General features: G+C 42.2%; 2 protein-coding genes across 4 annotated transcripts; one reads left to right on the top strand and one right to left on the bottom strand.

The window, feature by feature from the left end:
* Window positions 1-14,540: 14,540 nt before the first annotated feature.
* On the bottom strand, window positions 14,541-24,339 carry GJA1 (gap junction protein alpha 1). Its single transcript, XM_006272096.3, has 2 exons — window positions 24,100-24,339; window positions 14,541-17,651 (listed from the first exon to the last, which is right to left on the bottom strand). Exon 2 carries the CDS (start codon window positions 17,633-17,635, stop codon window positions 16,490-16,492), a length of 1,146 nt encoding a protein of 381 aa, XP_006272158.1. The 5' UTR covers window positions 17,636-17,651; window positions 24,100-24,339; the 3' UTR covers window positions 14,541-16,489.
* An 81,253-nt stretch (window positions 24,340-105,592) lies between these two features.
* Window positions 105,593-272,797, top strand: TBC1D32 (TBC1 domain family member 32). Of its 3 annotated transcripts, XM_014611068.3 has the most exons (34): window positions 105,593-105,692; window positions 109,885-110,039; window positions 117,717-117,878; window positions 128,163-128,340; window positions 129,149-129,220; window positions 130,064-130,189; window positions 140,850-140,928; window positions 141,087-141,190; window positions 141,294-141,355; window positions 144,071-144,215; window positions 146,760-146,819; window positions 149,175-149,271; window positions 149,643-149,780; window positions 150,400-150,492; window positions 150,742-150,884; window positions 166,283-166,419; window positions 168,015-168,216; window positions 173,567-173,649; window positions 174,858-174,996; window positions 175,947-176,034; window positions 178,609-178,727; window positions 179,652-179,768; window positions 183,504-183,592; window positions 195,610-195,732; window positions 196,495-196,603; window positions 197,506-197,599; window positions 206,053-206,178; window positions 220,409-220,492; window positions 244,307-244,376; window positions 245,187-245,302; window positions 247,709-247,863; window positions 252,835-252,975; window positions 256,321-256,509; window positions 269,661-272,797. In XM_014611068.3, the coding sequence occupies exons 2-34, from the start codon at window positions 109,885-109,887 to the stop codon at window positions 269,778-269,780; spliced, it is 3,915 nt and encodes a 1,304-aa protein (XP_014466554.1). In that variant the 5' UTR covers window positions 105,593-105,692; the 3' UTR covers window positions 269,781-272,797. The 3 variants fall into 3 exon arrangements, with proteins under 3 accessions (XP_014466554.1, XP_059589309.1, XP_019335097.1); XM_059733326.1 differs by lacking the exons at window positions 105,593-105,692; window positions 109,885-110,039 and adding an exon at window positions 120,874-120,920 and having other exon boundaries at window positions 117,790-117,878; XM_019479552.2 differs by lacking the exons at window positions 105,593-105,692; window positions 109,885-110,039 and adding an exon at window positions 120,850-120,920 and having other exon boundaries at window positions 117,799-117,878.
* Window positions 272,798-288,358: the final 15,561 nt, after the last annotated feature.

Raw genomic sequence — 288,358 nt, 5'->3', positions numbered from 1 at the left:
CTTTTATAAACCAGCATCAGCACCATGTTTGGACCTTTGCTAATTTGCCAAATTCTTTGGAAATTGTTGACATGTTTTAAATTAATGAGTAATGTGAAAACATATGACTAGCAAATTGTTGACTATGTAAATGTTTTATTGGTAGAGTCACTGCTCTTGGTTAATAAGGTAACATTGATTCAAAGCCATTTATGTTGATTCTCTTTTTTAAGATGAGGTCATTTAAAGCCAACAAAATGTGGCATAGCTGATTAGGATATGAAACAGGGGCTCACAGACATACTTCGAGCCTTTCAAAATTTATCTGAAGTACTGGTGTAAAAAAACTGTAACATTTTTTCCTATCTGAATTATATTACATACACATTAGAGTATAAATATTAGTTAATGGTGTAATACACTGAAGTCATTCGGATGAACTATCCAGTTGTAAACAAATAGAATTTGTTCTTTCTTGTAAATGCAGTGGAATGGCCAGGCTAAGCTTCTCCTAATTCTTCTGTTTTCATAACCTAATTGAGTCATCAAGTCTTGGGGTGGCATCTTGTTCCCATCCTGGTTGTCTAAGTGTCCAAATTTGGTCATCTAGATGACACTGTTGGTTGTCTAAATGGAAAAAATCACCCCTTGTGGATGTGTTCTGAAAATGTAGTTGACCAAAACCCATACCTAGCACCAATACCGTGGCAAGGAATTTTGGTGCCCAGGACAAAGCCCGCAGCCCGCCCTCATCCCGCATACAGATCTGGGGAGCACATGCCTGCCCCGTGTTTGCCCAGGAGTGCACGCAGAGGCGAGAGCTGCCTTCCCCCCCATCCCTGCACCTCCCCAAATGAACCACTTGCAGCTCCACCCCGTTCCCCACCATGGCTGGACAGTGTCTGTTGGCAACCCTTCACTTCGGTGCCCAGGGTGGTTGCTCCACTCACACCTCCTCCTTGATATGGCACTGCCAAGCAGAACTTTTGCTCAGGGAGAGATTTCCCTAGGCAGTTGTGAGAGGATGGTACATGGAAGTTATGTTAGGCCAGAAAGAACAGAGCAAGCCAGAAGGTCTGTGTTTCTCTGAGGAAGGGCCTGAAAGAGAGTCATGAAGGCTTGTTCCTCAGTTCTAACCTTGGACTTTGCTCTCAGTCAGGCAAAACCTGCCCCTCCCCACTACTCTCCACTCTTTTTTCCCAATGATAATATGACATGCAAGGTTTAGTGGCTCAGTTTCAAATGGAGTGCTAGAGAAAGCACTGGATAATGACTGACCTATGGTGTGGTGGTTAAAGTAGCATGTGGAAAAACCAGAGACCCAAGGAGTTCTAAACCCCTCTGGATAAGGTGGAGTTGGAACGTAGGTCCTCTGGCTTCCCAGTGACTGTTCTAGCTGCTCACCTACTATGAACCAAAAGATGGTATGCTCAGCACTCTTCCTCCATTTTTTTGCCAGTATGTATCTTATGCCTCTAGTTGATACATATGTGTCCAGGTTACATGGTCAGGAATAGATTTTTCCACGTGTAAATGGCATGTTTGGCACTTAGGTGACCAAAACTACAAGATAGACAACCAAATCTGGACACTTGATGACCAGCAAAGGCGTAGAATGCCACTTCAATTATGTTAATGACATCAAAAGCTACAGGAAAAATGTGTATATACCCTGTTGTAGGTATGACAGCCTTCACCCTCACCTTCAATATATGGGCTTGCATTGGTGATATTATGCAGAGCGCTCATAATGTGATCAGCCTTGTGAAACATACCTCCCTAGGTCCAGATTCTGCAATGAACTCCATGCAGGCAATCCGCTGCCTAGGGTACATTGCAGAATCAGGGCTTAAAGCTCCATGGTTACATTTGAGCCTAGTTCTACTTGCTCTTTACAAAAATTTGCAAAGCTTCCTCTCTCCCCTTGTGCAACCTACACCAGACCTAGCTAGCATTACCATTCAGTGCCCTGGCAAACAGATGCATTGCTCCATTTCTGCCTCCCCACTACCCTAGAGAGGTGATTGTCTCCTCAGTTGCTCTGGCATGTAGTGCATCTTCTAAGGAGACACAGATCCACCCTGTGCACTGGGAAGGTCCAAGAGGCATTCCTCATCCATATAGCACAGCGTGTCCCTCAGTAACACCCTTTGTTCTGGGCTGTTCGTAACAAGTACCATACCCTTTCCAAGCAAGTTAGGGTGACACAAACACAAGTACTAAAGCTGACTCTACAGGCTGCCCAGTTACATGCATGCATGTCTCATCCTAGGGCAGGACAGACTCTTTCATGTTTATTGAAAGGTAAAAATTTCCATAGGCTAATTGCACATGTAGTCAAGGCCAAGGAAGCTTTCTTCTCAAATCTCTGTTGTGTGTTTCAGCAAAACAAAATACTTACTTTTGCTTAAATACTGTACCATATGACCCAATTAATATGCATTCAAAAGGGTCTGTAACTCCACTAGTTACAGGGAGGTCCTCAGGCAGCATTTAAATTTTATTTTAAGACTCAGTCTCCTGTTGCTTTACTGCCTTTCATTAGCTCTCAAAGAAAAAAATCTTTGTTGACCCACGCTACATGAACTCATGCATAATGAGAGCAGATCAAAGAGGAGTCGCCTTATATAAATTGATTAACTGATTATCTTACCAGTGATGAGAGAACAGAGTCCATTAGATTTGTATTTGGAGCTTCTAACATGCGGGTGTCACAGTGCACTCAAAGTATTTAAATTCCAAGCTGTTGAGCATCATTTGTGACTGGAATAGCAGTAGCAGTTCCTAAAATGCTGCAGAACCTCTAGGAATACACATCCTGTAAATATCTTCACCTGTACACAGGTGGCACTAGGATTATCTGCCTATAGTCCCAGGGCCCTGGAGTAGCCCAGCCAGCTAAGATTTATTGCCGTGCTTCAGACAAATCAAGCACTAAAACCTAACAGTGGGTAAATACACTGTTGCTCACAGCTTGGTGATGTGAAGCTTCACATGGGAATGGAATGGTCTGTTTTCTGGGCTGTTAAAATAAAAACCCTGCAAAACAAAGTTTATGATGTGCGAAGCAATGAACATGGACAACACCTCCTCCTCCCAACATGCACGCTGCATTGGCCCTGGTCTCAGAGGTCACAAACTCTGGGGAGACCTATCTATTCAACCTTTCACTTCCTCTCTCTCTCAGTTTATGCAGCTGAATACATGCAGTGCGTGATATTTGGAAAGTGCATTCTGCTGTAGGCAGGGCTGGCTGCATTTCCTAACACAACACTTCAGCATGACTCTGCTTCCAGCAAGTGAAGCTGATGTGCTGGACGTGTTTTAATTGGTGCCAGCTTTGTCCTGCTAACAAGTGTCAGCTTTCCTCACTTGATGCCTGAGGCATAGGCAGTGATGTCATTCAGGATATATTGCCTCCCCAACACGTGTTAATGCTGTCCGTATATGTGGCTGCTTGATTAGACAGGAAATAGAGCATGACTTCAATAGGATTACTCACATGAGTAAAGTTACCAAAGGAATACATATATGTAAGGTTGGGACCCCAGATGCAAAATACATCTTTTTCTAATTCTTGAGCTATTCAGTGTGTATATGTATACATATATAACATGCATATTGCTTTTTATTTCTGCCTCAAACTTAAAAATAAATTTGGCTTGAGTGTAGTTTGAGGGATGGGCAACAATCCAGGACAATTCTTATTTTAACTGAAACAGTTTACCCAGTGCTAATTTTAACACATGTAATTTATTTTATTAACATCATTGCAAATGGTAATCTCATGCTCCCTGCCCTGTTCTACCACAAAGCTTTGGAAATTGTGATGTCACTAAGTTGCTTGGTTTTGAAATCCTTCAATTGAAAAATACCAGGCCTTGCTATCTGTGCAGGGAAGAGGGACCTATAAACGTCATGTTGTAGATCTCTATAGAAAAGCAATTCATTTAGGTGCTGGGTCTAATTATACAAGCCTTTTATTTCTATTAAATGCATTGCATATAAAGGATCTTGAACCACTACTGAAGGCTGTAAGAATACAAGCACTGCACCTTTAAATGGAGTGGAACAAAGCAAAGGGGAATTGCTTTGTGTAGACTGGATAACCAGTCAGAGGCCTTTGACAAAGCTGTTTATCTTTTCTTAATAAAGTACTTACACTTTATGAAAGAATGAGTCTGTTATTCTGTACCAAGCTTCAACACATGACCCAGGCTTTTTCTACCATTCAAGGAATGTAATTTAAATTAGATTTAGAATCCTCTGTGTGGCCATTTGTGATGCCTACTGGAATGTTGAGATTATGCAGAATTATTTTGTTTTGTTTTATTGAAATAAATAAATAGCATTAAAGAATAATCATTTAGTGTGTAAAATTGAATTAGGGATATATTCACCCAGGTGTCTAGAGTAAGGCTTCAAGAGTTAGCAGTAGTGGAAAGTGACCTTATATGAAGGTATCCATAAGAAGTCATCACAACTCAAGACTAGGCAGGAATAGCTAGAAAGGCAGCCTGATCTGGGAACTTGGAATCACTGCTGATTCCACACCATGCTTGCAGCAAAAGCTCCCACATAGAGTAATGGCTGCTTCCTTTTCTTCATTTAAATATTTGCCTTCCTTCCATCGAATTCCCTATGTTAGGAGTTTATAGACGTGCTCCAGGAGTGGGGGCAGGGGAGAGGTGTTTTAGAGCAGCTCCAAGAGCCAGTGTAATTAAAGTCCCCAGAGTATCATCTGTATCAAAGTCCCTGCACTGAAAAATGGCAGTGGGGGCGCTTTAACTAAAGCTCAAACAAGCTTTAGTTAAAGCGCTCCTGCTGCCATTTTTCAGCATGGGGATGCTGATACATGTAACGCTGGAGTCTGCTGGAGTAATTACCATGCTCCAGCAGACTTGATTAATCAAGTCTGTTCCAAAGTGTTGTAATTATAGTGTGGCACAGAAGACTTTCTGTGTGTGTATAGGCACCCATAATAGAGCCTAAATTTGTTACTTGTGGTGAAACTAACACATATACTTGCCCCAAACTGTTATATAGATGATATTCTGTCTTGTGAAAATAGCCATTTAAAAATGGAATAGTTTTAAACATGATTATATCTTTTTGAAAGAATGTCCTCTTGTTATTCTTCTGTGTTTGTACTATGGCAGAACCTAGAGGCTTTGGAAAGGAATCTGGTCTCAGTTCTGTATACATGGTTAACAAAAAGTCCTGAAAAGCTTGGGTTAGTGTCCCTTTGTAGCCAGTGTTACTTGAAAATACTGAACCTTTAGCACAGAAATTTTAACTCATGTCATTGTCAGTACTTGACATGTCATTGTCAGTAGTAGCTGGTTGAATATGCCTCACTAAAACTGCTTTTCATGGGAAACTGGGTTTTAACCTAGATGGTTATTTTCATACATCTGTGTTTGCTTTTGGCCTATATTCTTCTTTTCTCTTTGAAAAATAAGACTAAGTAATTGAAAAACATATATGCTATGATGCAACATAACCACAGGCTCCTAAGGGAAGCACACAGTGGACAGAGGAGATTTGGTGCATGAAGCATTTGAACTGCAGTTTCCATGAAGTACTTGGGTGGCATTCCCAAATCAGAATGTTGTCTTTTAAACCCAGAGTTTTGGGCTGAAATGTTTCAAGTTTTGCCTGAAAGATTTTGCTTTCAATATTTTGTGAAAAATAAAAAAATCTCTGCCAAACTTTGCTGTGAGTCCATTCTTTAGTAGCACAGCCTAGATATCAGGGCTTTTACTAACTTTATTAATTATATTACAATTTTATTACAATAATACTTAGAGGCCCTAAGCCAAATAAGGGTCAGATTGTTCTAGGCACTATCTGAACAGGCTCTGTCTCCAAAACCTTACAATTTAAATGAAAAAGATGGGCAAAATGGGTGGGAGGGAAATGAAGTGAATTGTACATACTAGGGCAGAGAATTCTGGTCTCCTGAGTCCTAATCCAGGACTCATCTAGGAAGTTGCACTGCTTTTGGCTGAAATCAAGCATTATCCCTAAGGTAAAATATCACGTTGAAAATGGTGCTGACTAACTTCAAGTAAATGAGACTTTAAAATAGGTGTGCCAGTTGTACATTCTTGGGAGGTGACGTAAAGAAAAAAAAGAAGCTATAAAGATACACAGAAAAGTATACGCATAAACTTCAAGTAGGTATCATAAATATCAATTATGGAAGACACCTATTTCGGTGATCCATGTATATTCTTATAAACACAGGATAGTGTTGTAGAATACGTAATCACAAATTATGTTTTTCTAATATTCTATTTCCAAATATCTAAAGAATGGTGTGCTTTCCACTGTCAAAATAGAGTTCACTGTTAAAACATCCTTTTCTTAATTTATATAGTGCTATAAATGTGCATGTCTATTTACACTAGAGAAAGCATGCAAAGAATGGAATCCCTGTTGTGAAGAGCTTATACTGTGAAAGGCATAGCTGACTACAATGCAGAACAATAGAAAACAGAACAAATAGAGTAGCCAGTGACATTTACAGGTTGAATGTTTCAGATAATGGCTTGGTTTTGAGAAAGTAAATGGGGACCCAACATAAAGATAGCATGGAAGAGAACAGGTATTTACAAAAGCAGAAGGAGTCAGAGGAAGCAAACAAGAGGGAGATAAGAAAAGAGTTTAAAGAGTGGGTTCAGGTGGAGGAGATGATGGCAGACCTATAACAAGAAATGGATTTATAAATTAATTTTGAAAATGAGAAATGTGAATTTTGTGGGGCAGAAGAAAGGATTTTCCTTTTCTTATTTTTAAGCTTTTTACTTTTACCTGAGCTGTATCCGGTACAGTATTTAGCCTCAGTCCACAGGGAACCAGTCATAAATGTTGTAAAACTAGATGTTATATGTCACATGCTTCAGAAGGATGCAGCATCAGGCTATACCAATTCAGTGAGCAACCATATATCCTGAAGTTGAATAACAAGTTAATCCCAAAACCAATGGGTTACTTTAGTGGCAAGTTCAGGAAAACTCAGAACTCCCCCTATATTGCTGCTCAGTGTTGCCAGCCCTGTTTCCTGGCCCATTTTCCTTCTCTTCTAGACCTACCTCTTCAATCCCTTTTTCTTCTTTCTGCCACCTGAGAAGCTACTGCTCCACTGTGCCCAACTGGCATACCATGTCAACATCTCTTATCCGATATCTTGTGTATCTATGGCTGTTCTACTCATGCTAAGTCCTGCCCTACTGATTCACCTATTGATCCACAGCCTAACATTTTCCTTCCTAATTCTCTAAAATGGCATCTCACAGGCCTGGCAATTGTGAGCTTGTTGAAGAATCTGGACCAATTGCTCCATAGGAAGAGATAGAAAGAATAGAAAGGGGAAGCATGTACTGCTGATATATTTGAGGCCATTGCTGACTTTTCCTCAGCTGATATTTCGTTAGCTCAACAACAGCTAAAACATGCTGAATATAAGAAAAAGTAAGCATATTGCCTACTGTGAATGCAACTGAGTGGTAAAAGTAAATGCAAGAAGCCTGTATCCAAACCAACATTCACCAGCAGAACCTCTTCCTGACATATTATTGGGTTTTATGGTTTTGTGTGATATTTCCATATAACAAGAAAGGACACATTTTTAAGATCACTGGCTCTTAAAATAGAGTGTAAATGACGGCATGTGGATGCATGCTTTCATTAACAACATGGGAGGCACAGTTACTTCTGCACGATCACACCTTTTTTTACATCCAGCCTTAAAATTATACCTCAGCTGTCCATGATTAAAGAGGGAGGGTATTACAAAACATCTCTCTGGAATTAAAACATACAATTTTATGTGTCCTGTTAATGCTGTGTGAAAAAGAGATCTTTTGAACAATTAACTTTCTGTTGAGTAAGCACGCAGGAAAGGAAGGAGAAAGAAAGTTGAGTGAGCCCTAAAGCAGCCAGATCACTTGTTGCTCTTGTTGAAAAAAAATCACACTTTTCGGAAGAAATTATTTGCAAGCTCATGGCAGTGTGCATCTCACATAAATCCTCACTACATTAAAAAGAGTAAGCTACTGGAGAAACCACTAGAATTCTTTTTAACATGGTAGGAACACTTTCAAAAGCCTATGTAAATCTAGAAGTTGATGTTAATCACATTATACCCTACTCATGATAAGTAACGCCCTACTTCCATGCAGTCAGTGGAAACATATCTGTTGCCTTCATGATCTTTTTCCAGACTAAAATCCACATTCAAGTTCCACAGAGACAAGTAAAGGTAAAGACCCTATGATATGCTACCTGCCTGCCTGAAAACCTGAGTCAAGGTAAAATGTGCTTGGAGAACTATTTGCATTGGAAAAGACCTAACGTTTCCATTTTCTTATCTTGGTGAGCCTGGTTTCCTACTAGTTGTGCAGCCTGTACATGCATTCAGCATTGAAATGCCTTGTTCAGCTTTTCGTGTCTAATTTTGCTGGAGTACTGAAGGTGGTTTTGCCTGATATTCTCTGTGGCTGTTCAGACTCTCTTCTTTGTTCCCACAATGGATGGCAATGTAGCTTCCAGATTACCATAAGAGATGACTTTATACCATGTTAATTATACAATGTTTGCAAAGCTCTTTGAAGTTTAAAAGTTCTCTATGAGTGCTATGCTGTGTATTATTATTACTATTTATACAGTGAACTTAGTCATTAGCTGAAAGTCTGGCTTTAAGTCACATTGGGACTAAAGTGGAAGGAGGATTTGGAAAATTTCCATGTTCCTGAACTTTCACTTGTATCTGTGCAGCTGAGACATGCAGATAACTAGCACCTTTAATTCCTCCACTGTCTGCCTTAATTATAAGGCACCACCAAAAAGAAAGACATCTAGACAAGTGTGGACTACTGTAAAGAGATATGAAATGATTTTTTAAGCTGTCCAGACAAAACTTTTTAATTATAATCGTTAACATCTGTGGGATTCATTCAGAGCTTGACAGCTGCAAAATATCTCACATACCAGGTGGTTAATTAATGTAATTCCCCATTATCATCTTGTTCAAGGTAAAACTGCTACATCATATACTTCCAGTATAGAACGTAATTGAATGTCTGAATGTGTGCAGGGGTAAAGGAGCAGAGAAGGGTAAAGGGTGTCTAGGTAAGTAAGGGTGAAGCAGGTATGGAAAGTTAGTAAAAAGAAAGCCCCACAAAGTTTGACCATGCCATCTGCTTTCATGAGTGAAAGGAACTGAGATAGAAAAGGAAGGTGGGAAGCAGGCTCTTACAGCTTTTCTCTAGCTCTTTGGCAGCCCCTCCATTGCTTGTCTGGACTTGAATGTGCAAGTCAATGGCAATGCCATTTCAGTGGTGGATCTTCCCAATCTCTTTTGAATCCCATAGGGTATAAAGCAGTTAATACAATACATGCTTTCTCTGCATTGTCCATCTCGTCTTCATCTCAGCATTCTGAAAACCCCATGTCATCAAGACATGATTTGTATGGCATAGCCAGGGTAGGAGTCATGGCAGCACAAACCCCATGGACCTTGATGAGAGTCAGTAGCTGCTGTGGATATACAGAGATTGTGAAGGAGTTTTCCAAGACCCCACTATCAAGAGATCCATGGAATTCATAGGCTAGTCCCTCTCCTTGCTGCACAGGAATAGCAGACTCTATTGTGCTCAATGTAAATTCCATTAGGTAAGTAAGAAAAAAAAAGCATGCTATATCCTCAAGCCCACCCAAAGCCCCATCAGCTGCAGAGGGACTCTCTACAGATCCTATTGGGCAGATAAATTTACAGGATTGGGTTCATAGATTGTGCTCCATTTCAAACATTAGATTTAGAGCTTGTCTAGTTGAGAGACGTGGGCATCAGTTACACCACCCCAAGATCCTAATCCAGATACACCACCCTGGTGCAAATCATATTAATACTAGCCTCATTTTACTCCAGCAGAGGTTACCTCTACCCTGAAGGTTTGCATTACTATAGCAACGTTAAAGTAACAAAATCAGGAGAGACTGGCCCTCAGGTGAAGAAAGAGTTAGGGGAAGGTCATCTACATACATAGATAAAGAAAAAGAAAGGAATATTCCATGCAGTTCCAACTTTATAAAGCCCCCTTTCATTCATAATTCTGATTATCAAGTAACTCCTGTGGCAGATACTCAGCTAATTTTAATCAACAAAGCTTTATTCATTAAGCCAGTTTACACCAGCTAAGGATCCTGGCCTGGGCAATATATTTTTACCCTATAAAAAACAGATGATGGCCTGGTTGTTGACTTATTATTTAGATCTCAGACAAGACTCCCACATACATGACACATCAATAAATGCCAAGAGCTTGAAAACATTTTAAACTATTGGTAACAAAAAACATTTAAGTAATGCTGGCATTATGATGTATGGACAAAAGCTAGGAAAATTCATCATGCAGGCTGACCCTGGGTTTGGAAGAGGTCCTACTGCTGTGAGTATGTGTGGAAGTATGTGTCCCCAAAAGAACTACATGACATTTCAAATGGTATAGAAAATGCTGTTGGTATTGTTTTTTCTTAAAACTGTTGGCTTGTGCAATTCCAAAAGGGCTGCAATTTTGAGCCAAGCTACTTCAGAGTCTTCTAAAGCAGCAAACTTATGACTCAGCAGAAGCTGAGACTGAAAGTGCTTGTTTCAGCAGGGGCTGGTGGTTTTAAGATCCTAAGGTATCCAGAGGTTTTTATAATCCCTTAAGATATTTTCCATGCTGTTTTTCCCAATTTACTTTGCTGTACACATATAAGCGAGGCCAGTGTGGCTAATGAGCTCTAATCTGCACGTTCCATGATCACAGGAGCTGGAGCCTTTTATCATTTAGTATGATTGTTCCCTCAGACTCATTTATTTAATATTCCCCTTATACAGCTGTGCTATGTGGGGAGGAAAAGTGTGGGAGGGGGAAGGGGGGAATGTGGAAAGAGCCTCCTCACCCTTGCACAGCCCACATAAGAACTAATCAGAAGAATTGTGGAGCCTGAACTCAGCGGTGTGGGATTGCTGCTCAGTTGTCTGGAATGTGAATAGTGTTCTAAAAGAAGGGTAAGGAGAGGAAATGAGTAGGCTGAGCCATGCCTTTGCTCCTCTTCCACCAAGGCAAAAAGGGATAAAGAAGTATACACTACACTCCTCTCTCCCTTAAAGTAAACAGCAGTCAACGCAGTCAACAAGTGCTCAGTTGTGCCTCCTCAAATTCTGCAGGACTGCATTGATCCTGGCAGAACTCTGTGTCTGCTACCTATATTTGACCCAAAGTTCCTATAAATACATTACTTACATTTGTACGTGTTTACCTTTATATGGCAAATGAGCCCCTATCTATCTATCTATCTATCTATCTATCTATCTATCTATCTATCTATCTATCTATCTATCTATCTATCTATCTATCTATCTATCTATCTATCTATCTATCTATCTTTTTCCCCGATGTTGGGGTTTTCAGCCACACAGGCTGTTTACATCCATCTATTGATTATGTTCACCATATGTATGGATGGCTGGGCAAGTGAAGCATAAGCCCCAGGTGCTGCAGGGGGGGTAGGAGAGCTGGAATAGAGCTGGGAGGTTGCCTCACTCTCCCATCCTCAGCCCCACAACTGTACCACTCTGCACCTTCCCTGCAGCAACTCCAATTTTAGCAGCAGGGAGGGCAAAGCAGTGGCTGGAGGTTGCAGGGTAAGATTTTGCCTCCTTAATTTGCTGCTGAAAATCAGTGTTCAAATAGCTGCTCAACATGCCAATAGCAAAAAAGGAGGTGACATCTCCCCTCTCCCTGCCACAGTAAACCTGCAGCTGCTGCTCTTGCGCCATGCTAAGTACTGGCCCATTACACCTCTGTGTTCTAATACTCCTTGTAGCATTCCCAAGAATAGTTGTTCCTGCATTCTTCCACAGCGGCACTCTGCTTCTCACCAAAATTACTTCCACCAGTTAATTCCAGCCTAGATTCCAGCCTGGTCCCTTGGCTGCAGTACTATGGGGTAAGAATAACAGTGCCTTTTGTAAAAAAAAAAAAAAAAAAAAAAAAGGGTGCCATGTGTGTATATAAGTATCCAGATCTCTGACAGAGAAGGTACCAGTGGAGTGGCCAAGAAGTCATAGCATAATTCACAGGTTTGGTAGGACCAATCCTAGTTCAAAGCTGCTGTGTGCTGTAAATGGCTCAGTATGGAGTGCACAGCTCACTTTGAAGTCACCTGCTTTGAGGACCTTCATATGTAGAGCTCACCTCTATCTAATTCCAGGAGCCTGGAACAGCACCACATGATCAAAATCACAGCTAGTGGTGAGAGAGCTTCAGGGTGATGCTATAACTCCATGCTTCTAACTATCCCCTGTGGGAATATCTACTCCAACTCTGTGCCACTGGAAGCAAAGTACAGTCACTCTATGGTCAGAAGCCTCTGATGGTTTTGACTGTTAAGTGCCTGAACTAAGTAGCATTTGAGAGGAGTGGTAGACCTCCTTAAGGGAAATTTGTGGGGAAACTTCCCCTAGGGAACTGTTATGTAACTCCATCACCTGTTACAACCTGTCATGTTCCAAAGAGTTACCCATCAGACTCATTGTCTTAGCTAAGAATAAAAACTAGCCCTGTCAGACATGGTCTAGCAATATCTAGAGAAGAGAACTGTGGGTGAATCCTCTTCCCAAACATGTTTAATTTAAACATTGAAAATTGGAGCAATGGAAGAATAATTAAGGAATTGTGAAAAGGGATAAAACAAGAAACGGGCCTGAATATGGAAACAGGATGATGAGTATTCAGTTTGAACTTAATGTTTTCAAAAGCTGCATTGCTCACAGTGGGTGTACTCCCATTTCATTCTAGTTCTGGAAATATTATCATGTCTTTATCATTTTCTATTTTAATTATAGAAGATTTCATTGACATAATATTATAAAACAGGAATGAACTGCTAGGTTCAACCTACTATATGTAACAGCAATTAAAGTGGTACAATCTGAATATGGAAGGATGGAGTATTTTTGCTATATTATTTATATGCTTAAAATATGCATCAAACAAAAAGATGGATTCAACTTTATTCTTTTTTCATTCTTGCCTTTGAATTATTATCACTTGATATTTATTAGTTTAATTTTTTTTTCTGCTTTGGGGTTGATTTTGAATTTTTTGACAATTTTAAATGTCAAAAAGATAAAGTGCATAGCTATTACATCACAAACATTAATTTCAGTGGCTGCAGCATCTGTCAGTTAAGCTCTGGCTATTCTCTGGGTAGTTTCTGAGCCAGCAATATCTCAGTAGTAGGTGCAACTTCTAGTTGTCCTTCATAAACTCTCCTGAAAGACTGATTTTAAAGTAGAACTATACACAGAACTTATGAACTGCTGCACAGTCCATTTAGGAGAAAAGGTGCAGAAAGTGGGAAGAAAGCTACCTAGAACTGTGTTAGGGTAGGAACATTGTATTCAGCCTCACCGCTGAGTCTATGGAAAGGCCAGTTACACAGCATTAAAAAATTCAAGGCATTGGGTAGGATAACAAATTTCTCTGTAAAGAAGTGGCCCACTGTCACATCAAACAGTTGCAAGCATTATGGCTCTTTGTACATCTGAAAAACTGTAAAAGAGGCTTGAAAATGAAGTAACATGGTATGTTATGGTTCATCAGGAAATGGAACCAGGAAGAGACAGCCAGTTCAGGTCTGGATAGCTGAACCAAGGGGTCCAGCATTCATGACATACCCATTTGTTACAAGCCTTGTCTTCTCTTGGCCTTTCCACAAAAGTTGCCATTCGCATCCTCATAACATCAGTGCTTGTGAAGTATCATAAACAGCTGTAGTTTCACAGCTGCATACCAGACACATACATTTCCCAAACACAGCATCGCTGTCAAGGATCTAGCCAAATAAAGTTTGACCTCAAAATTTGTTTTGAGTCATTTTAAGATGGAAAGCTACCAGACATATGATGATGACATGATAATTATGTCTTTACTTTTAAATCCTAAGGAAAAATTGGCAAGCTTCTTTGTATTTAAATATTCCCTGGCAGTACCAGAAAGTTAAGCATAGTAAGATTTTGCCTAAGTGCCTAAGACCCAGGAAATGAGCTATTAGAGAAAGAGTGAAATTTTGGTCCCATTGGAGTTGACAAAATTGTCTTTGAATATCTAGGGTCAGAATTTCCCAGAAACTGAATTTCACTGAGTCAAGTACAGAGATATTGTTGTAATGTCTGAGAAATTAGTACCACTTTAGTACTATTTCAAGGATATGATCTGATACATCACAATTATCTTCCTATTAATTATTTGAAGACAGTTAACTATATATTTGGTAGTGACCCTAATGATTCTATTCATTCAGATTCAGAAATGGTACCAGATCTGGTCCTGGGATTATTGCATGTGGACTTCCAGTTCAAGGCAAACTTATATCCAAGTTATGTAAACCAATGTAAAAAAGTATGAAATGCCACTGGTGAAACCATGAAAATTGCAGTAGGGGGGGCATCATACCATTGAGACAAATAGACACACACTGTAGTAAAAAACAACTGGAGCAGATTTATACTAAATTAAAACTTTATTGACTACTGCTCTCCAGACAACATGATCTGATGGACTATGGCTGCATGCATGACAGTAATTTAACACGGAATGTCAAACAAATTAAAGTACTGTATTATATGAAACCATTAATCTGTGCTGTTGTAAAATGAAACCAAGGTATGTATTTCCTTGGTTGACCTGTGTTGAACTAAGAGGCAATGTGGCTGAAGAAACGGGTAGATTTCTTTAGCATACCTTTCAAATAAATTAGTTAATATTGTATTCTTGAAAAACCCTTTCAGCTTCACTTGCATTCCAAACATAATCTAAGTGCAAACATGGAAAATGCTGAAGCCATCCAGAAAGATTTAACTGTCAAAACTGGATTGGACCGTAATACTATAATTGAGTAAACATGGACATGTAGTTAAAGAAAAATACCAGTTACTGCAAAATTAATGTAGGCATATTTTATAATTAATTGAGCTCAAAGCATTTTCTAATTTTCTCACATTAAAGACTAAAGCTTGCTTACAGTACTACAACTTCTATAATTCAAGCATCAATTATTACATATCAGGGAGATCAGCTAGATCACCTAATGGTCTGTTCCATTCCTAATTTCTACAAAGGAAAGTTATTCATGCCAGCAAGAGCATCATTGCTACTTTTTGGATTTGATCCTACAGTCATTGTTCAGGAAAAACTCCCATTAAGTTTCAGTGGGATTTTTTTCAGAGCAAGACGGCCAGGACTCAACTCTTTAAAAAAAATGTTATCCATATTTAACAAAATAATAGTATCCATCAGAAGATACATGAAAAATATGATATGGAACAACAACAAAAAACCCTCTGATGTGCTTTCTTGCACTGCTGGAAATAGATAATGTAAACACCATAGTGGCCCATACCTTCACAAGTTCCATGAAAAAATTGGAAAACTGTGTGTCCTCTGTGTGTGTTCCTCAATGTATGCTTGCAAGTATGCATCATATATCTGTGTACCGCCCTAAGCTCTCCCACATACATAATTCAAAGACACCCCAAATACACAATGTGTGATAGAGTTAACCACAAGTGATCTGATTATCTGACTTCAACTCTTAAATCTGCAAGTGGCAGTAAACCGGTTTGTTTGTTTATTTCCTCCTGGTGCTAAATGCACTTTTATGTGAGTAGCAGAAAGTGAATATTGCTGTAGGAAGCAGAATGTGGATGATACTATAGGAATATGTATGTGGATATGAAGAACATCCAGTCTACACACACAACAAAATGTACCTGTTTGAAGGATTGAGAAGCATCTGACCAAAGGATTTTTGGTGGGCCTGTTTGAAATCTTAGTTGATTGTTTCAAAGAATGTAGATTATCCTTGCATGAGTCTTTTAAAAACACCTAGACAGCCATACCGAGAAGTTAACCTACCAAGTGCAAATTTTAATAATGGAATGTTCTTGACGGGGAAATGATCCAAAGACAATCCCGGGTCTTACATTTGTTCAATAGGAAAAAATGTTTTCATCTTCAGGCAGCATTTCATCCCAACAAACATGATACCAACTTGTGTTAGTATAACAGAAGACTCTTTAGAAATAAACATGTTATACACACAAACGCATACACACACGCACACACAGATATTTACAGCTGTTTTTGGGGTGGGGGGGGAAACAACAAAAAATCCTACCTTAGTATGGGCTACAACTTGTTTACTTTTTTTTGGTCTTTTTTAAGCATTTAAATTCTTTAAATCAGCTACTTTAAATACTAAGGTACTGTACCACCCCACACCAACCCCACTTCCCCAGAAAACAGCAAGTATTTTGAAAGTTTTTTTTATGTTTGTTAAAATCTCCTGGTTGAGACTTGTTAAGTACCACCTCCACTGGAACAAAATGAATACTGCATGCATCTTCCAATGCATATCATTTCATAGTTGAGAAGTACTGCAGCTAGGAAGCTTAGATCTCCAGGTCATCAGGTCTAGGCCTGCTACTGGCTCTGCTGCTGGCTCTGCTAGGTGGCCTTTGGTCCACAGTGGTGAGAGGCTGCAGCTCATGCCCAGATGTCAGTTTTTTAGTGTTCTGATGATCATCAGGGAAGTCGAAGGGCTGGGCATGAGAGTTGGAGATGGTGCTGCCAGCCTGTCCCATCCTATTCTGCTCTGCACTGTAATTTGCCCAGTTTTGTTCACTGGCCTGCTTGTTGTAGTTACGACAGGAAGAATTATTCCTTTCTCCAGTAACAAGCTTGTACCCTGGGGGAGACATGGGTGACAAGGGAGCAGTTGGTGAGGAACAGCCATTGAAATACGCATACTTTGGGGATCCACACTCCTTGGAGGGACTCATGGTACTGGTGGGAGAGTAAGGATCAGGTTTTCCTTTCACACGATCCTTGACGCCCTTGAAGAATACATAGAAAAGCTCAATGATGTTCAAGGCAAGTGATACTAAAGACACTACCAGCATGAAGATAATGAAGATGGTTTTCTCGGTTGGACGGGAAAGGAAGCAGTCTACTCTGTGGGGGCATGGGTCTCGCTCACAAGTGTAAATGGCATTCAGGCTAAACCCATAGACATACCATTGTATTAGCAAGAAGGCCACTTCAAAGACAGATTTAAAGAGGATGCTGATGACATAAGTACGGAGCAGTCCCCCACGCATTTTAACTTTGCCATGCTCTTCAATCCCATACTTGAATTTCTTCATTTCTATTTGTTTTAGGTGCATTTCCACATTCCCACCATCATTTCGGACAACCTTAAGCTCTTCTTCTCTCTTGCTTAGTTTCTCTTCTTTCCGCATCACATAGAATACGTGTGCCAGATACAAGAGGGTAGGCACAGACACAAATATTATCTGCAGAACCCAGAAGCGGACATGGGAGATGGGAAAGGACTTGTCATAGCAGACATTTTCACAACCGGGTTGCTGAGTGTTACACCGAAAAGCAGACTGCTCATCTCCCCAGGCAGATTCAACTGCTGTCCCCAGCAACAAGATTCGGAAAATGAAGAGGACAGAGAGCCATACTTTCCCTCCTGCAGTAGAATAGGCTTGAACTTTGTCAAGAAGTTTTCCTAGGGCACTCCAGTCACCCATCTTCACTGGATGCTTGCTAAAAACACACAAAAAAACCAAATAATAATTAGACCAGTGTTAACTGAACGCATTAACACATTTATAATGCTAACATTTAGTGTCTCAACTCAATGTTTCATTGTGTATAAGCTGCTATAACATGGCATTACTTTATTTCATGCATGTTAGTCAAGAAACGGTTAAGTGGCCAAGGGAGAATTTCATCATAGTAGTTCCACCGTGCAGCTATCAAACATAAATCAATAAAAGTCAATAGGTACAAAATATGGAGCCAGATCCTTTGGTGATATAAATTTCTCCAGGAATGAAAGTAAAGTTATTGGAATTTATATTCTCTCTCTGACCATAAGGTACTTCTCCTCCATTTGTAGGCATCTATTTAAAGTAATCCAGTATAAATTAAATATTGCATTGTTGTTCAGTGCCCAATGGACAATGAGCTTTTTTTATTTTGTTCTAGTTTTCAAGAGTTCTGCCAGACAAAAATTGCAGTCAAATTTGGCTTTTATTGGCATTTTTTTTGGCAGTCTCCATACAGGAGCAAAGCCTGCATGGTCTAGATCATAACTGAAGTATGCACTTCTTTGCAGTGTCACTGACTGAGTAATCTATGGATAAATAGATTTTTCACTGTTGGGCTAACAGTCTGGATCATTTGCAAACACTACACTCAGGAAAAAAAAAGGAAAAGTATCATCCCATGTAAAAGGCATAATAATGCAACATTAAAATTCATGACATGAATATAGAATCTGATGTTCCAAACAATTATAGCCATGTTGCAGGACAGAGGCCATATATATAGTATTATCTGGTATATATTTAACAGAAAATAGGAGCAGAAAATATTAAATGTTTAGAAGGCGGCCAGGCTAAAGTTGTCATATTGGAGTAATGTGTATTTCCTAACGTATCTGTGGCCTCCTTACTTTGCATGGTTGCAGTTTTCTATATATTTACAGTGTTTCAAGTATAAATTCCTAAGTTTGGTTTGGACAGAGAAAGGGGGAATAAAGCAACAGGTGAAACAAACATTGTCCATCTTATAAATAGCTCCTGTAAAGTAAATTTAGTTTGAAGGGTATATGTCAATTTGATATTAAAACATGCATTTCTGGAATACATGTTAATTATAGATCATATCTGGAAATACAGAAAAGATAAATATTTTCTTGCATGCCCCGGTCCAGGGGGGCTCTGGGCCCACACCCAGGCTTCAATTTACAACCTTCTGGCTCTGTACCCAGCAGGCAAACTCCTAAGCCAGAGAGCCAGGGCACCTTAACATACACCTTAACTTATACCTTAACATATAATGAAATATTCAACTGTGCATCCTTGAGGCTTGATAAAGGTAAAAAACACAATAAGCTGTGGGCCAATTTATTCTTGAATGTGAATATTGTTGTAGGTAGCAATCCTAGTTCTGTCCATGAGCAGAGAGAGGTAGTTAGCCATTTTAATGTGAAAGCAAAAGGCAAGGGAGAGGTACACTTTACAGACTAACTCAATCAGGGATGCATAAACTTTTGTGAGCAACAGTTGACTTCACTGATAAATGTTCTTTCATAGCATCTAATGAAGTGAGCTGTCCATGCAAGTTTATGAACAACAGTTAATCCTAGTTCTGGAAGATCGCACAGGTGACATATTAATTACCCAGATCAACCCTAAGACAGACTGGATCTTTACCAACCAATTAATGAATGGGTATTGTATGTAAAATTGTGCATCCAAATGAAATAAGTGTGCAGCCCCCATTTAAAGAGTGACCTGTTTGATACAGTTAGCTGTACTGTGCAGGCTAACTACACCATTTTCAAATTTGCATAACTTTGTTAACTTCCAACCAGTTTCTTCCCCATGCACTCCTCAGTGAGGACTAGACACATGCCATAATCAAAGGAAAAAATACCAATTGGACAAAAAATAGGAAATTTCAGCCCCAGAAGTTCTGGAAGGTTATGAGTCAATGAAAATGAAGGCTGATGATGGAAATGGTTTTGAAACCTTAACCATAGAAACTGCTGCTAAATGAATGAACTAGCACCTCCTTCTGTTCATTATAGGGAACAGGCCTGGGGTGGAAGAGAAGGCAAACAAGGCCAGTTTTTGGTTGCTGCAAGTTGTTGCTCTCTTTTACTCTTGAGCCCTTGATAATTTCCCCCTGGTTATTCTATCTACCTTGGCAAGTTCCACATAATATGTGGAAGTCTGCCTGTGCTAGCTCTGAGGCCCTTCCTTTGATTATCAGTCCTTTACATGGAAATAGTCCCAATGAAAAGTTTGAAGGATCAGTTCTCTTTTGGATTTTTAAAACTAAAAGCCATACGTAAGGGAGATTGTAGGTCATATTCCTCTTTGGCTTTCCATTTAATTTGCTCCAGGAAAAGAATGTTGCCCTTCATGTTTCAGTTTAATAGAAAAGAAATCACATGCATTAATTTAGAAGTCTCTGAAAAACAATTATAGCCTCTGCCGGAAATTTGGGGATCATAAAAGCTGGCAAGTTCTGCTACATGAAGACAAAGTTTCTTTTCAGGCTATGATTTGTTGAAATGGAGATCAGTCTTTTGCACTGCATAATATGTGAAATTCCTTTAAAAGGAAAACTCATTTCTGCCTAGCCTATCCGTGAAAATAGGCAGAAACAGGTGTTTTTCTAAGTAATAGATTCTTGGTGTTATTAGCCAACTTTCTGATGATTGGAAAATACTGAATTAGCAGACTTTCCTCAAGGTCAGTGGATTTCTTTACAGTGTAAATGTTATTTCAGATTGAAAGTATGATTAAAAAAACAAGGGAGGTGTTATTTCTAAGCAGTTATATGTTGTTTGCTTTTTAATTACACTGCACTCTGGTCTATTAATAGGGGATGATATAGTTAAATTTTGACCTAGCTAGTTCCATACCTGCAATGTATTCAGAATTTAGCACCTATTTTTCAATTTGTTTCAGCATGCAGAACTAAGTCCATTATATCCTCTGGCAATATAAACTCCAGGAGGAAGCATTCCTTGCTTGAATTACTCATACATAGTTCTGTAAAGCAAACTTTTTTTAAAAAGATCAGTTATGCACTCACATTTCCCAGTGATAAAAAACCCACATCAATTCATAACATTGTGCTGTTAATCAGATAACCTTGTAGTGGCACAAATATATTATTCTTTTCCGTAAGTAGACTTTATTGTTTTATGAAACTCAGTATTTTAGTTCATTGTAAAATAATTCATTGATTGGATCTAACTTGTTTACTTTCCGTGCTTTGAAAGAATATTTAAATTAACCTATTGCGGCATTTGTTTGCTAAATAATAAAAAACTCTCGCTCGTTACGGCTTTAAATGATAATTTTAAGTTCTGCAGTGAACAGTTCTAAAACTGAAAGATCTCCTTTGGTCTAATATTTCCTTGTCTTTTAAGATGTAGATTTATTTTAATATTCTCCTCATAATGGAATTATTCTATCATAACACAATGATCAATAGATAGGCATGCCCTGTCAGTAATTGCTCCTATTTTTAAAAATGTAAGTAGCCTCATTTCTTACTGATGACTATTTTATGTCATTATACATGGTTTTTGAGGTGCACTAACAAAAAACTTGACCTGTAGAACAGCTTCATAGACAGATTTTTGATAAATACTATTGTGGGTGGGTACAGACAGAAAGAATATGCTGTAGAGAAGAAGGAAAAATGACAGCATTCATCTGCCTGAGTCTTGGATGACCACATATAAAAGAAATTTGATCTAGAAGCCACAATTTAGAAATTCTAGAACTGTTTTTTTATGGAAGGCATTCATCATGTCATATGGTTCAGATTTTCCAGGAGATATAGTGCAGGCTCAGTACTGTGGTTAAGTGCCCAGGTCTGACTGCAGTGTCAGTAGGTCACATGGTAATGATCGGAAGAGGCATCAGGGCTGGTGTGTGGTAAGTGTGTGGGTCTGTGCAGCTGAAAGAGCACTTAGGAAGTGGGCCAAGAGCTTTGGTTCTCCCATAAATGCCAACAAAAGCCTGTGCTTAAAATGTACCTAGAAATAATTTCCCAAGCGTAGCCAAAGTCTCAGGGAAAGCAGCTGAGGTGCCTAAGACATGGGACTTGAGTGGCTGTGGACCAGGAACGTTAAACATATCAAATCTTACAAATGTCAGTGAAATGTTATTCTTACATTCCCCTGGAAAGGTACAGCCCATTTGGAATTCTGCAAATGCATTTAGTTGGTAGTAAATTTCCTCCAGAGGACAGGGAGGGTACCCCTGATGGTTGCATAGTGATGAGAATTTAACCCTCACAGCTGCTATTTTTGTTTTCTTTTACAGGCTTATGGTACTCACTGGTGATCATCCACTGATGGAACTTTTTACTACCTCCTCTTCCTCTGACGCATTCTCCCCCTGCCTCGTCTAACTCTATGAATCTGTCCAAGACAACTAAATACAAGACCACAAGAGTTTGCTTAAAAATTCCACTTGTACAAGTCAGGTAGACAGTTGATAAAACTTTTTACTCTTCTGGCCCAAATCATCCATGTTTTAAGTGGATGAATCAATAGAAGTGATGCCTACTTATATTTGTGAGGAATTCCAAGTTCATATGTTTCAAAATATAGAAGCCCACAAAATAAAAGCAATAGAAACATGAATCTACCATGCTAAGCTACCACACTAAGTTACCACACTAAACTTATGGAGTAGGCTAGGGAAAGGGGCTAGCAACATTACTTCTTTCACAAGAAACACTAGCTGGGCAGAGACTTCCTTAAATCCACAACAGTATGTTTACATAAACTGACCCTTGTTTAATTTCAGTTTCAGGCACAGCTTATCTTTCAGGCTAGTTTTAACTGAGACTGGGGAGACCTTTACACTCAGAGGTGCATATATGTATGTGTTTGTGTGTATGCGCATATTTGCTACAAATCAAATCCATTGCATCCTTCCCTTTCCCCTTTTGAACTCAGCCTGTTGCTCATCATTCTCCCATTGGTATGCCTGTTAGATATCACAGATCAGTGCCACTGTTTAGCTTTGAGGGCTTTTGAGGGAAACACTTCAGTAAACATTTCAAAGTCTGGAGACTTTGTAAATTATGTAGTGCAGTGTGCTGTCCAGATGTTAAGATGGCAGGGTGAAAGATCCAGGCAAGCCCCAGCTCTTCCAACACACACACACTCACATACACACACAGAAAAATCAAAGCTGCAAGTTGACCTGTGTTGTTGTTTTGGTTGATTTTAATTAAACACACTTAGAACAATCTAAAAGAACATTCTCTTAGGAAAATGTTCTGACTTTACTGTTATATTAGGACAGCAGAAGGAGAAATGCCAGTTGGGCACAAAACATTTTAGATTACCATCACATGTGTTACTCCAACAAAGTACACTTGTGATGTGGTTCTCACTCCAAGTGAAACTTCTTCCCCTCTCCATCTCCATCCTCAAAGTTTTTCTCTTTGATTACTGGCAGGCATCCAGGCAGCAATACCAATAAGGAATTAATCACTCCAGTGTCTTCAGACAAAAGTCAGTTCTCTAGAAGATGCTGCTCAGGAATTCCTTTCCAGTGCTATCTTATAGGTTTCAGGGCAAAGTATAGACAATTTAACTTGTGATATATGCTGTAACTACTCACTGAGAGTCCTCCCTAGAGAACATCTGCTAACACCCACCCACTCAATAACTTCACAGGCAATGCCAGCATGGTGAGACATATGCCTATGTGCTACATGGCTCCTCTACAATCCTTAACTGGAGTTGCTAATACAGAGTAACTATATACAAACTGGCTTAAAAATCCTTAGCACATGTCTGGATTTTATCACATCTATTTTAAAGAAGTAGGTGGGGGGGCGGGGGGAGGAGAGGGGGGGATCAGCACAGCCACGTGAAAGTCACTGGATTAGTAGCAGCAGTATTTTAACAAAGCACCTAATTAAGAACCATGTTTTGCACAAACTATTAAACATCAATCAAAATTTACATATGAAAGCAAAAAAGTGTATGGGATAGATGGGAAACACTCATGCAAGGGATTTGCTGTTACAAACTTGTAAGGCTTTTTCAGAAGATCAGGAGGATTTCCATACACAGAAGCACACCTCTACTTTTTTCTTAAGCTATTTTTTTTAATAAGATAATTGCATGGGTTTTTTTGCTTAAATCAAGTAAACAACCACAAAATCCAGCTCTGAAGATGAAGTATTGCCACAGTTAACCTGCCATAGAACTAGGTTAAAAAATGATCATTAAAAATATTTAGAAAAATGATTTAAAAGTAGTGTAAATGTAACAAAGCAAAAAACTACCCAGAACTTTTAACTGAGTAACTTTAGAAACACTTAGCACAGTTTTTTCCAACTGTGTTGCAAATACTCCAGACATAAGTAAAAGCAGTATAAGGTTCCTGGAAAAAAAGTATACTTTAAAAAAAAACCTAAAAACTTTCCAACTTACCCTTGCTGATCAGCAGTGAAGCAGGCGAACAAGTGCCTCTTTGGAGGGTAAACGTAAAATGGAAGAGAAGTTCAGACTCTCAGACTTGTCTATTTAAACTTTAAAAGTCTACTGCTGGTTTGTATTTTTCATCCTTCCTTCCCCACTAATGAAAGAAAAGTGCTGATACCTCGTAAAAAAGTTTTTTTCTAACTTGGAACACTGGGAGAGCTTTTAACAAGTTTTCAAGCCACTGACTGAAAGGAGGAGGAGAGAAGGAGGGACAAGCATAGGAGGGACAGCTAAGTGGAACAGGAGGAGAAAAGGGGGAGGAGGAATCACAGAAGAAAACAGTATGGAAAAAAAGGAGACAGAGTACATCAAAGTGTACTGTTGCTGTTATAATGAACAATTGAAAGGCATTGTTTACGGAACCTGAACATACACTAAGGGCACTTGAGTGGTAATTTATCCAGAAAGAGACTCAGGGTTACCTGAGCAGCTTAGCCCATTGTATAAAATCAAAGACGCTCTTTAGGAATGCAGGCATCAAGAAAAGAAAGGGAAAATAGAAAAACCAGTGCATAAGCACAGCCAATCTGCCAGAATCTAGTTTGGGGACAGACTACTTTGTTCTCATCGTTACCCTGAATGCTGAATGGGACTCACTACATTAGAAGGGGATACACCATGGCTTCCAAAATAAATAAGTCCTCTCGGCTTTTAATTTGTTTATTTAGTTTACTGCCTTTTGTATCCTTAAGGTGAACACCAGAAGGTAACAGTGTATTTATGTGTGGTAACAGGATGTTTGTTCAGCACAAGCATTTACTTAGAAGATAGCCATCATTATTTTGGGGGGGAGGGAGGAAGAATCTAAGTAGAAGAGCCAAACTGCATTTCAGGAAACTCTTTGCAGGAAACTTCAGTTAAATGTATAAGACAAAGCAGGGCAATTGATCTAAAATAGTGAGTAGCACTAAGCAGTCGAAGTATTTCAATTACAGTATACTTGAAAATCTGACCTTGTAACTGCACAGAAGATAACTTGGCCTTTGCCCCAATCTAACCATGATAAAACTTCCTTTCACTAATTTTTTCTTGGTGAAACATGGATGATTTTTCTTCTTTTTCCTGTCCAAGCATGGAAGTTCCCCAGAGAAAAAGTCTAACAAGGGTCATAGGAAAGCAAGGCTGAAAGAGACCTCGTAAGGTAATCTAGTCCAGCTCTCTGATCAAGGCAGGCTTATCCATGTCTTCACCACTCCAGCCAAGTGTCTAACCTGCTTTTGAAAGTTTCCAAAGATGGAGGTTCCACAGCTTTTCTAGGTAAAAGCCTGTTCCAGCATCTGACCAATCTCATCGTCAGACAGTTCCTCCTAATCTCAAACCTAAATTTTCCCTGTTGCAGCTTCAGGCTGTTGCTCCTAGCCCTGTCCCCTACAGCCACAGAGAAAAGCCTATCTCCATCCTCCCTACAATCATCTTTCAGGTATTTGAAGACCATTATTAAATCCTCCATCAGTTTTCTTTTCTTCAGTCCAATATCCCTAGTTCTTTCAGCCTGTCTTCATAAGTCTTGTCTCCCCTGAGACCCCTGATTATTTCTGTTGCCTTCCACTGGACTTTTTCAAAACTGTCCATATCCTTCTTGAAGTGTGGGACCCCAGACTGGACACAGTACTCCAAGTGAGGCCTTGCCAGTGTTGAATAGAGCGAAAGAATCTCTTCCCTTGATTTGCAAGTGACACTCTGAATACAACCTGGTAGACTAGACCATTGTGGACACCACATTTAAGACCTGATTTTTGTAGTTTTCTATGTGTTGTCTTTCAGTGCCCCATTGTCCTGTGCATTGGACATTGCTTAGGATAGCTTAGCAGATGCTCCAGCAGCTCCCAGTGGTTGGACAGCTCCTCGGGACCATTCTACTTTGATGCTCCACAGCTTGGCTTTATGAAGGTCTTTTGGGTCCTCGTTCTCAGGAAAGGCTATTTGTAGACTCATGTGTGGTTAGCACCATCCTGTCTTACCTCAGAACCTGTGCATAGAGGAAGAGATTTAAGTACAAGCCATTTAGGGATTTCTCTCAAGAAGTGGGTAATATTCCCCTTAGCAAGTTCCTTTCAGACCTGTGAATGTTATAGATGTTAGCTTATTCTTTCACTTAGTCCTTAACAGTGCCTGTCATCCACAGCTCACAAAGTCCTTCATAGAGGAAGAGAAACATCATTGTACATATATGGAAACTAAGGCAAAAATACTTGTACAGGGACACACATCAGATTAGCGGCACAGCTTAGTGAGGAACTCAAAAATTTTGCCTCATGCTTCATTGTCCACTGCAGCACACCATGATGCCTCCATTTTTGAAAAAGGTAGTATGCAGGTCACCTATGTACCCCTCAACTATCTTCTTCCTCTAACTAAAGCTTGATACACTTGATTTTTCAATTGTCTGTTTTCCTCTGATATTTTCTTGTTGTTTTGGACCTTTTAAAGTAATTAATGCAGTCCAATACACAAGGCAGAAAGAGACTTGTATTTTTAGAACTCTCTGGATGCATCCAGATGAGCATGGAAGTTGCTGGCCCCAGCAGCCTTACATAGGGTTCTGGGGGCCTCCTGGGGCTGCAGCCATGTCAGGAAGCCTGGCCAGCATCCAAAGCATGGATCGGGCTGGCCAAGCACCAGTTTGGGGCAGTGCACAGTGCCGCCACATGTGCCACCCCATGTGCACCACCCTGGGATCTCTTGGGGTCAAAAAGCCCCACTGCACTGCAAGGTAGCAGCACAGGTTATGCCTGCATGTGCAGTGTGTGGCACAACAGATGGGTCTGCAGTGGCACATACCACATGTTCATGCTCGTCAGGACAGTCTCTAGATCTTCTTCTTAACCTGATTTATTTTTATTTGGAATTGTAACTTTGGCAGGGGAGAGTTTCTGGGAAGGGAAGTGGGGCTTGGGGTATAATGGGACCCTGGGCCTTGGTTGAGAGTTTAAAAAAATAATAATTTACAAGTCTTGCAGCTCTTTTTCTTTTCCTCTATCTCTGTGGTATACCTAGTGGCTGGAGTAAATAGAAGACACCTTTAATTATTCAGTTTATTATGGATTCAGGGTTCCTATTAGGTGACAGGGTGAATACTTAGTTGATGCTTCAGGCCCTGCACCTAGCAAGAAGGGAGAGGACATTTGAAGTGCTCTGCATGATTTCATTGGTGCAATCATTGTCACTCTGATTTATTCTGAAAGAAAGCCATGGCCTCCTTTAGGGTTCTTCAATCTATCATGTTTGTGCATTGTATTATAACTTCTGTGAAATGCCATCAGGATCCTTGAGTATATATTTAACCTACCTGATAGTCCACCTGTATCTGTCAGCAAAGCCTGTGTAATTTTCAATGCATTTAATTCTCAAAAGAAACACTTAGAAGTACTTTCTCACAGAAATAAACACAATTAGTGTCAGAAACTCAGTTTTCATGTATTCAATCCTACAATGGAGCACACACACAAACATGCAGAAGCCATGAAAGAAAAAGCAACTTGGCAATAATAATAAACATAATAGGTAGAATTTTTACAACACTATTCATATGAAAGAAAACAATGTTTGGTTCCATTATCATTAGGGCCCTACCAGATTCATGGTGAACATGGGCTGCCCTGTGGTTCCTTTAATCTTGTAGGTTCCCCCACGTGCCTCCTGCTGCTGATTGGTGGAAGGTCCCCACTTGCAGCTTACTCCTGATTACAGGGAAGCAAAAACTGTGGTTTTAAACTTGGCACCATTTTTGCCTCCCCACTGATGAGCAACAAGCAGCTGAGCTACTGGGGCCCCTCGGCCTATCAGCGCCAGAGAGACAAAAATGGTGCCAAGTTTAAAACCACAGTTTTCATTTCCCTAATAATCAGGAGCAAGCCGCAAATGGAGCTGCTCCACCAATCAGCAGTGGGGGTGCACAGAGGAACCTGCAAGATTAAAGGAGCTTCAGAGCAGCCCACTTCCTCTGTGTATCTCACAGGGCCCCAATTAGCATGAAATCCTCAAGAAATAAGAAGGGTTGTTATTACTAACATTATTCATATTATTGAAAATGTCCTTTTAAAGCTTATAGTTATTTGTGTCTGTCAGCCAAATGTCCCAGGTTACATTTGGCTCCAAATTATGCTATTATTCAACATTTCAAAATTATGAGGGGGAGCGGGGAGGAGATAAAGAATAGCATTTAATTAACACTTTCAAACTATTTCAAACTAAATGAACTCTTTCACACAGCTTCCCATTCAGCAACCCCCTACTAAGTTCAGCCGGAAGTGGCAGGATATCAGAGTTGGACTATTTATAATACTAAAAGGTGAGTGAAATGATCCTTGGCTAGGGACAGAAATTATACATAAATTGGTATAAGCAATTGGAAACTAGTTCAAATCTGTCACACAACAGAATTTCAGTGCACATAAGCCACTTTCAAAATGGCCAAAACTGATTTAAGATAAACCTAGATGGATGTAGTATTAGATTTAACTGATTTATGTTAAATCAGTTTATTGAACTTCTGTTCAAAGATCCTCTCCAGATCCAAGTTAAGTCACAGTCCCCCAGCATCCCAGGATGCTTTGCAGCTCCCCCACAACTCCCCCCTCACAGGATAGGCATGCTAGCCTTGGCCCAAGCTTTCTACTCCAGCCAAGTAAGGAGGCATGCTTTACCTTCCCTCAGCTTCTGGCCTGGGCCATTCAGGCATGTGGCTGCCTTTCCAGAATCAAAAGTGAATGGCTGTTTGCTTGCTTATTGGTTCAATCTATGCAGTTTATACTAACCTGTGAAGATTGACTTGATTCAGCCTCAGGCTTTTTGACTGTCTGTGCTTAGCTCTTTAAACCAGATGTGCCACTTGATGAAGTCTGTACTGTAAAACAGGAGTTATTACCTCATGAGGCAATACTCAGTGTAGAAATGCTAAGTTTGTGAAACCTGTTTGGGTTTGGTTTTGGCAAGCTAAAATGCAATCAGTGAGGGCAAGTTTAGATTGCTACCAAAACACTTTCCCCTAACACTGATACTATTAAAGGCATCACAGTGATTGAAACTCAGCGCTAATGTCTGCAAGAGATCTTTCAGTTCTCTGTTGAATCTGTGCTGTAGGTAGATTCCTTGGATTAGTGAAATAGTTCAAAGACGGCAGTTTGTTTTTTGCTTTCCTTTCCAGGTCTCAGACTTGGACAGAGCAGATTAACTAGAAAAAAAATCACAGTTTATTTAATATTTGCCATCCAGGAGAGTTGTTCTTTTGTTTACACAGCCATACAGCATGTTATACATATTTCATTTTACACAAAGTCTTTCTCCCCACATTTGTTCCCAACAAATTGGTTCATCAATAAAAGCTCAATAACTGAATGTCATCTGACATATGGTGTTACTTTTTGTTTGTTACAGGTCAGTGATGTTAACAGCTACAGGTTTAAGCAAATTAGGGAGCAAAATTTCCCATTGACTTCAGCAGAGAGTCTTGCCAAAAGCCACACTCTCAGCAAAGGGTGTTATTAGGCTATAAAGGCACAGCACACCCTTCTTTCACTGCTGTTTGAAAGTCTGTTGACTAAAAATATACTTCATTATACTTTTACATGCATCGCAGTCCTCCTTAGGTACAGTTTGAAGAATGAGGCTATTTCATGTAAAGCAAGCTATGTACACATGTTCCAAACAGATTTTCTTAGGTACATCTGAAGGAAATTTTGCAGCTAGCCAACAAGGTAACTCAACCCTAGACGGCTGATATAAGCCACTGAATTTTCACTATTATTATTTGCTGTAAAATTAGGGTTAAACTCTTCCATAAAAGCAGTCTCCTGAGTAATGAATGGCACTGAACTGCATAGCCTTATGTCTTACTCAGTGTGCATTGGTGCTTCAGAATTCACAAGTAACAATAACTGTGGCGTTTCTTGATAATCTGAGTCCATAAATATATAAAGCTAACAATTTATTGGAGTGATCAGGGGTTCTTTTGTTTCCTTTTGTGAAATTTAAAAACCATCAAAACAGTTACAGTCATTGTAGCTTTGAAGATGTACTGAAACAACAGATTTACCATATTGCCTGTTAATTCAATAATTTGGGAAAACTTATCTGTTTGAAGACTGTCCAACATAAATTAGGTTTGCAGGAAGTAGCTTCACAAATTGTAAAGCATATAAATATTGTTACTTACTTAAATCCAAATTTATCAAGATGTTAAGTATTTCAGAGAATGGATTGTCTCTGCTGTTTTTGTACTGCATCTAGCACAGTAACAGTCTTTGCTCACTATTGCTTATTTGAAAATTTACTAATGACAAAAAAAATAATAGGAATTTTCAAAAGACATCTCATTAATGAATCCTATTACCTTTCAAAGAGAAACTTTTTTCACCTAGATATGTAGCTAAAGGGCTGTTTAAAAAAGATTTTTCTAATGGGTAAAAAGTTATTTATCTATTATGCCTCTCTTAATCAAAATGTGTTAGACTCTTTTTTCTTTAATTTTAGCATTGATCCAAAGAAGGGAATTAACAGGAAATCATCTTTGGGTAGATTTCAAGACTTAGGAATTTAATTTGCTAATTTCCATATGTTGTAAGTGTTTCGAGCAGGTCAACATAGTAGAATCCATTATACACTGCTGCCCAGTGTTCCTTGCCTTATCTGCCACTGTGCTGCCTGTCCCCTCCCTGATCTGCCATGTGCCACACATAGAGGCTGCAGATGCCATCTGTGGTTCTTGTGCTACAAGTTGGCCACTCCTGCTTTAAATGGTGCATCTGCATTTATGGGTGTGACCATCATTGCTATTCTTGTTCTCATAATATTTTGCACTTACTTACTGTTATCAGTCTAAGATCTAAGAGTACTTTATAAACATTCACAAAAAGGCTCCCAATATTCCTATTAGCCAACTAAGGTTCATTAGCTATTTTATAGGTGGGTAGACTGGCACAGAGAAGTTAACCAGCTTGCCTAAAGTCACGTAACCAGTTAAGGGCAGGGCCAGAAAAACAAAACAAAACACCAGGCCTCTTAATCCAAGTCCTCTACTTTAAGCACAGTGTTATACTTTCTTACTCTATTGCTTCTTTCTGAAATGCTAGCAAATACTAGTTATGTCTTATTGAAGCAAACAGAGTTTTGAGGTAAGGATCAAGGTTGGCTCTCTCTACCCCACTCCCAGAATCACTTTAAGCAACTGAAGAGCATTCTTCACAAGTCAGACCTCTCACCACAACTTGACCGTGGAAGGAGACTCAATGCATCTTGCCCTCTTTTCATGCCATGTCCCAAGAGCTCTTGATTCAGTATGCTGTCATTGACTGGATGGTAGAAAGAGAATGAAAGAAAAACAAATGGTCACTTCGATTCAACTATGAGAGGAGAACTAGTAGATTTTAATAAAAAGCTTAAATATCAAAAAGCTTGGTTTTACAAATAGTTAACCTAAACCTAGACTTAATTCTGATCAATATTTCCCCTGAACAAACTGGCCCTCCTTTCAAGCAGACTCCTGAATTAAAAGGTCAGTCAGTCAGTGGAAGCATTTCAAACAGTGAAAGAAGAATGTGTCCACAGATAGTTATGAATTTAGCTCCACCTTCTGTACGCAGTGAAAATAAACATGAATTAACTTGTGCCTTGTATATTATTTAAACTCTATTGCCAGCAATTTTTTAAAAAACTTACACAGGTGCTCTCTCATGAATCTGAGTGAATCTCCATGTTGAACATTAGTGAACATAATTTCATGCTCACTAATTAAGTTCCAAAATTCTTTTTAAAAATAATTATTTTACTTTAGTGTATTGGTCAAAAATGAATTTAGGACCATATGAATATTTAAGGAAGTTTCATCTGTCATGGCGTGGTCTTTTAATTTACTTATTTTCTTAAAGCAGATGACAACTGTTTTAACATAAATTGCAATTTAAAAATTTCCTGCAGCTTTTTAACAAATGTTTATAAATATTTATTTTTAAGAGTAATCCCTTTGAATTCAATAGGAATATTCATTGGGGTTATTTCTCACTAATCTGAATCAAGGCTCCAGAGTCAGACTTCATATTAGAAAATTATACATGAAATAAGAGAACGTGTACAAAAGAAAAACCCTTTACCAGTTTAAGTTATTTTTGTATTTATGCTATTTCAGAAATGTTTTCATTATAATCTGTCATAGAACTAGCGTAGAGGATAATCTACATGTTTTTAGTGGATTAAAAAAATGACTGACATAAATAACACTTGGATAATATAAAATAGCAATGCTATGTAAAGAAATAAATTAACAAAAGAGATGTATTATAATTAATTCAGCAAAACCCTGAAAATTTAATACAACTAACGTTGTTCAGCCACCATGATAAAAAATGGCAAGAACATAAGAGAATGTAAATTAAATAAAAATTATAATTAAATTGCCAAATTTAGGGTAATCTACATCATTCAAAATTATCCCAAAAGCAACCAAAAGAAATAAAATGAGCAAAATTATTCTGATACGACACAGTATTATGCTGAGTCTTTTATGCCTGCTTAAAATAATTTTAATACAAAAGCATTCTTAAGATGAAAAAACTTTAAATCATAATAATCATATAGCTCAGTATTAATATTCATATACTAAACACAATTCTTGATTACACATAAATACAAAATGGATAGCAATAACTCTCAGACTATTCCTATTAACAGATGAGTTAAAAGGATAAAGCAACTGACATTCAATCCTATTAACATGTTAAGCCAAGCTAATTCCCAGCAAAGGACTTTGGGCCATGATCAAATTGGGGCACCCCTACTTATATATTGCAATGTCTAAAAATTATAGATTTAATAGATTTCAGGGTCAGAAGGGACTTACTAGATCATCAAGTCTGACCCCCTGCCCTGGGCAGGAAAGAGTACTGGGGTCAGATGACCCCAGCAAGGTGTTTGTCCAATCTCCTCTTAAATACCTTCAAGGAAGGGGACAGCACCACCTCCCTTGGAAGTGTACTCCATATTTTGGCAAGTCTTACTGTAAAGAATTTTTTCCTGATGTCAAAGCTAAATTTTCTCTCCTTCAGTTTGTGGCCATTGTTTCTAGTTACCACAATGGGAGCCCTGGTAAACATTGTATCCCCTGTTTCCTGCTGTCCCCGCTCCAAAACATGACCTTTCCATACTTGGAACTGAACCCAGGTCACCTGGGTAAAAACCCAGAATCCTAACCACTAGACCATATAGAAAACTATGCTGGGGTAACCATTAGGAACCTTGCTGGTGTGATAGACCCAGTAAGTGCATAGACCCCTATACTAGAGTAATAGAACAGTCAATTGACCCTAAAGATCAATCTGAGTCACTTCCTCAAGAAGAAAGCTGCACAAAGCTAGACAATAGGAATCCTAGAACAGGGATGTATCTGAACTGTGGCTTTTCTTTGGAGCCTGTGCATTTGAGTCAATGTTGAAAGGGAGATTCTTCTGTCATGTCAAGATCCAGAGCCAACAGGAAAGAGGGACATGTCTGAATGAGGACACCTAACTAACACAGACAGCATTGTGGCACTCCTCATCCACTCTGGAACTGTGGGAAGTTTTTTTTTAAATAATAGCCTAGTAATTTGACTATTTGGCCAGGTTGGAATAAGAAATGCTTTCAAGGTTCTCCTCAGTCAGTGGGGAACTTATATCTACATCTCCCAGTTCCAAAATTATATGGTAATTATCAAATGTGGAGAAACGATGAGTAGTTTCAACTGTATCTATGAGTGGGGTTATTTTTTCTCCCTAGCTTTAAGTTTAAAAGATAAAAATTTAAAAAAATCTGCATCACATATTGCATTAAAGCTGCTTTCCCATTTTCTATAACAAACCTAACATCCAAAACACTAAACTAATTTTTTAAAATGTTAGTTTCCAAAAATAGAATTTAAAAAAAAATTAAGGCAATCTTCACAGAATATGATGTGACTAAGACATATTCACCTCTGAAACTGGAAGGCATACACAACAAATTGATTCAATCTATGTATGCCTCAGAACCTCAAATGCCACCCACCACATTTGTGGAAATGGTGAATGCTTAAGACATTTCAGGAAAAAAAAATCTTTTGTTTTAAGTCACTATTTATACTTATTAATGGTTTGGCATCCCACAAGGTAAATTCCTACCTTGAAACATAAATTATCAATTGCCACTTAAGTTGATGGGGGTGGAAGGAGTGTGCCAAAAATGTTCACTGATAAAGAAAGGGGAATCTTACCATTTAGTTGAGTGAGCTTGGAAACTGGCATCAGATCTGGTCTAGGAAAGCCAGAGTGCCTAACAAATGCATGCACAGCACTAAAACCAAGGTACTATTTGTACTCTTTGTACTATTTTAGTAAGTGGCTATATATAGATTACATAATTTAATGATTCAAAGTCCATTTAAAGCAATACCTGTACATCTAGGCTAGGGACAGACATTCAAAAACCTGGTACCTGAATTGATCTAATCTTTGAAGGTTCATTTAACCTGCCTAGATTGAACCAATTTTCAAGTAAATAGACATTCACTTTAACTCAGGAAATGCAGGCATACACCTGCAGTGGCTCAGGCCAGAAGTCGGGGGGGAGGGGAGCTGGAGCATGCCCTCAGCTGCAGAGAGCCTGGCTGTGGTTCCCCAGGAGTGGGGAATCCCTCTCCCTGCCCCTTTTCCCTCAAGGGGCCATGCCAGCCAGTGTCTGGCCATGCCCCTGCCCCTGCTGCAACAAGGGGTAGTGCCAGGTGACCCTGGCTCATGTCCATGCTGGTGGGATAGGGAGGAGAGAATTAAACCCCACCCCCCATTGGCCAGTTTACTTGAGGCTACTGTTAGGGCTGGTCAAGCCCCTACCGCTGGAGAAACAAGTGGAGAAATGCCTGGCAGGGGCTGCTGTGCCCCTGCCTGTCAGACCCCAGCTGGGGTCCATGATGGTGGTACAGGTTCAGGAGAGGGAATAAACCTCTTCCCTGCCCCCTTCACTTAAGGGGGGCTGGCATCTGACCATGCCCCTGCCCCTGCCTGCCAGTGCTCTGGCTAGGGAGTAAGGGAGCAGAGAGGTGGGGCCAGCTCTGCTCCCTGAAGCAGAGAGCACAGCTCATCCCTAGGGCTGCAGAGCATGCTAGGATGCTGGAGGACTCTAGTTTAACTTAAACCAGGAAAGGGTCTGGGACAGAAGTTCCATAAACTGGTTTGAGCACAATCCGTTAAGTCTGATACTACATTCAACCAGGTTTATCTCAAACTGTTTTTGGTGATTTTGAAACTGATTTATGTGCACACAACTTATCAGGTTTATATCAGTTTCTCGTCATTTAAACCAGTTTATGTACAACTTCTGTCCCTAGCCATAAAAGGCAATATTCTTCTCTGTGATCCCCAGTGGTAGACCTCTGTTGTGCACTCAACTCTTGTTCCATGAAGAAAACTCCCACAAATGTCAACAGAAATTATACATACAGAACAAACAGGGCTTCTACTATGGAAAACAGTGAACAAACCTGTGGTTGAAAAAGAATACTTTTGCCCTTAGAGTGGGTATGTGACTATATAATAAAGGACAGGCAATTGATAATTATATGTATATAAATAATTTCACCAAATTAGTAGAAATAGTTGAGCTTTCAGAAAACACATTTCATACGGTGTGAAACAGGTTTTCAGGTTACAGTCTCCCAAATGCAAGCTTGGGCCCAGCGGTCCAAGGAATAATGACCCACTTGTTTTCCTTCTGTTGTATAAATTGTCCTGCAGTAAAGGTCAGGGTGCTAGTATTCCAGTTTACAGGATAGACAAAAGATCATGAAAGACTGAACTATAAACCTAATATTAATTACTTTTTCATATTCATGAAAATGCATGCAAACATTAGGCTAGTGTTAATGTTTTAAAGGCCATAGTCATAAAGGGGCTTAGACCAGTGGCATAACTAGGGTGGGGGACAGGAAGAACCACCCCAGCAGCCACCAGGAATGAGGGGTGAAACAACTTGCTTTTGCGACAGGCCCATAATTGTGATAATAGTACCAGCAGCAACCAGAAATCACTGTTACTCCTGTGTGCAGCAGCCACTCCAGGTGCATGGCTGTGTTCTTATGCTGCTAGCTTAAATGTCATAATGCACAGCCTACCAGTTAGGGGCACTGCTGCCCAATTAATTTCTCAATCTCAAATTGAGAAGCTGGTGAGAGCTTAGTGTTACTTACATGTCTTCTAGGCATTTACAGCATGATCCTCTTACACTGTATGCAGCACCATAGAGCTGCTAAAATGCCTAGATTGTTTATATGCTTCCCTTTTGGCCTGGAAAAATCTCAGGATAACTTGACTTGTCCTTGACAGCATGATCAGAAGTGATCAAATACAGACACACAAAAGTTTATCTGCACTAAGTTCTTTTGTGATCTATCTGGAATATATAATACTCCATATAGGCCCCAGTCTCCTTAGACTGAGAAACTGATAGTGAGATCATGCAGGGGAGAAGGAAAAGAAAGAGGGAAGGGATGCACCCAACTTTTTCTTATTAACCACTAGTCTATACGTCTGTGAATTAGATACACTGGTTCAAATAGGCATATCCTTCCGAGTGAGCTGGTTCCTAACAAGATGTCTCTCAGCCAAAGGAGTCTGGCTATGATATAAAATAAGGCTGCTCTGGGTAGAATAGGATGTCAGTAGGAAATGCCAAGAAGAGTGGGACAGAGAGAATGAAAACACTGGTGGTTGGGTACTCACCTGAATGATCTAATTCAACGAAATCCACCTTATAAATTGTATGGTGTGTGGTGGGCCAGTAGGGGGAGCTCCTGCATTGAGCCTCCCACCTCACTATGCCCGTACACCTTCCGGACTCCACGTGTCTCTCCAGCGGCGCCTAAGCCCTGGCAGACCCCCTTTCGAGCCCCACCACAGAGTCCGGGGGTAATGTGCCGCCACCACCCCGAGTGGGGACCTTCTAGGTTCTGTGTCCTCGGGGAAACACAGGCCTAATAGTCCTATGGGTACTCGACCCAATACAAGTACTTGTGGCTCCTCCCCAATTCAGGGGCCAAAAAGGATAGTCTCCCTTAGTCCGCAGACCTACGGGGCCTCCTAGGCATAACTAAACCCACCCCTCAATAAGTCTCCTACACCAGTCACAAAGGAGAACTTTATTGGTTACAAAGGGTAAGGTTAGAATAGGGTAAGAGGTAGAGCACTATCAAGGGATTACCATTGAGCAAAACAGTCTGGCTGAGGTAGCCGTTTGATATGCAAATGCATCACTGTGAGCTGACTAACTCTCTAGAAACACTTACAATATCATCCAGAAGATGGTAGAGATCTGGCTCGGAGATTTCCAGGGAGAGTGTTTCAGTTGGATCAGACTCTCTCCCTGTGTCCTGGTGTTTGGGTCATGCTGGTAAAATGTCTTCTCTCTCCCTTCTTCTTGGACCAGGCCCTTATATAGCCTTTCTGACCTCAGCAGCCCAGTCCAATAGAAGCCAGCAGTATTGGCAACTAGCCAACTAATTTAAAAAGCATCACTGGTTACCTGGGCCGATGAGCAGGGGCTTTTCACTCAGGTGACCAGAGGGACCACATCCTCGGCACCAGCCTTTTGTCACGTAGGCGGGGAGAAAAATCCCCCCTTCTTTAGGAATTTGAACCCAGTGTCCCAAACTGACTGGGACAGATTTCTGGAGATAGACACAGATGGCAACATTTCTGCCACACAGTGGATTAATATTCCATCACCCAGCCTGAGAAGCACTTTTGGCCGTGGGAGTTCTGCATTCAAACCTGGATCTCCTACATCCCAAAAGAGTGGTCTAACCATTGATTTATTCAATATTATAAGCAGGGCATCACCACCACCTTCTCTTCCTGGTTATGTTGCATTGAATATCCAATCCAGTAGCACTGTTCTAAAAGTATCTGCCCTATTATGTCCCATAGGCAAGGCTGGTGAAGGAACACTATCAATGAGAATCACACTGATACAAAAGCTCTGGTACTAGATGCTTCACCACTGTCAAGACTTAATTAACAACAAAATTAAAGGAATTTAGATGCATACAAGGTTAAGAGTGAGGGAGTTTGAGGGTCTGAGTGACACTGAAGCGTTGGATCTAGCCCAGAATCTCAAAAATAACTGTATCCCTTTATGCTTTAAAATATGAGTTTCCTGTCTGTTGTTGAAAGTTGTGTGACGGTTACAACAAGCTGGAACTTCAGATAAAAAAGATTATTATGTATATTTTCAGCCTTTAATTTTTGTATGTAATATACCTAGCTGAAAGAAGGGTCTGCCCTTTATTGCCATTGATGATGCATGAAACAGCTTGACTTTCAGATCCTATACTATAGTTGCAGCATTAATGATTGGAAAAGCATTGTTTGCAAACCAACCAAATTTAACCTGGAAGTCTCCAAAAAGTTGTAAGGGCAGAAGACTGCAGTGGCATTTTACACTATTTTTAAAAATAAATATTTAGACTATTTTTTATAACATACTTTTAAGTCACTGATATAAACAGGAAATGAACTAGTGTACTGGAATTTTTTCTTAGTTGATAGTACTTTGGGAAATGTAAGTTGTCTAGAAGCTACTACATGTTATAATTCTGTACTGCTTCCCACTAGAGGGAGATGTTTCATAAAAAGCTTTATTCTTTCCCTGCACTCTCATGAGTTAAAGCTATATGTATATCCTAACTGAGGGTTAAAAAAACCCTCTTATGCATGGTCTCCATTTCTTTTATGGCTAATTGATGCCTTGTTAATTTTAGCAAACACAACACTGCAAAAAAATCCCAAAAACCTACCCAAAAACACTTTTTAAAGGAAAGTTTTATTTGCAAGATATGCAGCATGGCAGGATATACAGCATCAGCTGCTGACATGTAATATTTACCACTTTGGTTTTCAGGATTTTATCATTATGCTTCATGTATATTCTCCTACTCATAGCTTGCTTTGATTTTAGTACTGAATTAAACTAAAGCCAAACAATACAAAATTACTAGTTTCCTACCCAAAGCTATACATTTTCTCCAGTTTGTTAAAAAACTCATTTGGGGCTTGTTCAAATCATTGCCCACATTTACCAAAAGGTTTGCAAACCTTGACAAACTTCAAGAAAACCAAGGTGATTTTTTGTTTAACTTTATGCTTTAAATACAAGTAGTACAAGTACTACAGTGTTATTTACTGCACAGCAACGCACATGCAGGTGATGACAGGGCTGGCTGGGGCACAAGGGTGCTTCAGTGTGGCGGCTACCTGTCATCAATGTTTTTTGTATAAGAAAACCAATACGTATTCAATGCAATTCATTTGATCCACTCCTATTAGTAAATATGTAACTGTTGTAGATCTGGCTGCATTCGAAATAATGTCTATATTTTAAGATCTTCTCACACGTGTTATTTCACTATAAGAGTTTTGGTGCCAGAACAGCCACTAAGCTTCTAGTTCACTCCATTTTATCTATAAGGGTAAATAGGTTTATCACTAATGAATAATGATATTTAGATATATGTAGCCATGAGGAAAAAAAAGCCTAATTTGCTGTCATTGTGATATTACTTCCAGATATATCACTTTAATATACATGCAAAATGAATCAGTGAATAGATCAATAATATGTGATCTCACTGGTAAATATAAGTGGAAAGAATAGCAAACCTCTTTCATTCTATTTTTAAAGATATCCTGTTCAGTTAAATTGTGGGCACTTGTCCAGCTCTATTGAGGAAGGAGGAAGATATTGTAAAGGGCAACAAAACAGGAAATCAAAAAGCTACTAGGAAATCAAAAATCTATAAATAGTACCACTTCCATAGCTGAATCTAAGAAGCAACATCATTAATGCAAAGGTGGATGCAGTCTCCACAGTGAACAATATATTTGATTAATTTAGCGTTTTTTCATATCCACATTTTTTTGCCATTTGACTTTGATTGTTATGAATTTATTCATTATTCAGAATGATTCCATTAATGGTTTATGTGACTATATCTCAGTGTAAAGGGTGCTCACAAACTACTCCTTCTGATTGCTATTTCCAGTACTCATTGCTTACACTCTACTATTCATGCTGTGTGAATGGTCACATAGGTCACAACATAGTGTTTTGTCTCAAATTCAAACACATTTTCATAAACAGAGTCTTGCAATGTTTATTACAGATATGACAACTCCTCCATATATTACATACTCAGAGAGATCAAGGTCACAAGTCAACAGAATTTACAGTACAAACCAGTGAATGTAATTTGAGAATGAAATGGGTGGCAGTAAAATAATTAGAATACTAGAATCATAGAAAATTAGGGTTGAAAAGGATCTCAGGAGGTCATCTAGTTCAGCCGTCTTCTCAAAGAAGGACCGTCCACAACTATATCATACCAGCCAAGGCTTTGTCTACCTGGCTCCTAAAAACCTCTAAGGCTGAAGATTCCACAACGTTTCAGGGTAGCCTGTTCTATTGCTTTACTACCCTCCTAAGAAAGACTGATGAATGAGAAAGTTTTTTTCCTAATATCTAACCTACACTTCCCATGTTGCCACTGGAGATCATTGGTCCTTGTTCTGTAATCTCCCACCACTGAGAACAGTCTAGCTCCATCCTCTTTGGAACCACCCTTGAGATAGTTGAAGGCTGCTATTAAATCCTCCCTCAGTCTTTTTGATTCACTAGGCTAAATAAGCCCAGTTCCCTCAGCCTTTCCTCATATGTCATGTGCCACAGACCTCTATCCATTTTCGTTGCCCTCCATTGGACCCTGTCCAATCCTTTCTGTAATGGGGGGCCCAAAACTAGACATAGTACTCCAGATCTGGCCTCACCAGTGCCAAATAGAGAGGAAGAATCACTTCCCTAGATCTGCTGGCAATGCTACTACTAATGCAGCCCAGTATGCTGTTAGCTTTTCCGCAACAAGAGAAAACTGTTGTTTCATAATCAGCTTGATGTCCACTGTAACCCCCAGGTCCTTTAATGCAGAGCTGCTCCTTAGCCAGACAGCCCCCAGTCTGTTAATGGGACTGTTCCATCCTAAGTGCAGGACTTTGCACTTCTTATTGAACCTCATGAGATTTCTTTTGGCCCAACCCCCCTCCCCCATTTGTTGAGATGTCTCTGAATCCTAGCCCTACCTTCCAACTTATTTACTACTTCTCCCAACTTGTTGTCATCTGGAAACTTGCTGATGAAGTACTCCATCCCATCTTCCAGATTGTTAATGAAGATATTGAACAAAACTGGCTACAGTACTGACCCCTAGGATACTCTACATGATACTGGCTGCCAACTATACATCAAGCCATTGAATGATTACTACCCTTTTAGGCCAAAGATCCAGCCAGTTTTCTAGATGCCTTATAGTAAATTCATCCAACCTGTAATTCCTTAGCTTGCTTGCAAGAAATTTGTGGGAGACTGTATCAAAAGCCTTGCTAAAGTTAAGGTATATCATATGCACCACTCCTTCCCCTCCCCCCCTCCCCCCCCCCCCCCAATCCACAGAGCCAGTCATCTTGTCATAGAAGGCAATCAGGTTGGTCAGGTGTGACCTGTCCTTGGTGAATCCATGCTGACTGTTCCTAATCAACTTTTTCTTTAAGTGCTTAGAAATGGATTTCTTGAGGACCTGCTCAGTCATTTTTCTTAGTATAGACACCAGAAATGAAAAATAATAAACACAATTCAAAGGGATTTCTCATAAGAAAAAGAATGATACATTTTCAAGCTATCAAGGAGCTGAAAACAAAAACAAAACAAAAGATATATCATCTCAAGCACTTTGGGTTGTCTTCCTTCCCCCATCTCCTCACCAGTCAGTGGGTTGAATTATTTAAAACCACACTTGACAAAGGAGTTGGTAGTAAATGAAACAATCTTGCATTGGCAGAGAGAGAGAGATAAAATGATCTAATAAGCATTTCCATCTCTAAATGTCATGATTTTATAATTCAACACTTGTGGTTCATTTACTGTAAATGTGAATTTAAAATATAGGCATAGCATAATCAGAAAAGGGTATTTCTTGTTTGTGTTCCTGTAACAGGGGCTTAAGTAGAAGCCCCATTACTCAGGTAACCATGGGGAGCACTCAATGCAGGTGAAGGGAGTTTACACACCTTTGGAAAATCAAGGTAATTATTCCTGCCACCACCTACATAAGCCTGGCTGCGAAGGACCACACTTCGCCCTTGGGCACTAGAGGAAAAGGAGGAGACCGTGAAGAGAAAAAGAGAGAGAAGTGGAGAGCCGGTACCCAGAGAAGAGCCGGGGATCAGGGATGCAGGGATGCCACAGCCTGCCGGTAAGGAGCGGGGCACCTACTTGACCCCCATAGTCGGCAAAATCAAGCTGACTTGGCCTGGGGGTCTTGGAGAGTCAAGTGGAGGGAAGAACCCTGAAGCAGGAGACTCTGGGACCGTGCATAGAAAGGGGGAGCTGTGTGAAACCATTCCCCTCACCAAGCAGTGGGGGTGTGCGACAGGTTCAGCCCCAAATGCGGGAAGCCTCAGTGAAGGTGCTGCTCTGCTGGGCTGACTGATGGTAAGCCCTATGTCCCGTCAATGAGGTAATTGGTGGTGAGAGCCCTGCCCAAGCAGAAATTGACTAATGCTGTCATGGAGCAATTTTTGACTGACCTCAGAAGCAACACCCAATGCACGAGGAAATGACACTCTCGACTAAGGACCAGGCAGAAGCAGGACAGAGCTGACAGCTCTGGAAGATTTTCTTTTGGGGAGTTGTTTTTTTTTTTTTTAACTTGGGGGGAAGTGTGTAAAAGGGGCTTAAGTAGAAGCCCCGTTACTCGAGTAACCATGGGGAGGTCTCAATGCAGGTGAAGAGAGTTCGCACACCTTGGGAAAATCAGGGTAATATGCCCACCACCACCTACATAAGCCCAGCTGTGAGGGACCATACTTTGCCCTCGGGCACTGGAGGAAGAGATGGAGACCGTGAAGAGACAAAGAGAGAGAAGTGGAGAGCAAGTACCCAGAGGAGAGCTGAGGATCAGGGATGTGAGGATGTTGCAGCCTGCCGGTAAGGAGCGGGGGTACCTGCCCGAGCCCCGTAGTCAGCTCAGGCAAGCCAAGGAGAACCCTGGGGGTCTTAGAGAGCCAGGAGGAGGAAAGAACCCTGAGGCAGGAGATTCTGGGGCTGTGCACAGGAAGGGGGAGCTGTGTGAAACCATTCCCTTCACCAAGCAGTCAGAGCTTGCGGCGGGTTCAGCCCCAGATGCAGGAAACTGCAGCAAAGATGCTACTCTGCTCGGCTGATTGATGGCAAACCCTACGTCCTGTCAATGAGTTAATTGGTGGTGAAAGCCCTGACCAAGCATAAGTTGACTAGCGCAGCCGGAAGACTCCCTGGCTTAAGAGTTAATTGAAATGGCTGTATAGCTTGCCCACAAATGAGGCAATTAGCACGGGGGAATTAACAATGTAACCCTGATACAAATAAAGTGAGCACCAGGAAGTTAAGCATCTGGGTGGTCTGTGGTGTTTTCTCCCCCTCAGGGATTAACACCAAACATCGTTCCCTTTCAATCAAAGTCATGGCAGGCAAGTTCTGAGGGGAACTGAGATAGCTACAGCTGCCCTCCCACCACCCCCTTCCAAGTTTTCAGAGATTTATCACCATGAAGTGGACAGAAGGAGACAGTAACATTTTAAAAAATAGTCCATAGTGTAAGTTTCATACAACAAATGCAATCTGACTTTGTACTTGCAGAATGTCTGGGTCTAGGTTCTGTTGACTGTGGATGGATTCTGATACCTTTTTTAATCCTTCCCTCCCTCCACTGTTGTTTGGATTGATCAGAAGCAGTTCAGTACAAGTACTGCACCTCAGCAGCAGTGTGCTACAAATGTTCCCTCATCTATATTTAAAATTTGAACTGCACTGGTTCCTTTTAATGTTGAAAGCATTCCTTTTAATGGGTTTTTTTGTGATATGTTTTACTCAATGAATTGTATATTTGTGAGGATTGTTGGACAAGTTTTTGAGTACCAGGTGCCCTTCCTCAAGTGATCTGATGCCCAGAAGCTTGCCCAACAGCTTTCCCTACTATGCAGTTGGTCCAATAAAAAATATCACAAAAAAACTTTGCCCTTCAATGTTTCCTGAGCCATCACAGCTACAACAACACTTCCTTTTAATGATTGCTTCAGTCAAATGGTGTTGTTTTGGTGCCCTGTTTGAATTATCCATACTTCTAATCAGAAGGAAAAACAAAGTCACAAAGGCTTTGCATATCTTATAGAGTAGAAGCTCATAAGAACGTTTAGGGGATTTTAGAATATTTGGTCCTTTCATTATGTTCTAGGAACCATTCCTAGAAGGTTTAGGCTAACATAAAATGTACTAGTTGTATGTACTACTAGAAGTGTAGCCTTCTTTTGTGAATTTTACTCCAAATACTAGTTAATGAGTATGTATCAGGCTAGTTATGAATAGATGAACCTAGCAATCAAATAAGTTAGGACAGGATGTCCTAGCTTATTTAGTTGCTTTGGGGCCAGGGCATTAGGGACTCCGGCCTTCTGCAGGCAAGCAATGCTACATACTGTACACATTAAACCCATACTAGTAGTAATATTTTAGCATTCAAGCTACAGATTCATCTACCACGAGCATTCTTCCAAATGAAACTTGGTTTGAATGCTCAAAGATGCATGGATTTTCAAAGGAGCTTAAGAGAGTTAGGCACTCAACTCCCACAGGATTTCAGTAAGAGTCTGGCAGTTTTGAAAATCCCCACCTGGAAAGCAAACACAAAAAGGGAAAGAAGAACTTGTTTTAAAAGAACCATAACCACTTTTAAATTTGAGCACATAGAGACTAGTTTTGCAGTATTCACTAAGCCATCATATTAACATTCACTCCCTTTCCTTTTTGTTATTGTATAAAAGCATTGTTTGCCAAAGGGGAACATTGCTGAATTTTCTCTCTGCTGTGAATCTGGGATGAGAAAACAGCTGGTGTGCATATGTGCTTTTCTTTGGAGCTTCATTACTAACATTCTGATTATTGCTATAATTTTGAATGAATGTAAATTATTAAATAATGCTGCAGGGTAATGTAATGCTTCCTGATTTGCTCATTAAAAACATGGCAGCCACCTTTTCAAAGTTTTTAATGGGAATTCACTTCAAGGATGTGAGTAGCCAAGCATAAATCAGGAAGTGTCTGTCAGAATAGATGCAAGGAACTTTTATGGCTCTATATTAAACAGAACACAGAACAAAATAATATGGAAACCAATTGAATAAAAGACTACTTTTTCCTCTCTGGTGACTTCTATTTTAATGTATTACTTCTTTGATAGGAAGAAGATATTTGGTTATAAAACTTCACTAGAGCATCTTTTATTACAATTGTAGAGAATCTTTTAACAAGTGAGTTTTACTTGCAGTTATAAAGCTTGAATTGGCTTGATACTGCACTTAAATGATGGGGTACATAATTCTAAAAAAAAAGGTTGTTTTCAAGTCAAACAATTTGAATGACATTAAATTCTGTAAAAAAAAAGTTATACATCTGAATTGTGAAATAAAACATGACATTATCGCTTCATTTTTGCAAATGTATGAAGAGTACTAGTCTTAGATTTTAAATTCAAGCAGGTGCCTCAGTATTTGTTTAATCACAACCTAAATTCACGATGACTGTCACTCACATTTTTATAGTCAGCTAAAACACAGCATTTTCTAGTAAATGGAAAGTGTTCTATAGAATCAAGAAGTGAGTTGCAGCTTTTCTCAGGCAAATAGAAATACTCCCTGCTGAGTTTACAGACTCTTTTGCTTGCTTGGATGAATATGTTCACTAAAAATCTTAAACAGTACCAAAGCAGCAGATCAGAGAGCTAGCAAAAGATTCAAATTTGTTCCAAACCAATGAAGCTATTAAATATTTAAGGGGAGTTGAATGCATTACTATTCCATTCCTAATGCAAAAATATTTTTTTAAATGTTCATTGTGTGTACAGGGAGCCAGACTGGAGCGTGTATGTTGGAGAGAGAGATGGAGAAAGAGAGAGAAAGGCATCATTAGCTACCAAAACATTAAGGCCCATATGTTCCCAACAGCTGCACAAACTGGAAAATTGTCAGAAGTTGGGTGATATCGGTCTAACAATGTCATCTGCATGAATGCTCAGGGCTTATGATATAATGTCAAAGCCAAATTGCTGCATATGTTGCTGTCTGCCTCATTGTAGATGAGTCTGAATTTAAAAAAAAAATCATATGTACCTTATGATATTCAGTAAGGGCTTGGACAGAGGTTTGCACAGCCCAGTGTAATTACATCAGTTTTGTAAAGTGACATAAGTTATACCAGGAAATGTAATAGCCAGACTTGCAGCTTATCCCAGGTAGCTTAGATTGTGGGCTGCTTTTGCTGTCCTTTACCACTAGGAAGCAATGGATAAATACCATTGGATAAGCTGTGGACAAATAATACCTAACCTGGTATAACTTACACTTGTTGAGTTTTACTTCTGACTCTTGAAATGTCAACTTCTATCATACAGAATAAAATTACTTGATGTTGGGTTTTGTATCACCTAGCTGCCACTTTTTTTTACACTGGCAAAACACTGATAACATCCACATAAATGTTGTCTATTCAAGCCCTGAGTATGCTTACAAATATAAAAAAAGTTTGGAGTACATTACAGCATTGTTTCAATGAAACTGTATCCATAATAAGATGAATAAAGGTGACAGAACTGGGTCAAAATGTAAGGAATGAATCATGAATCTTCACCCCAGGGTACTCAAGGAGCTGGCAAGCATCATAGCCCAGCCTCTAGCACGGATCTTTGAAAACTCTTGGTGCTCTGGTGTAGTGCCTGAAGACTGGAAGAAGGCCAATGTGGTGCCTATCTTCAAGAAAGGGAGGAAAGTGGATCCGGCTAACTATAGGCCCATTAGCCTGACTTCTGTCCCAGGGAAGATCTTAGAAAAGTTTATCAAAGAGGCCATCCTTAATGGACTGGCCGACGCCAACATCTTAAGGGATAGCCAGCACGGGTTTGTTGCGGGTAGGTCTTGCTTGACCAATCTCATTTCCTTCTACGACCAGGTGACCTATCACCTGGACACAGGAGAAGAGATTGATGTCATATATCTTGACTTCAAAAAAGCCTTTGACCTGGTTTCCCATAATCACCTCTTAGAGAAACTGGCCAATTGTCGCCTTGGGTCCTCCACGATCCACTGGCTGGAAAATTGGCTCCGGGGTCGGACCCAGAGGGTAGTAATTGATGGAAGTCACTCATCGTGGTGTCCTGTGACCAGTGGGGTCCCCCAAGGCTCTGTCCTTGGACCCATACTGTTCAAAATCTTCATTAATGATGTGGACACTGGAGTCAGAAGCGGACTGGCCAAGTTCGCTGATGACACCAAACTTTGGGGAAAAGCATCCACACCAGAAGACAGGCAAGTGATTCAGGCTGACCTGGACAGGCTCAGCAAGTGGGCGGATGAGAATCTGATGCTGTTCAACGCCGATAAATGCAAGGTTCTCCACTTTGGGAAGAAAAACCTGCAGCATCCTTATAGGCTCGGCAGTGCTACACCGGCTAGCACTATGCAAGAAAGAGACTTGGGGGTCATCATTGACCACAAGATGAACATGAGCCTGCAGTGTGATGCTGCGGCTAGTAAAGCAACCAAAATGCTGGCTTGCATCCATAGATGCTTCTCAAGCAAATCCCGGGACGCCATTCTCCCCTTGTACTCGGCCTTAGTGAGGCCGCAGCTGGAGTACTGCATCCAGTTTTGGGCTCCACAATTCAAAAAGGATGTGGAGAAGCTTGAGAGAGTCCAGAGAAGAGCCACGCACATGATCAGAGGTCAGGGAAGCAGACCCTACGATGACAGGCTGAGACCTTTGGGGCTCTTTAGCCTGGAAAAGCGCATGCTCAGCGGTGATCTGATGGCCACCTACAAGTTTATCAGGAGTGACCACCAGTATCTAGGGGAACGTTTGTTCACCAGAGCGCCCCAAGGGATGACGACTAGGTCGAATGGTCATAAACTACTACAAGACCGTTTCAGGCTGGACATAAGGAAGAATTTCTTTACTGTCCGAGCCCCCAAGGTCTGGAACAGCCTGCCACCGGAGGTGGTTCAAGCGCCGACATTGAACACCTTCAAGAGCAAACTGGATGCTCATCTTGCTGGGATCCTATGAACCCAGCTGACTTCCTGCCCTTTGGACAGGGGGCTGGACTCAATGATCTTCCGAGGTCCCTTCCAGCCCTAATGTCTATGAAATCTATGAAATATGAACAAAAAAGGGTAATGATTTTTTTGTGCTTCCCATCTAGGGCAACATGTGCATACACACACGCTTGCATCAGCTCAAATAGAAGCAGTGTAAATTTGAGCCAGAGCTTTTTGCCTCAGCGCACGTGCACATGCTCCACATGCACTTTGTTGTGGACCAAATTGTGCCACTTGGGGCAAAATAACCCTGCCTGCTCCTCTCAGATCCATGCTGGCCCCAGCAGTATAAAAAGCTGACCTGGCAAGTAGCTCAGGGCTACTCGCTCCCAGGAGCTTCTGGGGCCCAGGCAATTGGTACCTGGAGACACTACCCCTTGTGCCAGCTGGACTGCTGAAGCAGCCCGGAGAGTTCCCTGCCCCCTTTACTCACTACAGCAGTCTGGCAGTGGGAGCTGCTGCCTGGCTGTGACCTGCTGTGCACCTGCCAGACTGGGATGAGGCATCTGCCCCTCTGGACCAGGTGCCAGTGGGCTGTGGTTGCAGGGTTGACCTTTGTGTGGCACTACTGCCATGTGTGCCCCTGCCCAGCCATCTGGGCAACTATCACCTGGAAGATGTTCCCAATATGGTGGCACAGGGTGGGGTCAGGCAGGCAGGGATCAGGGGACCTTGGGGGGAGGTGGGGGTAGGGCTGGGCAGGGAATGGATTGGGGGGGCTTAGGGGACAGGCAGGAGATGGGGCTGGGTGGGGAAGAGATTGGGAGTGCTTGGGGGTGGGGCTGGGCAGGGCATGGCAGGGATTGGGGGGCAGGCGGGGGTTGGGGCTGGATGGGGAAGGGATTGGGGGGCCTGGGGAGTGGGCAGGGAATGGGGCCAGGTAGGGATAGAGGGGACTTGAGAGGCAGGTGGGGGATGGGGCAGGATGGGGAAGGGCTGGGGTGGCTGGAGGAGCAGATGGGGCCATCAGGGGTCCCCCCCCTCCCCCAGCCCCCCCAAACCCTTACTTACTGGCACTGGAGCCCCGCTGCTGGCACACTACCTGCCCTGCACAGGCAGGCAGCATGCTTCAGCACCAGGGCACAGACATGCTCTGGCAGTCAAAGTGTCTTTGAAGAGGACCCAGCCTCCGGTTGCCTCAGGACATGGTCTGGGACCATGCCCTGTTCCGCTTTTTTTTGCTCTGTTTTTTTTTGACCACTGGATATCCAGGGGTCTAATTTGCCCCTGCCCTGCAAATTTGCAGCAGGGGTACCTTTTTCTGTTCCCACACATGCCTCTTGCAGCGTCTCAAAGGGGTTTGAGGCACTGCAAGAGGCATGTGTGGGCTTATCTGGACATGCCTCTAGAGCTCTGTTTCTAGAGCTCTAAGGAAAATCCATGGATCCCATGAGTTAATAGATATATATAGACTTATCTGTTATTATTTAGAGATAGATTATGAATGTTTTCCTTCTATTGATTAACTTTATTTTTATGAGTACTGCTGAAACCATAGAGTTACAATCCAGTCTCCTCTAAATGGAGACATTTGCCCTTAATTTTTATTCATTTAATTTTCCCATTCATCGCCCTAATTCTGCAATCTAGGACTGGCTATTATATGTGCAAGACATAACAAACAGAGGGGATTTGCAAGGGGGCTGGCTTGGGGTCTAAATGGTTGTATATGCTGCTCTTTTGAATAAGCAGCATAGATCAATCTTTTTTTAGATGAATCTTTGTAGACTGTCGATTCCTGTGACTGCAATGACAAGACCTTGGTAGTGCCCTTGTTACACAAATTGCCAATTGCTCAAATCATGAGTGAGAATTTATAAGGGAGGATAAGTCAAGATACTGCATTTATTGATTAAGCACTTAAACACATGCGCGTGCACATACACACACACACACACACACACACACACCCCCCACATTCATACCCCAAGTTCTGTTCTGTGCTGGTATACGTTACCAGTTTTGTCAGTGCTCGGATCAACTTAGTGGCCAGCCACGTTGATCGTGAGTGGGAGCTGGGCTCCTGCCACTCCATCTTGTTAGACAAACAGATGATCCAGGATGACATGCAGAACAAAACCCAAAATTGATATGTCTCGCCCCATCTTTTATAGCCTTATCAATTCACCCAGTCCTCTGGGCTTTGGCTGGATTATCACTGTGTTCTTTCTTGAAAATCAGTTGCTGTTGTTCTCTCACTGTTCTGGGGCAAATTCTTCCTGTTTGGTCTTTTATCTGTCTGCATTCTTCAGCCAGTTGCCATCTGATGTTTTCTTTTTCCACAAACACACTTTCACCCATGCAACATATAAAAAAGTAAAAGGTCAAGCTACAAAGCAATACAAAATAACATTTCTTAAGGCAATGCAAAACTCAAAAAAATACATAAAATTAAAAGCAATAGTCAAAAGTCTATTTCCACGTTATTTACCTAACATCAAACTGGTATTTATACTATTTGCATAACACCCTTGTCTCCTCTAATTTTACCTCTGGCCTCTTAGAAGCTGTTATTGGCAGTTTGGATATTGTTCCTTGTACTTATGGGTAAGAGATTGAAGTGGTCATTTAACTTAAAATTGCCTGAAAACACAGGGGCCAGGTCTTGATTGCCTAGGAAAGCCTTTGCCATCATATGTTTCAGTGGTCCTGTGTCCCTCCCTATTACTGCTATCACTCCATAGACGTGAAAACTTTCATCTGACATCTTTACATGGCTCATTTTTTGGATTTGGCTTTCTTATTAGTAAAGTATTATTAGTTACATTGGGCTCAATTCTGCAAGGCCTCCATCCACAAAGAATTATTATATAATGCATCAAAACCATTCCACTTACATTAATCTATAAGAACCTTTGAGATGATGGTACCAGAATAAAGTGACTGCTTGAAAATGCTGCCAGCTCTAGCCAAACTAGAACTAGCATATTTTTTTCTATCTATTTTTTAAATCCTAAAACTATTAACATGCAGTGTTTTTAATTAGAATAGATCATACTTTTCAAAAGAAAAAGTGGTTGTATCACTGAGAAATCTCTTCATTCAGTCCTTATAACTTGGCATTGTTATATTCTTCAAGAGACGAAGTTCTGTATAACTCTAAAAATAAATACATGAATAATAAATAATTTAGAAGAAAAGATAGCTTTATAGCATTGGCTTAAGACTATGGAAGCTTGGGCTGAATTTTTTGCTCTGCCATTGAGGCACCTCCTGTTTTGAATTTGCAATACACAAATATCAGGAACTTGGCCCCAGAAAGTGATTTAAAAAAAAAGGATTTAGGTTCCAAAGCTCCTTATACAGTACACCCCCTGTAGACACCAGAAGAGAAGGAAGTATTATGTTCCACTTATATCAGTGGTTCTCAACCATTTCAGATTCAAGGCACCCCTCCATAACTTTTCTGAATTTGGCTGGACATCAGTTGAGAACCATTGTTCTATCAGCATAACTTGTTATTTCTGTGCCCTGGGCACATAAGTGAGATAGGAGGTGGTTTTCCTGAGAGAAGGAGAAGAGGCTGGGGGAGCCAGCCAGTCTGCAATACCCTTGAAAAGAACTCATAACATCCTAGGATGTATCAGCCTTCCAGCTCAGAACCACTGTTCTAATATTGTAAAAGCCTAAGTCTGTCTGTCTTTCTATCCATAACACTTTATTCGCACTCTGATTGGCTGACAAATAGCCAATCAGAGTGTGAACAAGCATTCGAACAGGTGTTGGCAGCACTGGTGGGACACAGGGGATGGAAGGGGGGATGAGGCCAGCACAGCTGGCTTTGTCCCCCCCGCCCTGCTCCCTGGAGGTAGGGGCAACAGAGTGCATGGAACAGGGGGGGCAAGGCCAGCAGTGCTGGCCTTGCCCCCGCCCTGCTCCTTTCAGGTGGTGACGATGGAGCAGGGAGGAGGGCGAGGCCACCGGAGCTGTTCTCACCCCCCGCCCCTTACTCCTTGCAGGTCATGGCAGCAGTAGTGAGGGTGGGAATGGGGTTGGGATGCCATGGGGGGGCAAGGCCACTGGCTCTGGCCTCAGCTCACCCCTCCCCCTTCTGTCATCACCGCCTGCAGAACTCGACACAGCAGAGGTGGGGGGAATAGTGGACACGCTGTGTTGGTGGGAGAAGGGGAGGAGAGGGGCCTGAGCCTGATGCAGGGAAGGACTGGGCCTGAGGGTGGAGAGAAGCTGGGCCACCGCGGCGAGGGGAGAAGAGGGCCAGGGCTGACCCAGTGATCATGGGGGGGATCGGAGGAGTGGGCTCTGGGCTGATGCAAAGGGAGGGGGAGGTGGGGGAAGAGTGGGACTGGGCCCAAGGAGGGGAGGAAGACTGAGCCTAAGCCAGGGGAGAAGCTGGCAGTGGTGGTGAGCAGCAAGCCTGGCCCAATGCAGCAACAGCTGGGGAAAGGGAGGAGTGGCTGGGCCCGGGCCTACTCCTCCCCTTCCCACACTGCTGCCACCATGGGGGGAGTGGGCCCAGTGCAGGGGGTGGACCTGACATGAGGGGGAGCATCAAGCCTGACTTGACAAAGCCCAGCACATCAGCAGCAGGGGGAGGGGAGGAGTAGGCCTCCTCCCCCATGTCAGGCTTGGTCCCATTCCTCCTCCATCCTGCCCCTTTCCCCCACAACAGCCCCTCCCCTGCTCCTACTGTCCTGCCACTGCAACTGGTTTTGGCCCGGGCCCAATGCCTCCCCTGCCCTGAAGTGACCCGGCTTCTCCCCACGCTCGGGCCTGGTCCTCCCCTGCTCCTTCCCTCCCCTTGCCGCTGTGGTGGGGAGGGGGGGAATGGGCCCAAACCCCAAGCAGCAGGAGGGAAGGGGGAAGTGGACCTGGGGGGGGGGCATTGGGGCCTCATCCCTGCCCACTCCCGCCTTGTCATTCTTGATGGGCAATTAGCTAGTTTTATGTAATAGCCTACTGGTAAAGACACTGAACAGGTAATGGAAGATCTGGATTCTAGACCACTTAAGCCTGAGGTGATGGAACCTGCAACTCCAACTTCCTAAGAAAGTATCCTAACTAGAGGCGACCCTCACCATTCACGGGGGATACATTCTTGTATCCCCCGTGAATGGTGAAATCTGTGACTAAGGCACTGGGTTCATGAACGCAGTGCCCCCGGTAGCTGAAGCGGGGGGGGGGGGGGAGTGGCACAGCTCCAGCAGTGATGGCGGGAGCGTGGCAGCGGTGTTGGGAGCCCGGTGGCAGCAAGCGCAGAGCTCCTGAGGAACTCCTGTAAGTGCATAAAGCGTATTTAAAATTTGGGTTCAGCATTCGTGAATATTTGAAACTGCAAATGCTGAACCCACGAATAGCGAGGGTTTACTGTACCAGGCTATAAAATTTCCTGGGAAATAACTCCCAACACCATCACATCTTCTGCTCCTCGTATGCTTTTAGCTGCATTTTAAAAAGTGTGAGCCCTCCTTAATTAGGCACCACTGTCAGAAAAAGACCCTGGCCATTTGTTCCCAAATGGATGGAGGCACCTAATTGGCAACCCTGAAACATGTGCCAAAGCTGCAGGGAGTGGCATCAGTTCAGAAACACCTCTATGCTTAGCATTTACTATTGGTGGGCTCTAGGCTCAACATGTATTTTTTGTGGATTTCCCTTTAGTAGTACCTAACTTCTCTCCTCTGCAGGCACCATTACAACTTTCTTCTCCTCTAGGCGTGCTTTTGAACAAATGTCACCATGGTTGCCATTCTACTTTGCACTAGACTCTGTGCTGCTGATTGTATTATGTGTGCTCTCAGCTCTAACGTTTTTTAGAAAAATTCCAGTTAGACCCCCAAAAGAAGCATGTCTTTTAAGAAATATAAGAACAGACTGTATGCATAAGCAGATTAAATAAATAACTGACAAGCTCAAACACCACAATGAACTGCCATCAGGAAGACAGTACTTAACTGATGTATTTTAGATTTTAAAAAATGGCTTGGAATAAAAGCTGGATTTAATTAAGAAACATTATTTTCCTATCATTATCTTAATATTGTTCCAATACATGATCAGTACATCTGCAAGACACTTTATAGTCCGCAGTGCCAAGGATAACTTGCAAGTAACAATCAGGATTCCTTTGCGTTGCATGATTCTGCACATTAGTAAAGTTTCACATATTTCGTTGTATGAATGACTAATTAATATTTGCTGATATTTCTCTGGTAAGAGCTCAAGTAGTACAGAAGGCAATTTTTAAGAGACTCTACTTTTTTCTACTGGCTTGGCACCTCACTGAAGTCTTTCTTAATTATTAATCACACAGTTCCTGTCTCTCAGTGGCAATGCGAGGATTAGTTAGCATTAGCCCAAATTTATCCAGGTCTCATGCCAGCTAATACTGGCTTAAAACTTAGTGGTGTCCAGTAATTGATAACCCACTATTGGAGACTGTGGGGTGCAAAAGCAGCTGCAAACTCCCACTATGATGAGAGTAATAGAGCCTGTCCTGCCAGAACAGTGGGCAGGAAGAGGATAGCCAGGACATGCAGTGATTAATTTCCAATTTTTGGCAGACAGCCTGAGAAAAACTAGCAGGAGTGACTGAATGCAGACCTTCTCAGTGAATATCCAAATTCAGAAGATATATGTGAATTGCACAACACCATGCAGTTGAAAGAGAGCAGTAGGAAGTCTAAATGAAGATACCAAGAAAATACAGCTACCATATAGAGCTTATTATCATGGACCACTCCCTATTTATTTTTTGTCAATTTTAGTTTGACCCCTGGCCATGTTATTTTTAACCCATTGTACATCCAAAGTGATTCCCTTAAGAACACTTTGTTTTGTAAAACAGGAGTAAGTGAGAAAAGAATCAAGTGCCCTATAAACTCCTGTAGGCACCATCACACTCACTCACTCTCAATCACCCAGTCAGACTCCCTCATACACATTTACCTTTTACATCACTTCTGAGTTTGATCCTTTATATTTTACTTGTTTTTCCATGTAACTCTTTCCCTGGGAAAGGATGAGGATCTGAGTTCTGACTACAATTCTATATCATTCCTTGTAGTCATATTAGACCAACATCAGTGCAGGTTGCTGAGTGCTTAACATCTGTGAAAATTAAGCCTCAGATTTAAGGGGGTAAATACAATTTTAAAAGCCTACGTGTTGACATCCATTTTTAAAAATCTTGGTCTCGCATGTATGACTGTGTTTTAAAGTGACTCTTAAAATTCAGTGTTAAAAGGATGAAGGACAAAATAACTAACATTATAAAGCATGTAAATCAATGGATTTTAAAGAGTTAAAAGCATCCACAAAAATTAGTGGATTTGAAGTACTCGGCAAATAATGAAGAAGTGTTAAAATAAGTGTTGACAGTAATTAATACTGACATCATGGCATTTTTTGGGAGGCATACTAACTTTCTGCATCAGTGGTGCTCAATTTACAGCCCGTGGCACAAATCTAGCCTATGGAGCCAGGTCATCTGGCCCTTGAGGCTTCCCATTGGTCCAGAAATATGGTGGCGGGAGAGCAGTGGCAGGATCCCTTTTGTTTGGGCAGTAGAGCCATGGCAACATTTATTGCCATGACACAGTAATTAACACTGCCATCACTCCCTGCTGCCATGTTCCTGGACCCCTGGAGAGCCACTTGAGCTGGATGATGTGGCCCGATGTGCTGGATTGCACAGGCATTTGTGATCAGTCTGCAGCTTGATCTCGTGGTATTCAAGATTGGTCTGCAGCTGTATTCAGAACGTGAGATCTGGCCAGTGTATTCAGACCACAGACAAATCTGGCATATGGGGTCAGGCCAGCACATGGAGTTGGTCTGTGGCCAGATCTGGCAAAGAGCAACAGGCTGGCATGCTAGATGACTCTTGCTAACCAAAAACATGGCAGGATCTGGCTTGCACACTTGCCCTGCACCACTCATCTGGCCCACAGGGCTGAATAAGTTGAGCATCACTGGTTTATGTGTATTTAGAAAGTGAACCAGATGCTATGGAGAAGAGCTATTTAGGACTGTGTCAAATCATGAAGCCTAGGAAATAGCTGGGAGCAAAGCTTTGTTTGTTGAAGGGAAAAAAAACCCTTCATTAAGAAACACGGAACAAAGTGCTTTTCAACTATTACACTTTTCAACTTCAAAGGCTTCAGTCACCTCTTCCCATCCAAAAAATAAATAAATAACCATAAAAAGTACATAAAAAATATCAACAAAAACTCAAAGATATACATTCTCCCACATGCAGTTTTCAGTTTAGAATGAGAAAAGTACAAGAGATTCCAGGAAGTTTCTTAGAGACTTCATTATTAATATTGATTTTGTTATAGTGATGAGCAGCAGTATAAGTCTAGATGGAGTCACCATAATCATGCTAGCACTAGTGATATGAAAGTCATCAAGCACAATTTTAAGTTAATTATCAGAAAAAAATCCCTAATATGTTTTCTTTTGGAGAATGGAACAAGTATTTCAAGGGTTGTAGTAGAAACCATATCATGAACAAAGGAGACAAAAAAAGAAGTATAGATTAGATGTGTCCCTTGAAATATCCCCTGAGCAAAAATTCTTCATAGGCATGCATAAAAACAGTTTAACGTGAAGTCAAATCTTCAAAGGACTCATCTTTGACTGTGAATCAAGTATGCAGAATGCATACACAAGAAAATTCATTGCTTGAAAATTGGATTTTCAAACACCATTATTGTGTCATGTACCTATTTACATACATAGATATGAGTATGGGTTAGTGCCCCATTGAAAAGCTGGGAGGATGGGACATTTCTTTCTTTAACTTAAACAGTTCTATGATAATATACACTATTTTGGAAACAATAACAAATTAATATATTACATTATGCCCAGCTATCTGTACTCATCAAGGTCAACTAGACCACTTATGGCATAAGTCAGGGGTTTGCCTATGGCATAAGTCAGGGGGTAGTTGAGAAGGCCCTATGGGGTACACATGCATGGGCAGGGATGCAGCAGTGCCACACACCATCCCGTGCAGGTGTCGCCTGCCCAGCCATACGCAGGGGTTAGGGGAAGGTTGCAAGGGGCAGCTGCCGCTGCTCTGCATTCAGCCACGTGCCACCCCTCATCCCATTCGGCATCCAACTGTGTGCCACTCCCCTCTGCTCCGGCTCCACGTCCAGTCACTGCAGGTACACTGCTCTGCATCTAGTCGCCAGTGGTACACAGACCCAAAAAGGTTGAAAACCCCTGTCATAAGTAATGCTTAATGCAAGTAGCAGTATTTCTATCATCAAGTACTAAGAGCATAAAAAATTAAATAATTATCAATATCTCTGGGTTTATTAGTATCTTCTGAATTCTGAAAGCTTATAAACCTGAGCATGTTCAGTGAAGAAAACATTATTATGCAGAATATAGTACAGAATCAGTTTTCATATCTTCATAAATTCTTAACCTCTCTCTCTGTAGTTTTCCCCAGATCATTTTCTCTTTTCCTCCTGTTTTTCCATGATGGTCTCTCTCTTTTTTCTTCCTTCTCTGGGAAAACTCTCTTTTCTCAGACTGTCACTGGCCAGAGGTTTCTATATGGCTTTCTGACAAGTTTAATGTTGTGGTTATATTTTCAAAAATGCCGAATTGGGAATATGAAAACTACTGGTTCAGCTTCCTTAAACAGATAGTTAAACTTCAAAGCTACTGCTGTCGTGGATAAGCATAACACAATATGCAGTTTGACTCAAAGAAGCAATCCATTGCTTGAGGGGGATGGGTAGGACAACAGAGTTTGGGTGTCTTTGTTCTAAAACTCTAAAATGTGTTGTCCTTGTACTTTGTACCTTGTCACTTAAGTGACTTTTTCAGTTAATTATTTTTGAGTTTTTTCTCTGATCATTTCTCAGAACTGAGAATGATAGGAGTTTTTGGAACTTCAAATAGGTCCAGAGTTTCAAGTGACTAGCAGTTTTGGGTGTCACAATTTTGGACGTCCCATCACTCTCTAATAGTCAGGCCTCATCAAATTTTCTCAGTTTGGACATCCAAAAACAGAGGCATCCAAAATCACTAGATACTTTGGAGAACCAAGTTACTATCCTGATATAGTGCCACTCTGAGTTAGTAGATTACAATGACCTTGCCCATGTTGGATACTACCTTAGCAAGCAGCTCTACTAAATTCAATCAGTTTGTAGTATAAGCTACTGCTCAATGCAGGTAGAAGAATCACTGTCAGTCTCATTATATTTAAGAGCTAATCTCTACCATTTTAAATAAATGAGTGCAGATGCTGTCTAATAACACAGAACACCTGCAGAAAATTGCCTAGTTTCAAGACACATTTACAGAGAACTTGCCTGCTCTTCCACAGTCTCATTACCCAGTGTTGTTCTTAAATCCCTTCCTAACACTATTACAAATATGCAGCGTGAGAAACTTGAGTTCTTCAGCTTCTTCCCCAGCCCTGCTTTTTCTGCCTCTCTTTCTCTAACTTTGTAGACAATTCCATCAACCTCCCTGCTACCAAAATGTTGTACCTGACTGCTCTCACATCCAGTTTGCACATTTGTACATTTTTATGTCTCCACAATCCATTTTAACATTTCCAAATTAATAAACTCTACTCCAATTAACCTCTTGTTTGATTCCTCTCTGATCTCCTTGATTCTTATCATCAATCTTTTCATGCTATCAATGCATTACTCTCAGAGTCTGTTTTCCCTGAGTTTTACCTCCAAAAATAGTTAGTGGTGTTAGCCTGCTGGCAGGCAGAATACAGGGTAGAAATGAACCTCATAGACTAACTGAATCAGGGATCATTAAGTTTTTTGTGAGCAACAGCTCACTTTGCTAGTTGCTAAGAAAGAACATACAAAGCTTGGGCTCAGCTCCAGTGAGAGACACATGGGTGTAAGCCCATCATGCCTCTGTGAGCCAAGGAACCTGGTGGACCCTCCGGTGGGCCCCTGACCTGAGCCCCAGTGCAGAGATGAGAAGTAAGTGGGGCCTATTGTGACTGGGCACTAGGTAGTGGGGGCAGCTGACCTGAGCAGAGCTGTCATGCCCCCCAACAGCTCCTACTTAACCCAGACTCCTAGGGAGCCGTGCAACTGGAGCTGCATGAACAGAATGAACAAACAGGCATGCTCTGGGCTTGGCGGGGACCATGTGGGGTAATCACACCTACCTGGTCTCCTACTTAAACAAGCATCTAGGAGGCTGCGCGACCAGGATCCACTCTAAAGACATGGTGATGGGTATGTGCCGCACCCCTAGGCTTCCAGGTCTAGATGGACCACCCGCCTCTGGTACCATGGAGATTTTTACCCAGACAGAGCCTATGGTCGCAGTCTCCATACAGATGGAGACTTTGACTCTGGGCTGCAAGGGCTGCCTGGCATGCCTGCTGGAGACTTGGAGTTAGGGCACTGGCACCCCACCTGTAGGATGTGGTTGCTGGTGAAGGCAACAATGGAGGGTGATTGTCTTGGGGACTCCTTGTTGTGGGGCAAAGAAGGAGCCATTTGTCACCCAGACCCCTTTGCTTGAGGTTCCAGGAGCCAGGATTCAAGATGTTATGGAAAGGATCCCTAAGCTGGTCTGCTCTATGGTTCACTACCCAATGCTCCTTGTCCACTAATGACATGGGCTCCAACAACATGGTGAGAAATAGCCCTGGAAGAATCATGAGCAACTACAAGACCATGGGGTGAAGCTCAAGGAACTAGGAGCACGTGTCGTCTTCTCAATCCTCCCAGTCAGGGGCGGAGACTGACGAAGGGAGGCGTGCATTGAGGAGGCCAACTGAAGGCTTCAGAGATGGAGTACCCACATAGGTTTCGGATTCCTCGAGCTTGGTATGCAGTTCAATGGCAGTGGTCTACATGCAAGAGATGGTATTCACCTCACAGGCAGAGGGAGGAAGCACTTTTCTACAAGGATCACCAACTTGCTGAGGAGGGCTTTAAAATAGGCATGTCTGGGGGAGAGTGGGGAGGTTCCACTGTTGTACATGAATCCACTTCTGTACATGAATCCTCTTCCCTTGATGACCTAAGAGAGGGCATCAATGTAATAGACACCCAGATGAGCACCAACGCATTGAGATACTTACATCGTGACAGAAAACCTGAGGCGACCAGAGGGGAACTCAGGTGTCTTTATGGTAATGCCGGAAGCATGGGCAACAAACAGGAGGAACTGGCTCTCCTTCTGGGAGATGAGGAATTTGACCTCACTGGGCTGACGGAGACCTGGTGAGATGATACGTATGATTGGGCAGTGGATATCGAGGGCTATAGGCTCTACAGGAAGGATTGAGTTGGGAAGAAGGGAGAAGCGGTGGCCCTCTATGTGAAAGAGTGGTATCCCTCCCTGCAGGTAAGGTTTGATACTGGGGAGAGGTCCCTCAAGACCCTCTAGGTCAAGATACAAGGAGGTTCAGGAGAGGGAGACCTGATAGTGGGACTCTACTACAGGCCTCCCTCCCAAGAAGAAGAGAACTATCAGGCATTCTCCAAGGAACTAACTGAGGAAGCCATCACTAAAGACCTGATTGTTATGGGTGACTTCAACTACCCTGACATCTGTTGGGAGAACCATTTGGCCAACTCCAAAAGGTCAGCCAATTTCTTGGCAGCTATTGATGTCCTGTTCCTGTCATAGGTTGTCAAAGGACCAACTAGGGGTAAAGCCACTCTGGACTCAATGCTTACCAAATGGGAGGACATGGTATGGGACCTGAGGGTCGGAGGTACTCTGGGTGTCAGTGATCACGATCTCATTAGTTCATTATACACTGGAAGACTAGGATTTCAAATAGTAGAACAGAAGTCCTAGATTTCAGAAGGGCAGTCTTTGACAAACTCAGGAGTCTAGTTAGAAAGGCCCTCTGTAACCAGTGACTGGATGATTTGAGTGTTCAGGAGCTATGGTGCCTCCTCAAGGGAGCAATCCTCACTGCTCAAAAAGAGGCCATTCCCATGTGATTAAAAAGCAGGAAAAGAGCCAAGAGACCTGCTTGGCTCAACAGGGATATTAGAGAAATTTTGAAAAAGAAAAAAGATACATATAAATAGTGGAAAAAAGGTTCAGCAACCAGAGTTCACTTATATAACCAAGGTCTGCAGATATGAGATACAGAAAGCCAAGGCAGGCATGGAGATCACGCTGGCATCTGAAATAAAGGACAACAAAAAGTCCTTTTACAGGTACATGGGAGCAAGAAAAAAATCGAGCTCCACTGTGGGACCCCTACTGAATACAAAGGGGCAGCTCACAGTTGATCCCTACAAAAAGGCAGAACTCCTAAATGGATACTTCACATCAGTATTCCAGAAAGCTAATAGGAGCTGTGCACCTCTCCAGAGGCCCAGGGATTATGGGGAAATCAACAGACAACATAAAATCAGTCCTGAACAGGTGGTAGTCCTCTTAGAACAATTGGATGTTTCCAAGTCCACTAGACCAGACGACCTACACCCAAGAGTCCTGAAAGAACTGGATGAACTTATAAGAAGGACTTTGGCAAAGATATTCAAAACATTGTGGAACTTGGGAGTGGTCCCGGATGACTGGAAGAGGGCCAACGTGGTACCCATCTTTAAGAAAGGGAGGAGGGATGACTTGGCAAGCTATAGACCCAGGTCAAACTATACAGTGGGGCGGGGGGTGGGTTGCAACCTCCCTGCTACCAGCCAGAGTGCCCAGCTGGCTGAAAATCTCCCGCCCATCCGACTACAAACCTCACCCTGCTCCCAGCCGGCTGCAAACCCCTCCCCCCGCCCATTTCTGTGGGATGCTCCACCGCCCCACCAGTCTGAGTTCACCAGCTGTTCTTGGTCCTGAGGTTGGCAATGGAAAGTCCAGGGAGGTTAAAGTGTTGTGCCACAGGCTTTCATATATTTCTGGACTTAATGTCAGATCAGTGTCCATTCATTCTGTCACAGACGAATTGCTCCATCTGTTCAATGTAGCTAACAGAGGGGCACTGTGTTGGAGTTGGTGATGGAGTATATGACATTGGTAGAGAAGCAGGTGAATGAATCTTGGATGTTATAATCCATGTTATTTGGTCCAGTGATGATGTAGTTCATTTTGATGAAGGGGCACAGCTGGTGGTTGGGTACACATTGATAGCTTGCTCTCTGCATGTCCATTTGTAGCATTTGACAAAGTGAGCTGTTTCACACCAAAACTTCTGCATGTCTTATTCAGTTAGTTTATAAGGTATAACCCTGTCTTTCATCAAGAAGGGGCAATCATGCTCTTTGTTAGAAGTTTTAAGTCATTTTTAGTAATAAGTTCCTGGAATTAATAAACAGAAAGTCAAATAAAAAAGGTAGCCTTTAAGATGTCTTTGGGAAATTAATATAAATTTAACAAATCTATGAAATTAAGAATTAAGGAAAAACCTTAGCTACAAATAACACGCAAAATGAGGCTAGTGTAAGGAATATCCAGGAGATAAGCTGGATCCTGCCGAACATAAATAAAAAGTCTTTAAAGCTTCTTTTGAATTAATATAGAAAAAAAGTTCTGCTGACATTTTCTAAATATTGTACAAATAATATATCTATGGTGCCATAATGAATTTTAAAGCAAACACAGAGTCATCAATTTTTCATCTTTCTCTTTTGTTTATACAGATGGTTATATGAGTTTAGTTGTATATTGTACACATAATTGGGCAGAATTCAAATAGTTTGAGGTGAAATTCTGGCTTTTGTGAAGAAAATTGGAGTTTTGCCATTAGCTTCAATGGATCAAGATTGAAATCAATGGCTAGATACCATCCCTGGTTCAAGAAAGCCCATAACTGGGGCTGCCTATACATGTGTTCATTGGCATTCTAATTAGAATCACTTCACCTTCTAGTTAGAACTCTCCAGAGTCACCACAGTGTCACATGTGTTAAGCTCCCACACATTTTAAAATGGCTTCATGGTACTTTCTCTAAGCCTCACTGAATGAGATTTAGATAAGGCATCCTGGGACATTTTTAGATAAAGCATCCTGCAGCCATGTGATGGTGAGGCACTTTAATTAGAGCAGCTGCCTGGGGGCCACTCTAGTTAAAATACCATGTCCCCTCCCCCCACATCCGTGCACATGTATAGGCAATGTGGGATTTCAGTTTTAAGGTATTATTTCCTTGAGTAATGTTTACTTCCATGTGTAAAGCTTTAAAGACTTGGCAGCAGAACAGCATGAGTTTAATGCCTCAGAATGGGCTTGTAGTGTCAATGTTCCCACACACAGAACTTCACTGAAATGAGGTTCAGCTATTACCATAGTACACTTTCCCAGTATTCATGTAGCTTGTCAAAATACTCTGTCAATCTGGAGTGAGCACTGGAAATGGGGTGAAGCCAATAGTGGGAAAATGATACATATATTTCTTATTCTGGCACTATGGAACATACCAGGAAAAGCAAGATACATCTTGTAAAAAAATGTAGAAAGCAGGGAAAAAGTAGAATGAACACAATCTTGAAACTATTGTCCAATTATTGAGCAATAGTACCTTCTTCCAAGGTTCTCCAAATGACCCATAAATGTCTTAACTATATATTCATTGAACAAAATAATTTATTTTAGTGGTCCAATTTTGTCCTCATAACCTGGGGTCACCTTGAGAGGTTTTCATTGATTTGCTGAGTCTGGCTCAGCTTAAACAAGGACAAAAATAATAGCAAAATTATTCTGAAAAAGTATGTTAAAGCATTTTTTTCAGCATCCTCATTTTAACATATGATTCAATATCTACTTTTTCATTTTATTAACAATCATTATTACTAATAAAGATCTTATGCAAAAACATGTAAAACATGATGTGCACATGTAGTTTGAATGACTATAACCATACAAAGGCATTTGCTTTAATAAAGACATGCACATACAACCTATTGTGAGAAACGACAGCACCTGTTCACAGTACGTACTTTGATGATTCTATAAGCAAAACAGGACTCTTTATTAAGTCTATGTATGAAGGGTTTAAACAAGTCTGAAAAATTAAACCATGTTCCTCTAATGTTTTTTAAACCTTTACAAAAAGTCATCCAGACAGCAAGGCATGGTTTCATGAACCTTGAAATTCTGATCTATGCATCTTCTGACACTCCGTGTCTTGTTAAGACTCCATGCCTTGGTTGAGTCTATGCTTCTCTTTACTTCTTTACCTCTGCAGACAGTAAGACCACCACCACAGTTGTAGATGTGGCTCAGTTTTTCATCACTGGCAAAGGATTCTGTACTTCCACCTCCAAAGCCAATTTTTTTTCCAGTCAGTTATAGGTCTGTGTATTAGGGACTCAGGCAGGAGCCCTGTTACTTAGGCAAGGTCGGGCCAGACTGACCTGACGATGACTCCTGCCAGGTGGAGGGAATTACACACCCAAGACAAGATCGGGAGATTAGCCCGCCAAAATGGGCATAAAGCTGGCGGAGGGGCATGGACTGATTGCCTTCAGGCACTAGAAGATGAATGAGGAGTTACGGAGACTCCAGAGAGGAAAGAAGAAGCTGTACCTGTAATATAGAAGGACGCCAAGGGAGCGGAACTCCAGGACACGTGGCAGGTCAGCCGTGAGGGGGATTGCCTCCCTGAGAATCCCAGCTGCACTGGTGAGCGCAGGAAGATACGGAGACACCGGGAGGCGGATTTGCTGGGAATTTAAAGAAAAAGGGATTGCATTCCTTAGATAAGGGAGGAGGTTGGAGCTAACCCCAAGCCCGGACCCTGTTGGGACAGTCAATACAGGAAGCAGGGAGACAGACTGGGAGAGAGTAGCAGAGGACTGCTCTCAGTACAATGCGCCCATGGAGAATGAGAGACATGGAGAGTGCATGCCGCTAATGAGGCAATTAGTGACAGAGATTATTTACAAAGTATCTACAAAGTATTTAACGCAGAGGTTTCTCATCTGTAACATAGACTTCCCTTGCTAATGAAGTAAATGGTGAGACTACTATAACTGTACTACTTTTATGTTGAAAATAACCTAACACTGTGAGCACTTAACACCAGGGTGACATTTATCTATCCCAGAATATCAGAGAACACTGATCTCCTTTCTTTTCTTCCCAATCCAAGTCATGGCAGGCAAGTACAGAGGAGACGAGGATAAGATTGCCTATCCCACTTACACTCTGCATATTAATTTGAACATTAAATATGGCACTTTGTGTTCAGCTGGTTTCAGAATGAGTTTTTGTGACTCAGCTCTCATTCTTGCTACTGTCATGTTTAAAAATATAAAATAAGTAGTATTGGCAGGTCATAATTAGTGAAACAATGTATTACCCCTACTCAAATTAAGTCTTTTGTTTTCTTTTTAAATGGGAAAATTTAAACCCTTACTTCTGAAAGCTGCTTAGGGCATAGAACAAGATTAGTGTTTTCTAGGGGATGCAATTGTGTGTAACAGCAAAATACTCACCATTATCCCAGCAGCAAGGTCTGAAACGTCAACATTACAATGCAGGTCTTACTATTTGACCAACAAAACTAGCCATGTTATCACTCAACTGAAGATGGTATCTATCCTAGATTGTCTTTTTATTTTGTGTTTACAGTACCTGGCACAGTGCCTATAGTCCATAACCAGGGGACAGTTTGTTGCAAAAACAGTAACAAAAAGAACAGAGTTTCACTTTACTTTTCACTCCCACCCTTTATTGTTCCAATAAAGATGGGTACAGAGGTTGACAGTATTTTATAGCCAAATGTTGAGTCTGAGGAATAAATGGAAATGACCAAGTGCCTTTCTTGTCTCTCATTTCTCCCAGAAGAGTATATGTACTTCTGGGGCCATGTGCTGGATTTGGGGACAGAACTTCCTTCATTACCTATAGTGGTTATCTATGGGTGCATTTACACATGCATTAATGAACCTGTGAGGTACTAAATTAATGTGCATTAAGCTTTTTAGTGAGGATTTTTAGTGACACAATGTACAGTACACTTTTAGTGTGTATTATAGTCTACTGCACATTAAAGCACACGTCATGGGAGACTTCAACTACGCAGACATCTCATGGGAAGAGTGCTTGGCTAAATCTGAGTGGTCGCAAAGCTTCCTCTCATGTGTGGATGACCTCTATCTTACACAAGAAGTCTACGGGCCAGTGAGAGGCAAAGCGCTGCTCAACTTGGTACTGGCTACCAGAGATGACCTAATCAGCAACCTAACAATCGATGGGAAGCTGGGTGACAACTACCACATGCTGATCACCTTCACCATCCACTGTAAAGCTGGCAAGTCAGTCAGCAATACAGAAGTCCTCGACTTCAGGAAAGCTGATTTAGACAAGCTCAGGAGGCTTGTCGGTGAGGCCCTAAGGGACCACAACCCCAAGAGGAGGGGAGTTCAGGTAGAGTGGTTGATCCTCAAGGGAGCAATCCTCAATGGACAAGCTAATGCTATTCCATCTCAGAGGAAAGGCAGCAAAAGGGCAGAGCAGCCCCCCTGTCTCTCCAGGGAACTAGCGGACCTCCTGCGGCTAAAAAGAAAGACCTACAAAGGATGGAGGATGGGATCCACCTCCAAGGAGGAATATTCTGCACTGGTCCAGACTTGCAGGGAGTGAACCAGGAAAGCCAAGGCTGCGACTGAACTCCAACTAGCTACAAGTATCAAGGATAATAAAAAGTCCTTTTTTAGATATGTGGGGAGCCGGAGGTACATCTCAGCAAAACCTGAATGGGGTTTTACTGCACCAAAAAAAGCTACTTGTGTAGCCTGAGGCCTAGCCAAGATTTGCCAAGTATCAAAGACAGGAGGTAAAAAAAAATTCTCACATAAAAAGTTGCAAAAATGTATTTTAAAGAGAAAGAATGAGGCAGCCTAAATATAGTTTCATAGTTTTATAGTTGGTAGGGTTGGAAGGGACCTAAGCAGATCATCAAGTCTGACCCCCTGCCATGAGCAGGAAAGAACACTATGGTCAATTATCTAGCCTCCTTTTGAAGACCTCCAGGGTAGGAGTGAGCACCACTTCCTTTGGAAGTTGGTTCCAGATCCTAGCCACCCTGACTGTGAAGTAGTGCTTCCTGATGTCCAGCCTGAACCTACTGTCAGTCAACTTGTGGCCGTTATTCTTAGTTACTCCTGGTAGTGCTTGGGGGAACAGGGTCTCTCCCGTTCCCCGCTGGCCCTCCCTGGTAAGTTTATAGATGGCCACCAGATGCCCTCTCAGCCTTCTCTTGTGGAGGCTGAACAAGTTCAGGTCCTGTAGTGTCTCCTCATAGAGCTTGCCCTGCTGCCCCCTGACCATGTTAGTGGCCCTCCTTCAGACCTTTTCAATGCTGTCCACATCCCTCCTGAAGTGCAGCACCCAACTGGGGCCTGACCAATGTCACATAGAGGGGGAGGATCACCTCCTTGGACTTGTTCGTGATATATCTGTGGATGCATGACAAGGTTCAGTTAGCCTTACTGACCTCATCTTCACATAGGCAGCCCATGTTCATCTTGGAATCAATAATGACTCCAAGATCCTTTTCTGCCTCTGTGCTGATGAGAAGGGAGTTCTCCAGCCTATAGGTACTGCTGGTTCTTTCTCCCTAGGTGCAGTGCCTTGCACTTGTCAGTATCAAATCCCATCCTATTCTTATCTGCCCACCCCTATAACCTGTCCAGATCTAGTTGTAGCCTGTCCCTCCCTTCTAGCGTGCCCACCTCTCCCCACATCTTAGTGTCATCTGCGAATTTGAACAAGGTACTTTTCACCTCCTCATCCAAGTCGCTGATGAAGATGTTAAACAGTGCAGGCCCAAGGACCGAGCCCTGGGGGACCCCACTACCTATATCCCTCCAGGTCGAAAAAGACCCGTCCACCACCACTCTCTGGGTGTGGCCCTCCAGCCAATTTGAGACCCATCTGACTGTGTAGGCATCAACAACACAGTCGCCTAATTTTTTAATGAGAATGGGATGAGAGACAGTGTCGAAGGTCTTCCTAAAGTCCAGAAAGTTCACCACTTTATTTAAAGTCTTGCCTAACTGAAAAAGATAGAAGTCTAAATGTCCATGCAGTGCCACACAAAATAATGCAAATAACTTTGCAAATTGATAAAACTTTCTCAGCATGATATCTGTAAGAACCTTCAGAAGTGCCCTGACCCAAAATAAATTAGCTTGTGATTTCTAAGAAGCTGAGTCCTACGATTATTTTTTTTCTTTATATGGGTTCTACAAAGTTACTTTCAAATTTGCCTAGCAACAAATGTTCAGAATTGCTTTCTTTAACCAAATGACTTTGCTGTTCCTTAACATTTCTGGGCTGAACGTCCAACAGAAATTTGATAAAAAGGTAATAATTTGGAGGCAGAGGGTCAAATGCATCCCTGGAATTATTTCATTGAAGTCAATGAAGTTGCTTCAAAGGATACTTTTTGCTGTAGTCTTTTTAAAACAAAGAAAAAAAATTCTAGAAGATGATTTTATGGAACATTTTATATAAAACAAACAGTGCCTCAAAGGAATGCTGACACCCTCCAGACTACCAAACCAGAATGAAAATGAATGGACAAATCTTCAGAAAAATTGTATTTTAAACCCTGACAGAAACTTCTATTTCCCATTGTATTAAACCTCCCATCTAACCATTCCTTTGTTCTTTTAGTATTAATTTCAATGTTTTGCAAGGAGTGGCTTTAAGCAAAAATGGATCAAAAACACTAACACATACAAAAACAATCCTTCAAATTGCTCTATACTACTGCCCATAGGTAGACCACCTGGTTTGCTCATTTAAGATGCTCGGCTTTTAAGCTTCTCTTGGCTTTCATGTCTTCCAAATATTTTTTATGATCTCTCTTGAATGATTTAATAGGCTTTCTTTCTCCCATAAAACTGCTGCAGGCCACAGCACACATGCTGTCAGAAGTTTCCTATTTTGAGAATGTTGGAGGTTTAGTTTCCAAACGTGTAAGTCACAGAACAGTAGCATGTGGTTCAATAGGAACACTTTCTTCAAAAATATAATGTGAATCTTTAGAATTGTATACGGGTTATACATCAATGGGAAGAGTCCCCTGATGCCAGTGGAAAGTCAACTTAACTGGGTCTTATACTGAGGTCTATGTATTGTTAAAGGTAAATATGCGTATTGTGCGTGAAGCCATGTTATAAACATGCTACCCACAGCTAGGTCTGGTTTGCAGTCACATGACTCTAGAGAGAACATCAGAAGGCATTGTGCCTCAGATATAATTCCTGGGTCTTTTCTGTTATGATGGTTGGTGGACCTGTTCTGTGTACATCCTAAAGGCTGACAGGGCACGGCTGAAGCTCTGGCTACTAGTCACACCTTCCACCTAGTTACCCTTGGGAAAGATCCTGGTGCACAGTCCCTTTGCTTTCTTGACAACAGAGCTGCAACACCAGTATGCAATGACTTAATTGGGAGATAAACCTTTCTCCTTCCTATTCCACTGTGCAACCGTGTAAGGGCCAAGGTAAAGTAACCCTATGTATTTTACAGAATGCAATTATGTCTTATCCAGTTCATAGACAAAGTTTGGGGCAATTGTAAGAGATATCAACAGATGCTTGCTATTATTACCACCAGGATTTATGTTTTATTGTAACTGGCTCAAGAGGAGATAGCAAAATGGTTCAATAGAACCAAGTGTAACATTCTTAATCTAATAGAAATTAAACATTTTTTGCCTATTCATAGAAGGGATCTTCCACCCAAGCAATCATTCACATGGAAGATTTGGTTGCTGAGATGCATATTTATAATCAACCTGGAGAGCACCTACATCCTTACTGGTAAACACACAGCACCCAATACCTCTTGTAATAAGGAACACTAAAACAGAAGAGGTCAAATACATCCCTAGCGTAATTCAGCTGCAGTCAAGAGAACTGCTAGTCTTCCTTCTAGTTGGTTTCTTTCTCTGTGTTTCCAGAATAATGTGCTGCGTAATAAACATTTTGGAGCTGTTTCAGTGCTACTTATCAGTACTTGAAGTTATATATATAATTAAACCAAGATGGCTTTGTACATATAGTGAATTCTGGTGATCCCACCTAGAAATGATACAATCTATCATCTACATATCTAAATGAAAAATATAACATAACCAAACTCCACAAAATCAGGGGTTATCTTTTAAGTTTGTTTCATATTTCTTCATGAGCTACTAATCAGATGCAAATTATCTGACTTTCTTTTAACACCGTTTCATGATAGTGGGTTGTTTGGGGTTTTTTTGTTACAATTTGCAGTTAGTATTATACAAATTGCTGATCTGACACTGATTATGTGGAACCATGTGACTTCTGATTGCTTAGCTTAACACTATCACCCTTCAAGCCCTTTCTCCTGGGGGAAAGAAGATGTTGGTTTGTTTTCTTGGGCAACTAAATTACTTAGGACATATTACTTGGCAATGATAAGCAGTGAAAAATTCCTGAGTCAAGAAATTCTAATGAAAAAGAGGGATGATCACGGCTGTAAAATGAGTACAACAAAACAGCACATGTGGTTCAATCTATATAACTTGAGTTCTGCATTTATTTGAATCAGTATACTGATAGAGATTGTGGTGATACAGTTATAGTTTGGATATGCTTCCTTGCTTAGACAACAGAGACTGGGAATTGGGAGACAGTCCTTCAATTAAGTTAGTTAGGGAAGACAGACCAAGGGTCTACACATGTTGTATACTGCTTCATGAATTAAAGTATGTTGTTCTTCTAATTCACATATGCCCAGTGACTACTATAGAGACCACCACAATATAGGAAAGAGGAACAGGGGCACCAGGGTTTTAAAGCATATTTAATTTTAGCTCTTAAAAAGAAATAAAATGTCTCAGGGGGTATTTAGGTTACTGTAAATGTTGGAAAATTGGCAAAACTTCATCTTGAAGGATGCCACAATTTGCAAGAGAGGTTGATAGAGGATAAAGCTGATAACTTTGCCATGAAAGTTAAGTCAATAACTCATGAATGCCCAGGTGCATAGAATTAAAAGACATATTCTAGAGAGAAAGCCAGTTATGTGTCTTAAGATTTACTAACTAATTGCTATGGTAGGTTATTAAAAAGAGACACCATAATTATTAGTCTATTGGATATACTCACTTTGTTTTATAAAAGTATCATTCAAATATTGTTGTAACTGGTAAATTTGGCACACAGAAGTGTTTTAATTAATAAAAAATATTGCTAAATTAAAAAATGTCAAAGAATAACAAGCTAGGAATTATTTATAAAGAAGGATTAATGGAGTTTACTACTGTATCTTAGTAAAAGAGCTGATCAAAGAGGAAAATAATAATACAAATATATAAAAAGTGTTTTATACAGAACTTCAAAACTAGATGAGCCAAAGCCTTACAGAATATGCTGTAATGAATAATCTTGAACAGGAAATAGGGCTGGAGAATTGTTGTAGTCATGATTGTCTAGGAGAGTGGGGGCTGCCTTTTTTTTGGCAGGTGTGCCACAAATTACCCCCCACCATCCTTGAGTGTCACTCTGATCCCCTTCTTTCTCCTGCCTGATCTGCTACACTGCTTCCTACCAGCTTCCACGTGCTCCCTGCCCAATCTGATACTTTTCTTTCTGCTCCTTTCCCTATCTGCTGCTATGCTCACTCCTCCCCCTGATCTGATGCATGCCACCAGCAGAGGCTGCCTATGCCACCTGTGGCACAGGTTGGTCATCCTGGGTCTAGAAAATATGCAAGAAGCAAGGGTTTTTTTTTTAGCGATTCCCTTTAGTGGACCACTTCTACTGTTGAGAGAGAGGATAGATAATAAGTGTGTGTGAAGCATCAGTCGCCAATTCGATTCGGAAAAGATTCGACCCGATTTGGAGGCCGAAACACTGAATCTGAATCAAATCAGGAGAAAAAAAATCCCTCTGAATTTGTTTGGAAAAGATTCAGAAAAAATCTTCTTGCAGGGGAAAGTCAGTCTTGCAGGGGAACAGAAACTGAGAAGAGGGAGGGGGAGCAGGGGGGGAAAGACTGACATCTGTCGCTGGCCAGAGACCGATCTTTCCCTGCGTCCGCTTCCAATCACAGTGCTCTGGGGGAGGCATATAGAAACAGCATATAAGTCTCTGTCTGCAGCCTTTCTGTCCCTTTTGTGAGCTGTTTCTGCCTGAGCAACAGCGTCTGATAGGTACTACTGGACTGGCTCGGCTTCCTACTCAGTCACCAGCTAGTCTGTCTTCTTGGAAAGGATTGGATACAGCTTACTAATTACCCTTGCCTACAATCCCTCTACTTATCCCTATCCAATCCACTTCTTTCAATTCATTCTTCTCCCAAAAACCTCTTATTTGTTCTCATTTTTTCACTGTGCAGGAAAACACATACGTTACACACACTCGCACACATATAGTAAACAGAGAGAAGAAGAGATATTAGTTACAGACACATACAGTAAACAGAGAGAAGAGCTATTAATTACACATACGTACAGTAAACAGAAAAGATATATTACAGTTGCGCTCACACGCATTTTCCAGCGCAGCAAAGATTATGAAGCATGCTGGAAAGGCAGGTACCAGGTCTTCTGGCAGGGGAGGGAGAGGGGCTAGGGGGAGAGCTGCAAGTCCCTCCCCCCCAAACATAGATTCATCCTCTTTCCTGGCAGCAATGAATCTTCTGCTGAGAGTGGGAAAAAGAAGATGGCAGCAGTACCTGTCCTTGCACCTGCATCACCTCCCCTAACACCAGAAATAGCCCCCAGCACCAGCATGACAGTTTCCTCCACCCCAATTTCATCTCCCAGTATGAGCCTCCCAGTGCCAGAGGAAGAGCTGGATCTGCAAGCAGGGGACCTGAGAGCCCTAGCAAAAGAAATTCTGGGGAAATCTGAGTTTGTGCTCCACACCCCTCAAAGTTCCCCTAGAGCCAGGTCTCCTTCCCTGGAAGGTACTGTGGAGGAGATTGTGGGGGCAGGTGGCTCAGCTTTCCCTGTTGTGTCTCTGCCTGCTGAGGAGGGGGATAAGGCAGGATCCCTACCCACGCCCCAGAAGTGAGGGGGTACTGTAGTGTGGGATCATTTTGAGGTGGCAGATGATCCCAGGTATGCTATCTGCCTGCACTGCTGATGCAAGACTAGTTGGGGCAAGGAGAAGAAACACTTCAGCACCACAGGGATGCTGATGCATATCAGGAGGCACCACCCCTTTGCCCATGCTCCTTCTCAGCCTGGCACCAATGGGAGCATGCCCAAAGGGAAGTCCCCCTCTCACTCCAAAGCTCCCATTCCCAAGAAATAGAGGCAGGCCACCCTGAAACAGTGGGGGAAAGGCAAAGGAAAAGCGGGGCATATTGCCAAGGCAAGCAAGGTCACCCAGAGCATTGGGGAGATGCTTACTCTGGATGGCCAGCCCTTCTCCTTTGTTGAGCATCCAGGTTTCAGGCGGCTCATGGAGCTTGTGGTCCCATCATATTGTGTGCCCACACACACCACCTTCATCAGGATTGTGGTGCCCTCCCTGTATGAGGCATGCAGGGAGTATTTGAGGGAGGAGATCAGCAATGCAGACCTGCTGGTGGCTTTACACTTCACCTCGGACATCTGGAGCAGCTGGGGTAGAGATCATGCCTACCTCTCCCTCACAGGGCACTAGTACAATCAGTCAGGCCATCAGTGGGCTTTCCTTCAAGTAGAGGTGCTGGATGAGTCCCACACGGCAATGGAGATCAATGGGGGACGTGAACTGCTTGGTGCAGGGGTGGCTTGTTGGGCAGGGCGAGCTCACCCATGGGTTCACGATCACTGGCAGCAGGGCCAATATGGATAAGGCAGTCCGTGATGCCAGCTTTGTTGGCATCTGCTGTGTGGTACACAAGTTCCACCTCATAGTCAGGGATGCCCTGGTGGGGGACGGGGCTGTCAGTGACGGCGCCGTCACTACCACTACCAGACAGCTCATTTCAAAATGCAGGAAGGTGGTGGGCTAATTCCACTGGAGCATCAAGGGGGGCAAGATGCTTCGGGACAAACAGGCAGAGCTGAGCATCCCACAGCACAAAATCATGCAGGATGTATAGACTCGGAACTCCACATAACTGATGCTTGAAAGGCTGGTGGAGCAACAGAAGGCCATCCATGAGATGGCCTTGCTTGGAGAGATTGGGATCAGTGGCCCCCTTAACAAAGTGCAGTGGGATACCATCTCTCAGATCTTGGTCATCCTCAAGCCGTTCCTCAAGGCCACTGAGACCCTCAGTGCTGGCAATGCCCTCCTTAGCCAGGTGATCCCCATAGTGAAGGAGCTTGAGAACTAAATGGAGAATTTCCAGGGGATCAATGTTCCTGGCTGGGGAAAACCACTTTCACCAGAGGAGCAGGCACTGGTGAAGTGGCTGAAGGAGGGCATCAAAAAACAGCTGGATCCATTATGGTCCAGTACAGTCCATGTGCTGGTGGGCATGTGTGACCCAAGGTTGAAGGGGAGCATGTACAGCACCAAAACCCTCAATCACTGGACACAGGTGCTGGTGAACAGAGTCAGGGAGGCAGAAGGGCAGAGGTGGAGGGACATGGAAGAGGGGAATCCACTTTCCTGTGCCAGCACTCCCAGCACCAGTCAATGTCCTCCATGCCAGCCACTGCCAATGTGGGCCAAGGGCATGGCTTCAATGTTGGGGTCCAGATGCACCAGACCCCAGCCTCAGGCAGGTAGTGCTGAGGCTTCTGTGGCTACCTGTCTTGCCAAGGATGCGGAGCTGCTGGACTGTGACCCCTTGGCCTATTGGGCAAACCACAGCCAGATGTGGCACTTTCTGGCCACAGTTGCCTAGGAACACCTGTTTTGTCCACTGACCAGTGTTCCAAGTGAGAGGGTGTTCAGTATTGCTGGTGATGTAGTGACACCCCACTGCACCTCCTTGGATCCTAGTTTGGTGGAGCAGCCGGTGTTCCTCAAGGTGAATGTAAGCGACCGTGCCATTCAGCTGAACATCTGGTGCATGCCAGTCTATCGAATGTCACTGTTGTCTGTGGGAAGGATAGTCAATGTTCGAATCGGGTTCCAGAGAGTCCTCAGTGGTTCTTGCCTGCCATGACTTCACTGAAATAAATATGTTTAGTAGGAAGGAAGTGTACGTTCTGTCTGACCTGATCCCCTCCTTCAATCCTTTCATCAACCTTCCCATTTTGGAGATCCGCCTCCCCTACACCCCACCTAGCGCCAACCAATGATGTTGTCTCCTGGTCTTTCGGGTTTGGGTCACAGTCTTTGTCCATGTCTTAACTGGCCAAGATGGTCAGCTGTGCATGGATGTCAGTTTGCCTCAGTTGGCACTTGACTTAGAAGGACTGAATTAGTTTCTACCTGTCCCCAGGTTACCTGGTTCCCCTGAGTTAGTCTCAATCCTTTTAGCCTGTCGTCACTGTGGCATGGACAGCTATCTCTTTTTCTCTCTGCAGGCTCTGAGACAGCTGAGTCTGCCTGCAAGACATCTGGAATCCATGGCTCTATTGCTGGTAAGTAATTGTGCCCTCCTGGGCTCATGCTCTCTCTCTCAGCCCCCTCTTGGGGCTGCCACCACTTGGTTTCTGCAGGCTACAACTCTGTTTTGAGACACCGAGTGCCTGGAGGGGAACCCACTTCCAGTCCCCTAGGCTTCCTGCTCGGTGGGGTTTTTATTGGCACTGGCACGCAGCCCTTGGTGAATCTGCACTGGCACAGGGCCATAAAATGGGACCACGCTGGCGTGAGAGCAAATCCCAGCTCCCCCCAGCTCAACTGTTCTTTTAATGTTTTTTTTCTTCTGCCATGGCACTTTCTCTTGTTGTGGCTCTGTGTCTGCTGCTCTCTCAGCTCAGTGCGGTCTTGTGCCGACTCTGCTCTCCTACACCAGGTAAGTTCCCCTTTGGGGTTTTCTCTGTATCATAGTGAACATCCCACTTCTGAGGTTCCCCAAGTTCCACCTGCGGATGGAGTGAGTGCCACCCTCCTCACTCCATCTGAACCTATTTCCTTTTTTCTTTTTAATACAGTTTAATGCCCCACTCTCAGAGCAGGAGGCAGCACTCACTGCATCACCAGCCAGCAGAGGAAGAACATCTCCCTGCTGAGCTCCCATGCCAGGATGAACTTGGAGGTATGAGCTGGGGCTATAGGGAAGAAGGAAGCCTCAGGTCCTGGGTATGACCTAAAACTGCACCCTGTTAGGGCTGGGAGGCCTGGTGAGACTGTTAGTGGTGTGGCAGCCCCCAAGAAATGCCAGGACCGCAAACCTCCCTGGTGAAAGGCTGGTAGGAGGTGCCTTATAACCTCCATTCACCACACACATGTACAGTCCTGGCTAGGGAAAGCCCAGACTTGTACGATCTTTGAGATGCCTGAGGCTTGCTGGTTGCAGTGCAGTTGTGAGGCTCCAGGTGAGCTTAGCTGCCTGGGATGCCATCTGTGAGGCATGGGCCACAGTGTTAGGGGAGGTATGGAGCTGCAGAACAGATGCATGTCACTTTTAGACATCGGGGGGCCTAAATAGGCAGCCTCTCACCTGGGAAACATCTGAATTGGTTTTCTACAATGCGTGGCAAGTAAAAGACGGGTGGGCAGTTGGCCCAGAAACAGGTGGGTGGGCTGAGAACTCACCCACACTGGGAAAGCCCCCTGCTCTTCCTGGATGAAATAAATAGTGAAGAAGCCAGAGGCTGGGAGGCAATGCAGGCAAGAAAGCCAGTCAGTGACAATGTAAATTGAGGTGTCAGAGGGTGAAGGACAGGAACAAAGGTCCCAGAAAGAGGAATGGATGTCACCCCAAGACACCTAAATGGGCATCCTCCCACCTGGGAAGCATCTTAATAATTTTTCCATCAAGGTGTGGTAGGTAAAAGAGGGGCAGATGGCTGGCCCAGAAGCAGGTGGGTGGGCGCAGATCTAACAGGAAGACCCCCCATTACAGGTTACAATTAGGGCTGTGTGAAACAGCACTGTTTTGTTTTGACTTCCCTTTTGCCATTTCAAAGGGACAGCGTTTGTTTCATTGCTTCATTTCATTTTGAATCACTGTTCCATTTCATTTCGTCAAAACTGTTTCACTGTTTAGACACTTTTCAACGTTTTGCCCATAGAACATAATGGGAAATCATGAAAATGCCTATAATTTTGTCATTTCTTGCCTGATTTGGATGAAAATTGCAGGGATGGTAGCACCTTCTGAGGGCATGAAGGAGATAGGTGCAGAGGAGTTTGTGTAACTGCACCTCAAACAGGTGAAAGCAAAACTCATATCACTTGCCAGCAGTGGCAGCCTGCTGTTATCCCATGTGCAGATCTGGAGGCCTACACCCATGGGAGGGCTGTGGGGCTGTGCTAGACTCCTCCTGGGGTGCAGGCCCCTGGATCTGTATGCGGGATGATAGGAGGCTGTCACTGCTGCCTGGGACCAGTTCTGGGTGCATCCCATACCCAGTGGTGGTAAGACTGCTGCTGCTGCTGGCTGCAGGCAGCAGCGGCAACATCCTATCATCCCAAGTGTAGATATGGGGATCCACACCCCTCGGGAGGCCCACACTCAGTGGCAGTGCTGGGAGAGCAGTTTGGGTGGGCTACAGCAAATTTTGTGGTGGTACCAGCCCGCCTTCCAGTGCTGTGGCCTGCCCCAAAAACCAGGGAGAGCCTGGTGCCACCTCTGCTGCAGCCAAAGGAGCGGCAGATGCCACTTGTCTGCAGATGCTGGGCTGCGCCATGGCAGGGGTTTCGAGGCATGATGCAGCCCAGCGGCTGCAGGCAGGTGGCATCCGCTGCTTCTGGGGCTGCAGCAGGAGTGGCACTGGGCTCTTCCTGGCACTTGGTTGCAGTGCTGAAAGTGCAAGTTGAGCTCCATGGGGCTAGCGGAGCCACTTGGAGCACAGTCCTGGCTCTCCCTGCCTCCTGCTGCCAGGTTGCACTTGAAGTGGCTCTGCCAGCCCCACGGAGCTGAGCCTGGCAGTGGAAGGTGGGGGAGAGTCACTGGCCAGGGCTGCACTCTGAGTGGCTCCGCCACTGGTTCTCCACCACCTCCTGCTCCCAGGCTCAGCTCCGTGGGGGTGCAGAGCCTCCAGCCACCAGGCTGTGCTCGGAGCCAGGGTTGCACTCCAACCGGCTTTGCCAGCCCCATGGAATTCAGCTCAGGGGTGGGAGGCAGAGGGAGAGCTAGTGGCAGAGCTGCTTGGAGTGGAGCCTTGGTGATCACATCCTGGTAATGGGAGGCTCCACAGCCCCATGGAGCTGAGCCTGGCAGTAGGAGACAGCAAAGAGCCACTGGCCAGGGCTGCGCTTGGAGCCAGGGCTGCGCTTGGAGCAGCTCTGCCACTGGTTCTCTGCTGTCTCCTGCCTCCAGGCTGAGCTCTGTAGGGCTGTGGAATTTCTCACCACCAGGCTGTGCTCACCAGAGCTGCACTTGGGGTGGCCCCACCATTGGCTCTCCTGCCATCTCCCACCTCCAGGGTGAGCTCCATGGGGCAGCCATGGATCTCCCCCTGCCTCCTGCCACCCAGCTGCACTCTGAGCAGCTCTGTCAGCCCCATGGAGCTGAGCTTGGTGGCAGGAGGTGGCGGGAGACAGGGGAGAACCACTGGCCAGGGCTGTGCTTGCAGTCAGGGCTGCAGTCCGAGCAGCTCCACCACTGGCTCTCCTGCCGCTGGGCTGAGCTCCATAGGGAAGACCCTGGCACAGCCCCCCACCCTCCCGTTACAATGGGAGGCAGTGTTCCCCTGGGAAGAACTGGGGGAAGCAATCAGAGAGCTGGGGAAAAGATCAGGGAGCTGGGGAATCCAACTGGGAACTGGGGGAATGTTCAGGGACCTGAACATTCCCCCAGCTCCCGGTTGGATTCCCCAGCTCCCAGTTGGATTCCCCAGTTCTCTGATCACTTCCCCCAGACCTCTCATCACTTCCCCCAGCTCTTCCCGGGGGGACGTGGACCCCCAAATCTGCCTGCTGAAACTCCACATGCAGATTGGGGGCCTGTACCCCCTGGGAAGGGCTGGAGAAATGATCAGAGATCTGGAGGAAGTAATCAGAGAACTGGGGAATTGAACAGGGAGCTAGATGTCAATTCAGAGAGCAGTCCTTCCCCCTTTCCCCCCTCCCTCTCCTTAGTTTCTGTTTAGCTGCAGCAAGCCTGGCATCGAAACTTTGGGCCCACTCCATGGGGCAGGCCTGGATCTCCCCCTGCCTCCCTCCTGCACTCTGAGGGGCTCTGCCAGCCCTGCAGAGCTGAGGTTGGTGGCAGGAGGTCGTGGGAGGCAGGGAAGAGCTGCTGGCCAGAGCTGTGCTCGGAGTACCCTTGTTTCATTTTGAAGCTGTTTCAAAGCCTTTTGTTTTGTTCTGATTTCACTGTTATGAACTGAAAACGCATCAAAACAGCTTCAAAATGAAACACCCATTGAAATTTTGCACAGCCCTAGCTACCATCCCTGTTGGTTTCATTCCACTGTGCCTTAACGCACACACAAAGTCACACATATCATGAGTTGTGCTTTCAGAAGCTTGAGGTGCAGTTTCCTGGAAACCCTTGCACCTATCTCCTTGAAACCTAGTAGGTTTTCATGGCCTCTGCCATGCCTGCTGTTTTCATCCTGCTGTGCCTTAACACACATACACACAGTCATACATCACAAGTTTTGCTTTGAACAGTTTGAGGTGCAGTTTCCCATAACCCCTGCACCTGTCTTCTTAAAACTTGGCAGGCTCCATGCCCCCAGAATGGGCTACAATCCCTGCTGTTTTCATCCAAATCTGCCAAAAAATGACCAAGTTATAGGTATCTCTGTGATTCCCTATTATAGTCTATGGCCGAATCACCAAATCTCTCTAAATCAGTGCTGAATCTTCCAAAGCAGATTCGGCCGAATTGATTCAGGACAGTGTTCCAAATCTCTGAATCGAATCACTGTTCTCTGAATCGGATGAATCCAAATCAAATACTTCCCTATTCGCATAGGCCTAAATAAGTTGTCAGGCACAAAGTGCTCTTCCTTAGATCATCTAAAGAAGAACATTTTGTGCCTGAATATGTGTCCATCTCTCCCAACTCTACAGTTGGTCTAATAAAAATAATCATGCAATAAGTAAAATAAACCTAACTTCCTGCAGAAGATGGGAGCAAGAATGAATTGGTCTTCTTGCCTAATTCTGTTGAAGCCAAATGTAATGCTAAATCATGGAAAAAGTGGTAAAATCTTCAATTTTATTACCAGGATAAAGGTAAAGAGATCCCAGACTGATTTCCTGAGAAATCTCATTACTGACATCCCCAAATGCAAAGCTGGTACATTTTCACCTTCCTTTGAAGCATTGGGTATGGGCTATTTGCAAGTGCAGCCCCCCCCCCCCCCGGCCACTTCTTCAAACTCAATAAAGAAGACTAAACAGTAGAAAAGACATCAAAATAACTTCTCTCACTGCCCAAGTATTGTTCCTGTCATACTGTTTTATTGTGTAAGAAAGAGAGGTATTGGATCAAAGTTGAGGAAAAAAAATTATGTTATTAATATATTTAAATCAGTATATAATACTATCCTACTGTAGTATTAAAAGTGTATAATTTCTGCTCCTGGAATTCAGGCTGATAATATCCTAAAGTTTCTTTGAGCTAGACACATACTGAAATATTCTAGAAATGATATAAAAAATGTTTCTAATCATGTTTAAAGGCTGGGGGTGGGAGGGGAAGAGAGATTGATACATTTGATTATTTCCAGCAGATAATGGCACTTTTTTTCTCTTTCTAACTCAAGTTCTGAAAGTATTAACAGCTGGGTGTCAAAAAAGATGTGTTCCTGGATTTTTGCCTCCGCAGCCAGCTTAAATCCAGTTCCAGCACTGGCCAATATTAAAGGAAACAAGTTTAATTCTATCAATTCCTTTTCTGAGAAACAATTGTTCTTATAACAGCAGGATCTCTTATTTAGCTCAGTCCAATAGAATTTGTAGTTTTTCCTTAAAATGACACAAGAACCAAATACATCTGCAGAAGAAACAAAACTAAACTAAACTAAACAACTTCCCTCCCCTCCACATGTTTTCATTGCCACAAAAAACAGTATCCTCATGGTAACAAACCACTAAAAAGGACAATCTTACAAAGAAGTCATGTATTATATTCACTCCAATGCTACCTAGTACAGAGATATAAAGAACAGTTTTCCCCTGAATACTGAGTAGTGTCATCTATAAAATTACTGAATCCAAACAGCGAGAATAGCATAATAGACATGATATTGGTGAATCAGAAGGCAACAGGGAAGCTGCTTTCATACTTCCTGTGAAATCAGGGCAATCAACTAGTTACTACAGGTGCCTGAACACAAATGCACAGAGCCTTGGAAACAAGCAGGAAGAATTGGAAGTCCTTGCATAGTCACGGAACTATGACATAATTGGAATAACAGAGATTTGGTGGGATAGCTCGCATGACTGGAGCACTGTTATGGATGGGTACAAACTGTTCAGGACGGACAGGCAGGAGAGAAGAGGAGGAGGAGTTTCACTTTATATAGAAGAGTCACATGATTTCTTAGAGCTCCAGTATGAAACTGGAGATAGGCCTTTTGAAAATCCCTGGGTTAGGGTAAGAGGAGAGAGCAACAAGGATGATGTCGTGGTGGGGGTCTGCTATAGAGTTTATTCATTTGCATTAATTTCATGTGTGACACACCCAGTGTGTACTAGTAGGTGGCCAAAGATTTATTATAATACAGCAAAAGACATACAGTTGCAATAGAAAATAAGTGCAGCAAATTAGCTCAGTGACTTCTCCTTTTCCCTTTTAATAGGATTTAGACTGTGACAAGTAAAGTGCTTATTTTCAGATACTCTTCACTGTATCTGCTAAGTGAACTGATAGACAAAGCCAAACAGAAGGTAGACCTCACAAATACCATACTTTTACTGAGTTAATATGCATATAAGTTATTCCACAGAGAGTAACCACACCTAAAATGACCATCCTAAACCTGTCACAGTTAAAAGTAAGTTTTTTAAAGTGTTGGCTCATTGAATGTGGAAAAAAAATATATTAATCATTATTAGGTTTTCATGGAGCTTAATAGGCCAACACTGAAGGCTAAGGGCTCTGTCTAAAATAGTTTACAGTCAGAGCAGTTAAAGTAAAACTTATGTAGTTAGGAAAAAAAGGAAATATGCTATGGAACAAATGGTTGCATTATACTGAGGTTTTCATATTTTAAAATTTGCATTTGGAGCTACTAATAAATCTTTCACATCTCACCGACACCTTTTTTTTCTCCTTTTGGGCAAATAAATATACAGATTCAGTTCTGAATTGCTCTGATTCTGCACTTATAAACTGAGTCCTTAATATCAGAAACTATCATTTGGGAGGGAGATATGTTTAAGCTGAATATCTGATATTCTAGTGCTAGAATAGCTAGTGAACTTCAATCAGATTACACTCACTGATTTTTATGTCAGAAATGTGTAATGAACTGAATGCTGATGGCAGCATAATGCACAAAGTATCATGAGACAAGAATATCGAAGCACAGATCTGTGAATAAGTATGTCTATTATCGCTGGCTTTACTTCAGACATGGAGACCAATTCTGCTCTTAGGTTCATAAAGAAGCAGGGCTAGAAGAGACCGACAGAGGTCATCTAGTCCAATTCCCTGCCTGAGGCAGGGTCATCTCTATCCAAACCACCCTATATAATTTCGTTGTCCAACCTCCTAGCGAAGCTACACAGTCAGTCCTGACACAACACAAGACATAATACCCTAACCTGCCACAGGTTAAGCAGGAAGACCACAGCAGCCAACAGTTTCCTGCTGCTGAAAATGTTGTTAATATAGTTGCAAGAGATCTCAGGAAGAGGACAACATCCCCTATTACAGAGGAAAGCAAAAACATACACAATCCATACCAATCCGGCTATGAAGTAAAATTCCTTCCTGATCCAAAATATGGTGATTTGCCTGACCCTGAGCAGATGGGCAAAACTGTCTAGCCAGGAACCTCCAGGTTTAAGTCTCAGCAAGACCATACCCATAGCAGAACATAGGCAGAGCTATACTTACATCACCCCCAACCAGTGTTTCTTGCCACAATGTAGGTTGCCAGGTCTGGGGTCACCTCAGAGTCAGGAGAAGCCAAGAAGTGATAAGCCAGGATATCTGCCTGGGCAACCAAGTCAGAGATCCAGAGGGTCAGGCAGAACACAAGCTCAAGAGTCTAGCTGGGTCAGGTATACAGGAGATTCAACCAGAGCCAGGTCAAGGTATGTGGGCAAGCTGGGTCAGGTCTTCAGAAGGTCAAGCCAGAGCCCAGTCAGGTAACCAAAAGGTCAGGCCAAACTCAGGGTCCATGGGCAAACCAGGTCAGTTATCCAGGAGACCAAGCCAGAGCTGAGTCAGGTATCCAGAGTGTCAAGCCAAACTTGGAGTCCAGAACTAGATACTCTTTCCAGTTCTGGTCACATGGATCCCTTTTCTTGATAGCTGTCGTCTTCACCAGAACATCCACCTATTATTGAAGAATATTGCTTAAATCTAAATATCTTGCTTAATGCTGATCCACAGAGTCTAGTGAAATCCATAGGGAAAAAAATGCCATTAACTACAGTGTGGGATTTGGATCAGGCCCATACTCCGTTTTTGAATTAATGGATTGGAACATTATTTACTGTAATGGTATAGAGTATTTCTGATTAGTGTCAATGTATGTGGACTAGAACCCATAACTTTCAGGAACCAGGCAGTTATTAAGCATTGAAAAGTACAAGAGGGGTCCAGGGGAAGTGGGGAGAGGGGAGGGAGAGAGAGAGAGAGAGACAGACAGACAGACAGACAGACAGACAGAGAACTCACAGATATGAAGAATCCAGTCACATAAAAAGAGGAAGAATTAAATTTTAATAACATGAGGGAGGCAGCATACAATTAGGCTAAAATACTAGATCCTTAGGCTCATGGAGCAAACAATGGATACTTTAATTTATACAAGGTAGAATGATGTGAAAGTTAGAGGGGGAAAGTGACATACTTAAAACCAATGCTAGTGCAACTCAGCTGTTTTTCTTCATGGCATATAAAAGATAATGGCTTTTTTCAATCTGCAGTATTTGGTAGACAAAAAGGATATATATATTTGTGATGTTTCTACCAGTGAACCAAATTCTTCAGTGTCTCCTTCAGTTAAACTAGCATGATCCTAGAGGGGCTGGATCCAAATACACTAGGCTGAAAACTCCTTAGGAACATGGAGTAAGATATGGTTGAAAATTCATACTAACAAGATCCATCTCTCTAAGGATTCTCCATGAATCCTAACCCTTCTCTCTCTGACCTCCTACTCTTCTCCTGGGGCACCAAGGGGGTAGTTATCTGTGGAGGTGGAAACTCAAAAGGTTGCTGTCTTCTTTTTTACTTATTTATTCTAATGTATGTGCTATATTTTCATTCTGGGGGACCCCTCCCTGGCTGACAGCTGCACTTTCTCTGATATTGGTAGTGATGGGATGTGGTTCTCCCTGGGTGCATCTATACTTGTAATTAATGTGCAGTAAGGGTATTGTGCAGTAAAATAAGGCACAGTAAGATGTGGCCAGTAACGTGTCTACATGTACACCCTGTTGGACACAAATTTGTGTCCAGTGGGAGCAGCCCAGTCCAGGGGGCTGATCCTGAGGTAAAGGGGGCCAGGAGAGCTGTGCCAACTTCAGGGGCAGTTGTCTCTCAGCCCCATGCATATCAGATGCACTCCAATGTGCACAGAGCCAGGAGACAAATGCCCTTGCAGCTGGCACAGCTACCCTGCACTGGGGCTTAGCCAGGCAGCAGCATTCCCCTGATGCCTGGGTTGACCAGGATCAAAATTGCTCCTGGTCAGTATCTACACATGCACTATTGTGCGTTACTTACTGTGCTATTTATATAGTACTTGTATGGGTTGGTACTATCAATCAGTGCATTTGACTAATTTAATGTGCAGGAAGTCCAGTGCACGTGTAGACGGTGATGCTTTACTATCCATAAGATTAGTCCGATGCACAGTGAAGCATTTTATGTAGACAGAAGCACTCAGCTTAACTCTCTCTCTCTCCTACACAAAAACAGAATCTTGAACTTTGGTAGAGGGCAAGACTAGGCCACCACAGAACAGTTTCACAGCTACTGCTCAGGGTCTTCCTTGTGTCAGAACTGAAGTACCATTTCTGGGCCAAAAGCTGCAGCAGGATTTATCCAGCATTCACTTCAGGGGGAGCTTTGCTTTAGTAAGAACAGATTTGGTCCTCTCAAAATATTTACTCTATTCCATTACTTACTGGAAATAATCTTGGAACAAAAAGTTCATTAGGACTATGGAAACAGAGAGCCAGAAGTTTTAAACTATTAGCAAGAAGCTTCAATCGCATCATAATATTTAGAGTTTAGTTAATTCTAGCCTCTATTTTTGCATCTTGTTTTTGATAAGCCAGACATTTAAAAATCTTTGCATAAACTATTCTTCAGGTTAATAACACACACTCCATTTTGTAATTATAACTGTTGGAACGTGTTTTTAACAACTTCTCATCACTTAGCGCAATTTACAAGATGCTTAAGCATTAACCTTTCATCTTATTTTCTTCCTGAGCTTCTTGATGATAAATAGCATCAAAAGCAGAGAATGTGTTACCTTTTATTAGATCAATAAAATAAACAAGCTTTGAGACCCAAAAGGTCCCTTTGCTAAGGTGTTGATAGGGAGGTTAATTTATATATGGTTGGCTGTGTTGACCTAATTAATGGGATTTACATAAAAGATACAAGAAAGAAAGCTATTTTATTTTCATCTTATGAGAAAGGGACTATGTCAAATGCTGTTGAGATATATCAAAGGTCATTTCACTTTCAGTGTGCATAGTTGGCCAGAATGGAAACTTGACTCGGCCATCAGGAGAAAGTTATTTATAGAGAGATTTTTAGGGAGGGACTATGAATGTTCTGGGCCTTCCTAGAAGCCCAGCTGGAACTCTGCCCTGGAACTCATGGGGAAACACCCAGAAAATAATCAATTTCAGAAAAAATAGCACAGGAGATCATCAAAGAACTGCCAATCAGGTTCCATGCCCACAAGAAGCAGGCAAGCCTACAGGAGGACCTTAGGCCTCCTTGTCCCTTTAAAAATGATTTACAATAGGAAAGTATCAAGGAGCCTTCAATCCCAGGAAGATACTCCAGTTGATGTTGGAAGCATCATTTATTTTGACATGTATGTCTTCAAATCTTCAAGAGTTACCTTTCCTTAAAGACTATATTGCACCAACACTTGATATAAATTTCCATTGCTGGAATCCTACACCCCTTATGGAGTAGCCTTGTGGTGTCCCAATGGAAAACAGAAGAAACTAATTCTAACAGTAAGCTAGATGCGCTATCGGCTCTTAGCTAATGCCCCAAATAGCTAATAAGCTATACGTTTAGCCAGGACCATCACCTTTTTTCATCAGACTCAAAGGTGGTGCTTCAGAGAGGAAGCACATGCTTCACTTTTAAGAGCTCCCAGTCCTGGACATATTATTTCAAAGTCTCAGGAAGCCTTTTACATCCCATCAGAATTCAGATTGCCTCTTAAAATTACCAATTGACTGACATATCTATAACTTTGGAGCACACTATGGTTAAGTGCCTTTTTTGCTCCTACTAAGGTTGTCAGGACCATTCAACTTAATTTTTGGGTCTCCACACTAAAAATGCACAAGAGTTACCCATATCCATAAAATTCCAGCTTAGCACACATATACCCAAAAGGCAACTCCAGTAACACAGTATTATATGTGTCAAAGGGTAGAAGAGAGTCCCACGAAGAAGCCAGGGTGTTGGACCAGGAAGGTCATCTGCAGGGGAACTGGCCCCCAGTACTATAACATCAACGTTGTGGCAAGCGAGAAGAAACAGCAATCAGGAGACCTGAGTGATGTATTCTAGGTCCCACCCTGCTGCTGCCAGTAGGCCAAGGGTCAGTCAGGAAGGGCCTTAACCCTTATAACACTTCCAGGTGGCACAATATGGTAGGAAATATTTCACTATTAACATCAACTGACACGATTTTCTATTAAGACATCTGTCACCAAAAAAAACCAAACAGTTCATTTTAAACTCAAACGCACATTGTAGAATAATACAATACTGTATATACAATAACTGCAAAGCAGCAAATTGCTCTTTGTTATTATCAGAGCATCTTATTTAGAGACACTAACAACATTTAAGTTACACTTTCTAAAGAACTAAGTCTAGAGTACTAGCACGTAGGGCTGTGCGAAGCTCCAGTCCCTGATTCGATTTGGTGGAGATTCGGCGGCCAAATTGCCAAATTCAAATCGAATCAGAGGACCCTTTAATGTCTCCGAATCAGTTTGGAACCCTCCGAATCAATTCAGAGAGATTTGGACAGATTCAGTGATTTGGACATAGATACAGCTTTAAATGATTTTTCTACATACCTCTAGGTAGCAGGGGCTCTGACCGCTGTGGTGCTAGGGCAGATGCAGCATCCCACAGAAGCATGGGGGGCTCCCATTGTGCTCGGCAGCAGACCCAGAAGTGGACCAGAAGCACTTCTGGTCCACTGGGGAGCACGTGGGGGGTGGGGCCCGCCTGCACCCCTGCCCTCCCGGCTCGGCGAATGGTGCCTCCTGGGTCTCCCGCGTACTTCCAGTCAACCTCTGGGTTTGCTGCTGAGCACACTGGAGAGCCTCCCATGCTCCTGTGGGATGCTTCATGCACCCCAGCACCACAGTGATCACGAGCTACGCTGCTGCCTCAAGGTATGTAGACATTTTTTTTTAAAGCTGTGCCTGTGTCTGAGTCACTGATTCACCAAATCAGCATTGAATCTTCAGATTTGGATTCAGCCGAATCGAATCAGGGACAGTGATCCAAATCAACAGATTGAATCACTGTCCCTGATTCAGACCAAATCCAAATCCAATAGGGCCCATTATGCACAGTCCTACTAGCATGTCAGCTAAAATTACAACAAATGTAGCAATGCAATGCTAATGTGTTTTAACTCTTGCTCACATATGTTCTATAAATCCATTTTGTTCCAATGTGCTGAGATAAATGTTAATGTGGGAGAAGTATTAGAAAAAAACAGAAGGTGTACGTTAATTTCACACCTGATTATTAATTAATTTGTTCAGCCTCTTCAGGAATAATCAGCACTTCAACAGCTTAATCTACTTTCAATGGGCCTCTGCAGTCTCTCTGTTTAAAATTCCAAGGGGGTCATCATTGCAGTGACATGAATAGTAATCACTATGGAGCTCTTCAGACAGGTTCAGAAAATAATTTAAACATCTAAAACAGGACTTAGATAGTCTTAGGCATTTCAGTTTAAAATTGCAATTAAACAACCGGCAACCAAACAAAGTCACCCTACTCAGAATCTGTGTAAGCTTGGAGATGCCAACACTCACAAGGCAACTCCTTCTTTGACTTGAAAGTTCCCAGGGTACCTATAGCTCTGTCTTTGGGCACATCTAGGATCTTGAAAATGGGGTGCAGATGGTGTGGTATATCACCCCATATAACACAGTACCTATTTTTATCCATGTAAAAAGAAATTAGAAGCTTTATTAATATGCTACAGGCCTAGGTCTGTATTATTCAATTTAACATTGGAGCAAAAATGAATATAATATTATTGGATTAAGATAAAAAACAGTCTGCAGGGCTGTGAAATGGGGGCTACATTACCAGGAGCAGCAAAGAGACAGCTAAGAGACAGCAGCTAAGAGACAGCAGAACTGCAGAATAAAGGCTAGCTTGATGAGTGGAACATCAAGACCATTAGAAAAGGAGACAGGGTAATTAACACCTATGGAATGAAGAGTTTAGAAGGAACCAGATAGATGTGAACGAGCCATGAAGTCATTTGACACTCTCACTGCTGGCTGAACAGAAATGCTGCTATTATCAGAGAGTTGGTTTTAAACTTTGTGTGGATCAGAAATCAAAGTGGCGTGCATCTGTACCAGTGCACCCTCCCTCCCTGGGCTCTGTCCCTGGCTCTGCCTTTTGTGAATGTACAGAACTGCCCCATTTTGAGCAGCCAGGAAGGATCAGGATCTAGGAATTAAGTGTAGCAATGCTCAAGTCTCTTGCAGGGCCAGAGGATTCATTGAGTGCATGCCTCATACACATTGGTGGCATTCAGTTCAGCAAAATAAATAGCAGCCACAGCCATTTTATTTAAAAAATATAGCTGGAGGAGGTCACATGGACCTTTTATATCATATCACAGTGGTTAAAGCAATCATCCAGGAATAGAAGACCTAAGTTTTAAGGTCCTCCTTAATCAGAAGGGATTCAAGCCCTTCTCACCACCAAGCTAAAGGAGTGGTCTTCAACCTGCCTCTTGAAGTTGAGTCACTTTGATCAGCTCTGCAAGAGTCATGGAGTCAGAAAAAGGTTAAGTTACCAGAAGAGTAATCCTGTAGGTTAATATTGGGTTAAGGACACTCAGCTTGGATGGAAAAGTCCTGGGTTCAAATTTCATAGATTTCATAGACATTAGGGGTAGGAAGGGACCTTGCAAGATCATTGAGTCCAGCCCTGCTGCCATAGGCAGGAAGTCTGCAGGGGTCAAATGATCCCAGCAAGATATGGATCCAAACACCTTTTGAATGAGTCCAGGGTAGGTGCTTGCACTACATCTGGCAGGAGTTTTTTCCAGACCCTAGCCACTTGAACTATAAAGAAGTTTTTCCTTATGTCCAGTCTAAATCAGCTATCCAGAAGTTTTTGGACGTTAGACCTAGTTATCCCTTGGGGAGCCCTGGTGAACAACTGTTCTCCCAGATCCTGATGCACCCTCCTTGTATACTTACAGGCTGCCACCAAGTCTCCCCTGAGCCTACTCTTCTCCAGGCCTAAGAGTTCCATGTCCCTCAGCCTCTCCTTGTAAGGTTTGCTCTCTTGGCCTTAGATCATGTTGGTGGCTCTCCTTTGGACTCCCTTAAGCTTATCCACATCCCTCCTAAACTGGGGGGCCCAAAACTGGATACAGTATTTCAGCTGCAGCCTTACCAAGGCCGAGTAGAGCGGAGGATGATATCCCTGGTTTTGCTTGAGATGCATCAAGTGTTTGGTTTGCTTTGCCAGCTACAGCATTGCATTGGTGGCTCATGTTCATCTTGTGATCAGTCAAGATCCCCAAGTGAAATTCCAGGACTCATTAACTTCAAGAACCGAGAGTGTGCAGCAGTGGCTCTCAGGTTACAGCCTCGAATTATCTTCAAAACAAAGCATGACAGGGATAAAATTAATTAAAAAAATCAGGTGTTATTTCTATAAAACTCATGCAGAGCTTATATACTTTTATATCAAGGTCTATAAAATGTCATGAAAATTATGCTTAATTTAATGAAGTTTGTTTCTCAATAAAAAAGGAAAGAAAAGGAATAATCATTTGTTTACATTTTATACAAGTTTTTTTCACAGTAAAAATGCCCACTTGTCATAAAAAAATCAGTAGCTAGTTGTTTTAATACTGTGTTTATTGTTTTGAGGTATATGCAGTATAATACATACACTGTCATGTGGCACATAAAGTGATGAGTATTGGCATTACAATTATTTACTGCTGTAAGTGCTATAACGTATCAAAGGAGGCTGGTAAAATTAAAATGCTACAGACTAAACATTGACATTTCTTTAAAGTTCTTTGAGATACTGAAGAGGGCCAAATAGTCCATGGCAGCAAGTGCGTATTCTTTGAAACCAGGGAACATATCCTCAACTGCTGTAAAGTACCAGAGCTCCATTAACTTGAATAGATCTTTGACAATTTTACATCAAATGAGGAGAAGGAGAAAAGTAAAAAGGTGAATAGAGAGAAACTCTCTCCATTTGCTTTGAGAAAATCCAATCAACCTTTGTTCTAGGTTAGTACCTGCCTTCAAGGAATCCCCAAAATGCTTTATAAACATTAATAATTTTAGTAACAGCTCTAAGCTTCATATTCCCCCATTTTATATCTGAAGAAGTCAAGGAATAGGAAGGGTTAGGGCTAAATCAAATAAAGCATCTAGGTGTCACAAGTGGGATTTAAGTGAGATTTAGTTGCCCATGTCCAAAACTGAGATTCTGAAACCCCCTGTTCAGCTGCTGCCTAGATCTTGAAGTACCTAAACTGCAAAAGGGTTTTATATTTCTGACTTTTAACATTTCCAATAGGCCCAGAACTACCCCAGCCCTGACACTACTGAGCTAACTTAGTCCAGTCTAAACTAGGTATGGAAAGTTTTGTTTCTCCACCTCTATTTCTTCAGGGAGGGTAAGTTAAATGGTATATTCTGAGTACACCTGACCCGTAGCACATGCTGAGTGCATCTACACGAGCTGCTAAATGCTCAGTAGACTAATTCTACTGCATGTTAGTGCAACATGGGAAAAGCCATACTATTGAGCTAATACCCAGTAGAATTAGTCTACTGTACATTAGCATCACTAAAAAGGCATGTGCCAGCACTATTGTGTAGTAGCTCTAGTTACTGTGCATTCAGTTAGTACCTATTATTACAGGTATTAAACTTAGGGCATGTCTACATATGCCTATTTTAAAGCAGTTTAGTTCAATTTAAGAGTGCACGTCTACATATGCATGCCCTTAATGCACCTTAAAAATGGTGATTGCAGGCTATCTGTACCTAAATAGCAGGTATCTAATTGAGGCTCGAATAGCTAAAGCGCCTTAATGCATGTGTACATGCATTAGGGTGCATTAATGTCTTTTGACTAACTTGGGACTAACTTTAGTCCCAAGTTGGTCTGCACACTGTGTTAATCCACCTTATCATCATGCACATGCAGACATGAACCTAAATTGCCTTAATGAGTATCAGGCAAATGCGTATTAAGTTTAGGTGCATGAAAAAGCACATGTAGACATACTCTTAATGCACCATATCTATAGCAAATTAATGCATGTGCAGAAGTGTCTGCTGAGAGGATCACGCTCCTTACAATGCGGTTTTGGCCGCTGTTTTCTCTTAAAAAGTGTGCATGGAGGCTGGCTTTGGTGCCACCCCTCTTTTATGAATGTAGAGTTCATTAAATAGCTTTCCTGTAGAGTGGCTCAGGTTCAATCTCTCAAGGAGAAAAAAGAAAGATTGAATCCAAGAGTCCCTGCTTTTACTTGTTTTTGGGTTTCACATTAAAGTGGCATTGAACAAAATATGTAAGCAGTCCCTAGAGGAAAGATCAGAATATATGACTCCCCTGCTTTTCCCCAGGTATGCTCTCTAACCACTAGGCTACAGAATCATGGTTTTGCTTGCCAGACCAGTGAATCTTGTGTTTGGTTATTTAGGGTTTTTCTTTTTTTATTTTGCACAGCTGCACAATTTTCACAGGAAGGCTGGCATGTGTCTTCACTCTGCAGGAGTATCTAATCTTGTGGTGTCCATGAGTACTACTTCTTTAAAAGAACTAAAAAAAAGACTAGTAATATATATTCACTGCTTTATCTCCTTGACAAGCCACTGGTTTGAGCTTGAGAAATACTGCACAAAGGAGTTAACTTCTCATTATAAAATATATAACACTGGGTGGAGAAATGTACAAGGAAGTTATTGTACTTGTTTTCCCCTGGAATGAAATCTGGTATTAGGTTGCAAATGTGAATGTTTGATGGATAGGGCCCCATCTCATCTGGATCTTTACTCATGCCATAAGACTAAAATGTATATCAATACAAATATAAATCATTCAATTATTATTCAGAATTTATTATATGATGTGTCGTGCTGACATCTTTTTGCAAACTCACTGGACCAAATGAATCTCTAACATAATTCCACTGACTTCACTGGATTTACAACAGGGATGAGCCTGACCCATTGTCTTTACAGAAGTCATAAATGGAGGATACCTTTTTTTCACCCCAAGCAATTAGGATTAATCATGGTAAGGAATGTATCTCTGTGTGTTTACAGCTCCTTTTTATTACACACTATAATTTACTTAGCAACTATCTACTAAAATCAGTATACAGATAAAAGTTCTGAATTTCATCATAGGAATGCATTAAAGTCTGTTTGCTATTAAATTCCTTCATACTATTCCATCTCCCCAGCCCAGGAGATGCTTATAAGAGTTCTAAAAAGTTTTCAGGGATGTAAAATGGTGTTAATTTGCAATAAATTAAAGAACTAAAAGAAAAAAGTACAAAATATTGTCTGTCCAAATTTTAGTAAGCATTACAATCAGCATGCAATGCTTTTGTTGTTTTATACAGCACTTAAAGGCATTTATAGACATGCTGCAGGAGTGGGGGTGGCGCTGGGAGGGACATTTAATTAGAGCGGCTCTTGGAGCGTCATGTGTATTAGCATCCCCACACTGAAAAATGGTGGTAGGGGCGCTTTAACTAAAGCTCATCAAGCAAGCTTTAGTTAAAGTGCCCCCACCACCATTTTTCAGTGCTCAGATGCTGATACATATGATGCTGGAGTCTGCTGGAGTGCAATAATTACCACGCTGCAGCAGACTTGATTAATCAAGTTTGCTCTGACGTGCTGTAATTACAGGGAATCAGTGGAGTCTCCCTGAATTTGTATAGGTGCCCTAAATGTTTGCAGCCATCACAGTTAGTTTAATTTACTTTATTTCTTAAAATACTTGAGAAATAAAGTAAATTTATCCCATGTTCTTATTTGTTAACATTTTTATGGAAACACTCACATAGATTAGTATAGAAAGCCTGGAACAGTAAAGGTCAGATTTTGCAACAATATACATTTGATCCTAAAGAGATACTCAGTATAAGATTTTGGAAGCAATTCTAAATAAACCAAACAAATTTCTCTGAGCATCATTTTTAGTTAGATTTTCCCTGAACTCTGGGTACACTCCCAAAAAGGAAGGCTACAGGTCATCAAATAGGAAAAAATAAAAGTTAAATTCTGTGGTAGAAAATATTTAATGTGCTTGACCCTACATACAAATGCTAGAAACTTGGGAAACACTGACATAATTGATGCTGCAGAGGGGAGCATGTGTCTTGTTTGGTGCTGGTACTGCAGAACTGTAGTAAGATAACCCATACAAATGGAATATCATAGCTTGTACTGACAAGAAAAATGGAAAGAAAGCAAAGGAGGAGACATGGCTGCTCTTTACAAAAGCATTTTCACAGGCATTGTGATACAAAATATTAAGGAAGTGACAACAATGATACCCTTATAGGTTTAGCTAAGATGGAAAGAAAACAAAAGGGGATTCACAGTAGGTGTCTGCTATAGAACACCACAGAAGCAAGGAGCAGGACAGATGAATTACTTCTGAAATATATCCTGTTTTATAGTCAGAGGAATTAGTGCTTAGCCCTGTGGGGGAAAATAAAATTCCAATTAATTGGAAGGAAGATGAGGCTAAACACAGGCAGATGTACAGATATTCAACTTCCAAAAGGCTAAAATTAAAATACTGAATGACAGGTTTGTATGGACAGTAAATACAGATTAAGGGCAATAGAGATAAAGGATCTGAAGTCGTATGATGACTCATCTACAGTTGAAGAATAGGAAAAGTACAGTGGAGCCAGCCTGGACCTTGGCCAGATCTTATATAAAACTATAGTAAAAAGATTGTTAAAAATATTGAGATTCTTATGTCTTCCTGTGTGGTCATAACTCACAGAGGAGTATATAAATTTGCAACCATGGATTTTCTTCCTTATTTCTCTTTCAAGTGTGCAATGTTCCATTGTTAAGATAAAAAAAAAAAAAAAAGACACCTGGAAATCCACTGGAGAAAATGGATTTTTATATTGCTACTTCACCTTCATTGGCAGCGTGATCTGTTCCCTTCCTGCAGACCTGGTACTCCACAGAGCGCTAGAGAAGGGCTAGGAGCTGGATGCCAGGTGGCATGAACGTGACCGCCAGGGAGAGCATGGTATTGAGGACATGGTGGTCCTCCTCCGTTGCCTCCACCACCTGGTGCACCATGGCACACTGCTCCTCCTGGTCCTTGAGCAGCTTCTTCAGGAGGATGAGGTGCCTTTCCTCAAGGGCATGCTGCTCCCGGCCCCTCTCCAGGTCCTGGCAGTGCGAAACCTGAGAGTCCACAAGCCGCTCCTCTACCACAGTGACCAGCTGCTCTAGGAGCACTGTGAAGTCCTGGTTCCAGTGCTGGCAGAGGCAGTGCATGCGGAGGGTGCCAGCCAATGGTGGCATCCTTGCAGCTGCATCTTCACCAGCAGTTGGTGGTTCTGCCCTGTGTGCAGCTGCTGGTCCTGCAGAGCAAGGACAGAAAGGCTTTTTGTAAGACATTGAAACATTTCAGAGATAACATGCACTGTACGGAGGGGCTATGTGCCACCTGTCCTCAGTTCAGGGGTTGTGCTTGCACAGGTGCCGAAATACCATGGTAAGTTGGGTGCGTGGGCCCTTCCACAGGCAGCTACCGGCTGATCCCTCCCTCCCTGCTTCCACAGTGGGTGTAGGAGGGCCACTAGCTGCTGGCAGCCTGCCTTCTGCATTGCCTACCCAGCCTGGGCCAGGGCTGGTCCCTGCCATGATGGCTCCAGACCAGCTTCCCCCACTTCTCTCTACAGGCCAGGCAGTTTGCTCTCATGCCATCAGGGCTGCAGTACCCAGGTTCTTGGTGTGAGGTGCTCCCACCCAGCTTGGACACAGAGGTGGTAGTGTCCCCCCACCACCTTCTCTTGGTGACCCTCTCCAGAGAGGTGCCCCAGACAAGGGCTCCCACTGCATATGGCCTGCTCCTCAAGCATGCCCCTGCTCAGTCACCTGGGGACACCACAATGAGCTTTTTGAGTGCACCAAGCATACCCAACCCACTATGCCCAGCTGCTGCTGGTTGCCATGGTTCCCTGGATTTAGGTGAGAATGTGGTGCAGGGCCTTGAGTTTCGATGGTGCCCCAGGCAAACCCACACTTCCTTGCAAGGTACATCATTGCCTGGAGGGGTATCTCTGCCTACACGATGAGTACCTGACCTCCATAGGTGAGGAAAAGATCACCACTGCCATGAATCAGTTTCTCCACATATGATGGGCTCTGGCTGCCTAGCTGGGAGCCTGCAGGGCACTCAATCAAGTCCTGAACTGCCTCCTACCTCTCTGCGTGTTCAGGGGGAGACTCCAGAGGGTGGGGAGAAGCTGGGCCAGCCAGCGCAGGCAGAGGAGGGGAGGGGAAGGCCCCCCATGCCCCTGTGCATGGCCCCTGGTTCCAAGCATGCAGCCTGTGGGTGGGCAGGTGAGCTGGTGTGGGCACAGGTAGCCGCAGCATCCCTTCCCCCCAACCTTCCGCCCTGTGCAGGGCTTCTGTGTGGGTGTGGTAAGCTCCATGCCCGGCTGTGGAGATGTGGTCTGGCTGGCCATGGTGTCCTGGGGCATGGAGGCATGGCACATGGCCACCTGGGCAGTGGCCCTCTCCAGGGAGGAGCAGGAGCTGGCCAGTGCAAGGGTCATCCCCGGCCTGTCCTCTACATCACTGGCCCACTGCTAGAGTTGTTGGAGCAGGTAATGGCCTGGGGTGCCCAAGCTGTCAGGTGAGGCTGAGGGAAGGGCGTGTAGAGGGACCTGGCACTGGAGGCCTGAGGGGCCTTTCCCTGTTGAGTCCTCCTACTCACCAGGCTGTGGCATAGGATCTGGCAGCTGGCCCATGCTAGAAAACATACGGTGGGACATCCCAGGGTCTGTCGGAGTCATAATGAAGTCTAGCTGGAGCAGGAAGGGCAAGGACCCACACACAGCCCCAAACCGCCAGTTGTGGTCCCTGACTTAGACCTACTGCACCATCAGGACCTTCGCTTTGACACAGCATTGCTGGCCGGACTGCTGGTGACCATGATCCTGCATGTGTTCTGCCATGGCAACATAGATATGGGTACTGGGCCTCATCACCCAGACAAGATGCTGCTGGACTTCTATGTCACCCCAAATGGCAATTAGGTCTGCCGTCTCCTCCTGGGTCCAGTTTGGTCCCAAACCACTGTTTCTGCTGTCAGAAAGCCCAACATGGCAGCTGCTGCCAGGGGCCTCAGAGGGTCAGGCTGGGGCTCTGGGTGCTGGCAATGGGTGGCACGTGCTTGCTGATGTGGGGCATGGTGCCTGGGAAGCACCCTCTGTTCAGCAGGAGTCCTGGGGAGTCTGAGCCAAGGTACAGGGGGCATTGCAGGGCCCAGCACATTCCCGCAGAGGTGCAGCAGAAAGCCCACAGGGCAGACAGCTGCTGGTAGGGGCCCCAGGGCTCAAGCCAGGGGTCCATTAGGCCAGTGTTGGGCAGCCAAAGAGCTGCCCCTGCCATGTGGCTGCAGAAACTGCCAACGGTGTGGCTCAGCACCAAGCAGGAGGCTGGCCCCCTGCTGGTGCAGCTGACCATGCACAAACTGCACCCGACATCAGCATTTACACATGTGCTAGGGTGCATTAGTTTAGTGCACTGTTTTCTAGTACCTGTATCTGGCAAGATTAGCAAACAGAGCATTAGACTAATCTAGTGCACAGTAATTGTCATGCAGATGTAGACTGGGATGCTTTACTGAACATTAAATTGGTCTAATGAGCAGTAAAGTGCATGTATAGGCACGCCCAGTGAAGATGGAAGAGGAGAACGGTCTAGAAGTCTCATTTTCCCCTTTTGAATCCATCTGCCACCACCCTAACTAAAAATCTCGCAAAAGCAGATGAGAACACAAGCTTTAAAATGGAGACCAGAATCATTTATGTGATTCTAAAATAGATTAAGGAGTCATAAATACTTTACCTCAGTCTATAACAAAAGTACTTGTAAACAACGTAAAGCATATTTTGGCTGAGGCAAAAGGTGATGGAGGAAATGGTCTGGAAGGATGCTATTTGGATTAAAATTCTGTAGTGTTTCGTCTGCAGAGACAATTGGCTGACTGATTATAAACAAAGATTGATTATAATTGGTGCGGAATCAAACTGAGTCGAGGAACTGAATGGACTTTTACAGCACCAGTTACAGTATCCTGTCAATGTCCACACATAACTTTTATAGTGTTAATGAAAGTTACATTAATTTGACAGCTCATGCCAAAATTGTCAATTAGCACCTGAGCTATAGCTCATTCAGGTCAATTGAATGAATTCTTTTAACTGCATGGGAGAGCAAAATGTTTTATTAATTTGAAATATTTTATGACTTCAGGATGTGTGTCCAAAAATCAGCTTCTTAGTATGTCCTTCATCTGCAAACCTCTACTGATACTTTATACAGAGTAATCTATGTTTTGTTCTTTGTTTTATATTCATTCCAAGTTTGTATAATGTGAGCATCTATCTTTGTGATTAAAATATCTCTCTAATATACCACAATCAAGGTGGTATAACAATAGCTGCAACTCTAATTTTATTTATGTGCTATTGTTGTAGGCTATGGTATATTAATTAAAATATATGAATATTCTGGGATATAAATCAAACAGTTACAATAGCAATTCCTCCACAGAATATTTACAAGGGAAAACATTTCTCATTATTATTTAAAAAAAAAAAACCTCTGCATTTTTTCTTAATAAATGAACATTTAAATGCCAGATTAAAGGTCAATAGGTCCAAAAGTCAGGACACTTTTCAACATGCAACAGTTGAATATTGCTGCCACCTTCAGGTAACAGATGGTAATAAAACCAAGAACTAATTAGAACAGGAGACGCTCTTAGGGCCTTGTTATACGGTAATTTTAAGCAGCTCCTGGAGATCTTAACCCCTGGATTGGTCACACACAAACACCTTTAAGTGACTTAAAGCACTCATTAGGTGGCTCAAAGTTATGCCACTTCAGGGCAGAAGTATCTCTGATCTGCATATCCTTGCTCCTGTTCCATTGTGTGGCTACTCCTCACGTCAGCTGTGCCACCCAAGTTGAAGTCCTCCAGTACCCCATGATGCAGTAGCCCCTCCTCCATGTGGTGTTTCTGCATACAGCTGAAGATGGTAACAGCTTGAGGCAGGTCAGGGCCAGTAGGGGGAGGAGGAAGGTGGGTCAGGGAAAGCCAGAGCCAGTATGCCAGGATGCTGCTGAGGGGCAGGCAAAGTATGGCCCAGCATAGAAAGAGGAAAGCCATGTGAGGCAGCTCTTAGGATGCAGATGGTGCTGACTTGGAGTTGGGGGGGGTTCTGCAGGTTCTGACAGGTCCATCACTGCCTGGCCCAGGAGCCTTACACTGTGCTGTCCTGCTGGTTCTACCTGCAGCACCATGTCATGCCTGTTAGGAGCATTTAGCAGTCCCAGTAGTGGAAGTAGCAGCAAAGGAGGGAGGAGGGAGAGGAGGAGTTGAAGGTGCTGCCTCGTCACAGCAAGCCACAAGCACGCTGCTCATACCTGTGCTGGGTTCCAGGGGAGGCAGGTGACATTGACAGTCACATGTTCCTCCCCCCCACAACCCATCTCTCACACCCCTGCCCATGGAGCAGGGATGGAAGCCTGTTTTGGCTCACCAGCCCTGATCACCAGGCCTCTAGGGCAAGTCACAGCTGTACTGGTAGGAGACAGTCAGAGAAGGTTTTTAGCCTTAAGGTGTGACTACTCCAAAATCCAAGCTAGCACTAAACTGATCAACAGTTGCGTGGTTTACAGTGTAAGGTATAACAGGGTCTTTAGTTTATAATACAGAATTATAATACCATCAGCACAGGTATTCTATATAGTGACAATATAGTGCCTTAAATTATTTTTTAAAATTGCACGAAATAATTTTCAACATAACTGTGAAGTAAATTTTATCATCTTCATTTTACCATTGATAAAAGTAAGATATCAACCTTAAGTGATTTGCCTATGGTCATGCTGGGTCAGTGAAACATCAGGGTAAACAGATTCACCCATCATTCTTGAAATTGTCCCAAGAATAAAACTGGCTGAAGCAATCCTTGTCTTGGTCATTCAGGTAAATGCTGTGATCACAGAGACATATTTTGCCACTGAACTGAGCAGGGGGTGACTGGAGTAGCAAAAATAGCTACTGTAGCAATAGTATCTGATTGTGCCACTGTTATTGGTACTGTGGCAGCTGTCACTGCCCAATGAAGTTTCTTGAGAAGATGCAATTTATCCTGATAATAGCCTTTTTTATTAGAACAGCACCCATAACCAAAAGTTGGTACAGTTTAACTGAAATGAAGGCTTCTGAATGGCCTGTGATGTCTGACTGAGACTATACCAGGGAAGGACCCTATGAATTTAGTAGATGTCAGTGAGGAGGCAGGGCTTGCAGATGTGAGTTGCAGCCAATAGGAGGCTCCCAAGCATGTGAGGAGCCATCAAAGTCTCTATGCAGAAAGAAGGGTCCTTTAACAGGGTGATCCACCTGTATGATTGAACAATACAGATGTTGATCCAAACTTAGGATGAAGCAGCCACTGTGATTGCAAAAGTAATAGGACATATTATTTGTGTACATTTCCTACTACTGGCATGTCATTAAGAAGTCTCATGTTTGCCTATAACATTTATGAGGCACATAAGCAAGTAGAAAACACATAGCAGAGTGCTGGCCTATTTCTTTTAGCCTGGGGTTTATATGGAAGCAATGACTTCTGTGTTTCTTGTTTGAAATGTCAGTTTGTTTCTGGAGCATATTCAATCACTCTGTTACTCCTTTTCTTTGGTATACACTACCTTTGCATGAACAGGGGTAGAGAAATGCTCTAGGTTCAACATATTTCGGTGTTGCTAAATTATTTCACCCAGTACTCTGAATCAATTCCTTTATGCTCTGCTTATTCTAAGGCCATGGATATTGAGCAGCTAAAGCAGTGATTCCCAGCCTCTGGTCATGACCCAAATGAGGGTCACGGGGGCAATGCTGGCAGTGCCGCACATAAAGGATGATCTGCGCCATGTGCTGGGAGCTCCCCTGCCCCTGGCTGCCACTGCACTCTGCTCCTAGCAGTCGGTCACAGCAAAAAAAGGTTGGGAACCACTGAGATAAAGGCTTTTTCTATGAGACCTTAACTGACCGATTGACAAATTTTGTCACTGTTGACAGTTATGCTGACAGTTTATTACAAAATCAAACCCTCTGGACCTTCTTTCTTGTTCCACTGCCAAACATCTTGTTGAGTGCTTTAATCTGACTTTTTTTTAACTCTCAGAGCACCCTGGCCTCAAGTACTTGGCATTAGGACTGAATACTCCACCCTAATTATTTGCTGAATGGATGGGTCTCCAATGGTTGATAGGTTTCTCTCCCTGTCAGTGCTTTGGAAATAGCCTTGAGGTATTTTAGAGCTAGTATAGAAATGTGAGAGGAAGAAAGTCTCAGGATAGAGAATTTAAACTTTCGGGGAAACTAGAGGCCCTGGCCACTCTTTTAAAGAACAATCTTATAGACAGAATTTGGTAAAACTCCTACTTTTGTTAGCAAAATTATGGAGGGAAATGTGGAAATGCATCTGTGGCAGAGCTGGTAAAGAAAAGAGAAGAAAGTCCCCACTTGCAACCTGACCTGAATCCTGTGAGTGCGCAGGACTTACCAGGATGCTCTGACTGGCATGGAGTCAGGACAGCCAGAGTGAGTATCTTTCCCAGCTCTGGCTGAACTGGGAAGCCTCACGAGGAGTGAGGCTGACAGTGGTGCCCGATGCCGACATGAGTCAGTGTTCTGAGAGGGACCAGGGCCAGAACCCCGCACCAGCTTTGTGATTGGGACAGGAGCCAGCTGACCAAGGTTCAGCTGTTTCCCCTGCAGGGATCACAAGCCTCAGCTCTGCAGCCAAGATCACACCTGATTGGAGCAGAGAGCTGGTGGGAGAGCCCAGTAAACCCCAGGAACTAAGGTTTGATGGTGAGCGAACATCAGAGCTGGCCAAGCACTGGATGGGTGAAGAGTAGCTGAGCTGCTCACTTTTATTTATTCTTATAGAGGATGGACTCTCGGGTATCCCAGGAGCTAAATCTTGCACCTACAGCAACAAGGCTGGGTGCAGATAGGACTTTAAGTAATGAAATAACTGAAGGTAAAAGACAGGAGTGTAGGGCTTGGAGGAGCTCCCAAAACTTGGCCCTTAAGGCCAGTCAGCTGATCCCAAAGGATAAAGTGCTGCACAAGGCTAGGATCATTCTTGGTACTCCTTCCTAGACCAAAGATTGACTGTTCTCAGACTGAACATCACTCTGTACTATTTTTTTTTATCAAAGTTGTGGTAGGCAAGGTTAAGCGAGGGCAGGAACAGTCTTTCCTGGAGGAAAGAGTGAACCCAATCTTTACCTGGCCAGAGACCTGGAACTAGCCAGTCACCAAGACTTATTAGCTTCTCACAGGTGACGACTGTGACTTGGTGATGGCATCTACCTTTGGAGAGCAAGCGTTAAGAATATGGGCAATTAGGTCATGTGCAATATTAAAGGCTTGATCCTATGACAAGACTATAAGCAATATACCATTCATCATTTTCTGGCACACTGAAATGTAGCATTAATAAGAATCTTAAAATATTAAGCAACATAACAGCTTAAATAAATGCATATAGAGCCACACTCAACCAGGGTGCCGCAACATACTTTTAAGGGTGCCATGGGGTACTACTCAATATTGTCACCTAGAATACTCAGCTGAGAGGTGGGGGGAACCATGGGTTCTGGCCTCTGTTCCCTGCTCCCATTTCTGTTACTGTATTTTACATTAAACAGTTATAGGATAAAATACAAAAATACAAAAGTAATCCTGGATGCAAAGACTGGGAACTGAGGGTTTCACCTCACAGGTGAGGGTGTGCTTGCCCTCAATAGCTTGTAGCCTTGGGGTGAGGAATTGGCCACTCTCCTGGGTGCTAGCAGATATAGGTTGAAACCACTCCAGTCTCAAGCCTAGGTCTACCATTCCCTGGTCAAGTGCTCTTATCACTTGCTTTAAAAAAGCAAGTGGTTACAAAGCTACATTTTGTGAAGGTCCCAGGCTGGCTGGTTTGAATTAGATCTGTTCAGAGCATGTTCGCCAGATCAGGACTCTCAGGGACTTAGTGCCACTCTACTTAGTTTTTTGATCCAATCAGGCTTTGATGCAAGATACAAAATTAACTGCTTAGTCTGGGGCAGCTCTGGCCATGGGAAGCAGAATACAGGTGCCAATGGAATTTTGAGGTCAAACAGCAAGATGTTTTCATGGTTATGTGATTGCTGGGCATGTCTACACAAGTGCTTTAATGTGCAGTAGACTATTTTACTGCACATTAAAGTGTCATGTAAAAAAACCGTGACATCATGCTAATGCACAGTAAAATGTCTACTTCACATTGTGTCACTAAAAAAGTGTGCAAATAACACACATTTAATACATCCTATTGGAAGTACTAAATATAATGCAGATTAGGAAAGACACATTCATTCATGTATAGATGCACCCGCAAAGCGGAGGATGATGGGATACAGTTCAGACTTGAATGCCTAAAGTCCATCCTTTTGATGTAGCTGTAAGAGACTGAATGCATAAACAACCAGTCCTATAGACTCTGAACTTCTCAGAGGAGTTTGTGCTCCTATAAACTAAAAATAGGGTTCTTTTATTGTCAGAGTTCAATGGGGAGGAACAGCCATTACGATATGTTGGCTGGAATTTATTTCTTGAAAAATAGCATATTATGTCATTGTGAAGCAAAGCTTAGCCATAAAGTGTCCTGGGGATGCATGCTGCCATTACCTTCCGATCAGCCCCATCTCCTACCCCTTGCAATAGCTCAATGCTATGAAAATCAAAAATGCCTAAACGAAGTGGTGAATCCTATCCTTCCAGCAATGCTCAGTTAAGATTTAACATAGGATGGGAAGAATACACTACAATCCAGACTTTTCCTTGCTGTACGAGAGCTGACACTTGCTAGCAGTACCCAGGTACTGCCTGAAAGGGGATGGTGTGATGGGACATGCGGTCAGGAAAATTTTAATGAGCTGTTGGCGACTGAACTGAACTGCCTAACTACTATTGCAGTTGGTGTAAGGAAGGGGTGAAAACAGGAGAATGCAGCTTGGCTGCTGTCTGAACAGAACAGAAAAATAGAGCTACCATTCTCTGTGTGATAGGAGCCTGGCTAGGACCAGGAAAGCTTTTGAGAAACTGGGCTGTTGCTGCTAGTCACAGCCTGAAGGTAGGGCCAACACAGGGCTATTCTTTGGTACCAGTGGCTGTGGGTTGCCCTCCGGATCAAGGAATGGGAATCATAGGAAGTCACAAACAAGTTCCTTGTGACAAACCTTACTCTTTGAGCTGTTAACAGGCTTTGAACTACCATGGCAAGAGTAGTCCATGCTAAACAGGCCAAGGCCCCTGCACAGCCAGCCTTCACTGCTGGGGCCTCAATGATAACCCATCGTGCACTTGTGGAGAGATACAAGCAATGCCGCACATCACCAAGGAGTGTCCCCTCTACAAACGAAGAAGTGGATTAATAACTTTGAACTCAGCTAACTCTCGCTTGGCTTTGTGGATTTGCATTCGCTAAATAAATAAATAAGTGGCTGTGGGCAGGGCCCTGCCTTACAAGCAATAGTCAAGGGAAAACAACTTGTTTTTTGGACTTGATCAAGGATGTTACAATGGTTGATTGTGGGTCCAAGAGCAACTCGAGTCCCACTCAGCAGACAGAAAAGTTTGAGACACGAACGTCAGTGTCTAAGGTGATCAGAACTCTTATGGGGGGCAGGTGCTATCTTAGATAAGACCAACAAGGTCATTGCAACTAGATTTCATTATTCACAAGCTTTTGGGCACACGTACCCTTCCTCAGGCATAGGAGAGTGCAACACCTGTAAAACTTCCCCCAGGTGGAAGTGAAAAGTCGTATTTCATATTCATATGGACTGTCCAAATTTCCTATGCCATATGCCTATGAAACAGTTCATATCCATAATTCATATTTCAGTGTCTAGCTGTTCCCTCTATCTCGCTGTTGGATCCCTGCTTACACAGGAGGCGCAGGCACCTGTCTGCCAGACCTCACGTCAGGTGTTGTGGACAAAACATGGTGAGATGCAATGAAAGATCAACTGATTCACGACTCAGGGATTCACTTTCCGTCATAACGGGGCCCCCACACAGGACGAGACCTGGCTACACGCGGCCTCTCACTAGGAGCCAAGGAGACGGACCCTGGAACAGCCCGGCGTCAGGGCACGAGAGTTTCTCTGCACAAGAACATGGCGTCACTGCCCGCTTTTTACACAAAGAGAACCCTCGGGCGGGGCGGGCTTCGGGATGACTTCTTGCGATGTTTCCTGGACGCCGCGAGATCAGCGGCGCTGGTTGCTAAGGCCCGTGGGGGGGCGGGTTCAGGTTGCTGCTGTCGCCACCTCTCGCGACGTTTCCCGGACGTCGCGCGACCGGCGCCACCCGTTGCTAGGCACTACGCAGAGCAGAGCTCCAGGTTGGCGCCGCCGACGCCGCAAGGTGACGCTGCCCCGCGCGCTTGGCAATGGGGGGAGGGGGGCTGCGTGTGCGGCCGTCTGCGTGGGTGGGGATGTGCGCGTGTGGGGCTCGCATAGTGCTGCGTGAGAGGAGACCGCCCCGCTCATAGTCCCTCCTCCCCGCCCCCGGGTTCCCCCAAGCAGAGGCAGCCAGTGCTGGAGCTGTAGTGGGGAGGAGGGGGAGAGTCAGCCTGGGGTTTAATTTTTTTTATTAAAGCCTCTTTCTTTTATTCGGATCCGTTGACTCCAGAAGTAAGGGGGGGGGGGGTGTTGGGGTCTTGCCCTTCCCTGTGGGTGGGTCTGGGACAGCTGGGCTGCAGGGTGCCTGGAGGGTTTGCTTCCCAGGATGGATGGTGGGAGCAGCTTTTTAAAGATGTTGGGGGGGGGGGGAGAAGGGATAGGGAGAAGGGGAGAGGTCTCTTTTTTTTTCTTCTTTTCATTTTCTTTAATCCAGCGGGTTCCTACAGTCATAGAAAGTTCAGGTTGGAAGGGACTTGTGGAGGTCATCTAGTCCAACCCCCTGCTCAAAGCAGGACCATCCCCAACTAGCTCATCCCAGCCAAAGCTTTGTCTAGCTGGATTTTGAAAACCTCTGAGGATGGAGCTTCCACCTCCCCTCTGGGTAACTTGTTCTCCTAGTGCCCTCCTAGGGAGAAATTTTTTTCCCAATATCTGACCTAACCTTCCCTTGCTGCAACTTGGGACTGTTGCTTCTTGTTCTGTCATCTGCCACCACTGAGGACAGATCAACTCCATCTTCTTTTGAACCCCACTTCAGGTAGTTCAGTGCTGCTATTAAATACCCTTTCAGTCTTCTCTTCTCTAGACTAAATAAGCCCAGTTCCCTCAGCCTCTCCTCATAAGTCAGGTGCCCCAGCCGCCTCACCATTTTAGCTGCCCTCTGCTGGACTCTCTCCAATTTGTCCACATCCTTTCTGTAGTGGGGGGCCCAAACTGGACACTACTCCAGATGTGGCCTCACCAGTGCTGAATAGAGGGGAATAATAATTTCCCTCAGACCACTGTGTTTCTTATTGCAAGCTGCTCCGTCACCGATGCTGGTGGGATGTGGATGGGGTGTGGATCTAAAGAGTTGGTGGCAGTGGAGTTGAGGATCTTCATGGTCAGTTGTCAAAATGCCCCTCAGTTTCTCTTGGGTATGCATCTCCTTTAAGACCCTGGTAGCTCAGAATAAGGAGTCTGCCTACAGGGATCATTTTGCCAAGTCTATGGCATCTCAACTGACCTCACCCGAGGAGGTCAAAGAATCATAGAGAAGCAGGCCTGGAAGGGACCTCCAGAGGTCATATCCATCCTAGCCAAACCATCCTTTACAATCAAACTCGATATAAATCGACCATCAACCCTGGTACAATACAGGCCTAGCACCCTAATTTGCCAATGTTAAAGTTGGCTGCTGTAGCTCCCCTATGTCCTGCTTCTATAAAATGTTGTCAATAAATGTTAAAGAGGTCCTGATTAGAGGGCCAAGCTGCCTGCTATGGAGGAAAGCAAAACCTTCCAATGTGACCATGGGGTGAAATTCCTTCCTCAACCCCAGTCATGGCAATCGGTTTGATCCTGAGTAGAGAGCAAGACTCTCTATCCAGGAGCCTCTGGCTTTGCTCCCAGCAGTTCCTGTATCATAAGCATAGAAAAGTAAACCAGCCGTGTGAGCAAAGTAATAGTCATTTTTAGCGTGTGCCTGTCTAGTTATAAAAAGAGGCAACTTCCTATAATGTTAGTGCTTGAAAATGTGTAATGACTCTATAGCTGGTTTCTTTCCTGCTTTAATTTGAATGTGTAGCAGGGTCCTCAGTGTTGTTTAGTGAGTGGGGGAAGTAGGAAAGGAAGACTGGAAGCAAGGGCAATTGAAAGGCGATTTTTAAAAAGGATGGTAAAATCCTTTGAAAATGACAGTGGTCATTTAAGCCAAGTGGCTTCATAAAAATAAGTCATAAGTACTGCACGGTATTGCCTCTAGTTTGCTTTCAGTAAACACTTTGCATTGTAAATGCCTGTTCCTGTTAACCAGTACTCTTAATGCTTAACTATTTTTAAGATCTCCATTTATTTAATAAAAAATTGTTAAACAGCTGTTATGAAAGTGTTAGGGTTCGGTGGTGAGATAAACAGCAATTAGACACAAGGGTGTATCTTTCTGAAATGCATTGAGTTAGATTAAATTTCTAGAGACTGAAGTTTTTTAAAAAAAGACTACAACATGGAGTTGAGAGAGTGCTGCATGGGTGCTCAGACTGAATTCAATATTAATTTCTGGCAGGCTTATGGTAGGAAGAAGATCGAGTTAATTTTGAATTGTTTTTGATCGAAATGAAGCATTGTTCAGCAAGAATGGTGTTTTGCCACAGGGAAATGCTAAGCCAATTAAAAATAATGCTTACTAGAACAACAAACCATGAAGTGAGTTAAGTATGACAGTAGCAAACGCTGGGGAATGATAATTTGCCACTCTTGTTACTTTGAAATATAAAAGTATATATAACATGGGATAAATACCTGGTTTGTTTTCAGAGTTGTTCTATGCTAGTAACTATTTGTTTCTTTCTGTTAGTTAACTTATGAAGAGGGTTGCTCTTTAAATTGCATTGGGCTTTTGCTTGGATTTATTAATAGAGTTGGTTGTGGTCCTTGGCTGTTATTTTGCTTATATTCTAATTTTACTTGTCATCTCTTTGTATGTACTCACATCTTTGGACTGATAGGATGATTTTTATTCTCTTTTTTTTTTCAAATTGAACAAAAAACAACAGCAAACAAACCTCTTTTCCCATATGGATCATGAAAAATGTACTCGTACCTGGGTAGCAAGAAACATTTGTTGGCAAGTGAGGAAACCAAGCCCATTAACTATGGCTGACCGAAAGCTCTCCACATCACTGCCACCCCCCTGCAGAACCCCCACAAAAAACAACAACTTGTGAACTGATTCGCTGATATCCTCTGATTTGGTAAACCGGCATAGGTGCTTCACTGTTGGCACATGGTGCTTTCCCCCTATCTGCAGGGTGAATTTGACAAGTCTTTTTGTTACCTGACTTTGCTGGAAAACATATGGCAGTAAAGAGTCACATTAATTTCCTTCTTTTCCTGTTGCATTGGAAAGCTATGCAACTAGCTAAAGGAATGGATCTATTCTGAAGGAGAGGAATTGAGAAATCAGAACTTGAGGAAGGATGTCTGAATGGTAAAGGTTCTAGGAAAGTGTGAAAGCTCTGTAGTGGAGCATCTAAAGTTGAAGGGGAGAGGATTGTCCCTGTTAATTGGAGACTTTTATATTAAGGGAATATGAATACGCTCGTGAGAATGTCAGGGAAGATTCCCAATGCTTTCATTTTTAAACTTGCTTGTGTTGGTGGCAGAGTTTTTTAAGTGTCTCATTAACAGGAATCCTGGCTTTCTCTGTTGAAAAATCCCCAATTGTTGGATTTTAAAAAAGTAACCCAAAATCTACATTTTTCCATGATTAAAATGAAACACCACTATATACATGTAACCCAAATCTGATACAACTCAAATCTGATATATGTATGTACATACATACATATAGTGGTGTTTCATTTTAATCATGGAAAAATGTGGATTTTGGGATACTCTTTTTTTTTACATCCAACAATTGGGGAGTTTTTTTTTTATCGTAGAAAACCAGGATCCCTTCTTATCGAGTTATTACTACTAGACCTTAATGATAAGGACCTATTCTTCCCCTAATCTGGCATGTTTAGTCGTCTGATTGGAGATCTTGTCAGCATACAGATTGGAATCGGGATTATGAATTTGGTTGTAATTCACATCCTTAGTAGATTTTTACAAGTGTGTGTGGGGACGTCCTCACATGGGATTAAGGGTGTCCTACTTTAGATCTACTTAAACCAAAATTAGGACACCGAAATCTGATACAAAGATCTCCACACAAAAAATTAACATATTTAAAACTATTTCATCTTGCTTTTCAATTATGTTGGCAGGCTCTGCCATATCTATTCTCTTTGTGAATGCTTGATCATTTTTGGTAAATTGTACTTCCATTATGTCCATAACCAGGAGAGAAAAAGTATAAATCCCTCATGTAGTTACCACCCTGGCTTTAGCATCTTAAAGAAACAAGAACTGGAACTGTACAATGATTGTACTTTCATATCTATTTCATACAGATGTCTCATTTCACATGTGAGGATGAAGCTGTCTTGCAATCCATGCTTAGACAGTTGCTGCACAGTGTAAAGGAAAAAATTGCAGGAGCACCATCGGTAGAATGTGCAGAAGAGATTCTTTTACATTTGGAGGAAACTGATGAAAATTTTCACAAGTAAATATTTTTGTCATTTTCGTTTTTTAGAGTGAGTTAAGTGCTGTCAAGTGTTCTGTGGCGGTAAAAATGTTTAGTATTTGTATTGATTTTATGTATTTAGAAAATACTTACCTGTGGCTGATAAAATCTGGAGGCATATTAATTTAGAGACTTAAGAAACTAAATTTACCAGGTCTTATTTTCTTTCCATTGTTGATAGCACCTCACTTTGGCAGTAACTTTAGTAGAGTAAACTGCTTTTAATTAAGTAAGTGTAGCTGGCTCTGATAAAGTTCCACAGCCAAACATGAACCAAGAGAAGTCCTAGTTGAAGGGATGCCTGGCAATATTAGCATTTCCTGGGAGCAGCTTGAGAAACACCTGAACGTGCAGTGTGTGGCGCAACAGGCAGGTTAGCGGTGCCACATACTGCATGGCTGCACTTGTCTGGACACAGCCACCGAAACCAAATCAGGAAAGCAAAGGTGAAAAAAAAATAGTTGTGCCTGGTGAGGGAATATAAGGGCAATAAGAAAGGATTCTTTAAGTTCACTGGTCAGAGAAGACCGGCCAAAGAAGCCATGGGTCTGCTGCTTGGTAGCTAGGGTGAGCTATTAAAAGAAGACTTAAAAATGCAGAGCTGCTCAACAGCTATTTTGCCTCTTGACAAAAAAATAAAATCAACAACAGTAAAAGCTGCAACCAGACAGCTAACAAAAATAATGTAGAAGAAGGGAGGGAAAGGCTGAGTGTAATGATCAGGGATCCTGGTTTTCTCTAATAAACTCCCATCCTCCACAGCTCCAAATTTTCAGATTAAAAAAAGTAACCCCAAATCCACCTTTTTCTGTGATTTAAAATGAAATGCTACTAATTATATATATGGATCAATGGCAGAAGGTTTTAGGTAGGGCTCTTTATGGGTACCTGCCATATGCCAGATGCCTGCTCTGATGCATGCCAGTTAGCATGTATTAGAGCAGACTCAATTAATTGAGCCTGCTGGAGCATGCTAATTAGCACGCTGCAGGAGCCTGAGCATCATGTATATGCAGCATCCCCATGCTTCAAAGTGGTGGGCAGGGTGCTTTAACTAAAGTTTGTTGAAGAAGCTTTAGTTAGAGCAGCCCTGCTGGCATTTTGAAGTGTGGGATGCTGAATACACAAGATGCTGCTGGCGCTTTAATTAGTGCAGCTCCTGAGAGCTGCACTAATTAAAGTGTGCCCTCCCCCCCCACCCCAGAGCACATGTAAAGATGCCCTATATGTGTTTTTGTTTTTGGTGCTGTTTCACATGCTTGTGATGGAGCATGGTGTTCTGTCACTTCAAAGTCTGAGAGCAGGTAGCTGGCAGGTGCAGGCCAGCCATGATAAGGAGGTGGTCATTTTAGATCTGTGCTCTCAGGGCTGAGGTAGTAGTTTGCTGCAAGCAGCCAAAGCAACAACACTTGGCTGAGCTGCTGTTCACAAAACACCATGGAGGTAGGGAAGGAGTTTTGGGGATGGCAGGAGGTTCCTATGCGCCTGGTGGGGTTCTGAGCCCCAGGAAGCAGGCTAGGGCTTAGTAACAGCAAGGCTCAGCCTGCATAAGGGCTAGGCAAGCCCCTGATAAGAGCTGGCCTAGGGCTCAGGTGAGTCCAGTTGAGAGAAGGGCTGCTCTATTAAGATCTTCAGGGCTCTAAGCAAATCCAAAGGGAGATGACCATATGCTGGGGCCCAGAAGGGGGACCACTGTGTTCCACGGAGGGCAGCAGAGGCTAGTTCTCTGATTCCTCGACTAGTCAATGTAAGGGGGCCAGGGCTGAAAAGCCGAAGGGTGACTGAGCCCACCACAAGGGGCAGGCCAGGGCTGTGGAAAGCTATCTGGCAACCCGACTGGCCTGGAGGCAGGGCCAGGGCCTCAAACAGATGAAAGGCCCTCTTGAGGGGGAGAACGTCACAGCCAGCAGAGGGTAAAGGCTATGAAGGTAGCAGAAAGCATGCTGCTATGAAGGTAGCAGGCAGCGGAAGGAGGCTGCCATAGAAGACCTAGGAGTGAGAGCAGCCCAGGAACACCCCATAGCCCAATAGGGATGAGACCAGGACTAAGCAGGCTTACCTGCCCTGGGTAAGACTGAGAGCTGCACTCTGACACGGAAGGGTGGTCTTGTGGGGCTGTCCCTGGTGGGTTACCTCCCCAGTGAAAGTTGGGTAGAGGTGCCTGATAAACCTAGCCCCCACCATCTGGTGGGTCATTGAGATCAGAGGGAAGGAGGGCCAGGTATGCCTAGGCAGAGGCATATGAGCCCGTGGGGGTGTAAGACCCCAGGCGATAGTGGGGCCAGGCATGCCCAGGGCGGGGCACCTGAGCCTGTGGGGGTGTAAGACCCTGGGAGAAGTGGGGCCAAGAATGCCTATAGAGAGGCACCTGGGCCTGTGGGGGTACAATACCCTGTAGCCCCAGAATAGGGGCAGAGTGTGGACCCGAGAGAGGGGCGGGGGATGTTGTGGCCCCAGTGAGAGAGTGGGCATGTGTTGAAGCCCCAGGAAAGGGGAAGCTGGGCCCAGGTAAGCCTTTAGATGCCTGAGGCCACAAGTGGGTCCAAGGCCGAGGGGGCGAATAATTGGCTCTAATCAGGGTGTGAAATTAAGTAACCTGGTGAGGGGCTAGGGGCAGGGTCAGCCCAGTGTTAAGTGAATTGGCTGGTCACTGTTCAGATGAGGGTCATGGGAAAAGCCCGAAAGGCTGCGCCAGGACTAGTCAAGAAGTGTGAGTAGGCAAGCCTGATGGCCTACATGGTTGCACAAGGGTGCAGGGCAGTTTGAGTGTGGCTCACTGAGGAGCACCATGTAAGAGGCCTGGTGAGAGGGCAGAGTGCAAGAGGCCCCAGTGAGAGGGAGGCAGTATGAATGAGGCCTAATGGGGTGGAGTGCAAGGACGAATGAACGAGGCCAAGGAAGGGCCTGAGTTTGGCCCAGCCACAAGCTGGAGTAAAATGCAACTTGGGGATGCCATCTGCAAGGCATGGGACACGATAAGGAAGGTTGGAGTCATGGGTGCACCTCTAGATAGCAGGGTCTTAAATGGGCAGCCTCCCATTTTATTACAACCATTACAGTAACAACAAGGCATGGCAGGTAAGACTGGGTAGGCTGGCTAAGACAGGTGGGCGGGCTGGTACTCTGACCGGGCCTGGCAGATGGCCCCCCGTCACAATGCTTATTAATGGTTTGGATGTTGGAAGACAGCCTTCTGATCAAGTTTGCAAAAAGCATGAAAATGGGGAGGATTGCAGATACTTTGGAGGATGGGAATAGACTCTTGATAGATTGGAGAGCTGGGCTAGAGGCAACAAAATGAATCTCAGTGTAGATAACGTGAAGTGCTGCACCTAAGGAAGAATAAACAAATATAAAAATACAAAATAAGAGGTGAATAACTGGTTGGGTGGATTCATTTCTGGGAGATCTACAGGTTTTGGTGGGTCATAGACAACATAAGTCAGCAGTGTGATAGAGTCACAAGGACTAGGGACAGACATTACACATAAACTGGTTTAAGTAATCAGAAACTGATTCAAACCTGTAACAGAACAGATGTTCAGTGCACATAAACCAGTTTGAACCAGTGTTCCCTCTAAGCTGTGTGGTGTGTGCGGCCACGCAGGTGTGCCTGGCAGCACGGCATGAGCTCACCTGTGCAGCCACGCACACCATGCAGCTTAGAGGGAATTCTGGCTTGAAAATGGCTGAAACCAGTTTGAGATAAACCTGGTTGAATGTGCATGTAATATCAGACTTAACTGGTTTGGGTCAAACTGGTTTATGCAATGTCTGTCCCAGATCCCTTCCTAGTTTAACTTAAACCAGAGTCCCCCAGCATCCCACATGCTTTGCAACTCTGGGCAGGGCTCTGTTCTCCCCTCTGCGACACCTCTCAGCATTAGCTAGCTTGCCACATGCTGGCTACAGTCCATGCTGTGGGAGACAGCATGAAGGCAGACAAGACAGTGTCAGTTCAGGGCTTTTTGGAACTATTCAGCAGGTAGCTGGTAATGTCCCTGCGTTCCTTCCTTGGAAAAAGCTGTTTAACAAGAGCTTGAACTAATGAGAGAGGCTTTGTATCGTTTGCTGGGCTGATAAATGCTAATAACTCCGTGTGTAACTCCCTGCTATGTAGCTAAATGCTCTGCTATCAATAGGAGGGAGGGGCGCTCCCTTATCAGAACGTCCTTCCTGGGCCATGTCCCTCCTCTCAGCTCAGGACTGTAGAAGGGAAGGGAGGGCTCCTTTAGTGCCCCGCCCCCCCCCCCCCCCCCCAGCTTCTAGCCTGAGCTACTGCAGGCATGTACTTGTGTTTTTTTTAGTCCAGAGGGGATGTCTGCATGGTTATAAACCAGTTCAGCCTAGCCAGGCTAGAGTAACCTGCCAAGATTGAATCAATTCAGGCTCAGGCTTTTTGAATGTCTGTCCCTAGCCAAGAAGAGCAGTGTAACTATGGATTGCATCATCAAGAGTTTGGGATGTGAGACATGGAAGGTGGTAAAGGAACCTCTTTACTCAATTCTGGTTAGTCCTTACCTAGAGTAGTGGGGGCCAACCTTTTGGAAAAGTACCACAAATTAGCCCTGCACCCGCCCCAAGTGCTACTCCAGTCCCTTCCCTGTACAATCCATTGCTTTCCTTTCTGTTCCCTGCCCTTTCTGCCTCTCTGCTACATATTGCTCCCCTCATCTGTCACACGCCACATACGGAGGCTGCACATGCCTCTTACGGTAGTTATGCTGCAGGTTGACCACTTCTGACCTAGAGGATCATGCAGTTCTGGACTCTGCATTTTAAAAAGGATGCAGAGAAGTTGGAGAGAGCCCAGATGATAAATGGGTTGGAAGGCAAGATGTATGGGGAAGGGTGAGAGAACTAGGTACTTTTAGCTTGCAGAAGACTGGGAGAAAATTAGTTTTCAAATATATGTAAGGCTCTCGTAACAAAGGAGAACAATTGTTTTTTCCTGCTGCAGGACACAACATGGTGGCTTTAAATTGCAGCAAAGTATACTTAGATTAGAACTCAGGAAAAACTTTTTTACTGTTAGTATAGTAAGGCCCAGGGAAGTTGTGGAATTTCCTAGAGAATTTCAAGATGTGGCTATATGAACACTGGTCAGAGGTGGTTTCAGAGTAGCATTCCTTCAAGGGTTTGATCTGATGCCCATCTAGCCCCCTTCAAATCGTATAGTTTGATGTGTACTTTGTTCAGAAACTTATGAGCCCATATTCTGCTTTTCTTGTTTCACTTCTGTTGCACAAACATGTTATTGCAATGGTTTTATTCTCAGGCCTTTAGGTATTTGAGTGTGCTTTACTATGTGGCAGATGCTAGGACACATTTATGAAGTCTCAGAGAAGCCATTTACCTTTATGAACTGACACACAATTGAATTAAGACTAGGGTTTTAGGGTTCTTATTTCTCCTGCAGAAGATGGTGTTCTGATTTTTAGATCTTAAAAGGCATTTTCTTCCTGAGTATATTTCAGTTCATGTTTAGCTGTTTTATAATACAAGTTAGGGACATTTTAAAGTTTTGGCAAACACACAAATCGAATACTAGATAATTGATACTGAACACTAGCATAAAAGAGGTGGCTACAAAAATGTAAGTATTAAAAGGACTTTTTTATTTCTGGAAAATAACACACTTTTGTTAGAGTAAAATAACTCACACAATACAAAACACATAATTGAATTTTCCACTGTTGCCAGAAGCCAACAGTGTTTCTTCAGAAATGTGTTACTTTCCTATTGAGGAAAACTCAACAGAGACTTTTTAAAAAAAAGTATAACAAATGTTACAAGAAGCACATTGTAATACTTTCTTCTCATGCTCAAGGAGACGGAGGCAGGGCATGAGGTCTAGAAATGCCCTTGGCTTTGGGAAAACCCAGTTTGAATCTGTTTGTGTCTTGGAGTTGACAAAACTGAGACTTGATTATCTAGGCCTGTTTCCTGGTCTTCTGCTCCTTTAACTCAGAAACCGTTCAACTAAATGCTACTATAGCGGTTCACCACTACTTGTGTTACACTGTTTAGAATTAAATATACTCTGCAGTTTCTTTCTGATCAGTTTTAAAAGTTTCATATATGTCACTTAGGATGTATAGTGATGATTGATAAAGAGTATGTTTCAAAGTTGCTGTGCTGTGGGCAGGTCAGGGTACATCTTGTATACCCTGATCCAGAGATCCTTGATAAGATTGGCTTTCAGATGGCAATATGCCATGGACACATTTTATTTTCCTAGCACTTTTAAATTTTGATAACACTCTTACTCTAGGTTCCTTCCTTGAAATAGAAAAGCATGGGGCCTTTATTATGTTTATATGATTATCTTTCAGTTTATTTAGGCTTGTGGAGTACCAAATGCACAGTTCTTGGTTGGCATTTGCAGGTATCTTGGACACAGAGAAGCAGCTCTGCAGAAATTAGACCTTTCCATTCGTGTGTTACAAACCATTACAAAAAATGCCGAAATACTACAAAGAACAGTGTAATAGTGTAACTGGACAATACATTATAGCTTCTCTATATGTATGTAGTCTTTCTTTGCAATCTTTTTTTCTGCAAAAATCTAAAAATATAAGAATGAGACAGTTATTGGAAAAATATATATTCTGCAAGTGTCCCACTCCTAAAGCAAATAGAGGAAAACGTTTTATGAAAGCTTTCACATGTCAGAGTGTCACAGTACTATTGCATTATAGCAATAATACTGCTTGTGGTAGCCTAACAGGCAATTGAAGGAGAAGATGAGAAATTGCATGTTCTTTGAGGTGTAATCATGTTCCCTCTGAGTACTGAAAGTAAAATAAGAAACAAAAATGGAAGAGGAAGACAACCAATGTAAAGAATTCCTCCTAAAATAGTTGATAACAAAAATGACTTGTATGAAATTTTCATATTAAAAATATAAACGGGAACATTTTCTTAAGTATAAGCACATGCCAGCATAGGTATGTCACTTTACAGCCCTGATTCAGTAAAGAGCCATTTATGTCTCACTGGCTTAAATATCATTTTAAAGATGTCCTTCTGCTGGAAGAGTTTGTAAAACAAATTCAAATATTTTCTTTGACAAATCTTAGTAATTTAAACATATGATATTAAACTCGATAGTGAGAGTGCAATGCTAAAGTCACCCAGGCAGAAAAAAAACACCAAGTTTTCAGCAACAACGTTACTCAGTTATGTAGCACAGGTGCCGTTTCCTATACAAGCCTTTTCATTATGTATGTAGCTTAGATATAATGTTACTAGTGTTATATAAATTATACCTTGAAACAACAGCTATTTCTGTTGGAATCTTGATTTTGGAGTTTCTGGTCTTTTGAGGGCAGGTTGACTATGGGAACTTAACATTGTGTCAGGATATCTCTTTGTGTTTAAGGGAAGATTTTCAAAGGCACAAAGGGGAGTTGGGTATCCACCCATTCGCTATTATATAAAAGGGCTAACATTATTCTAAAGACAGGGAAATCAAAATTCACTGATTGATATCTTTCCTCCCCAGTCAATTGAATAACTTCTCTCTAAATGTTAAAAATGTTAGCTCTTAAAGGGATGAGGCTGATGGGAGTAAGTTACATATGCAGTGCTGAAGTAATTTACAGTTTAAACATAATATAATGCATTATTCTAATTTTTGTGTATTTGTTGCAGCTATGAGTTTGTGAAATATCTTCGACAATACATAAGTAACACACTAAGCTCTGTGATTGAAGATGAAACTGAAAAATGTACCTCTGCTCAAAATCAGGGTGAGGTATCTGGCTATGACACTCTTGTCCAACATGTTACCAAGAAGACTCGGGAATCAAAAGAGTGAGTATGGGCACAGAATGCATATTTCATTATTGGCAAGGTTGCCTGGCCTAATTTTCTCCGTTTCAGAATCTGTCATTCATAATTTTAATGTTAATAGTATTTTGCTTCAAAAAACCACATATTTTTAGGCATTTTTCTCAAAATACTACTTTTTGGTTTTAAATTCCTCATGATTTCTCTCATCTTGGACATCATAGTTTGTCATTGTAAAAGTTAGAGGTTTTCTGCCAAAAGTTGGAAGAAAATCTGTTAAGTGTCTGAGGTTGATCTGAGTTTGAAGGGGTGGTATTATTTAACTTCTTGTCAGTACTTAAATAGCTGCATTTTAAATTTCATACTTGATGTATACATTGCCCTAAAGGAGAAATGATTTCTTTAGCAAGTATAAATGGACATGCCAAAATAACTTATTTATGTACAATATGATAATTTCCTTATAGATTTAAGTGAATACTGAGCATGACTTTATTGATATACACACACTGAAAACTGTATAATTTAGTTAAGGTAGACCACTTGAGATTGGTCCAAGTCCTGTTGGCACTCAATTTTCTGGTCAACATATACATTGGAACTATATTTATAATGAGGTTAAGGGACATCTGAGTTTTAGCCACATTCTATGATATGTTGGCATATTTACTGAAGAAAAGGCCTTAAATAGAAAGCCTATATAAATCCTAGATAATTCATACAATTTGATTAGCCATCCCTTTCCAATAGATATCATTTGTTTTCCATCACCTCCAATGGACCTTAAAAGGGTGTATGAAAGAATCGTAGGGACAGTTGGTCTTTCTGATAAGTGGGGATCTGACTTTTCTGTTTGCTGCAGAAAAAGCCTGATTTTTCTCCTTTTTAAGCAGAAAAATCATGGATTTCTCCTTTAAAGGAGAATAATGCAGGAACTGCAGGTATTCCTTTGCAGGTTGGAAGAGTTCCAGCCTTCAGTGGGCTGCTTGGGACTGGGGGGAGCAGGATGAAAGGAGAGGGGGGTGCCTGCAGGGGAGCAGGATGCAGGCAGCCAGTTGTGTTCACACACACATGTGGCAGTCAGGCAAGGTGGTGGAGAGCATCTTCTTCAGTTCCCTCCAGGTAAGTCCTATGGGGACTGGTGGGGTGGGACATGAGTGACATGGTGGGCTGGGGGGCACATACCCCCCCCAGCTTACTGTGCCCACAGTGGGGTGCTGGATAGGGGTCTGCAGCCAGGCTAGACCAGCTCCAGGAAGGAGTCACCTCTGTGGCCCAGCAGGCAGGGCCTAGCATGGGAAGGGTGCTGCACCACCATGGCTACCCAGCTGAGGTGCCCCCTCTCTGCTCGGTAGCATTTGGGGCACAGCTCCTTGCTGCTGTGCCTCACCTTGGCAGCCATGGTGCTGTGGTGCTCTCTCTTGCACTGAGCCATGGAGGTGACTACTGCCTTGAACTGGTCTGGCCTGGCTGCAGCCTGTCCCCCTATGTGGTCACAGAAATCTGGGGGGGGACTTGCTTACCCCCACCTCTTCCCACATGTCACCTGTGCCCACTGACTCCCTTTTCCACACACCCACCCTATTCCCCACACACTCTGGGTGGGAGGGGCAGTGGTTTGGGAATGAGCGGCATTGGCAGGGCCAGGGGGCTGTGGGTTGGGAGTGAGGGGCACCAGTAGGGCTGTGAGTCGGGTGTTAGGGGCACTGGTAGGGCTGGGGGCCTGTGGGTTGGGAATGAGGGGCACTGGCAGGGCTTGGCGTATGGCTTGGGAGTGAGGGGAAACAGCATGGGCAGGGACAGGGCACCAGCATATGAGGGCTGCTCAGTGACACAAAGCAGCGGGGGTGGACAGCAGCAGCTGGACCTGCATCCTGGTGAGTGAAGAGAGCAGGAGGAGCTCTGATCTTCCAGAAGACCAAAATCAAATGCCAAAATTTATAGGTATTTAGAATTTATTTTATTTTAATGTTTGAGGCATTGGTATGCATCTAAATTGTTTTAAAACTGTAAATATATCAATAAAACTTTGTGTGCAACTGATATATATGCATTTCATTTCAATTGCGGAAAAATGCAGTTTGGGGTTTTAAATTGGAGAATTTGGGATTTTTAAACAGAGAAAAGCTGATAAGCCTGCATGCTTCCAATTTTTGTGGAATTATAGCTGTTTTTATTCAATACAGTGTTAGTGAGTTGTGATATGAATAGCTTTTAGTATACAAAATTGTTACTCCTGAAGCTATGGTAGAACTTTACAATCTCAATCTGTCTCTTTTGGTATTTGGCGTTTCTGCATCAACCCAGACAAAATAGCAACAAAGTTAGAGACAGTTTATCTCTATCTAGATGTTTCAGTACAGAGTTATAAACTATTTCAGTTCTTGTGGCTCTTGCTATTTCAAACAACCTGTCTACTTTGGGTATTGAAACTGAGAAACACTTCATCACAATAGATGTAGTTCCAATATTTACTGGTAGTGTAAGGACGTGAATCCTTGCTTCATCATGATTTCTTTCTTTTGAAAAGTGAACTGCAAAGTATAAGAAAGTGTTTGGTTTTTTTTAAATTATTATTATTACTATTTCAGAGATATAAAGTGGTTCCAATGTTCTCGTTAAAAGAAAAAAAAATACTAATTACGCTCTCCCCCCTATCCTGCTTATTTTTATCTTGAATAAGTTCCTTGATTTCTCTTTTTCTGCTGAAAGGCTTAGTAATGCCTTTGAGGAATGTAGATATTTACGTTATAGAAGGCTTTCTGAATAATGAGGTAGTACTCACTGAGCTAGTACCTTTCCTCCTTGCCACCTCTAAATCAAGAGAGAGGGAGTACTAAGTCTTAGACTGCAAAACAGACATGTCCTGCCATAAAAATATTTATGGCACCACAAAAGCCAGGGGAACTGATATTATAGCCCTTTGATGTATCACAAGTGCTTAAATTTGTTGGTGGCAGTGAACCTAGTAATAATTTGTGCTGCCTTTTTTCAGCCAATGTCTGTTTGCTTACGACAGGAGAGTGCCATCAGCCCATGGCTGCCTGTATTCTCCAGCTACCCCAGGTAGGAACTCCTTCACCTCAGGGGCCTTATTATGTGGGAAAAGTGACCCAGGTGCCTCACCCTAACACAGGGCCTGCATCTGCAAGTGGGAAACTTGCCGCCCATGCCAGGGTGCAGGGGTATTTCCTGCAGGAGATTCAGGCATGGAGGGGGGAACTCTCATACAGGTTGACCTCCCCACCTTCGCTTGCACACAGTGCTCCATCCTGCAGCGCAGCTGGAACAAAAGCAGCTGGGACCTGGCATGCCTATCATGCTGCTGTACTGCAGCTTGGGATTCACTGTGTAAGTGGGTGATTCTTCCATGCTTGATATGGGGGCATGTCTGCAGATGTGTGCCTCAAGTTGAGGCTCAGTACCCATGGTCCTTTTCCTGCAGGCTTGGGCCCCTGAAGCTCTGGAGGGGCAGGGGACTGACCATGCAGGAAAACAGCCCTGTGATGTCTGTAGACATCTGTGAAGTGGTTCTGCTATGCTACAACATATCACAGCACAGCAAATTGCACTCCCCAGAGGACATCTGTCTCCAGCCTCAGTTTACAGCATCATTATGTACGGTAGCCAACAAAGAAAGAACCAAGTATCTGACATTTGAATTTTGACGAGCAGAACACTGCTATTTTCAAAGATTGAGGTCCTGTTTGTGCAGCATAAAGAAAAGAAAAGCAAATGTTTTTGTTTGTTTCACAGTTTTTCTTTAGTAATCAGACTAACAAGTATTTATACTATCTGCTGTGGATAAACTTATTTTTAAGCTTTCACATTTGTGGCAGAGTACAACATTAATTTTGGTCTCTGTTTGACAAAAAATCTTGTTTTTAAAACAGGGGCATTTGTTTTCATTTTCAGCTGTCAGTTGAACAGGAATTGAGAACAATCAGAATATGTTCCTGGGTTTATAGAATTCATTTTTTACATATTTGTTTTCGAAAGGTTTCACATCTAGAAGGAAACAAAACATTCTGTTTTGAAACATGTTTGTATAATGTCATGCACATCTTGCCTCTCCCAATTTGCCAGCATTGAGTTAAAAAAATTCAGACCCTGATAATATTATGTCTGGATCTTACTTTCTTTTCAGTGGGATCTCAAAACTATTGGACTCCTTTTTTAGATAACTATGCCCTCTCTTTCCTCACCTCCCTATCTTACTGGATACTTTGAGGTAGGAGTACACGTATATTTTTGAGTGGATAGGGATTTATACTGGGAATTCTATTCTTTAACCAGGACCTTTAACTGTATTTTTAAAATAATACTTCTATGATAAATTCAGTAATTGCATAATAAAGATCATTTCATAAATAAGTTCATTATCTAACTAGGGTCAGGTTGTTGTTCGTAAGCTTAATATGTAGCAACAACACCTTTTATATATAACTCCATCATTAACACTTAAGGCAAAATCCTATTTTACTTCATGTGTCCAAGTGGCAGTTAGCCAGCTGGATAACTGCTGTTTTTGGCATGTGTGGACAGTTTTCACTCTTACTTCATGGACAGTGTGGATGTGTAATCATTCACAGGGCTACCAAGCATGCACAGTAAGTTGCATTCTGGCTGGGCATGTATGTGGCTGTGTATGTGTTAACCCTGGGTGAACACAAGTCATGAAATTCAGTGTGGCGAAAACTCGGTGTTAGTTGGTGTTAGTCAGAGGAGATGAAAGACCTCCAGTGTTTTTACCCTAATAGCCTGCCTAATGGTTACAGCACTCGCATAGGAAATGAGACCTAGGTTTTACCTCCCATCCTCTTCACCCAAAGGAGGTTTTAACCTGTATCTCTGACTTCCCAGTATGGTCCTCTGACTATCAGGTTGCAGATTAGGCATGATCTAGTTTCCACCTCCAGCTATCTTTTTGAAGGTAGCACCTTCAAAAGGATAGCTGGAGGGGGAACTTGATCATGCCTAATCTGCAACCTGGGCAGCTAAGAGGGGTAACTAAAAGGGCTAAAAGGAGAGAACAAATTTGAGGGGGTGTGGCTCAGTGAGACCGAAATTGCTCTCTAAGACAGTAGGGTCTGGGTTCTAATGAGGACTCTTGTGAGGGGTGCAGAAACTTTGTCACTGTTCTGTATCCATTTTATCCAGTTAATATGCAATACAAGATGCAGTGGCATACCTTCAGTCTGCAGGGGGGACTGCCTCACCTTCTTGTCCTGCATCTAACACCTTGTTATGAGTTTTTGCTCAATATAATTTCCTGATTTACTGTCACCCAGCATACTTGTGTGGAGCTGTTTACCTGTCCAGTCAGTGAACAGTTTACTGACCATACTTAATAATCACATGAACATTTGTGCATGAATACCATGCATGGGGATTGAAAAATGGCACTTACATGGCTTGTTAACTGCTGTTTGGTTATATATAGTGAAATAAAATACTACCCTTAGGAACTACAGATTCTTCTTTCACTAACTAAGCACAGTAATCTGCAAGGTAAGCTTTTGAATATACCAGGACTGCTTGTGCCACATAATTCAGGCATATTTGTTTGAAAGATAGCTTTAAGGCTAGATTCATGAAAATCGGTCAAAAGGTCTCACTGAATTGAATGTTTTTTCTATCTTTTTTTTCAGCCATATAAGGTAGGGGTGATCCACCCCTGGCCCGCAGGCCAGTTATGGCCTGCAGAGCCGTGTAATCCAGCCTGTGGGTCTCCCCCTGGGTCTGGAAATTTGGTGGTGCGGACCAGTGACAACACTGTGTGCCACCACTCCTCCGCTGCCAAATGTTCAAGCCCCATGTGTAGGGACTCACTGCAAGAGGTAATGCCACAGTTTTTTTTCTCTTAGCCCCTCAGTGGTGAGGGGGAAGGGGCGCACAGTGAAAAGAGCAAGATTAAAGGTGCCTCTGTACTGCAAACTCCTGCTGTGATTTAGGTAGGTTCCTACCCATGTGGTAGGATTGGTCCTGGCTGGGCTGGCTCTGTGTAGAGGGATCAAAGCCTGATGTAGCTGTGCAGGAATGATCCAATGGGGCCTGTTCCTATGCAGTTACATTAGGCCCACAGACAGGATCTAGCCCATGGATGCATCTAGCACCATTCATCTAGCCTACAAGCTAGAAAGACCGGGCATCACTAGTATAGAGGCTTTATGAATTATCTGTATTTTAACTGAATTTAGATATCAGTGTTGGAGCTTAGCAGAAGTTAGAATTGTCATTTTCCTAGATCTTTTGACAATTTACAAAATCAGTTTTCATTCTCAATTTTGAACAAAAAACAAATATTTCTAAAATCTCCCATAAGCCATCATTTCCAAGAGTAACTGTTTTGGAAATCTGTTACAGAATTGAAAAAAAAAAACCTTTTATTTTTTTTTTAATTGCCATTACATTATTATTTATATGGTTTTATTATATATCAATAATACTAGCAGTGCAGTTAATCTAATTATTTTATTATTTTTATTTTAATTTAACATTGCATTATTGCTGTCATACCTTGTTCAGCTAGAATTGGCTTGTGAAAATTGTCTTTTAGACCCAGAATAACTTAGAGCAATAGAACTAAAAACAAACCTTTCCCATCACCCAGAAATTGACTTCTCAGAAACTCTTTACTAAAGAACTCATGCTAATTTGCATTTCACTGTTACATAAAAAAAAAAAAAAAGAATAGAGTAATGAATCAACCTAATATAGTTCATTAGGGTAGTTCAAGCAGTGAGCTAGTAGGAGTGAAATCAGATAGCATGACAACATAGACCTCTAGTTGGAGACCCCTCTACAAAAAAAATACATTTTTATATTAGTCTATCCCTGTATGCTATGTGGCCTACTATATTAAATCTGTCAATCATAAAAAGGTGGGGGGAGCAATTTTATATGTAAAGTGCCCTTGTCTATGTTTGTTTTTGCCTTTGTTTTTATCAAGGACACCAAAAGCTAGGGACAGATATTACACACAAACTGGTTTAAGTGATCAGTAGGTCTTTTAAATCTGTAACAGAATAGACATTCAGTGCACATAAACCAGTTTCAAAATGGCCGAAACCAGTTTGAGATAAACCTGGTTGAATGTAGTATCAGACAAACTGGTTTGAGCCAAATCAATTATGCAATGTCTGTCCCAGACCCCTTCCTTATTTAACTTAAACCAGAGTCCCCCAGCATCTTGGCATGCTCTCTGGGCTGAACTCTCTGCTCCTGGCTCTGCCCCTCTGCTCCCCAGCTGAAGCAGGGACAGGCAGGGTTGGGGGTCTGGCCAAAGAGGGATTTAATTTCCTGCACCCGTTCCCCTGTGCCACCCATAGGGACCTGAGCTGGGTCTGCCAGGTGCTCCCCCCTCACTGGTGCAGCAGCTGAACACCATGGTCCCTGAGGCAGAGGAAGTCAAGGAGGAGGATTAGTCTTCCCTTTACCCCCATTGGAGCTGAGCCTGCCCACTGTTGCCTCTACACTCACTCCCTGCAGCAGAATAAGTCCCCTGCTGTCCCCTCCACTGGATGCTGGAGGGAGGGGGAATAACTTCTGTCCTTGCCCCCACCACCCCCCCACCAAAGGATCCTGCCTGCTGGCGCCTGGCTGTGCTGCCTCACCACTGCAGCGGGAGGGGGCAGGGCCTTTGATGGGGGCAGCAGCCCCTGTCATAATGTCAGAGAGTGTGAGTCCCTTCGCGGCGGGGGCACTGTGCTGCAGAGATCGCAGAGCTGTGGCAGGCTGTGCGCGGCAGCACCAGGGTCTGGAGTGGGCCAGACCCTCCCAGCGCTGCTGCGCTCTGCAGTAGCTTCCTTTGACCGCAGCACGACTCCCTGCTGGGAATGGGCTCACGCTTGGGGGAACTATGATGGCTGCTGCCTATCACGGTCGCTCCCTCCTCGCAACTCCAGTGCCCGGGCGGGGTTGGGCCCAGGCGCCGCCTGCGGGACCTCTGGGGTGGGGCAGGGAGCGGGGTTATTTCCTGCTCTGCCCCGGGGCACCAGAGCCAGGTCTGCCCGGCCTGGCCACAGCTGGCACTTAGTCTGCGCTCAGGGCAGTATCTGATGGAACAAGCCCCCTCCTACCAGGGCTACCGGGTAAGGCCTGGCCCCAAGTGCAGATCGAGCGGCAGCTGCAGACCGGGCCAGGCAGACCCAGCTGTGGTGCCCCATGGGCAGAGTGTGGAATAACACCACTCTGCACCCACGACCTCCCCCAGAGACTCTCCAAGCAGTGTTTGGCCCCGCCCCTGCCCCCACCCAGCCCGTGGAACAGCAAGAGGAGAGCAACTCTGACAGACAGCAGCCCCTGTCATGCTTTCCTCAAGTGCAAGCCCCTTCCTGGCAGGGAGCTGTGCTGCGGTTGAAGGAAGCTGCTGCAGAGCGTGGCAATGCTTGTGGGGCTGGGAGGGCTCTGGCCCTCTCCGAACCCTGGTGCTGCTATGCACCACCCACCACAGCTCTGCCAGCCCCTCAGTGCAGTGCCTCTGCTGGGAAAGGCTCGTGCTCCCTGACATTATGACAGGGGCTCCTGCGCCCATCAAAGGCCCTGTCCCCTCTCACTGCAGCAGAGGTGTGGCCAGAAGCCATCAGGCAGGGCCCCTGTGGGGGGGGGGGGGAAGGGGGAGGGATGGGGATTATTTCCCCTTCCTCCAGTGTAGGGTAAGGGGACAGCAGGGGGCTTATTTGACACAGGGAGTGAGCGTGGCAGCAATGGTGGGCAGACCTGGCTGCCAGTGCGGGTAGAGGGGAGACTAACCCTCCTCCCTGCCCCACCGCTGCCTTGGGGGCCATGCTGGCCCATCTCTGGCCCTGATGATGCAGCAGCGAGGGGAGGAATTAAACCCCTCTCTGATCAGTTCAGCCCGGACTGGCCATGCTCCCTCCAGCACAAGCATACAAGAGCAGCCGAGGGCGTGCTTTAATGTCCCCCCGGCTCCTGGTCTGAGTAGCTGCAGACGTGGTCACAGTTCCTCAGTCCAGAGAGAATGTTTGTCCTGTTACAAACTGGTTCAGCCTAGCTAGGTTAGACTAACCCACAGCAGTTGAATTAATTCAGGCTCTGGCTTCTTGAATGTCTGTCCCTAGTCCAAAAATTAATTCTTAAAACCATAACACTCTTGTTTCTACAGTTTTAGGCCTAGGCTTCTTGTTCAGCCTAACACTTTAGTTTCACTAAAAACTTATAGTGTATAAATAATTGAATTTAAACTTAAAACTTAAATTCCCTTGGAAGCATTACACTAGTATCTCATTATATATTCAAAATGTATTTTGATATTATATAACAGGGGTTAGCAACCCCCGGCATGCATGCCAAGCATGGCACGTGAGGCCATTTTGCTCAGAATGCCATGGCCAGCCCCGGCTCTGGGTAGCTGCTGCCAGTGACGGAACCCAGGCTGCTCCCAGCACTATGTGTATTACAGTATGGCAGGGAGGTCACTGCGGAGTCAGATGGGGTGGGTGGACACTGAAGAAGGGGAGCACCAGGGACCATGGCTCAAGCTAGTGTGGCCCTGTGGCAAATGCAGCATGCAGCCACAGCAGCTTATAGGTTGGACAGCCCTGATATGAAGTATACTTTGGATCTGTGGTCTTTATTAGAGCCAACCATGAATTTATCATCAAAACTTTTTTTTTACTTGAAAAAACATGTTTCAAGGCCAGTTTTTATAGAACTATATCTATTTTCACAAAAAAAGCATGAAGAAAAGAATTTGTAATAAAAATTATAATCTCAGAAACACTTCATTTTGTAACTTTAACATTTTCTGTCAGGATCTTGGACTATGGATTTCGAATCACATTTCAGTTTCTGAATTTATGTATATATTATTATTTATTTTACTTGTCAGATTTGTATATTGCCCTCCTAATCAGAGACTCAGGGTAGCTTGGATAAAGAGAACAAAATAACTTATAAAATAAGGGAGCATATAAGAGAATAAAACAAGAGACAGAATAATTTGCACTCTTAGCTGCTGCCACCACCTGAATTATTTTGTTTCTTGTTTTATTCTCTGGTATGCTTATTTTTCTTGAGGGGGGGAATTAAGCAAGCTTTTGGGTTCAAAAACCCTTCGTCAGGCTGAGGAAGTTACAGCAGTTGGTGTGTGCTCTTCTCTGTATTTTTTTAAGTTTGCATACTCATTCTACTTGTGATATAGTATTTTGTATTTATTGCACAGGCTTTTCTGTTTGCTCAGTAAATTCAGTGAAATGTATAGGTAATAGCTTGGCTTATTCAATTATTTATAATTCAGTTAGTGATTTTTATACTGTTTATCTTAACATTGCCTTGACTTTGAAGGTACAGAGAAATGATACATTCTTTGAAGAATGTTATGATGGTAGTGGTGGAATCTCTGATTAACAAATTTGAAGAAGATCAGATGCGAAATAAGGAGATGCATAGCAAAACCAAGAAAGAGCAACCTACTGGTTATTATACAGACAACTGCTCTGATAGTGACTCTTCATTTAATCAGGTATGATGAGTTCTGTGCTATCTTTGGGACATTAATATTAAACTTACACCTTTAAAAAAGTCTGATTCTTATTTTAGTGGGCAGTGAAACAAGAACTGCTCAGTTGGTATTTCATTATATTTTTAATTGCTTGTAAGTATTCCATTTTTAATTGTTTCAAAAGATCCTTTAGGCTGGATAGTCTCCCAGATTCTCAATCTTAAAGCAGTTCTTTTTAAGTTTGGAGTTTCTTCTCAGATGAACAGCAGGAAAGGAGGTCCTTAACACTTCGAGAAAAAGAGAGCTTTGATTTTGTAGACGTATTATGTTGCACTATATGGATAATTCAGCTGGTCTGTTTCCTTAATCATGAAAAATACTGCTGTACATATGCCATTCTTTTATGTACATGAATGGAATATATACAAGGAACAGTGCATGTTTAAGTAACATTAGAGAAAAATAAAATATTTAAATAAAAACATTTGAAGCCCTGTACAAGTTTTTTCCAGAAAAATAGTAGTGTTGTTTTAATTGCTAAACATGACACTATCTAGTATTGTGTACTGATATAATGAACTATTTACATAAGCAGAATAAAGATGCATAATACGTGAGCAGAATAAAGATGATCCAATCTTCTTGCCAGAGGAAAAGTTGTTTGAGTCTTTGTTATTTAAATTTTCAATTTTAAATATTGGATTAGAATAAATGTTAATGTTCTAATTATTTGAAAGTAAATTTGATATTCAAAAGATTGCTAGTTTTAACTTTTATTTGTGCATATGAATAGGATTTACTGATGAACATTGTACAATCTGTTTTACAGAGCTATACTTTCATGAATCAAGAGCAGTTACAGCTACTTGTAGAAAGGCTTGACCCTGCTCAGCCTATTGAGGTGAGAAATAAAGAAGTAAGATGTAATTAATATAAATGAAAATGTATGGCATACCATATTTGAGAGTATAAGATTTAGCCCATAATGTTTATCAATATATACTGTCTTCATTGTAATGAATGGTAAAATGGGGCTGGAGCAAGTTTTCATTCTCAGTATTTCCATGTTGTCTGTTTGCTGCTAAATAATCTCCTTTCAATATTTTAGCAATATTAATAGCAACATACATTTTGCTGTAAACTTTCTTTAGTTTGTAAGATGAAGCAAGTGTCCAGAGTAGATGTCTACAAAAAGACACTACCTACAATAACGTTATTATTTGAAATAGGTTTCGGAGGATATTATGGCTATAAAGCACATGGAAGTGTAGCAATAAAACTTTAAAAGGTGTCTGACAGCAAACTGTTTTGTACTATTCACTGCATGTTGGTTTTCATTATTTTGGTGGGTTTTTTTGGGGGGGAGGGTGGAAAAGGAGGGGGGGCTTTGGCTCTACTCATAGCCCAGATGGTATCATTTGAATAATAGAGTAAAGCAGTTTCATTTTTATCTAGTATAAATATCCTGTATTTGGTAACTAAATATTTAGTTGGGAGATCAAAATAGAAACTGGAATTCAATATAATTCAGAGCAGGTATTTCAATTTTAATTGGTTTGACATTTTTCAGCATGTCTACTTTTGTGTTATCTTCATTGGTAATGATTCAAATCACCTTAATGTAAAAGCAGAGTTGATTTGTGGAATTCCTGTTTTATCTTTCTCCTAGCCCAGGTGTGTGTGTGTATTTTATTTTAAAGGTGTAGTTGAAGGGATTTTGATGTTTGTTTCTTTACTGTTTCAGGTGCGTCAGGAAGCATTGCAGACATTGTGCTCTGCCCCTCCATCTGATATACTAAATTCTGAGAGTTGGCCTAATTTACGGAAACATCTAACAATGTCTCTATCGGATCCTGATTCCACGTTCAGTGTAAGCAAGTGTTGTATATTTAGCAACCAGATACTTAGCCACTCTAAATAATTCACAAGAATAAACAGATATACATATAATCTGATAGTCCACTGGTCTCCAGAACTGTATTAACTGTTTTGTCAGGTAGATTTATTTTGAAGTAAAATGATGTATGGTTTTTTCCTGTAGTGTTTAATTTGAATATAACAGGCACACAATTTTATTTATATAATAGATTTATATGCTGCCTACCCAGAACAGGCTCAGGCAGTTTACTATTAAAAAAACAAAATAAATGATAAAAACAGATAAAATATAATAGTATGTAATAAACAACAAATTTGGAACAAGTAGTATTCTAAAACTTAACTCCACCTGCCCAAATAAAAAAAGTTATATGTTTCCTGAAGTTGTACAGGCTTGGACTCTGACAAGCCTTAGGGGAGAAAGAGTTCTAGAGCTGAGGTGTGACTACCAACAGTGACCTTCTATGTATTTTCCCAAACAAACTTAGTGGACACATGGTATTTGCATGTGGTTGCTCTCAGCTGACTTTGGGTATTGCAGGGTGTGACTGCATGTGCATTAATGTACCATTGTTACTGTGCATTAAGTTTAGTACCTCTAATATGAGGTACTGCCTAAATGTGCAGTAGCTGGTGCTAGGGTGGATTTGACTTGAATCTATTTAAATTACTGGTCAGGAAGCCTCAATATAATTACTGTTTACTACAAAAAGTGTGTTTTTGTTGTGTGATATAACCTTAACACACATTATTGACAACTCGGAGATAGATGTATGTTTCATTTTTAGAGGATACACACTATATATTTTAAAGCAGTGATTTATTTTCATATTTTTTCAGGTTAATTTTGTAGCTACAGCAGGAAACTGAATTATGATTTGGTTATTTTATTTACCAAAGCTAATTGAAGCAGATACTTGTGAAGTCATTGGGAGGTGAACTATCTCCAATTCACTAGATTAATCATGGATATTTTTGCCATGCTGTATTAGGAGTATGACAATAACCATCACCAAAAACAACAGACATTTAAATGGTTTTATTTAACTAAAACATCAAGCTTATGTATTTTGGATACTTTTTCTTTAAGAAACATGTATAATTATTTTAACAAAACAAGCATATATATTTTTTAAAATTTTTAACTATTTTAGTTATAAATGAGAAATGTGGTTTTATTTTATCTTTATTGTTTAAAGATTATTTCAGCCAGGTCAACATGAGAAATTTAAAATACTGGGTTATGCAGAAAACTCAGTCTTTACCTTCCTCTTCCTGTTTATTCATAGACTGGAAAAGGAAGACAAGCTTCCTTGCTTTTTTCAGCTCCCAAGTGATTTCTCAATTTAGAATGAATTAGTCCAAAGGAAAAAAAAAATCTTCTTTCTATACCTGCAGAAGAAGCTACTGCTGTTAAAAGCTGGATTATCACTTCAGTAGTCTCTGATGGATCCAGATGCTTAAGTGACTTCTACCAGTTCACTGGTGTGACTTCCTTTAAAACTTCATCAGCAAACATATATTTCTCTGAATGGTTCACCCTTAGCCCTAACATTTATTATAGTTATTATTATAGAGAGATGCTTGCTGGATGCCCATGTCATAGTCAACTCCTCTTCTTCAGCAGTTAAGGATTGACCCTGGTACCAAGTATTGGAAGTATTGGCAAGAAAATGAGCTGGAGATAGCGGTTGAACTGTTTTTTTTTAATGCCTTTAATTTAACTCTGTCATTGCTTATTTCTCCTTTCAAGATCTCGCTCAGTTCCTTCTAAATTTCAACAGTCAGCAATAAAAAAGTGATTTCCCTGCACTCTGTTCAAGACTACAGAAATACGCTTCAGAAGCATTTGGGCTAGAGAAATGTAGAACAATGTTGAGAACTTTGGCTATGACAGTTCCATCTGTTTTGCCACAGTTTTGTTCACAAGTTGTTATCAGATTAGGCCAGTTCTCAATATATCACTGAAACAGTCCACTACTGAGTTCCATTGCACGTCTTGTGGGAGTTAGTTTTGTTCCTTCTGCTTTCTTCAGAGCAGCTGCAGCAAAGTGTTAGGGAAGTATTTTTCAATTTCATCAGCCTTTATTTCTGGAGCCATGAGGTCTTTGGTTAAGAGATGTATCAAATGAGTGCTGCAGCCATATGTTATTAGCTTGGGGCTTCCTTCACTTTCTTTTAGCTTTGCTCTCATCTTTGATAGCATTTGCAGCATTGTCTGTGGCAAAGCTGTGGACTAGACATTTGAATATTTTTTTTTTTAGTTTGTAATAGCTTTTACTGCTACTTCTTGTAAGTATTCTGCCATGTGTGCATTTTCTGATGTATTGATTTTTTCTGTAAGGTAGAACAGAACTTCTTCCGTTGTCATACAAGCACATATAACTGGATCATTGCGAACATTGTACTCCACCCATCAAGACTCAGGTTAACAATGTTCCCCTTTAGACTTTTTGCACACTGTTGAATTTCTTTCTCATACACTTCATCCAGCGATGTGCCTGGTATATCTGTTGGGTGGATTGAATCTTGGTTGTAATGACTGAACCATGTCAATGAAGTATGTGTTCTCAACCATATAGAAAGGAGAGTATGTTGCATAAACCAAGCACTGTTTTCATCAATTAGTTCTTGCTGTAATCTTTTGGTTCTTATTACAGATTTATCTATGGTTGTTTCTGAATGATGGATTTTTTTTTTTGTTCTTTTTGCTACAGATGATATACTATGTGACAAATTTGACTGGAACACTGGTATAATTAGCAGATAGCTCTGTAGACAGTCATGGTGTTGAAGAAGGATTCTCCTAAACAAAAGAAGTCAACGCAGTCATTACAGTACTGCTCATTTAGTATTACTCATTGCACTCAGTGCTACTTTAGAAATAAAACTGTTTAAGGAAGATCTGCCTATGTCAGCCATTATTTTATATCACACCGGCATTACAAATGTGATAGTATCATAAAGTAACAACTATATTTTTGCTCAAACATTTTTATGAGAATTCAGGTAGTCCAGAACTTGACCCAAAATATATAACCAGGGAAGACAGGCAGTGCTTAAGAAAGAAGTGTGACACAAGAAAGTTTACTAACCTGGAGAGCCTGCATAGAATCATAGAACATTGAGGTTGGAAGGAAACTCAGGAGGTCATCAAAGCTTTGTCTAGCTGGATCTTAAAAACCTCCAAGGATGGAAATTCCACCACCTCTCTGGGTAACCTGTTCCAATGCTTTATTACCCTCCTAGTGAGAAAATCTGATATCTAGCCTAAGCTTCCCTTGCTGTAACTTGAGACCATTGCTCCTTGTTCTGTCATCTGTCACCACTGAGAACAGTTTAGCTCCATCCTCTTTGGAACCCCTCTTCAGGTAGTTTAAAGTTGCTATTAACTCCCCTCTCAGTCTTCTCTTTGGCAGACCAAAGAAGTCCAGTTCCCCTTCCAGTTCAGCCTTTTCTCATAAGTCATGTCCTCCAACCCTTTCACCATTTTTGTTGCCCTCCGCTGGACTCTCTCCAATTCATCCACATCCTTTCTGTAGTAGGGTTCCCAAAAATGAACATAGTACTCCAGATGTGGCCTCACCAGTGCTGTATAGAGGGGAAGAATCACTTCCCTTGATCTGCTGGCAACACTCATACCAATGCAGCCCAATATGCCATTAGCCTTCTTTGCAGCAAGGGTGCACCGTTAGCTCATATTCAGCTTATTGTCCACTGTAACCCCAGGTCCTTTTCTGCAGAGCTGCTGCCCAGTCAGTCAGCTCCCAGCCAGTACCAGTGTATAGGATTCTTCTGTCTTAATTACAGCACTTTGCACTTGTCCTTGTTTGGACCAAAATGAATCTCATGAGGTTAATCCTCCAATTTGTCTAGGTCACTCTGAATTGTAGCCCTACTGTCCAGCGTATCTACCACTCCCTTCAGCTTCGTTTCATCCTCAGAGTTGCTGAGGGTGCACTCTGCCATCTTCCAGGTTGTTGATGAAGATATTGAACAAAACCAGACCCAGGACTGACCCCTGAGGCACTCTACTTGATACTGGCTGCCATCTAGACATTGAGCCACTGATTACTACCTTCTGAGCCCAACACTCCAGCTAGTCTTCTGTCCACCTTACAGTCCACTGATCCATTCTGTACTTTCTTAGCTTGCCTGTAAGAATGTTGTGGGAGACCATATCAAAAGCCTTACTAAAATCAAGGTACATCGCATCCACAGAGCCAGTCATCTCATTATAGAAAGCAATCAGGTTGGTCAGGCATGACTTGCCCATGGTGAATCCTGATTGTTCCTAATCACCTTCTTCTCCAAGTGCTTATAAATGGATTCCTTGAGGATCAGCTCCTTTATTTCTGATAGGCCTATTTTTAGTTTCATACTGGAGCTCTGAGCAATCATATGGCTCTTTTACATAAAGTGCAACTCCTCCGCCTCTTCTCCCTTATTCTTCCTGAACAATTTGTACCCATCAACAACAGTGCTCCAGTCATGCGAGCTATCCTACCAAGTCTCTCTTATTCCAGTCCTGTCATAGTTCTGTGACTGTATAAGGACTTCCAATTCTTCCTGCTTGTTTCTCAGGTTCCATGCGTTTGTGTACAGGCACCTTGTAGTAACTAGCTGAGTGCCCTGATTTCTCTGGAAGAATGAGAGCACTTCCCTTGTTGTCCCCTCCTGCTTGCTCTTCCTCCAGGTCCCCCACTTTCCCACTTAGCTCAGGGCTTTGGTCTCCATCCCCCTGGCAAACCTAGTTTTAAAGCCTTCCTCACTATGTTAGCAAGCCTGTCTGTGAAGATGCTCTTCCATCTCTTCATCAGGTGGATCACATCTCTGTCCAGCAATCCTTCTTGGAACATCATCCTGTGGTCAAAGAAGCCAAAGCTGTGCTGGCGACACTACCTGAACATCCAGGCATTGGTCTGCAGGGTGCACCTGCTCCTGCCCAGGCCCTTTCCTTTGACCAGAAGGATAGAAGAGAACACTGCCCAAGTTTGCATCCTCTTCCTTGCACCCAGAGCCCTGTAGTCACTTTTGATCTGCTCAGGGTCTCCCCTATCAGTATCATTGGTGCCCACATGGATGAGCAGCATGGGATAGTAGTCAGAGGGCTGGATGAGTCTTGGTAATCCCTCCATGACATCTTGGATCCAAGCTCTGGGCAAGCAGCAGATTTTTTGAGACAACAGGTCAGGTCAGCAGGTGGATCCTTCTGTCCTGAACAGAAAGGAGTCTCCAACCACCACCACCCATTGCTTCTTTTTGATGACGGTCGTGTGGATCCTTCCCACCTTGGGGAGGGCTGGCCTGCCCTGCATCCACCAATGGAATGTGTTCCTCAGTCTCTTGCTAAAGCGCCGTATCTATTTTCCAGATGAAATGCTGCAGGTAGAGATGAAAATTTCTCCTGGCTGCCAAAGGTCTTAAGTTTCCAGCTTCCACCTTCCTGGGAGTCCATGTCCTATCCCTTCTCTAGTGCTGCTTCTGGCAATTCTTCCTCCCCAGTCCTGGAGGTCTCTTCCAACATCGAATTGATGAATTCGTCATGGCAGAGGATGCTTCAGAGCCTCACCACCTCCTCCTGTAGTTCTCTTGCCTGTTCCCTGTGAGACAGTATCAGGAGACACCACTCACACCTCCGGCACCCCCTGACCTGGCTGTCACTGGAAGGAACCTGCAAGCCGCAGTCCCCACAGTGCCAAACCTGGACCTGGGTGGAAGCCTCAATGGTGAGTGGTCCGGCCTGGACAGACCTCACAAGTGTAAGCAGAGGCAGTGGCTCTGGCATTGCAATGTCTTCCAGCCATTTCCCTGTATCTCTCAGTCTGCCCCTTCTCTCTTACTGCCCTTCTTCCAAGCACACCTTCTCTAGAGAACTCGCCTGAAAGCTTGCCTGTTTACTGCTTCTTGTGCCCAAAGGGTTCCTCTTCCCCTGCTTCCTCACACCAAGCTGAAACGCTGTCCCGTCAAAGGATGCGGGGCGGGGGGTGGGGAGCGAACTGACCAGCGAACTGCCTGCAAACTGTTTGCTCTGTTTGCTGCCCCAGTTCACTGGCTGCATGTTCAGATGTTCCATTCATCATCTTCAAAGCAGCATCCTCCTGAGAAGGAGCACTTCTCATGATGTTGTGTCATTCAGAGAGCCAGTCCTTGCATTTCTTTGTTGCACTGTTTGCATTTTGCACACATGCCTGTCTTACCCACAGGTAGAGGAACTTAATTAAAATATTTCCAAACAGGGTCTCTCTTATGGCCTGGCGAGCCTCCTGCCATGATTTTCCCTTCTACCATCCCATCCCCTCACTAGATTTCAAATCAATGGAGAAGCTATTTTGCTCAAAATGCAAATGTTCCTACTGCCTCTCCCTCCTTGTATTCATCTTCAGACTCCTCTTCTTTGCCCAGATCTACTCCACCCCCAACAAGCCTCTGTTCATTTACCTTGAAACTTTGCACTTTTTAGAGAAAGACAAGGTCTTGATTCTGTGTAGACCGTAGGGCTGATGGGTAGGTAATCAGGTCTGTTATCTCTTATCTCCATATACTGCTGTTAACAAGGATGTTATCTTGAGACACAAATCCACAGTTTGAGAACTGAAACTAAGCATCACAGAGATGCTTAATGGGATCTTCTAGACTGAGTGAGAACCAAGTTCCATTGGGTAGTATGGTTTTCTTTAATTTTTAATCTATAGAGGAGCCTCTGGGGACCCCATAAGATTGGGCCCCTAATATAGTCCATGGCCTGTTGTGACCTATTTATAACACTTTTCTAAAAAGGTTACATGAATATATGGTCTCAAATAGCATAAAATTAGAATAATCCCAATTCTGTGATATGTTTGAGCTTTAATTTATCTTAAATTAAAATTATCTTTTATATAGCTTTATTTTTAAAAGCATCTTAACAGAAAAATCAAAAGTATGATTAAATTTAAAAAATCTGATTTAAGTAAAAATAATCCTTTTTTTTAAATTAAGAAAATAGCTGATTTTTATCCACCCTGGTTGGCACTACTGTGCAGTGGTGCTGGCACATGGTATTTTCATAATGTTTAATGCGCAATAGATTTAATTCTGCTGTGCATTAGCACAGCATTTGTCATGACGTGCTAATGTGCAGTACAGTTAGTCTACTGCTCATTGTCTTGTGTAGACATGCCCACAGTGGTGTGGAACATAATTGAGAAGGCTGTTTTAATCCCAGTTAACTTTTTTCATTTTCTTCCTTTTTTGTATAAGGAATACAAATTTATTTTTACTTTTTAAACTTTTTTTCCTGCTTGTTCTTACTTTAAACTTATTTCTTCCCCCCCCGCCCGTTTTCCTAGAAAATTCTCCAAATGTAAGAAAGTACACACTAAAGGGGGGGCATGAATGCATCTTTAACAAAGACTTCCCCTCTCCAAATTGTTAGTCATTGAAATTAAACAAAATAGTTATTTTTAAAGCAACCCCCCCCATGTTCTTTTTTTTTTTAAACTATCTCCCAGAGTTCCAAAGGAAATAATTATTGCTCTCTGCATGCATGCATGCATATGGACTTTTGCAACTGTTAAATCTTTCTATATATTTTACTTCTAGTATTTACTTGATGCGAACTGCTATAGTAATTTCCCTTAAACTTTGGATGAGTTACAAAACTCTTTGAAGTGTGAGTTTTGATGCATAATTGTGATGCATATGCAGTGGATTAAAAAAACCCAGTCTGTTTTTGTTTGTTTTGGCTTTATCTATGGGGCACTTTCCTGAGGGGAAAACAACTGTATAAATGCAGTTTTTTTTCATACAGTGTCCCTCTAATTTGCAAAAACCAAAGGAGTTATAGCTGCTTCCAATGATATAATTTATTTATCCTCTTGTGCCTATTTGGTGGTGGTATTTGGGGAGGAGTTTGCATTTTACTTATATCAAATAATCAGAAGCCAGTATTAAAAATGTGTTAATGTAGATCCTGCATTTGCATAGATCAGTGGGGCTGTGGTTTGGTGAAGTGAATTGCAAAACAGGGACACTATTCCTTTTAGGCTAGGTACAGACATTCAGAAACTCTGAGGCAAAATCAGTCTAAGTTGCGTGGTTTTCTGTAAGCGTCATAGTTTAGATTGGTAACGAACAGAATGCACATTTGCCTTTTTGGGGGGTTGGGGAGCAGGATAAATCTTAGACCAAGTTCCACCATTTTTAAAGCAGTCTATGTGTGCTAAACATCTGTTCTGTTACAGCTATAGCCCAGTTTCTGATCACTTATACCAGTAAAAGTATAGTGTCTCTGCCTGGTTTTAGGTTCTAAGTTTTTAGGGCCACAAATCTATTTTGTATTCTTGTAAAATACAGGGCACATTTATTAGGTAATATAAATAAAATGCAATGCTAAATATAACATGGAATAATTTTTAGTCAAGTCAGTCCTGAGGCTGCACTGACTTTTGGGCCACCTTTGTTGTAGCAGTAACTCTCCTCCGTTCTTCCCGGTCTTTTGCAATCCATGTAGAATCAGTCAGTTTTAATCCCGTCTAGTCTTTGATGTTGGTGGTCCAGATTGTCCTAGGTCTTCCTCTTCTTCATCCTTCCACAGCAACCTGCAGGATGCTATTGGTAAGGGTGCCAGGCCTTCTTGTTAAATGTCCAAATCATTGCATCTTTCTTCTTATAATTGAGTGAGGGTTCATATTTGCCAACTTCGTCACTTGAATACCTACCATAACGTATCTTAATTTTATTATGATAGAAGTGATTGCATAATAGCTCATTTATATGCTTAGTCATGTATATTGTTGGGGGGGTGTATGGTGGGGTGTGGATGTGTGTGTGCATCTGTATGGTGGAGTGTGGGCACCCCACTTTCTGCTGCTGCCACTGCCTGCCAGGGGTGGGTCCCCCCCCCCACACACACAACCCTGAGCTCTACGCTGCTGCCAGCCCCAGGGCCATGCTCTGTGCTCCAGTCCAGCTTCAGACCTGCCCCTACTGCTTTCCTACCTGCTGCTCAGAGCCAGTAGGAGACCATGGCAGCAGAGCAGGTCTCCTAGGACCTAGCAGCCTTGCCTAGAAGATGAAGGCTCGCCCTGCAGTGTCCTTCTGCCTACAGGGTGGGAGTGAGGCACAATAGGGTATGTGCCTTGCTCCCACCCTCGTGGGCAGAAGGACTGGGTGAGGAGCAATTCATTGAGGGGCATCATGGGCTGGATGAAAGTATTTGGTAGGCCAGATTCTGCCCATGGGCTGTATTTTGCACACCTCTGTAGTAGGTAGGGTTGCTAACCCTTCCGGATTGGCTGGAAGTCTACTGGAATTAGCATCTATCTCCCAGTGACTATTGAAAGCTATCTGGGAGATTGAGATTATGACTGGGAACAGTACAACCTGTTTACATCTCCATCCCCTGCCCCTGGCTGTGCAGTGCCTCCCCCAACACCCCTTCCCTCCCCTCTTGCTCCACAACAGACTTACCAGCTGGACACTGCTCTCCAAGCTCCCAGGCTGCATATCAGTAATTGAATCAGTAATGGCCGATATGGCTCGTTAAAAATCGGCCATCGGTATTGGCCCAAAAAATCTGTATTGGTGAACCCCTGTTAATTAAATGACTTCATGTTGAGGGGGGAGGGGGAGGAGGATCTGGGGTTTCTGGGGATCTTCCAGAATAGCTTCAGAGTAGGTGGAAACTTGTTTTCATTGTTATGTTGCTGCTTGTCCAGATTTTCTTCAGTTTTGCTAGTTGTCCAATGGGGATGGCTAGTCTTATTTTTACTTCTTTTTCTTATGTAGCATCTTCTGTGATGCTTGCTTGAAGGCATTTAAAGTATGTTATTTTTTCTAGCTTCTCATTACCAATTTTTACTGATGCATCTTCATTGCTACTGGCTGATGTTATCCTTATTTTGCTCTTCTCCACACCAATTTCCATTCCATGTCTCTCTGTAATTTTATGCAGCCTTTCTGTTATTTTCTTACGCTCTTCTGTAGTTCCAGCTACTTGATTAATGCCATCAGCAAAACAAAGGTTGTTAATTTCTCGTCATCCAAACTGATACTTCCAGTGAAGTTCTCTAAGCATCTGACATGATTTGTTCGAGATATAAATTAAGTAAACATGATGTGATATGATGTCCTTGGTGTACTCCTACTGATGTTGTAAACCACTGCACAGCGTTGTTGTAAAGCAGGACTCTACTATTTGTGTTGTTGTAGAGTTCTTCTATAAGACTTATCAGTGTGGGACTGATGTTATGCTTCTTCATGGTCAGCTAAAGTGCTTTTCACTACATCCTGTCAAAAACTTTATTTTAAAGTCTATGAAATTATGATGGAGTTCTTTTTGGTGGTCATGGTACTTTTCTCACCTGATTCTGAATTTGAATATCTGTTCTCTGGTTCTTCTTCCAGATCTAAATCCAGTTTATTCTCTGCTAACACAATCTCAATTTGCAGCTTGAACCTGGTTAGTATTATTCTAAGAAGCACCTTACTTGGATGACCAATGAGACTAATGTGGTAGTTGGTACATTGGTGTAGATTCCCCTTCTTTGGTATAGGGATTATTAATTAAACACGTATTAAAGTTTAACTGTTACATCATATTTTGTACTATATAAGAAAACATTTCAGTGTAAAACACTAAAATTATTTCTTTTATTGGTTTATCCTAGGACAAAATTTTGAGATTCTATGTGAAGGGCTTTTCATCTTGTCCACTTAGTATGACAAGGGAAGTCTACACAAGTTTAGGTAAGTACATATTAAGAGGGTTTTTTTTTTGTTTGTTTCATTAACTTGTTAGCAGTCAGGTAATAATTAAAATTTAAATTTATCTTAAAAACAAAACAAAACAGGATTCTTAACTGGCTAATAGTAATATTGTGGAAATTTTCTTTTTTTTCTTTCAGCAAAACACTTAGAGTTGTACTTCCTTTCTAGAGAAAATCATATTCATACTATTTCAGCTGGTATAGATGTAACTAATCCAGACACAATTTGTTTACTTAAAAAGGTACACATTAGCTTTCTGTTTTATTTTAGTTTTTATAGCCTTTATAGTTGCTATTGAAATATGTATTATTTACCTTTTTTTATTGTAACTCTTATGTTCACAGGTGCGTCTTTTAAATGAATACCAGAGAGAGGCTCCATCTTTTTGGATACGCCATCCAGAAAAGTATGTTACCTTGTATAATGGACCAGTTTTTTCTAAGATGATTTTTTAATGTTATCATTAAAGGCATAGCACTTATCAAAATACTAGTAAAGTGTATACAATTGTGTTTGTCAGGGAGTGGCTGAGGGAATGGGCAGACAAATTATACTGTGTTAAAAGTGAAAGGGAGCTTGATGTATGTTAGTTCATTTGCTCTGCCTTGAAGTAATTTGAAGATAAACTGGGGCAGTATAACAGGTTGCCTTCCCCAGCACCATCTTCCCTGTTATCTGTGCCCTACATGGGGTGCCCTTGGAGTCCCCTTTAAGGTTTCTTGTGTCCCGCTCTCTACTTTTCTGCCATGTCTTGATGGAAAATTGTTATACTGATGTTTTTGTAAGCAGGAGACTATTATATTTTGTATGTTGGGGTCTTCCACCTCCATGGGCCTTGACCCTTGCCTTTCTCTAGCTAGGCCTCCCTGTCTAAATGCACCTAACAGGGTTTGACTCTGAGGCTCTAGCCCTTTTCCTTGTCTTGAGGCTTGTGGCCCTCCTTTCTGCTCCAGTCTGGAGCCAGCCTCCCTGGCTCAGAGGCCTGGCTACTTGTCCCACAGTCAAGGGGTTGCAAGTTCAAGGCCAGGGAACAGCCCCAACCTATGCTATCCCAGTCCACAAAAAAACCAAAAACAAAGCTGTACCTCAGGGGCACCAGACCACCCTGACCTTTTAGGATTGTACTCTCTGGCGCTGGGGTCTGTACCCCCAAAAATCCTGCACCCACACTGGTGTCGGGGCCTATGTACCCCAAATACTGTGCCTTCTCTGGCACTGGTGTCAGTACACCCCAGATCCTGTGCTCACGTGGGCACCAGGTCCCCACGGTGTAGTGGGGTCCAAATGAGGCCTTCTCCTTCTCCACTAGCCTTGCTGAGACTGCCATTGTTGTTCAAAAAATACCCATAAACAGTCTGTCCACAGTCTATGACTACCACCAGAAAATATGATCAAAGAAGGCAGCACGCCAGCTTACATTTACTCAGGGGTCATGCTTCTGCTCCCCACCATCAGCTAGTGTCCTTCCTCTGGGGTTGCAGCTACTTCTCCAGGTTCCCCAGTAGTTCCTTCAGCCTCTGGACCACTTACCCAGCCTCTCTGTGGAGCTCTCTCACACACTCCTTCTTGCTTGGCTGCCAGGCCCCCAATGGCTGCCAGGCCCCCAATTGCTGCCCACCCCAGGGTTTTTATAGTCCTGGCCTGCCCGCTTCCAGTCACCTGACCAGCTGGCCTGGTTCAATTTTTAACTACTACCTTACCAGCGTGCTGTGCCCAGAAAGTCCTGATCTTAAAGGTGCCGACCTGTCTTTTGGTAACAGGGTTAGGGTCCCCTGTTACAGGCAGTTATCCCTGAATTAAATAATTGCTGCACTGTTGTGATTTAGCTTCTACTTACCCCAGGATAGAGCAGATGGGTTAAACCACAGGTAAGCTGTCGCTCAGTAATTTCCACATTCGCATCTTTTGTCTTACTCAAATCTGTATGTCATGTTCTGAAAGCTGGATTACAAAACTACTCTAACACTTGAACAGTGGTCCACTACTTCCCCTGTTAATTAAAATAATTGAAAAAGTAATTAAAAAGCCTTGTAGAAAAAGTTAAATTTAAAAGAGATGCTGCCCATAAATTGAATTAATAACTGCAGTCCTGGTGTATAGATATCTTTTGCTAATCCCTGCATAATCCCTGTATATTCTCTTTGATCTGGACTCAAATTGATAGATCACATGGAGATTACTACAGCAGACTTATTCATTGAATAGTTGTGTGCTCTATGCAGAAACTATTTTGTGGAATTCTGAAGTCTGTGTTATACAGGGGCTCATCCTAGATTATTATAATAGTCCCTTCTAGATGTAAGGTGTGCAATTCCGTATACATTTAACTGAGAAAGACACTTTGTTTTTTTTCAATTCATTTGGTGCAGATTTACTCTTTTCTCTGTGTCAGTCAAGGGTTACTGTGCCATTTACCCTTTCTGCTGACCTCATTTATGCAAGTAGTACCAAAACTAAATGCATTTTTCATATATTCAGTTTTGGGTTTTGCCACCCTATGATTTTATAATCATAAAGTCCCATTTTTCCTCAATTACCCATAGTTGTTTCAGCTTCTTGTTTTTAGTCCTCTGTTTCTTTTAGCCTTTGCCCCTACTATCTTTCAGTCTACAGGTTGACATGAACTATACAACCACTGCTCCCTTTCAGCACAGAATGCTAGCACACTATGGGCCTCTCTAAGCATACAGGTAAGGTGTGATATGATCTAAAGCACTATCCACACAGTTGTGCCTCCTGCCATGCCACATGTGCGTGGCAGGAGGCATGATTATGGGATCGCATGTTAGATCCCATTGTACCTTATTTCCAGTGCAGGGAGAGCCCTATCCCAGGTTTCCCATGAGCTGGCAAGAAGAAAGCTCCCACTGTTGTAGTGTTATGGTATCCTTTGAGAAGATGATATGTAAAATGTGCACAATATTTTTTTCACAAGAAGCAACAAGGGTTGAAATACTTAAAAAAAATACAAATTAAATGCAGTTCAGTTTGTTTACAGTAAATATATTCATTTTAATTAAAAAAGATGTCCAGTTTTATAAGATTAATTCTGAAAGATACTAGTATAATTTTTAATCCAGTTTAATACTTGTTTGTTTTTTCTTTCTAACCATATCTTCAGGTATATGGAGGAAATAGTGGAGAGTACCTTATCGCTGTTGTCAATAAGACATGAGCAAAACTGCCTTGTCTCTCTAGAGCTTTTGGATCCAGTATACTTTCTGGCTATGCTTGATATCAAAGCTGTTTGGTTTAAAAAATGGATGGTAAGGGAGATTTGAAGGATCTGCTTTTTGGTATTTTAAAGGGTTTAATGCATAAAGATTAAGATGGATGATTAGTCCAGAGCAGGAGAGGGCAATTATTTTGGGCAGAGGGCTGCTTACTGAGTTTTGGCAAGTCATTGAGGACTGCAAGGGTATACCTGCCCCTTGACAGGTGACCCACCTCCTAGTCACCATCTTGGAACTGGAAGTCCCACCCCTAGCCCCTAACCTTTGCCACCAGAAGTCCCTTCCCTTGCTCCCCAAAAGTACCCCTTTCAGCAACGGTTTGCTATCTTGGAACCAGAAAAATACCAAATTATATTCTAAAAATCAAATATTTACTACAACATTCATTAATTTGATTTCAGAAACATCTTTTTGTCTTGATTTACATGTTTGTGTAGTGTACCCAGAGGTGATTGCACAATAGCTTAATATGACATCTTAGTTATGTATATTGTAGGGGCGTGTGGGTGGGTGGCTATGAGTTTGTGGGTGTCTGAGGGAGGGTGTAGGTGTGTGGGGGGCTTTTGGGGGGCGTGTATATATGGGGTGGGGGAGCATGTGGGTGTGTGTACGGCTATGGTACGGGTGGGTATGGAGTTAGTAGGGGGCTGTGAGTGTGTGGGGGGAGGGTGGCTAGCGAGGGATGTGGCATGTGTGGAGGAGGAAGACTTGCCCACATTCCCCCTGTGGCAGGCAGAGCACCCCGCAATGCTCCTCTAAGCCTGGGCTCTGCGCTTCTGCTGCTTCTGGCCCTAGGGTACCTGCCTTTCTGCCACTTCCCTGTTCCCTCCCCCACAGCTCGTTGCTCCGGTACCACGTCTCAGCTGCATAGTGATGCAGCAGGAGCTGAACCAGCCCAGCCAGCACTGCACAGAGCCAGCCGAGAATTGCAGAGGCCAGGATGGCTACTGCTGCATTCCGCAGCCTGGCTCTGCAGCCAGAAGCCACGAGGTGTCAGAGCCACCAGCAGAGGGGTGGAGGTGAGTGGTGGCAGCAGGTAAATGGTTGCGGCAGGCAGGGAGAAGTGGCAGTGAGTGCAGCAGGAGCATGAGGCCACACCAGTGTGCCAGGGACAGTGCTGGCAGGGCCCAGAATGGGGTGGCAGGAGCAGGGTCTGGCAGGGGCTCTGGAGCCAGGCCAGGCTCCATCAGCAGGGAGAGGGGGAGCTAGCCCAGCTCCGGAGCCCCTGCCAACTCAGCCCTGTGTTCCTGCCACCCGCTCTGGGCCTCTGCTGGCCTTGGCCTGGTGCACTGGCATGGACCCCATGCTTCTACCCCGCTGTCACTGAGCTCTACGCAACCACTCACTGCCCCCCTGCCTGCTGCCATGTTCAGCATTTCCTTGCCTGCGGCTGCTGCTGCTCCTCTCCACTGCCCATTGGCTGCTCTGGCACCATGTGGCTCCTGGCTTAAGTGCTGAGACCACAGCAGCTGGCTTGGCCCGACCCTGAGAATTGGGGTGATTTGCCCGCAGTCCTCCCATGCCTCCCCACACCTTATCTGAATTTTCCACCAGTGCAGGGAGGCAGGAACAGCCCCAGGGGCTCAAGTTAGAACCCTCTGTTTGGCACAGGGCTTCTGGCTGGGGGTGCAGGGACGGGGCAGCTGGGCCTTGCTTCTAAAGCCACTTGATCCAGCCAGCAGCTTCCCCTGGTTTCTACTGCTCCTGGCTCCTGTCAACTTTGACAGGCAGCCAGGGGCAGATGTATTAATTTTCTAAATTTTTGAGGGGCCCCGCAGGATAGGTAGAATGGTCTGGCTGGCCAGATCTGGCCCGCGGGCTATGTTTTGCCTGTCCCTGGTCCAGAGTATGTTTTATGGATTGTTATTATGATAATAAACATAATAGACAATAGACAGTATCGTCTACAGCTGCTAAAGATTTTTTGAGTCAAAGAGTAAGGTGCTTCTTATAAAATAAAGTAGGTATTTAGTAATACTACCAAATGATGTCTAAAGCTGATGGGAGAAAAGTATAAAAAGACGGGGAAAAGTATATGACAGTAGTCTCAGGCATGTTTGGAGACGAAACAACAAATGGAAGGCTATGTAATAGCTTCTTTTAACGTGTGATGGAGGTTTCTATATATATATATATATTGGAATTACCTGATCGGTAGAAAAACAGGAAAGATCTGTTTTGTTCTTTTTTTTTCCCTTCACAATTCACAGTACATCTGAAAATGTGGCCTGTCATCTAGGAGTAGTTAGTGATTTGATACCTTGTTACATGTGGAACTGCATGTTGTGCGTATTTTCATTCTAAAGCAAGTGTAATTTCATTGTAAATCTCTCATTGTTACTGCTAGCTTAATGCAGTGCAAATAGAAAAACATACTGGAATGCAACACTGATTAACATGAGTAAGAATTAAATATATTGTATATTTAATTATATGCTGTAGTTCTTGGAATAAAATTGGAGAACTGAACTATGATTTTTGTTTTCAAAAGAAGCTCAGTGATTTGTATTGAAAAGTGTAAGCTTGGTGTTTCTATCTTTTAATTTTTTGTTTGTAATTTTATCTTGTAATTTTTAGCATGCATATTATAGCAGAACTGTGGTGCTTCGACTCCTTGAAAAGAAATATAGACTTCTGGTAAGTTTACATTTAAGCTTATTGTATTGTACTCACTACTTGTTTTTTGTTGTTTATTGCTATTTGAGGAACATGCTATCCATAAGTACCTATACAGTACCTCTGTATTTCTTCTCAGAATAATCCTCTAGATCAGTGGTTCCCAGACTGTGGGTCGTGACCTCAAATGGGATCGCAACATCAGTGGATGGGGTTGCAATAAACAGGGATCTGGGTTGGGAGTGAGGGGCCATCCTAAGGAAATGGGGTTATGCTGAGGAAAATGGGGCTATACTGTGGAAAAAAATTAGAAAGTACTGCTCTAGATGCTCATGTATCTGTGGCTTATGATGATCATTTTTTTTCCCCAAGGACCAGTATTTCCAAGGATCATCCTTTCTGTTGATCCTGCTAGCCTTAGTCAACAGGGACTTGGACTCTGCCCTATCCTGGGGTGATTCAAAGATGATGACTGCTAGACAGCCCCCATGTACCTTCCAGCCAGCAACTACTACTTCTGTCAGCATTGTCTTAATTGCTCACAATCTCAGAATCCTCTAGAAATCTTTTTTCCTGTCAGGGTAATTGGAATTCCTCTGTCCAATGACCCATTACTCTGAGATGCCTTCTCTGTTGAGGGGTTGAATTTCTCATTACAGGCAGCATGGTAGAGGTGATATATTTTATTAGACCAACTAAAATTTCTTTATTTGCAAGCTTTTGGGTGCACACACCCTTCTTCAGGCATAGCAGAATGCAAAGACTGTAAAATTCCTCCTAGGTGCAAATGAAGATTCATATTTCACAGGTGAGTCAACCAAGATATCTTACAACACCTTCGCTCTCCTGTGAGAGATGAATTTTCATTTCCACCTAGGAGAAATTTTACAGCCTTTGCATTCTCCTATGTCTGAAGAAGAGTGTTTGTGCCCAAAAGCTTGCAAATGTAGATATTTGCAAAAATAATTCTTTTTGATCTAATAAAAGATACCACCTCTACTGCAAGTGCTGATTCTTTTTACCTATAGACCAATATGGCTACAACCTGTCTGCCTGTAATGAGGGATACAACTTTGGATGACCATTCCAATAATAGCTTCTTCTTCCTGTGTTTGGGAGTGGCAAAATGATACACCATATCATAGATTCATAGATTGTAAGGCTAGAAGAGACCTTGGAAGCTCACCAGGTCCAGCACCCTGCACCAAGCAGGAAAGATAACTGGGGGTCAGGTGACCCCAGCAAGGTGACTGTCTAGTCTCCTTTTGAAGATTTCCTGGGTAGGTGATTGCACTGCCTCTGGAGGGAGCTTATTTCACAGTCTGGACACCCTGACTGTAAAGAAGTTTTTCCTAATGTTGAACCTGAATTGATCTTACAGGAGTTTGTGGCCATTATTCCTAATTTTTCCCTCGGGTGCCCTGGTGAGCAGTTGCTCACTGAGCCCTTGATGTACTCCCCTAGTGTAGCGGTTAGCTTCTGCTAGGTCCCCTCTCAGCCTTCTTTTCCTTAGGTTGAAGAGTCCCAGATCCCTCAGCCTTTTCTCATATGGCTTGCATTTTAAGACTCTGATTATATGGGTGGCTCTTTGGACTCTCTCAAGCTTGTTCACATCCTTGTTACAGTGTGGTGCACAGAGCTGGATGAAGTACGCCAGCTGTGGTCTCAACGGTGCTGAGTAGAGCAGAAGAATCACCTCGGTTGTGCTTGAGATGCATCAATTGATGTATAACAGTGTATTATATGCCCTACTGGCTACTTCATTGCATTGCTAGCTCATATTCAGACTGTGGTTTATTATTACCCCCAGGTCCCTTTCATTCGTGGTGCTAGTCAGTTTGTTGCCGCCAAACCTGTAGCTTCGTTGGGGGCTGTTCGCCCCGAGGTGGAGCACTTTACATTTCTTGATGTTGAACTTCATCAGGCTCTGATCCGCCCAACTTGCTAGCCTGTCTAGGTCCGCCTGTAACTTTATCTTCAAGCTTGACCACGCTTCCCCATAACTTGGTGTTGTCCGCGAGCTTGGCCAGTGAGCTCTTCACCCCCACATCCAAATTGTTAAAAAAGATGTCGAAAAGTACTGGACCAAGCACCAACCCCTGCGGGACACCGCTGCCCACTTCTCGCCAGGATGACACAGATCCGTTCACTTGAACTCTCTAAGTCTTATTCTGCAGCCAGCTCCTCACCCACCTGCCTGTCTCAGAGTTAAGCCCACAATCCTCCACCATCAGTAAAAGAAACATAAGAAAACCTACATAACATCCCATGAAAACCCCAAAGTTAAGTGGGGTTCATGATGCTGAGATCTGAAAAATAACATTTTATTGTGAAATACTAGAAGCTTTAGTGTGTTATGTTTTTCCCCACTTCCAGATTAATGCAGCTGTTCAACAGTGTATTTATTACTTTGAATCATGGGAGTCAGCAATTGATGGAACTTCAAGGGTTAATGCTTTTGCCCAGCAGTATAGTAAGTAATTAATTTTTCATTCATTGCATTACTCATACCCTTTTTTAGATTTTTAAAATATCTAGATTCTTATATTACACCTTTTTACTGTGGTATCTAAGCATCTCCTGGCAAAACAAGAATATACCACCCACTGTTTTTACCCACAGCATCTCTATACATAAGCTTTTGAAATAGGTATATATTCTTTTTTCCACAAACAATGCAAAAAATAATTTTTAACAGTGGTTGCTTATTTACGTTGTCTGTGCAATTTCCTTTACATATATACTGTAACATTTTTGCTGGAGCTTATTCAAATGGAAATATGTAGTAGGCAGGAACATAATGTAAAATGTAAACAAATTAAAATACACAATCTTTTTTTTAAGGCAATAAACAGAAGACTTTCTACACAGGACAAGAATTACAGTACATCTATTTTGTTCATTCACTGTGCCTCTTAGGAAGATTGTTGATATATAAACACGGCAGAAATTTATTTCCTGTTCAGCTGGAAAACAGAAAAGGTAAGGGAAACAGGAGGCAAAAGCAAGTGGTCTGATGGCAGTATTTATATTTTCAAATATAGTAGATGTTCTAGGAGAATGTTCCTGTTCAGCATCTTGTAATGGGAATCTTTGATAAAAGATAACAGTGAAAATTGAGCACAGATCTTAATACTTTTGTCATCAATATTCTGTTAGGTTTCTATTATTGCCTTTGTAGTGAAAGTATTCATGGAAGAATATCTTTATGAAGAAAGGTCAAATTATGATGTTTAATCTATATTCATATAGAAAAATTTACAGGAAATTGCTTTTATAACTTATTTTACCTATGTCTAGCTGTAGTTTATGCCCAAGTATTCATACATTTCAAATTATAGGCAGCTTCCTTCTTGAAAGAATTTGTAAAACTCCGGTTGACTTTGTTGGGAGCAGGAGCAAGCTTTATTAGAGGATCTTGAAGTAGCTTGGCAAAGCAGTTGGCCGATATGTAGCTACAGTCCAATATTATTATAATCTGGCTTCTGTAGATAATACTGGTAAACACAATAAAAGCAGAAAAATATACATTTTATTTTATTTACAGAGAGCTTTTTTTTAGAGTTATCTTTTCTTCCTTGTGTTTTTTTTTTTTTTGCAGACTTCATATCCGTAACAGACTTGTTGGTATTGTTTATTCGACTTATTTATTGCTCTCCAAGTTGTCCAAAGACAACTCTGACTGTGCACACAGGTAATATTACCTTTTTTACTTAATCATTTTATTTTAAGGCTGCGTGTAAAGGAGAGAATTTTAGTAAGTTTTGTATTTGACCACTTCATTTGGATAGGTTAATTGTGCAAAATTTCTTTTTGTTTCTTACCTTCTTTCACTGTACAGTGCCCAATAAGGGGCAATTCATGTAAGCAGCTAGATAAATGTGTATTGATATATTAGTGATCACTTTTATATTGAAAAGGTGATATTTCTTGTTTTTGTCAGGTGACTATTCTCCTGCTGGCCTTGTTACGGAGGTGCTACAAGTTCTGTGTGACCAAACAGAATGTGCTAGAGAATGTTTATATACTAGTGAAGTGATAGATGCCCTACTTCATCCTATTCATAATGTACTTGATGAAACAGAGGTTTGTAATATCCCCAAAACAAACTTTAACTATATGTTTGATTGTGGAAAGACAGAGACATGGCAGAAAATAGAAGACACTTTATCTAAGATATAAGCTAGTGTTGTTGGGATTATATTTCTTCCACTTTTGAGGAAAAAATAACTTCTGGTACACATACTTTTAATACTACACTAATAGAGTAGTGGTTTTTTTTTTCAGCTGTTACAATGTGACACACACAGTGCATTTTTATATACTATATATGATAAAGAACTTGCTGAACCTTTGTGACTAGCATTGAAAATCTATTCTGAGACAGTACTGCAAAGCAAATTTGCATTGTTTTCATTTCTTTGTCAAAGATGTTTACAGGAGAACTAGGTGTTAGTTCTTCAGATGCATGTGTGCTCTGAATACTTAGAATCATAGAAAATTAAGGCTGGAAGGGACCCCATGAGGTCATCTAGTCCAATCCCCTGCTCAAAGCAGGACCATCCCCAACTTTATGATCCCAGCCAAGGCTTTGTTTAGCTGGGTCTTAAAAACCTCCAAGGATGGAGCTTCCACCACCTCTCTATGTAACCTGTTCCAGTATTTTATTACCCTACTGGTGGGAAAGTTCTTCCGGATATCTAACCTAAATTTCCCTTGCTTCAACTTGAGACCATTGTTCCTTCTTTTGTTATCTGAGAACAGTTTATATCCTCTTTGTAACCCCCCTTCAGGCAGTTGAAGGCTGTTATTAAATCCCCCCCTCAGTCTTCGCTTCTCCAGACTAAATAAGCCCAATTCAGTCAGCCTCTCCTCCTCCTCCTCCTCCTCCTCCTCCAAGTGTTTTGAAATGGATTGCTTGAGGACTTGCTCCATGATTTTTCCAGGGATTGAGGGGATGCTGACTGGTTTTTAGTTTCCCGGATCCTCCTTGTTCCCTTTCTTTGAGATGGATGCTTTATTTGCCCTTTTCCGGTTGTCCAGGTCCTCTCCTGATCTGCATGAGTTTTCAAAAATAATGGCCAGTGGCTCTGCAATTGTATCAGCCAAATCTCTCAACACCCTCTGGTGCATTGCGTCTCATGGACTTGCACACAGCAAGCTTTTCTCTATGGTCCCTAACCTGTTCTTGTGCCACTGTGGCTGCTCACTGCCAGGTGCAGTAGTCTGGGAGTTGACCTTGCCTGTGAAGACTGAGGTAAAAAAAGTATTGAGTACTTTAACCTTTTCCACATCATCTGTCACTAGGTTGCCTCTGCTATTCATTAAGGGACCCACACTATCCCTGATCTTCCTTTTGTTGCTAACATACTTATCTTGGTGTAAACTGTTTAATGTTGTTTTTTCATGTACCTGACACTTTGCAGATCCCTGTTACAGAAAATACTGAACAACAACTTTTGGCAGTACAGAATCCTTTGATCTGGACCACAGATGTGGAGTTTCAGTAGCAGGGAGAGTCAGTAACAGTCACTTCCACCTGCTCTCATGGGAGGGAATGCCAACTGCAAGAGCTCACCCTATGCTGGCACAGGGAAAAGTGACAGTGACAGGCGCTTTCCTGTGCCACAGTAGTGGCTGGGTCCTAGTACCTGTCCTTCTCTAACCCAAACTGGGATACTCCAGCCTACAGCCTGAAAAGGTTGCTGACCCCTGCTCTACAACAACAAACTCAGAACACAGTACAGATAAAAATAACAATTCTCCACTGAAAATTACTTTATTAAATTAAAAATAGTTCAAGGAAGGGGAGATTTTATCTTTCTAAAATAATAGTAAAGGTTTAGGGTAGATTCCTTTGTTTGTCTAAATAGCAGTTTGCTAGCTACAAAATGATATTTTTTTGGTGTTAATGCATGATTTGCAATTCTGTTAGCTATGTAAAGTGGCTGTGGAAGCATACATATGTATAGTGAGCAGTAGACTACATGCTGGCTGTGCAGGTATGCAGTTATGTACACACACACCAAATACATGCATGGAAGTCACAACATTTTAACTGGACAGAACCAAATTGTACCTAGATAAAACCTAGTGTGTGACCCTCCCACGTTTTAGTCTCAGTAGTTGAGTGGTTAGGCTACTTGCCCAGGAAGCAGGAGACCCGAGTTCTAAGCCCCCTCATCTATAGAAGGGTTGAACATACATTTCCCTGAGCTCTCGGCACAGCGTTTTAACAATCATGCCATGCTACAGAATGGCCATTAGCCATTCCCTCTCCAACCACATGGAGATTTTCTAACTTTTATATTACTTACTGATATTTTCTAAATAGGGTTATGTTTTTTCTATTGATTTTAAAAACATATATTTAAAAATATTTTGGGCTTTTTTTCCTCATCCCTGAATTTCTTGGGTTTCCTTAAGCAAAAGAATAGTTTCTGAATTGATTGTTTTGAATTTCACTTATTTATTTGCAATATTTTATGCTCTGATCACGCTAACACTTAACCACATGTGATACTCTGTGATGTTCAGATTGCAGCTCCCAACTGCTCTATGTAAAAAGAAAAAAAAATTATCAAGATTTTTTTTTTTTTTTTAACACGCTTTTAACTGCATGAGTTGGGTATGGCTTCCTTGTAGCTGTTAATAACCTAACACACACATAGTATATTAAAGTCCTCTGGAAGACATTACATTTGTCACACATTTTATGCAAGTATTGTTTGACAGTTCATAACATGCCAGACATTAGAGCAATTTATCCCTGGATAAAAATGACACAAACCACATTGCTACTCTTTGAAAAAACAACTTCTTTGTGGCATGGAAATATCCTGTGGTAATTTTAACGTGTGGCCAGATGGCATGTTTGTCTATCATGCAATACTCACATATAATGCTCAACAAATGCAAGGTATGCTGGGGACTTATATCAGTCAAGGTTCAAGAAAAATAGATTTTATTTTCTCTTCCTCTTTTCTTGGACTAGAATGCATTACTACAATGGTTATCTATATAGATATATATTATGATCCATAAATGACTACTGTCCCTGTGGCTCCTGGGCTAGCAGTTTTGACAGTTTTTGTTTTTTAGTGAATAATCTAAGTGCATTAGGACTACTTGCTGAATTTAAGTATATGTATCTAAGTCTTTACAGTATAGAATCATATAATCAAAGGACCAGAAGGGACCTATAAGATCATCAAGTCCAGTTCCCTGCCATGGGCAGGAGGTTATTGGACTCAAATGAGCTCAATGAAGTGCTTGTCAAGCCTCCTTTTGAACATCTCCAAGGATGGTGACTGCACCACCCCTGCTGGGAGTGAGTTCCATATTCTAGATACCCTTACAGAAAAGAAGTTTTTCCTAATGTCCAACCTAAATCTTCCCTCAATTAGCTTGTGTCTGTTGGTCCTCATTCTCCCTGGAGGTGCCTTTCTGAAGAGTTGCTCCCCTAGATCTTGGTGTTCACCCTTAACATACTTGTAGGTGGTTATCAGGTCACCTCTCAATCTTCTCTTGATCAGACTGAACAAACCCAGTTCCCAGAGTCTTTCCTCACAGGACCTATCCTCCAGGCCCCTGATCATCCAGGTGGCCCTTCTCTGCATCCTTTCAAGTTTATCCACATCCTTCCTGAAGTGAGTGCCCAGAACTGAACACAGTACAGTTTGTATGATAGTTGAAAGGCACTTTAAATAATTGATAGATGGTAGCTTTGGACAGTAAGGAAATGTTTGCACATCTCTGTTGCTGCCAGAGATGCCTATTTAAGGCTCCACCCTGTCCCCACCTGCCGCCACTTGCATGCCTCTGGAAATGTGTCTGGAAAGCCACTTTGGGAATATCCACTGTAGCTGCTCTCATGCATGTTGGAGACAGAGATCTAGAGAGAAACTATGTGGGAGAGACATTGTCCCCAGTGGGGCATCCCTGACATATTTCCAGGTTTGGCACATCAAAGTGGGAGTATAAGTGGGTTTTCTGAAGAGCAAGCAAACCATGATCAGCAGACAGCGCGCTAGATGTTAGAGCTGTGCGAAGCTTCAGCAGCTGATTCGATTCAGCCTGATTCGGTGGCCGAATCTCCTAATCTGAATCAAATCAGGAGACCCATTAAACTCTCTGAATCAAATCAGAATCCTCCAAATCAATTCAGAGAGATTCTGTGATTCTGACATAGACACAGCTTTAAATGTTTTTTCTACATACCTCAAGGTACCAGGCAGCTCATGAATGCTTAGATGCTGGGGCAGATAGTGTCCCTCAGGAGCGCAGGGTGTCCCCAGTGTGCTTGGCGGTGGACCCAGAAATGAACCAGAAGCACTTCCAGTCCACTGAGGAGCATGCGGGGGAGCCTCCCTTGACTCGGCGACTGGTGCCTCATGGGTCTGGAGGGGCACCTGGGGTCCCTCCGGCTGATCACCAATGATTTCCAGTCCACTTCTGGTCCACTGCCGAGCATATGGGGGACCCCCCACACTCCTGTGGGAAACTCCATCTCCCCCCACCATCTGCACATTTACGAGCCTCTCCTGGTACCTTGAGGTATTTAGAAAAAACATTTAAAACAGTGTCTTTGGCCAAATCACTGATTCTCTGAATCTGCATCGAATCTTCAGATTTGGCCGAATCGAATCGGGACAGTAATCTGAATCAACAAATCGAATCACTGTCCCCCCAAGTCAGGCTAAATCTGAATTGAATATGACCCGTTTCGCACACCCCTACTAGGCATGCCCCAGTTGGCAGTATTGACATTGTCGCAGTTCTGCTTTGATTTTCAGCAGTGAGTGACTGTAAGTTTAGTCCCTTTCAGTCCCACATAAATCATCTTTCCGATCACTATCTGCTTGAATATATAGATAGAAAGATAATAAAATTTCTCCTTCTTTATTTTATACCAGTAAACATTTACAAAGTCAGATAGTAAAGTACTAGGGCTATGCAAAGCTTCGGGCAGTGGTTCAATTCAGAGGAGATTCGACTCAATTCTGTGGCCAAATCTCTGAATTTGAATTGAATCGGGGACCAATTAAAAGGTCCAAATCGATTCAAAGCTCTCCGAATCTTTGATGATTTGGGCAGTCCCCAGTGGCTGCACAGGGACTCCATGTTGCTTTGTAAGGGGTGGGGGAGGAGACCATGGCGGGGGACCCCTGCCAGCCCCCATCCCCTGCCTGCCACAGCTCCCAGTGCTTTAAAGAAAAACCCTGGTGGTCACCAGGTGCTGCTGGGTGGGGGGCGATCCCTGCTGCCCCCCACTGCCCCACGCCATGTGGGGGCCTCTGCACGAGCCCCGTGACCCCCCCCCATCCACTCCCCCAGCCCCCCTATGGCTGCCCCACCCGGGATAGCTCTGGCCCTTTAAGGAACAAAAAAAATGGAGAAAAGCCCCGGGATTCTCCAGCTCCTGTAGTGGCCTTGGGGCTTTGGGGGGCTCGTGCAGAGCCCCCCACATAGTGCAGAGCAGCGGGGATTGCCTCCGCCAGCAGGAACAGTGAGTGTGGGGCTTTTCTTTTTTTCTTAAAGGGACGGACCTGGCCTGGGCGGGGCACCCGTGCAGGAGTTGGGAGAGTGAGGGGGGGCAGGGGGCTCATGGCAGAGCCCCCCATGCAGTGTAGGGCAGTGGGGATTGCCCCCTCACACCTGGCAGCACCTGGTGAGCTTTTTTTTCCGTAAGTGCCGAGAGCTGGGTTGGGTGGGTCGGCCATTGCTGGGATGGGGGAATGGGCCTGACTGATTTGGAGATTCACAGAGTCGGCAGCAGTCGACTCTCTAAATCAGATTTGACTGAATTGATTTGGGACAGTTATTCGAATCGCCAGATTGAATCACTGTCCCCTGAATCAGCTGAATCTGAATCCAAGGCGAATACTAGCCGCTTCGCACAGGCCTACTAAGTACTGTCATCTTTGCTTGTTGCAACCCTTTCTTTCTGGTAAATGATACAGCCTCAATAACAAGTTTCTCTTTAAGGTGCTAGACTCTGCAATGCCCAGTAAATTGCATAGTTCATTTCACTGAAAAAGAAAGTTTAACTCAGATGTAGTTCAAAGTTTCCATGCCTGCTATTTAAGAAATAAACTATTTCTGCTATTTAAGAAATAAAGTATTATAATGTATAATACTAAAGTATTAAAGTATAATAAAGTATTACTCAGAGAATCTTGAACAGAAGTATTACTGCTCTTTTTAAAGAAATAATGACAGGACAGTGCTTTATATTCTCAGAATCCAGAACAATAACTCCCAATACCCCCAGAATAAAAAACAGTTAATAGAGACCCATATTATCGCAGATTGTTGCAGGAATCTTAAATCCAATTCGAGATTAAGAGCCAAGTCCTGATAACATGCTTCCATAGAGTCCCTTAGCCTGAAAACAGGATTAGTAAACTCCTTTAAATTTAAAGAGAGAGAATTTTTTTTTTCTCAATATGTCCCATATATTTTATAGGAAGCCAGCTGTTCATTAGAGAACCAACTGATCTTGGATTATGGGACAGTTGAAACTCTTAGCCTCATTAATTCTAACCCCATTAGCCCAGCTGTCCTTGATCAGGACATTCAAGCCAATGCATAATAAACAGGTAGGGCAGATTTAAACTTTAGTGATGTAAAACTGCAGTGGAATAATCTGTATCCATCTTTCAGTTCCTTCATTGAACTCGTATTGGCTTTTTACAAGGCTATGATTGTGTAACTAGTAATGCAACAGACAGCTACCCAAGCCCTGTTCTAGGGTTCAGTGTCCTACTGAACCCCCGCTCTACATTCCGCAGTGGAAATATAAAGGTCGGTCAGTGGAGACTTAAGAATTTGCCTTCACCTTTATACAAAAGGTTCACCAATGAAATCCTGGGTCTCATTTGCTGCTCGGAGCTGGCCTTTTTTACCTTTATTTGCAGTGATACATCACAAAAAACTGAATGGTCTTCCCTTTTTACAGCAGTCAGTAGAGGCTTCAGAACTTGCCTTCACCCTTAGACTAGATATTCACCAGTGAAATCTTGCATCTCATTTATCTGCAGTGGATGCTGGTGGCAAGTTGTGGAAACTGAATGGTGTTCCCTTTCACAAATAGGGGTGTTAAACTCTAGAACACGGAGCCCCTTCCAGGCTGCATCTGGGGTGACCGCATTGGGGGCCTCAGCAGTGGATCCAATATTGGCTGATGGCAACAGCATTAAGATTTGGCATGAGGCTCAGGGCAGTAGTGGTAACAGTGGATCCATCATGCGATGGCAGCAGATCTGGCATGGGGCTGGTGCAGCAGCAGTGGAGCAGGAAGTAGAAGGGCAAGCAGCCACTTGGTAGTGGTAGTGAGTGAAGCAGCCACTTAATCAAGGTTATGTCAGCATAGCTCTGAGGAGGGACAGGGTAAGATTTTAAGTGGTGAAGAGAAAATAAATAGGGATTTATTATTGTCTTTGTCTCACAATACAAGAACTAAAGGTCATAACATTATACTAGTAAGCAGCAAGTTAAAAACTAACAAAAGAAAGTTCTTTTTTTCACACAAGATGTAATTAAAGTGTGAAACTCATTGCCAAAAGATGTGGAAGCTGACCTTCTTAACCAGATTAAAAAAGGAGTTGGGCAGATTCCTGGCGGAAAGGGGTATCATTTACTTTTTAAACATGGGAGTTAGGAGTATGGCCACTGAATCATAACTTCCTGGACCTTAAGTGCTTGGGGTTGCAAATGGGAGAGGAACAAGGGAAGAAACTTTGGTCATACCCAGTTCACTCTCCCTTTCAGTATCCGTTCTTTCCAATGTGATGCTGGATACTGGGAAAGATGGACCTATGCTCTTACCCAGTAAACGGCAGTTTTTATGTTTGTATGCCACCAATGGCCATGGCCACCAGGCCCCTGGGGCCCTGAATTCATTGGCAGGCCAAACCCACTCCTAGCTCAGAGGCTATACATTTGACACCCTTGTTTTACAATATTAAACTTTCAGGTCCTGTTGCTAATCAACTTGTTGTGAGGAAGATGATAAATCACCAGGCATGCTTGTTCCAACAGAGAAAAATAATTTGTGATTCCTAAATAAGTGATTAGTCAGACCTATATCCTAAAAACCACAGGTCCTAAACTACAACTAAGAGGTTGCCCTCTTCTTCCTACACATAACCTCTCATATCCCCCAGCCCCTCTCAGCACCGTACAACATGCTCTAAGATCAAGATTCATTGGTTCAGGGTGGGGGCATTCAGACAATGGTTGAGTGCTTTTTGTGTTAATTTTAGACACTTTCTATACAACGAGGGCTGTAAGTACTGGGTCACAGCTGCTACTGGCGGGTCGCTAGGAGTCTTAACATTAGAGATAAAAGACCTCTTTATCCATGGTTTTCTTCTCTACTGCTGGATGCTGTTTACTGATGTGTAAAAGTAAGGATCTGGGTTCTGATAGCACAAGGCCAGGCCTAGTTATTTGTGCCCTTCTAGGCATTTCATTACATGAAGTAGGGGTAGGTGAGAGGAGTACCTGGCCCAGGCACTGAAATCACCCCCCATCCTCACGGAGTCTGCATCCTGGCAGTCTGCATCCTGGCTTACCCATACTGGGACCTTTAGAAAAGTCTGCTGCTGCTGCCGCCATTGCTGCTACTTTAAGAGGAATGGCCAGAGCAGAAAAAAAGTGGTAGTAGCAGCAGCAAGTGGGGGACTGTTAAACTGTTTAGGAGTTCCTGGCATAGATTAAAGTCCATGTTCCGCCCCCTATACCCCACAGGTTCTCAGAACATGCATCCCCCTTGGCTGCAGAACTGCATACCCGCCCCCCGCCCCACACACACACTCTTGTAACCCCGCACCTTCTCACCCCCTCACCTCAGCTTCCTCCCTGGTATCAGAGCCATGTACCTCCCTTATGCTTAGAACTGTGTTCCCCATCTTTTGGGATCTGTGCTCCCTGCCCTTCCCTACCCACCCCTACTCCTGTAGGGGTTGCCCAGGGTGGCAACTCTGCTTGTTGTATCTCTGTTTCATTATATTGATGAAAGTGAAAAAAGGTATATTAAGGGTGTAAATTCTTCCATATCTTATTTTTATTTAGTAATAGTTATAAAGAAGAATATTTTAAGGAAAAATATTTGTTTTGGTTGCCTGAGATGGTCAATTTTGAACAAATAGATTATGTATAAAAAATTTACGTAACTTTATCCTGGGTTCGGCTCTGGAGTGACACATGGGTGGAAGCCTGTCGCACCCCCATGAGCCCAGGACCCCTCAGGGGACTCCAGCAGAGTTGCAGGGCCCGTGGTGGGTGGGAGTTAGCACAGCTGTGGGGAGGCAGCTGAGAGGAGCCAAGGAGGGTCATGCCCCCTGGCTCCGACTTGGCTCAGCTCCCCAGGGAGCCATGCGACCAGAGCTACCTGGCACGTTAGGGGAAGGGGGCTGCACTTTCCTACCCCCTTCTCCAGTGGGTCAGGGATCCTCCCGGTCCCTGTGCAGAGCTGGTGGTGGGCCCACTGCAGATGCACAAGATTTAAAAGGCCCTGCCAATGGCAGAAACTGCAGTTTGGGGTTTGTGTCTGGAGTGAGACACATGGGTGGAAGCCTGTTGCACCCCCGTGAACCTAGGACCCTTCAGGGAGCCCCAGCAGAGCTGCAGAACCCAACCTTGACCCCCAGCACAGCCAGAGATAAGTGGGGCCCATGGTTGGTGGGGGATAGCACAGCTGTGGGGAGGCAGCTGAGAGGAGCCGAGGAGCGTCATGCCCCCTGGCTTCTACTTCACCCAGTTCCTCAGGGCGCCACGTGAATAGAGCTCATAAATAGGCATGCTTCTGGGCCTGGCGTGTGAGTTACCGTGGGACTTTCCACAAGAGGGCACAAAGCTCCAGGCAGTGAGCCTCAAGGGAAGGGTCTGCGCAGTAGTAGCCTAAACTACTATGTGGATCATGGTGGGAGCGATGTGTCGCACGCCAAGGTTCCCCCTGCACCCGAACCCCTCTGCTCTGGCACCACCAGGGTCTCCACCTAAATTGAACCCATGGTTCCGTCCTCTATCCATACAGAGCCTGTGGTCCATGACCCCACCCATGCAAGACCCACGGTCCCGGTCTCCACCCAGATGGAGCTCCTGGCTTCCTGTGGAGGCTGCCTGGCACAGATGCAGACAGCTGGGTTTGGGAGCACTGACACCTTCCCTTGTGGGGTGTGGTCAACGGTGGAGACCCTGGACGGACAGATTAGGGACCTCCAGGTAACAGTGTAGAGGCTGTGCACCATTAGGGATGCATAACTGGAACTGGACACCTACTTCCAAACTCTCTACCCAATGACTGGTGATGCCATGGTGGAAATAAAGAGCCACCATGAAGTCCAGCCAGGGGTTGTCTGGACAAAGGTAGTCTCTGGCCCAAGGAGGCACTGCACCAGGGTGACAACCCCCCTGCAGCTGCACAACCATTTTCAGCCGCTCACATCAGGACAGCCAGGCAAGCTGCCATCCTCAACATGTGAGGATGGAGGGCCACTAGCAAATGCATCCAACAGAAGATGCAGAATAATTGTGATGGGCGATTCCCTCCTGAGGGGGACAGAAAGCCCAATCTGTTGCCCCAAGCCCTTAGCCCGTGAGGTCTGCTGCCTCCCTGGGGCTTATGTCCGGGATGTGACTGAGGGGATCTCCAAACTCATCTGGCCCTCCGACCACCATCCCATGCTACTCATCCATGTGGGCACAAATTATATGGCTCGGAGCAATCTCAGCCAGGTCATACATGTCTACAGCGCTCTAGGGGCTGGACATAGGGGTCTGGGGACTTGGGTAGTTTTTTCCTCAATCCTCCCGGTCATGGGTCACAGGACCCAGAGGGGAAGGTGTATCAGTGAGGTGAACAAAAGACTCCAGTGATGGTGCCATTGTGAGGGGTTTGTTTGGCTACTTGTCCACAGTCTGCACTTCAGTGAGAGAGGTAGTGGACTGTTGGGAAGGGAGAGCCTTCATCTCACCTGGAAAGGGAAGAAGCTCTTCTCGATCAGAATGGCTGACCTACTCAACAGGGCTTTAAACTAAGATCACTAGGGGCCAGGTGGTCAATAAACAATTCTAGCCCAGGTCATGCCAATCACAGTAGTAACAGCTTGGGTAGTCCAAGGGAACCCACTCTGACAACAGCCCAAGGAAAGGTCACATCCCATCACACAAGGAAGCCTATGGCTTTCCATGGCAGACTCAACTTCCTGTACACAAATGCCAGGAGGTTGGGAAACAAACAAGAGGAACTGGCCCTTCTCTTGTGCAATAAAGACTATGACCTTGTAGGGATAACGGAGACCTGGCAGGACTCCACCTACGACTGGTCTGTGGGTATAGAAAGCTATACCCTGTACAGGAGGGACTGTGTTGGGAAGAGGGGTGGGGGTGTAGCTCTCTACACCAAGGAGCAGCGCACCTCCCTACAAACAGGGTTCACTAACTAAGAAGGGTGCCTCAAGACCCTCTGGGTTAAAAAATGGGGAGAGCATGGGGAAGGGGATATATCTGTAGGAGTCTATTACAGACCTCCCGGCCATGAAGAAGAACTGAATCAAGAATTCAATAGTGAACTGGCTGAGGCCGCACACTCTTGGTGCATGATTGCCATGGGGGACTTCAACTTCTCCGACATCCTCTGGGAAGAGCACATGGCCAAATCTGACTGGTTGTGTAGCTTTCTCACCTGCGTTGATGACCTCTACCTAACACAGGAGGTCTACAGGCTGACTAGGGGAGAGGCACTGCTGGATCTGGTTCTAGCCAAAGGGGATGATCTGGTGAGCAATCTGAGGATCGAGGGGTAGCTTGGTGACAGCGACCATGAACTAATCACCTTCTCCATTCAACACAGGGCGGGCCAGTCCCTCAGAAAAACAGAAATCCTCAACTTTGGGAAGACAGACTTTCACAAACTCGGGAGACTGGTTATTCAGGCACTAATAGACCATGGCCCCTTGGGAAGTGGAGTCCACGAGGAGTAGATATTCCTTAGAACTCAATCCTAGAAGTGTAAGGGAAGTCCATCCTGTCCTGCAGGAAATGCAGTCGGTGGGCAGGAAAGCCCCTTTGGTTAAACAGGGAATTATTGGACCTCCTGAAACTTAAAAGAGAAGCCTATACCAAATGGAAAATGGGAATTGTCACCAAGGAGGACTACTCAACACTTGCCCAGACCTGTAGAAAGCAGTTCTGAAAAGCCAAGGCAGAAACCAAACTCAGACTAGCTGTCACAATCAAGGACAACAAAAAGTCCTTCATATATGTGGGCAATCAGGAAAAGAACAAAGGCAATATTGGACCACTGCAAGATAAAATGGGGCAGCTGACGTCTGATGTCCAAGAAAAGGCCAATCTCCTAAAAGAATACTTTGCGTCAGTTTTCCAGCCACCCAAGTGGATCACCCTGTCAGACAGAACACAAAATTTCCAGGGAGTGGGAGATGGGCTCATAATTGACTCTGATCAGGTGAGGAAATACCTCAAAAGGCAAGCCATCCATAAGTCTGTGGGCCTGGATGGCATGTACCTGACAGTCTTGAAGGAGCTGGCGGACTTCATAGCACACCCTATGGCAAAGTTATCTGAGTACTCGTAGTGCTTGGGTGAGGTGTCAGAAGACTGGAAAAGAGCCGATGTGGTCCCAATATTCAAAAAAGGAAGGAAGATGCAGGGAACTATAGGCCAATCAGCCTGACATCCATCCCTGGAAAGATCCTGAAGAAAATCATCAAGGGGTCCATCAGCAACAAGCTAATGGAAGACAACTTTCTGAATGCCAGCCAACATGGCTTTATCACTGGAAGGTGACTTACCATCCTCATCACCTTCTATGACCAGGTGACGCATTGCCTCAATAATTGACATTATATATCTGGATTTCAAGAAAGCCTTTGACTTGGTCTCCCATGATGTCCTCAAGGTTAAGCTGGGGAATTGTGGCCTCAACCCTTTCATGGTCCGGTGGCTGGGGTACTGGCTGCAGGGTTGGACCCAAAAGGTACTAGTTGAAGGGAGCAAATCAACATGGCGCAAGGTGACCAGTGGAGTCCCTCAGGGCTCAGGTCTGGGGCTGGTACTCTTCAACATCTTCATTAGTGATCTGGATTCAGGAGTCAGATACAGACTGGTAAAGTTCATAGATGACACTAAACTATGGGGGGTGGTGGCCACGCTAGAAGACAGGCTGGGGGTACAGACTGACCTGGACACCCTTGCAAGGTGGGTGGACCAAAACCTGATGGCATTTAATGTAAAGAAGTGCAGGGTGCTCCACCTTGGGAGGAACAACCAGCATCATGCTTATAGACTTGGTAGTGCTACGCTCACTAGCACCATGACCAAAAGAGACTTTGGGGTTTTGATTGAGCACAGAATGAACATGAGCCACCAATGGGATGCCGTGGCCGGCAAAGCTAACCCAACTCTGGCATGCGTCCATCGATGCGTGTCTAGCAAAACCAGGGACGTTATCCTTCCACTTTACTCGGCCTTGGTGAGGCCACAACTGGAGCACTGCATCCAGTTTTGGGCCCCCAGTTTGAGAGACTCCAGAGGAGAGCCACCTGTCAAGAGAGCAAACCTTACAAGGAGAGGCTGAGGAACATGGGACTCTTCAGCCTGGAGAAAAGAAGGCTCAGGGGAGACTTGGTGGCAGCCTATAAGTACATAAGGGGAGTGCATCAGGATCTGGGAGAACAGTTGTTCACCAGAGCTCCCCGAGGAATAACAAGGTCCAAGAGCCACAAACTGCTGGAAGGCCAATTTAGATTGAAAATAAGAAAAAATGTCTTCACTGTCTGGATGTCCAAGCCTGGAACACACTCCCCCCAGGGGTGGTGCAAGTATCTACTCTGGAGTCATTCAAGAGTCATTTGGATGTTTATCTTTCTGGGATCATTTGATCCCCGCAGACATCATACCTATGGCAGCAGGGCTGGACTCAATGGCTTCACGAGGTCCCTTCCAGCCCCTAATGTCTATGAAATGTATAGAATCCTTTACTCTCTTTGGGGAGAGTAAAAGATTGTTAATCCTTGAGACTCTAGTAGCAATTAAAAAATAGGCAGTAGAACAGCTATTTTCCCTATACTCTCTACCAATATATCTAAAACCTTTTGCTGAAGAACCTTGGGCATTTATAAATACACCTTTTTGTCCCATGATGTGCTACAGATCCACTGCTTTGGAACAGACTTGATTAATCAACTCTGGTCTGCATGCAAGCTGATGTGCACTGCGCTGCACCGTTTGCAGTTGTATAACTAGTGAAATGCATGTCAGCATGCAGAAAATGGTGGTGGTGCTCTTTTGAACTAAAGCATGTCTGAGGTGTTTCAGTTCAGAAATGCACCGCTGCCATTTTCTTTGCATTAATGTGCATTTCACTGCTTATACAACTGCATGTGTTACAGCACTGGGTGCTTTTTGAAGCATCCAGCACTGCAGCACTTGCATGTGTAAAAAAGCCTCATGTTTATCTTACATGGAGGTTTTAGGTTTTTTTATTTGTTTGTTTGTTCAGTTTGGTGGTGGTGGTATTTTTGTTTTTTCCTGCTCTGTAATGATCTCCTTAACTGGAAATTTTGAAAAAAAAGAGGCCAGATATCCAGAGCTGACCCGAGCAGGGTGCGGGGCCCGGGGCAAATTGGCTCATGCGGGGCCGTGCCCCAACTCCAATCCCACAGGCCCCGGACCTGAAGAAACTGCCGCTGCCATTGGTAGTGACGGGGGGGGGGCTGGGTGGGGAGGTAGCAAGTAGCTGGCTACAAAGCCGCCATTCCGCCAAGCTCCGCCCAGCTCCACACTGCTGCTGCTCTGCCCCACTCAGCGGGGCCCCCAAAGCACAGGGCCTGGGGTGGGCGCCCCTATTTACCCCCGCCCCCCCCAGGGACTGTTCTGCGTACATCTATCTATCTGTCTCTGGTTTAGTTTAGTAATAAAACATCCTGTATCAGTACAGGGGTCAGACTACATAACTGAGCTCCCTTCCAATCCCCTGATTTAAGTATTGGTTTAGAAACCAAGGTAATATTCAGTTTAGTCCCCTAGTGCAGACACAGTTACACAGTAATAGAGATAACTTTTAACAGTTATTTATATTGGTATATTGCATACCACTTAAACATTTTTGTACTGGTATAACTATCCACATTAAGAGAGTGCATCAGTTTTACGCCATCAGTTTCTAAGTTAATATTACTGCAAAAATTATGCACACAAAAGTCTATATGGGAAGGTAGTTCATTCGCTGTGTCCATTTGGTCCTTGGACTTTCCTAACATCATTATATATCGTAGTTGGTGCCATTTCTAATAAAGATTTTTATATGATGGGATTTGAAAAGGTACTTGTTTTGTTTAGGCCATTGAACATCCATCATAAAGGTGACCTTTAATTACTATGTATGTGGGCCAGCTTTCAATGAAAATAATCTAGAAAAAAATCAGTGTAACATACTTTAAAACTTTTTTTTTTAGATCAAACAGATGTATATAAGTTGCCCTGAGACCACATTAATGCACATAGCTGACATTTTAGCAAGGATTGCAAATGTAGAAGACGGTCTTTCTTTTCTTCTTTATGGAGGAAAAGCAAATTCTACCAAACAGGATAGGTAAGAAATTACTTTAATGAATTATATTACACTTATAAAACATGGGTTATGTTATCCAACTGTTCCTATATTTTATATAGTGCCTAATGCTTTCTTTTTGCATTGAGTAACTCACTGTTAAAATTTTTGCTTTTTAATTTGTGAGATGTAGCATTTCAACCAACATAAAAAGATAAAGTTTTGTGGATCAACATAATGCTTGTGACAGTTAAGTAGTGTAAGAATAGAGCCACTTATAACTAGAAATGGTGCGCATTTTAAATATATCTGTGCCAATAGAGTTGTGCTACTATACTTTGTGCTTCATGATATAGAATATATTCTCTTGTACAAACCTGAGGTTTTCGTAAGAAGAGGTCATTCTGCATGCCAAATAGTACACTAAATACTGATACCATAGGCTGAATTATATCTGCCTTTGAGTTGACTGTATGATGGGGAATGGTCATATGCATCTACCCATTTGCATCAGTCATTTATCTGCATAGTATAACTGTAAACAAGGAGATTCATATAAACATAGTTTAAGTTTACTATCTTTTCTGAAAAGGCTGTTTTATGAGATTAAATGTTTAATCTGCAAAACAGTTAGATTTGACCAGCCTTGATGGTACATATATTGACTGGAGATTGAGAATATGCAGGTGGTTATACCCGACTCCATGGATACATTGCCTGAATAACAATCCCTACCTGGAGGTCTTGGTATGTGAGCACAGACACTGTATTGTGTTACAATGGAGGCCAAAGGTCCTGTTGATGTATTTGCTGTAACAGAAAAATGTTTGAAAAAAACAAACTATCTTGTTTTGCATGGAAATTGAATTTTCATGTTGAGTTTTGAGGAACAGCTTTGTGTTGATTACCTCCTTGTGAAGGGGTGCCCCTTGTGTTGGGCATGAAGAAATTAAATCCTGATACTGTATCCAAAAGTGGAAACTGGTCCTTCAAAATAGCCAAATTGCCAGTTCATAAGGTAATAGCTGACATGTAGGGCTTGGTTAGGATGTTTGGTGGAACTGTCAAGCAGGCCTCCTGAGTGGAGGCCCATAGCTATAGATAGATAGCAGATGTTTCTGAACAAAAAGGGAATCAGAGAAAAATATTTCGGACAAGAAATAACTGCACTCTAGTCTCCTTCCAACATGGAAAACTTCAGAACCAGGCCTCAACTAAGGGAAATGAAGAACTAGGGAATTTTTGTCTGGGTTATATGTAGAAGTACAGATGCCAACACTAAAAACGTGTTTCTTGTTGTTTTTCCCAACTGGATTTTTAGTTGCAGAAAGCTGCCATGTGTTTTATAGGCCTTTAAACTGGGTAAAAGGAAACTGGTTCACTTACTTCAATTTGGACCTATAGTCAAAGGAAGATGTCCGATTGACTGTTTTATTTCCTGTGGCTGAATATGAATTTTTTTCCTCATTTTTAGGGCTCGGTTTAAAGGGACATGACCTCAATGCTGCAGTTAGCCAGAGGTCTGTTTTACATTCTCACTGTAGAAGTTTAATGGGATAAGCAAAATGAGGAACTTCAAGCATTAGTATTACGAGTGATTACAGAACAGCACTTCCAATATGTTGTTTTATTTCTAGCCTTGCAGCAGTTCATACAATTGTTCAGTTTACAAAGGAACTTCTTGATGACAACATTTCTCTCTTTTCTGGATCTGACCTGTTACCAGTCCTTAAAGGAGCTTTCATTTTTGTATGCCGTCAGATGTACAGTACCTGTGAAGGTCTGCAGGTACTGATTCCTTATGGTTTGCATGAATCCATTGCTGAGGCTTGGAAAAAGGTAATCTTATTGCATACATAAGTACATTTGTAAAACAAAACACATGCAACATTACTGTCTAAATGTTTCACTCTTTGAAGTAAATTGTTTAAGTTCTGATGTAGTGACATGAGAATGAATTGCCAAGGCACTTCATTAGAGTGATTATATTGTTGTTGTAAACCCAATTTTCACTGAATTGTCTTTGGACCTACTTCTGAACCTCCTGCAGCTTAGAATTTCCATGCCTTATGTTTAAATTAAGCTATTTATACCACCTCTGGAGGCATTAGAGCAGTCCTGTTATTCATAGGTTATTTCTTTCTGACCACTGTGAAGGCGCTCCCTTAGCACTGTGGCCTGCCTATGGTCAGTATTCAGTAAATGTCAAACAAAACACTTCCCATTACCAAATGTTATGCTTTTGTAGTCTCTGCTATTGATTCCTGCTTCTGTTATTTCAAACAAAAAGCGATAATGTATTAGGCATTTTTAGAAAAGGGATTTTATAGGCTTCAGACAAACAACTGAAAAAAAAATACTTGAAAATTTGGAATTATTAGGTTGGGCACCACTGAAATGTTAGGAGATCTTAGGGCACTTGTACACATGATGATCGTCACAATGTACACGTGACAAAAATTTCCTTTGTGTGGCTTAAAGGAAACCATGTCTGCCTGGTTTGGGGGTTTCAAATGAGTTTACAATGTTGCAAATTAAACCAAATCCCCATGTAGTTTAGTTTGCAACGTTGCTACTTGTAATGTTGCAGCCCTTAATCTGGAACCAGTTTGCCCCTGGTTCCTCTGAAAAAAGGATTGGGTCCCTCGCTGCTTCTCTCTTCAGCAGATATCTGGCAGCCACAGGCACCTGCTGAAGGAAGAAGTGGTGAGGGGCCCAATCTATTAAGTGAAGCCCCAGCTCAGAGGTAGCACTCGGCTGGATCCATAGTTTCATAGTTTGTAGGGTCAGAAGAGACCTGAGCAGATCATCAAGTTCGACCCCCTGCCATGGCAGGAAAGAGTACTGGGGTCAAACGACCCTGGCAAGGTGTTCATCCAGCCTCCTTTTAAAGATCTCCAGGGTAGGAGCCAGCACCACTTCTCTTGGAAGTTGGTTCTGGATCCTAGCCGCCCTGACAGTGAAGTAGCACCTCCTGATATCTAGCCTAAATCTACCCTCTGCCAGCTTGTGACCGCTATTTTTTGTCACTCCTGGGAGTGCTTGGGGGAACAGGGACTCCCCCAAAACCTGTTAGACCGCCCTGACTAGATTGTAAATGGCCACTAGATCCCCCCTCAGCCTTCTCTTGTGGAGGCTGAACAGGTTCAGGTCCCTTAACCTCTCCTCGTAGGGCCTGCCCTGCTGACTCCTGATCATGCAGGTGGCCCTCCTCTGGACCTGCTCCATGTTGGCCACATCCCTCCTGAAGTGCGGCACCCAGAACTGGATGCAGTATTTGAACTGCGGCCTGACCAGTGCCGCATAGAGGGGGAGTATCACCTCCTTGGACCTGCTCAAGTTGCACCTGTGGATGCATGACAAGGTACGGTTGGCCTTCCTGACCGTTTCCCCACATTGGCGGCCCATGTTCATTTTGGCATCGATAATGACTCCAAGATCCTTTTCTGCCTCTGCACTGACGAGAAGGGAGTTCCCCAGCCTGTAGGTCTGCTGCTGGTTCTTCCTCCCCAGGTGTAGTACCCTGCACTTTTCAGTGTTGAAACCCATCCTGTTCTCATCTGCCCAACCCTGTAACCTGTCTACGTCTGATTGCAGCCTATTCCTCCCTGCTAGCATGCTCACTTCTCCCCACATCTTAGTGTCATCTGCGAATTTGAACAGGGTGCTTTTTACACCCCTGTCCAAGTCACTGATGAAGATGTTGAACAGTGCAGGCCCAAGGACTGAGCCCTGCGGAACCCCACTGCCCACATCCCTCCAGGTCGAAAATGACCCATCCACCACCACTCTCTGGGTGTGGCCCTCCAGCCAACTAGTGACCCATTTGACTGTGTTGTAGGTGTCGATGCCAACGTTTCCCTGAGCCTGCTGGGGCTTCCAGTACCCCATGCACTGTCCCCGCCACCTTCCCGGCACCTGGGACCACCTGCAAATGGCCTGGCTTGCCCCTGGGGCAGTGTGGGGAGGCGGCAAGAGGGTAGCTGAGTGTGCTCACAGCTGGAGAAGGCAGTGGGGATTGTGCACAGGGTGCTGGATGCCTGGGCAGGCTCGGGGAAGTTCAGGCTGGGTGGGCTTCCAGCATGCCGTGCGCTGTCCCTACTGCCTTCTCTGGCCACCAGCACACCAAGTTGCCCGTCTTCCACCTCCCCATGCTGCCCCAGGGGAAAGTCAGCCTGTTCCTGGGCAGTCCCAGGCAGCAGGAACGCGGTGGGGCTGTGCACAGGGTGCTGCTCCGTGGATGTGCTCAGAGAAGTTGGATCCAGCCAGGTGCTGCTTCCAAGCTGGGATAGCACCAGGCCTGCTAGCAGCTGACCCAGGCAGCCCTGGGGGCTCTTCCACCACAGAGGGAAGGACCAGGGCCCCCTGCAGCTCAGGGGCTGCTTGGCCCGTCAGGAGTTTGATCTCTGGCTGCGGGCAGGCTCTGCTGGGGAAAAAAAAGGATTGGGCTCCTCGCTGTAATGGTGATGGAAGCCCCTAAATTGAAATTCAGTTAAAAATCCACTATTCCAATTTAAGGGGCATAGACTGAAAGCCTGAGGACTAAACCCCCATCACATGTACAAGCACCCTTACAGTATTTGCAGGCAGGAAATCTCTCTTATACCTTAGGAAGCATGCCAAGAGACCACTATTTTTGCAACCTCAAGAGTTATGTAGCTTTTATCTTAACAAGAAACTCAGTGAATAAACCATGCAGTCCTCTACCTACTGTTTTGATGACTCAGGTGAGCTGATCATACATATTGGTTGCCATGGCCCTCTTTATTTTTCATGAGATAAAAATAAAAAAATCACACTGTTCCTATTAGCCCATTTGGCTAGCATGGTTAAAGCGTGGTTTCTGTAGACAATGACAGAGAATGGAGTTAACATCATGGCTGTCTGCTTTTGACTTCACAGCCTTATAGCCACTACTTACAGGCCTGAGAAGCATATTTTGTATCCAGAAGCTTGTCTGATATTCCTCCTAACTCAATACATGGTCCAGTAAAAGATATTTCCTCCAAAACTCTTTCTTCTCTCTTCCTTTAAGTTACTGTTTTGGAGTTAAACAAAAGTAATTGTTTTATTCAGTATTTACTTAGGCTGGCTGTATCTAGTTCTTTACCAGACCTGAGGAAGGGTACTTTGCATCCAAAAGCTTATCTAACATCTCTCCCAACTATATATGTCCAATATTACCAAAAAATCCTTGTTTCTCATGCATCAACTTATAGCTGGCTCAGTGGGCAGTGGCCTTTAATGTAACTTAACTGTCTACCACTGTTCCCCATAACAGAAAACTGATAACTGAATAACTGAAAGCTGGTTTCAAACTTTCCTAAAAATATTTGCTTACAGAGACCAAACTAGTCCTGTAAAAATGAGACTGAAAATGGGGCAGTAAGAAAGGGGAAAAAAGGTACTGTTTCTTCTATATTACTGATACACACATTATAATTAAAAGTAAATATAAATATGCATGTGTAATTATATGAATTAAGTAGTAATTCAGAGTAATATAAACAATCACAAATGCAAATTTAAACAGCAATTTATAGGCATATAACAGATGCTATGAATCCCAGTGTTATTTGGATGTTTCTCACTCCTTTTGTTCATAAATACAGGACCTGTACTCCTTTTGTTCATAAATGCAAGACAAAGATCAATTATTATTTAAATGAAAATAAAATATGTAATTGCCTAGAATTCCAAATTCATCATGATAAACTATAATTGAATAAACCTGATCTGAAACCTAGGGCTTTGTTGTTTTGACAACTCTAGATTACAGTTCCATGAAAGTAAGGGAGTTAGTTTATATATATATATGGTGTTGTCATTTTTATATAACTCAGTAGATTTCCTATCTTTGCACTTTATAATGAAAATGCTATTCAATCTACCTGAACTAACCTGTTACTTAGTTTAATTTTTAGAGATATGGAACTCACAAGCTTCTGATGGGCATTTCCAATTACCTGTTCTGATTAAGTGCTATAGTTAGGCATATCTACACACCCCTATGCACATTCACATCTCTTGTCATTGTACAGAAGATCATTTAGACAAAAATATCAAAAAAAAATTAGACAAAAATATGTCCTATAAGGATAATACTGAGAATGAAAAAAACCCCATCAAATATGGAATTGGCAATGTATTATTTCTCTAAGTTGCATTGGAGGTCACATTAAGATTGCACTGTGACTGTTCTGTATTCAGCGTATTAATGATGAACAAACTGGTAAGGCACACCAAATTTTCTGCTCTTCCAACTTGAATTTTAGATTGATTTAAACCACAAACATTTGTAAAGAGCTTTAAGGTTTCCAGACTTTGCTGGGATACCAACATGTATGATAGATTCCTACTCATGTAGAAGTTGCTGGTTTTAATGGATAACTAGTGATATTTTCCAAGATAATTTGAATGCTGGAAGCAATATCATATAGCCTGTGTTTAAGATAGATGCTGGTAGAATTCTAGGGTAGATGCTGTCATGAGATAAATATTAAAAGGAGACTTGACAGGTCAGAAAAATATACTTCACAGCCCTGTTATAGATGTATTTGATCATGTGAATGTGGAATAATATAATTTTATTATGCTCACTAAAATTATACATTTACAATGTGTAATGTTCACTTTCTTTTGACCAAGCTGTGAAATGTCCCCTAAATGCTAACCCCCCCTCCCCACCTTAAATAATTAATATTGACTAAAATGTTAGTTTCTTAAATAACTGGTTTCAATATCTTTTTACATTAACATCCCCATGAAGTCCATTAAGTCCATTCTTTTTCTCTTGCTGAAAGTTGATGGGATTATTTAGACTATTAAGTAAAGTTGATTCAGAAGGCTCACAACACCTCAGGCCAGATCAACTAAATATCAAATATGTAATAATGATTCCAGCATTTTTTAGTATCTCTGCCATGCTGATAGAATAAATCATTGATTTATTTTTTTCTTTTGGGGGCGGGGGGTGAAATTTTGTACTATGGGGACCCTTTTAAATGAGAAACAAAGCAAGACTACAAACATCTTTTATTTTTCTTTTAAGCAAAATTTTTTAAAACAAGGAATCTTTTCTATACCAGTCTACAGAAATACTCACTTTTTATCCTTTTTAGTGAAAAACTACTACTATGTGCTGCTGTTTAAAATGCTGTGAATATTAGCTGTATTATTTATTTTATAGACAAGTTTGCTTGCAGAAAGAATTCCAACTCCTGTAGCTAGTGCAGATTCCTTTTCCTCAGTAAATCAAGAGTCTCAGAATATGTAAGTACTGCTACTTTGGTATATTTGCACATAATTTTGAGTACAATACTAAACTTTATCATAGCTTAAATGTGTTGACTTCTTTTCTTAGGTGCTTACAAATGTTTGCTGCACCCAATCTGTGATCATGCAGCTTACTTTAAACTGCATGATTTTAGGTCGGGAATGGCAGATACCAGCATATTTGCTGGTGCTGGGAGCCCTGCTGGGAACCTGCTGTCGGTAACTTGGAGTGAGGAGAAGAGCAGGAAGGATTGGGGAGAGCTAGTGGACCTATGTAGGGGTTGGTGGGATCGGAGTTGGGGTGACAAGTCTATGGGGGGGGTTGTTGAGTCTGTGGGTGGGTTGGGGGGAGTTGAGGGCTAAAAATAGCATGGTCAGGGTAGGGGGTAGAAAGGGCGCATTTCTGGGGCTTGGGTGAGTAGCTGGGCTTTCCCTGACCTGGGGCTGAGCTCCAGATGCAGATGTTTGGTAGATTGGACTAACCTGTTTCCGACCTAAGTTATTCACCTACTCAGGTGAACTAACTTAGATCAGGCCTGCCATTTTTGACCTAGTTTAAACCCTGCCAAGCATCTACACAGATTAGCATTTAGATCATCCTAACTCTAGTTAGGTTGATCTTATTGTAATGTATTCATGTACTCTTAGGCTTTTGCCAGGGTTAGGGTTGGTAGCTATAAGAAATCACAGTTCTTGAGCTGAGGTTCCCCAATTTTGCTGTCCCTATTAGAGGGCTTTAAAGATACTTAGAGTGCTTCCTGACACCTCATAGTTGTGTAAAATTGGCTCACAGTTTGCTGTCTTTCGTGGAGAAAACTTTGTCTGAGAAAAATATAATTCATTAGTAGTAAAACAAAATAGTTGATGCAGTTTTTCTGGTATGGCTTTGATGTGTTATTAGTTAAAAGCACTGTTTGTTTCAATGCTGTTTACACTCCAAAATATCAGGTAGCAAGATTGTCAGTGTATTGCCTGAAAGCCAGTATTCTTCTTGAGAGAAAGGCATATCTCCTTTGATGTTAAGAGCTTCATTTTTCCAATAGATGTTTTAGTATCTTACTCTTGTGGGCACATTTTTATCTTGGAATATGATGGAATAAATAAGTTTTGAGGAACAAAGGTTCAGGGCAAAAAATGTATGTTGTTTGTAATTTTTTCCCTCTGTTTTTCCACTGCATTAACAATCTTTTTGCTAATCTTTTCAGTATGGTATGGGAAGAAACTTTGTTAGATGATTTGCTAAACTTTGCATCTACTCCGAAAGGACTACTTCTGCTGCAGAAAACAGGCACCATAAATGAATGTGCAAGCTTTATGTTCAGCAGATTGTCAAAAAAATTCCAGGTAGGCAGAGCAGTCTCTCATACAATTACTCATTTTTAGAAGGTAGAGATAATTAGAAGGTAAAGCCATAAACTGTTGCTTATCAGTTAACTTCTGGAAGAGTCGGTTTAAAATATAATTCAACATTCTTTATATTTACTGTATTGTTTTATTTCTTTTGCTTCTCTGAAAAATGTCATCAATAATGTCAAATATTATTTTTAATATTGAGTCTCAAATGGACCCCCCCCCCCCCCCCCGCCTTGAGTTTGGCTTTGGGATTGGATCTTTAACCTGGTCAATGCTCTGGGATGACATCATTCATATATAAGTACAGTTAAAAAAACATTAAAATACCATAAGTCATATTTCATTCTGCCAGGCCATGTACAGACATTTAATTTCTCCTGGGAGAGTCACTTTTTTACATAGCATTTAGTTAACTTGTGGAATTCATTGCCACAGGAGTTGGTAGAAACAGATAACATAGTCAGGTTCAAAAACGGATGAGACAAATGAATGATAGACCTATTAATAGCTGTTGAACAGACTAGTTGGAGTTGTTACCTCTGACATGTCTAAACCAGTTATGGTGGATGCTAGGACAAGTAATGAATTGATAGATCATTCTAGATATATCCAGTTCAGTGCTCTCCCTCAAAATCATCTACCCCTGCCACTGTTGGAAACAGGATACTGAGCTAGATGGACCATTGATCAGACCCAGGATGGCACTTTTTGTGTTCTTATGTTTGAACAAATTCCTTATTTGCTAAACATGCTTGTGTCGTGGTATTATCTTGCAAGGTTTAAAAGGGAGTACTATTAAAACATTAATATCTAACAATGTATTTACTTACAGATTTTAAAATACTATAGAAAAATAAAAACATGTAAAATGATTTTGAGAGCATGAATATTTTGATTATGGCCTCTAGATTTGTTTTATCTATTATATTTATTACTAATAGGTGAATGGATGTGAACAATTTGGTTATGGAGTGATTGTTACACAAATGGCAGCAACATCTCCAGGTGCGGTAGCTCTGGAGAGCTCAGGTAACTGAATTATCAGTAGTTACACATTGCCTTATCATGAATTAAATATGTTAAAAGGTTAAGTCAGGTATGACTAGAATCAAAATGCAACCAACAAGAAAATGAAGCAGAGGAGCTTCTTCACTGATGCTTCCAGCACCACTTTCAAGCATACCAGAGGGTCTCATGAGTGACCATGGGAAGATGCCTTTGGAATGGCTTTACCACCAGGTTTCTGGGTTATGTGTGTGTGAGGAGGTGTGGATGGATATGATGTTTGCCAGAGAGCATCCGTCTGGGGACACACATTGATGACACAGTGTACATACACTGTCACAAAAGGCAGGCAAACTCCTCCAATCAAGGAAGCTGAAATAACCTCCACCAATTATTTTTAGACAACTTTCTATAGAACACAAGTTTTTTTCAATCTTGTTTTGTTTAACTCTGCCAGCTACTATTCCTACAGCCCAATTTTTCTCACTAATCCCTCTGATAAATCCATATACCAGTTAAATTTGCCAAATAACAGAATTCAGTCTTAGGTACATTGTATGACAGAAACCTTGGGGTAGATGAACATTGTCCAGAACTAACATCTGGAGTCTCTAAGGAACTGGAGATTTACTTAAGTAAATCCATCTATCTTTTTTAGATCTGCAGCCTAACCACATTTTATGACTATTTGTATAAAAAACAACTGAAGTTTTAAATAAGCAGCCTAGATGTTCAGCTACACCAGAATGCATTTGTTCAAGTCTGAATAAAGTCTTAAGTATTGCTTAGCACTTATAGTAGCACATGTACAGAAGTTGTATATTTTTCTTTCCCCTTCATTTTCATTTGAAGATATACATTGATACTGGATGATGGGACAGAATGCACCCTCAACTAATTTGTGAAGGACATCAAGCTGGGCTGGAGTAGTAGGTACACTGGAGGGTAGGTCTAGGATTCAAAGAAACCTAGCCAAATTGGAGGATTGGACCAAAAGTAATCTCATGAAGTTCAATAAAAGCAAGTGCAAAGTCCTGCACTTAGGACAGGACGATCTCATGCCCTGGTACAGAATGGGGACTGACTGGCTAAGCAGCAGCTCTGCAGAAAAAGGACCTGGGGGTCACAGTGAACAACAAGCTGAATATGAGTCAACAGTGTGCATTTGTTGTGAAAAGGTTAACAGAATACTGCGCTGCATTAGTAGGAGTCTTACCAGCAGACCAAGGGAAGTGATTATTTCCCTCTATTTGGTAAGGTGAGGCCACATCTGGACTACTGTGTCCAGTCTTGCTGACCCCCCTCCCCCCCCCCCCCCACACACACAGTAGAAAGAATGTGGACAAATTGAAGAGAGGGTCCAGTGGAGGGAAACAAGAATGGTTTGAGGGCTGGTGCACATGACTTATCAGGAGAGGCTGAGGGAACTGGGCTTATTTAGTCTGAAAAAGAAAAGACTGGGAGTAGGGGAGGGGGTTAATTGCAGCCTTCAACTAGCTGAAAGGTGGTTCCAAAGAAGATAGAGCTCAACCAGGGGTTCCCAAACAATGGTACGCCTATGCCTGGTGGTTTGCAAGACGTTTCTGGGGGTATGCCGGAGAAATTGTGTAATGGTGGATTTAATTTTCATTACAATAATAATTGTCATTTAAGGGGTTAAAATATAAAAATATGCTTGTGGGGGTATGTGGGCAGCTGGTAAATCTGGAAGGGGGTATGCAATTAAAAAAAAAAGTTTGGAAACCTCTGAGCTAGACTGTTTGCAGTGGTGGCAGATGACAGAACAAGGAACAATGGTCTCAAGTTGCAGAAAGGGAAGTTTAGGTTAGATATTAGAAAAAAAATTCTTACGAGGAGGATAGTAAAGCCCTGTAATAGGCTACCAAGAGAAGTTGTGGAATCTCTGTCCTTAGAGGTTTTTAAGACGTGGGTAGACAAAGCCTTGGCTGGGATGATAACGTTTGGGACTGATCTTGCTTTGAACAGGGAGTTGGACGAGATGACCATGTAAGGTTCCTTCCAAACCCTAATTTTCTATGATTCTATAATGTCGTCATACTTAAATTGGCTAACCACATGATTTTTATTATAAAATGGCACTGATACTACCGTAAAACTTCTGTTTCATTATGCAAATAAGTGAGCTATGTACTGACAAGATATCCTACATCCTTGTTTTTATTGTATAGCTATATACAAGTGTATATTATATTGTATAGCGTAGTGGTTCCCAAAATTGTGGTCTATGAGAACCACATGGACACTGCTAGATTTTTCTTATCTCCAGCAAAATGATCTATGAAAAGAACCCAAGAATACTTCAAGAAATAATTTGTAGTGATACTATTTTTCCTTATGAGCGACTTCTGTAGTAGTCACAGTGATGGTCTCTGATTTATAGGAAGCTGGGTGGATCATAAGATCATTAATATTAAAAAAAATTTTCCCCAAAGCCTTCTCTCTCAAGATTTCATCCATATAAATAACTTTGAGAATTCTCAATGTATTGAATGTAAAAAATATATATATATGTATATATATATATATTTTAATGGTACTTTTAGCATTTTTATGACTAAATCAAATATTCAATTTTAGGATATATAAAAGCACTTTTAACAGAATTGTGGGCTGTTCTGGAATGTGGAAGGGATGATGTTAGGATAACTCGTCCAAAATCTACTCCAGTAGATCCCATTGACCGGAGCTGCCAAAAGGTAAGAAATTATCCAGGTTTCTACAGTTTGGTGTCACTGCACATACATAAACAGATGCTGTCATGAAGGCCCTTTATGCATTGCATCCCATGTCAAATATAATTTTAGCTTAAGTTTTCATCAGCATTTTTCCACTTTAGGTACATATGGTAAAATGGTTATAGTATAATATTTAAATAATAACTGAATGACACAGATCCCTATGTAGTCATGAGGGTCAGTGCTGCAAGGATTTCTTGAAATTATATCATAATGATATACAGGATCATCTTGGAAAAAAATGGAAGGTCTTAAAGTAGTATGACAAATTCAGATATACAGGTGTTGCATTAGAATAATATATGCACATAGTTGGCCAAAATAGACGTAGACATAAATTGACTGAAGGTTTTGTATGGGATTAAATTAATTTGATACCAGATTCATGGGTAGCTTGATTCACATGAGTTTTATTTGCTCTTTTTCTGATAGCGGTAAATTTGTCTGAGAATCAGGGACAGCTACATGCACATGTATATATGATCTATAACATTTACAAGTACAAGACAAGTTGTGTAGCATCTAAACAAATTCTAAAGTTCTCTCCATGGAAGAATTCCCAGCTTTCACTGATTTTTATATGCTTCTAAATAGTCCTAAAGTCTGCACAGTCCTTATATACTACACTGGCAATACTGTCCTTTTAGTATCTGCATAGATTTGCCTGCCAGTGGCTCTTAATAGTGATCCATAGGTGTTTGATTGGTAGTTCTAGCTGTTTCATTTCACTTCGTAGAGCAAGGTACCTTTGTTAGGGTAAGGCCAATACCTAACCCTAAGAAACTGATATTGTTATAATTTAATGTTAGTTAAAAGTGAATATGTATTTTGGCTCTGCAACTATAAATATTTAATGAATCAGTGTTTCTTCTCCCCTACCCTCAGTCTTTTCTAGCTCTGGTAAACTTGCTATCCTATCCTGCTATTTATAAGCTCATAGGTAACCAGGATATACCAAATAAACCTGAATATTCTCTCCGAGAAATTCCTACAAGTATTATAGTAAGTATTTTTTTTCTAAATATAATAGTATATAGTTTTACTTTGAACAAATATCATCTTAACATTAAAATAGTTTCTCTGTCTGCTGTTTAGTATTATATTTTAAAACTATTTTTCTGTATTTTTTATTGTGTACAGCATGAGGGCAGTATATGCACATGGTACTCTGTGTTAACATAAATTTCACTCTGAAATCCTAGGAGTAATTGAAAATTTTTACCTAATTTGAAGATCTTTATTATGTTACTTTAATTAAAATCACTCTTTCTTGAGCAAAGCGACCTAAGAACATTTGTAATGCCACCCCCATAGTACTGAGTGCTTTACATGTAACTTCAGCATGAACATTTAAAAAGGTAGCATGTTAGGTTTCATGAGGCAAATATGGCAACAACCCAAATGTAAAAGCAAAATTACTAGTCAAGTTATAATCTAAATGTAGTGACCTTAAGTAGTGGTTTCACCTTCCTCACTTTAGTTTATTCACTGTCCCCCACACTCAAAAGAAATGTCTCTCCCTGTCGCCTCACACATCACATGCAAATTTCAACACTAACCTTGAAAGCAGTTAAAATTAGATCTTTGTTAATGGATCAAAATGGTATATTTGTATTGCAGTGATGTATAGGATTAGTCAGCAAGTTTTCAGCCAGAAGTCAGGATCTTAGACAACTGTTAATTTCAAGAAAAAGAAAGTGTTTTTAGTTTGTAGTTTTGTCTTTTGGATCAGGAAGTTAGTGTTTTTATTTTTGTTACATTCTCTAGGTACATTTAGGTGATACAATGAGGAAGTATCTTTCCATTTTTCTGTGATTTGAATACTTCTGTTCAGAGTCAAGCTGGCATGTTTTGTGAGTCACTGAAGGGAGTAGTCCTGTGTTGAAAGGGATTCCGTGTTTTGAAGATTACAAGGTTTAGGTGAAACTTTAGTAGTGATTTGTAGCTTTCTTAATTTATGGTGGGGATAAAAGCGCATACAGCACACTTTTAACAAAACTTTTAGTTTAAGTGATTTGTCTAGAGTTGTAAAAAGTGTTTCTTAATATCATGCTAGTTTTACTTGCATAGATGTATGATATAAAGATCTATGTCGAGTCCTCAAATTGTACTCATTTAGAGTACACTGATATAGAGTCTTCAAATTATACTCTTTATATCTGCATTAGCTGCTGTACAGCTTTACTCCTTAGCGTCTCTACAAATGTACTCATTCCTCGGTTTCCCTCTAGAATTTTATTTCTCCATAATGACTACCAGTGGCCCAGTTATCTCCCTCCAAGGTTTACAGAACTCATCTCTGCCCCATCATGGCAAAGTCCTTCCTAGGGCTTATAAATATGAGAAGATGCTATGGTTGTCAGACAAAAATACCTCAACATCTAAGTTTCTTTCTGTGCACACAAACAGACATTTTTTTTTTTTCAATCCTTAATGAATCATTAATACATTTTAAATATGAGAGACTGCTTTAAACAGTTTCTTTTCCCAAACTTTTATACCTTATATTGGATGTTACTTTACTTGTATTGGTAACTTAATTTCATGAAAATTTGAAATATAAACTAATGGATTTTGTGAAAATAAGATCCTAAATTTCTCTTTAATATTGTGTTGAAGTTTCTCATTGATTTATAGCAGGGCTAACTCGTGTCCTGCAGACCCTGGATGCTTGATGACCCATTACTGTGCAGTAGGGGTCTGTGTGCTGCCTGCGCAGCCTGCGTAGCTGGGGGAGGGTGCTTACTGCTGGTGCTGCCTGGTGGGGACAGCACCAATGGTACTCACTGTTGGGAGGATTGCCTGTGCAATGTGTGGCTTCCAGCCACACTGGTCTAGAGTCAGACAGTGATTCTCTCTGGTGCTCCTGAGGCCATGCATCTTAAACAAGAAGCAGATACAACAAATTGGATTTCATCCAGAGTAAACAAAGCCATTAAAGATTTCCTGGGTTTGTTTCTTTTGACTGATTTGTCCTCTCCATGACCGAGACCTTGTAGAGAGGCTTCTGTGTCCCAGCTATCCTCAGAGCTGTCACCCAGAGTCTCTCACTCCTCTGGCAGGGTCGCCCATGGCAAGCAGGCATGAGGAGAGGTTCTAGACACAATACAGTCTAAACTCCAAGTCCTTAATAGTAAATTAGGTGAAAGAAGAAGCAAATTAGGTCAGGATCTCAACCACTATAACAATAGAAGAAGACAAGATGGAGGTCTCCTCTTGTCTAGGGTTTCCCTTGCAACCAGGCTCACATGTCCACCTTGTTAAGAGTGTGTGGTTGCTGTTTCCGTACACCAGCTTCCTCACATTAAACAAAGTCATGTGCAGGCTTCTGCCACGGGAAACAAGATGTCGTGTTGCTAGAGGAAATTCTGCAAGGACATATTGAAGACATACCTCAAGAAAAGGGATGCTGATGTCAAGACTTGGGAGGAGCTGGCTGCTGACTGACTCAGTTGTGCCACAACCTCAACATCCTCAACCAACCAGCTGCCCAAGACATCTTGCCTTTGAAGCAGAAAAGAGAGCAGAGGAAGGAAAAGGAGAGATATCCTGGCCTACAGGTTACCCTCCCCTGTGGAAAGATCTACAACTTCTTCAGGCAAGTGTGTGGCTGAAGGACTGGCTTCTAGTCACCTCAAGACTCTTCAGTGAGCTGTGGTAGAGATCATCCTTGAATTGAGGGGCTGCCACCAACAACATTTGCATCTAAGAAAATGGCATCACTGGATGTTTTTGTGAATTTTGTGTTGTAGTTGTATTTTTTTTAATTAAATTATTGCTTTAGAAATTGCTATTTGAATATAAAACAAACCAGAGGGAGAGAGAATTCATTTATAACTGTGGAGAAACAGTAGGCAGCCACTGGTTGTTTACAGTTACAATAGACACTGTAGGCTAAAAAATAAAATTAGAGAAATGAAACCCTTACAGAGTTAGGGAAAATATGTTCCCCATGAGCTGGTTATTCTGTAATTGTCCTCCTCTGAAACATATGGTACTGGCTGTAGTTAGATTGGATGCGAGACTAACTGGACTGCTTTTCATCTCCTGTGGCCATCTTTTGTTTCTATAGAGACTGATCAGCACCACAGGTGTTAAATAAATTAGCCAGGTACTAAATAAAACTAATTTTCCATATTTTTAAAATGTAATACCTTGCTATCTTTCTCATGTGTTTAGGTTTAATAGAAATTAAAGTATTGATGTGTCAGTATCTTGATGTATAATTAGTGACATTAGGATTTGGACAAGCATCATTGTAGTCACTTTAAACAGCTGGGGAAACTGCAGCTCAGAAGCATGCAGCCCTAGTTATGACCTAAATGTTACATCTGCATGTGCTTGTAGTGGTGCAATTTAGCTAAGTTCTCCTACCTCTGATCATGAATGGAAGAGGTTTTGCTACACTGGGATTGCTACAAAATCATGCTGATGCAACAGTTGCATTGTAAAAGCTTGTATTCATGTCCTTTGATAGAGATATACTTTTATGTCTATAAATAAAATGGGTATTTGGCTTGCTTCTGAACCATTGAAGTAACTGGGAGTTTCTCTATTGATTTTGGTGGGAGATGGAGCTCTAAAGACCAGCAATGTCTTAAAAATAAATTTGTAAAAAAACCTGTTGAGTTCCTTGAGTAGTGCTATGCTTTCCAAGAACCATTCATACATAAGTAAACATATGTTAGAAATGTAAATAAATTCATAAAGAATTTACATTAATGTTATATTTTTCAGGATATCATTGACAGACTTATAATTTTGAATTCAGAAGCTAAAATTCACTCTTTATTCAATTATGAACAGTCTCATATCTTTGGTCTAAGGTAAGATGCCTTATTTTCATTTTCTATTCAGATTGTTTAAATAGAATACAGCAAGCGTGTAGCTGTTGTTTCTAGTAAATCTACATTATGGCATTTTATTATGAATGAAAGTAATATTCAGTTAATTTTGTAATTTAGAAAGGTTGACTGAAAAAAGCATGATACAGAATTAGGAAACAAGCAAATAATAATCTTATTTTCAATAACTGTGTATATGATATTTAAAATCAGTTGCACCCGATTATTCAGTATGGTTGTTTGAAAAGAAAATCTAGTGCATCCTGCATGATGCATTAAAATTAGTCTGCCAAATAATGATGTATGCTGAGTATTTAACATCTTTTTTTTATGTTTAACCTATCCACAGTAAGTTTGCTTATTTTAATTATATACTAATTCCAGTAGTATTCTTATGCTTAGATCAGAGAATATCTCTATAACTTGAATGAACATATTAAATATACCCACTGTATGAGGTGTTCTGCTGTTGCATCTAATTGCTTTCCAAACATATAAATTCAGAAATAACCACTTATATTCTTTCTTTTTTACTAGACTATAAAATACATGGCAAGATACTGTTTTATTTTTATATTTTTGTGATTCCAGAAGATTAGGTTTCTTTCCTGGGTTATAGTTTACCTTTTGAAAAAAATTGAGAATCCTTCTTTGGGCAGAGTAATGATCTCAATTATTTCATGAGCCAAAAATTAGTTTTCTAGCCGTTCCTTCATAACAAAATATTAGAGAAGATCACCCCATATAGGATATGTATTTGTGTTTGGTGCGCTATAGATTGCAACACATCACATGGATGTCAAGGACTATATGAGTAGCAGCATTTTGAGAAATGCAGTATGAAATCCAGGGTCAGATTATTTAAAAAATAAGGGTAATAAAATCAGCAGAAGTGATGAGTCTTGAGACTGACTTTAAAAATTGATTAACTATGTTAACTGAGCACCCAGGATGAAAACCTGAAGTTAATGGCACCATTGATGTTAGTAGTAGAACTCTTAATGAATTCAATAGGCCAAGATTTGACTTGCAAAAATGGCTGTTTTAAAGATAAAATATGAATTTGTCTTCATTTGTGTTCTATCTTGCACCCCAGTGCATTTTTTACACAGCAAAACAGAACAACCTGCTAATTTGGGTTCATAGCTGACTCCTAGATTTCTTTTAGGTTGTGCATGCATCCTGAATGTTGACTGCTTTAAAAATATTTTTAACGAAGACTCTATCCTCCGTATGAAGGTAGCATGGCTGCTGACAGATGTAGGGGGAAAAAAGTGTGCTTTACTGGAAGAAGCAGTGCTTTAGTTTGATCCAGGTCTGAAGCTTCTGTAAAGATCAGGTGCTTCAGTGGGGCTTTTTGGCACTTTTATCTAAAAACTGATTTAATCAAAGCATCAAAAAATCTCCAATAAAGTGCCCAATCTATACAGATATTGGGCAAACAGGGTCCAACCAGTGCAATGCCAGTTCTGAACATGCGCTGGGCTCAGCGTGGGGGTGTGAGTTTAAAGTAAATCACAATTTTTGTTTTTTAAGTCTGTAAGCAGCCTATGTGATCAGAAATTATGTTTAAAAACACATATAGAAAAAGTACAGATGGGATTGAGAGGTCACTGAAAATCTGAAGGTGAGGCATTACATTTTACCCTAAATTATGAAAAGGACTGGCCCTGCTTGCCAGATCCAGAATGCAAGTCCTGTCCAGTGTGGGCATCACAGTATGTTACCTGGATTGGCCTCACATGCAGCCTGCATCAGTCCCAATCCTATGTGGGATGAGGTACATGGGGTTCATCTGGGATACACACTGTGACCCTACATGCTGCATTTGACATGTACAGCCAGTCTACGGGTGCAATCTGGACTAACCCTGGATCTGCATACCTCATATAGCATATGCTGTAGACTGGCCCTATGTGCCACTCTGGCTCCAGCCCCTACATTGTGTTTAGCATGCATACCAGATGGGCTCTGTGCAGCCACGTGTAGCATGTGGTGTTGGGGCTAGATTGTGCTGCTTGAAGCTCTGAGACCCACAGACAGCACTGCAGGCCAATTGATAGGTTTTTATGGGCTGGATCTGGCCTGCAGGCCATTGTCTTTGACACCCGTAATCTAAAGCCTTTCAGTGCTACTCATTACAGGTGAGGGGTCCACTACAGAGCGAAATTACAAGTAAATTATTTCTTCTGGCATCTGACAAACTCTGAATCCCTTATGGAATTATAGGTGCTTAAAAGATTTGAATACAAATCCTGAACCATTATATTAAATGGCCTTTGGCCTTATTGTCAAGTATTTCTTGTAATAATGATCTTGAGGTTATTTAGGTATTGAAGAAAATAGACAAATCACACTCATGCACACACACAGATACACACATGGACACGCATACATGTATGTATACTCCAGATACTGTAATATCTACAGTTTTTATGACAATAAATTTTAAAGAACCTTTGGAAAACTCTTTTACACAATGAGATACTTCACAATAAACACAATTAAGACCAGATGAAAAACAGCAGTTTGCTATGTCTTCAACGGGGGTGTATGTGTATATGTATATAATGTGTGTGCATGTGTGTGTTGAAGACAGCAGACTGCTGTTTTTCTCATATATATACATTATATATACAAATATACATATGCATGCACACACACACAGACACACACACAGACACACACACACACAAGTATAATATTTTAAGAACTGATAAATGTTGTCCAACTGTTGTTTTGGTAGTAAATGCTGTTTTAATGTTTTAAAAAACAGAACACAAATTACATTCTGCTAGGTAATGACCTTGTAAGGAAACATACTGGATAGGAGGTAAAAGTGTGCTTAGGGGTATCTGGAAATATTCCTGATTTTGTATCTGAGACAGGTGAATTATCCACCAATCTTTTGTTTTAATATCAACACATTCCAGCTAAAAATTACTGTTCTTGAGTTTGTTCGAGGCATCCTACTATGTCTTATGTTTCACCATTGTATCTTAAGTTTGAAAACTGTTAGTAAATAATCTTTATACATTTATTGTTTTAATGGCTTTTAAAAGCATGTGGAAGTTGAATAAGTGGTAACAGTTATGGCATTGGCAAGTACAAAGTTTTATTATGGTTAATTCAGTTATTACAATGGTTCAAGAAGTCTATACCACTTCGTACTCATTCAAAACTCCCTTCCAAATTAATTTTGGAATTTATCTTAATATCATCTTGCCCATATTGTTCTTGTAAGAGCCTCAGAGCCATGTTCAATCAAACATTAAATGTATATATTTCACTAAATCCCGTTTGAGATTAATTTTTCTTGATCTCCTCTGCAAGCATTGTTGACTACAAAGATGTCTCTTTTATTTTTTTTGGAAAAGAAATCCTTTCTTGTATAGTCAGTGTGCTTCCTTGCCTAAGTCCTTAAATGATATCAAATTTGCTGTAAATTACAGCAACTGGTAATGTCAAATGGTGAACTGTGACATCAGAGACAAATCTGATAGAAGCCACAAGTTAATTATAATGGATAAAGAATCTGTGTAGAAACAGATGACTAACTAAATCAACAGTGAAAGGAAATCTAATGGTTTACAAGTCCATGGTGACTGGGCATTCAGTTTCTATAACAGCACGATTTCGGTGAATGTTCTAAAAAATATTGTCTCAGATTTGACACACATGCACATCCATGCACACGCACATCCATGCCCACGTATGCACACACATTATGAAAGGTTAAATATTTAAAGAATAAATATGTTTATACTGGCAATGCACTACTGGTTAATGATTAGTGTGGGATGCAGTCTGGCAGGGAAGGGAAGTGGCACAGTACCATAGGAACAGGAAGGTGGCAGGGTAGCAGAAAGGATTGAGAGGGGGAGGGGTTGGGCGGGTGGTAATAGTATCCATAATGCGCACACAGATCTCTAAAGCCCATTTACTACATTTTTCTTTTTAATATTTGGGTGCATCTATATGAGACGTTGACTGTGCAGTAGCTGAATAATACTGCACAGTAGCGCGTTACAGCACTAATAATGCTCATATACTACTGCGCAGTAGCGTAACTTAAAAGGCATTCACTGGTGCTACCGAGTAGTAACTTCAGTTACTGCACATTTATTTTGTACTTGATTATACAAGTACGAAATAAATGCACATTAACCACTGCACAGTAGTGTCTTGTGTAGATGCACCCTTGATAGCAGAATAACACTTGACCTAAGAGTATATACTAAAGTATCTCAAATATTTTGCAGTACTATTCCTTAATGGGTTGGTCATTTGGAGGGCAAATGTTTCACTCATTTAGATGATGCTCTGATGACAATGGTCAGCCTTTTTTTTTTATCTTGCTGCTTGTCCTTGGAGTACTTATAGCTCGTTTTTTTAGTTCATAGGCATTCTTCTGTTGCTCACTTGAATAGTAAAGATAATAGTGGAGTTAAACACCATTCTTCTGCTCATGCTATGCTCATCTGACTTCCAGTGTCTTGTACTTGCTAAACTTATTTTTACTTTTTAATGAAATTATGATAGGTCATTCGCCTTAAAATTGGGATTTTTCACCTATTTATATGTGTAACTAGTAATGTTGTGTTTCTTTTTTAAATTATGTATGTAGTTCCTATCTTTTAGGTTTGGGTTTCCTTGTTGGTTGTGATAAAAACAAATTAAAACTTTGTAGAAGGATGACCCTGCAAGACCCCAGGTTTCATCTTTCTTTTTAGAAGTGTTTGTCTGCTCTGCACTGTGTGGGGTAAAAATTAAAATAGAGAAAATGCTAAATTATGGCTTTGTACAGCCATTGTCTCTCACCTAATCAAAAAGACCTTAATGTAAGTGACTGCAGATCATGTCCTTAATGGTCAAGATTAAATGACTGGTTCCACATAAAGAGCCCTCCCAGCCTAAGTCTATATCAGTTCTTCATAGTCCTTAACAACTAGGGAGGGTCCTGGCATAAGAATGTCATTCATTAGTTTCACAGACAGGTTTGAGTTCTGTTGTCTTGCACATCTACCGAGATTCCATGTTTTGATCCCATCATCTGGGATCTGTGGGCATTTATAGACATGCTTCGGGAGGCGTGTGGAGGTTGGGGGGAGGGGGTGGTGCAGCTTTAATTAGTGCAGCTTTGAGAGCCGTTCTAAGTAAAGTGCCAGGAGCGTCACATGTATCAGTGTCCCCATGCTGAAAAATTGTGGCGGAGCACTTTGAAGTAAAGCCCCACCGCCATTTTTCAGGATGGGGATGCTGATACCCATGACACTGGAGTCTCCTGGAGCATGGTAATTACCACAGTCCAGCACACTCGATTAATTGAGTCTGCTCCGATGCACTGTAATTACCGTGCATCGAAGCACCCTCCCTGCACATATATACAAGCCCTGTGTGTTTTAGCTCAGGTAAGCCTGAAGGCCTGGCCTTTCCAACTATTAGGCTTGCTCTGTAAATGAAGACTGTCAGGTACCATTTTTCAGAAGTAGGACTCCACAGTCCAGCTGACAATACTGGATACTCCCCCTTTTCTATGTAGATTAAGTATACATTCCCCTTGGCTTTCATTTGTAGTTGCTCAGCCTGCTGGGGACGTGTAGCTGTCTAAGCAAAAGGGCACAGACTTTGCAAAGAATTTCTAAGCCAATCTCACTTATCTTGTGGATAATGCAAGAACTATGGGGGGGATGGGGAGACCCAAATCTACCTATTTTCTCTATTTTGGTTTCTTTCCCACATTATTTAATGTCTGTTCAGGGACTCCAAGTTTCTAATGTCTTGTTTCCTCCTTCTTACTTTTGGCTCAGTTGTTCTGGTGAGAAATCTTGTCCTTTTCATAGCTTCCAGTCCTCTTTGTCATATGATTTCTTGATTAGTCTCAAATCCATGTCAGGGAATCTGTTGATTGATTACTACTTACCTGTCAGTTCAGAATAGAAATTATTAACAAATAGTTTGTAACCAGGTCCCCAAAGTGTCATAATTAAAGTTCGTGTCAGGTTTAGACTGCGAGAAGCAGAATAGGTCTTAGTCAGCCTGCCCGTACAGGTTGACAAAGGAACTGAAAGCTGTTGGGGCTCGTGTTCCTAATATGCTACTGCATAAATGTATGGGTGACAAAAAAGCATGTCATCAATCTCAACAGTTACAATCTCTTAGAGGATTTTAAACATGCAGTGCTATGGGAGTGCACATCCTAGGAAAAAATCTGCGAGCAATACAATACTCAAAACTAAGTAAGCAGAAAAAGGAATAGTTTCATGTTAGGGATCAATTTTTTCCTCTGAGGCAAAGAAACTCATGAAATGCTCCTAGACTTGTGGACACTTGGCTGTGATAGAGGCAACAGAAACGGTTAAATTGAAAGCCTGTTGCATAAGGACCTGATTAGCCATCCCCTTTCAAGGTTACTCTTTTTTTTTTCTGAAGTTTCTATAACTAATATTGACAAACTCATAAAACATGATTACTAAATACTGATGACATTACTGTTACTGAAAACTAATCTGCCAGTTATAGGGGATCTGCAGATATTTATAAGGGGACAAGAAAGGAAAGTTAGCATCCTGTAACTGAAATTGCTCAACACATTCACTTTTAACCAAGGTATGAATTAAGGGGGTCCATAAGAGACAGGAGCCCCCCTGTAAGATTTGAAAATCATAACCTGGGGGGGTCTTCGATCAGATTGCTCCTTCACTTAGGTAGACTTGTTATCAATGAACCGGTTTATTTTTTATTTTATTTTTTTGCAGCCTCCACCCCACAAGCATCAAAGTGTAATTTGAACCCTGTTTTTAATCGCTTTTAGCCATTTGTAATATTCTAAGTGAATAGGAGTGACCTAAATATTGTTTGATATCAAAGTGTTTGATATAACTGTATTGAATGTTTAGATGAACAATTTTTTAGACCTGACTGTCACTGCTTTTCGTATAGTAACAAGCTAGTGGGCACCTAAAGACTGACTACAAACTATTCCAGATCGGAGCTCTCCAAATATATTCCCTTTGGAAAATGATAATTACAGGTGAATAACTCATTTCTTTACGTGTGGAGAGTGGAGATATGTAACTAAATAAAGAGAACTTACATGTGTAAAACTGGAATTTTTTGAAACTGGCATGATTTTAGGTTTAAGCAGTTCATCTTTTTTTCACTAAAGCATTCATTTAGGTTCTAGTAAGGATAATATTTTTTAAAGAACTGTTATATTGCTCTGTGTGCGTTCCCCCTTTAGAATTGATTATGTACTCAAGAGCAACTCTAAAAACCTATAAAAGTCAATTTGCTTCTAGAGCAGGGGTGGGCAATGTCTGGCTCATGGGCTAGGTTGGGCTCATGGTGGACTCCATTTCCCAGCCCCTGTCTGTGTTGTGGTGGCTGGTTTCCCTGGAGACCCCAATAGCAGTGTTGCTATGACAGTGCAAGGGCAGGGTTTCCATGGAGACCAGCCCCAGCAGCAATGGCATGGCACACAGCTGGACAGAGAGCTGCTCTGGGGCTGGGATCTTGCAGCAATGACAACGTGGTCTGGAGCTGGGGCAGAACTGTGATCCGCTGCCTGCACACCCAGGGCAGGGGTGTGCAGGCAGCGGATTGTGGCTCTGCCCTGGCTCTAGACCACACTGTCACCACTGCAAGATCCCAGCCCCGGAGCAGCTCCCCACCCAGGCATACACCCTGCCACTGCTGCCGGCTCTGGTCTCCATGGAAACCCTGGCCCAGCACTGTCACAGTGCTGCTGCTACTGGAGTCTCCATGGAAACCGGGCAGGGGCTGCTGGGAAATGGAATCTGTCCGCTGGCCGAATCCACCATTTTTGCCCACCTGTTCTAGAGTCACTTTTATTAATGTCAATTCAACAGTATGAATCTACAGAGGCTACCACATTCAGAAAAAGGAATGAAATTAGCTATTTTCAAGTTTGTATAGTAAATAGTTTTCCACTGTTAAGCAATATTAGATTTTCATACAATACATCATGGTGTGTACATTTCTTTTATAATGTTTTCATTTGTTGCAGGACTATAGAATATAAAAATATATCATGTATATTGGCTTACAGAATCTAGTCAGGAAAAGATTTAAGAATGAGAACTTTAATGGCTTACACTATGCAGCCATCTAAAAATCAGTCAGTCTCTTGAAAGTTGCCTCAGAGCTATATGTGTTAGCCAGAATTTTATATAGTATACTATAATAAAATCCAAATGACTAAACTTAATTCCAGAGAACCTGAGAGATGAAGAGGCATTTATTTGTTTCTCAAATATTGTACATGGGATATAGATAACTTCATAGGTTTGACAGATCCTAGTATTAAATGCTATAGCATCTTTTTTCCATTGTACTATTTAAGTATTTATTTTCTTTTGCTATGTAATGTACCCTCCTAAATACAAAAGGTAGACATATACAGTTGTTATCACTAGGACAGCCCATTTTTAGTATTTTAAAGAATGCATTCCTTTAATAGTATCTGCAGTGTGTGTACTGTTAATTAATAGAATATACGGGTTAATGACTGTTCCGTAGTAAGAGGAATTAATTAACTTGCTTTCTAAAGAGAGAAGGTATCATCCTTCACATTTCTTCCTCAGGTCAACATGCTATTTAAGTTGGCTCTTTTTCATTTTAATAAATGTCCCTTGCATTATACTTAGTTAATCCTTGAATGGGTTGAATTTATTCCTGCCCACAAATTAAAAATAATTCATTTTTAAATTGAAGGATTTTTTTCTGTATAAAAAGAGTTTCCATGTGAAATTTTGGATTTTTAAAACCTCTCTCATTTCATTTTCACTTGAAGATCATTATTTTCATTACTGAATCATTACATTCTCTCACTAGCTTCAGGAACTTTTTTCCCATTCCACAAACATATAGAAATAATGTGTTCCATGGCCAGGTATCTCAATTTTTAAGCCAAGAGACATCCCTCTCCCACAGACCTAATGATCCCTGCACTGAGCATGTCTACATGTGCCCCAACAGTGCAGTTGTTACTGCGCTGTCATTTAGTACTTGCTTTAGGAAGTACTGAATGATTTCACGGTAACAGCCATTACTGTGCCATGTAGGCAGTTATTTTTAGCAGCTGCATTGCCGTAGCAATGTGCTATAATGAGGTAGCTCATTGCTACAATGACATAGTGTCAGCATCACGGCTTGTGCCTGCCAGCCGACACTGTTGTGGTAGCTTGTCGCTACAGTGACATAGCGCCTCATGTAGACATGTGCAGTGATGGTGTTTGGAGAGTCATGCTAGGAATGAAGGGTTTTTGCTTTTCGTAGATTTTCAAAATAAACCTTAGTAAGTACTTTCTACTTAGAAATTGGCAACATGTTTTTTGTTGTTGTTCTTTTTCTTTTTTTCTTTCTTTTAGGATCCTTTCTATTTTAAGATCCTTTCTAGTTTGAGTAGGCCTTCCTTTCCATCTGTAGTTTCCAGTGCGTCTCAACTATGATTTTGGCAACTTCTAGTGTTTTTAGGAGGGGCATCTGTTACAAATGCATTCAAGGCTGATGCCTTGATTTCTACTTGTACATATACAAAAAAGCTATTTAGTTAAAGTAGTTTCTTGAACAGATACCCAGTTCGCTACAGTTTGTTGTTTAGATGGGATGCCTATCATCCTTTTCTATGATGCTTACTTGCAAGTCAGTCACTTGCACTGGATGTCATGGGAACAACTACTTGATGATGATAAACAGGTTATTTACTTTACAATAGCTAGAGTTCTTTGAAACGGCTTTCTCCATATGTCTTCACAATCTGTCCTTTTACACTAATGTAGAGTCACAATAATGGATTTTTGTTATTGGTCATCCCAGGATGTGTGACATTGACAGTATGATTTTTCACTTAATGTAAGAAGGGGTCATTAGCATTTAACTATTAGAAATAACTGAGAGTCAGTGCAATGTAAAAATGGCAGGCCCATTGTCAAAACATATTGCTTTACTTAATCTTTTCAAATCACAGTTGTTCATCCTTAAATCAAAGTAGTTTGGAGTTGAAAGTGAACAACATAAATTAAAACCTATCGTTTTATAAGTTGCCTATCTTTATATCTGGGTTTGGTATCTTTCATTTCCAAGTCACATCAAGTCTTAAATAGCTTGACTATACCTTCAATTTTTTTCAACAGCATAAAATGTAAAATGAAATGCAAATATACAAAAATAACTGACTAGATTTCATTTGTGAAATTATTCACCAGTAATTCTGTTTCTCGTAGTACTTCACTCAATCTATGTGGCAAAAAGCAATTACAGAGAGAGAAATATGACTCCTGTAGTAAGGACTATAAAGAACTGATATAGACTCATATTTCTCTATGAGAAATAATAAGGAGAATAAAGATCTTTCAATCCAAGCTAGTACACACACACCAGTCGGTCTGTTTCCTTAAAATTTTAGATTTCTACAGCAACGTATATATGAGAAATTAAACGGGAAAATGCCAAGAAGCATTCCCCAATGAGAGAGAGAGGCAATATAGGGTGGAATTTGAAAGACTTGAACAAAAAAATTACTCATCAATAATTTTTCCTAGTTCATTTTCTTCTTTTATTTTCATCATATCTATATTGAGAAGATGCTTGGAGCAAAGACCCAAAGGTGGCAGAGTTCTTTTACATTTGGAGCACTTAAGAGCCAACAGATTTTAGCAGAAAGGAACAGATCAAAGTATGAGGAGGTGGAACAGGTAGCCACTTGACAAATTTCAAAAGCAGATTCTTCTTCTCTGGGACTAAAAAAAAAAACAGCTTTTGAACCTGGGTTGTTGTTTGCTTGATTTTTCTTTTGTGCCATAGAAAAATGCTAAGAATGAGTTTGTAATCTCAGATAAAGGAAATAGTTAATTAGAATTGAATAGAAATACAATTTAAGGAGCAGAGCTGAGTTACAAAATATATGCGTTATCATGCTGGCTATTTATTCCTTGGTTGTAGTTGCATGAATTTGCAGGTGTTAAATTATCGAGAGAATGTCTCCCCAATTTTCCCTGTTTTCATGAGAAACATATTGAGAAGTACAAGGAAGAAAATGAGCACTGGCTAACAGACTACAAATTTCAGACAATATGTATTCCCTAGCTCTCATCTAGTCTTACATGAATGCAGAGTACAATACTAATCAGTCTTAATTTATGATGTGTTTTACTTCTGTGACAAAATAGAAAATGAGAATAGCAACAAAAACCTTAGTGATATATATTTCTCTGTAAATGGGGCACCTTCAGTGAAATTATTTTAATGTGGTATTAGCATGACTAGATTTATTTTAAAAAACACAAAAAAGTTACATTTTCAATGCATCGTATTATCCTGATTAATGTTCCAGATCTACATTAAGTACTTTGAAGAAATAGAGCATTGTTGTTGGTAATTTGGCCTGAGGTTGTAAATTAAATTTTATTTAGTTTACTGCCATGTGTTCTGGTGATTATTATGTTTATTTGCCATAGTGCTGTATTCATCTTACACAAAAAAAATAGATACATAGTTTCGGTATATACCAAATCATTTATTACATTTGATCTTTGCATAATATTTGATTATATGGTGTATATAGTACTTACACTTCATGATGATGTAAATCTGTATTTTCATCTTTTTTTTTCTTTTAAAGTATTACCAGCTCTGTCAGTGTGTCTTACACTTCAGTACATTCACTGTTTTATTAAGTCTATATCGTGTTTGTTTTCAGGGGATAGTCAAAAATAGACTAAGCAACCAGCTTATGTTTGTGAATGTTTTCTCCAGTTCCTCAGTGTAAATTTAAAAATCTATTGGAAATTATCTGTTTGTTCAGGGCTGTGCTACCTGAGTGGTTAAAGAGATAAAACAATGCTTCCTGATCTAGTGCAGTCAGTTTTAAGACTTTTTTCCCCTTTGAAATTTCATAAATTTGTTTTGGCCTTTCCTATTCTGCATTACTAGATTCTGAAGTGATATGCTCTAATTAGATGCATGTCCTCCTACAGGTTGTTAAGTGTGCTGTGCTGTGATCTAGATACACTTCTGCTTTTAGAGTCCCAATATAAAGTGTCACAAATTCTACTGAATGCTCAGAAGGAGAATGTCGTAGAAACTTCTGATGGACCTGGGTAAGAAATGACCAATATAAATAAGATGTTAAGTATCTTTAGATCTATTCCAGCAAATACTTATACACTTGAATAATTTTATTCATATGAATACTCCCACTGAAATCAATTAGACTCCTAACCTAAGTAAAATTACTCATTTGCATGTTTGTAGCATTGAGTCCTTAATGTTTAATAAAAATGATATGTATTTAAAACCTAAGAAAAAAGTGACACTGATTTTTTTTTTCACATACAAAATAAAATAAACTATACTTATAACAATAGTCAGCACAACAGCATGATTCAAAAGTCATTTTCAGTTTGCATTATTTAAGGAGTCTTGTGTCTATGTTATAAAGTTATGGTATCTAAAAAGATGCATATGTTGAAATTTTCTCTTTATAACAGACTTCATTCTTTTTATGATTTTTAGTTGCTAATTACCTAAGCAAAATTAGCTAGTGTGCAATCTTTCCTCAAAGAAAGGCCTATAGTGCAGATAGTTTACAGGAATTGAGAGCTATTAAAATCACTGTCAGTTTCTTTATTATCTCTCTTGGCATGTTGAACGTTAAAAACTTGCCACTTTCTGTGTTTACTATTTGGGATCAATACAGAGCTGACAACAAAGTCCTCTAAGGGAAATTAGGTGAGTTCTTCCTGTCCTTTTTTTCTTGTACAGGTGTAACCCAACTTACAGTGAAACTCTTTGACTCTAGTGTATCGCTGAAGTAATTTGCAACTTGGGTCACTCATAAATCAAAATATTTTTCCCCCTAGAGATTTTATAATTGATGGTCTTTCTGTAGAGAGAAACCATGTTCTCATTAGGATGAATCTCATTGGAGGACCACTGGAACGGATTTTACCTCCAAGAATACTAGATAAGGTAAGAAAAAAATTGAAGGTTTTTTTCTGTTTATGAGCATTTGTTCTAGGAGTTCGCATTTATATTGCTAACTACTACTTCACTATGTTATTTACCATCAAGAAATGCCAACCTTGTGTACAACAAGTCTTAATATTTTCTGTTGTTGGCAAAGCAGTATGCACAGTAAAGATGTTATTCCCAAAGCAAAAGGGCTAATATGTGCTTCAGTAATGCCATGGTCACATCATGCGATCTTACAGTTTTATTAAAAGTTGCTTCTCTGTGAAAATGAATTGTAACTTATCTTTCTTTTTGGTTTTTACCTTTGATAGTTTTCAGTTTGTAACATTTTCCTTTTATCTAATGGTTTTACCTTTCTTCAATTCATCTGGAATATCAAATACCTGTGGCTCTTATTAGTATTCCCACGGTGCAATATTTGTTAAGCAGGTTCTTTGTTAAGTGTTACGCTTCTCAGTGACTGTCACTCTCATAAAGATGAGATGCAAATTACTGTCAGCACAAAAAGACAGATGGATCAATGTATAACATTGGAAATACAATATTTCTTTTGAAAGGTGTAATTTTCCTTTCAATGAAAAAAATTGTAAAATCAAAATTGTCAACATTAGTTACCAGAGCAGTTTGGTTAAACCTTCTGGTTGATGCACTTGCTGAATTTTGTATCTGTTACCTTTTCTTTTCATTATGGAATATCATGATATTAAATTGTGGTATCAGATAAATTGTGCAGGTAACAAACATAATATATAAGTAAAACTTCTGACAAATCTATTGGAAATTAATTGTGCAATATTCAAGCTTTACTTGTAGATGATTTGGATAAACACTGTTAATTCAATTGCTAATATCACTTCTTGTCATTTTTGAGGGTTTTTTTGTTTTTTTGCTCCCCTTAGGGTAGTGATCCATATCCCTGGCCAATGTTTTCATCATTTCCTTTGCCAAGATGCTATCTTAAAGAAATTCCTAAGAAAACTGATGTCAGACAAGGTAACAAACCCAGATAAGAAGTCCAAACACCAAGCAAACATCTGTACCAATTTATTTTTATTCTTTTCTCACAACATAATCTTATAAATAGGCTGGGATTTTATATTGTTATATCTATTTGGCTAAAGAGGTTAGTTTGTTTTTAGTTGTGTTGCTTTGTGTATCTGTCAGTCTGCAGAGCTCTACTTAGTAATCCGTTCTTTATTCAAACTTCAAGATTAACCTTTTGGCTCGTCTCGGGTGGGTGATACATGAGATATAAATACATCATCTGTCTGGCAGCTGAAGCAAGACAATATGGTTAAGCTACAGGATTTTTTTTGCACTGTTTTCTTGATTTCAGTCCCTGTTTGTAAAGCTTGGTGGTGTGTGAAATAGTGCTTAGGAACAGTTGGCTGCTGCATTGAATATCAGTGTGGAATGTGGAAAGATGGGGAATTGTCTAGATAAAACAGATGAATATATATACAAAAGCCAGTTTCAGGTTTGATTTTGTGTATGGAGTACACTAGAACTTGGTGAATAATTTATAACAACTATTCTCTCTATTTTGCCTGTTCAGATTGTCTTTGAACAAAGTATAAGATTCTCAGAGACTTTTATCATTAGAAATTATTTCTGGATTCCTTCAACAAATAAGTTTTGATCTATTTGTGATTTGCAAAGACCCAAATGTAAGAAATAATATATTAATACTAGACCAATTTAGTAAGCAATTTATAAGCACCTAGAGGATAAGATGATAAACTGCCAACATGGATTTGTCGTGAGTAAATTGTGTAAAACAAATTTAATTTCCTTCTTTGATGGGATAACTGGCCTGTGAGATAATGTATGTTGACTGTAGCGAGGCTTTTGATACTGTTCTACGTGATACTATAAGCAAACCGGTGAAAAATGTAGTTTGGACCAAATCTTCCTAAGTGGGTACTTACCTTAATTTAAAAAAAAATGTGTGCACAAAGAGTAGTTATCATCTGTTCACTATCAAGCTAGGATGCCATTTCAAGTGGGGCTGCATAGGCTTTATGCTCAGGTACATTCTATTAAATATTTTCATGAAGTGTGGACTATGGTTGATGCTACACTGTGGACAGTTTTTTGGTTTTTTGTTTTTTTTTCAACAAATAGTATACTAGCTGAAAAAAGGAATTTTGGGGAGGACAAAAACAATTTTGAGTTTAGGCTGATTTTGCTTGATATTTTGACCTCCAGAGAATTTTTCTAACTGTTTTAGTTGGTCTAACAAAAGATACCAGATTTTACCCAAAGAATCTTGTCTACCTATTTGTTTATACATAATTTTTCCCTAAAGTTATTCAAACACAGAACAATTTCCAATTAACTTGTGTGATAATATTTATTTGAAAAAAAATAGTTGTTGTTTAATAGGCTAGAATTAGGGCCACTGGATCCCAGTTGTAAATAGTCAGGTGTGGATTTATATATGAAATGCGTCTGCCACAGGCATTGGACTCATAAAAAACTTAGCCTAGCCTCATATTCTTGCTATTTTAAATAGCAGCTGTATAGTTTGACATCATTAAAAGGAATATGGGGCTCAGAGATACTTTAAAGCCAAGACACCTGAAAAAGTATTGCATATCACTTGAGAATGCAGGATAAGCTAAGGTGAATGGGGAATGTGTTGTATTCTTTGATGTTTTTCAAATAAAACTATGGTTGTCTGCAAGACTAATGTAGGAAATGTCAGAGTGTAGATACATAGCTGAGATCCCAACTGTAGCTAGGCTTCTCCCCAGTAGGAAGATTTAAAGACAGTTGAACTAATATAAAGTCAGTCTAGGCTGTCACTTCAGAGAGAACCAAGATAAAAAATGCAGGGTGGAAAAGTTATGCTTAGCAGATGTTCTGGATTCAGCACTAACTAGAAGCTGGGAAGTGCTGCCAAAAGGGGGTTATAATACTTGAGTCTTGTCATCTCAGTCGTATGTCATTATGAAGTTGTTAAAAGTTAAATAAATGTGCATCCTGCAAGAAGTGCCCAACCAAAAGAAATACTTTTATGCCATTTGTAACAAGTAGCTTTGAATGGAATGATTACAGTGAATCACAGTTTTGGACATTTTAGGTTGGTTTATTAGTTCAGCACATCTTTTTCAGTAATCAGGGATACGAAGGAAGAGGGATAAGAAGCAATGATGTCTTGTTGCCAGAAACAAGTTGCTTGTTTCTGGCAACAAGACATCATTGTTCACTAGGTTAAAAATTAGGTTGTTTTGACACATGCAGGCAGAAATAACACACAGGCTCCACTTTGCAACAGAAACTTGAGTAGGAGGGTTTACCCAAAGGATATGTTTACCATATTTGCTCAATTAGAAGATGAGGTAAGGGAAGCCTCTTAACTTACAATCGAACATGAGGCAGCATGGACCAGGCAGCTGCTGTGGTTTGTTGGGGCTGGAACATCAGCTGTCAGCCCTACACCACTTTCTCTGCATGCCCTTCCACTTCTTCCCCATAGCCTCAGTCTCCCCATGCCATGCCACTTCTCTCTCTCTCTTCCCCTCTGCTGCACTCCTCCTTACCTATGCTCCATTGCAGCAGGCTCCATCCCTGCTGCAGACTGGGACAAAGAGTAGCCCTGTAGCAGCAGCATGGATCTCAAGCAAATCCCAGGACGTCATTCTCCTCCTGTACTCGGCCTTAGTGAGGCCGCAGCTGGAGTACTGTGTCCAGTTTTGGGCTCCACAATTCAAAAAGGATGTGGAGAAGCTTGAGAGAGTCCAGAGAAGAGCCACGCGCATGATCAGAGGTCAGGGAAGCAGACCCTACGATGACAGGCTGAGAGCCCTGGGGCTCTTTAGCCTGGAAAAGCGCAGGCTCAGGGGTGATCTGATGGCCACCTACAAGTTTATCAGGGGTGACCACCAGTATCTGGGGGAACATTTGTTCACCAAAGCTCCCCAAGGGATGACGAGGTCGAATGGTCACAAACTACTACAAGATCGTTTCAGGCTGGACATAGGGAAGAATTTCTTTACTGTCCGAGCCCCCAAGGTCTGGAACAGCCTGCCACCGGAGGTTGTTCAAGCGCCTACATTGAACACCTTCAAGATGAAACTGGATGCTTATCTTGCTGGGATCCTATGACCCCAGCTGACTTCCTGCCCTTTGGGCGGGGGGCTGGACTCGATGATCTTCTGAGGTCCCTTCCAGCCCTAATGTCTATGAAATCTATGAAATCTGGCACAGCTATTCAGTTCCGGCCCCATAGTAACATTGCCAGCTCCCTGCCTGGTGTTTGAGAGGGAGCCCTCCTCTGGGGGAATCCGGGACAACCACATTGATCCTTTGTCCCCCCTAGCTGTGGAACTGTGCAGAATTGGAGCTGTAAGCCTCTATTATACCTCAGGACCAGGAATATACTCCTGTAGAATTCATAAGGTTTCTGGAGAAGCCATATGACCTTAGTAACCTCAATGTATGTAAATACCTGCTTAACTGGTAGAATATTACATAGAAGCATTATGTAACTGGACATCTAATTGGCTGATCATATACTAGCAAGTTGCAAGAATTAATCAACTGTTTCACAGGTGTCAGCAACTCTGTTGAAAGGTAATCATTTGCAATTCAAATTTAAATCAAGGCCCGTTTGTTTAATACTAAGTCAGTTAAAAATAAGTTACATTGTAGTGCTCTCCTTTGGGAGAAGTGACTTTGACTATTTAACTGCAAAACGTTAAGAGAAAATAGAGGTCTAATTGGAAATAAGAGTTGTGGTACTCCTTTGGGCTCTGTGCAAAAATAAACTCCATCTCTATTACTTGCCAAAAATAGAACCTTATCACGTAGAGAATTCAGATACTAAAAAATGATTATATAGCCTCCTGGCCCCATGGAACTCCTTGAGCTTAGCTCCTTCAGATGAGCTTGCATGTGCTCTGCTAGACATCTTAGGAGCAATTCTTCATCCTGTCACTCATTTGGGAGGGGTTGGAATATTAATGGTGGTATCTCCTAAATGTCATCTCCTTTTGGCATTAAAAAGAGAGGTTACATAGAGTAATTTGGGATACTCCCTCCTATAGGAGGAAGAAAATCCATGCAGATGTTCTTCCAACAAATCCAGACAGTCTTTGGAAATGTTGCTGTTCACTTCACTGGAGTCAGGATTTCACCTCAGCCTTTATTTTGTGTTATTACCACCCAAATATTAGATTTTATTTGTTGTCTAATTCTCAGCTGCTAACCTGAACATTTGACGAACGTTGGAAAGCAAATTTACTAATTTCTAACTTGATACTCCTCCACAATTATTACTTTAAACTCTCACATAGCAGCAAAAGGAAACAACTAGAAGTAAGTACTTGGAATACTACAGAAGTATTATCCTGGTTTATATTAAATTTGCATACTCAAAGAAGTCACTATTAAGGTAAATGTGTATTATTTAGAAAATTCACTGGCTAAAGATTTAATTATTTATGGATAACAAAGGAATTTCTTTGTTAATTAATTTGGAAGAATTGTTACTACTACTAAGTCAGGTACTGGAATCAGCTTTTTTAAAATATTATGTATTAGTTAAATACATCCTAGTGAAAAAGAAGCATGGTACTAATTATAAATTGTTAAATTCCTGAGGCTTTCTTAAAATGAATTAGGTGTGATGTAATAATGCAATTAAATGTAATGCAATGAAATAATTCATTAAAAAGAAAAGGAAATATTTTACCAGTTTACCAGATTAAGGTCACTTGCAAGTGTGTGTTTATTGTAGAATAATGGTGTTTTAGAAAAAAAAATAAATATGGCAACAAGTATTCCTAAGAGAAATGGGACTACCTTATAGATTCCTAAAAGGGGTGGGGAGTTGGAAATCACTTACAGTATGATTGTTTTCTGAAGAATTTAATTGAACCTTTGTTGGTAGGCTCTTAAGAGTTAATTATCCTGGTCAGTTCATTAGTGATAAGGCTCTGATCCGTCAATAAAGGATACCTATATCACATATGTATGGGACCCATATGTGGGACCTGAGCAAATATCCATTCACTTCAGTGAAACTATACACAGATGTGTCATTGCAGGATCAGGGCCTTAAAGTTCACAAGTTCCTAGCTTCTAAATCCTCAGTGATATCAGTTTCAGATTTAGCTTGGGGGGGGGGAGCGGAACAAAAACCATGTATCCCACATTCTTTTAATTATCACTTGACATATATTACTGAAAATTCTGTGTCATTGTGCATGAAGCTAGTTCTCTAGTATTTATTGTTCACCTAAATCATACGAAATAAATAGTGTACTTTGGTTTTAAGGTTGGCAAAAATGTTTGATTTAAAGAAATCATAGAATTCTGTGTGCAAGAAGAAAACCATCCATTACAGAATTTCTGCTCTTAATAGTTCAGGTTGGAGATCTTTTAATCTTCTGGTCTGTCAGACTTAGAGTGGACTCTTAGGCCAAGTACAATAAAAGAAAAAGCCTGAGGTAGACTAGATTAAACCTCCATGGGTTTGTCTAACCTGCGAAAAAGAGATCAGGAAGTAACAGAATACGCATTCTTCCACTTGTAGTGGGGTGAGAGAGGGCACAGTGATGCCTGTACTGGCAGGCTGGGGGCGCTTCCACGTGCCTCCTGCTCTGCCAGACACTGCTGAACACCCAAGCCCAGCCAGTGAGCAGGTCACACCTGATTTGCTGCTGGGCACAAGCCACCACCGCCTGCTGTCAGTCACCGGGAGGGGGAGAGCCAGGAGAGAATCTCTCCCTGGCCCTCCACCCCCACAGCTGCCCACAGGAGAGGGAGGAAGTGGAGGCCCCCATCCCTTCCCCTCCTCCAGCCAGAACTACTTGAGGTATGCTGCAGGGTGCTTTCTCCTCTCTCCAGCCAGGGCTGTGTTCCCTGCCAGTTGTTAAGGGTGGAGAGGGAAGAAGGGGATAGTGGGGGAAGTGGAATCCCCTGTCCTGGTCCCCCCTGAACGCAGCCAGAAACTCTGGGGGGAGGAGCACTGTGGGGGGCTTTCTCCACTCCCCCACCGACTTGCCCAGCCAGGGCTGCGTTCCCCAGCCCCATGCTAGCAGCATTCACTTTAAGCTGCATGGTGTGCACAGCTCAGCAGGCATGCCTGGCAGCGTGGCATGAACGCACATGCACGGCTGCATAGCTTAGACGGAATGCTGCCTGCTGGTGGTTAGGGATGGGGGGAAGGTGGAGGATGGAGTAGAAAGAGCCACTGGGAAAGCTGTAGTAGGGGACTGTCTCTCCTAATCTGCTGCCTGTGCGCCTTCTCCAGGGATTCTGGCTGGGGTGGGGGCCTCCGTTTTACCCCCAGCCCCCCTGCACCCAACTACCCTAACAGCTGGCAGGGAGTTGGCCCACAGTCCCTTGCCTTGGCTGGGCGAGTCATGACGAGAGGAAGGAAAGCCCCCATGGCACGCTCCCCCCATCAGTTCTGGCTGTGTTAGGGGAGGGGTGGGTCAGGGGTCTCTGTCCCTTCCCACCCCAGCTCCTACAGGGTCCAGCTGACAGACACAAGACACAGGCAGGCTGGGGAGTAGAAGCTTTTGAGAATGTAAGACAGTAAATAGCTTGGTGTTGGGTGAGAAACCTTTAGTTTTGGGGAAAATACAGTGTTAGCACTTACAGGATAAAAAACCGCCATGCACATGGAGAGAATCCAAAATATAAATATGTAATATATTTTAAAATTGTGTGCATATCTGTGTGTATGTGTATATATCCTCTTAATATAAATCACAAAATGTCATAAGTTTAGTCCAGTTACACTTATTTTGCTCTGTCACAACCTCGAGGCAGAAGAGCACAGGCGGAATGTCCACCCCCCTATTCCCCTGCCGCTATCTCCCCATCCTGACTTACCTTGGATCGGGTTGCCATTTTTAACTCAATCTAACCTCCCCGAGTGTCTGTAGTTTTGGGGGAAATATGACTTAAGCACTTACAGGATAAAAACAGTCATGCACATGGAGAGAATCCAAAATGTAATATATTTTAAAATTGGGTTCACGACTGTTAGAGGTGCACTAATTCACCAGTCCATGTCGTATCGGCACCAGTAAAAGGAAAATTGACATTATTGGCGATTGGCTTTTTTTGGCTGATGTGTTCGATAATGTTGCTGATAAATGCTGCATGTGTACATGCAGCCATGGAATGCACACGGCTCAAAATGCAGCCCAGCAGCTTGGAGAGCAACATCCAACTGGTAAGACTGTTGGGGGGAAGGGGCTTGGGGGAAGGAAGGGATGTGAGGCAGGGAATGGGGTAGGGGCAGGTGCTGCACAGCTGAGGTGGGGCAGGTTCTCAGATGGAACCACAGTAGCTCATCTGGGGCACCAGAGGGTGGGGGGGCGACTCCCTCTGCTGCACTCACCCCTGGGGAGGCATGGGGGCATGTGTCCCACCAATCTGCGCATGGAGTGAGAGCGGGCTGCCCACTGTGTTCTTGAGGCTGGGGCTACACTTGTGTGAGGCAAGTGGTGGCAACATTTGGAGGGGGGCTGTGGCAAATTTTGGGGTGGCTGTAATCCCCACCCCCCCATAGCTCCTCCTCCCAGTGCTGTCACCTGCCTCTCCCTGCCCAACTCAAGCACAGCCCTGGCCCTGCCTCCCCACTAGGAAGAGCCCAGCGTAGCCCCCAGCCCACAGAGGCAGCCCACCCCATGCATAGATCCGGGGGGCACATGCCCTCCATATCTCCCCCAGGGTGTATGCAATGGTGGGAGCCACCCCCCTGCACTACCCAGGTGAGCCACCCACGGCTCCATCCCAGGCTCCATCCCACCCCAGCTGTGCAGCACCTACCTCTGCCCCAGCCCTACTCCTTCCCTCACCATGGGGGCCTTGATCTGCCCCCACTATGCCTCTTCCTCCCCCCACAGACTTACCAGCCAGACTGCTTTCCAAGATGTCGAGCTGCATGTCACCAATCAGATCAGTATCGGCTGATATCGCTGGTCAATAACCAGCCATCAGTATCGGCCTAAAAAAATCTTTATCAGTGCCCCCCTAACATCTGTGTGTATGTGTATACATCCTTTTTATATAAATAATAAAATGTCACGAGTTTAGATCAGTTGCACTTTCTTTGCAATTTAATTTTTGAATGGCTTAGATTGCCTTAGATGGCTTAGATTGCTTTAGATAGATTCTTTTGTAGATTAAGATCTTTTCTTTTTCCTAAGTATGCTTTTTGTATTTGTGGACCATTTTGAAGGCTAAACACACATGGGAGGCAGATGTCTAAATACCTTTAGAAACCTAATATTTTTGGACTACAGGTACTTAAGTTAGCATGATAACTGCCAGTTCTTTTTTTTGGACCAATTCTGTTTTATGGGTGGTACCCCCTAGGCCATTCTGTAGCCTGGGGATTTGTATTGGTTTGCACACATTTTAAATATAGCTATAATGTGCAATATAAAACAACATAATTTTTTTTTGTTTGTTTGTTTCAGATAGTAATCTCAACAAGTTGTTGTCATCTTTAAAAAATCCAGATAAGCAGACAGGATGGACAGAGAATTGTAGAAGACAGTTTTGCAAAATTATGAAATCCAAACCTGATCTCATCAGTGGAACCAGTGAGTACTCCCTGCCCCACGCCCTCCCTCTAGCCCCGCCATCCGCTCAGGCATTGTGGGCTTTGAAAAGTGCCCAGCACTGTGGTGTGTGCAGTTGTATAAGTGGCGAAATGCACACCAGCGCTGAGAAAATGTCAGTGATGTGCTTTTGAACTAAAACACATCGGAGGTTCAAAAGCTCACTGCCCCCATTTTCTGTGTACTGAAGCACATTTCACCATTTATACAACTGTACGCGAAGCAGCGCACTGTGTGTCAGCTCACATGCAGAGCAGACTCGATTAATTGAGTCTGTTCCGGCCTGCCGGATCTTAGGCACGTCGTGGGACAAAAAGGTACGTGTATAAATGCCCAGTTTCTCATAAGTGTCCTTAGCTAAATCTTACATGATTCTTAGGTCATTCTACTTGGATATGTAGTCTTGAACTGCCTCAGGGAAAAAGGAATTTAACCCATTTTTCATTTCTTAGGCAAGTGTTCCAGCTACTCGACTATTATACAAAGGATGCCAACCACTGTCCTGGTTTTGAATTAAAGTTATTTTGGGTGAACTAACTTAGGTATGCTCAGAGCGTTATTACAAGGTTAGGGAGCCCTCTGGGAATTTAGGTACAGGTACACCTGCTCTTCAAATCCAATATGACCTTTGGATGGGAGATTAAATACCTAAACCAGGGGCGGGCAATTATTTTGGGCAGAGGGCCACTTACTGAGTTTTGGCAAGCCATTGAAGGCTGCATGACAGGCAGCCCAGGGCAGATAAATATTCATTTTCTAAATTTTTTAGGGGCCTCGCAGGCTGGATAGAAGGGTCTGGCGGACCACATCCGGCCCCCAGGCCGCATTTTGCCCACCCCTGGCCTAAACAGTCACCTGAGGCAAGATGATGGTGCCCCCAGGCATGTCTAGTAGCTGAACTTAAGGAATAAAGACAGGGTTCAGAGTTAGCAAAACCTTAGATGTCTATGTGATTTCAAGTGCTTAAAGGAGTTAAATAGGATTCCTTGAATCACCTAGGAGTTGGTCCCAGTCCTACTTAAGTTCCACCTTAGCAGAGTCCCATTTTAGGCACCTAAGTTCTTTTGTGATTATTGCATCTAATCTACCTATGTATGACTTTCCATCTGTAAAATACAGACAGTTTGTATTTCACAGCAGTTTTGTGAGGTTAAGCATGCTAATAGGTTTGATGTTTATAGTAATATAGTAGATAACCTGCCCTCTGCTATTCCTGTGGGATACATCAAAATTGCTATGCCATAATATTAGTAGAAACATAATACATTAGCTCAACACTGTTGCTACAGCCACAGGATCAATCTCTGACGTACTACTTTTGCAGTGGAATAAAAATTGGTAGCGTTTATATTTGGTTATTTATATAGAAAAATAGTAACCTGAGATAACAGGGATCTCCAGAGCAAAAATATCAATCCCTACTCATGCTTAGAACTTTTAAAGAATTTAAAACACATCTCAATTTTTGGTTCTGTTCTTAAAATGTACTGTCTTAAGAAACACTAATTTGCTCTTTAAAAAGAAGTTATATAATCAAAAGCAATGCATCTGTGCTTTAATAAAAGGAATGTAGCCCTTAATGCATTTTGTTATGAGGAGTCAGTGCATAAATAAAATACATAAACAATGGTTAGAGCCTCAGAACCTGTCTCCTCCTGTTCCTCATTTGTGTTGATGTGTCTTCTCTGTGTTTCTGGGTGGCTGTTTTATGGTTTTTCTTCCCCCTTGTTTTCTTCATTTCTGCTGTGGTGTATTAACTTCTTCAGTCTTTCATGAGGAAGGAAGAATTAAAATAACTTCAGTTTGTCATGCTGCCTGTAGGCTATTCCAGTGACTAACATTGAATAAGTTATATTGTTTCTTTGGAATTGACCACAGTTAATTAACTCTATTAATATTCTTGATATAGAGACAGGAATTTGAGATATAAGTATATGCTCAACAACCTAGTTAAGTCACTTTAGGTTCTCTCTAAGGCTGCTTCTTGAAGTTCCACCTGGGAGGCATTCTTCCTCTGCTAACAGGGCTTTTAAAAACAATTGAAAAATAATGGCCTTTCAGCCCAGTAACGGGCTCTCTCTCTTAACTTTAGCAAGGTTGGGTTGAAAACAGTGGGTGCATCTACACGTACACAGTTACTGCATGGTAACTTAGGTTATTGCACAGTAACTTAAAATTACTATGCAGTACAGGCACATGTCTACATGTGCACACCCATATGGTGACTTACACCAACTTGGGCATACATTTGCTACCTGCATGATGCAGATTTACACCCAAGTAGTTACTATGCAGTAAGGCACCTGTAGATGCCTTACTACGCAGTAACACATGCAGATGCCAATGTAAAAACCACTTACTGTTCAGTAAGTTACTGCATGGTAAATTACTGCACAGTAAATGCACGTGTAGATATGCCCAGTGACTGTTTAAAGTAGGCTGGCTGCTCTCATGGTATCATTCCCAAATCCTGTCCTTCAGGTCTCAGATTTTTAGGGGGCTTCAACTTTAACAGTCCATGGTTTCGGTCTTCAGGCATGCGGCTGGCAAGACTTCATGGTCACCATTCAGGTGAAGCTGTAAACAAGGCGTATATTTTCTTCTCCCCCATGAAAAATGTAAGAACTGTTTGCCTCTGCAGTACTTGTATGAGTTAAAAGCAGGAGAAATATTTTTTGGTTTCTTTGTTTTTGCCACTAAAGCAAAACCAATACAACTCTACAACACAAAATTGTTCAGTAAGACAGTTGCTTTTTAGAGTAGACCATAGTTTAGGAAGGCAGTCAATAAAACCAACAAGTGAGAAAACTTATTGTAAAAGCTCTTGTACAAAATAATTGCATCCCAGCATGTGCGCTATGCATGGGGGACCAAAATTTCACCTTCACTTGTAAAGTACGCTAGAAGCAATAGTGCAAAAGTAACAGAAAACCTCAAAGTAACTTGTAAAGAAAATGATTCAGTGAAAACATAATTGAGTAATTTTAGTTATCTGTATGTGGCTCATCCCAGTTTTTATCAAAAGTTATTATACTAAACTACAATCATAACACCCTGTAAATTTAAGTTAAGGCTTTTACTTTTCATTTGGAGACATGTATACAAACACACACATTTAAGAGCTTTTTACAAAAGATGAGCAAATAGAGGTCAATAACACAAAACAGTAGAGCACAATTTATAGGAATTACAGCTTATTTTTTAGTGGTAGAAGTGTACCAATTAAAAAATCCTAATGTAAAAGATACTTCGAGGGTTTTTTTCTTTCAACTTTCATACTAAACTCATAACCTATTGAGCAATTTTTAAAATTCTGGATACGTATAATCATTTTAATGTTTGTGTAGTCAAGCTGTTTGACTGCAGCATATTTACAAGTCTGATCTCTTGCTTGGATTATATTAAATTTGTGCTGAAAATTGTCACTGTATCTTCCTGAATATATATAAAAAAAAAAACCAAGCAATTGTCAAGATAATATATTGTTTATGTAGAAACAGAACACTTGATGTTTAAAATAGCATGCTGACAAAAGGAATGAACAGAGATATATTTTATACTTTGTAGTAAGTCATATCCAACCTCAAAAGCTGGCATGGTTTTGTCACAACCCAAGGGTGTGATTTTTTGTTTGTGTGTACTTCGGCACTGCTGAATTATTTCCCGCCACTTGTAGCTTTCTTTGCAGGGTGCATTTCTTCGTTGCAGCTCAGAAATGCACGTTGCAAGGAGTTCCCGCCATTTATATTCAGATTTGTGCCCCACTATTGGCTAGTTCTAAATTATTCCTACATGGCGGCTAGTGATTGGCTTGCTAGCCGTATAAGAGGCTTGAGTGGTTTCCGCCCAAGTTGGAGGACTCCACGAACATCAGGAGGAGGAGACTTCACGTCTCTTGAAGATCTCTAAGCGCTGCGGAGCCTATCGGACCCAGCGTGTATCTCAAGAAGGCTATAGGGGTCTGATCAGCCTCTAGCCTCTCCCCGTCGCCGCCTGATCCCTCGATGTACCCTTCCCTGCGCACACAAGTTCCACGGAGCCTAGCAAACTTCGTGTGAGCGAATCCAGAGCTCTACCCGGGGTTCGAGTCCTGCAGTTTTTTTCTTCCCGTCGCCAAAACCCCATTGCGACGTACTCCTGAGGTTTTTGTTCACCTCCCGTCGCTGAAACCCCATTGCAACATACCCATACGTTCTGCAGGTTTGAGTTTTTTGTTTTGTTTTGTAACCGCAACTCAAGCATGTTTTCCTGCCTGCACCGCGACCATCTTCGGTGTAAGTAAACAATCTTAAATCAACCATTACGCGTCCGTGCCTAATTCTAGCGTGCCGCCTGCCTTCCCCGACCCGGCGTGTCCGGGCTGCTGGCCACAGCCTGCCGTGCGGGGAAAAAAAAAAAAACAAGGGGCTGCGGACCGCTCCCAGCCCGCACAGGTTTATTTGCTGTAACATCCCTTATGTTTTTAAAAAACAAAAGCTGAGAATTTTAAAGGAAAATATTGTGATGTTATTAACATGAAAACAAATTATTAGGATTTATACAATATAAGTATTCTTGCATGAAATAGTGTGGGGAATAGTTAAGCAACAAAATACTTACGAAGTTATGTTTGCACATTGCATGGGCCTTGAAGATGCATAATAAAAGTGTTGCTATACTTGCAGACAGGGCCATTCTAGAACTGGCCGTGAATGACTTGAGGATAATTTCAGTGACCACCTCTCTCCCCGTGCCCCCCAAAACCCAAAACAAAACAAAAAAATTAGCATCAAAGAATGATGTTATAAATAAGTGAAGGTATTGTTGATCTCAGATATGCTAAAAGCTCCTGTTCAGATGAAGTATATTTCATTTGGCACTGTTTCAAAACAGCAACATTTCTACTAGCTCTCTTCATTTGAGCAAGCTTAATTTTAAATGAAAATGCTTTAAGGTAAACACGTCATGCTGTTATTTTGCATGTGTATTACTGGTATCAATATTAAAAATCTTATGTTTTAGCTTGTGAAACTGTGTGTGGAGTTCTGGAGAAACTTTGGAAAGGGAATAGGCTAGTTTTTCTGCCTATGCTCAATACTGTCATGGTCAGCAGTGGAACAGCGTTTGTGACTGGCAACAGTTGTGCCATGTTTTCTCCCCTCCTAAAACTAGGAGTGGTTTCTCTGTAGAAGATGGTGACTGTGCTAGGGGAAAAAAAGGCATAGTGACATGTAGATGAGAGCTATGCAACTTTCAACTGGCTGGGGGTTGCATCCCCGCCTCCCCTCCCCCCCCCAGCAACACACTCCATGGATGACCTCCCAACCCCGCCACTGCACTGTGTCCATGACCCTCCATCAAGGTACACTGCATGCCCACTCGGCTCATCACCACTGCACACCTCTATCCTCTCTGCTCCCCCAGCCCCCCAGTACACTGCATGCCTCAGGCTCACCCTCAGTTCCCTGTGCTACCCTACCATATGGGGCAGAAAGCAACAGCCAGAGGAGGGAGGGGAAGCCCAGAGTCTCCAGCTGCTGTTACAGCCAGAGAAATGGAGGGGGAGCAGCAGCCAGGTAGATGCTCAGGGGCTGTAACTTCATGCAGCCTGAGGGCTAGCAGTTAGTCAGCCCTGCTGTAAATCATCAGAGAACCTGATAAACAGTTGGACAATGAGATTCAAAAAGCATTGTCATCCAAGAGTCAAGAAAGGAAGAAACTGACCACTAAGGAACCAGAGAAACCAGAAGGGGAGACCTGATAATCTGTAACTGTCACAAGCAAGAGGATTAGGTGGCATTTTAATATGGCTGAAAACAAATGAGGATCAACTATAAAGGTGAATTAGGACGCAAGTGATTTATATTCAAAGAGATGGTTCAGTGTTCTTTTTTTGGTCTGTGTCTATGTGGATTGCACTCATGGTGCACATGTATCCTGTATACCCTTGTGCTAGTCCTTGGGTTCTCTGAAAGCGGCATAAGGGGCAAAGCAGCCTCAACAGCCACCGAGGAATTCCAGTAATATCCCTTACAAAGTTAGATACTCTGCTATGAATCATTTCTTTTTACTTGAATGTACTGTAGTATTCATAGTTGAATATCCTCAGGGATCTGTTTTTCTTTACTTACCTGTTGGCAGCATAAAATATGTTTAAGGAAAAAAAGACTTCAAAATTAGTTAAGATAAGCTTCTTGGTACCAGAACATTTACTTTCTAATACCTGAACCAAGGTCCCTGGGTTTTAAGTCCGATTCATCTTGTGGGGGAGAATTTCTTCTGAATATTATAAATGGACATGATAAATGATTTTTTTTTTTTTTTGTTTAGGAAAAGTAATTTTCCATCCAGGTATGGGTGATTTTTAATTATTTCAAGATAATGGTAGTGGCAACAGTATCATGGGAAGGTCAGCCTTCCCTTCCCCTCTTCCCCCCCCATCCTCCTATCTACAGTGGTCAGAATACCTGTATGCCCTCCCCTCTGCCACAGGCAGTCATTGAGTTTGCTATGCCTCTAACTAAAGATAAGAGACTCTTTAGATTACTGATGTATGTCTTTAGACACATAGCATGGGGTCTTTAGACACAGCATGGGAAGAGACACCATTCTCATAGTTTCTTCAAGATATATTATGTCTTTTGCTTGTCTGTAAACAAATTCTGTACAATAGGTAGCATTTCATTGCTTACATCCTGAAAAAGAAGTTGAATATCTCCCAAAGAATATAATGCGCTTGCTGGTGGAAGATCAAGGCTATTCTTTCTGTTACAATTACCATAGATCCCTCCACTCTGAGCTTGTCAGGGAATATGTTTGCGCACTCACTATTTAAGCAGTGTTGGCATAAGGCCTGGTCATGGATAAACTTAGGATGGGAATTAAAAGATTTCCAGTATGAGTAGTGATGGCAAATATATCTAACTAGCTTTAAGATGCACCTTGAAAAATTTAATGAAAATAATTATTTCACAAGATTGCCTTTGATAGTGGGATACTAAACTAAATATCCCAAGGTGTTCCGTGATACTGTGATTCCCCACTCCTCTGATTGCTCCCATGGACTCTGTTTTCCCTCCCACAGACTTTGTTTGATCCTCCAGGCCCCCCCAACTAAACCCTCTATCCCCAACATGGCCATTTTTAACTTGATCTAACCTCCCTCTAACTTTCTTTAGTGGTTTGAGATTTGCCTCTGAATTCACCTTCCCCCTTCCCTTCCCTTCAGAATTCCTCCTATTTCAGGACTAACTGGGGAGAAGGGATGAGGATGTGTTGTTTTATATATAAGGGACTGATTCACACACTAGGATAAAAACAATTCTGAATTCCCCGGTGGGCACAGATTTTTTTGTACAGTTCCACAGCTTAACTCTAGGAATAGGAGATCCATTAAGCATGAATGCACAGACACAACTTTCAAAGAACAATAGTTATTAGCAATCATAAGTCCGTCGGCCTGGTGTCAATCTTGGGGAAAATAATGAAACTGCTAATATGGGATTCCATTAATACATGTTTAAAGAAGGGTATTATAATAATGCCAAACAACAAAGGTTATGGAAAATAGCCCTTGTCAGAAAATGGCTTTTTTAAGATACAGTTTTTGGTTTATAAAGATTAGGTATATTAGTTAAATTGAATGCTGTAAGGCATTTAAGTTGGTACCACACAAAATTTGATTAAGACATTAGAACAATACAGTATCCATATGTTATATATTAAATGGATTAAAGCCTGCTAAAAGCTAGGTCTGCAGAGGTAATTATAAATGGAAACCATCCACAATCAGATGTGTGTTTAGTGGGTTCTTGCAGATATTGATTCTTATTTTATATACTTCGCACTTTTTCAGTCATTTGAAATAAAATATAAAATCTTTACTGATAAAGCTTACAGAAATGCAGATTGGACAAGTGGTAGGCAATGAAGGGAATGTACCTCTTATGTAGAATAATCTGGATTATTTGGTGATCAGGCGGCAAACAGACAAGATGGATTTCAATCTGGCCAAACGTCCATCTGGAAACTATACAGGAAGATTTGGATGTATGTGTTTAAGAAAGCAGTGATTTTTACAAAATACCTGGGGTCAGAGTGGATAACTAGTTGAGCAGTCAAGAGCTGGAAGCCAATCTGAAAAAGTAAATTAGTACATATTTTTAACACCTTCCATCTTGTCCTTCACATCATTAACTGTTGAAAGATTTTTCAGGCAAATTTTCCATCACTGTAAAATTTTAAAACAAGTTTGGGTATTTTTCTAAATGGTAATCTCTAGTTCAAACATAGCTATTAAGATTAAAGTTGAATTAATTCAAGGTTTTCCTTTATCCTGTGCTATGGAGAATGTCAAACTAGATCAGACATGCTCAACTCCTGGTCTGCGAACAAGATCTGGCCCTAAATGGGTTTGGTTCAAGGTACCTAATGGACACCTTCTCCCTTATGGCCCATAATGATCAGTTGAGAATGCACTTTGGAAGTACCAACATTTTACTTGGCAATAACATGTAGGACAGGTCAGCAACGTTTTTAGGCAGAGTGCCAAAAATACCCACAACCTCAACTTGTAAGATGTTGGTGTGCCAGGACGGCTGGTGAGGGAGCCATGAGGGGGCCTGATCCTTGTTCTGGCAGTGCAGCCCTGGCTTCTTCCCCGCCATCTGCCCCAAGGCGCACATTAGGGGTGTGCGAAGCAGGCAATATTTGATTCGGATTCGGCCCGATTTGGGGGACAGTGATTTGATTCATTGATTCGAATCACTGTCCCAATTTGATTTGGCCAAATCCACATCTGAAGATTTGATTCTGATACGGAAAACAACAATTCGACCATAAGCACAGTTTAATTTTTTTTTTTTTTTACGTACCTTGAGGTACCAGGTGTGGCTCGTGAATGCTGAGATGGTGGGGTGTGTGGAGCGCCCCACAGGAGTGTGGGGGGGCCTCTGCATGCTTACTGGTAGACCAAGAAGTGGACCAAAAGTACAGCGGTTAGCTGCAGGGAGACCCCAGGTTCCCCCTCACACCCAGGAGACACCAGTGGCCGAGCTAGGGGGCGGGTAGGAGGGTCCCCCACGCACTCCGCAGTGGACCCAGAAGTAGACAGGAAGTGTTTCTGGTCCACTTCCAGGTCTGCTGCTGAGCACACTGGGGACCCCCCACACTCCTGTGGGATGCTCCATCTGCCCCACAATCTCAGCGTTCACAAGCCGCCTGGTACTTTGAGGTATGTAGAAAAAACATATAAAGCTGCGTCTATGTTCAAAACCAATCGGAGGCTTCTGATTTGATTCAGAGAGATTAATGGGTCTCCTAATCCGATTTGGAGATTTAGCTGCTGAATCGGGCGGAATCTCTACCGAATTAAATGAGCTACCAAAGCTTTGCACAGCCCTAGCGCTCACGTACCCACCACCAGCAACGAGCCAGGTTGGGGCTTCGTAGACCCCAGTGCAACTGTTTGCAGCCTCCCAACTGCCTGCTGCAGCCAGCCTGGGCTCTTGGTAGGCCTCTGCCTCTTGCCATGGAGACTGGGCTGCTCGCAGCAGGTGATGGGTAGGCTACAAGCAGCTGCACCAGGGTCTGCAGAGCCCCAGCCCAGCTCATTTCTGGTGGCAGATGCATGCATGCATGCATGCATGCATGCATGCCTCAGGGAGGACAATGGGGAAGGGGCTGGGGCCATACTGCCACAAGAAGAATTGGGCCTCTCACAGCTACCCCAGTGTCCACCCCAAGGTACACATGCCAAGCAGAATGGTAGTTGCTTCTGAGCTTTGGAACTTCCTCCCCATAGAGTTGTACCAGATTTCAGGCCTGGACATTTTCTGGAAGTACCACAAGACCTACCTATTTGGGCAGATATTTATCAAGCAATGCTAGGCTTTGTATGGGAGAATCTGTTTAATATTTTGTGTTAATATTTCACTTGCTTTTATATGCTATTCTGTCTTCCTGTAAGCTGTTGGGAAGGTTGACATATAAATCTAATAAGTAAATCCTCAGTTACTGTAAATGTGCATAACTGATGTTAGTGAACAGAGGAAGGTAGTTTGCTGTGTTAGTCTAAAGCCAGAGAGTAGGGCTGTGCGAAACAGCTGTTTTGATTCGGTTTTGGATTCAGCCGTTTTGGAGGACGGCGATTCGTTTCAGTGTTTCAGATCACTGTTCTGTTTCGTTTCAGCTGAATCTGTTTTGGAGATTCAGCTCTGCCAAAAGTGTTTCGAATGTGCTGCAAGCTTCTCACAGCCCTACTGCCCAGTTGGGTGGGGCTTGAGGCCCCAGCAGGGAGCATGATGGGGACGTGGGTGGCTCATCCAGGGAATCCTGGAAGCAATGCAGAGTGGCGAGTAAGCCTGCTGGTCCCTGCTCCACGACTCTGCTCCACAGGGAGCTGAGATCCATGCCAGGGGTCTCCTTACCACTACTGCCTGCCCCGTGCAGCCCCACATTGCTGGGGCAGCTGTTTCCCTGCAAGCCTCCAAAACTCCAAAATTTTCCGAAACGTTTTCAATACCTTATTTCGTTTCAGAGATGTTTCGGAGCCTTCTATTTCAATTTGGGTTCAGTGTTTCAGGCACCAAAACGGCCCAAAAAACCTCTGAAATGAAACAGCTGCCGAAATTTTGCGCAGCCCTACCAAACAGAAGGCAGGGTAGAAACACACTATATAGATGGCAAAAAAATGAACACGAAATTGCGGAAGAAGAAATCATCCATAGCCTGGATTGTATTAAGCATGGTCTAAACAGGGATTACCTATTCTTTATCATGTTACCTGAATTAGCTTTTGTGATCCCTTTGTCTCTTTGAATTTATTACTTACTTGTCTCTCCCAATAGTGCCATTCCCCTGCCCCCCTTTGCCCCCACACTTTTCCTTCCCTCCTTCCCTTCCCTGTGTTTTGTATTCAAATCACTTTCCCTGTTTGATAGCCTGTACTATTCATGTCCTTTCACAACATCTGATAAAGTGAGCTTGGGCTCAGAAAAACTTAGACATTTCTATAAGGTGCATCTCTACCCTTTTTCCTGATGTCAATAAAGCCTTGTCAGTTGAAACCAGCTAAGGAACTGTTCATTATTTCTTCAGTTGTCCCTATTGACTTCAGTGTTAAAAAAAAATCTACATTTACTCTTGTTCTTTTGTTACAGCAATCTGGATTTTGTGCATCATAAATGTTTCATGGTTTTATCCTTGCTGTTTTATAGAGAAAAAAAAAAGAAGACTAATCGATCTCCACCATTTTGATGGAGATTTACTTCCCTATACCATATTGGTTACTTTTGAAATCTAAAGACCTGTGGATTCCAGAAGGTGCTTGAACATAAACAGCTTTGGCATAAGTTGCTAAATAAGCTTTTAGGTGCGACCACAGCTATAAAAAGCAAGCCTCTCTCATTTTACATGAACATTGTCTCAGGAGAAATGTCTTCTCCTACGAAGACACTCAATTTATTTGTTAGTCAACATGTTTCAATACACCTTGCTTATATATCTTTTTCTCTCGCAAACCTGATTAAGAGTTTTCACAGCCCCTTGATAGGCACTTAGATATATACTTTCCAATGGCTAAAATCAATTTTGTGCTTGAGTTTCAAAAAATTGCTTAGCAGTTTATCTTTTGCTTCTCCCATTAACTCAAGCACTGAACTGAAATATTTGACTGTTAGGTCAAGCATGTGGATGCCTTCCAATAAAATAGCAACAAATTAAAAACATTCTGTTTTGACTTTAAATTTTGTGAATTGTGCAATATTTTAATCCTGTGACATTGCTCCTATTAGTATTAGAGTATGGCGTGTGTTATCTACCTGAATGTAAAACATTATGTACGCAATGTGTTACTACATATGAAGTCCAAGTTTCCTCAGACTTCTTTATCTTCCATCTCTTAATCTCTTGTTTTAATTGCACATTTATTGGATTTATTTTTATAGTGCTTGTGCTTTCCAGGATTGAAGATTGTCCTGCTGTATAAATACAATATAGTATGTTAATCTATGTTAAAGGTTTTATTTGTCTCCTTTAGGGGGGAAAAGAGTTTTTACAAATACCATTTTTAAGGCAAATTCTGAATCACAGAGTGGTTAAACTACAGCAGAAAAGGTTCTGAAAATAGTTTTTCTTTTGGAAGACAGGCTTAATAACCAAACATTCAGAAGACTTTACCTTCTTTAGGGATCCAAACTCTGTTTGTCTCAGTTGAAAATTCTGCAGTTTCTGAAGAGACTCCCTCTCTCCCTCCACCCCAGTCCCCACAATATAACCAGAGTGCTGTGTTAGAGTTGGTAAGGCATCTTGATATGGCATGAAGAAGTGCTGGCCTCTCTCCCCTGCTCTGCCCCCGCCGTCATGGCGGTGCACCACCAGTACCCGAGCCCCTGTCCGGAACACTGTTGGAGCACTCTGATTGCTTGTTTCAGACAACCAATCAGAGTACGAATAAAGCATTCCAGTCAGACAGACAGACAGACTCAGGCTTTTATAATATTAGAAAGATTAGGAAAAAATAACTATCATAGTTATTTAATAGTTCTTTCTTTTCAAAGATGAAAGAAAGGAAACAATTTCTTTGTAGTCTTTGTTTGATATATCAGGAGACTGATGTTTCCCTATGAAAGAGGAGTTCTTTGTAATATAAATTTAAGTTCTGTAACTATCAGCATTTGTTATGTGAACTGCCAACATGGGCCCTACTTGTTACTACCACAGTGAAAAATCAATGGCATAATTACAATTGTTTTTTGAAGACTTCTTTCATCTGGTTTTTGCTGGTTCTTTATGAGGTGAAGTGCCATTTGAGTTTGTTTGGTTTAATGGGGAGACACTGACACATAGTCAATGATCTCCCAGCAACATCCTGTAAGCCACATAAATGTTGGATTGATGAGATATATCTTTCCAATTGTGAAAATGTTTCTCTCAAGTTATTCTTAATAGGCAAAAATCTGTTAAAACAAAGTGATTTAACCTTTTGGACTATAAATCAAATGATGTATACGATTTAATGTCAATATGTACCCTAAAGAGTGCCTGGAGGAAATGTGAAATGGTTATCTTTATACATTTATACATTTTCTCCTTTATATTCTTGAGGGCATTGTGACTATAAAGTGATATCAGATCTGTTTACATTTGATTTAAATTGGCGATGATAGTTGACTTTGTGTCATCATCCTTTCCTTGTTATGTTTTTGTAATTGCTACTTGGAGTTCTTACTGTAGATCAGTATTGTTTTCTACATGGCTTACTCTCACAATATAGAAAACACATCTTTTAATGTTCTTGTTTGAGGTACTATAGTTTGTCCTGCTGCTGTGTATGAAGGGATTTAACTTCTCCACCCCCTTCCATCCTACACAACACACCTCCCAGCCTAGAGATTGTATTAATATCCATGAGGAACTTTATATTTGCAATGATTCTCTGTCTTTTAGCAGCCTGTCTTATGCTGTAAAAGCATTCTATGATGTGATGCAAAAATACTGGTCAACCTAATACTGACAGTGTCAGCAGAAACTTGCTGGGTAAAAACCTGCCAGGGTAAGAGGTACAGTTCTCCGAATAGCGACCAACTCCTAGCAACCTGCAATACCTGCATACTCAGAGAAGAGTATTATTCATAAGGAATCTCCATGGAAGGAACAGATCTACTCAGCAAGAAGATCAGAGTTGCAGTTTATCCTTTCAAGATTTGCTTCTGTTTTCTAATATTTAGTGTGCTTTTCATGTCTTGTTATGAGCATGCAAATAAATATTTTTGCACTACTTATTAGAATGAAGAACAGAGCTTCTCTTTGGTCTGTCAGTGATTTTTTTGTTTTTTGTTTTTTTGGGGGGTTTTTTGCCCATTAGTTTACAAGCATAGACAAATGCTGATAAGATTTTGTGGTTTAATTAAAGTTAATTTTCTTTTTATATTGAAATTGTGTAACAAATTATGAAGTAATCATTAGAGAATCTAAAGATAATAAGTGATTCCCTTTCAGTTTACACTGAACAGATTCTCAGCAAAGCTATTAAAATTTTAATTTAAAGCAGGAATGTTGTTATGAATACAAAGCACAATACATGTTTTGAATTGTTTCCCCGTGCAAGCATGAATAAACATGCAAGAGTTCAAATTGCTTTGTCTGGCCATGTCATGTCATTTTGTTGGGTAATATGTAGTTCCATATTTTGTTCCCTGCCTCTAATGGCTTAATGGGTTTTTGTTTTTTTCAGTTTTGGCAGAATTAATTGAAAAGTTTGTGTTGCATCTTTCTGAAAGCCCATCAGAATGTTACTTCAGCTCTGGAGTCAATAAAGGTCAGTTTTTCAACATTTTATTTGCATGCGGGCATTTCATATTTATATTTTAAAAGGGGGAAATTGTTTCTGTTACTTATGCTTTTGAAAAGATAAGCACATTTTAATATTTGTGTAGCAGTTAATCTATTCATTTTTCAAATGAGGGATCCCTACTGCTTTTGGGGGGGTAAACCATGTTTGTTGAAATGTAGTATTGCTAATTATTAAAGGAATTTAATGCATTATATGTTCATTGCGAAGACCAATGTAAAAGCATGATGAAGTGGTAAAAGGTTTTATTGGCACTTAGTTGAGACTGAAACTGATTTGTAGTTGGCTTAGTAATGCTGCCACTTCAAACCAGTATCTGTAAAATCAGTCATGTATTTTGTATAGTGCACATAATTTACTACTTAAAATTATACCTGAGGAGGGTTTTCTTAAAGCCTTTACTTGTGGTGTCTGTTAATCTCTGTTATTATCAGAATTCTATCTAGGTAGGAAAGGAAAGAAAAATAGCATTAATGCATTTTAAAAGGTCTGGAAATCAGAACTAGCTTTCCTTTACATTAATATAACATTTCTTAAAGCTAGATCCCATAACTACATGAATTCTACTGTTCACAGTTTGAAGAGTGAGGAAAAAACATACAAACACATCCCCCTAATGCATACTTCTATTTTACATTCATGTAATGTCTGAAATATATATTTACTAGAACACTAATTAATATATATATATATATATATATATATATATATATATATAGTATTACTGTGTATATATATGTGTGTGTGTGTATATGTGTGTACGTATATATATATATATATTTATTTACTGGACATTAAAAATGACATTATTTTAAATTTCTGTCTCAAAATCTAGGCTAAAGGTAAGCGCTGAATCTTTTTAGAAACATCCCTTTTTTGCATTATGTAATCTAGCCCTGCAGGGACACAAGATATCATGTCACAGCCGTAAAATTTATAAATGTATAAAAAGCTGGCTCAAGTACTAATCTTTCATATTCTGGGACTTGGGTTGGTAAACAGGACAGGAAAATCATTCTACATTTGGGACGAGAGAAAAATATTTCCCTGATGGCAGGTTTAAAAACTTCCCAGGAGTTCAGAATGTTAGACTAAATCCTGGAATTAGTAAGTGATGTGGTTATAGGCCTGTGTAGTCTCTCACATGTGTATTTCATTTGTCACTTGTATATTATCTTCACTACACAATATATATAGAAGTCTTAACTTCTTGCAATCCCCTAACATATATGAAATCTCTGTATAATTTTATATTGCTTTCTTGGAGGCCAGTGCTACAAAAATAATTTCAGTATCTATCTAAAGCTTTATTTTAAATCTTCGTTCTAAGGTCCGACAACACAGTCAGAAGTGAAAAAGGATTGGATAATAGTTAATAGTTTCATGCTGAGAGAGAACTGCTTTTCATCCCTCTGAACTGTAGGGGAACTGAAAAGCTTGATCAGAATTACAGCAGTTTAATTAAGTGATGGTTGGATTAAACTGAAAAACTAAAAAATATTCTGGTTTGGATTCAACCAATTTTTTTCAATTTTTTTTTATCAGCAAAATCCCTGCCCCAGTACACACACACACACACACACACACACACACACACACACACACAATTTCATTTCACCAAATCAACAAACATTCAGTTTGTCATTATATATTTCTTCTGAGCGTTATTTTTAAAAAGTGCACAAACATACACACACAGATAAAGGAAAAGAAGAGCTAGATATGCTAAAATCATAGGTTTGAGTGATACCTATAGGTTGTCAACTGAACTGCTTGTACAGATGCAGGATACAGGCACCATTCTTAAACCATCCTAGACAGAGGCCTGTCTAGCCTCTTGAAAATCTCTGATGAACGACATTCTACAACTTCCCTGGGCCACTTTTCCATTGTCCTTAATTTTCCTGAGAACCACTGTTCTTTGTGGTAGCCTTTCAACCTACTTTTGTGGTCCTGTGGTAACTTCCTTTTTCTCCACACTAAACATACATAGTTCTCTTAGCCTTTTATTATACATAACTTTCCATTTTAACCTCGTTATCATTTTTTGTTCACCCTTGCATCCTCTCCAGTTTCTCTACATCTTTCTAGAAGTGTAATGCCCAGAGTTGTACACATTGCTGCAGATAATACCTAACCAGCACTGAATAGAGTGTCTTTTTCCCCCTGCATGTTGAATATTATATTTCTGCCAACGCAGCCCAAAATGCAGTTTTTTGCACTGGAATCATATTACTGACTTAAGTTTGTGATCCACTGCAAGCCTTAAATCCTTCTCAGGAGTGCCAGTGCCTAACCAGTTGTCTTCCTTTCTTTATCTGTGCACCAAATACTTTTGTCCTAGGAATAGCTCATTATATTTGCCTCTTGAATTTTGTTTTATTGTCAGTAGTTCAAATCTCTAATTCATCAATATGCTTTTGAATTCTAATCCTATCATACAAAGAGTTTACAGCCTATCCCAGTTTTATGATACCTGCAAACTTAGCATTTCTAACCTTTCCACTTCTGCTAAATAGCATTGGATCCCAACAGATCCTTCTAGAATCCTTCTTGGCCATAGCCACACATACGGGCATATGCACTTGCAGCAGCTCAAATAGCAACAACACAAATTTGTGCCTGAGATTTATGCCTCAGCGCATGTGCCTGAATATGCACTTTGGTGTGGGACAAATTGTGCCACTTGGGGCAAACTGACTCTGCCCAGTACCTGCATTGGCCCCAGCAGTATAAAAAGCTGCCCTGGTGAGTAGCTCAGGGCTACTTGCCCTCAGGAGCTTCTGAGGCCTGGCCAGTCAATATATGGGGACATTAACCCCCTGTGACAGCTGGATTGCTGCAACAGCCCTGACCTAGAGTGGCCCCTGCACCCTCTACCCACTGCAGCAGTCTGGTAGTGGAGGCTGTTGCCTGGCTGTGACCTGCTACCACCCGTGACAGCATCCGGCCCCTTGGACCTGCAGCCCTATATCTGCATGCCTGGACAGGGACCTCATGGCAACCTGGGCTCTGGTACAGGCACTGCAGCAGAGCTGCTTGCACCTCTGGTCCAGATGCCAGTGGGCCTTGGCTCCAGAGTTGGCCTTTGTGCGGCACTGATGCCAGGTGTCCCCCCACTGTGCCTTCTGGGCAATAGCTGCCTAGATGATGTGCTCCTTATCATGGCCTGCTTTGAACTGTCAAATATGTCCTCTTGGCCAAAAATGGCCAGGAGGTCAGCCACCTTGTGTATGTGAGGGGTCTGTGGGTGGGTATGTGGGGGAAGTTGGGTTTCCAGGTGAAATTGTGGGGGGTTTGTGGGTGGGTGTCTGGAGTTTGTAGGGGGGTTGCCACATGCCTGCCCCCACCCCCGTGCAGTGCACAGCCTCCAGCGCTGACAGCAGCAGCCAGCCAGACTGTCAAGGTGCTCATGGCCTGCTGCAGACACAGCCCTGCAGTGGTGCTACACTGCCTGACACCTGGAGGCTGCACATAGCAAATGGAGCTGTCCCGGCCTGGCCCACTGACACTCACTTTCGAACAGGACCAGGCCGGCTCCTGCTACCAGTCGGGGCCACTGGCACTGCATTCAGGAGCTGCACACCATTGGGTTGGGCATGTGGAACCCTGTCCCGGCAGCACACAGCTCCTGCGTGCACTGCCAAGAGCCCCAGGTGGCCACAAGAGCCATTCCAGTCCTGTCTGGAAGTGTGTGCTAGCGGGTCAGGCCATCTCTGTTCACCATGTCCAGCCCCCGGGTCTCAGGCGGTGCTGCATCGCCACAGGGTAGTGCCTGCAGTGGGCCATGAGCATCCCCAAGGCCTGGCTGGCTGCTGCTGCCAGCGCCAGGGGCTGTGTGCTGCAGAGGGGTGGGCGGGGGCGAGTATGTGGTAGCTCCCCTGCAACCTCCCCCCCAGAAACCCCACAGTATCCCCACCCCCACACAGTCCCTCCCCTACCTACAGTCCCCCCCATCTCCAAATCCCTGCTTACTGGGGACAGAGACTGGGTCCCAGCTGCTGTTACCAGCCTTGCCCTATTTCTGTTTCCCCCAGCACACTGAAGCAGCATGCTGGAGCAGCAGAAGCACACGGCAGGCATAGAGATGCTCTGGGTGGGTGCAAGATTATCTCTTTGGAGCACCTAGCCTCCGGTTGCCTCTGGGCACACTCCAGGAGCACACCCTGCACCACTTTTTTCCAGGCTGTTTTCTTTAGATATTGGGATTTCCCAGTATCAAATTTAGAGTCTGTGTTGCAAATATGCAGCACAGGGAATTTTTTGTTTGTTTGTGGCGTGTCTCCTGTGGCATCCCAAACTGCTTTGAGACATTGCAGCAGGCACGCGCTTGCTCATCTGGACATGACCCTTGAGGCTTCCTGTCAATCTGACAGCAATACATTTATTATTACCCTTTGCTTCTGGTTATTCATTCCCCTAACAGTAATTCTAGCCCACGTTTACAGTTTATGCCTCAGACTGCCATGCAGAACATAAAGAAGGATGAGTGGTGATAGTAACAGTAGTGTCATCTTTTTACCTGGTAGCTCAGGGGTTTGATTCAGGTTCAGTTCCATTCTCTACTTGAGATCTGAACCAGTGTCCCCAAGTTCCTAGAGGAGTGTCCTAATTACTAGGCGCCTGAGTATTTTTGATGGGAGAATATTCTTAGCCATTCCTGGTGAAGCTAGTACACTTTTTTTATGAACAGGTTCAAATTCACTGGAATTGGAGCAGGAACTGGAACCCATACAAGTATCCAGCCTCCCAAGTAGAAGTCCGAATCGCTGAGTTTGGCAAATCCTTTACCCTCTCTTTATTTTAATGACTACATATTTTATACAACATGCAACAGCTACTGAATTGAATAGAGGAAAAATTGAATACAGGATAAATCTAAGCCAAATTCAGAGGAATTGAATTTAAGTTGCCCATGTCCTACAAGTGCAATCTAACCCCTGAGATCTTGGTTACAAAAGAGACAGTCCCACTAGCAAGTAATCAGCAAAGTTGGATAGAATTGCATATAATTTCAGGATGACTGAAACTGTGTTTTTAAAGTGAATTTTGCACAGCTCTAATCAGGAAGCAAAACCAATTCTCATTTCCTGGGCAGGATGGAATGTTTTCTTTACTTTTTTCTGGATCTACATGTAAAAAAAAAAAAAAAATACTGGGATGCATTACCATTAGGCTTGGGGAAATACCAGGCTTTTGGGATCTGTAGACAATATACATTTTAGATGCATTACTCAGAATGTTACTCTGGATTGCTGCTTCTCAGCCAGTGTGCTGGGGCACCTTAGGATGCCATGAGACCTTTTGAAGAGTACTGCAAGGTATTAAAAGAGAAATAGATATGAGAAGATAAGTGCAGGCTTATCCTTGCCTGATCACTGCCCTACCTCCACTTCTTTGGCCCCCTGGAAGGAGGTCAGCATTAATAAATACATTAGTTTTTAAAATGGAGAGCTGCTTAGTTCACAAAAGTTATGGAGGGGTGCCTCGAGTCTAAAAAAGTTTTTGAACCACTGGTCTGGATTTTTAATGCTCTGTTTCCATGATAAATGACCTAAATATGGCAGCCCTGTTTCCATTTTCTAATAGTTTTTTTGGTTTTTTTTAACCCTTAAATCTTGTACATAAAGCAGTATGGGGCCCACATTCAGAAAACATTCCTGAATGTCCATTTCTCAAAAGAAAGAAGTCAAGGTGTGCATTATGTTCTCCCTTTACAATACTGTGTTTAAGAGTTCCAGGCCATCAGCCTTAGCTTATTTTAAAGGCTTCTTTTAAAGGGACACCAGTTGCATCTGTTCCATTGTCATAAATGGCTATGTTCCCAGGCTTTTTCCTTCCCTTTTGTATAAAATCTTTAACTTGAGCTAGATGCATGTATATGCAACTCTTCTGCCAGACTCTAGTGGTACAAAGACTAGTTTTAAATTTGAATTTAAATAACTAAACCTAATCAAACATAACTATTAAATACCTCAAATATCCATCACCCCAAATTTCAAATATGCCTGGGTCTCTTGGTTGCTGTCTCTATTCAAAAACTCCCCATCTCAGGAGTTACTACTTGGCCAGTTCAGGGTCTTAGAGAGGGCAGGGAGATGAGTTTTCTTCTAGATTGCTGGCTGAGATGCACATCTCAAAACAGAAAACTGACAAACTAATCTACAAAATCAAAAATAAATTGCCAAGTGGTAAGTTAGGTCTTCCATAACAGTCACTACATTAATATTTAATCAATAATGTGAGGCAGTTTTAGAACCATATGTCTTTGCTGGTATCTTTTCCAGCCTCTATTCCCAAACAAGCTTGAAGAACATTTGATAGGTGATTGTATACTCCCTCCTCCATCTTGCACTGGGGCTTGAACAGTCTCCTGAACAACAGTTTCAAAGAGGAGCCAGATATTTAGTTTTAATAAACAGAAGTTATGGTTTATATGAATGTAGATTCATTACAGTGCATAGATAGTCAATGTTTATCATGTTTCTTGGAATGAAAAATTGATTATCTTAAAAAATGATAGCTTTATAAACCCTAAGGTAGTTGTAATTAGAATAACACAATCATTCATGTGTTATAGACTCCTTCGGGACGTCAATCTATTATAAAAATTTGCAAATCTGGAAAAATCAAATTAGTTTGGGTTGTTATCCCTTTAAATTTAAGAGAGAATTAAAAATAACAGATAAACCATTATGCAGTTGCAATGCTTAAGTATAAACAGTAACACAAATCTTAACTGAAGTTAACTTTCTGTTAGCAGCATGGAAAATGGACTTTAATATGAGTTCAGATGAGATCACAAACTTACCTGGCATGGGCATTAAATGAATTTACTCTTTTCCCTTCCTTACATTTGCTTGTATTTTTCCTTGGCCTTGAAAATTCTTTTTTTTTTTTTTTTTTTTTTAGAGCTAAATTTCATGGCTCTGATAGTGAGTAGGGCACTAGTGGGGCAACTACTAGGAAACAGCAATGGTGTGAGAGAGAAGGATTTATATGCTAGGTGCTGTCAGGAATTCCTGAATACCACTTCCCCTACCTGTAAAAAGGAAGTCGTTTTCCTTTTGTTTCCAGGTGTTTGACTAGAACTGATGAAAAAGTTTTAATCAGAAAATCCCAGTACACTGAAACACAAGTTTTGTGAAAATGAATTAGTTTTGACCAATTTTCATTCATCTATAGGTAGAGTTTGGAAAGAAACCTAGCTGGTTTCATGTCGAATCACTTGGCAGGCTGCTGAAGAGCACAGATTTCTATGATCAGTCTCTGTGGTAGCCCCACCATACAGACTGCATCAGGGATTCATGATGTGACTGCCCAGGATCAGGAGCCCCACAGAGAGCCTAACAGCACTAGGAACTTCTGTTTCTAGTTGATAGCCATCTCCCATGTACACTGGAGAGTCATGAAGCCCTGAAAACCCTGGCTCAAGCTGGGTTCCTGGAAGCTGATTCTGAGGTTCCCCTCCATGCTGTCCTCCCCCTGGGAGACCCACGCCAGCCATGGCAAGGCATCCTGTACCTGCCCAGCAGCATTGGGGGAAGCAGTGCAGAGTTTCGCTTCCCGTTGCTGCCAGCTGAGCAGGAGGATCCACGGTATGGCCAACACAGGGCTCCCAACGGGAGGGCAGCAGGGCGGGGAGCTCCAAGCCGACAGCAGGCAGCCATCCATCTGCCTCCGGTCCCCTACGGGCTCTGCTCCAGCTGTGCTGCTGGTGGGAGTGGGGGCATCATCTTAGGGCCCCTCCCACAGCAAAAATAAAAGTCAGTGCCTATGGTGGAGGTCATCTTGTGATTTCACTTCTTGCTAGTAAAAATACAGTAAATACAACCATCAACAGCTGAAAGACAAGAACTTCATGAAATTACAAAATCATCTCAAAACTGTGCAATAAGCTTGAACAAATGTTTTGCACAAACAATTTTAATGTTGTGATAAAACAGTTTACTTGCTATATAACTTTAGTATCCTTGATTTATATTCACTTCACATCCTATTGCTCCATAATATCTTCACTAAAGTCTCTGCTGTATAGATTGAACTGGAGGGACTTCAAGCTCAACCGAGCTGCAAATTGCAGCCACACCATCTTGCATGCTACCCAGATGTTCTTAACCAGATTTTCATCTGTTGTGAATTGGCTTGGTTCCACTGACTTCAATGAAACTGCCAGTTCCCTACCAGCTAAGGATCTGGCTCCCATTCTCCTGCATTGGGGCTAGGTGGCAGCAGTCAGTTCGCTCACTGTGATTTCTTTTTGTAATTTAGTATTGATATTATAGTAGTACCCAGAAGTTTCTGCTGCAGAAGCAAGAAAAGTTCTTTTTGTTCTTTCTGACTTTTAAAAACAAGGTATATATCTTATTTGGGGGACGAGTTGTATGTAAGAAAATACAGTATGGGAATTTGTTTCTCAAATAACTCTTTCTTTAAGAGGACAACTTTTCTAACTTTAAGCATGAGCATCTGTACACAGACACATTGGATATATTTTTAACCTACCTGCACTAACACAGTATGCAAAATGATGGCTGCTGTCTGAGAGAGTCTGCTGGTCAAGGAAGAAAGAAAAAAAGCATGCACCATTTGAACCAAATCAACATGATTAGGTTTGATCTTCTCTAGTGTCCATTATTTGTTTACACTCAAATACACTCCTAGAACTACTGATGAAAATTAGTAATTGTATATTAAATAGGTCTAAAGATTTTTCCTAATAAATTAATTTCCATAAAATTAAAGTTACATTGACTTGACGTTAACATTTGTGTAAGAATTATTTATCTGGGTTTGGAAACATTTGTCTGGGCTTCATTCTTCCTCCTACTCTTCCATACCAGAAGAGTATCGATTCATTTTCACCCCTTCCGTAAACAGGAAATAAATATTTTAGACAAATGCATATTAACCATAAATGAGATTTAATACAATAACTTTACATTATCCTGTAAAATGTACATCATGTTCTAGAGTGCTTAGAGCAGGCATTGCCTTATTTATTCAGTATTAATTCAAGTCTGTACAACAAAATTCATTTTTCTATGTCATTATTCTCTGGTTGGCATGTTTTGACAGTTTTTATAATGATAATACCCAGTTATAAAAAGGTAAAAACTTTGCTTTTATGGCCACTGATTCTTCCTTCATATTGTATTTTTCACTTCATTAACATTAAACAGAATTCTGAAGGATACTTCTTAGTTAATAATAAAATAATTTGCATTCAAGAAAAACTATTTATAATGTTGGCAGATGTAATGTCACATTAAAACTGTGTGGCTTCCCAGAGGTTAAAGTAAACATTTTTCTGCCCACCTGTCTAATTTAACTAGATACAGAACATCTCTCACATATTGGCAATCTCATTCTTTAGAAAGGACAATAAAATATGATATAAGCCTTTTATAAAATATATGATTCAATCTGGAAATTAACCTTCAATTTTAGGATTGCTTATGCTACACCCAGTGTGAATATATGGCATCCTGTTCGTTTTCTCAGCTGTCTAAAATTTGCTTCAGAAAGGAAAAAATGCATAAGAAAATTTCACAAATGAATGTTAATAAAAATCCAACAAACAAGTTGAATATTTGTCTACGCATGGAAGATCACTCTGAATTGTATGTTCTACTAAAATGGTTGCTTTGGAAAGTTTTTGTAGCTGCAAACTCTGTATGCTCTCACTTTTGTGCTGCTGAGTTTCAGGAACCTTTCTGAAAAGCATTTCCTATTGAGGCTGGCAAACTAAGCATGGGAATACAAGCAAATACTTTTCCTTCCTCAGTAGTCACAGCAGTGAAGGAGGAAGGGGAAGAAAAACTATGGGGTTACTTTAGGGATACCTCCCTCTATTCCTTCATTTCCATAGGAATTATTGGTCAGATTTGAAAAAGGGCATAGGCACACCTTAAATTGCAGTAATGGCAATTTAGGCATCTATGTCCAAGTGAATGGTCCACAAAAACACATAATTGGTTAGGAACCTAAATTTTAATCAATTATTTTATTTAGGCACTTAAAATTCTTCCACTGTATACACCCAGAGTGGCTGCCATCTTGGCTAAGCCAAACTTTTCGGCGCTTTTGTGCTTTTCCCAAGTCCATTTGAGTTTTATAAACTGGGTGTCCCCATGCGTGTGTTCCCTGATAGGCCTGATCCAGTAGGCATGCTTAGACCATGCCTAAAGGAAAGATGCACATTAACATTAACAAGTGTTAATTGTAAGGAATATTAGTGTGTGTTAAAGTTAATGAGTTCTAGTGATCAGTCTAGGGTTACCATACGTCCGGTTTTCCCGGACATGTCCTCTTTTTTGGCCCCTTGTCCTCCATCTGGGCGTTTTTTTTTAAATGCAAGCAAAACTTTGCTTCGCCTCTGCTTTTGTTTGGGGCTTGGGACAGTGGGGGAAGCTGATTGGGTGTTGGGATATCTCATGCTCTGTGCGCAGGCCCCGGCAACTCCTGGCAGGTGTGTATACGTGTGTGTGCACGTGCATGCACCTGCACCCATGTGAGTGAGCTGTGTGGACAGAAGGCCTGGTAGGGAGCAGGGGGCTGCAGGTCGGGAGTCAGTGGCAGCAGCAGGGCTGGGGAGGGAAGGGGGCATATCACTGCTCCACCCACAATCATATACCCCCTTCCCCAACAGGTGTTCTCTTTTTTGAATTTTGAAATATGAAAACCCTAGACCAGTCATGTTTGAAATTTATACCCTCTCTAATGTGCATTGCTCAGACCTGTACCTTGAGGGCCGGTGGGCAGGGGCATGCCTAGGACCTTCAAGTCTGTTCCATACCTGCTCTGCTTACCAACTCTCTAGACACAACATAAGCTGCGGGGGGGGGCTGCCCTGCCCTGCCCTGCCCTGCCCTGCTACTTAGGTCACTTCCTCTGCCCCTAAATCACTCCGCTGCCCCCATCAGCATTAGTCAAAGACGCACTGCAGAGTAGGAGTTTTGAAGTGATGGGAGCCCAGGAAGGGTGGCTGTGCCTTAAGGAAACGATCCTTCGGGCACAAAGCAAGACGATCCCCTTGCGAGGTAAAAGAGGGAAAGGGGCCAGGAGGCTTCCCTGGCTGACCAGAGAAATCCAGGGCAGCCTAAGGGCCAAAAGAGGAGCACATAAAAAGTGGAAACAGGGAGAGATCACCAAAGACGAATATACCTCCTCTGCTCGTGCTTGTAGGGAGGCAGTTAGACGGGCCAAAGCTACCATGGAGCTGAGGATGGCAGCCCAAGTAAAAGACAACAAGAAATTGTTTTTTATATAGGGAGTAAAAGGAAGGCCCAGGGAGGAATAGGACCCCTGCTAAATGGGCAGAAGCAATTGGTGACGGACAGGGGGTACAAGGCTGAACTCAACGAGTTCTTTGCCTCAGTGTTCCTAAGCGAGGGGCACGACAAGTCTCTTACTGGGGTTGTAGAGAGGCAGCAGCAAGGCGCCAGACTTCCATGTGTAGACCCTGAGATGGTGCAGAGTCACTTGGAGGAACTGGATGCCTTTAAGTCGGCAGGCCCGGATGAGCTCCATCCGAGGGTGCTGAAGGCACTGGCCGACATCATTGCAGAGCCACTGGCAGGAATATTTGAACGCTCGTGGCACACGGGCCAAGTCCCGGAGGACTGGAAAAGGGCCAATGTGGTCCCCATTTTCAAAAAGGGGAGGAAGGAGGACCCGGGCAACTATAGGCCAGTCAGTCTCACCTCCAACCTTTTCAAAATCTTTGAAAAAATTATCAAGGCTCACATTTGTGAGAGCCCAGCAGGACAAATTATGAAACCAGCATGGGTTCGTGGCAGGCAGATTGTGCCTGACCAATCTAGTCTCTTTTTATGACCAGGTTACGAAACGCCTGGACACAGGAGGAGGGGTGGATGTCGTATACTTAGACTTCAGGAAGGCCTTTGATACGGTATCCCACCCCATACTGGTGAACAAGTTAAGAGGCTGTGACTTGGATGACTACACAGTCCGGTGGGTGGCGAATTGGCTGGAGGGTCGCACCCAGAGAGTCGTGGTAGATGGGTCGGTTTCAACCTGGAAGGGTGTGGGCAGTGGGGTCCCGCAGGGTTCGGTCCTTGGACCGATACTCTTTAATGTCTTCATCAGTGACTTGGACGAGGGAGTGAAATGTACTCTGTCCAAGTTTACAGATGACACAAAGCTATGGGGAGAAGTGGACACACCGGAGGGCAGGGAACAGCTGCAAGCAGACCTGGACAGGTTGGACAAATGGGCAGAAAACAACAGAATGCAGTTCAACAAGGAGAAATGCAAAGTGCTGCACCTAGGGAGGAAAAATGTCCGGCACAACTACAGCCTAGGGAATGACCTGCTGGGTGGCACAGAGGTGGAAAGGGATCTTGGAGTCCTAGTGGACTCCAAGATGAACGTGAGTCGGCAGTGTGATGAAGCCATCAAAAAAGCCAATGACACTTTATCGTGCATCAGCAGATGCATGACAAATAGGTCCAAGGAGGTGATACTTCCCCTCTATCGGGCACTGGTCAGACCGCAGTTGGAGTACTGCGTGCAATTCTGGGCGCCACACTTCAAGAAGGATGCGGATAACCTGGAGACGGTCCAGAGAAGGGCCACTCGTATGGTCAAGGGCCTGAAGACCAAGCCCTACGAGGAGAGACTAGGGAAACTGGACGTTTTCAGCCTCCGCGAGAGAAGGTTGAGAGGCGACCTTGTGGCTGCCTATAAGTTCATCACAGGGGCACAGAAGGGAATAGGTGAGTATTTATTCACCAAGGCGCCCCCGGGGGTTACGAGAAACAATGGCCACAAACTAGCAGAGAGCAGATTTAGATTGGACATTAGGAAGAACTTCTTCACAGTTCGAGTGGCCAAGGTCTGGAACGGGCTCCCAAGGGAGGTGGTGCTCTCCCGTACCCTGGGGGTTTTCAAGAGGAGGTTAGATGAGTATCTAGCTGGGGTCATCTAGACCCAGCACTCTTTCCTGCTTATGCAGGGGGTCGGACTCGATGATCTATTGAGGTCCCTTCCTACCCTAGCATCTATGAATCTATCTATGAATCTATGAATCAGCTGTGGACCTCCTTTCCACGCTGCCATTAGCCCCTCCACCCCCAGATTGCTCTCTCCACCCTCTGAATGGTCCTTCCACCTCCCAAACCTCTGTCCTGACAATTCAGTTAGCCCAAGAGCAGCAGCAGTGGCAGAAGTGATGGGGGGAGAGGTTCCTTCTCCCTCCATGTTCCCAGGCTGCCTGGCAGCTCCTTGCCACCTCTTCCTCCTCCCTGGCTACCCTTCAATTGCAGGGCCTGGATCTGGGTGCACAAGTGGGTCATGGTCTGCAGGGACCCCAGGAGAAGAGGGGGAATTGGGGTGGCAAGGGGGTGATCTGAGGGGTGCAGTGGATGATTTGGGGGTCAGGGCGATTTGGGGGGCAGAGGGTGCAGTAGCCCAGAAGCTCCCAACCCACTCTTTTTTCCCCCTCTGATCTTGGCCCCCTCCATCTTTTTCCCATAGCTCTCTTCCCCTCATTCTCTAATCTCCTTATCCATTTTTCCTCCCTCCCCACTCATCCATCCCATCCACCTATTGCCTGGCTGTTCCCAGCAGTCAGTCCAGGACCATAGAGTCATGAGTACACCTGGGAACAGTACCTCCTGGGGTACTGCAAATTGGTAGTTTTTATCTCAGGTGAGCACCCAGATAGAATTAAATTCTAACTCAAGCTAGGTAATATAGTTAAAAAATAATCCTCTCCCCAAGTAGCATTACTTTAAGATTTGTAAAGGGTACTTAGCACTTGTTAATGCGTCTTAATATGTGATCTTTCAAGTTTTAAGTGCTCTTAACATCATCTAATTTTAATGTGTAATCCCAGCCTAACATTAACATCACTAAATTAAACACAAAGCACAACATTCTCAACAACTACTAGTAAATACTTAGTGGTAATGGTGCCTGTTTTATATATGCAAGTCTAGTGATCAGTTTAGGTACCCAAGGAGTGTTAGATCTGGCTTCTTAGATTTCTGTATCCTGTCTCAAAACCCATATCTCTCAGCTCCAAGAAAAGGGACCTAGACACCAGTGTAACGCAAGTCTTGAATTGGAGCACTCCATCCCTCCTCTTAAAGTTGAGCCACTGAGACGAAAGGAAGGCAAGATTCCTGGGGCCAAAGAGTGTAAACCAAAGGAAGCATAATTCCCATGGCCTCTGGGAATCCTTGGTGTACTGGTCACTGATTCAGGGATTGCTTATGCATTTATCATTAAAATAAATGGGTTAAAATACATAACTCAGAAGTCTCTTTGTGGGTATTAGCAATTTGCAGCCTCCTGGGCTTGGCAGGAGAAAGGTCTGGAGGAAAAGAAACTTTTTGACTAGACTTTCAATGACTACATTGAAGGGTGTAGCAGATATGCATTTGATTACAGGCATATATGGTCAGGATTTACATCTTCTTTCCATTTTCAATGGGGGGTAGGGGTGGGACATGCTGTTTTGAGTTTTTAGGTTGAGTTATAATGCCTTATATAATCAAACAGAATTTGCCAAAATGATAGCAGAATTCAGTATTTTATCCAGGCTGATCTGTATGTCACCAAGTTTTGTTGTTCAAATTATTCTATGGCTTGGGGGGCGTGTTGTCAGGTCAGATATATTTGCTTCCTTAGTACAAACTGGAAGCAGAACTATCTGAAATCTTAGGCAGTTGCTATTTGTTAATATATTTTTTTTGACCTCGTATCTAATTTGCATCACTTGATATAAACCGGTTTTTACCATCATATGACATGTAGTATTACTTAAAGGCATTGCAGTAACTTGGAAGAGAACTGAAATACCGTGAGAAAAATCGCCGATGGAAGAAGATTAGTAAATTAGGGTAACAAAACAAAGAAGTTGGGGTGCCTAAAGCACAAAATAGGGCCAAGGGAAGCATGAGCAATAAGGTTTGAGAATTTTCCTTGGAAAAGTAACTGTAATGAAAAAAAGACATGAAAGACTTGGGTAACAGATGAGGGACACAAATGATAAAATTAGTGGCTAATTGAAAAATAAAATAGAATTTGTCTATAATGGAGGTCATCATCTTTTCTGGTCACTAGTAAACTATTTATTGCCAGGCATGAGTTTCATATTTAGCTTATATAGATATTCCAAAACTGGAAATTTGCCTTTAAATAAACCCGCTTGCATTAAATAATGGGTGTTTTCACAAATCATACTAAGTAGGATATACTTTCAGATTTCTTATGCTTGTCAAGAGCATGGGGATGTCATCAAAAGAATAGGTAGCTTATGTATTTCAAAAACATCACTTCCCTGTTGTTACTGTTCTGGTATAAGTGTTTATTCAATTCAGTATGGATTAAGAAATGTCTATTTGACCACGTTTTTATTCTTTTGAAAAAAATTGAATTCCCTCTGTTCAGTGCAGTTCATTGTGATGTATTTTATGTTTAATTCTTTCTCTGAATTAACACACAAGGAAATGCTACCATAGCTTATTTTGTTCATTCTTACTTCTGTACCTGTATCACCTGTCCATCTAATTGATAGTTTGTTCAGACATGTTCTGCGTTTTGAGAAGAAATCATGCTCTTATTGAGAAAATTGATTTTTTTGATGCTTATATCTTGAAAACTTTTTTTTTTTCAAGATAGTTTAAATATAACAAGTTTATTGATATATGGCTATCAGATCAATGTTGTAGAAAGCTAAGGTATGTACAGAATCAATCAGATATGATTTTGGAATTTTTTAATCACATTCAGTGTTCCCTAGAAGTACTGTAGGCTGCTAATTTTCCATGAATCTACAATATTTAAATAAACCATACATTATGCCTCTGAAGTCCTGCCCAGCCCTACTTTTCTATGATTTTAATCTTGTGGTAGTAGCCCCACTTTCTGTGATTCTAATGTTGTAGTTGTATTGGACTGTTGGAGCTGTGAAGGTCCAGGAAATATGCAAGAGGCAGGGATTTTTGTGTGTGGTATCTTTTATCAAACCAATTATCAAACCAACTGCATAGTTGGGAGAAATTTAGACAAGTTTTCAGGAATCTAAAGAGGTGTTGGTTGTAGCCATCTTGGTCTAAGGACTTAGGCAGACCACCACCCCCACAATTACTACACCCCACAACAGAGCCATCAGCATTTTCGGATCTTACAGCTGCACCTCCAGAAATGTTGGATTGGATGTCAGAATTGGATATATCTCATCCAATGCAACAAATGCCCTGATGGAAAATACGTAGGAGAGCCCAAACAAAACTGCAAACCAGAATGAATGTACACTGGAAATCTATCAAAGACAGGAATACCCATTTACCTGTGGGGGCACATTTCTCCCAAGAAAACCACTCTCTCCAATCCCTCAGTCCTAACCCTCAAATGAAGCTTACAAAAAGCATCCCAGAGACGAGCCTATGAACTCCACTTCATCGACCTCCTGGATACTAAAAATTATAGACTAAATATAGACATTGGATTTATGACACATTATAACCTGCCTGACATCTGATTCCCCAGGTATTTCACTATTCATCCCCCTTCTTTCCCACCCCACCCAGCCAGTCTCTTACCCATTGACTCCTCAATCTACATCTTCACTGACTGCCTATCTTGTATGCATACCAGCCCAGCCGCTGGCTTCTTTACTTTTCATTCCATCCAGGAAGAGCACACACCAACATCTGAAACTTCCTTAGCCTGACAAAGGGTTTTTGAACCCGAAAGCCTGCTTAAAAATTGTTTTCCAACTATTTACATTGGTCTAATAAAAGATACCAGGCATCTAAAAATATCACCCACAAAAATCGTAGCCTCTTAGACAGTTTTGTGGTAACTTAAAGCAGCGCTAAGATTTCTGGGTCAAATTTTGAATCAGAACACTGACTTCTAAACGATTTTCTTTTGCTTTGTTAAATCTGCTGTTGCAAAATGGAAATATGGGGATTTTGACCTACAATGTAAAACTGCAATTTTTGTTTCCCATATATTTTTATGGGTTGGCAGTTAACCAGCAGCACTGTGTACAGAGCTCTGGTTACATCAAATATGCTGGTGCACAAAAGTAAGAGGTTTTGGTGTCACAGGGTACAATATAATGTGGAATTCTTATTATATCCAAACCTCATGTTAATTTTTATTTTCATTCAAAATAGAGGGGCAAAATATCCAAGGGGAGATAGTAAGGAGAAAAAAAGTTTTCCAGCAGAAATAAATTACTACAATGGAGAAGAAAAGACAACTAAAATCAATTAAATTAATTGCGTTCTCTTAACACCAAATGGGCAATAATAACTGCACATTAAATTAATTAAAATGGAAACTGCAGTTCAGGTCTCATTTTACTGCACCCTTGAAGGATTCTGATCCTGATGTCAACTGAACCAACCACAGGAGGATCACACCGTGTGCCCGTCTCAGTTCAATTATCTGCTCCCATGCAGCTTTAGTAGGTACACCTGGTTGTGGATGCGATGGGACCTTGTACAATCCTGGAAGAGACCCTCGGTCACTTTGGGGAAACCCCAAAACTTGCCTGGCATAACTTCGGATGGATCTTCAGTGGTGGGGACTCCCGTTGAGAGGACTTCCAGAGTGTCATGTCTCCTGGCGGATGTACATGGGGCTCCACCTCCCCTACACTCCGTCCATATGCCAGTCTTTGAGACAAGCCTCAAGATCTTCATGCGGCTTGTCCTCCGGTGATGTCAATTCCGGATCTTCACGCTCCTTACACTTTCGTTAGTCCAAACTTCTTATCGTCTTAACCCAAGGGTTTCTGGATGTCCTGCCTATGGAGATGTGTCTCAGTAGCTGGCTCCGTCCTAAGCTGTATGCTACTACTGCCCTCTTCCACTGCCAGAATTCGCTTACTGGTGCCTTAAGACCTATCTACAGCAAAATAACCTGCAAGAGCCTGTGTCAAAGTAAAAGAGAGAGAGAAAAAGAAAACCACTGGACCGAGAAGAGGGAAGGGAACTACTTTAACTAATTATAACCGCAGTAAAATAAAGAAAGGACTAAAAAGAAAAAGTGGAGGGGTATCGGGCTGTGCAGCCCTCTTTCCTCCACCCAAACTCTAGCCTAGCGTGTCTCCTTATCTAGGATTTGTGTCTTTGCCCCAGCTGGGGTCTTCCACGGCTCTTCACTGAGCTGTCTCCGGTCCCGTGCTCCTGTGTCGTTCACCGCCAGTGCGGGATGTTTCCTCTGGCTCTGTCAGTACCGACACCAGCCTCCACATCAGATCTTCTTGCTTCTGCTGGTGCTGGATGCACCCGACGTGGGGGATCCCTGCCGATTCTCTCACTCACAGCATCCCTGCTCACTCCCTCTCAGAGCCAGCTTTTGAATCCGCCAGGTGGCCTCTCCCGCTTACATCATCTGGCTCCCACTGCAGATAAGCGCGGCTAATAAGCCACGCTGCTTTTTCTTTTGTCTCCCCAGATCATCAGCATCCTAAAAGGGGTACGTTTTCTTCTTTTATACAGTTTTTCTTTTGGGGTTGTGTTCCCCTTGTCCTGGGTTCCCCGGTGGGCAGGGCTCCTTGCTCCCCCATGCTTGTACTCCCAGAACACACTGGTATAGGGGATAGGCTTCTTTGTTGGCTTAGAGACTACTATCCCATTTCCCTTCTTCCTAATGTGATAGGGGTCATGGCCAGTTTCAAAAAACAGTTAGTCATTGTGAACTGGTTCAAGTATTCCCTGAGCAACTGGGAGTGCTGCTGGCTGAGTAATTGCTGGGTGATTGCTGTCTGTGTCTGCCAAAAGTCCTAACAAGGGGCAGAGCCAGGCACAGCAGGTCAAAAAAAAAGAGACTCCCTAAGTGACCAGGGAGCCAGCGACCAGAGACAGCAAACAGTAGTTTGCAAGTCAGTTTGCTGCCCTGCTCTTCGCAAGGGAGCCATTAAGGTAAGCTGTTTCTTTAAATAAGAGTAGCTAACCTACATATATTTACTGTAAGTATCTAGGCGTTAGACCAGTACTTAAGCCCCTTGCTTAACTAGAGTCCCAAGTGAGGGGGACGTCACCAGGGAGTTTACCTGGAAACTCTCTCAACTTTCTTCACTGTAAGTTTGGTAAGAGGAAGCAGGGAAAAGGGAACTTTTTGGGACTAAGGAACAGTGAACCGGCCAGTTTCCAGGGGAGTTTGCTAGGGAAGGTCTTTTTGGAAAGAGAGGCAGGAAGAGAGCTGGTGTTCTTCTCGATCCTTCTGGTCAAGGGGAAGGGGCTGGGCAGGAGCAGATGCATCCTACAGAACAATGCATGGCTGTGCAGATGGTGTCGTCAGCAGGGCTTTGGCTTCTTGACCATGGCATGTTGTTCGAAGAAGAATTGCTAAGAAGAGACAGGATCCACCTGTTGAAGAGAGGGAAGAGCATCTTCGCAGGCAGGTTCACAAACCTAGTGAAGGAGGGCTTTAAACTAGGGTTGTTGAGAAATGAACACAAAAGCCTAGAGGTAAGTGGGTGACCTGGAGGAAGCACAACCAGGAGGTGGCAATAGGGGAAGCCTTCTCATAGTTGAGAAAGTAGGGAAATTGGCTGGTTACCTCAGTTTGGGAAATGAGCAGGAAGTATTGGAAAAGAGACTCCCTAAGTGACCACAGTCGCAGAACTGTGACATGATTGGAATAACAGAGACTTGGGATAGCTCGCATGACTGGAGCACTGTTGTGGATGGGTATAAATTGTTCACAAAGGACAGGCAGGGAAGAAGAGGAGGAGTTGCTTTTTATGTAAAAGAGCTGTATGATTGCTTAGAGCTTCAGTATGAAACTAGAGAGAGGCCTGTTGACAGTCTCTGGGTTAGGATTGGGTGGGAGAGCAACAAGGGTGATGTGGTAGCTGTGTGCTGTAAACCACTAAATCAGGAGGATGAGGTGCATGAGGCTTTCTTCAAAAAGCTAGCAGAAGTTTCTCGATCACAAGCCCTGGTTCTCATGGGGGACTTGAATCACCCTGACACCTGTTGGGAGGGGAGAAAAACGGCAATCCAGGAAGTTTTTGGAGTGTGTTGGAGACAGCTTCCTGGTGCAAGAGGGGCCATGCTCTTCATCTCATGCTCACAAACAAGGACGAAGTACTGGGGGATGTAGTAGTGGACAGCAGTTTGGGCAGCAGTGACTATGAGATGATTGAGTTCATGATCCTGAGAAAGAAAGGAGAGCAGCAGAACATGGATCCTGGACTTCAGAAGAGCAGATTTTGACTCACTCAGGAAACTGATGGGCAGAATCCCTTGAGAGGCCAGTCTAAGGGGGAAATGAGTACAGGAGAGCTGGTTATATGTTAAAGACACCTTACTGAGGTGCAGAATGAATCGCCCCGATGCACAGACAGATTAGCAAGTATGACAAATGACCAGCTTGGCTTAGCAGGGAACTCTAGTGAGCTAAAACATAGAAGGAAGCTTACAAGACTAGCCCTGGGGCTCTTTAGCCTGGAAAAGCGCAGGCTCAGGGGTGATCTGATGGCCACCTATAAGTTTATCAGGGGTGACCACCAGCATCTGGGGGAACGTTTGTTCACCAGAGCGCCCCAAGGGATGACGACTAGGTCGAACGGTCATAAACTACTACAAGACCATTTCAGGCTGGATATAAGGAAGCATTTCTTTATTGTCCGAGCCCCCAAGGTCTGGAACAGCCTGCCACCGGAGGTGGTTCAAGCGCCTACATTGAACACCTTCAAGAGCAAACTGGATGCTTATCTTGCTGGGATCCTATGACCCCAGCTGACTTCCTGCCCTTTGGGCAGGGGGCTGGACTCGATGATCTTCCAAGGTCCCTTCCAGCCCTAATGTCTATGAAATCTATGAAAAAGAAGTGGAAACTTGGGAAAAAACTAGAGACTATTGCTGAAGCATGCAGGGATTAAGTTAGGAAGATCAAAGCTTAGTTGGAGTTGAAGCAAGGAAGGTGAAGAGTAACAAGAAAGCTTTCTACAAGTATGTCAGCAACAAGAGAAAGATTAGGGAAAGTGTGGGTTGCTTACTAAATGGGGGAGGCAACCTAGTGACAGATGAAGTTGTGAAAGGCTGAAGTACTCAATGCTTTTTTCACCTCTCTTTTCCCAAGCAAGTACAGCTCCCTAACTAGTGCCCCTGGCAGCACAGTTTGGGGAGTAAATGAGCAGCCAACAGTGACAAAAGAACAGATTAGGGACTATTTGGAAAAGCCGGACATGTACAACTCTGTGGGACCAGATGCAATGCATCCAAGAGTGCTGAGGGAGTTGGCCAATGCAATTACAGAGCTGCTGACCATTATCTTTGAAAACTAGTGGGAGAGGTCCCAGATGATTGGAAAAGGGCAAATATAGTGCCCATCTTTAGAAAGGGAAAGGAGGTGCTTCTGGTGAAACTACAGACCAGTCACCCTCCCCTCAATCCCTGGAAAAATCATGGAGCAGGTCCTCAAAGAATCCATTTCTAAGCACTTGGAGAAGGTAATTACAAACAGTAATCATGGATTCACCAAAGGCAAGTCATGCCCACCCAACCTGATTGGCCTCTATATTGAGATGATGTTCTCTGTGAATGCGGGAAGAGCAGTGGACATGACATACCTTGACTTCAGCAAGAGTTTTGATACGGTCTTGCACAACATTCTTGCAAGAAAGCTAAGGAAGTTCAGATTGGATTAATAGACAGGTGTAAGGTGGATAGAAAGCTTGCTGGATCATTGGACTCGGACAGTAATAGTCAATAGCTTGTTATCTATTTGGAACCCAGTATCAAGTGGCGTGCCGTAGGGCTTGGTCCTGGGGCCAATTTTGTGTTCAGTATCTTTATCAGTGACCTGGAAGATGGGCTGGAGTGCGCCCTCGGCATGTTTGCAGGTGACACCAAGCAGAGAGGAGTGGTAGATACGCTGGAGGGTAAGGCTCGGATTCAAAGTGACCTAGACAAAATGGAGGATTGGGCCAAAAAGAATTTCATGAGGTTCAAAAAGGACAAGTGCAAAGTCCTGCACTTAGGGCAGAACAATCCCATGCACTGGTACAGGCTGGGGGTTGTCTGACTGGGCAGCAGTTCTGCAAAAATGGACCTGGGGGTTAAATGGACAATAAGCTGAATATGAGCTAACGGTGTGTCCTTGTTGCCAACAAGGCTAACAGCATACTGGGCTGCATTGGTAGGTGTGTTGCCAACAGGTCAAGGGAAGTGATTATTCCCCTCTTCAGCACTGGTGAGGCCACATCTGGAGTACTGTGTTCAATTTTGGGGCCCCCACTACAGAAAGGATGTGTATGAACTGGAGAGAGTCTGGCAGACGGTAACAAAAATGGTGAGGGAGCTGGGGCTCATGACTGATGAGGAGAGGCTGAGAGAACTGGTTTTATTTAGTCTGGAGAAGAGAAGGCTGAGTGGGGATTATATAGCAGACTTCAGCTACCTGAATGGTGGTTCGGAAGAGGATGGAACTAGACACTTTTCAGTGGTGGCAGATGACAGAACAAGGAGCAATGGTCTCGTTGTACCAAGGAAAGTTTAGGTTAGGTATTAGGAAAAACTTCCTTACGAGAAGGGTAGTAAAGCACTGAAACAGGTTACCCAGAGAGACTGTGAAATCTGCATCCTAGGAGATTTTTAAGACCTGACTATTCAAAGCCTTGATTAGGATGATACAGTTGGGTATGGTCCTGCTTTAAGCAGGGGGTTGGACCAGATGATTTCCTGAGGTCCCTTCCAACTCTGTTTTATATGGGTGCCTATACATTTGCAGGGAGGCTGCTCCAATGCACTGTAATTACAGCATGTTGGAGCAGACTTGATTTAATTGCATCTGCTGAAGCATAGTAATTGATCCAGGTCAGAGCAGCCCTGGGGCTGCTCCAACCTGGCTCAGTGTGCTGTGGTACCATGTGCACATTCAAATACAGCACCCAGGGGTGATAAAATCCAGTGCAATATGTGCCAGAGTTTATTGCTCCATGCTAATGGCACATCTCATCTAGCTGATAGCATGCTAATAGCCCTCTGTGACACTACACTGTAGCAAATTAGTGCTACTGCACAGTTAAGTGCACTTATAAATGCACCCACTACATACTGAGTGTTTGCTTAGGAATCTACATTTGTCCTTAATTATAATGTGAGAGAAAGAGACTAGATCCTTTTGTTAGGTTTTTGTTTTCCCATTTACGATTTAAATACTCAAGAAAATAACAATTACAGAGGATGCTTTGTTTTAATGCATCCAGGTGTATTAGTTTGTTGGTCTGCTTTACAGCTTTTTAATCTAATGCAAAGTGCATTAAATGAATACACGTTACCATTTTAAGGAACAATAAATGAAAGTACTTTTATGTCTCCTTCAGCTCAATATTTATAATGTATCTTGAGGGATTTATGATGGAGAAAGTGATTGCAACTTTAACAACTTTACAGCTAGAGAAGTCTAAAACTGCTGGATCAAAAGTTAGTTTTATTTGTATCCTCCTCCAAGAAGTGTCAGACAGGCTAAGAATGGGGCCCAAAGACCAAGGCCCCATGTAATTGCTTGTTCTAGTTTTGCTCGTGTCCAGTTGTGACCATTCAAAACAAGAACTTTTCATTTTCAAATGTATTTGTTATAAAAGGGGATTCATTAGGTATTTGTAATTTCCTGTTGTATTCTTTGTAGAGGCTACTGACAGCACTTCCAAAACAAAACAGTCTCCAGATTTGACATCAGAAGATGTAAAAATATTACTTCCATCAGTTTTCAGTTAAAATCATGATTACAATACAAACGTTAATACCTTTTTATATTTCTTTTTTTTTCTTTTGTTTTTAGCTGCTGATGCAAATGTGAACAATGAAAGCCTTTTATCTGTGCAACAGCTTGGCATTAAAATGACAGTCAGGTACATTGTATAAAAATGTTTCCCTAGAGTATGTCTAGATTTTGTTTGATTTCCTTGGAATGACTTTAATGATAGTTAATCCGTCAGCTCAACATTTTGTACCGTTTAAATCTAAAGATCATCTTTGAGAAAATTAATTCTTATTTTCCAAATGAAAAAGGTATTAGAACATCATTAAATTATATGCAACAAATTATATAGGTTATTATCCTTTATTATGCTGAGGGCTAATTGCAACTTGTTTAGAAAGATTTACAGTTAAACTTACATTATCCCGTTATGTATTTTTATCCTAACATAGCCTCTTTAAATAGCTCTGTGTTTAGCTAAGCTTAGTCATATGCCATTTACTCATATTAGTTCATTTGTAATTTGCAAGACCATTATGAAGGGTAAAGTAATGTAATTTAGTTCTGGTGACTGTAGTTCTACAGACTGATTTTTATAATTCCAACTAGATTTATTTTTATCGCTAAGTGTAATTAGAAACATCAGGATTTAAATATTAGTGATAAGGATAACAGTGTACAGGAACAAAATGTACATCATTAGATAAAATATTACAGTATTTACAAATAAGTAGTAATCATTTAAAAAAAAATGAAGGCTGACAGATTTGAATAATAAATGCCTGCTGTACTTCTTGATCAAATCTAAACTAGTAATTCTGTACACTGGTATGAATACTTAATTTTTGTAAACTCTAAAATATACTTAATCCAACCTGTTTTAAATAAACTTTTAAATTGTTTTTATTTAAACTCAAATAATTCACTTTTTAAAATGTTGGCGGTTTTTTGTTGCTGCTAGGTATGGAAAATATTTAAATTTATTGAAAGACAACGCAGAAAATGATCTATGTTTGGTGTTAAAGCATGCTGAGAAATTTCTAAAGGAGCAGAAAACAACTATAAATTCCTCACTTCGTATCCTTTCCTGATGACGTGAATTACCGTGTCCAGTAAAATAACAGTAGCAGTTGAACTGCCAGAACAGTTTTTACAGTCTTCTGATACTTTGATTTTTCTGACAGTGGAAGAAACTAAAAAGTAAATTGCATGACACTGTACAGAAAGAAATCCACCCTTGCTAATAATCTTTATATAATTAGAATGTCTCCATTAAACAGAATATCACTTACCTTCATTCTCGCCCTTTCATTGCCTAGACTTTGTTAAGCTTGTTGTCTACTTTAATTTTAAGCCCTTTGGGCTTTTTATATGTGTCGTTTATATAATATCTTTTTATATATGTGTATAGTAGCACTGGGTCCTTACCTTCAATAAGACTTCTATACATTTCTATATGCCTATGGGGACAATACTAATCACATTGAACATTTAATACTTTATCATTATAATTTAATTTGCACTAAGGTTTTGATTTTCTTACTTTTTCAGAGAATATTTACATTTTTTTTTGCTTGTTTGTATAAAAGCAGCATAAAAGAAAAATCTCTTTTGCCTGTCTACGCTACCTTTGTAATGAATTTGTTTTATTTTTTAAATGCTTAAGGACACGGTCACAATATACGTGGCACTTTTAAAGGCTTTTGTTTTATATGGTTACTCCTATTTTATACACCTTGGACATTTTGGCAGTTTGGAAGCTAAAACCTGTTGCCTTACTGAAATGTATTTCTTCTGTTACATTTGCATAGTTCAGTCAAGTGCCATCCTCATTTACAGAGTCAGCAACACGATGATCAAAATATCTTCAATTAGTTGCGTCTTTTGTCAGCCTTGCCACTCAATTTATATATAATGCAGTCCAGTCTTCTGTGCATCTTCCTAGCATCAGTTCCTTGGTCAGTCCTCCTTTCTCTTCCCTGGCACACAGTCTTCTATTATATTCTTTTCTAAACTGCCTCCTGTTATTTTTAGAAAGTGTCTGTGGTATTTCATAGTTTCATAGTTGGTAGGTTCAGAAGGGATCTGAGCAGATCAATTTATTTTTTTTCTCTTACAATTTCCATTAATCCAGATTTAGTTCTAATGCTATTGACTGCCCATATGTTGGATTTGTTCTTGGGTCTAGAAAAAATTCAGTGTCCTTCTGAAGCATATCATCTCAAATGCTATTAATTTTTTTTTCTCCAGCTCCTTAAGGTTCACTGCACTTTAGTATAGGTTTAGGCAGCTTACATTAAGATGCCTAAAAGTAGAGTGGGAGCAAGGCTGACAGCCCCCCAAGGTTTAGTAACTTGAGGTTGGGGCAGAGGCTTGCAGGATCAGGGGTGGCTGTTGGGTCTGGGGGTTGGTGAATCTGTGGTGGGAGGGTTGCTGTCAAGGGGCTAATAATAGCCAAGTTAAAGTCGGGGGGGGGGGGGGGGAGGAACAGCACAGCCCAGAGGTTAGGGTGGTGGCTACAGCTGTGCTGTGAACACGTGCAGGTGTTCACTAGATTGGGTTAAACCCTCCGTAGATCAAGTTAACCCTTTCTCAGTATAAGTTAGTTCACCTCCTAAGGAACTTTTCCTCACCTATGTCTTACTTCATCTTGCATTTGTCTTCCGTTAAGAGTGCACCCAAGTACTGCACAACTAATCTTTGTTTGGAACTTCACAACTAATCTTTGGTTGCAAACTAGGTCGTTCAGCTCTTCTAAGGTAGTGGTACAGCTGTCTACATATCACAAGTAAATAAGCCATCGTCTTCCATTGAGGGCTTCATACATGATCATTTCTGTATGGATATTAAAATGTGTTGGAGACAGGATGGCTTATCGAACTCTTTTCCATACTTTGAACCATTCTGATACCAGTCCAGCTTTCTGTCCTTCATACAGTTTACACAGTAGGTCAGTCAAATATGCTGGTACATCTCCTTCAGTATCCTTAATCATTACTTTGTGTATTCACTGAAGCAGTAGATTTATGGATCAAAGTTACAAAGGTGTCCATGCTCTTTTGCCTTCTCCTTTGCAATTCTCAAATTCATTGCCTGGTTTCTGTCAGTCTGCTTTGCCAAAATCCTAGTTGCTTTGTTGCAATCTGTTTCTCCAGTTGCTCTGATGCTGCACTATATTGGTACAAAATTTTGGAGCAAAGTACATCAGGTCCCCAGATGTACAGATGATGACATTTGTTCTTTTTCGGATTATTATTTATTTCCAGGATTCCTGTTTTGTTTTGTTTTTTAGTATGGTATGATTTTTTTAAGTACATGACTTGTTATGATTCACATGTGAATCTACCTTCCTCCCTTAGTTTGTTTTTTGGAGGTTGTGGGGTTTTTTTTGTTTGCTTGGTTTTTTTGTATTTCTTTTGTCTTAAAAGAAAAATGCTTGCATACCAATGAAAGTTTGTTGGGTTCCTTAATTTTCTTTAACAGGCTGTCTGCAGGGACATTATGCTGGCCATGACTGGTTTGCATCATCTGTATTCCTCATAATGTTAGGAGACAGAGAAAAAACATTAACATTTCTTCAGCAGTTCTCCCATCTTCTCATCTCAGCATTTCTCTGGCTGCCAAGACTACATATGTCTGTAAGATGTTAAAGATGTTTTTGGTTGGGTTTTTTAAGGCAGCTTTGAACTTTTTAAAAGGAATGTTTATCAATTTCGCTGACTTTTTTAATAATGCATTAACTTTTCATTAAAGCTGTGAGTGCTTGTCCCTTAAAAATTCTCTTAGAAAAATATAGATTTGACATTTGCTCAAACGGTTGTTTAAAGGTACTGAAATAACAGGTAGACTCATGGTAATGGCAGTGTTATTGAATTTTAAAGTTGGCAATAAAATAAACTTTATTACTGGTGTTAAATTCTGTGCGTAGGCTGAAGCTACTATTGAAAGGATTTTTTTATTATTATTGTAATACTGAAGTTCATTGTTTTGATTATTAGCTTTGCTGTATTAAAAATCATTAAAAGGTGCCAAATATCAGTGTTATACTGAGAAAAACATTGAAAGGATCTTAGTGACTTTGAAACATCATTATAAATCGGGTCCTAAATGCTTCAATATTTTTAAAGGCTAATATTTTAAACTGAGTTAATTCTGTAAGATCCATATTTTTCATTCTTTGTTAAATAAGGTATCTATATATAAAACAAACTAACCAAAGAAAACGGTTTTATTTTGTAGAATTAATGGAAATGTTTTCAGATTCTCTAACCAATATAAATTAAAGTACCAACTGTGGCCAGTCATTAGAAACTGTTTTTCCAATTAAAAGATTCTATAGCTTTTCTTCAAGAGGAGTTCTATCGCTTAAAGCCCCAGCCCCACTTCTGGGGGTGGTCCAGCACTGAAATGTTTGGCTGTATTATAATGCAGGTCTTTGTGCTGGACTCTCTCAATTATGAGGTCTTTATCTCCATCCAAGCAAGAACTGGTTAATTGACAGGTTTACAAACCCTTGATGCTTGGACATTCCATAATTACTAACTGTATATTTAAATAGTTCATGAGTTGAAAGATGGCCAGGATAATGCGTGCACTAATTTCCTGAAAGGATTGACAATGGCAAAATCTGGCCTGCTGAATTTAATTTTTAATAAATCTTGAATTGCCAAGAAAATTCTGGATGACTGGAAGACCACTAATGTTCTGCCAGAATTAAAAAAGGGCAGTAGGATGATCCAGATAAGTATAGACAGGCTAGCTTGACATCTTTCCTAGGCAAAATTATTTGAATATCCAATAAGGAATTCAATTCATAAAGACATAAAGGATAACAGTATAAGAATACCAGCCAACCTGGTTGTATGAAAAATAAGCCCTGTCAAACAAATCTGATTTATTATTCAGTGATGAAATTTAAGTTTGTTTGAGAAAGGTTAACTACATACCTTTAATAGACAAAATTTTGACTTTATTACTACATGACCCTCAGATTATATAAAATAGCACTACATGATACCAGCAAAGTAAACATAAAATGGATTAAGGAATAGCTTTTTGATAAAGATTAAAAATAATACTGATGGAAAATCCTAAAGTATTGGGAATATTTCTAGAAGAGTTTCTCGGTTCTAATTCTCTTCAAATCAAGACCCTTCTTAAAGGCTTGCTTAATACAAGTTTTGCTTTATTCAGACATACAATATATAGAGGTAACTGGGTAGAATGTCATGGCTAGTAACACTAAATGATCTAATAGTCTCTTCAGGCCTTAAACCCCTTGAATTCGTGGAAAAAGTATATTTGCCAGGTGCTGCATTTGCAGGAATCCAAGTCCAAATCAATTTTATCCATAAAACATAGAGAGAATTTCTCAGGTTGAGAAATCATGCATTTCTGGGCAGAGATTCTCACATGTCTCTCCCTTTACTATAAGCATGTCATAAATTTCAGATTTAGCCTTGCTACTACTGTTGTTCCAAATATTGACTTATATGTTCTTTGTCACAATTTTCACCAAGATTAGTGGTGAAGTGGCTATATAGTAATGAAAACTACATGTGTATTGTACTGATAATTATTGTCTCACTAGTACAGGGGTGGGCAAAATATGGCCCGTGGGTCGCACTCCCGCTGTCACGGCTGAGCCCGGTAAGGTGCTGCCTGTGCACTGGGGCCTGAGTCAAGCGAGGCAGAATCCTCCACCCCTGCCCACAGCTGGGAGCAGGGGGATGGAAGCAGGGAAATGCCTGGGGAAAAAGGATGGGGAGGCAGCTCTGCTGCTTGCTCCTAGGAAAGGCAGCAGAGCCTCTTCTTCCTGGACAGCCCCAACTGGATGCCCTGGTGCCCCAACCCCATCCAATCCTTGCACCCCGCCCCATAAAAATTAAATTTAAATCTGTAAATGTACATTTAAATCTGTAGATTATACAGTTTGCAGGTCTGCAGTATAAAAAGATTGGGAACCCCTGCCAGCACACACCCCATGTTCATAGTACCCCATTCTGGGCCCCACAGGCCCTGCATGCCTGCTCACTTCCACTTCCCTCCCTCCCCGTCTGCCACCACTTTCCCCACTTTCCTGCCCACTCGCTGGCTGCTCTGCAACCCACGGCTCCCATACCCACAATACCATACCCCCTGACACCCATGCACACCCCACCCAGTATACAAGTAAGACTGCATTTTGAGGTTTTATGCAATCACTTCTACATATACAGCACAAACGCACACAAATCTGGTCAAAATATATTTTTAAAATTAAAATATATTATTATGGGTGTTTGATTTTTTGTATAGAATTTGGTTTTTTTCCCCCTAAGATGGCAAACCCCCTTCCCCAAAGGTGTACTTCCAGGGGCAAGGGGAGGGACTTCTGGTGGCAAAGGTGAGAGGTTAAGGGAATGGGATTTCTGGTCCCAAGATGGTGACCAGGGGACAGGGCACCTGTCAAGGGGTGGGGTTATCCATGCAGCCCTCATCAGCTCTGCCCGAAATAATTGCCTGCCCCTGCACTAGTACATAGATAGAGATCTATCTGCTAAATAGCTGTTCCCTTAGAGAAATGGAGTACCCTTTGTAAGGATGGGGAGCAAATAAAATAGTTCTTTTCTGCCAACACAAGTCTTTATACTAACAAAGTGATAATCAAATTCTCGCTGTGGTGTCTCTGTCTCTCTGCTAGCTACAGTCCAAAAACAAGGTCTTTGGGCATGTACACCAATGAGCAAAAAGCCTAAAATTACCTGGAGTGATTTAAGTACTGTGTTGACACATATATATCCATATTCCACATTAGGGAATCTATCTAGTACAACTGTGGGTGTTAAAGTAACAGAGGATAATAAATCTGGTCTGGACTCTAATACCAAAGTAACAAATAATTCAATTTGGTTTGAATGAAAATTCAAAGGAGAGGGCAACAGGATACACTGCATCTGGCTATACCATGATAGCTGCGTCTCCCAGCCAGGCTGATCGTGAGCACAGCCCTGCTGTGACATGCTCCAAACCCGGAAGTTCACTGCAGAGGCTACTCTGTGTTCATATCCAGCAGCTGCTCCCAAGCATGCAGGGAACTGAAATCTCCACAGCTGTCACATAGGTATGGCCCAGGATGTCTTCACCAGTGTGTTAGTAGTCTTGCAACATGTTAGTGGGAATGGGTGGGCAGAGTGGGCTCAGAAGCAGCCTAGCTAGGCCTCTTGCTGTCATGGTGTAGGCATGCCTCCTGAACACCATATTCCTATTTTGACTTCACCCTATCACTTTCAAAAAAGCTAAATCAACTTAAATCAATCTTTTTATTATTATTATTATTTTGGGATAGATTGCTTAGCTGCACCACTCTTTAACCTTCTTGGGGCTCACTCTGAACTGAGATTCTGGAAAAAGCTGTGTTAATAAAGATAAAATGAAATTGTTCGTCTTATTCTTATAAGCCAGAGCAGAGTGCCGGCTTTATAAACTAAATAATACAGAAAACAGTAAGCTTTCATAGTAACTGCTTTCTTTATCAGATGAAGTACAGTATTTACTTAAATCCAAGGCGAAGTATTTTCTCCATTCAACACAGGGGGTGGGGAGGGTGGAGGGAGAAAGCCATGTCCTGGATTCAAGTACCGGCACAAAGCAGGCAGTGGCTGCAGCTGCAGCTCTATCCCCAACCCGAGGCTGTAGCTGTAGCTGCTTTCTGTGCATGCTGGTGCCAGGTCAGAGTTGCTGCTGCTGGTGGGCTGTGGCTGGAGCTGCTGCTGCTGCTGCCTGCCCAAGACCACAGCCAGAGCCACTGTATGTGCTCCATGCCCCAGACAAGAGCCACAGCTGCATGGAATAAGTGTTGTTGCAGGGAGCAAGCAGCCATCAGAATTTTTAACTTCTAATGTATAACTCCCACCTCTGAGATATTGATTGTGTACAGTGGAAAGATCCAATTGGGAATATTCCTGTGCAGAAGGATACAATGGGAAGGGAGGCAGGGGAAAGGGGAAGACGACAAAGGCTCCATGTCAGCCACTGAATATTCAGTAAACCAAAGGCTCATCACTTGAAAAGCCATATGCTCAGAGCATTCTCCATTGATAACTTCTCAATCCTTTCCCCCATAAAACAGATCTTCATTCCTTCCCTCCACATCTCCCCCTTCCTCCCCAGTACACATGGACATACACATGGAAACAAGCTTGGCACATCCTAAAAGCTTAATCCAATTCCCCACCTACAATGTTGCAGTAAGGAACCATCCTTTATTCTCTACTCCCTCATGTAAAATACAGCTTCATCCATTAAATACATTCATCCATAAATGCATTTAATAAGAATCTGAGCAATCAACATAAAGGCGTAACAGCTAAACTTTTATACATTTTTAATTTTGCAATTTTCTGTACATTTTACTACAGGTTTTTTCTGATGCTGGTACTGAGTGATATATATTTCTGCGACACATTTGTGAGATGACTTTGTTTTTTCCTACTATAATTTTATCTATATGCGTTGACTTAGGATAGAAAGAGAGACAAAAATATAGGTTCAGAAAGGTGCCTATGTGAAATCATGTTTTCCTCTTTTGTTGTGCAGTGATTTTCACCCTTTGTTTTTTTCCTGGTCAGATACACCTAGCTATTGATACAGCAGAATCTGGAATCCATCCAGTTTATTTTTGCAGTGCTCACTACATTGAGATGTTGCTGAAGGCCGAGTTGCCGCTTGTCTTTTCAGCTTTCCACATGTCTGGTTTCACTCCATCACAGGTAATTTATGAAAGAGAATTAAAATGTCATTAAGTATTGACTTAAATCCATAAAATCAAGGACATTCCATGTTAGACTCATCTACATAACAAGCTATAAAACTCAGCCACAGTGGAAAGACTTAAGAATGAAACTTTAAACTTCATCCACACAAAACAAAGTCACATTAAAAGAGAAGTATTTGTTTTGTATCTTTTAAATATCATTTAAATGTGTAGGGATACAAATGGAAAGTAGTTGACTTCAATGTCATTATGACATTTTATTTCACCTAAGGATCTTCCCCTTCCTTTATGTATAAAGTTCACCAAAATAAACTAGTTTAAAGCATTGGTGCTACAGAAAAGATCAGTAAAAAAAAAAATCTTACTGTTGTCCCCAACTTGAGCCTTTCTAAAGATCTTTTTTGCCAAGTTTGATGGCATGAATGTTTTCTTTATGAAGACAGGTACAGGCTTGTTTACAGCTTTTCGTTAAAATAGATGATTCTTTAGCCCGCCAGGCATTTCCATCTCTGCTTTCTTCTGCTTCCTTATTTGTAGGGACCTATCTAATTTGCGGGGGTGGAATGCAGGCCCGGGCAGTCATTTCACAGGCAGACCATGGCTCCCCTCCCTCCCCATACCTCCGACTGGCTAAAGGGCCACAGTGGTCCTGCCCCTCACCACTGATTAGCTGCATGGGCTGCCTGTCATGCAGCCCCACCCCTCACTGCTGATTGGTGCGTGGGGTCAGGGCTACATGGTAGGCAGCCCTCACAGCCAATCAGTGGAGGTGGGAGGATAGGTTCCTTTGAGTGCACAGCCTTCTTCTCCCTTCCCACCTTGGCAGGCTGTCGCAGTGTGCTAAAGACTATTAGCTCTCTCTGGGGAGCCAGCATTTTATTTTCAGTACTCTTTCCCCCCCCCGGTGGATTTTGCAGGCATTGGCTGCATTTTGTGGGCAATGCCAGATTTCACAGAACCCACAAAATCAGGAATTCAGTAGGTTCCTGCTTATTTTATACATTTCAGTCTACCCACAAAGGCTGAGATATACTTAAAATTACTACAGAAAAGAATGTTTTTAAAGGGAAAGGCACAGGCTATATTTTAAAATATGAAGGGCATGACAGAGAAATAACAAAAGGCATCTACTCATGCTTGGCCTGTACTCATTGAAGTCAATTGTCCTTTTTTAAGTTGGGTTTGCAAAGTATGGTGTTAGGATATACTAATTAATATGTCCTTACAAAACACGTCTTATCCTCACCAAACAAAAGGGGTTTGGAATTATCAAGGTTAATTGTCCAAGTTTTAGAGACACTGAGCATGCCAAATTACTGCTGAATTCTAATTTCTGTAGGAGAAATGTTCTCATCAGAAGGTCCCTGTCACAGGACTGGAATAATAGTCTTGTGCTTAAAGTGCTGGGCTTCAGGAGATTTGGATCCTATTACAATCTCTGCCAAAGCCTTCCTCATGATATTGAGTAAGTCACCTCCTGCCTCATTTTCAAAGGATTAAAATCAATATTTCCCAAGTAAATGGGAGCTGTTGGTGCCCAGCTCATCTGAAAATCATGTCTTTAATCTTTTTATGCCTCGGTTCCCTGTCTGTAGTGTTTGGATACTGATATTTCTTTACCTTACAGGGTCATTACAAGGATAATGTCATTATTGTATGTGAGGAGTCTGAATACTAGAGTGCTAAGCAACTGAACAGCCCATAAATAATTCACCATTGACACTACTTAACACTTTTATTAGAAGCTGCCGTAAAGAAGTCTAGGACTTTATGAGCATGGAGACCGAATGATTTTCCTTGTCACCCCTCCAGTTCAGTTTGAGGCACATTGTTGGGGCAGAACAAAGAAAGTTACAGCATAGAATCACTGTAATACAAACTAGCCACTGGAAGAGAGCTGTTTTGCTACTTGGGGTCTTATTTAGCAACACTAAGTATTAAAAAAAAAGAAAAAATGCTTCAATTAAACCATGGAAGCAACTTAACTTGTATTAAAGTCAGTGTATGTGAATAGCAGATCTAATTCCAAGGCATGGCTATTGTGATCTAATCGATCATAGTACTTTCTACAGCTGCATATTTTTAAACACTTGGGGGCTGAGTGTGGATTTGTGGGCTAGAGCTAAATGTAATGTACTGTACACATCTTAAGACACAGATTTAGATATGGGGAATGGAATGGCTAAAGACTGTGTCTTCTATCCCCATTCAGTAAATGCAGAGGTGCCTCGGAAGTACCTACTGTTCATTTAGGAGGCACAGAAATCCTTTAATTTAGAGGGAAATACGCGTGAAACATGCCTTCAAAGCTCTCCATCCCCATGAAAGAAAATCACATTAAGAAATGTCCATACATAAAAATGAGTATTTTTCCCCTTCACTGGACTTTTAATTTAACATCTGCACTAGTGGGATGTGTTCATTTGTCTCTGAAACTTGGGTGATTAACCTTGATAGTTCCAGACCACTTGGCCTTGTTTAGCAGTGTTCCTCAGGGCTAGCAATATAAAATTATGACCTTGGCTTCTGCTGTACTTTGTATCCTTTGGACTATCATCAGCAGATAGTTAGTCCTTCAGCATATTTTTTTTTTTTATTCTCCTTCAGAAGTCTTTTTTTTATATGAGCAGAGTAGCTGTTGCTTTTAATGGAAAGTCCTTTTTTTTTTTTTTTTTTTTTTTGTCTGCTTCATTGCTATATGCCTTTTTTGCATCTTGGGTCTTTTGGGTCAATTTGTTTGGTGGTCAGGATAATGTTCTTATGAGTCAATTTTGTGTTGCTTCATGTGTCATAATTTTGAGACCAAAGGAGCTACTTCCTAGCTCTGAATTCCTTTTTGTCTTGTACTTTTCAGAGGGTCACTTGGGCTTGTTAATCTTTCAAGACTGGTGATCTATAGGAGAAGTCCTCAAAGGAGGAATCATTGTATGGTAACTGTGCTTGTTTGCATTCATTGCCAAAGGGATTCCCAATCCCTGTGCACCTACTTTGAAGTCATGGACACAAGATGCCTGAATTATGTGGGGCTAGTTATAGGGTAGTAGGAATCACAGCATCTTTTACGTTCTCACATCTCAGCACCGGAGGAAAAAATAAGATACCAAGTTTGCTTAGCAAGAGAACATTTTTCCTAAATCTGGGGATCCACAGGAGCATTTTTGAAGATCCACAGATACCATAATGAAACAAAATACTGTATCATTTTAAATATGTATCTTACTAATCAGGGTTTCTCACCTCTGATTAGGGCAGCGTAGAAAAGTTGTGAATCAGTTTTGTTAAATACTAGAGAATTTCCTTAAAATGTTGAATATTTTTGTTTTGTTTTTTTTCCCCTTAGATTTGTCAGCAATGGCTAACTCAGTGCTTCTGGAATTACATGGACTGGAGTGAGATCTGTCATTATATTGCCACATGTATTTTTCTGGGTCCTGATTATCAGATATATATGTGTATATCTGTGTTCAGACATCTACAGCAAGATATTCTGCAGCACACCCAGACACAAGATCTCCAGGTTTTTCTCAAAGTAATGCATGTTTATCTTTAAGTAACAAGACTAGAGCAGTGGTTTTCAAACTTTCTAAAGGTTCAGAACCCTTTCATATTGGTGCTTCTACTGTGGAGCTCCTACCCCTGGCTCCATGGCTCAGGGTGACCTGGCTCTGCGGTGGCGGTGCATTGCCTCCTGGCCTGCTCTGCCATTGTCCCCAGTTTCTTCAAACTCCCCCTAATGACCTGTTGCAGAACCCTAGGTTTCCATGGAAGACGTTTTGAAAACTGCTGGACTAGAGGAAATCTAAACTGCAAGTCTGAAAAGAGATATGTTATTTAACCCAATGAATTCTGAAGTGTCCCCATTGATTTTCTTTTAGTTTGATTCACCATGCATAAAAGTTTTTCCCTCAAACAGGACAGGAAAAATGTAATATTTTTCAGAGGGCAATACTGCTGCATGTGAACTTACCCAGTTCCCATCGGAATCAGTGAAAATACTCCCATTGGCTCCAGTGGGAAATGGATGGACTGTGGGTCCCTAGATAGAATTAGGTAAAATCTTGGGGAGTAGAGTTATGCAATGTCCACCTATTTTACTTTCAAAAGATTTAGTGATGATCTGCAAAGGTCCCTTCCAGCCCCTAACATCTATGAAACTATGAGAGTTATGTTCTAGTCACTGTAGTTGTTATGCCTGCCTCATTGTAAGGGCTTTGTAAGGGTTGTGCATTTGTATTACTTTAATTTTATACTTTGTTTCCTATCTGCCTGGAAGTCTTACAACATATGGAGTTTGGTACCTATTTGCAAAAGACTTTTTAAAATAACTTACCCTAAAGCTTGAATAGATGCCAAGATAGTACCCTATCTGTTTTATTTGTGCACTATGCCAGCAATTTAAGAGTGTAATACAATATCTGGAGAAAAAAAAGTAAGTCTTTATTTGAAATCCAGTTGAAAAAAAACTAAAATATGATTGCAAATTGTTTCTAAGTCATTTATAGCCATATGCTCAATGGATATATGCATTTGATTGCTGACAGAATGAAAGGAACCCTGTCAGGGGGTGGTGATATGACAGCTCCAATAAGGGATCAGTTGAAAATGAAGGTCTTCTTTTTGCTAATCTGACAAATATGTGAAAGTAAATTAGGAAGAAACCGATTACCCACTCCTTGACATAATTATCTGATTTTCCAGTCTCACATGCCAACCATATTTCGAAGCAGAAAGCAACAGTTACTGAAACCAGTAGCTTCAGAATTCAAATGTGGGAATGAATCTTATTTTCAAGACTGGTTGCATCTACATATAATGAGACACTTTTGACATTCAGTTGATTTGGAAATTTCAGGTACAGGGTTCCCTACGTTTTTACAGGAGTTGATGCAACTCATTTCTCCTCTTATATTGGTCAGTCTTGTTGTCTGGTGTTATTTCAATAACCAGATCACTAATTCTTGTTTATTGTTTAATCTTTATAACTCTCTAGCAATCATGGGGGGAGAAGGTTAGTTTGTTATATATAGGAGACCATACCCTTGAGTCTTAGAGTTAGGTGGAAACTGAATACAGAAAGCAGTAATTATATTTTAACATGGCTTCAATGCATTCTTTCTGGTCTCTACACTAATTGAACAGTGTCAAATAAGCAGATAACAGGGAGAACATAGCAGAAGGCATAGAGTTTTCATTATTCCTCTACCTTGACTGGAGTCAACAAAAAAGAAAAGAAAAACAAACTTTTTCTTCTCCTTTTCTTCTTTAGCAATATATGTGCAAATTCAAGATAATCATGTGAGTTCAAGGTAGCAAATTAGCTAGAAAAGCCAGACTTGATCATTTGTTTTGCGTATGCCTTGCATCAAGTAATTTACTTTTTATGTCACTGGATCAAAACTAGTTTGTTTATGAGAACAGTCTTACAAATATGATCAAAGCAAGCATACTATCTTGGATGGTTGAGATTCATTAACTATTTGAAAATAATATATGCAGCTGGTGATCAGTAAGATTGATTCTCTCATGGGGGTACAAGCCTGTGTTATAAGTTCTGTATACAATGTTGATATCTCAGGTCCAGATGAGTGGTGTGCTCTCAACAAAGTAATGTTTTAAATATTTGTTCAACCAGGTACCACTTAAATGTAATGCTTTACAGCTGTACTTTGGATTTGTTTTTTCTTTTTTTTGACCACCTTCAATTGTTGATGGACAAAGTTTAGGTGTTTTTGCTAACACAACAGTATCCCCTGGTTGTAGGAAGTTATATTTGTTATTGAACTGCCACAATGAACCACAATGATAAGTAAGTAGCACATTTTGATTCAGCAGGACATAAGGTAACTTTTCCTGTTTACCATTGTAAAAAAATGAAATTCATAGATCAAAATGTTTGAAAAAAAAATGCTCAGCTGTCAGCTTTCTTGTCAGCGTAACTAATACATTGACAAGACCCCTGGGAAGGACTAAGCATCAGCAGGTAGTTTCAGCAACTGTCTGTACGGTACTGTTATCAGCATGGGATTAAGTTTCAATGACTTTCCTGACCATGAAAGAGAAAATATTCCACTCCAGTAAAAAGCTGTAGGATGCAGAGTTCCTAATTAAAGTACCTAATTAAATTCTGTGCATTATGACTAAGTGAATTACAAATTTAAACAAAAAAATATTTTTTTCATAACCCTCAAGCTTTCAAGAGATCTGATTTATTTTGCATTAGGGAAAATTATAATAAAATGGAAGAAAAACAGCCAAAAAGGTGATTTGCAAAATAAGGAATAAATCATCACATTCTTATCTAACCTTGTCATGTAAGGGGTAGTAGTTTTTTGTTTCTTTTTTTTCTCCCTACTACTGAGGAATAGAACAAAGCCTCCCTTTATATTGTACCAAGTAGAGCACACTGCAACAGCTGTATCCCATAGTGTATGCTGCCCAAAACATTGGCATCTGTATGTCACTGGGCATACTGGCTGAGCTTCAGCTCTGTCCTCCTTACCCTCTCCCCTCACAAAGGGAAGGATTGTAGTAGCTTTTTTGGAACCTGTTCCTATCTTGTACATTTATTTTCTTCTATGGAGGGTAATGGCACAGAAGAGTGCAGGGTGAACCTTGTACTCCCATCTTGTCATAAAGCCCATAGCCAAAAATACTTTGTAGCAGTGTTAAATTCATTCTTTGTTTTGGCCTCTTTCCCCTTTATTTCATGCACAGATGAATTCAAGTACAGGAGCCATTAAGAGTGCAGGAATTATAGACCATGTCTATACTGCAACAGCAAGCCGCACTCAGGCCAGTGTCATGCATAACCCACCTGTTTGCACCCACACAGATTCCAAACCCAGAAATATGTTGGTGAAGGTGATTGGGGCATACCTCTGTGATTGTCCTTGTGATATCACTGTCCAGCAGACTAAATGAAGTACATTTGCATGTTTATGGTATGATAATGAAAAAATTAATTCATGATTAGGTACAAGTCTTTACAGAAGGGATCAGGAACATACAGCTCATGGGCTGGATCCAGTTTGCAGAGCCACTAGATCTGACCCAGAGATGGAGGGCTGTGCTGTTGCCAGGCAGGGAGAAACTGCACTGGACCCAGGCAACTTCTAAATACATTGATGCTGCTGCTGTTTCTCCCCACCCACCCAGGACTGGTGTAACATGGGCCAGGTGGTTTTGGCAGCATGGCAAAGGCCAGGAGCTTTCCTGGTACTCATGTTGGGCCAGACAGCTGGGGAGCTGCACTGGGTCTGAGCATCCTTAAACTGCTCTGCCACTTCTCCCATCTCAGCTGCAGCATGGGTGTAGCTTCCAGCCTGTGGCGAGCTGTACTGAAAAGCTTATAGTTGTACCCGTGCCATGGCTGGGGTTGAAGGAACCATGGTGAGTAGCTGCAGCAGGGTAGACAGTTTTCAGACACCTGATCCTGGTGCAGCTCAGCACCATCTGCCCACATGACAGCTGCAGAGCAGAGGTTTGGGGGAAGCAGTGGCAGAGTGGGTACAGCTCCCAGCTGGCTGGCCCCAGTGTGAGTGAGGGGAAGCACCTCCAGTGCTTATGTGCTGCCATAGCCACCTGGCCTGCATTGGATTGAATCTGGGTTGTTCTGGCCCACAGCTTGTAAAAGGTTGCCAGCTGTTGCTGTATAGGATTCAGGAAAGAAAGAAAAGATTTTTTTAAAGTATTCCAAGCTGAGTAATTCTCATGCTAAGTAAATAGTATTGTATACTGCAAAGTGATTCTGCTTCACTTGCTGTTTCCATGATTGGTTTCCCTACGTGGAATATGAGTCTTGTTAGTGAAGTGTTTGTGGTTTTCTTATCTTGAAGCATCAAACATACACCTATGGAGAACTACACGTTTCATTTGAGTGTAAAAATTCACCACTAGTGAACAGTCCTGCTCTTCTGACCTCTTTTCCTTGTTCCTTATTTCTCGCATAAGAGTTTATCAAGCTTAGCAGTGATGGTAGTAACATTATGCATTAAGATGCTGCGTCAGTTAGTGCCTAGCAAGGAGCATTTTGTTAAATGCTTTGAAAAAGAATGATAGATGATGAAGGTAGGAGGGAGGAAAAGGAGAAGTCAAGACAGGAGAAAAAAGGCCTTGCTACATGTTCGTTTTGGGCAGTTCCTGGAGCTCCTAACTCCTAAATTGTCCCCAGGTTAACACCTTTAAGTGGCTCAAAATTATGCCACTCCATGGCAGGATTATCTCTGATCAGCACAACCCAGCATCTTTTCCATTAAGGTGTGGCTACTCCCCACAGCTGTGCTGCCCAAGTTGAAGTCCTCCAGTAGCCCAGGATGCACAGCTTTTTTATTTCCCTCAGCCTCCAGGCCCTCCAGTCCAAGAATGGCAGCTTAGGTCATCTTTCCCCACCAGCACTGAGCCTGTTTGAAGGGACAGCTGCTGCTAGACCCTGTGCCCTCCCTCCCATCCCATCCCATCCCCCCCAAGACCTGGGGAGCACAGGAGAGCATGGCCAGCTTCATAAAGCCCCCAGACCTGGCCAGCCTCTGGCAAACCCTAAGCTCCAGCCCCACAGCTCCAGCAGTGCCTTGCTCTATGCACCCAATCCACCTGCAGCACAGTGAGAGCTGCTGGTGGCTGCCAGAGGGGGTGAGGGGGCAACCTGCTGCTGAGGAAGCTGCTGCTCTAGGGTAGGAAGGCCACAGGTGGATATGGGCTGTGGATGCAGGGCTTTGTTGCTGCTCATGTGGGTATAGAAGCCAGCTGCAGGCAGACTCCACTCCCAGCTGCAGAGTGAAGCCGACTTACACCAGCCAAAGCCATCACCGCAGCCCCCAGCCTTAGGCCCGCTGCTGCCACCACTTCTGCCACCACCACTGGCTTCCCAAGGCTGTTGCCTGGGCCTCCCTCTGCCCCAGGGCTCAAAGTGTTTGTCCACTCACCCCGTGCACTGATGGGCTGCCCCCACCAGGCCCAGGGGCACCAAGGAGGAGTGAAGGGTGGGGAGTAGGATGGATGCAGGGTAGAACTGAGGGAGGGAGGTGGGAAGCGGGAAGGGAAGCAGCTGAGCCCACCTCAGCCGGAAGTTGCCCAGGTGTTAGGAACAGCCTGGGGGGAATGCACGTGGCTGGGAGATGCACCCAGGTGTGTGTGATAGCAAGTCTGGAGCTTATGGGTGCCGGGAGCTGGGTGGGCAACGACCTCCCTGTGCAGCCCCCCTGCCAAATCAAATCCCTCAGTTTTGCTGTCAAGGGACCCCAGCTCCTTCCTCCTTCCCCTCCCCACAGTCTGAAAGGGACTTTCCTGCTCACCAGGCCTCTGGTGGCAAGTCACAGTTGTGCTGCTGGAAAATAATCAGAGAAGGTTTCTAGATGCTAGGTGTGACTGCTCCAAACTCTAAGCTAGCACTAAGCTGATCAACATATGTGCAGCTCAGAGTACAAGGCTCAAAGATAGTGCCTCTAGTTAGTTACATATTAGAAGAAAGTGGCTGGGGCTATAGAGTGAAGCAAGAAAATAAGAGTGTTTGCCTTTTAAAAATTGTCTGTCACATTTTGTCTCCATTTTGTTGTCTCTGATTTTACAGATTGTTGAAATGAAGTCTGTAAGAGTATAAGTAAATGTTTCGACAGTTTTAAGAGTTAGGGCTACTGTCTCCTGGAACTGATTGGAAAAGTTGTCTGTAGCTTCTTTTTATGTGCATATTTTAAAGGAAACTTTATTTATTTTACATTTGAATGGTAAGGGAAGACAGTAGAGTTAGATTATGGTAGTTAACAGTGAGATGAATAATTTATAGCTGACAAAATATCATCCTTTCATGTGGGAAATATAATTGGTAGGAGTGAAGAAAAAAAAAAGGAAATGTACATCCATTGAACAGTATGTCAGATCTGTGGCAGAGGAACTGCATTTATATATGATGCAAATGACACCTGTTAATAAGAATGACAAGAAATGTAGCACTTCACCAATGATAACATGCATATTCAGGGTTTTTACAGTGAATATGTATGCAAGAACCTTTTACAGTTCTTATGTGATTTTTTTTTTTTCAGTACAGTAAGAGGGGGCAGTTACAAGTTAAAATTCAACCTTGAACATGTATGTTTCAAGAAAACGATGAGTTGATTACACGTGTTATAGGTATTAAACCTATACAAACTCCATAAAGCATCTGTATTTGAGAAAATAATATGACAGAATAGATCATATTTTCTTTCATACGCAAAGTAGGAACTATCAAGCATGTTGTTTAAATATGCTGTTGTCTTCTGTCTATAGTAGCCATTCAACACATTGTAAGTATTGAAACTAACACATTAATTAAAATGTCTCCATTTAAAAGTACCATGCCAAATCTTTTGTCTTTATGATACTGTGCGTAGCAGCACACTAATGCTGAGCTTCCTCCACAGAAAATTTGTAATAAGTATTTTGACAGCAATGCCATCAAAAGCAAACAGTTCTTAAAACATACTGGTCAAAGGACAGGTTGAACATTAAATGGTGTTTTGAACGTATTTAAGCAGGGTGCTGGAGCTAATAATATTCCCATTTAATGATACTAATGTAAATGCAAAGACAGAAGTGTAATGTGTTCAGAACCAGATGAGATTGAGAGAGAGATTTTCTTTAAGAAGGACTCAGAACAACAACATGAAAAAAAACAAATAGTTAATGGAAAGAAGAGGAGGATTCAAATATTATTTCCTATATCGAACACCGTACTGCAAAACAGTTACAGTTCTAATAATTAAACATTTTCAAATTGTAAACACAGCAATTTAAAATATGCTAAAGAAAATAATGCTAATTCTATTGAAACATGACAGTACAACCATTAGTCTAGAAACTTAAATGCGAACCGTTGCCAGATATAAAGCTACCCATGTTGGACCCTGGTTGTGGAACCTAAGCCTTCTAAAACCAAAGGATTGATATTGTTTGTTTTTTATATAATTGATTATTATCCACTAGCATGCAACTGGGTCAAAAGGCCAGTTTTTTTGGATTCAACTATAAGTCAAGAAGAATTCTGTTCAGTATTTTTATTAATAAATACAGAATGGACTAGATGGGATGTTATAAAATTTACAGATGATACTAACTTGAGGGTATTTCCAGTACAGAGAAGGACTAGATTAATGTACAGGAGGATTTAGAGAATTTTGTGATAGGAAGCACTACAAGCGGTATGATGTTTAATAGTATGATATACAAAGCCATGGATATAGGGATCAATAGCAAGGACTTTGGCTATCAGATGGGGGTTCATCAACTAGAGACAGCCAAGGAAAGGAGGACCTGGATGTATTGGCTAATCATAGGATGACCATGGGCTGCTAGTGTGACAGCTGTGAAAAATGTTAATGCAATTCTAGAATAAATTAGGGTAGACTCAGTAGAGACAAGGAGGTGCCAATACCACTATACAAAGCACTGATAAGACCTCATTTAGAATACTCATAGCTCAAAGAAGTTTAGTATTATCTGAAACGGGGACAAAGAAGGGCCACTGAGATCAGGGATTGACAACCTATGATTTGTGGACCAGATCCAGCCCTTCGAGCCTTTCAATCTGGACTGCAGAGCCAAGATTTGGCTGGCATTCAGCAGTGGGAGGGCTGTGTTGCATCCTTGTCAACTGCCTGAGGCTCCAGTGGAAGGAGAGCTCTGCTTATGTTGCACTGCAGTTGGCTGGCACAGGCTCTGATGAAAAGGGACCTTTGCCACAGCTAGGTGGAAGGAAAAGTGGCAGCTACAACTGGCTCCTAATGCCTACCCTTCTCTGACCGAAGCTGAGCTGAGTCATTCCACTCCCCAATGGAAAATTACTGACCCCTCACTAAAATGGTTAATGGAATTGGAGACCTTTTGAAAGAAAATTAAGGATTTTTGACTTGCTTAATCTAACAAAATGGAGATTGAGAAGGGATGTAGTTACTTTTTACAGATATACTTGAGGAATAAACATTGGAGAGGAAGAGCTTTTAGGCTACAATACTATTACGAAAAAACCAAGGGGCCTGCAACCTGCTTATGAACTTTACTGGAAATTGGAAATTAAAGGATAACTCCCTGTAAGAGGAGTGAAGTTAAAGCATCATCCTTTTGAAGTTTGGGAATACTTTTCCAAGCAAAGCAGTGGCGGCAAAGAACCTGAATCACCTGATAAGCTTGAACTTGTTAAGTTTATGGAAGGGACAGTAAGATAGGTTAGGCAGTTTTTGACTCAACAATCAAGATATGTAATATGTGTAATCAAATATTTGCAAACCCCATATTAGAGTAAAGTGGCAAGCCTTTTGCAGTGGAGTAGGTGTCAGCAAATCTAGTGATTCACGTTTTCTGTTAGTCATCTGTAAAAGCCAAAACTTTTTCCCCGCTCATAAATGCTACTGGCTTACAGGAAAGGAGGGCATTGAAGCACTAGAACAAGATAAGACTGGTGGGGACTGACTGGAATGCACAAGTTCATAGAAAACTCATTGGTTCCTGGCTAGGGGTCTTGTTCTTCCACTCGGACATATCAGTTGACCAGTTTGAGATCAAGAAAGATGTTTTTCTCTATGTTAGATTGGCAGATATTGTGGGGTTGTTTTTCTTTTCCCTGCAGAATAGGGCATGATCCTCTTCCTAGCAACCTCGGAGCATATATTAACCAATAGTCTCTGCTATTGTAATGACTCAGCATTGGCAGTGCCCTTGTATTGCCTGCTTTTATCTATGGCATGTTATAGGGCATTCAGGTTTTGTGCCTCATATTTGAATGCAGGTGTCAGAAGTGGTGATTTTCAAGAATCCTGGAGTAAATTGTTGGCTGCACATGGGGGTCTGGACTAGATGACCCCAGAGGCTGTTTGCAGTCATATATTCTGACCTGCTGCATATATGTTCAGGGTACAATATCTGGCATGCCTGATTCTTGCTTAAGCTGCTCATAAACATGCTTAAGTTACTTGGTAGTCTGTTTAATGTAGTTGTCTCCATTATATCTGTCAGAAGGCATCATTCTAAAGCAGTTAAAACAGAAAGGAGAAGGTACACATCAGTTTAGCTAGGAGAGATCCAGGGAAATGCCCAGGCTTCAAGTGCTATGCTTCCTTTGAAAATGAAGTATTAATTGTGTAGTAACATTCAAATACCTAGAGAAAGAGCTTTTTCTTTGTGAGTGGTTAGCCCAGAGTTGTCAGTCTGAAGTTCTGATATAAATCATAGAATCAAAGGAAAGAAAAAAATTGGCTTCCATTAATCTGGTATAAGCACCAATATGTACAGCAGTATTTTGGAATGATAAATAAGATGTAGGTTCTTCACCCAAAGAAGTTTCACTTCAAGTCACTCTGAAATAGAGGTCTTCAAGAAATGCACCATAACTAGGAACACATCTTTTTCAAGACTGTGGTTGCATATGTGGCTCAGCACTATGATATGCTTCAGAGCAAGGAGTTTCAGTACATTTGACATCATGAATTATGACGGACTCATAATCAATCTCATGCTGCTTGATTTAGAGTACCAGCCTATGTTTGGCATGGGAGGAACTTGTGCACCTGAGGTTTTTGAAAGTATTGTTTACCATTGGACACTGTCACTGAAGTTAAAGTATATTGCTCTGTGATTGGCTGGCTGTGCTGACTGGTGTTAGGGTAGAGAAGGCCATATACTTGCTTCTTTTCAGGTATCTTGCAGCTTCAGGTCTCCAGGATTGAACAGGACTTCCTTAAGTGTAATTGCCCACGGTGGAATCAGGGTGAGGGAAAGCTCCTTCTACCTTTTGTACATCCATACACCCAGGCAAAGGTCAAGAGTACCACCATATTTACTTGAATTTAAGACAGCCCCCTAATAATTAGATGCTATAGAGGTATGTCTGCACATGAAATTAATGAACAGCAATTAACTCCAGAGGGAGTTTATTGCTCTGGAGTTTATTACTCCTCAGTGCACCATTTGAGCATGTGCCTGGGAACACAGCATGTTGAGTCAGGTCAGAGCAGCCCTGGATGGCAGGAGGCGTGGGTGTTCAGCCTGCCAGACTGGGGCAGCCCACCCCAGCTCAGTGTGTTGTGGAGAGGCTGGCTGGGGCACAAGAGTGCTTCAACATGGGGCTACCTGGTAGGCAGCTCACGCACTGAAGCAACCTCATACCCCAGCCAGCTGAGGCAAGATCTACAGGAGTAAAAAACTCCACGGTAGGATAGTATTTATATTTACAAGTACTATCCTGCTGTGGAGTTAATTAATCTACTCTGTCCTAATAGGGGCACACATGTAGATATGCAACGTTTATTGCACAGCTAATTAGTCAACTGCATAGTAAATGCCTCATGTAGATGTGCCCTACTTGTAACATTTATACATTTGTTGTAAGTTTCCATGTATAAAATTTAATTATTGGAGGGTCATCTTTAATTCATCCCTCCTACTGCTGCAGGGGGACAGGTGGTATAGGGAAGACATGCAGCTTGCCACCTACTTCTGTCTGCCACCTCTACCCTTTGCCTGCCCTGCCTCTCCTCTCCCAAGCCTCTGCTCCCCACTTCCCCCCTGCCTCTGCTCCATATTGGCAGGTTCCATCACCGTTCTAGCCTGGGGCACAGAGCACAACCCCAGACCAGCCCCATAGCAAGTATTTAGGTGGCACACCATTGTTATGTGACTGGGCTGGGGCTGTGTTCTTTGCCCCAGGTTGCAACATGCATAGAGCCTGCCAGCACAGAGCAAAGGTAAGTGGGGAGGAAGAGAGGTAGGCAGGGAAGCAGAGACTGCATGGGCAGAGATGGGAGTAAGAAGCTGCAGGAAAGAGATGCAGGGGGGTAGGATGCAGAGGTGGCAGTAGCAGGTGAGTGTACAGCAGTTGCGGCTACGGCCTCCACTTGGGTTGGGGCCAGAACCTAAGCCACAACAGCTACTTGCTCCCCCCTCTCCTCTCCACTCCCCTCCCCCCCCCATCTTTGTACTTTATTCTAAGATGAGGAGCTTTCCCCCCCTTGTTAAATGAGTGGGGTTGTCATCTTAGAATCGAATCAGTATGGTACTTTAGTTCATTACACTAGCAAATCAACATAGGCCATTTCTGTTTTTTTCAAATTATTATAATGTGTATAATAGGGAAAGGAAAAAGAAAAGAATTGTTTCAGGAATGGAACCTCTTTTGATCATGAGCAGTCTCCTCTTGCCAGCATGTTGATTTGGGTTCGTATGTAGATGTAACAGCACACTATTAGAAACTGCTTAGGTCATAAAGTACATTACAGTATAGGATGAGAGGCAGTTTGCCAATTAGTATTAAGCCACATATTTCCTAAAGAACTTATGATGAGCTTCTGCTTAAGGGAATGCAAAGGACTTGCACTATCCAAGCACCATTTTATTTCAGAAGTCAAATATTGCTACAGGGCAGGGACCTATTTTCCTCTTCTGTCTTACTGTGAGTACTTGTAATTCGGCTGCTTTTTCTCCCTTTCGTGAAATACATTGTAGGTCTGCAACCAGTTTTGAAGCCAAACTAAACAGTAACCAGAATAGTTCATGACACAAAACTATTTAATTTCTGTTAAGTATACCCTACAAAGCATACACATTCAATGAGACAGATTCCAATTTCTAAGCAAGCCCAGAAAGAACTCTTCTACCTCTGTGCTCTTGTCCCTTCCTTTCTTCAAGGCAATGTAGTACATCCACTCCCACTTGCAGAAAGACAACATATAGGGCAAAGCTGTACCACTGGGTTTGTACTTCTCAAGAGGCCAATAAAAGGACTCTCAAATAGAGATGTGCAAATTTTCAGTTGCTAGGCAGATGCTCTGTATAGTGCTCAAGAGAACAGTAGTTAGAAGAGATGCCTAGTTAATGCACCAGCATGTATACCATGTGCCCAAGAGCAGAGTCTGGCTCCCATAAGCTTGTTATAGCATATGCTGCCATTAGCAGTAATGCTACTCAGCAGATGGTGGGCACACAAGTTGTTCCTGCTCAAAGGAGCAGCAAAATACAGCATACAGTTTTACCTTCTCTGCCTTGTGGAATCCTGCTGTAAGCTGGGTTCTTTCTGCAGAAGATGCACCTGCCAGCATCCCCCTCCCCACAATTTCCTTGTCAGTCACACAGAAAGATTTGGTCCATTTACCTTTTTCTCCAGAAGATTAAGTTTTCCTCTGTTAAAGTGGGATTTAAATAAAAGAATATGAGTTTTCTCGAATGTTCATTGTTTATAACGATGAAGCAGAAGCATCCTATATTGTTGTTTTTTAAGATTATTCACAATTAGCTTTGGAAACACTAGCTATTCTTCTGCCTATACTGAGAACCTAATCAGATATAATAGGCACATTAACATACTTAGGATTCTCAAGGCTAATATAAAAACCTTTAGGAAAACATCGTAGTTATCTGTCTTTAGCTATTTGATACTTATTTTTGTATTCCTTGATATCTTTAGGTTGTAGCCTGTCTTAAAGAGTCTGACAATGAGTTTACTCTGAATAAACTGTTTATTAGCAAAAATGTAATTTCCAAGACCTGACTGAAACTGGCGCACTGATTTTTCACTTCTAAAACTAATATCTAGTTAAGAAGAGTAAAACAGGAAGGAAAGACAAACAAGAAGGAACAGCCTTTCAAAGCTCAGAATTTGATAAATTGGAATTGTGCATCTTTTCATGTCTAATAATATTCTTTTGTGTATTTGTGCAGGAAGAACCACTCCATGGATTTCGAGTGGCTGATTACTTAAAGTACATGGAAAGTTTGGAGCCAATCTACAGGCCAGTTCTCCTGGGAGAGATGAGAAGCATTAAAGTACATAGCACATAAATCAAGTGAACAAGTGTTTTATTCTCAAGTTTTAGTTATGTTTTAAACAGATGCTGATTGTTTTATATCAGTCTACATAAAAATTCATGCTTTGTAATTGTGCATACTGTAAAATCAATAATGGGGTTTTTCAGAATATAGGGTTTTTTTTATAAATGGACATCCTCCAGATAAGATGGCCTAAAAATAACGTATTTTTCCAGCCAGGCTATATATTCAGCCTTGTTTTCATTTTGCAGAAGATTGCTTCAGAGTCTGCTCTCAGATTGTTTAGGAGCCTTAATTGTGTTATCTGGAAACTGTTCTCAAACATTTAATTTTGGTCACCTCCTATTTCCACCATCCTACTTTTAAAACTTTTAAATTCTGAACAGGTCTGGCACTAAACAGTGGAACTGAGAGTAATCACTTGAGTGGCTTGTATTTATGTGAATGAGCAAAGGCAGAGCAGCTTTCTGATATGCAGCTGATCTGACCTTGCAGTTAAAACGAAAAGGAGAAAAAGGTATGTGCAGTGCAGGTCAATGCCCCGTATCACTTGCAGAATAAAGGACTGATACTCTTAACAGCCATATTGATTTTTAAAATCCCTCTAAAGCAGAAATGTATATTTTATAACTGTACATGTAATGTATAGTCTCAGAATGCCTAAATGAACAAACAGCTACTATGTTATATATTGATCAGGACAGTTATTGTATTAACTGGTTTGATTCATATGTATTACCATTCTATAAAATATTTTGCCAGTAAAAAGAAAGATAGTTTTGAGGTAAAAAGTTGAATCAATGCTGAATACCTCTTCACCTGAACTGGAGTCAGCTACAGGAAGTCTACCAAAGGGGTTGTATTTGACACTAAGTTTTGAAATTATTGATACATATATGTTTTTATACATCAATTGATTACAAAATACTGAAATGTGCATTTCAGTGCATATGAGCCTTGTTTTCCAACAAAAAAGTTTAAAAATGGACATATCCAAACCATTTGGTTATTTAGCATTTATAGAAAATGAAAGCCAAAATATATTTTGAAAACAAATATTTATAGATATTTTCTGATTCTGATTCTGTTTGTTGATGACCTCAAACAGTTAAATTCTTGACCTAAAAACTGTGGTTTATAGGACTAATTTTATTACTGTATTCCCTATGATGCTGCTATAACACTATATAAATCTATAAAGAAAATTCAGCAAGTACACTTGGTACACTGTACTCTACCCTAACTGCTATGATCTTAACAAAGGCCCCCTAAAGATGGCTCAGAAGGCACACAGTCTACTTTCAAAATGCATTTTCCAAACTTGTTTCCCAATAAAAATAAGTTTGTTTCAATTTCTCTCTGTTATATTGGTGAATTACTGCATTTGGTGCAAAGAACCTTGTTATACTTTATTACTTTTAAAAAAAATTGCAGCACAATAATTGAAAAAAACAGGAAAAAAGACAATAGTTTTAAATTGCTTTTTGCCTTTCTTGATTGGAATCCGAGGAAAGATGAAACAGATAAATATTTATACTTCGGAACACTGAATCCAGCCTGTGCTCTGTGACCAAGTTTTATCTCATTAAAAGTCATTTGACTACATACACAATTATTTGGTTGATAACAATGTTAAACTATGCTAATTCTTGCTAGTCTGTATGATCTTAATTTTGTATCGTATTATATATACTCCAGATCTTTTGACTCAAAAACAGATGTGATTGGGGTTTTTTTGTTTTCCTTGATTTTTAAAATTGAAGTACTTTGTACTTTAAATAACCTCATAAATATTACTGAAGCTGTATGAGTGATCATATACAAATCGTCCATTATGAGCTGCTACCAATTTAAAATATCTCAACCTTGAAGACCAAAGGTTACTTGACAAGGGTTATTTTGCATGGAATTGTAAAGCAAGGAAATATTCCCAGTCTGTCCCAGTTGCTCACATCCAGGATGCTGCCCAGCCACTGCAAGTATCAGAAGAAAAAGAGCATCGCTCAGCTGTTCCAGAGTTTGGAGGAATTTGTATAGACTGTCTAGCAACAGTCAGTGCTCCAGTGTTCTGGAAATAGACTACTTACATGTCTGTACAGCAAAATGAAGGTGTGATTGTATTTTGGGTAGGGGCACGCGTGCTATCTTTAATGTAGCTAGCCTGGATAACTATTGAAGTGAAAACCTAGACACAGCAGAGAGACACTTTCAAAGGGTTAGCAACCAGAGTAGATGCCCTCCAAGAACTCGATTTGTGTATTCTGCTCAAGTCTGTGTTTTTGCATTTTAGCTGCTACTTATCCATGATATCTAGATTATAAATAGAATGGATACAACTAGCCAAGCTATAATCAACCCGTTATTTTGCAGCACAGACCCGCTCCACGTAGGTTACATCCATAGTTTGCCTGAGGTTAGTGTCTCTTGTTTCTGTTCCACCTCATCTTCTTCATTGAAAAAGACTGAATTCAGTTAAGTTTTAGCCCAGTGTGCTACAAGAGAAATGGTTCTAATTCTGTGCTTTTACTAGTATACATATCTGCAATGCACACCAATTAGTATTCACCAATTTTTAATAAATAGTGATATCTAAGAATAACTTCCATTTGTACTTAAAACAAGACGTGATTCCAATTGGTAAAGGTTGACTTGTCAAAGACTAGGAAATGAATAAATGTTTATAAAAGATGAACACTGAGTAGATTTCTTTTTACTTTATACATTTGCAGGCAGAGACAAACAATAAACTGACACTTTACATTTCTAAATTTAATTTTAAACTCCAGATTCAATATTTTGCATTTTGTTCCAGTTTTCCTTCCTCCACCAAACTACTTGTTAAATTGTAAGTAGTGATATACTTTCTTTCTTAAACTTACTAGCCTTGCAAAATTGTTCCCACCTTTTGCAGAACAAAGGAGGAAGGCATGTGTGATCTCTGCCACAGTCGTTTATGTATACATTGTAACTCCAAGCATTTGTATGCATGTTCTTTTTCATTAAAAATAACTTGAGACGATCAGGAGTCAGTAGTAGTTTTGACTGAATCATTTTTGTCTAGGCTAAATATGGATAAAAATGAATTTACTAATGGTTAAGTATTGCTTTTTTAAAGAAATAACATTGTAAACAAGGTTCCTAATTTAAAATGTTGAATTGGCTCTATAGCATTGTCATGTCTCAGAATTCACCAAACCAAAATGAATCATACTTGAGAAAAGGACCCTATATTCTCCACAAACTGGAAATTGAAGAAACCCGTTACTAAAAGGTTGCTTCTTTCCCCCCGCATACATCCTTCATTAACATTTTTCTGAGTTAGCTGAGAAAAGCTGTTTCTGGTCAGTAAAGTTAAACATGGCAGCTTCCCCTTCACAAGGAAGTAGAAAGGGCCTTTGTATATATTTTGGATTTTCATTTTCAATTGGGCAAATCAATAATGGGAGTCTGAAGTACCACCATACTTTCTTGACTTCATGAAATCAATGGCAAGCTCTTGCTGAGGGTGGTGTCCCACATTCAACTTAACACTCACTAAGTGCAGGAAAAAGACAAGCACATGCACATTCAAATGATTTAACACGGGCTGTCAACTAGGGGGTACATGTACCCGTGGGGGTACTTGGGACGGCCCCAGGGGGTACGCATGGCGGCACAGGGAAGCAGCACGTGGCGGTAGCCACCGTGTGCAAGTTCCGCGCTCCCCCCAGTTCACCAATCCGTGCTGCTACCATGTGCTGCTTCCCTGCTCCTCCTGTCACCACCATCCACAACTCCGCGCACCACTTCCCTGCACTGGCACACGCTACCAGCTTTGCGTCCTGCCAGCTGTCACCCCCCCCTCCTCCCCCGCCCGTCTGGAAGGGGGTACCCACCAGAAGGGGTGCACTCCTTAAAAAAGGTTGAAAACCCCTGGTTTAACGTGTTACACACGCTTGTGATGTTGCAAAGTTCTTCCTTCTCAGGCAAGAGCCTTTAATATATCGTAGCATTCCAATGATTTGTAACTATTGCAAGTAAACCTGTGACAAGCCCCTACTTTAGTGAGGACAGATAAACAAATATTCTTGTGCACTAATTTCCATCACCTTTCTGAAGCCAAGGTTCAAAATAGCTAGCAACATGTTGAATCAATAAGGAAGATTAGCAGCTAATTGATATGTTCCAACAATAAACGCTGCAGCCAGCCCACTATAATTAATAGAATAATAGATTTCTATTGGAATCAAAATTGTGGTCTATGAAATTATAAGAAAATAGTTGTTAGCAAACAGGAAGCTTTTTTCATCATCTGCTAAATTAGCAAAGAGTTTAGCTAGACATTATGGAAATATTTAAAAAGTCAGAAACAGATATCATCTTGTCTGTCAACTCTATATCAAACTTTCAAGAAGAAAATATACTAGAAACCTAACCTTTACAATATTTGGATAAGTTATACTGACTCTGAACTTTGGGTATGGATAGACATTTCAAGATACTTTTTTACTACCTGTCAATTTTCAAAACCACAAACAGAATTCAAAAGTCAAAGTTGTTCTTATTCCATGATTTGTTATATTAATGCTCAGAATGGGAGAAAAGGATGTGGTCCAGCGCAGTGGTTCTCAACTTTTTTAGACTCAAGGCACCCCTTGGAAAATGCCAACTCCTACCTTTCACTCATTTTTCAACTATGGAAAAATAATAGAGCAATTCTTCTGTTGCAGATAGCTCAGCAAGACCACAAAGGTCAGATTTGTTTACACTATGGATTCCTATTTGCCCACCTCATGGTGCTGAACTAATATTGAGTGGCAGCTTTAAAAGAATCTCACAGCACTTCACAGAGCCACGGTGATTCTTAACCTTGGTTAAGAATCTGTCCATGCAGCCCCCGTGAATGCATGTGCATACAGAGGTGTTGGTTAGAGCTGTGTTGGTCTAAGGACAAAAGCTTGCGAAGAACAGTTGATCTCCTAGAAGATATTTAGTTGGTCTAATAAAGGATATCACATTTACCCAAAGAACCTTGTCTGCCTATGCACATACAAAATGCACTAGGTGGCATCCTCTATTCCTGGCTTGAATACTCTATTCTGAGTACATGCTCTCTAAAATAAGAAGGCTCAGATAATAGCTATGATCGTTTCCACTGAATGAGCACAGTTCCTTTCTGCAATAAGAAACCCTGGTAAGATTGCTGTGCAAGACTACAGGGGCTTTCCACAGATTATTTTTTGACCTCAGTTCTCATCTGAGTGGTCACTGCTAAGTGAAAGCCTTATGTAATAGACTAACAGAAGACATCTAGAATTTGCCTTCAGCATTTTATTTATCAGTTGCATCCTCCCTTGCCTTTTATTGAAGAAACTGCTCTTTATTTAATCATTTTTCAATTCTACCCAATGCAGTTGTTTAATCACTAGATCAGTTTGCAACTGTGGAGAAATCCTTTTGGCACAGTTGTGAGGAAAACATCCTAGACAAAGGATTGGAGTAGATTGCTTTTATAATAAAGCTACTTTAAGGATAGCCAGACTTGGCTAGTAAAAATATTCAGCTCCCTGTACAGGATATTTTGCTTGTCCATCTCTGACTTCAGTCTGAAGGCTGGATTTGCCTTCATTAATTCTTTTAAAATTGTAGCCCTCTGGCAGCCCCCTTGGCTTTTAGTTTCACACTCTATACATGCCCACCTTCTATCATGCAACTGGGCATCAATTCTCTTTGGTTTTCATGCAGTGCCACTTCCCACCAGGTTATTTTCTTCCTTCTGAGGTTGTTTGAGTATAAAATCTGACATAAGGATTTTCTGCTTGCCAGTGGCAGGTAGATGAAAACCACTTTGAGAACATTTCTAGCATAAAAGCTGCAGGAATGTTCAGATCTATAGAATAAGTAACGGATTAGGTGGGGAGGAAGTGAATCTAGAGTATACAGTTGCTGTACATAAAATGACTATTGTTCTCCAAGAGCTGTCCTGTGCATTCATATAGTGGAATATGGAATCCCTAAGACTGAGCCCTGGGATTGCTTCTAAAACTATGACCATGGGCAAGTGCCCGCAAGTGGGAACGCGTTTCCCCAGGGACGAACAGAAGCAGCACAAAGTATGCTGCTGCTTCTTGTCCCCAGGGAATGCCCATGCCTGGCATTCACTCTGGCACATTGCACATTACCCTGGGTGGGAGAGGCTAGGGCCAGCAAGCATGTTGGTCTCAGGAGCCTTGCCTGGGGGCCTCTGGGAGCTGCAGCTGTGGTGATCCTGCAGCAGAAAGCCTGGCTGGGAGCTGGAGCATGGCTCCAGCCAGCCAAGATCCAGTTTGGGGCAGTGTGACCTGCTGCCACGTGTGCCGATCCACTCTTTTTAGGTATGGGTTTTTTTGACCCCAAGGTCTCCCAGGGTCAACCCCCCCACCCCCCATGCTGCAAAGTAGCAGTGCAGGAAATCCCTACATGTGTGGTGTGTGCAGTGTGAGGTGCTGCAGCTGGGTCCATACTCATCTGGACGTGCTCCATGAGGACTGCACAGAAATTCTTCTTATCAGAAATGGGCCTGATGTAGCCAATAATTTGGCCAATAAATGCCCATGCATGTGCGTCGCCTCAGCACAGCACGTAGACAGCAAGGAGCACAGCCTGGCAGCTTGAAGAGCTGCGTGCAGCTGCTAAGTCTAGTGTGCTGGAAGGGGAGGGGAGAGGGAAGGGGCATGGGGGCGGGGCAGATCAAGGTCCCTGTAGTGAGGGAGGAGTGGGGCTGAGGCAAGCGCTGTCCAGGCAGAGTGAGGCAGATTGGGGACGGAGCCACAGCTCATCCAGGGGGTGCAGGAGCGGGAGGGGGGTGGCTTTCACTGCTGTGCACCACTAGTCTGAGAGCCACTTGCCCGGTGTTCACCCACTCATCACAAGACTCCTACTGCTGCTCCCACTGCTTATCCAGGAGCACATGGGTGGGGGGGCATGTGCATAGGGCAGGGTAGGCCAGGATCTGCATGGGGCAGCGTAGGCCAGGAAGAGCCCTGTGCAGCCCCAGCCCACCCTACCCCTCCCTGTGCAGATCTGGGGGCACCCCCCCCCCACCATGCCCTCCTGGACAAGTGGAAGGAGCAGCAGCGGGAGCCACTGGACAAGTGAGTGAGCGCTGGATGAGCGGCTCCCAGAAAAGCAGCGTGCAGCAGTGGGAGCTGCCCCTCACTTCCCCTCCCCCCCCCCCACCGGATGAGCCATGGCTCTGTACCATGCCCACTGTGCCCCAGTTGGGCAGCGCTTGCCCAAGCCCCAGCCCCACTCCTCCCTCATTGTGGGGGCCTTGATCTACCCCCCCCCCACTGCCCCTTCCCTCACCCCTTCTCTTCCACCACACCAGACATACCAGCTGCATGCAGCTATCCAAGCTGCCAGGCTGGTATTGGAAATCAGATCAGTATCGGCCAATATGCCTCCTTAAAAATCGGCTATTGGTATCAGCCCAAAAATCTATCGGTGCACCCCTAAGAAAAAAAGTGATTGAAACCCTCCACACAGGATTTGTTGTGTTCTGCCTCCATCTTCTCCATTCTAATGCGGCAGCAGCATGCTAATTTCCATGTTGCTAATCCACCTTGTGAACATGATTCTTATTTTTATTGTGCCCCTGTAATTTCAGAGAGTAAAATTTCACTGCTTTTCTATTTTTATTTAACCTCATTTTTAATAGCCAGTCCATTATCTCAAGAAACACAGAGGTAATTTTTTCAAGTGGATCTCCCTATTCTGCATGAATCCTAAGCTTCTCACTACTCCTGAGGAATAAAGTTAAGTTTTCCAAATGATAATCAAAGTCCATCTGGGACAGCAAAGAAAGCAAACAAATAAATAAATAATAAGTAACAGAACTCAGCAATAATTTGTCTATCTTTTCTGACAAGATATCTGCCATAAAAAAACTCCAAACAGACAGGCAAAAACAAAACAGGGTTATTTCTTCCAGACACACTCCAGAGCTGTAAAAAGCCAGTGAAAGGAAGCCTGGTTGACTTCAATGGGATTTTGATAAGAGACCAAGGTCTTGATCTAAAAGACAGAAGACTAACAGAGAGAGAGGTCCAGGGAGGGAAAAAGGGATGGAAACAGCCTTTGACTGATATTCTCCTCACCAAACCTCAAATTTCTGTGCTTCCTTAAATCCCCATGGGCTTGTTGCTATCATCAAAAAAGACTCAAAAAGGAAGACAGAACAAGCCTGCCTTTGAATGAAAGAAATGCTTAATAAAAAGACAGAGGTTTTCTTTAGGTCAAGATAAATAATGTGGCAGCTACACAAGAACCCTTTAATTGATTTCATTAAATTACTCTTCCAATGTCACACTCACACAGGACAATTTGAATCCGAATTCTTGAATCTGATTTACAACCCAATTTATTGATCAGCAATTAAAACAGCCTCTCACTTTAAAAAAAAAAAAAAGTATATATTAGAGGTCCACTGATACATCAGTCCAATATTAAATCGGTACCAATATAAAGAAAATTGACTATATTGGAAATCAGCTTTTTTTTGCCTGATGTGGCCAATAATTTGGCTGATAAATGCCCCATGCATGCACACAGCTGCAGCACATCACATAGGCAGTGAGGAGCACAACCCAGCAGTTTGGAGATCTGTGTCCAGCTGGTAAGTCTGTTGTGATGGAAAGGGAAGTGGGGAGAGAAGAGGCATGGTGGGGCAGATCAAGGCCCCCACAGAGAGGAAGGCACTGTGGCTGCGGCTGGGGCTGGGGCAGGGTGGGGCACAGGACAGAGCTGTGGCTCACCCAGGGGGAGTGAGGGGGGCTTTCACCACTGTGTGCACCCTGGGAGGGCATGGGGAATGTGTGCCCCCAGATCTCTGGGGGACAAGGAGGGCTGCTGCTGTGGGCTGGGGCTGAGGCTGCACTGGGCTCTTCCCAGTAGGGGCTGGGGTGAGTGGCAGCACGGGGGGAGGAATGGCGGGGCAATGGCAAATTTTGGGGTGGCTTCAGCCCCCCCCATAGCTCCCTTCCCATTACCGTTGTTGCCCACCCAGAGCGCAACCCCTGCCAGGAAGAGTTTGACACAGCCCTGACCCCATCCCACAGCAGAAGCCCACCCTGCCCTGCCCCATGCAGATCTGGAAGGCACCCACTCTCCATGCCCTCCTATGCCACCTAGGTGAGCTGCAACTCCTTCCCATGCCCCACACTGCCCCAGCTGGGCAGTGCCTGCTTCAGCCCCTGCCCCGGCCCCATTCTCACTCCCTCCCTCATCACAGGGGCCTTGATCTACACCCCCTGACACACGCCTTCCCTCCCCCCTCCCCTCTCCTCTCTCTCCTTCCATCACAACAAACTTACCAGCTGGACACTGTTAGTCAAGCTGCCAGGCTGCATATCGGAAATCAGATCAGTATCAGTCAATATGCCTCCTTAAAAATCGACTATTGGTATCATAGATTCATAGATGTTAGGGTCGGAAGGGACCTCAATAGATCATCGAGTCCGACCCCCTGCATAGGCAGGAAAGTGTGCTGGGTTCAGATGACTCCAGCCAGATTCCTATCTAACCTCCTCTTGAAGACCCCCAGGGTAGGGGAGAGCACCACCTCCCTTGGGAGCCCATTCCAGATTTTGGCCACTCTAACTGTGAAGTTCTTCCTAATGTCCAATCTAAATCTGCTCTCTGCTAGCTTGTGGCCATTATTTCTTGTAACCCCCGGGGTGCCTTGGTGAGTAAAGCCTCACCAGTTCCCTTCTGCGTCCCCATGATGAATTTATAGGCAGCCACAAGGTCACCTCTCAGCCTTCTCTTGCGGAGGCTGAAGAGGTCCAGGTGCCCTAGTCTCTCATTGTAGGGCTTGGCCTGCAAGCCCTGAACCATACGAGTGGCCCTTCTCAGGACCCTCTCCAGGTTATCCACATTTCTCTTAAAATGTGGCGCCCAAAACTGCACGCAGTACTCCAACTGCAGTCTGACCAGTGCCTGATAGAGGGGAAGCATAACCTCCTTGGTTCTGTTTGCCATGCATCTGCTGATGCACGATAAAGTGCAGTTAGCTTTGCTGATGACTTCATCACACTGACGACTCATGTTCATCTTGGAGTCCATTAGGACTCCAAGATCCCTTTCCACTTCCGTGCTACCAAGCAGGTCATTTCCTAGGCAGTAGGTGTGCTGGACATTTTTCCTCCCTAGGTGCAGCACTTTGCATTTCTCCTTGTTAAATCGCATTCTATTGTTTTCTGCCCATTTGTCCAACCTGTCCAGGTCTGCTTGTAGTTGTTCCCTGCCCTCCGGCATGTCTACTTCTCCCCACAGTTTTGTGTCATCCACAAACTTAGACAGAGTACACTTCACTCCTCGTCCAAGTCACTGATGAAGACATTGAAGAGTATCAGCTCCAAAAATATTGGTGAACCCCTTAAAACTGTTTTGTTGGCCTTTTTTGCATGTGGCATGTTTTCTAGACCTTTAGCCATTTTTGTTCCTTTCTTCTGAATGTTTTTCAGTTTGTTTACCCCTTTCTTGAAGCCTGGTGCCCAAACTGGACAGAGGACTCCAGGGGTGGCCTCACCAGTGTTGAACAGGATAAAAGAATCACTTGCCCTGACCTAGCATTGTTTCTGTTAATGCATCTCAGAATACTATTATAGTTTTTGTAACAATATTAGCCCAATGACAGCTATTCAGTTTACTGTCCACTATATACCTCCAATTTTCTCTTTGAGTACTTCAGTCAGTAATTTCCCCATTTTTAGTCATACATTTGATTGTTACCTTGCATTTTTCATTACTGAATTTCATCTTAATTCTTTCAGGCCATTTTAAAAAAATGTTATCAAGATCATTTTGAAGAATAATTCTGTCCCCACTTAGCTTGGTGTTAGGAAGGGAAGGATTCTATTTCACTCATAAGATAATATGCTTTTAGGCATCTAGATGACCTGGCAGACGTTATTTTTGTAGTGCTACAAAGTTTGTGGCAAAGGCTAATCAATAATGGAGGCTGCTGCCTGCCAGCCAGGAACTTTAAAGGGCTCCTGTGCTCGAGCCCTTCAAAGTTACCAGTTCAAGTGCCTGTCCCTGTTGCTGCTGGCAACTTTTAAACTTTGATGGTGTTGGTACTTTACCAGCTCCAGCTGCTGCAGCCACCTCTGTCTTCTCTAGAGCGCCTCTTGTTGCTGGGCAAGTACAATTCCAGACACTCAGATCTTAATTTATACACTGGCATAGTCATTGGTGAAATATGCCTGCTGCCATAATTTATTAGATTTTCTAACAGACCTGGTCCATCCAGATGAAACAGAGCACCCTCTTTACATCTGGGTCTGAACCCATGTCTCCTGTGAGTGGTTATATGGTCTCTATGAATGTGGAGAGGGAAATGCACTGAAATGGAAATCAGACCACCTTAGGCATAAAGCTAAAATAGAGCTCCATTGTGACTTTGTCCCAATGAACTACAATACAAGGTGGAGGGGCCATCAAAATAATAAGGGCCAGATTTATAAATGTATTTAAATGCCTAAATTATACTGAAATCATGAGAGTTAGGCACCTAAATACTTTTGCAGATTGGGCTGTAGTCTCAACTCAGTTGCCTAGGAGGTATATTTGCTATCAGGAAGGATACTTTAACCAATAATTAGGCAAGAGGCTCAAGAAATGGGCAACGAGTTTCATTAGGATGAGTTTTAGGTCTTATACCTGCTGGTGTGCTCTAATGAGGGAAATGTCTTTAATAAACTTGAAGAGAAGACCGTGTAGTGAGAGAAGATGGGTTTGTCACTAACATAATTTGTCATTGCCATAATTATGAGGACCAATATTGCTGTCATGTGGTCCTTTAACTCTTAGAGGCTAGGTATACCTTCCCTAAGGTATAGAAGGGTTCAAGGACAGCAAGTATCTGGCTTAAGATAAAGTGAATCCTTTACCAGGAACCCAGACAGAAACTGATTTCCATTTTTGTTTATAGTGAGCATGTCTACATGTGTGCTCAACTGTGCCTTGGCAGTTACTGTGTAGTTACATGTCGTTTCTGATCCTTCATAGTGAAGGGGAAGAGTTATCAGGAAACACCCATGTTACATGCACTGCCTCTGACAAAATTCAGAGGATTTTTATCTTAGAGCTGTGAAGGAAGAGGGGAAGGGGACAAATGAGTCTGGATAGGGCCTACATAAATACTAGAGCTGTGCATAATTGCACCTGCTGTTTCGATTCAACACTGTTTCGACTCATTCGAGCACAAAATGGCGAAATTGAATTGAAATGAAGGACTTCAAAACAGCCTCAAAACAAAATGAGGCTAGTCCAAATGTTTTGAAAGTTTCAAAACTTTCTGAGTTTCGAAGCAGCCAGCAGCCAGGTGGTAGGAGACAGGGGAGAACCAGGGTTGCAGTAGCCAGGAGGGCAGTCCTAGCACTCCCCACCTCCCACGGCCAGGCTGCAAGAAGCCGATCACAGTGCAGGGGAAGGGAACTGAGTACAGGCTCAGTTCCCCTCCCAGCGCTGCGATCAGGCTGGGGAAGGGACATGAGCCTGATTGTTCAGTTCCCCTCCCCAGCCCTAAGATTGGGCTGGGGAAAGGGACTTAGCCCAGCTGGGCTGAGTTTGTTTTCCCAGCCTAATCTAGCACAGAGGAGGAGAACTGAGCAATCCTTCCCCAGCTCCCTGATCCCAGGTGGCAGCACTCGGCTTTCCTCCCTCATCTGGCAGGCAGATCGGGGGCCTGCAGCCCTAGAAGGACTGGCACAGTCCCCGCAGCTCTCCTGGGGTTGTGGGCCCCCATCTGCCTGCCAGATGAGAGAGGCTGTTTCAAACTTCCCCATTATAGTGGACGGGCAAAATGTCAAAACAGCATCAAAACAGTCTCACTGTTTCGACCAAGCGAAATGGAACAGCTGTTTCAAATTGAAATGAAATTCGAAACAAAATGCTGTTCCATTAAAACCTCAAAACTCAAGTCGAAGTGGAATGGTGCCATTTCATACAGCCCTAATAAATATACTTTCCGTTAGCACCCACTCTCTACCACTGAAATATATAGGGTGCTAAGTAGAATGATCTGTGATCTCACCCATATGGGATTTCTTATGTTCTCAAACTTTTAGGTTCTTCTGTTTACCTATTTTAAGATTACTCTTACTGATAGGTTTTTAGCACTTAGCAGCATCTCCTTAGCACTGTGTAAAGCTATTTTCAACATTCCTCTCAGTTGGGAGATTTCTTTCCTTCTTTTTCTTTTTTGTTTTGTTTTGTGTTTATTTTTTCCCCGAAAGATGTGCTATCATCTGGTCTGAACATCTGACAGGAAATCCCTGGCCTTTGCCCTTGCCTGTCATGTAAACCCATGATGCCCCTGAATGATGGCCTTGCAAGGCATTTGTTTTGCTTCGGGGGTTTATACTCTCAAGCACTAACATTTGTAAGTCTTTTAAAAGGGACTCAGCAGTCATGAGTGTTATGCATCAGGGCCTGTCCCTTTAAATAGCCTCTTCATCCTGACTCAACATGGTTTTACACACTGCAAAACTTGCTGTTGAGCAAAGATCCTCAAAAATCATCTCTCACAGTTTCACTATCTGACACATCTGACTTACCTAACAGGGCATCTCCATCTACACAACTGAGGAGCAAATGCCACCAAAATAACAGACCTCCTAAGGAGGAAAGGCAAAGAATATTTTTTCCTAGGCTGTATGAGAGGTCTCACAAAACTTCTAGGCCTTCTCTAAAAGAAATATGCATCAAAATTCAAACCTTCCTTTAGTATCACTTTTCATTACCAATAGAGTGTCAGATCTATCCTAATACTCTCTGTGTAAGACTGCAATTATATGTATTACATACATTTAGACCATATGCTGTTAAATGTTAAGCTGTGTTAAAGGGGGGAGGGGGGCAGGACAAGAAATAATGGGCACAAACTGATTGAAGATCACTTCAAGCTAAGGAAAAAAATCTTTACAAGTCGAGTGCTGAGGGTTTCGAACAGGCTTCCCCCAGAGGTGGTACAGTCATCCACCCTGGCAATCTTCAAAAAGCATCTTGAGGCCCAACTTGCTGGGGTCATCTGATCCCAGCAGTCTTTCTTGCCCAACTGCAGGGGAGCTGGACCCGATGATCTGTAACTATGAAACTATGAAAGTTAGAGCATGTTGGGTGCATCCAGATGAGCATGCATGTGCCTTTTGCAGCATCTCAAACCCCTTTGAGATGCTGCAAAAGTTATGTGCAGGAACAAAATATGTCCCCCATGCTTCAAATTTGCAGCATGGGGGCAAAATTAGACCCTTGGATATCCAGGGGTCAAACAATACCGCAGGGGGGGGGGGGGGGAGAGAGAGTAGAGCAGGCCACGGTTCCAGATTGTGCCCTGAGGCAACCAGAGGCTCAGTCCTCCATAGAGATGCTCTGGTAGCCAGCCAGAGCGTCTCTATGGCTGGGCCTTGCCCTGGTGCTGAAGAATGTTGCCTACCTGTGCAGGGCAGGCAGTGGTACAAGCTTTAAGGACCTGGACCCAGCTTGCTAGGTAAGTAGGTGGTTGGGGGGCTGAAGGAAGGGGAAGGGGACCATGGGGGAGGCCATGGCCCTGTTTGTTTCCCCAACTCCCCATTCTTTCCCCCCACACCCATTCATTCCACCCCCCCCATTTTGTTCCTCTAGCTCTCCACTCACTCTCCCAGCCCTCAGCACTCACCAGCAGTAGCATCAGTGGTCGGAGCCTCTCAGGGTTTCATGTCACAGCCCCCCTGCCTAGGGGGCAGTGGGGATCAGCCCAAGCTGCCTGGCACCCCTGCTGCTGCATCTTGCAGGTGCGGCCCAGCTCAGCAGGGTGCTGTGTGCCATCTTAGAGATCCGGCCACTCCGGCTGAGTGGCGCTGAGACCCAGGTGATAGCTGCAGCACCCCCAAGCTTCCAGACAGTCCATGGTGCACTGCCAAGCTGTGCTGTACCCTCACAATGCAACAGTGGCAGCATGGATGCCAGGTAATCAGGGCTGAGCCCCGCTGTCTCCTGCTGTCCTGCGCCACACAGGGGGGCTGCGCCATGAGGCCCCGAGCAGACCCCACTGCCACTGTTGCTGCTGGTAAGCTGCAGGCACTGCGGGAGGCTGGACCCTGGTGAAGGAGTGATCAGGAGCCTGGAGTCCACCAAGGAATCCCTGAATTATCTCCAGCCATCTGATCACTCTCCTGCGCATCTCCAGCTTCCTGCTTATTCTCCTGTTTGTTTCCAGCCTCTGGAGGACTGGAGACAGAGCAGGAGAACAAGCAGGGGGCTGGAGATGAGGCCTTGGAGATGAGTTGGAGATGTTCCCCTGCTCATCCCCCTGCTCAACTGCAGCCTTCCAAGGCTGTAGACAAGCAGGAGAATGAGCAGGAGGCTAGAGACTTCCCCCGCTCTCTCCAGCCTCCTCAATCTCCTGTTCATCTCCATCCCCCAGGGCTGGAGACAAGCAGGGGAATGAGCCAGGGCTGAAGACGAGCACAGGGGGTTGAAGATGAGCAGGGGGCTGGAGCCAAGCACCTGGAGATGGGTTGGAGACTTCCCCTGCTGTCTCCAGTCTCCTGTAATTCTCCTGCTCATTTCCAGCCTCTGGAGGCAGATGGTGAGCAGGGGAATGAGTAGGGGGCTGGAGACCAGTGGCGGGGCTAGGAGGGAGCTGTAGCCCCTGGCAGGGGCTGGGATCCTGCAGGCAGGATACTCTCTGTGCTGTGTGGGGGGACTCTGCTCTGTGGGGGGCAGAGGACCCACCCCTCCTTAGCAGCCCCCACACCCACAGTCCCCAACACCTACCCACACACTGATCCGCATCCCCCCACATCCCTTCACACCCACCCACATTCCCCCACCCCCCTTCCCACCCCTCTTCTGCAAACCCCACATCCCCCCATCACACACCCACCATGTAATAAGGAAACCAAAAGCAAACAAAACATATCGATACTTAAGATTTATTTTATTATGATGCTAAAGACACTGGTAGGCTAACCAAATTGCTTTAACATGGTAAATATAGCAATAAGACATTGTCCATCTGATCAATCCCCCTCTCTCTCTCTCTTTTGCTTTAATTGTGGAAGAATGTGGATTTTGGGATATTTTAAAAAGTGAATTTGGCATGCTGCTTCAGCAGATTAGCTGACATGAGGGGCTAGTGTCCCCAGATACAAAGTGGCTGGGCCTCAGAAGCTCCTGTCTTTCTTTAATGTTCAAATACCGTGGGCCCTAAGACCCACCCAGCTAACTAGTAGCCGGGTGGCTAATGGGTGAATGCTACAACAAAATACTTGGGACAACAAAGGCAAAAAACAGGACAGAACTGATGTGAGGGTCAAAAGGTCTAAACGTGAAAAAGAGTGCACCTGGGGAGGACACCGAGCAGAGGCCCCCAGGCCAAAATAACTAGGTAATCAAAGGCATCCAAGGAGCCAGTGGATGCTGTCCACTGGTGCTCTGCCCAGAAACATGTACAGGTAAGTGAGAGGAAAGTGGCCCCACAGTCTCTGGCCACCTTCCTGGCAAGAGCCCTCTTCCTGGTCAAGTATAAGGCCCGTTTGGCCAGGGCCAGGTGGAGGTTGACCAGGTGGTCCTAGGACTTGGTGGGGCCATGGATGGGGTGACCAAAAACAAAAAGGTAGGGGGTGAAATTGAACCAGAAACTCAGGAGGAGGTTCTGGAGGTAGAGGAGCTGTGGCCTGGCACACTAGAGGGTCATGTGTGCCAGGGTCTCCTGCCCTCAGAAGGGGCAAGAGACCATGGTGTCTGTGAAGCTCAACACACACATGCCCATGGCAACAGCTCCATGGAGGAGCCACCAGCTGAGGTCCCCAGTGGCTCATGGGATGAGGGTGGAATACAGACTCAGCCACTGGGGTGCCCCAGCCATGCCTTCACTGAGCAGGTCCCACCACTTGGTGTCTGGGTGGGACACAAGGGCAGCATGATGGATTGTGCAACACATGAGCATGTAGAGGTGGCAGCGACGGATGGTGGAAAAATGGACAGGTCTAGTGTCCTCCAGCCAGCTTAGGTGGTGGAGTGGAAAGCACTGTGAGATCAGGTGAGGCACCAGCCCTTAGAAGCTCCTGTGTATTTGTGTTACCCAAATGCCATGGGCCCAAAGGCCCACCTAACTAACTAGTGGCCCCTATGGTATGGGACCAATGAATGCATAACACAACAAAATTCTTGGGACAACTAAGGCAAAAACAGGGTGAAAGTGTTGTGTGGGTCAAAGTATTAAAGTAAGTGCACCTGGGCCAGGAAGAGGGAGACACTAATCAGAGCCCCCCAGGTTGCACCCACCTGTCCCCTTCCCAGCCAGAGTCTTCTTCATGGTCAAGTATGGGGCCCACTTGGCCAGGGCCAGGAGGAGGCTGACCAGGAGGTCCCAGGACTTGGCGGGGCCACAGATGGGGTGACAAAAAACAAAAAGGTGGGGGGTTAAATTAAAAGACAAGGGCATTGGGAGGAAGGGCAGATTTCACCTCCTGGACCAGATGATAGGTTGCATGTGTCATGGGTAGACCCGTGAGCTGAGTCAGCACAGCGGGGTCCACCCAGTCCCACTATCATAGTCACCTGTATTGGAGACCTCCTGGACACCAGCCAGGATTAACCTCTGTCGCAACCAGGGCGTCTCTGCCATTGGCACCTCCAGCTGGGGGTTCCAGAGGAGGGGCCTCAAAAGCTCCTAAGAGCAAGTAGCCCTGAGCTGTTGGCCAGGGCAGGTTTTTGTACTGCTGGGGACCGCACAGGTGCTGGCCCCAGGCTCTAGCTCCCCCTGGCTGCAGATCCAGGAGGAGCCTGGCACAGTTATTTTGCTCCAAAGGACACAATTTGCTGCACAACATAGTGCATGTCCAGGCACATGCACTGAGGCAAAAAGCCCTTGCTCAAAATTGCACCACTTTTTTTGAACTGCTGCAAACACACATGCTTGCATGTGTGAATGTGCCCATTGTGGACAGTCATACGTTAAAGGTTAATGCCATTTCTTGCCTGCACAGATATGACGTGCCACTAGAGGAGTAGTGAGCAGAGGTGTGGCTAAAAGCCAGGACACCTGGGCTGCCTATAGATGTGCTTGTTTATGAAGTGTTCACTTACAAGCGGTGCAAAGTGCTGGCAGCCCCACCCCCTGCTTATTCACCAGAGGTTTCATACAGCAGAAGCAAGGCTAGATTAGGATAGACTTGTTACTATAGATCCCACAGGACTTTTATGTTACCTCCAGATATAGGCATGTGAAATCTTTGTTTGGTTGTTGCAAGCAAGCAGCATAAAACATTTTAACTTTCAAAATATATGGATGCTGTGGTGTGGCTAATTCCAAAAATTAATCACTATGAACTACCAGAGTACTTCCTGTTAATGCAGGCAACTGGAAACTTTAAGTGAAAGGAATACTTAGTTACAGAACACACTCCAGTGCATTATGGGATTAGCATCTACAATAAAGTGATCTGCTCAGAGATACATTCAGATTCATCAGATTTTTTTAAAATTAAAATTCAAAATAGGAAAAAACAAAGCATCAAAATTAATTCCAAATATACTGTATATGCTGTAGTCAGGATTACCTAATATCATCCAAACACTCT

This window comes from Alligator mississippiensis, chromosome 1 (assembly GCF_030867095.1).
Source record: "Alligator mississippiensis isolate rAllMis1 chromosome 1, rAllMis1, whole genome shotgun sequence".
In the NCBI taxonomy this organism is placed as follows: domain Eukaryota; kingdom Metazoa; phylum Chordata; order Crocodylia; family Alligatoridae; genus Alligator; species Alligator mississippiensis.
This window is presented reverse-complemented; position numbering and strand designations above follow the sequence as displayed.

Excerpts from the sequence above, each read along its gene's own strand:
- GJA1 (XM_006272096.3), bottom strand. The coding sequence starts at position 17,635 with ATGGGTGACTGGAGTGCCCTAGGAAAACTTCTTGACAAAGTTCAAGCC.
- TBC1D32 (XM_014611068.3), top strand. The coding sequence starts at position 109,885 with ATGTCTCATTTCACATGTGAGGATGAAGCTGTCTTGCAATCCATGCTT. Across the intron at positions 144,216-146,759 it reads TTTGGTTTAAAAAATGGATG|CATGCATATTATAGCAGAAC; the intron begins GTAAGGGAGATT and ends TGTAATTTTTAG. Across the intron at positions 149,781-150,399 it reads TCAGCTGGAAAACAGAAAAG|ACTTCATATCCGTAACAGAC; the intron begins GTAAGGGAAACA and ends TTTTTTTTGCAG.